General features: G+C 36.6%; 1 protein-coding gene, 1 long non-coding RNA gene and 2 pseudogenes across 10 annotated transcripts; 2 read left to right on the top strand and 2 right to left on the bottom strand.

The window, feature by feature from the left end:
• Window positions 1-37,527: 37,527 nt before the first annotated feature.
• Window positions 37,528-68,717, bottom strand: LOC119507733 (annotated as a pseudogene).
• CSNK1G3 (casein kinase 1 gamma 3) lies at window positions 68,572-203,074 on the top strand. Of its 9 annotated transcripts, XM_037800941.1 has the most exons (15): window positions 93,439-93,557; window positions 95,834-95,937; window positions 97,833-98,262; window positions 106,074-106,114; window positions 125,705-125,774; window positions 137,264-137,412; window positions 138,942-139,176; window positions 163,893-163,978; window positions 164,104-164,188; window positions 166,232-166,380; window positions 176,309-176,404; window positions 180,613-180,708; window positions 189,277-189,383; window positions 189,930-189,953; window positions 200,636-203,074. In XM_037800941.1, the coding sequence occupies exons 3-15, from the start codon at window positions 98,085-98,087 to the stop codon at window positions 200,688-200,690; spliced, it is 1,371 nt and encodes a 456-aa protein (XP_037656869.1). In that variant the 5' UTR covers window positions 93,439-93,557; window positions 95,834-95,937; window positions 97,833-98,084; the 3' UTR covers window positions 200,691-203,074. The 9 variants fall into 9 exon arrangements, with proteins under 9 accessions (XP_037656868.1, XP_037656870.1, XP_037656871.1 ...); XM_037800940.1 differs by lacking the exons at window positions 93,439-93,557; window positions 95,834-95,937 and adding an exon at window positions 68,572-69,017; XM_037800942.1 differs by lacking the exons at window positions 93,439-93,557; window positions 95,834-95,937 and adding an exon at window positions 68,572-69,017 and having other exon boundaries at window positions 166,235-166,380.
• On the bottom strand, window positions 95,841-96,805 carry LOC119507804 (annotated as a pseudogene).
• On the top strand, window positions 151,963-160,126 carry LOC119507805. Its single transcript, XR_005211342.1, has 3 exons — window positions 151,963-151,982; window positions 154,335-154,447; window positions 160,111-160,126. It is a non-coding gene; the product is annotated as an uncharacterized LOC119507805 (long non-coding RNA).
• Window positions 203,075-288,358: the final 85,284 nt, after the last annotated feature.

Genomic DNA, 288,358 nt, shown 5'->3' on the forward strand with positions numbered 1-288,358 from the left:
AAACCAAGAATGATTACAAATGATTTTGTATTTTTTTCCTTATTGTTTCACTTCACTTTTCAGACTTTCAGTTTTGAGCTATCCTTTTATTACTGGAAAAGACATAATGTTCAATGGGTGAAAAAAGTCAAAGCATTTTGGCTTTCTTCTGTTGCAATTCTAATCAACAACTTCAGAATTTAATAACTTATTTTCAAACACTAAAATCTAAAGTAAGGACAATGCTGCATTTTATTTTTCTGAATTAGTCAGTGAGAGTTGCTGATTTTTATCCAATCCTAGAAATCCTGACAGAATTTAGATTAATGAATAAATGTATGGGGGAGGGCTAGTTAAATAAACACTAATTAAAATAAACACAAAGATGCAATGTCAAAACCCAAAGTATGCAATATAAAGGAACATGTTAGTGTATCAATTCCTTCAGAGGAATTGATGACCAGGGTACATCAGTAGACTGAGACTCTTGTTTAAAGTTACTGTAAGCAATTCTAACCTTTATTACCATTGAACTACACAAATAAAGGGTAGTTAGTGGAAAATTCAATATCAGACTTTCCCTGGTGATAATTGTTGAGAAATAACTTTCATGACTATTATTACATGTTTTTTTTTTCCTGCATTCTGAAATGACTCACTTAGCATTTCCATAACAGAAAACATCTAAATGAAAACTAGGCAAATAACTAGAGTGCACAATAACAAGTCTGTGCACACAGGGCACTCTGTCAAGAAAAAGAGACTAAAGACAATTAATAGTTTAAAACATACACTCACCTAGAACACCCATACAGCACTTGCACCACCATTTCTAAAAGAGTTTGATAATTGAATGCATTTGACACTAAAATAACACTGACCATAATTTAATATTCAGGATCATGTGTCAGGTCCTAAATTTCATCATTATGAACATTACTCACTATAGATATTACAAGAGTCAGAAGGTAGAATGCTGTGTAGGCTTGCTTTTGTGACACGTACATGATAAATGTATGATACAAATGATAAATCAGAGTTACTCTTCATTTTTCAAGGAAGAGTGAATTATCACTTCAGCATAGTAACTGGTGTATTATGTGTGTCAGTTGGTTTTTAAAACAATATAGTGAATATATAAAGACACATGCAGGATAATACCTGATATTATATTTGATCTTTGCAGCAAACATTAGAACATGCAGAACAACTTCAAACATTAAAACATGCTGAATCAAAGTACTATAAATAGCACATAGTGGGCAGCAATGTATTTATTGGGTCTTTATAAGGACATCAGTGATGAGTGAAATTTGGGCACAACAGCAATTGTTTAAATGGAAAACAGTGTGACAGAGATCATGGCAGGGTTTGTGGCATTGACAATTAGCTAATGTCGATACACTTAAGAAACACTGTGCAAAAAGGCTAATAAATCACAGCTGGCCATCATTAATAATCCATGACAGAAGGGAAAAGAGAAAGAAAAGAAAGAAAGAAGAAAAGGTAAGAGAGAGTGCTCAGTATGAAGACACATAGTAAAGCATAAAATAGTCTATAGTTAGAGTTTTCATATTACCAGAGGACCCAGGAAAGGCTTTCTAGTAAATAGTTCAACAAATAAATAGGGGGAGAGATAAGCATGCTACCACTTACTCCGATTCATTTCAGTTATTTTGTGTGTGTGTGTGTGTGTGTGTGTGTGTGTGTGTCTTTTAAAGGTACATGGTACTGTACTGGGCAGAAATAATGGGATTGGATCCTGACTGCCTACATGCTTCTAAGGACATTATAATTCCAAACAAAAATGCAGCTAATATATTGACATCTAGTCGCTGTTGGAAATTCTTAATTAGACAATTTCACCATGGCAACATCTGATAATAACCGTTTCTTTCAGGTTACCCATATACAAAGAACTGAAATCTCTTCTAACTTCCATTTGCTATTTCCATTCAATGTTGTTATCCCCGTCTTATGAATAATGCCAGAGTTCATAGTGAGAAGTGTTCCATGCTGATTTTAAGCATTGATAGGCTATTAAACTGGCAATTATAATATGGAGTGATAAGTGGAATGATAGAAAAAAAATAGGAGGTGTTATCCTCAAGGCTATGACTTTAGAGGTTGTGTTAGTCAGGGCTCTCCAGGGGAATAGAACTGACAGGATATATATCAACAGATATATATGTAAATTATAGGAATTGGCTATGCAACTCTGATGATGGGCATGTCCGAATTCTGAGGGCAGGCTGCATGCTGAGAACTCCGATGAAGGTTTTTGATGAATTCCCTAGGAAAAGATGGCTGGCTGAAGTAGAGTTGGAAATTCTTCCTTCTGATTGGTGAAATCATGAGTTCTCCTTTTAAGGCCTTCACCTGATTGGATGAGACTTTCCTCATTGTTGAAAGCATTCTCCTTAGTTGCCTGTAGATGTAATCAACCATAAATGCAATCAACTTACTGATTATTTAAATTCATGAAATGTCTTCACAGTAACAATCTGGCCAGTGTTTGCTTGACCAAACAATGGAACACCATAACCTACCCAAGTTGACACATTAATTTAACCATCACAGAGATTAAAGAAAGCTTCCTGCAGGAAATTACATATAATCTGAGACCTAAAGGATTCACAAGGGTTAGGCAAAGAGAGAGGAGAAGTAGAATGTTGAATGAATGAATGAAACTAATTCAACTAAATTTATTTTCTTTTGCAACCTAATTTAGAAGAGGAAGTTCTCATCTCCATTTTACTATATTGAATTTTAAACATTGGTATTGCCTGGAGTTTCCTTTCATCAAGCTACCCTGATTTGAGAAACTGAAATTATTTTTCCCAAATTTTTATTATGAAAATTTTAAAAAATACAGAAAAGTTGAAAGAATAGTACAATGAATATTCAAATATCCACCACCTTGTTAATAATTTGCAATATTTCATTTACTTATGTGTGTGTCATTTGAAAGTAAACATCACATTTCACCCCTAAATATTTCAGCTGCAACTTCTAAGAAGAAAGACATTTTCATACAAAACATTAATAGCAGTATTGTCCCTAATCAAATTAGCAGTAATTTCTTAATATTATCACTTTCAAATTTCTCCATTTATCCCAAAAATGTCTTCTATAATTTTTTTCATCTAGGGATCTAATCCAAGGTTTTCAGATGTGCTTGGTTATGAGGTTTCTGGAAATCAGAGCTTTTTGACAAAAGATGAAAAGTGACAGAATTATTTAACCTGAGACAAAAGTGCTGAGAATAACTTAATATTCAATAGGCAGCATTGGGCAGCCAGGCTTATTTCCTGATTGGAAATGCTTTCTTGTTCTTTAGTCAATTTGTTTAGTTGGCAAGAGCATTGCACTAATAAGTCCTAGATCAAGGGTTTTTCCTCTCTGTACACATCTGCTCTTGCACCATGGAAAAAAATCTGTTCAGGTGATTGTACTTCATGCCTCCAGGGCAATCACCTAGTAAGAGATTGGCCTTTGCCACCAGTAAGACTTGAATGAGTGTATATAGATGGTTAGGAGAAAACTGATTACTCCTGCAGGGAAAAAGCTCAATAAATAATAAATTATTTGTTTGGTGAAACATTTTCATATAAAAAAGTAGCCCATTGGCTTAAAGTACTGACATAATGGAGTCCTTTGCATGGTACTCTCAGTTGACTCTGTTACTAGGAACAGAGAATAAGCTAAGGTAAATGCCAAACAAAGTTGGATGTCAGTTTCTCCCATTGCACCTGCCAAATCACCAAAGCCTTGAAAATACTAAGTGCAAAAATGTGAGCCCACTTTCAAGGGCTAAGATTTTTGTCCTCCTTTCAACTCCCTCTCACTCATTCCTTCCTCCTTCTTTAATGGACATATCAATAGGAGTTTGACAGTGATAGACATCCTAGTGGCACCATAATGAAGTTTGCAGGTCTGGTGCAGCGTATCTGTTTCTATCTGCACAAGACTGAAATATGATCATAATTTGCATCTATGCTATTTTGAAAGTATTATGTCCCCCAAAACACCATTATCTTTGATGCAGTCTTGTGTGGGCACAGGTATTAGTGTTGATTAGATTGTAATTCTTTGAGTGTTTCCATGGAGATGCAACCCACCCAACTGTAGGTGATAACTCTGATTAGATAATTTCCATGGAGGTGTGGCCCTGCACATTCGGTGGGCCTTGATTAGTTTACTAGAGCACTATATAAGCTCAGACAGAAGGAACAAGCTTGCTATAGCCAAGAGGGACACTTTGAAGAACGCACAGGAGCTGAGAGAGGAGCTGCAGTTTACAGAGACATTTTGGAGACGGCCTTTGAAAGCAGTCTTTTGCTCCTGAGAAGCTAAGAGAGGACACATGCCCCAAGAGCAACTAAGAGTGACAATTTGAGGAGCTGCAGCCTAGAGGGTAATGTTCTGGGAGAAAGCCATTTTGAAACCAGAACCCTGGAGCAGACGACAGCCATGTGTCTTCCCAGCTAACAGAGGTTTTCCGGACACCATTGGCCATCCTCCAGTGAAGGTACCCAATTATTGATGACTTACCTTGGACACTTTATGGCCTTAAGACTGTAACTGTATAACCAAATAAACCCCCTTTTATAAAAGCCAATCCATTTCTGGTATTTTGCATAACAGGCAGCATTGGCAAACTGGAACAGCATCCCTTGGAAATATCCAGATACAATGTTGTAATCTAGGGTGATGACTGTATCTTCTAAAGTTGTGAAACTTCAAGCTGTTCATTAGCTCTGTCTTTCACAGGAGGCAAATGAATGTTGGTTTATGCGCCATGCTAGCTCCTAGCAATTGAGAGGCATTTGAAGCTTCCAATAATGCTTGTGTCCTGTGTTAGAGAGGAAAGGCAACCAAAACAGGAAACTGAGCATTCTCTCTGAATGAAGGGATGGTTCCTCCATGGGCTTTCTTTTCCTTTTTTAAACTTATGATTAACATATACTTTATATCATAAACTCTAATTTTATGTTTAAAACAAGCATCTGGATTTTTCTATACAGATTCCTTTTTTTGTAAGCTTTTGTTAGCATGTAGTGATCCTCCCTCCGTATGGCTTTAAGCCACCAGGACACAGGCTACTCCCACACCCTTAATCTTCTCCTCAGCTTTTATGCTGAAGAATTTGTCCTTCACAATGACAGGCTGCTTTGGGAGCTTTCCCCTCCCCAGAACTTCGTAGTAGCCTGATCATACCACATCAGACGGGAGCAGCTCCAGTCTTGTTTTTAGCAGCATTTACCCATGTCTGTTCACTGACTAAAGTCCACAATTTATCATGGCTGACGGTTGGACAGAAGCTCTGGCTCCTCCTCAAGTGACTATGTCTCAAGCCAACCTTCCCAACGTAACCTGGGTGATATTTGTCAAAGTTAATCCCATGGTGCCTCATGCCACCAGCATTACCCCGGCCTCCTGGATGCTGCTGGTGTTTGCCCATAGGGTCATGGCCATGACTCACTTGGCTCCGGAGTTTCCGGGTCTTTCTCAATCGGGAAGGCATTTAGGCAGCAGAGAGGAAAGAGCAGATTACTTTTTAAACATAAGTTTTTACAAGGTGATATTAGTGACAGTGTTGGGGTAGTAGTAGTTGTTTTAAAAAGTTTGTGTATGAAGAATAGTCCTTTCCAATAGGGCACAGCATTTTTTGTTTTGGGCTAATACTGCTATTTGTACAGCCTGGCTTGGATGGTAAGCAGGCATCTCTACTCTTAAAGTCTTTCCTCAGCCTTTGTTCCCGGCAAGCTTCCTTCTTTCCATTGCTCCAACCCAGGCTAATCTTTCCCCTTTTCCTAACAATACAATTGAATGGCACATAGTTAGACACTGCTATAAAGCAGATAGTAGGGGATTCTGTGTAAAGCTTTCTCTAGACATTCCCAGGCCCACTGTACTTAAATTCAAATTATGTTATTGAAATGCAGATACATAGGGTTCAAGAGCCAAGTTGTTGGTAATGCTTCAGAACATTGTCATTTTCTATTAAAGGTGACCCAGAGATAAAACTCGCAGAACTGCAAATGCCACCAGATGGGACATCAGTTAGAGGTTAGATATATTGCAGGATATATTAGCAACCGCAATCAAAAATTATAGAGCAATATGTTCAAAGAGTAAAGGATTATCAGTGGGACCAGGAATTCCTAGCCATTGGTGTGTGACAGATTAATGGGAGATGAAGAGAAAGGTTTACAGCTAGGTTTTAAATTATTGTGTACAACCTACAGCAAACTGTATCTCTGCTGAGCCTTTGGCAATGTTGAGAGTATATACTTATGCATATAAACTTTATCCATTGGGAATCTGTTACAGAAAAAATGGTTTGCCACTCCCCACAACTATGAAATCCTTCACATTTTTTTCCAAGAGCTTTAAGCATATTAATTTCCCATTCTACAATTCTGAATCTCAAAGTCTTCTAGGTAATATTAAATTAGCTGCTTGCCTTAGTTAACATAACATAGAGTTGAGAATTTTGTTGGTAGTAGATAGTCTGGAGAAATGTATACTTTTGATGAAAATTGTTTAACAAAGTTTATACACATGGAGGCTATTTTACCAGCACTGCACATATTTCAGGCCTTTATTCTGCTGATTTACAGGCATACTAAAAATCATAAAGGCATATGGAAAATTTCACTTGGTTTAGAAAATGTTTTTACTGAAAATAATACAGGAATGTAAATTGTCCCAAAGAGGAGGAAACACCATGGGCTAGTTAGATGCTTAAAGATGGTGGCATGGTTTTATTAGCACTTTGTAGAACAATGTAGGGGAATTAATCCCTGGCAGACTAAGACACTCCTCAATCCCTCATCTTGTTGTCTCTCCTTTGCTCCTGTCATGGATCAGGGCAATTGACCCTTGCTCCTATCCAGCCTACCCAAGGACATCTAAAGTACTTTCATTAATCCATTTCCAAGAGGGTATTTCATTGAAGAGTAGGGAAGGGGTAAAGAGGACAAGGGGTTTTCTGCCTCAGATATCACTTTCCCCAGCTAGGGCCCCAAGTCTGGAGCTTATGGAGAAAGAGGCCATGGGCCAGAGGTATAGAAGCAAATTCCCTAAGACACTCAAAGGGGTTATTAGAACATGACATCAAGAGGCAGGAGGAGCATGCCCCTTTCCCTTCTGGTGGAACTGACATTGGCTTTGTTGCAGTGAGACTCCTGGGAATGCGGTGTTGGGAGTGTTCAGAGATGACAGCTGTGCTAGTTTGCTAATGCTGCCAGGATGCAAAACACCGGAAATGGATTGGCTTTTATAAAAGGGAGTTTATTTGGTTACATGGTTACAGTCTTAAAGCCATAAAACATCCAAGGTAAGTCATCTACAATCGGGTACCTTCACTGGAGGATGGCCAGCGGTGTCTGGAAAACCTCTGTTAGCTGGGAAGGCACATGGCTGGCATCTGCTCCAAGTTCCGGTTTCAAAATGGTTTTTTCCCAGGATGTTCCTCTCTATACTCTCTAGGCTGCAGCTCCTCTTCAAAATGTTGCTCTCAGTTGCTCTTGGGGTGTTCTTTCTTAGCTTCTCCGGAGCAAGAGTCTGCTTTCAACGGCCATCTCCAAGCTGTCTCTCATCTGCAACTCCTTTCTCAGCTCCTGTGCATTCTTCAAAGTGTCCCTCTTGGCTGTAGCAAGCTTGTTCCTTCTGTCTGAGCTTATATGGTGCTCCAGTAAACTAATCAAGGCCCATGCTGAATGGGCGGGGCCACATCTCCATGGAAATTATCCAAAGAAAGATCTTGCCCAGAGTTGAATGATCACATCTCCATGGAAACATCCAATCAAAAGTCTCCAACCCAATCAACACCAATACATTTCCTGCCCACACAAGATTCCATCAAAGATAATGGCATTTTGGGGACATAACACATCCAAACCAGCACAGCAGGCTTAGTATAAATTGACATCAGCCTTGTCACAGGGCCAGTAGCAGGGGCTGGAGATATTCCCTCAGGTGGTTTAGGCCAAAGCAGAAGAATATGAGTATTTGTGAGCTCATGAGAGCCATAACTGGAAATACTAGAAATAAATTGTTGAGATTTGGGGGCCAGAATTCCTGCAATATCAGGCAGGAGAATAAACCAGTGCTCTTCCATGAATATTGGCCCATGTGCAATATGAACATAGACAACATTTCTTCTGTGCTTCTCACATGTCTTAAATCATCAACTGTATGAGACAGATATTTTTATTATCCCGATTTTTAGATGAGAAAATTAAGGCAGGGAGAAATTAAATAACCCACCTAAAGTCACACAATTAAGTGGTAGAGCCCCAAAACAGACCCAGGCAGTCTGACTCCAGACCCCACTCTTCACTCCTTTATTACATTGTCTTGCAGTGTTAAATCCACAGTTCTGAGAATAATCAGATGATGTATGTGATATTCTATTTTATTTTAGGAACATCATCTAGCTTTTATAAATCTAAATTAAAATTAGTGTCTATATTATTATAAATTAATTAGTGGTTAAAAGATTTCTAAGTGGAATTTGATTTGAAAGAGAAATGGTTCTTTAACTTAGGGATGGCTAATCAGTATATAAAAACACTGGAATTGCTTATGTCTTAATTTCAACACTGTATCTAAATACTCATGAAAACGATTGTAACCAAGAAGTTAAGAATCAACAAATGATTATGATTACTGAATCATTACAGAGATTTTTTTTCTCACTTCCTAGCATATTGTAGAAGAGCCAAATACCTGAAATTACTGAGACCCACTGAACTGCAAATCATAAAAACCTCAGGACTGGCCTTGCCTTATACCCTTTATAGACTTATAATCACAAAGACAACTCCCTAATATTAATGAAGGAACTTGAGTCAGCTCAGAATTAACCATTGACTTTTTCTTGTAATGGCTAGTTTAATTCTAGCACAGCTCCACTCCTTTATATTTGTATATTGTGCTGTTTATACTTGTTATTGTAATGAATGCAGTAAAAACTCCATCTCCCCTTGTTTAAATCCATAAAAACCTTTAACTCCTTAGATTCAGGGAGACAGATTTTTGGGCCAAGAGACAATCTGATCTCCTGCTTCACATTTAGCAATAAACTCTTTCTCTCTTTGAAACCCCAGTGTCATAGTTTGGCTGTTACACACATGGGGCAGAGAACCTGGTGTTTGGTATCACTATCAAATCAGTGAAGCAAATATTAAAAATATAAAGAGGTTATTTGAGGGAATTTGATGTACGGAATGGATGTGAAGTCAGAAATATCAAGTGCAATACTGACTCTTTTGGCCATACTTTCCACCATATTCACTCTAATTTCCTCAAAAAGAGGCTCTTGTAGCTGGCAAGAAAGAAAGGAACTTCAAAAAGCTACCAGAAACATGCACACAGTGTTCATAGTATTAGACTGGTTGGAAAAGACTGGGAGGAAGTAAATAATACCAAATCTTGTGGGCTGGAGTATGCAGCCTTCTTCTCTTATCATCATTCTAACTTCCAAATGTAGAAGCATCACGGCTTAAGAATGGTACTTGGATCTGGTGGATAAAGTGAACAGCTTGACCATTAGGAGAGTTAGAGGAGATTTTTAGGCGTAGGGTGTTTAGTAGGTTCTGGTCTTTTAGAATTCAACCCATCAAGGGTTGAGGTCTTTTTCTTCAACTTTCTCATTTGCTCTTCATTCTGTTGAAGTTTTGTTCCAGATTTGAGGAAGAGAAGCAAAAGACCCTTTACATTTCTTTCTGGCTTCCCGTGACAGGCAAAGGAGGAAGGGATTCCAGGCTCAAAACGTCTGGGACAAAAGGCTGTGCAAGTTTAGCCCCAGTTCACAGGACTGGAAGCAAGAGTAGAGCTCAGAAGGGTGAGAACTTCTGATGACTTTCCAGTTTATTATTTGGTTACCATGTGCTAGGAACCAAACTTCTGAGTCTTTTTAATAACATTATATATCCTATGTACTTCCCAGGGTTGTTTTGAAGGTTGTTATTGAAATACATGATTTATGTTTCTTTGCTGTGGATTTCTACTAATAGTTGGGATTATCTTCATATAATAGGATTCTATATTAGTAACTGTCATAGTTTGTCAGGGTTGCTATGACAAAATACCCCAAACTGGTTGGCTTAAACAACAGGAATTTATTGGTTCACAGTCTAGAGGCTAGAAATCCAAACTCAAGGTATTGGCTGGCCACACCTTCTCCAAAGTCCGTAGTGTTCCAATGGTGAGTAGCTGGTAATCAGTCTTTACCTCTGTCATATGGTGACCTATCACTTTCTATCTCCTTCTGTGGCTTGTATTTATGTGTCCAAATTTCCTTTGCTTCTAAGGACTTTGGTCCTGCTGGGTTAAGACCCATCAGTTTATCCTCATTTTAATAGGATCTTCCTGAGCCTGTTTACAAATGAGTTCACACCCACAGGACTAGAGTTAGGACTTGAAGATCCTATTTACAAGTCATTCAGGCCCACAGGACCTAGGTTAGGACTTGAACATGTCTTTGCGAGGGACATTATTGAATCTACCAAGGTAGCAAAAGCAGAAGTCTTATATTTTAAAAGGAAAGGCCTTATGACTCTTTGTCCTCTACACTCCTGTTCAAGCTAAGTGACTCAGTCATTGCAATTAAAACATTTTGTTTACATTTATATATATATTTACCCTCAAAAATTTTTTATTTTATAATTTTTTATTAGAGAAATTGTGGGTTTACAGAAAAATCATGCAGAAAAGAGGGAGGTCCCATATACCCCATTCACACATGTAGCTTTCCTATTATGAACACTTTGCATAGTGTAGTGCCTTTGTTACAGTTGATGAAAGAATATTATTGTAATTACACTATTAACTATGGTCCAGAATTTATCTTGGGGTTCACTGTTTGTGTTGTATATTCCTATGGGTTTTTAAATGTTTATTCTAGTAACATATGTAAAGCCTAGACTCTCCCCCTTTTAACCACATTCAAATGTATAATTGAGTGTTGTTAATTACATTCATAATATTGTGCTACCATCACCACCATCCATTACCAAAACTTCTCCATCACCCCAACCATAAATTCTGGACCAAGTAAGCATTACCTCCCCATTCCCTACCCTCATCCCAGCCTCTGGTAACCTATATTCTAATTTCTGACTTTATGAAGGTGCTTATTCTAATTATTTCACATTAGTGAAATCACACAATAATTGTCCTTTTATGTCTGGCTTTCTGACTCAGTAGGATGTTTTCAAGGTTCATCTATCTTGTTGCATGTATCAGAATTCCATTCCTTGTTACAGCTGAATTATATAACACTGGGTGTATATACCACATTCTGATTATCCATTCATTGGTTGATGGACACTTTGGTTGCTGTTTATTATGTTTTTAAATCATATTTTTTTATTGTATAATACAACATATATACATAGAAATGATAATTTTCCAAGTGCAATTTAACAAGTAGAGAGCAAATTTCAAAGAATGTTATAGGTTACAGTTCCACAATTTCAGTTATTTCCTTATTGTGAAATATAATATATATACAAAAAGATAATATCTTTCAAAGTATGATTTAACAAGTAGTTAAATAGAAAATTTCCAAAAAATGTTATGAGTTATAGCACCATAGTTTCAATTATTTCCTTATTGTGAAATATAACATATATACAAAAATGTGATAACTTTCAAATTACAATTTAACAAGTAGCTATAGAACAAATTTCAAAGGATGCCATAGGTTACAGTTCCACCATTTCAATTCTTTCCTTCTAGCTATTCTAATACCCTAGCAACTAAGAAAAAGAAAATTATATAGAGACTCAGTATTCATAATCCTTTGTTAAATTCCTTCTTGTCTGTTGCTACCCCTTCCTTTAGTTTAATCACTTTCCCAAACTTCAGGGATGTCTAGGCAGTGGCCACTTTTTATTCTTTACTAGATTTTGAGCAGCTTCAGTTCAGGAAGTGTGTTGGATTTAGCTCTATATTCTCAAGTTCTTATAACTTAATAGCTACTCAATAAAACTTTTGACATGATGAACAAATATGCAACCCATCAATGACTTGTTAATAGCCACCAAAATGAATATGTGACAAAAATGATATAATTTCCATCAAGTAAAAAACAGACTCAATTTTTGAAAGGACAAAAGTTTTGGATTATTTGCTAAATTGCTAAAATAAATTTCCTCAATTCTGGTTTAATGTGTTTAGAGATACATACATTCTTTCAGGCTGCTAGCATGCCTTTTAGTTAAACTAAATCTCTGATTTACTAATTGGTACCCTCGTGACCTTTAAGCATTCATAAAAACTGCCTAATTTATGCCCGGGGCTACCTCACTCATCAAATGAAGGCTGGTCCATAGAGTGCAGGCATAAAGAGAAGTAGGGTTAGATCATTCCAGGGGCAATTGAGCATCCGCCCAGTGCCCCAGGAGGCAAGATATTGAAAAACATGTCTGAGAGTTAAGAGATGTGGGCCCTAATCCTGACTCTGCCACCCATCAGCTGTGTGATCTTAGTCACTCAGAGTGTGTTTCTCAATCTAGAAACCCAGAAAAACAGTTGTAGCATAGAAGGCTTGCCTGGGTCTTCTGAACAAATTCTAAGACATTATTATAATGGTAGGAAGCACAAAACTTCTCAGAGAAAATATTATGTGTGTGGTGGAGCTAGGTGGATTTATACCATATAAAAGGTTGAGGACCAATGGAGCTAGATTTAATGAGTCTTCCATGCTAATGTTCTGTGATTCTAGTCAATTGCTGAATGTTTGTTTGGAAGGAGACAAAGCTGGCCATGAGCCAGAATTTGTTCTAGTTATCAAGACAAGTCCTGCCCCTAAAAATAATGAGCTTTTGAAGAGGCTAAAACTGTTTCTATTCTTACAGCAAACAGCCTGCTTATAATAAAGGAATAGCAGACTTCAAGAGTGTTTCATTCCCTACAAATTTAATATGCATATCAAATGAATCTGCCATAGACAATTTCAGTTACAAAAATTAGGAACAATTGTCATTATTTTTCCCTCTGAGTTTAACCATTTGTGACAGGGAATTTCAGCAATGTTACTTGATGTATTTTTAAAAGACAACCATTTTCTTATTCTGTGTAAAATACTAAATGCTTTTTAAAAAATTAGACAAGATAAAATTATCATTTTCTCTATCTTATTGAAAAAAAGAGAGAGAACAAGATAGTCTGTTCTAATTAGCATAAGCAGACAATAAAGATTTTCTTTTCTACTGCAGCCCCAGATCTCTGATAAGAGACATAATGTCTAGTACAACTTATCAAGAGTGGATCAAAAGTATTTTGTAGCATGACATAAACAAAGGCGCTAAAAGCAGAAGGGAAAAAAGAAAACTGTAACCACCAGAGTAATAATGAAACAACATAGCATTTTACTAACTCATCAAAATTTCCAAGATTCAGGAGTGACTCTCAGGTAGTGAGTTGTTTTGCAGAGACAAAATCAGAATCAGAATATTTTCTAACAGTTCTAAGGCAGACATGAATAGAAACCAAATAATCATTACAAACACCAGAAATGATGGAAATCATTAGAAATATCAAAGGAAAAAAGTATCAGTATTTGAAAAATGAAAAAAAAATATGAACCATTTTATATTGCTAAAGCCATTTGATCTTTATAATGAAGAGAATTTTACTTCTATATGGAAAAGATAAGATATTCTCATGTCCTATAAATGACAAAAGAAGATATTTACTAAGAACCTTGTGTTAAACTGAAGTCTCTTCCTTATTTTGCTCTTCACACCAATGAGACAGAAGGAGAAAAACACATCATTTACAAAAATCCAATATTTACTTGGGAACTGTATGACAAACCATAAACAATTAATTTGACAATCTCCAAATAAAAAAATATTACCCAGAATATGTGATTTTATAAAGAAAAAAAGAATTTTACAATTCACAAATATCAAAATTTGATACTTAAAATCATAGGAGTAAGCTTTATAGATTTTCAATAACGTGATTATGCTTCAAAGGATTAAAATGACCATGTGTTATAGTTTGGAAGTTTTCTGGTTTCAATTCAGGTCCTCTAAAGCGCAAATGCCAAGATAGGATTAGACATACAAAAGATTTATTAGGGGAAATGTTTGTGAAGGATAAAGAGAAGGAATCTGGGGTAGGCAGGGAATGGCATCAGACCACAATGTAGGTCTGACATTTGTGAAAGGTGAGGAGGAAGGGGAGAGGGAAGGAGCGAGTTCTCAGACTGCAGCACAGTTCTACGTAAGTTTTGGCCAGGCTGAGGGGAAGTCCTCCTCTTGAGAGGAGTCCCCCATCCTGCAGCAAGAGGCTGCACTAGGAACTCGGCTGCACTCACTCTTCAGCTAGGAGCAGCCCAGGGGAAGTATGGCCTTGGCTCAAACACTCTGGTGGATGCAGAGGGCTGAGGCTGTCCATCAACCATGCACCCTTCCCGAGGAGAACTGAGCAGTGCATTTTCACAGCCACCAGAGTTTTCAACCAAGTGATTTTGAAAACATAAAATTCTTAATTATGAAAACAGTATATGCCTACCTGTTCAAACTACATAGGTCTTAAGACATAATGGTGTCATGCTTCAGATCCTTCAAATCATGTTTCTCATACCTGAAGTTCCCTGAAATGAATACAACAAATAGTTATTGAGATATTTTTAAAGGAATTCAGTGCTAAAAGCTTAAACTTACTTTTGAAAGACTATAAATAATTTTAATTATATGGCTTGAGATCAGAATACTCTAATGTATCACGTGGTAAAAATTAATGTAATAGCTTGCATACATCCTATAAAATACTGAATATAATTCTTTTGTGGTTCTACCATTCATGTGGTGTGCTGTACATTTCAAGACACAAGGCCCTATCTTGGGTCTGGCAGGCTCTGCCAGAGCAAGATAAAGATACTATCCAGAGGTCCATGATGATCCAGATGTTCACAGAGCAGCCATCGATGACATTTATAATAGGAGAGCTACCGTGAGGTTCCTTTAAAGAGCAAAACTAACAACTTCATGAAACCTTACCAACTTTCCTGTTAGTGAAACCAAACGTGATTCCGGCAGCAGAAAAAAATAATAAAGCAGGGAGACGGCGAGAGGTTTTCGCCACTCCATACTCGGTAGAGCTCCAACTCTTTCTAGCACAAAGCAAAGTTTTAATTATAGCAAGTGAGAATTTCTGAAAAGAACCTAATATTTATGGCTGTTTCCCCCTTAATCTCAGCTACTGATTAACATCCTTTTGGCAAGTAAACTTTGAGATTCTAGATCCAGTCAAAGCTTGTATTTCCAAAACTTTCTGCAGATGTTGTTAGTACTTTCTAAATATGTTCACTGAAAACAACAACAGAAGGTAATGCTGGATAGTAGGAAAGGTATTAATTTTCTTCTAGCTTTTCAGTCAGTGAGGATAGATTTTAAATCCTTTTCCCTCCTTAAAAAAAAAAAAGGTTTCTACAAAGAGAAACAGATGGTTTGCCCGCCCATCACACCTGTTTTACTGGTTACTCTTAGACAAAGCTTCAGACATAAAGGACTCACACTGATTTACTAAATATACTGCATAATTATAATACCCATTTTCCTATACAGAGTGTAAAGGAATTGAGGTGTTTCTCAGTTTTTAAAAAAGTACCATTGTCATTCATAAAAGATTTTAATTTAAAAATAGAGGTCAACTGACTTTTGTTCTAATTAAAAAGTAAAATATGTTCATTATAATAATCTTAAGTAATGCAGAAAAATAAGGATACAATTCAAAAACAACCAAATTTTAGCCACCCAGATAGAGTCACTATTAATAGTTTGAATAACATACTTCCAGGTATCTTGCAACATATAGGTTTATGGAGTTAGGATAATATTTTATATGTAGTAACATAATCTGTTTTTTTTTACAACCTGTATTATGTCCTATACACCTTTCTATGTCACATACAGACCTTATTAATCATCATTTTCGATGGCTGCATAGTATTCCATTGTCTGGCTATACCATAATTTGTTTTACAAATCTCTTAATGATCAATGATTAGGTTGTTTTATTTTCTTGATTTGACATGCGAAGTTCATATACCTGTAAAATGTTTTTGAGTATCTATTTTGTTATCTTATTGAGATAAATTACTAAAAATATAATCATTAAGTTAAAACTTATGTATTATTCAGTGGTTGCTATACCTTGACAAATGCTCTCCAAAAAATTTGTACCTATCTGTACTTACTACCAACATTAGCAGAGACCCTGTATCTTCTCACCAACTTACCAACTATGAGCAGTTGACAGGTTAAAATATATTAGTAGGTGAAAAATGGTATCTCAATGTTGATGCAGAATTAACAAATGATTCTTAGGTACTGTTAATTGCATAGCTAGAAATGTGTGATTTGTTTCAACTCCCTTTTCACATCTTGTTTATGGAAAGTATGGTTTTTCAATTGACACCCGAATACTTCTGAAGTTAAGCATCTTTTCATTTGCTTATTGGCCATTTGTATTAATTTTCCTTTGCCCGTATTTCTATTAGATAATAATTTTTTGTTGACTTGAAGATCTCACTGTATATTAGACTAATCAAGAGGAATTTATTGAATTACTAAAGGAGCTTTTTTTTTACACCCTGTTTTGGCAGGCCAAAATTTAAGATCTTATCCCTAAAGATACAAGCAAGTTACTAGAATGTTGCTGAGAAAAAAAATACATATTGTTAGGACAAAGTGATTCAAAAGGTTTTTTTTTCTTCTCTCTAAAGGGGACTTCAAATGACAGTTGTAAAAAGGATTTATTTGAGAATAATTTCTAATAGTCATTATTTGACATATTCAGTAATTACTGATAGTGAAAATCAAGGCAAACCAAAGAACACAAAACTAATTTATATTGTGTATATACAGCTTTCAGTTTAAAATCCCTGTGTGTTCTTTCACACTCTAAAATGGTGGTATATAACACCTATTCTCTGTATCACAGAAAAGAACTGGAGCTCAAGAAGTAAATTAGGACAACAGCCTGCTCCCTTTGTGAAAGTCATGTAGCCGCCTGTGTCCCCAGTTATATTTTAATTAGGTACTCGGCATCACTGGGGAGAGTAAGCCATCCTAAATTAATGCCTCATTATCATTATTTTTTGATGCAGAATTAACGAATGATTCTTAGATACTGTCAATTGCATAGCTAGAAATGTGTGATTTGTTTCAACTCCCTTTTCACATCTTGTGTATGGAAAGTATGGTTTTTCAATTGATGCCCGATAAACTTGTGTAAGTTAAAATTAATAGTAAGAATGCTTGTACATTGTTTCATGAGGAACATGGTAAATTCAGACATCTGTTCAACTAAATCTCTAGGTATTGCATTATTTCAGAGCAGGCAGAGGAAAGCTCTCCTCATTCTATCAGAGCCAGAGAAAATAAGTAGGTGCCATCTTCCCAGGTTTGCAGACGAGGGTCGAATAGACAGATCAGAAGCCTAATATAGGTGGGTTTATTCCTATTGCATAGATTTTTTTTGTTGTTAATTTTTTAACCCACCAAGGATGTAATGCAATAAATGCAGATTTCCTGTATATGGAAACAATGATTAGGAACTTGGGCTTAAAAATTCTGGGTTACTAAGGAACAGATCTAAAACAGAATTTCTTTGTCTCTCTTAGTTGCAAAAACAACACATCTCAAGGAGAGAGGAAACAAATTATTTAATCAACTCTCCTACCCCTTTCCAGTAGAAAGCATGCACGTGTCTGTGACTCAGTACTCTGCTCTTGAAAAGGAGCATAGTATCATTCACCCAGGTTTATCCTCAGTTAATGCAAGATGAAAAATTAAAGGGAGAATTTCTTCTTCCTCTAACTCTAATTGTTTCCTTAGGGAGAGGGCAGGGTTGCCAAACCTTTGTATAATAAAATCATAAAAGGTGACTTCTGTATGTGTATAAAATTCTACCATGTTCATATGTTCACTACTTGCTTCATGAGGATGTCTTATTTCTTAATTAAAATTTAAACTGCTTTTGAATTTCCTCACAGGAAATTTTCTTGAATTTCCTCATAGCCTAAATACAATGAATATTTGTTTAAAGATTGCAAGTCTTCAAATACATGAGCAATAAATAAACCAAGTGTGTGACACAATTTATTCAAAATAAAACAGATAGTGCCTTGATGAAGATATTATAAACTCTATTAAAGAATTCTGCAAGACAGAGTTTATTTGAAAATAATTAAATAAAGACATTTTAAATAATTTTCTTAGAGTATAGTGAACCTCCACTCAAAATAGGTCACTCTATATTCTATGTGTATAGTATATGTATACGTATGTGTGTACCATTCTCTACTATAGTTGAAAGTCAATTTTATTCCCAGATGTGACAATCAAGGAGAATGGAAACATAGCATTTTATAACAGTTTGATTCTCAGATAGGAATATATTATTAAGAACCTTCAGTATTTCTGCAAAAAAAAAAGCAATCAAAATGGAAATTTGACCATTAGCTATTTGTTCTTTCATAAATGGCTATCATTAGATACATCTATAAAGCTAAACTGGACTTTCAAGTTCTGTCAGCCTCCCTTTTTAAATACAGTCCTTCATGTTGAGAGGATCCCAAGGTGTCTACATTTCTGAAATACACAAACACACATACTTGCTTCCAGATAACAGGTGATTAAAAGACATTTACTGCATGCAATTTTTTTTGCTGAAGTGTTTCATTTAGATTCTTACATAAATTATTAATGATTTGAAGCTTTCATAATGATTTGCAGTAATGTCACTATCCTATATGGACCTTTAATAATGGATAAAGATGTGGAATGCTTTGTTAAAGCATAATATCTTAGATTTTAAAAACAATTTTATGGTATAACAAACTATTTTCAATAAACATTTGGATTTCTCTGCATAATGAATTAGAAGTTAAGTATACACAAAATAGTTTGAATGGATTTGAACACCAAAATTCTAAAATGAGAAAAATAGGCTGTGATTTTTATAACTTTTACAGTGTAAAACCATGAAAATTTCCAAACATATTTTGGTGGTCCCATTTTTTAAAAATGGGAACCAACAGGGCACACAGAAAAGAAAAAAAAGGTAAAACACCACCAACAATGATTTGCGTGATCTACATTTGCCCTAACAGCCTATTCTCTGTCAATCAAACAGATTTCAGTTTTTCTGATATCTTAGAACAAGCGATTATAACAATAATAATATTTACTAGGCACTTATGTGCTAGGTGCCATGCTAATCCAATAAGTCGTTAAAACAACACTATGAAATAGGTATTACTAAAGCCATTTTACAGAAGAGAAAACTGAAGATTAGGAAAGTGAGTAACTTGCTCAATGTCACAGAGCTAGTGAATGGTGAAGCTAAGATTCATATCTAGCTGGTTTAGCTTCATAGCCTATTCCTTTAGCTCCTATTAATTACTTCAAAAAATACTTATTAAGCACATACTATGTGTCAGGCAGCCTGCTAGGTACTGATAATAAAGTGGTAAACCAGATAATTTCTGACCTCAAAGGGCTTACAATCTAGCAGGAGAGACAGACAAAAAGATAAAAAGACAAATGACTAAAATAATTCCACATTTGTATGGAGAATTCTGGCACAAGTATGTGCCTCCCAGGGCTGTGTTGAGTGAGATGGCTCTCCCTGGCATCTCAGAGTCATCTAGTTGATGTAGCAGCATCTTTTAGTTCCTGCTCTCCTGTACTGGCTCAGTTCTGAAGGAACTTTTTGTGACAGAATACAGGAAAATCTTGGATTTGTGTTAGCCACAAATCTATCAGCTGGATCATCCTTGATGTTAGAGGGAAATATGGGTAGGGGGATGCCCAGGTTCCACATCAGAAACTTGCTGCCTGCCTCAGAAGTTAAGCTGCTTCTCAAAGTGGCCAAATTGGGTCTCATCCCACCTGCTGGACAGAGTCAGACTTTTTAAGTTTGTATACCAGGAGACATGGCTATCAGCTGTGAGATGAATGGATTACTTTCTCATATATGGCTAATTTTATAATTTTATGGGAGGTTCCCCTTTGAATTAGGCTCACCTTTGAATAAAGTCCAATTGCATCTGTGGCAAGGACCACAATATTAAGACTATGGTCAATCAGACTCATGGCCATTTTTAACCTATAGATGTTCCCACTCTTGGAACATATACATCATGACATCAATGATACACAGAAGATTACTTTTTTTTAAATTATTGAGTTTTATTGAGATATATTCACATATCATACAGTCATCCATGGAGTACAATCAACTGTTCACAGCACCATCATGTAGTTGTGCATTCATCATCCTAATCTATTTTTTGAACATTTTCCTTATACCAGAAAAAGTAAAAATAAGTGTAAAAAATAAAAGTAAAAAAGAACACCCAAACCCCCCCCCCCCATTTTTCATTTAGTTTTTGTCCCTATTTTTCTAATCATCCATCCATACACTGGATAAAGGGAGTGTGATCCACAAGGCTTTCACAATCACTCTGTCACCCCTTGTAAGCTACACTGTATAGCTTATACAAGATGATTGTATAATCATCTTCAAGAGTATAGGCTACTGGGTTGCAGTTTGATAGTTTCAGGTATTTACTTCTAGCTATTCCAATACACTAAAACCTAAAAAGGGATATCTGTATAGTGCATAAGAATGCTGTGACAGTTTGAATATATTATGTCCCCCCAAAAGCCATTATCTTTGATGTAATCTTGTGTGGGCAGATGTATCAGTGTTGATTAGATTGCAATTCTTTGAGTGTTTCCATGGAGATGTGCCCCACCCAACTGTGTGTGATGACTCTGATTGGATAATTTCCATGGAGGTGTGGCCCTGCCCATTCAGCATTGGCCTTGATTAGTTCACTGGAGCACTACATAAGCTCAGACAGAAGGAGTGCGCTTGCTACAGCCAAGAGGGACACTTTGAAGAATGCACAGAAGTTGAGAGAATAGCTGCAGATGAGAGACAGTTTGAAGATGGCGGCTGAAAGCAGATTCTTGCTCTGGAGAAGCTAAGAGAGGACAAACACCCTAAGAGCAACTAAGAGTGACATTTTTGAGGAACTGCAGCCTAGAGAGGAACATCCTGGGAGAAAGCCAGAACTTTGGAGCAGATACCAGCCACGTGCCTTCCCAGATAACAGAGGTTTTCCGGATGCCATTGGCCATCCACCAGTGAAGGTACCCCATTGTTGATGCATTACCTTGGACACTTTATGGCCTTAAGACTGTAACTGTGTAACCAAATAAACCCCCTTTATAAAAGCCAATCCATTTCTGGTATTTTGCAGTTCAGCAGCATTAGCAAACTAGAATAAATGCCCACCAGAATGACCTGTCAATTCCATTTGTAATCTCTCAGCCACTGAAACTTTATTTTGTTTCATTTTGTATCCCCCTTTTGGTCAAGAAGATGTTCTCAATCCCACAATGTCGGGTCAAGATTTATCCTCGGGAGTCATACACAGGATTACTTTTTAATCATTTGACTTGAATAGGTTATATTCACTGGATGTCTCCCTATACATAATTTCCTTTATGTATTTCCATTACCACCCAAGGAACCAAATCCAAATAGTCCTTACATGTGCTCTAGACATTAGTGACTTTGTACTATTTCAGAAAGCAACTGTACAAAATCTGGCTCACTTGGATTTTGTTCCACTTGGAAGTTTTTACAACATATGAGATCATTCCCTGACCAACATATGATTATAGACTATAGGCATTTGGGTAACTCTTCAACTTTTTAATAGCTCCTAAAGATGGGCTAGGGCAACATCAAGGCCTCCTTCCTAACCTTTTACAGAGGGCAGCTTCCTCTAATAGTGTTTGCTAGAGAGGAGTGTGCACCACTGGACAGGAGGTTATGTGATATAAATAACATTGAATCACATAGTGAAAGTGGTTCAATTCCCTTGCGGTCTTCTAAGGAAGTCTGAGGGCAGTCTCAGTTTGTTCTTAATGTTTTTAACACTTTTAAATTTCATTTCTCCCTACCCAACCCTCCACCACCTTTTTTTCCTAAACAAACAGAAATCAGGCTGTTGCTTTGCCAAACAACAGCATCTATCCCTAACTACACAGTATTTTTGTTGTTTGTTTTTCATTGAATTCACATGGTTACCTTCCATGTGCGTTTGTGGTAAGAGATACCATTTTTTAAAAAATTAAAATACTGCTCTGGTTTGCTAATGCTGCCCTTTTGCAAAACACCAGAATTGGATTGGCTTTTATAAAGGGGGTTTATTTGGTTACAAGGTTACAGTTTTAAGGCCATAAAGTGTCCAAGGTAAGGCATCAACAAAGGGTACCTTCACTGGAGAAAGGCCATTGGCATCCAGAAAACCTCTGTTAGCTGAGAAGGCACATGACTGGTGTCTGCTTGCTCCCAGGTTGCGTTTCAAAATGGCATTCTCCAAAGTGTTGCTCTTGGGGCATTTTGTCCTCTCTTAGCAGCACCTGCTCTTCAAAATGTCACTCTCAGTTCCTCTCCAAAATGTCACTCATAGCTGCTCTGCATCTGGGCCGGTGTGGCTCTTTTTAAAGTACCTCAGTGATCCAATAAAGACCCACCCTGAATGGGTGGGGCAACACCTCCTTAGAAATAATCCAATGAAAGTTCATTGATTGAGTCATTTCTCCATGGAAACACTGAACCAATAGGTTCCAACCTAATCAACACTAAATACATCTGCCCCAAGATTGCATTAAAGATAATGGCATTTTGGGGAACACAATACATCCAAACCAGCACAAATACTATCATGATTTTTATTTAACATAAGGTATTTAAATAGCAAAATGAGTCAATAGAAGAAAAATATTAATGACAGTACAGGTAGTAGGAAGATTTGGCAAAATTGTGAAGGTGTTCTCCAAAGCACTGAAGTTTTAGAAATGCTGCTCTAACTTATAAACAGAAGCATTAGTTTACTGACTTTTGAGTTGTCCATTAAGGGGCACTCCTTAGAGCAATGCCACTTCTAGTTCTACCCTGGACCACCACTCTCTGTGTTATCTGTCAACACTTGTTTCTAAGAGCCATTGTCTACTCCCCAGGATGACATGCCTTCTCTACTGGAGCCTATGAGGAGACAGAGTGGGGCAAAGCTGCCTTCCCTTTTTGTTTTCCAGAAAATTGCCATGTCCCCTGTGCAGATGTATATTAATTCTTTATTGTTAGTACAATTTCAGAAGCCTAATTGCAACATAGGAGGGGAATGGTTAGGTTCTCTATATCTTGGAGTCCCAAAAGAAAACCATCTCAAGTGTCAGGCCCTTCAAAAAGGAGAAGTCGGTCCTTATGAACAACCTGGGTTTCTAGCCTCACTTTCCTGGTCCTCAGATAAGTACCTTTTATGCCTAAGGGACTTATTCTTCAGGTGTCTAAGCTAATTTCTACCCACAGGACAGGGTTTCACTCTCTGGATCTTTTCCCTTTCAACGTTAGTTCTGATGCTGACATTAGTAAGGCCCTCCACTTAATAAAGGAGCAATTAAGGAAAGAAGTTTAATGCAGACACATGTGAAGAAAGCAACATTTTGACTTCGATTTGAAACCTTCAAGGAAATCCCAACACATTTCTGATTCATAATTCTTTCTCATGTTTATTCTGTCACACTTTCATTTTATTATTGGGGAGTTCATAGCTTGTCTCCTTACTGACTGTCTGACTGAAGGCTAATTTTAGACTCCGGTAGCTTAAATAGGTTAAACTTATGTTTGTGTAAATATGTCCCATTCAAAATTGGTTAAATAATCTACTGTATGGGGTTAAAAAGATTGAGAACCATTGCTATATGAAGGTTTTAGAAGAGTATGAAATCATGGCTGGGGGAATGCTCATGATATATTAAATGGAGAAGGAGATTACATAAAAGTATTTTTGGTACAGTACTAGTTTTTAAAAAGCACTAGATATACATATACAATTGATTAATACATAATTGGAGACTGTGCCATAATGTTTGTTTTAGTTTCCTTGTTGCTAAAGCAAATACAATACAATAGGTTGGCTTAAACAATGGGAATTTATTGGCTCATGGTTTTAAGGCTAAGAAAAAGTCCAAAATCAAGGCATCATCAAGGTGATGCTCTCTCCCAGAAGACTGTGGTGTTCTGGGGCTGGCTGGCTGCTGGAAATCCTTGGTCTTTGGCTTTTCTGGCACATGGCATTCTTTCCTGGGGTTTCCCTTCTCTTCTGGGTTCCATTGACATTCAGCTTCCAGCTGTGCCCTCTGGCCTTCTCTCTCTGTGAACCTCCTTATAAGGCCTGCAGTAATAGGATTAAGACCCATCCTGATTCAGCTGGGCCATACCTTAACTCAAGTAACCTCATCAAAAAGTACGATTTACAAGACTTCACACCCACAGGAACGGATTAAGTTTAAGACCATGGTTTTCTGGTTTACATAGCTCCAAATCACCACAAAGTTTTCAATGGTTCTTTAGCTGGATGGATTATGAGGGTTTTTATTCTTTATTCTCCTCTACATATTCTTAATTTTCCAAGCTGAATTTATATTGTGCTTAAAATTTGAAAAATATTATTAAATTTAAAATAGAGTTAATGTAAAAAAAAAGTTCTCCTATTCAGATCTTTCCAAGACAAAGTCAATACCACTTAAAATGGTACCCACAGCAGGCCAAGGCTCTTTGAGAAGTTCCTGTTTTTCTCTGTTGAGAAAGGGACAGCAATGCTCCAGTCAGCCCTGAACCATTCCCTACCAAGAGATATTCATCTTAGGAGAGATGCTGGGTGAACACAACACAACACATTTGATTGATTTCCTTAGTAGTAGGTTAGCTAAAATATTTTTTCCTTAAAGTGATTAAAAAACATAACTTTTGTCTTACGATTTGTGAAACTAAAACATTAAGTAAAAAGAGGCTGACCAGGATGAAATATCAAAAATAAGATCCACTATTTTATTCTTTTACAGCCATTTATTTTGTTCTCTTACTTTGTAAAGCTTTTTTATAGCAATGGTTTTCAATTGTTATAAGCCCATCATTCCTAAAGGATCTAACATGGCTTCTAAGAGTAACAAATTTTCAATGGGAGAAGGGAGTGAGCCTCAAACAGTTAGAGATGAGAACAGAATGGGGAAGGAAATTTTACTTTGATAAAAATAAACCTAGATGCTTCTTTATACCTTCATTTTGATAATTACTGTTCTACAATTTTTTTGCCCTTCATTGAATATTTAGATCAACATAACAAGCAACTACCTATAAAAAAAAGTGCTTACTATATTCTGCTAAACATTGCTATTGCTATCTAACCTCCATTCTCCTCTTCCTTCTTCCTGATTATGCTCTAACTTCCATTTATGTTTCCACATCCATGCACTTCAGGGAAAGCTAACTTCATCACCAGCTTCAGAAACAGACCTGGCTAGTTTAAGGGGAATCTCGATCCCCTGTAACAGTGACTGGCTTAGGAATTAAGCCCAGACCAACCTGCTTGTGGCATTCAGCCAGCCACAAGATTAGCTCAGGAATGAGCATGAGAGCTAATGTGAACCAGTGAGACTCCAGGACAAGTCTTCCAGGGGCTGCTGGGAGAGAAATTTCCTTGCTGTTAGGGGAAAGGCACCAGAAAAGACATGCTCTCATTCTCACAGAGTCATTGTGTGCTGTTGTAAAGCCCCGAACTTTACAGCCTCTCCCCCAGTGAGGTCAGCTGGCCTGAGAATGAAAACACCCAGTGGAAAGGGCACAAGTGAGGGACTTTCAGGGACTGTGCTAACCCTGAAACCTTCCTACTTCTAAAGTACCAGTTCCATATATTTCCTTATTCTGTAAGTCAGTAAAAGTTTCCATTTCTTGTAGCTGAAAGCATACTAATACTGATACAACATACCTATGTAATATTAAAGAATTCTTCATCATCTCACTTATTACCCTTACCATGAGTTTAGTGTGAATGGAGTTTCACTTAAAAGGTTGGAACAAATAGGGAATCATAGGTTGCTTTAACTGTTGATTTAAGTTGCTCACCATACCATCTGTTTTAGGTTCCTTGGTTGCTCAAGCAAATACCATGAAATATCTTAGAAATTTATTAGCTCACAGTTTTAAGAACAAAAGGTGTCATCCAGGTGATGCTTGCTTTCTTCCTGAAGCTGGGCATTCTGGGGCTGGCTGCCAGCAATCCTTGGTCCTCAGCTTGTCACATGGCAAGGCACATGGCAGCATCTCCTGGTCTCTTTGGGTTCTGTTGATGTTCAGCTTCTGGCTCCCTCCTCCATGTTTTTCTCTCTTTCTGTTTGAATTTCATTTCTCTTCTAAAGGACCCCAGTAATAGGAGTGAAGACCCACTCTGATTGAGGTAGGCCACATCTTAACTGAAGTAACCTCATCCAAAGGCCCTATTTACAATGAGTTCACAGGAATGTATTAGGTTTAAGAACATGTTTTTCTGGGGTACATAGAGATCCAAGCCACCACAGCAACTTTTTATTTATATGCAATTTTATCAAGGTATAATCACATAACATACAATCATTCAAAGTGTACAATCAGTTGTTCACAGTAACGTCATATACTTGTGCTTTCATCACTACAATCAAACTTTGAACATTTTCATTACTCCAAAAAATAAAATAAAAATTAAAATAAAAAAGAACATCCAGGGTGGGGCAAGATGGTGGATTGGTGAGGTGTATGTTTTAGTTACTCCTCCAGGGAAGTAGGTAGAAAGCCAGGAACTGCGTGGACTGGACACCACAGAGCAATCTGACTTTGGGCATACTTCATACAACACTCATGAAAACGTGGAACTGCTGAGATCAGCGAAATCTGTAAGTTTTTGTGGCCAGGGGACCCGCGCGCCTCCCTGCCAGGCTCAGTCCTATGGGAGGAGGGGCTGTCAGCACCGGGAAGGAGAAGGGAGAACTGCAGTGGCAGCCCTTATCGGAAACTCATTCTACTGATCCAAACTCCAACCATAGATAGACTGAGACCAGACACCAGAGAATCTGAGAGCAGCCAGCCCAGCAGAGAGGAGATAGGCATAGCAAAAAAACAGCAAGACAAACTCAAAAATAAAAGCGGATGCTTTTTGGAGTTCTGGTGAACATAGAAAGGGGAAGGGCAGAGCTCAGGCCCTGCAGGCTCATTTGCAAAACCCAAAGAAAAACTGATCTCTCTGTCCCCTGGATCTTTCCTTAATAGCCCTAATTGCTTTGTCTCTTAGCATTTCAATAATGCATTAGATCTGCCCGGAGGGCCCTTTTTTTTAATTTTTATCTTTTTTTCATTTTCTAAAACAATTACTCTAAGAAGCCCAATACAGAAAGCCTCAAAGACTTGAAATTTGGGCAGGTCAAGACAAGAGCAGAACTGAGAGCTCTGAGACAAAAGGCAATAATCCAGTGGCTGAGAAAATTCACGAAACACCACAACTTCCCAAGGAAAGGGGGGTGTCTGCTCACAGCCATCATCCTGGTGGACAGGAAACACTCCTGCCCATCACTGGTCCCATAGCCCAGAGCTGCCCCAGACAACCCAGTGTGACGGAAGTGCTTCAAATAACATGCATACACCACAAAATTGGGCGTGGACATTAGCCTTCCCTGCACCCTCAGCTGATTGTCCCAGACTTGGGAAGGTGGAGCAGTGGGAATTAACAAAGCCCCATTCAGCCATCATTTCAGCAGACTGGGAGCCTCCCTACATAGCCAAGCAGCCCAGAACCACCCTAGGGGGACAGCACTCACCTGTGACATAGCACAGTCATCCCTCAACAGAGGACCAGGGGGTGCAAGGCCTGGAAGAGGGACCCATTCACAAGTCTCAGGGGCCACACACCAATACCAAGGACTTGTGGGTCAGTGGCAGAGACAAACTGTGGCAGGACTGAACTGAAGGATTAGACTATTGCAGCAGCTTTAAAACTCCAGGAACACCAGGGAGTTTTAGTTGTTAGAGCCGCCCCCCTCCCTGACCACCCAGACACACGCCCCTTATACAGGGCGGGCAACACCAACTACACACACAAGCTTGGTACACCAACTGGACCCCACAAGACTTACTCCCCCACTCACCACAGAGGCAAAGCGGGGGAGAACTGCCTTGAGGGGAACAGGTGGCTCGCGGACGACACCTGCTGGTTAGTCACAGAAAGTGTACTCCACGAAGCTGTAGACCTGACAAATTAGAGATAAGGATTTCAATTGGTCTACAAATCCTAAAAGAACCCTACCAAGTTAAGCAAATGCCAAGAGGCCAAAAACAACAGAAAATTTTAAAGCATATGAAAAAACCAGAAGATATGGATAACCCAAGCCCAAGCATCCAAATCAAAAGATCAGAAGAAATACAGTACTTAGAGCAACTAATTAAAGAACTAAAGATGAACAATGAGACCATGGCACGGGATATAAAGGACATCAAGAAGAGCATGGAACAGGATATAAAGGACATCAAGAAGACCCTAGAAGAGCATAAAGAAGACATTGCAAGACTAAATAAAAAAATAGATGATCTTATGGATATTAAAGAAACTGTTGACCAAATTAAAAAGATTCTGGATACTCATAGTACAAGACGAGAGGAAGATGAACAATGAATCAGTGACCTGGAAGATGATAGAATGGAAAATGAAAGCACAAAAGAAAGAATGGGGAAAAAAATCAAAAAAATTGAAATGGACCTCAGGGATATGATAGATAATATAAAACGTCCAAATATAACACTCATTGGTGTTCCAGAAGGAGAAGAAAAGGGTAAAGGTCTAGGAAGAGTATTCGAAGAAATTGTTGGGGAAAACTTCCCAAATCTTCTAAACACCATAAATACACAAATCATAAATGCCCAGCGAACTCCAAATAGAATAAATCCAAATAAACCCACTCTTAGACATATTCTAACCACACTGTCAAATACAGAAGAGAAGGAGCAAGTTCTGAAAGCAGCAAAAGAAAAGCAATTCACCACATACAAAGGAAACAGCATAAGACTAAGTAGTGACTACTCAGCAGCCACCATGGAGGGGAGTATGCAGTGGCACGAAATATTTAAAATTCTGAGTGAGAAAAATTTACAACCAAGAATACTTTATCCAGCAAAGCTCTCCTTCAAATTTGAGGGAGAGCTTAAATTTTTCACACACAAATAAATGTTGAGAGAGTTTGCTAGCAAGAGGCCTGCCCTACTGGAGATACTAAAGGGAGCCCTACAGACAGAGAAACAAAGAAAGGACAGAGAGACATGGAGAAAGGTTCAGTACTAAAGAGATTCGGTATGGGTACATTAAAGGACATTAATAGACAGAGGGAAAAATATATACGACAAACATAAACCAAAGGATAAGATGGCTGATTCAAGAAATGCCTTCACGGTTATAACGTTGAATGTAAATGGATTAAACTCCCCAATTAAAAGGTATAGATTTGCAGAATGGATCAAAAAAAAATGAACCATCAATATGCTGCATACAAGAGACTCATCTTAGACACAGGGACACAAAGAAACTGAAAGTGAAAGGATGGAAAAAAATATATCATGCAAGCTACAGCCAAAAGAAAGCAGGCGTAGCAATATTAATCTCAGATAAAATAGACTTTAAATGCAGGGATATTTTGAGAGACAAAGAAAGTCACTATATACTAATAAAAGGGGCAAGTCAACAAGAAGAGATAACAATCATAAATGTTTATGCACCCAATCAAGGTGCCACAAAATACATGAGAGAAACACTGGCAAAACTAAAGGAAGCAATTGATGTTTCCACAATAATTGTGGGAGACTTCAACACATCACTCTCTCCTATAGATAGATCACCCAGACAGAAGACCAATAAGGACATTGAAAACCTAAACAACCTGATAAATGAATTGGACTTAACAGACATATATAGAACATTACATCCCAAATCACCAGGATACACATACTTCTCTAGTGCTCACGGAACTTTCTCCAGAATAGATCATATGCCGGGACATAAAACAAGCCTCAATAAATTTAAAAACATTGAAATTATTCAAAGCACATTCTCTGACCACAATGGAATACAATTAGAAGTCAATAACCATCAGAGACTTAGAAAATTCACAAATACCTGGAGGTTAAACAACACACTCATAAACAATCAGTGGGTTAAAGAAGAAATAGCAAGAGAAATTGCTAAATATATAGAGATGAATGAAAATGAGAACACAACATACCAAAACCTATGGGATGCAGCAAAAGCAGTTCTGAGGGGGAAATTTTTAGCACTAAATGCATATATTAAAAAGGAAGAAAGAGCCAAAATCAAAGAACTAATGGATCAACTGAAAAAGCTAGAAAATGAACAGCAAACCAATCCTAAACCAAGTAGAAGAAAAGAAATAACAAGGATTAAAGCCAAAATAAATGACACAGAGAACAAAAAAAAAAAAAAAAAAAAAAAAAAAGAGAGGATAAATAACACCAAAACTTGGCTCTTTGAGAAGATCAACAAGATTGACAAGCCCCTAGCTAGACTGACAAATTCAAAAATAGAGGAGACCCATATAAACAAAATAATGAATGAGGAAGGTGACACTACTGAGGATCCTGAAGAAATTTAAAAAATTATAAGAGGATACTATGAACAACTGTATGGCAACAAACTGGATAATGTAGAAGAAATAGACAATTTCCTGGAAACATATGAACAACCTAGACTGATGAGAGAAGAAACAGAAGACCTAAACCAACCCATCACAAGCAAAGAGATCTAATCAGTCATCAAAAATCTTCCCACAAATAAATGCCCAGGGCCAGATGGCTTCACAGGGGAATTCTACCAAACTTTCCAAAAAGAACTGACACCAATCTTACTCAAACTCTTTCAAAACATTGAAGAAAATGGAACACTATCTAACTCATTTTATGAAGCTAACATCAATCTAATACCAAAACCAGGCAAAGATGCTACAAAAAAGGAAAACCACTGGCTAATCTCCCTAATGAATATAGATGCAAAAATTTTCAACAAAATACTTGCAAATCGAATCCAAAGACACATTAAAAAAATCATACACCATGACCAAGTGGGGTTCATTCCAGGCATGCAAGGATGGTTCAATATAAGAAAATCAATCAATGTATTACAACACATTAAAAATTCAAAAGGGAAAAATCAAATAATCATCTCAATAGATGCTGAAAAAGCATTCGACAAAATCCAACATCCTCTTTTGATAAAAACACTTCAAAAGGTAGGAATTGAAGGAAACTTTCTCAATATGATAAAAAAGCATATATGAAAAACCTACAGCCAGCATAGCACTCAATGGTGAAAGACTGAAAGCCTACCCTCTAAGATCAGGAACAAGACAAGGATACCCGCTATCACCACTGTTATTCAACATTGTGTTGGAAGTGCTAGCCAGGGCAATTAGGCAAGACAAAGAAATAAAAGGCATCCAAATTGGAAAGGAAGAAGTAAAACTGTCATTATTTGCAGATGATATGATCTTATATCTGGAAAACCCCGAGAAATCGATGATACAGCTACCAGAGCTAATAAACAAATTTAGCAAAGTAGCGGGATACAAGATTAATGAACACAAGTCAGTAATGTTTCTATATGCTAGAAATGAACAAACTGAAGAGACACTCAAGAAAAAGAAACCATTGTCAATAGCAACTAAAAAATCAAGCACCTAGGAATAAACTTAACCAAAGATGTAAAAGACGTATACAAAGAAAACTACATAACTCTTCTAAAAGAAATAGAAGGGGACCTTAAAAGATGGAAAAATATTCCATGTTCATGGATAGGAAGGCTAAATGTCATTAAGATGTCAATTCTACCCAAACTCATCTACAGATTCAATGCAATCCCAATCAAAATTCCAACAACCTACTTTGCAGACTTGGAAAAGCTAGTAATCAAATTTATTTGGAAAGGGAAGATGCCTCGAATTGCTAAAGACACTCTAAACAAGAAAAACGAAGTGGGAGGACTTAACACTCCCTGACTTTGAAGCTTATTATAAAGCCACAGTTGTCAAAACAGCATGATACTGGCACAAAGACAGACATATTGATCAATGGAATCAAATTGAGAACTCGGAGATAGACCCCCAGAACTATGGCCGACTGATCTTTGATAAGGCCCCCAAAGTCACTGAACTGGGTCATAAAGGTCTTTTCAGCAAATGGGGCTGGGAGAGTTGGATATCCATATCAAAAAGAATGAAAGAGGACCCCTACCTCATACCCTACACAAAAATTAACTCAAAATGGATCAAAGATCTCAATATAAAAAAAGTGCCATAAAACTCCTAGAAGATAATGTAGGGAAACCTCTTCAATACCTTGTATTAGGCGGCCACTTCCTAGACTTTACACCCAAAGCACAAGCAACAAAAGAAAAAATAGATAAATGGGAACTCCTCAAGCTTAGAAGTTTCTGTACCTCAAAGGAATTTCTCAAAAAGGTAAAGAGGCAGCCAACTCAATGGGAAAAAAATTTTGGAAAGCATATCTGACAAAAGACTGATATCTTGCATATATAAAGAAATCCTACAACTCAGTGATGATAGTACAAACAGCCCAATTATAAAATGGGCAAAAGATATGCAAAGACAGTTCTCTGAAGAGGAAATACAAATGGCCAAGAAACACATGAAACAATGTCCAGCTTCACTAGCTATTAGAGAAATGCGAATTAAGATCACAATGAGATACAATCTCACACCAATTAGAATGGAATAGGAAACTACAAATGCTCGAGGGGATGTGGAGAAATTGGAACTCTTATTCATTGTTGGTGGGACTGTATAATGGTTCAGCCACTCTGGAAGTCAGTCTGGCAGTTCCTTAGAAAACTAGATATAGAGGTACCCTTCGATCCACATTTATACTTCTTGGTATATACCCGGAATATCTGAAAGCAGTGACACGAACAGATATCTGCACACCAATGTTCATAGCAGCATTATTCACAATTGCCAAGAGATGGAAACATCCCAAATGTCCTTCAGCAGATGAGTGGATAAATAAAATGTGGTATATACTCATGATGGAATACTACGCAGCAGTAAGAAGGAATGATGTCGTGAAACATATGACAACATGGATGAACCTTGAAGACATAATGCTGAGTGAAATAAGCCAGGCACAAAAAGAGAAATATTATATGCTACCACTAATGTGAACTTTGAAAACTGTAAAACAAAATGTTTATAATGTAGAATGTAGGGAAACTAGCGATAGAGAGCAATTAAGGAAGGGGGAACGATAATCCAATAAGAACAGATAAGCTATCATGGGTAAATTTAACATTCTGGGAATGGCCAGGAATGACTATGGTCTGTTAATTTCTGATGGGTATAGTAGGAACAAGTTCACAGAAATGTTGCCGTATTAGCTTACTTTCTTGGGGTAGAGTAGGAACATGTTGGAAGTAAAATAGTTATCTTAGGTTGGTTGTCTTTTTCTTACTCCCTTGTTATGGTCTCTTTGAAATGTTCTTTTATTGTATGTTTTTTTAAATTTTTAAAATTTTTTTTATTTTTTATACAGTTGATATAAAAAAAGAGTTAATTAAAAAAATATATGTGCCTGCCAATGAATACATGATAAATACAAATTGTGAATATTATCAGATGTTAAAATTCCTTTATGGAACTCAGTCTTCTTAATAAACATAAGTATTCTATTTCTCTTCATACTTTTATTAAAGTGCTTACGTGAAAAGAAAAAAAAAAAAAAAAAAGAATTGAAACCCAGAGTTTGCCCTGGGATATGCTAAGACAGGACCCCCAGGCACCTAAAGAGAGATATCCTGGGTGAAGGATCCAAAAATGCACAGGAGCTGAGAGTGGAGCTGGAACACAACCGGGGATCAGCAGTTGCCAGCCACATGCCTTCCCAGCTAACAGAGGTTTTCCGGATGCCATTGGCCATCCTTCAGTGAAGGTATACTAATGTTGATGCCTTAGTTTGGATACTTTTATGGCCTTAGAACTGTAAATTTGTAACTTAATAAACCCTCTTTATAAAAGCCAATCCATTTCTGGTATTTTGCATAACAGAAGCATTAGCAAACTGGAACAGCTTATTCCATGCTTTGGCAGAAATAAATTAATGTGGGCACATCACTCTGTCACTGTTCTGGAGGAATCTGAAAAGAGGACTTTGATCAAGGGGGTGGGCCTGCTGGGATAGAGGAATCCACTCCTGTGGACACTGCAGGTTTCGGTTTGGGTGTGGTAGAGTTTGTTCTTTCATTTTGATGTGGGCTACAACATTTACTGCCAGATTGGATTTCAAGCCTTTCCCACTATGGGACTCTACCATTTACAACAAGGTACACATTTCCTCTGTGGTTACAAGAAGTTTTGCTTTGTGCGAATGAGCATGACTCATCTCTCAAATGTTGTGCTCCAGAAAATTAAATGATCTTTTCATATTACTGTTTTGGAAAATCCTCTGAAAGTTATTTACATAAGCTGTCTTAGTACCTTTGATACCAAATACTTTTTGCCTTCCTTTGGACTAAAGGTATATCAGACAATAAATCTACCCCAGAAAATATATTTGAAAAAATAGGCTATAGAAAAGATATGTTTAAAAGCAAATGTCTTACAACCACTGTCGTGATATAGAAGCAGACATAGTTCATCTTCCAGCATGTTTGCATTTTGTGCATGTGTAATTCTTGGATTTGATTAATGACAATGAAAAACAATACTATATGATCAGGAAAGCACAAAATTGACCTTTGAAATTCATTTTTATTGAATTGCTCAAAGCTACTGAAATTACATTCATCAAACAAAACTCTATGGTTTGATGTTCTTTCATATTGAATCCAGTTTTCCCAGTTGAAAATTTGGGCTTTGATCTTTATCTGTGAATTAGTTAACATAGGGCTTAACATGTTCAATTTTACAGGAAATTATTCTGTTCCACTCCTGGAATGAATTTCCCCAGGGCTTCTTTATTGGGCCATGCTTTAATGCATGATAGTTTAATTTCTTTTCTAGTTTGAGCAATTCCTTTTAAATTTGAATGAGCTTCTGCTTTTCCGCATGTACTTAGATAATGCTATCAACTCATGGACAGTAGGGTATGCACTTGAAGTAAATTTTGCAGCAGTAGTGATGTGAATCCATTCACACCCTCAACCACTTCTTATGACTAAAGAGGTTTCTGACTGTCTAGGATATGGCTGTAGCCTTCAGCTATGGAACCTGCAAGTTCACACTGGGCCCACTCTCAGCTTGGGTCATATGGGCACCATCTTCTGACCAGCAAAATTAACCGAGAGCAGACAGATATTTTCATCCCTGGGGTATAGCTAGGCTTTCATTGTCTTGTTGTCCCTTCATATCCTTACATTGAAATTGCTTTATTTGCTAATATTTCCTAGCTGAGGTTGAGTTTCACGTCAAGGACATTACTGCAAGAGTAGCAAGAATAGAAAATCAATAATGTATTGATTGCAAGTGAAAAGGGTTATGAATAACTTCAGTTACCTCTTTGTAGTTTAAGTTCATTGTTCTATATCCTCCATTTATGATTTTCTGAATTTTTATAATGAAATTATTGACATTGAAGCAAAGACTTAGGAAAAAATATCATGTCTATACCAGTTTGTAAACCAAAATGGTATACATTTTAAAAAATCTTTCATCATGGACCTAAACATGGATGACTTCCTCTTTTGCTTTTTAATAAGTGTCATTTTAGGGGCACATTTCTAATAAAATGGTCATATTTAGCTTGATTTAATTTAAGTTAAAAATATTTACTTGTTCACAATATTTTTACTCAATTTCAGTATGTCAAAAATGTGTTGTGTATTTATGTATTTCTCTTGAATTTGACATTTCTTATAAACTTTTAGCATGAAAGACAATAATTAGCTAACCTTCTAACTTAGAAATGCTTCAGATTTTAGAGAAATCGCAGAGAACTAGGTCATGCTTTAAGCATTTGGGGGTTTAAGAAAATGTATTCATTTGCTATCAGAAAGTGGGGTGGGGAAGGAATCTGCCTTGTCTGTTAGGCTTCTGGGGAAATATGATTCTGCAGATGAAGGGCAGCTTTTGAGGAGAGCCAAACTACAGACTCAGGGACACTGATTATGACACTAGCTTTGGGAAGGCTGATTCCAAAATGAACAAGAAACTTGTTGTGTCTTTCAGTGGTCAGAGTTTAAAGGACTCCTTCCTCATTTTCATCATTGCTATACCTTGTCATCTTTGATATTAACTCACTCGATACTTCAGTTGTGTGCTGGTTTGTATATATTATGTCTCTCAGAAAAAACCATATTCTTTAATGCAATCTTGTGGGGGCAGACATATTAGTGTTGATTAGATGGGTAGTATTTTTCTCAACCTAACATTTAGGGCTTGTCTTATTCAGTGGCCCAACATTCTCTTTTCTCCATAATCAGTGTCAAGAGGCTATGGAGAAAAATATTCTCTTCTCTCCATAGCCTGTCTCTTGACCCTCTTCTTGGCCTTCCTCAACACTGTCCATTAAAAGCTCACCCCATAGAAAGGATTTAAAAACTAATTCAGCATCAAGAGGCATCAAGAGGACTGTGCATTGAATCTTTCAAATTCAAGAACTATATAAAGCAATACTGTAAAGACAAACAGTGGTCACAACACATATTTATAATGCAGGCTTAAGAATTGCAAATACATTTTTTTAATCTTATGGCTAGAAATTTTCACTGAAACACCGTGTTTGCACTTAGACAAGGTATAGCTGGAACAGAACAAGAAATTTTGTTCAGGCATTTTAGGAAAGTATCAGTGATATATTCCATTAAAAAATTCAGTGCCTTTATCTGCTTCTATGACGATGGTTTTAGGCAGAACTGCTTCTATTTAGCCACCAAAAAGAGACACACTCTTGTTCCTTAATTTTATTCTTCAGCCTTATATTTTTTATTTCCCAAACTATAACATCTCTGTATCACAACTGCAATTTTCCAGTCTTTCTCAAAGAACACTGACACACATATAGAACAAATTGAGAAAGCTCAGAATTCAGAGATCTAAGTAGTGGAGTACCAAAGAGAAATGGTATATATGGCAAAGGAATAAAAAAAATTCTCGGTAATTTTAAGCCTACCAAACCAGGTTCCTTACTCAAAAACTTTTTTTTTTCTTTTGGTTTTGAAGGGAAAAGCATTAGTTTCAAGATGGATTTGTCTTAGATTAGTGAGACAAAAATACAGTGAGACAAAATACAAGACATAACTTGTTTTCAAAGTCAGAAAATGACAGTGAGTATGCATTTTTCTCCATTTTTTTTTCATGGAAAAAACTCAGTAATCAATACCAGAGAAAATAGTTTTCAAGAGTAACAGTGTATACTGTTATATAGCGGGAAAAAATGGATTTTTTTAAAGCTTATTGATATGAGTTTTAACATAAAATAAAATTTAGAAAACCTGGAAGATGAAGTATAAGCAGTGTGGCATTTGCTTCAGTGTCTGGCACTATCATAATGATTTCTAGCTTAAAAGCAAGAAGTTCATGGAACTCAAGTATTTTCAATAACTGTCAGTATAATTTAAAACTACTGTTCTTTTTTCTTTGAGAGATTCCTTTCCTAATATTTGTGATTTGACTCCAAGAAGTCATCTAATTTTGCTATTTCCTTGAGGTACTGAATTCATTTTAAAAGTTCTTTGACTGTATCTCGATTTAGGTGAGCTTTCATAAAAGGCCTTAAGTACATTCTGTGGGCTCATTAGAAAATTTCTTCCTACATCATCAAACATATTGGTGTTTTTTTTTTTTTTGTTGTTGTTGTTTGTTGTTTTTGTTGCTGTTGTTGTTTGTTTTTGGATATAAAACACCAGAAAACTTTCCCCATATAACAGCAAGAGGTTTTACATTTATTAATCTTCTCCTTGGAGCATGCACTAGTTTGCATTTGTGCTCACTCCCAGCTCTAACATTTTAGCTTCAATCCACTTCATATTCATTGCAGACCAAATAACAATGTCATAATCCTCATATGAATTCATGAAGATACGGCCAAGTTAATTCTACCCCAGTCTCTGCCCAAGACCTATGGTCAAATATTATGTAGTCAACAACAAATACTTTTCCCTGAGAGTATTCAAAATTTCTACTTTGTACTTGTGCTGGTTTGGATATATTATGTCCCCCCAAAAGTCATATTCTTTAATGCAATCTTGTGGGGGCAGATTTATTAATTTTTCTGATTAGGGTGTGACCTCTTGGTTGAATGTTTCCAAGGAGATTTTACCCCACCCATTCAGTGTGGGTCTTGATTAGTTTACTTGAGTCATTTAAAAAGAGCCACAGAGGCCTAGATGCTTGCTGATGCTGATGCTTAGAGATGCTAAGAGATGCTAGCCAGAGTTTTTTCCAGAGAAGCTAACAGAGACAAACCCAGAGACATTTTGAAGGATGCCATTTTGAAATGCCGGAGCTGAAACATAACCCGGGACAAGCAGACGCCAGCCACGTGCCTTCCCAGCCAATAGAGGTTTTCCAGATGCCATTGGCCATTCTTCAGTGAAAGTATCCTATTATTGATGCCTTAGTTAGGACACTTTTATGACCTTAGGACTATAACTCTGTAACCAAATAAACCCCCTTTATAAAAACCAATCCATTTCTGGTATTTTGCATAATAGCAGCATTAGCACACCAGAACAGTACTCCTTAACTCTGTAAGAAATTTTCAGGAGGTTTGTTTCCCTATTTTCTACCTCAACCACATAATATTCAATACCAAAGTCATTGACAACATCATTGTTATCAGGTGGTGGACCTAAGACATCTTCTAAGAGCACAGAGGAATTGGCTGCAGTGGATGCAGGAATCAAAGACTATTTTTAAAAAGTCTTTGCCTGGTCTGTTCAAAGCCTGGTATTCTTTGTTGATGATTTCTAATGTTTTATCTTATTACTTTGCATGGACCATCATTTCCTATCTCTTTGTTTGTCTTGTAATCTTTTGTTCTACACTGTACATTTTAATATTTTAATGTAAATTTTGGAATTTAGTCCCTGAAGTGTCTGCTCCTTACATTTGTATCTAGCTAGTGATTTGACAGAGATATCCTTGAGAGCTAGAAGCTAACAAACAAACATTTACAAAAAACACCTTTCAGTCTTTGCAGATTGGTTTTATGTTGGCTGACGCACTCCTTCAGAGCTTTACCCTCTGTATTGGTTTGTATATATTATGTCCCCCAGAAAAAGCCATGTTCTTTGATGCAATCTTGTGGGGGCAGATATATTAGTGGGGATTAAGCTGGAATGTTTGGATTAGGTTGCATCCTCGGAAATGTGCCCCACCCAACTGTGGGTGATAACTCTGATTGGATAATTTCCATGGAGGTGTTACCCTACCAATTTAGGGTGGGTCTAAATTAAGCCATATAAATGAGCTGACAAAACAGAAGAAGCTCAGTGCAGCTGAGAGTGACATTTTCAAGAGGAGCTACAGCCAAGAGGGACACTTTGAAGAAAGCACAGGAGCTGCAGATGAGAGACAGTTTGAAGATGGCCATTGAAAGCAGACTCTTGCTCTGGAGAAGCTAAGAGAGGACAAATGCCCCAAGAGCAACTGAGAGTGACATTTTGGAGAGAAACTGAAGCCTAGAGAGGAATGTTCTGGGAGAAAGCCATTTTGAAACCAGAACTTGGAGCAGATGCCAGCCACATGCCTTCCCAGCTAACAGAGGTTTTTCAGATGCCATTGACCATTCTCCAGTGAAGGTACCCTTTGTTGAAGGACACTGTATGGCCTTAACACTGTAACTGTGTAACCAAATAAACCCCTTTGTTTTATAAAGGCCAATCCATCTCTGGTGCTTTGCATTCTGGTAGCATTAGCAAACTAGAACACCCTCCTACCAATGAACCTGAAGAAAAACCTGAGGACAAAGTGCAGGGTCCTCTCTGTCTTTTATAAGCACGTGTCTTGTCTTGGACAGGCTATCATGACCTTAGGAATTTCCCCTTTTATGAGGATCCAAATGCCCCTTCTTCTCCCTATGAAATAGTCTTTTCTCTGGTCCTGGGTGCTCTCTTTATGTCTTAAAGCCATATTCCTTTGCCACAGGTCACTGAAGTTTGATTGTTTCTTATATTGATTTGGCTATCTGCAAGCTGCTTCTGCATGCAAGGCAAGATCTGGGATGGTGTTCTAGTTTGCTAATGCTGCCGGAATGCGAAACACCAGAGGTGGATTGGATTTTATAAAAGGGGGTTTATTTGGTTACACAGTTACAGTATTAAGGCCATAAAGTGTCCAAGGTAACATATCAGCAATCGGTACCTTCACTGGAGGATGGCCAATGGTGTTCGGAAAACCTCTGTTAGCTGGGAAGGCACGTGGCTGGTGTCTGCTCCAAAGTTCTGGTTTCAAAGTGGCTTTCTCCCAGGACATTCCTCTCTAGGCTGCAGTTCCTCAAAAATGTCACTCTTAGTGGCACTTGGGCTATTTGTCCTCTCTCAGCTTCTCCGGAGCAAGGGTCTGCTTTCAATGGCTGTCTTCAAAATGTCTCTCATCTGCAGCTCCTCTCTCAGCTTCTGGGCATTCTTCAGAGTGTCCCTCTTGGCTGTAGCTCTTCTTCAAAATGTCACTCACAACTGCATTGAGTTCCCTCTGCCCGTCAGCTCATTTACATGGCTCCACTGATCAAGGCCCATCCAATGGGTGGGCCAACAGTCCATGGAAATTATCCAATTAGAGTCATCACCCACAGTTGGGTGGGGCACATCTCCATGGAAACACTCAAAAGAATTACAATCTAATCAACACTGATAGGTCTGCCCACACAAGATTACATCAAAGATAATGGCATTTGGGGGACACAATATATTCAAACTGGCACATTCCATCCCCTGGAAGCCTGTAATTTACCAAGCCATCAGCTTCTGGTTTCTTTGAACCCAAGAGTTCAGTTCTAAGTTTATCTCTCTCTGCTCACATTTTACTATAAGCTGCAAGGAGAAGCCAGGGTACATCCTCCACATGTAGTCTGGAGATCTTCTCAGCTAAGTATTCCAGGTTGTCACTTTCAAATTCTGCCTTCCATCCAACACCAGGACTCAATTTTGCCAAATTCTCTGCCACTTTAAAACAAGGATCACCTTTCTTCCAGTTTGCAACAACACATTAATCACTTCTGTTCAAGCCCTCATCAGAAGTATCTTTAGATTCCATATTTCCACAAACAGTCTCTTGAAAGCAGTTTAGGCCTTTTCTATCAAGCTCCTCACAGTTCTTCCAGGATCTTCCCCTTATCCATTTAAAAAGTCATTCCAACATGTTTGGTATTTGCAAACTCAGCAGCAAAATCACCCCACTCCTGGTACCAAAATCTGTTCTAGTTTGCTAATGCTGCTAGAATGCAAAACACCAGAGATGGATTGACTTTTATAAAAGGGGGTTTATTTGGTTACACAGTTACATTCTTAAGGCCATAATGTCCTAGGCAACACATCAGCAATCGGACACATAATGTCCTAGGCAACACCTTCACTAGAGGATGGCCAGTGGTGTCCGGAAAAGCTCTGTTAGCTGGGAAGGCATGTGGCTGGCATCTGCTCCAAAGTTCTGGTTTCAAAACAGCTTTCTCCCAGGATGTTCCTCTCTAGGGTGCAGTTCCTCAAAAATGTCACTCTTAATTGCACTTGGGATATTTGTCCTCTCTCAGCTTCTCCGGAGCAAGGGTCTGCTTTCAACAGCCGTTTTCAAACTTTCTCTCATCTGCAGCTCCTGTGCTTTCTTCAAAGTGTCCCTCTTGGCTGTAGCTCCTCTTCAAAACATCACTCACAGCTGCACGGAGTTCCCTCTGTCTGTCAGCTCATTTATATGGCTCCAGTGACTCAACTTAGACCCACCCTGAATGGGTGGAGCAACACCACCATGGAAATTATCCAATCAGAGTCATCACCTACAGCTGGGTGGGGCACATTCCAAAGAAACACTTAAAGAATTACAATCTAATCAACACTGATAACGTATGCCCACACAAGATTACATCAAAGGTAATGGCGTTTGGGGGACATAATATATTCAAACTGGCACAGATGGCAAGCCAGGGACAAGTGTCCAGGTTTAGTGCTTCAGGCTGCCACCATGTATTTGGCACAGACATAAATGCGCCCCAGTATGTGCAAAGGGGTTACTCTTCTCTGCCCAGAACAGGGCCAGGGACCCAAACTAGGAGCTTGTACTGACTCCACACTGAGCTAGTGGGGGTGTGTGGGGGTGGAGCCAGCAAGCATGCCATGAGGTTTTCTAACCATTTCTAAGTTGCCTTTTTCTTGATTTGATGCTCACTCAGTTACTGCAACCCTTTAACTGTTTTCCAGAGCTCTGAGAAAGATGGCTCTGCCAAGTTTGTTAGTTATTCAAAGATTCTGTGGGAGAATGGAACCTCAGAGTGTTTCACTCCACCATCTTGGTCTACGGGAAGTAGCTCTGCCTGAACGATGCTAGACTTCCTGGCTCTGTGCTTCTTCTATCATAACACTTCTGATATTCCATGTGGGATCCTGATGATGCCTGATTGTCTGCCAAATTTTCTCTTTGCCAAATTTTCTCTCTTTTTAAAATTTGGAAACACCTCTTTATATTGTTCTGGCTCATCCAGTATTCCCATTTAATCTCATTAAAATTTTATTTTAGTAAATATTGAATAGATACAAAACCCTAATGATAATATGTGTAAGAAATACCAATTAATGATGTCTTATGTACCCACCAAACAGCTTAAGAAACAGGATGCAATGCCATTCACTCTTAAAGTTATGCTCTGCTTGACTGGTTAGAACGGGCCTGTCCCACCTTTTAAGTTAAGGAAACTGTTAGAATCCAAGCTATAATACTATCTGCATGAGCTTGGGTAGGTTACTGTATCTTTCTAAGCCTCAATTCAAACTTCACAGGTTTAAATTAGTTGACAACATAATTAGCACTCCATATACTTAAACTATTTCCTTTCTTTGCCTGATGGATCTCAGTGAGTGTGTCTAGCACCTGCCCTTTTCCTTATGCCTGTCCTCACTGCCCTAGAAAACCTGCTTAAAGCCACTCTGTCACAAGGTAGGATCTCTTTGGGAGTTGAATCAGAAATCCTTAAATCCTTTTCAAATAAGCACAAGATTGGACTTAGAGTGGAGCCTAAGTGGGACCTAAGGTTTCTACCTAAGGGAAAGAGGGATATACAGGGGGGCTTGGCTATTTGAGGTTCATTATCCATGTCCCAAAGTTAGAAAGTTATTGGGAACTAAAGGTATCATAATAGGAAATTATTCATCCATAAACTGATCACTTAATAATTGCTCTCATGTAAACATCTCTCCGGTCTCAACACCAGTGTTTACTTCAGCCTATCAATTCATCTTTTTTGGTTGGTTAGTCTTTCCTGCCATACATGTCTCAATTACAGATTTTATCACGCTACATGTTTCTAATTTGTTTTGATGTCTCTTCACATTAGACACTGCTCCTCAAATGTAGGGCTCTTGCTTTTCTTATTACTTCTCTATTCAGCACCATGACTGGCACATAGTAGATGCTCAATAAATGTTTGTTTCATGAACGGTACAGAGGCAAGGTTCATCCCCTTTGATCTAAAAATAACGTTTAAGTATGAAATATGCAAATAAACTAGCTCTAAAATTGCAGCTTTGATGCTTAAAAAGTAACAATAATGGAACTTGCACATATGAATAATAAAATATACAGTGGTGTTAAGTTGTCTTTTTTGTATAAATTTAAAAACACTTTGTTTTGGTTTGCTAATGGAAATGCAATATGCGAGAAATGGGTTGGCTTTTACGATGGAGATATATTAACTTACAATTTACAGTTTTTTAGGCCATGGAAATGTCCAACTCAAGACATCAACAGGATGGTACCTGGACTGTGGTGTTGCTGGCATCTGGGGCTCCTCTGTCACATGACAAGGCACATGGAAACGTCTGTTAGTCCTTCTCTCCTGGGCTTAGTTGCTTCCGGCTTCTGGCTTCAGTGGCTTACTCTCTCAGCTTCTGTGTGTGTGTCCTTGTCTCTCAGCTTCTCTGGGGCTTCTCTGAGTCCTCTGGACTTTTCTTGGATGTCCTTTATCCTCTTATAAAGGACACTAGTAAGGGAATTAAGACCCTCCTTGAATGGGGTGAGTCACATCTCAATTGAAATTACCTAATCAAAAGCTCCCATCCACCATAGGTCTACGTCCATGGGAATGGATTAACTGAAGAACATACTTTTCTGGGGTCCTTAAAACCTCCAAGCTGTCACACCTTCAGACTGCATTTTGAATCTCTCTTATTATTCTAACATTTTCTACATCACATTTTTGACTCTCTGTTTCAGGCTGGATTTGAGTCTATTCTTGAGTGGGCAGCGAGAATACTTTATGTTTAGCCTGAAACAGTGAGCAGGAGCTTTTAATGGGAACAGAGTGTCTCCCTGTCAGCCCCTCTTCCCCGCGCCCAAGGTTGCTATCACATTACGAGTGTGTGGAATGCTCATGTGCTATCACATTACGAGTGTGTGGGGTTGGCAGAATCAAACCCATAAGTTAGCTGATTTCAGCTAAGTGGATATGTCTTAGTGAATTGCCACCCACATCTGAAATTCCCCATTTTTTTAATATAGTAACAGCATTTATTTTTCTTAAAAAAGCAAAAAACCATTCTTCTAGCAACAAAATTTGCTCAAAATTTGAACAATTTTGGCACTATCTTGTAAAGATCATTAAAGGTCTTTAATCCAATTTAGGAAAATCCATATAAATATGTAAAATATTGCTTTAGATTTAGAGAAAAACAACAGAATTTAACATCCCAGATTCCAAGGAGGACGTAATAAATACTTTAACAGTTACTCTGTGTGGGTTGATTCTGTAGTGGCTGAACAGCCCAGAATATTGAAAGAGCAGTGTTTCTATGTGTGGGTGGTGGGTGGGAAGGGGTGTCCTAAATGCAAGCAGCTAAGCAGCAAACATGTTTGTGATTGCAACGCAGTAGAAAACACTGGTAAAGCTTATGAGCATAAAACAATTACACATAGATGCTGTGTCAGCTTGCAGGCATTAAAGCAAGTGCCAGCAACCTAGAGCCCATGGTCTGATTCTGGCTCATTTAACAGTCATAAAAAACCCACGGTCCAGCTTGCACCAGTCTTAGCTAGATCTGGCCAGCCACACGTTTGAGGTGTTGCAGCTTTCCTTTTTCCATATGTCATTGGGACCTAATCAACACTGTAACACTCAGCTCCACCCCAGCTTCCTGAATTTAGAATTCATTTGGGCTCGGTTTTCTATGATTAAGAAGCAGCCAATTGACATTTGACAAATCTTAAATTTTGTCATTCTTAAAAAGATGAATTTCTAGGCTTTTTTAAAAAAAGGATATTGTACTTTTATTCTTTCTTCTTTTATCATTTTATGTGTGTTTAAAGGTGTTGTGAGAGTGAAACCTATTTTGGGGGAAGGGTGGCATAAAATCACGTTTGAAAGCAATTTGAATTCTGAAGTCATTTTTAAGTGAGGATAATTATTAAGCTAAGTGCAGTAGAGAAGAGTACAATCTGAAAATGAACACTTTTCACATAAGAAACATCAATCAAATAACAACTTTTAAATATAAAAAAGTAGCTTGAAAATGTGTGAAGGTGGGACAAGAGATTGATTAGCCAATGGTAATACCCTACTTGTAATCATAGGAAAAAGATAATTCGGCGAGTCAGGTCACTCATCCATACAGGCAATGGGAACAATCACTTTCAGAGTTTGATTTGAGGACTTCTGGGAAAGTTCGTCTGCAAAAAAATTCTCAACCATCTTTTGGTATCTCCTCCCCTTAAGATTCCCCCAGGAGAGATTCTTGGGGGCAAGAAGTGTACAGGGTTGTATCCAGCAAGTGTCATGATATAAACTAGAAACATATCTGAGAGTGGCAATGCATTGTTACTACTAATACTGAATTGTGTTCTCTAATACTTAAAGGAACAAAAGTTCAATGAGAGTCAAGAGGGGAGATAATTTTGGAGCATGGACTTTCCCCTTGGGAATTATGAGAGCATTCAATTGGTATAGGAAAGCTGGAAAAGTTTCCAATGGGTTAGGAAGGCAGAAGTAAGGACGGAAGAGAAAGAGACATTTTATTTAAATCACATTTTTTCCTAGGATAAGATTACTTTAGTTTTACTTTTCTAAAGTTAGGAGAAAGATGATGTTTTATACTGAGTTCTGCTCCAACACTTGATATATTTAAAGTGGAAAGAAACAACATTTAAAGTCCAGTTTTAAGCCAGTCTTCACTTTGGGCCAGCTTCTTAAACTTTCTAAGCTTAACTGAGGCTAAAATATGTCTAGTGGACATATGTTGGCCATCTACCTAGCATTAAGTGTTTTCATCTCCTTTTCTAACAAAACCCCATATTTCCTAGCCAATGGCAGTCTGGGAAGGAATAAATCCAATACTAACTCAAAGAGTTGACTTTGATAAGCTCAAACCACTTATTTCATCCCATGGATATGTAATCTGTTTTAAGCTAAAGCTCTATGAGACATTTCTTGGAGGCTTTTGGAATATGTGCTAACTCTTCTAAGACAACCGCTAGAAGAGACATACTCTATCCCTAAGTATGGTGTGGTGTGCTGACAAGAGTCTTGGAATGGCTGCAGTCATTTTGCTACTATGAAGGAAGCCAGCTGACATTGAAGTTAACATATGAAAGGGGGCAAAGCTGACAGATCTACAGAGAAAATATGCCAGAGTGTGTTGAAATTTTACCTGAAGCTTCATCTACTGCCAGACTTTTCAGCTACATGAGCCAATAAATTCCCTTTATTTCCTAAGCTAGGTGTAGGTTTAGGTTTTCTATATAACTTTGCAATCCAAAGATGTCTAACTAATACATGAAGCTTACGTGGTTTTTGTGAGGATTATATAAGATTATGGCCTAGCCTAGTGCTTGCTATATAAATATTAGTTCTAGCCATTTCTCCATTTCTTCCCTTTAAATAATTAATTTAACAAATATATGTCAAATACCCACTATGTACAAGATAATATCTAGAGCTATGAAGATAAATATAATTGGGTCCTTGCTTTCCAGGAGTTCACAAACTACTGCTTGGTACATATTAGTTTTTCAATAATTTTTTGGACACCACAAGAGACTGGGTTCTTTCATTTGGGATAGAAAGTTAGGTTACCTAGTACTTAAAAATTAATTCCTGAATATACTGATATTGACTATAATGTTAAGTTACCTGGATATATTAATATTGACTAAAATAAAAAAAGCAATCTAATATATATTTTTGAAACTGACAAATAGTATATAGCAAATATTAGACAGCTTTTAGTTGTGCTTTTTCACAAATTCCAAAAACTGTTAGGGTTATTCTTGACACTATTTAAAAATATAAACATTCCTCTATGATTAAAAAAATAATCTAGTAAGTTAAGCACAATTTCCAATAGGTTCTAAGTGTATTTAATATATCTCAAAAGAACCTGCAAATCTTTCATATCACAGAAGCAGTTTTTCAAGAATTTCAGGTGGACTTTTGTGGCTGCTGCTAGAGTTTTCTGAGTGAGAGAGAGTTATTTTTGGAGTCAAAATATAATTGCTATTAGGAGCATTTTCTTAAGAATAGTAATACTTGTCAGTAGATATTACTTAAATTTCATTTTGCTTTTGTATATATTTAGATTTGCTCCTGAATAGCTTTGGAAACACTACCTGGTATATTGTTATGATTCAATCTAAAGTTAGAAATTTTAATATGCATTACCTCTTTTTTTAAAAATTCAGTTTTATTGAGATATATTCACATACCATACAATCATCCATGGTGTACAATCAACTGTTCACAGTACCATAATATAGTTGTGCATTCATCGCCCCAGTTTATTTTTGAACATTTTCCTTACACCAGAAAGAATAAAAATAAGAATAAAAAATAAAAGTAAAAAAGTACACACAGCTCATCCCCCCTTCACCCTATTTTTCATTTAGTTTTCGTTCCCATTTTCTACTCATTCATCCATACACTGGATAAAGGGAGTGTGAGCCACAAGGCTTTCACAATCATACTGTCACTTCTTGTAAGCTACATAGTTATACAGTTGTCTTCAAGAGTCTAGGCTACTGGGTTGGAGTTTGATAGTTTTAGGTATTTACTTCTAGCTATTCCAATACATTAAAACCTAAAAAGGGTTAGCTATATAGTGCATAAGAATGTCCACCAGAGTGACTTCTAAACTCCATTTGAAATTTCTCAGCCAATGAAACTTTATTTTGTTTCATTTTCATCCCCCTTTTGGTCAAGAAGACGATGTTCTCAATCCCACGATGCTGGCTGGGTCCAGATTCATCCATGGGAGTCATATTCTGCATTGCCAGGGAGATTTATACCCTTGGGGGTCAGATTCCACGTAGGCGGACGGGCAATGAGTTCATCTCCCGAGTTGGCTTAGCTAGAGAGAGAGGGCCACATCTGAGCAACAGAGAGGTACTCAGGGGGAGACTCTTAGGCACAATTATAAGCAGGTTTATCCTCTCCTTTCAAATAATGAGCTTCATAAGAGCAAGCCCTAAGATAGAGGGCTCAGCATACCAAACCGTCAGTCCTCAATGTTTGTGAGAACATCAGCAACAACCCAGGTGAGGAAGTCCAACACTTCTGCATTTCCCCCCAGCTCCTCTGGGGGGCCCTGCCATATGCATTACTTCTTACACTAGCATCACATTGAATTGGGTATTATAACAATTATTTGGATAATATAACTGCAAGATTGACCACAGTAATTTCCCCTTGCGATGTCATTCTTTGCAAATGGGAACACTTACTCGGCAATGGAGGATCATCTCCACAAGTAAACTTATGATATAGAATGCACCAATAAGGAGTTTTAAAATTATGATTGATCTGGACTTTTTTTTTACTGGGCTGGTTTAAAAATCAACAAATGCAGGACACAGGCTATTATAAAATCATGTTCTTTCTTCTTTAGATGCAATCCCCCACTTTAGCCAAAGGATGTACTACTCTCCTTATGAATATCAAATGGTAAGTGTTGGCTTATTTAAATGACATTTCAATAATGAGTTTCAATAAATAGCATTCGGTTTGACTTTTTCAGGCAGAAGTTGACCAATAATGAGTGCATGGAATGGAAATATTTCATCTCCAAGGTAGGAAATAACTTTATGTAATGCCTCTTACGGAAAAAGTATGTATTTTCTATAAATGATTATTTTTTAAAAAGGAAGATAAGAGAAGAAGATAAGGAGCAAACATGTATTATTGTTACCACCCTGATGTCTTATGAACTCCATAGCTGATGAATGATAAAATACACTGTGCTTGCCCAAGAGTTTGAGCTAAACTGTTTTTTTGTATCTATTCTTTGATTTTATGGTATAATTTTTCCCTGAGTTTCACAAACTTTCATAGTGCACTTAATAAAATGTTATATGGAAAACTTTGTTTTACATTAATCACATGAAGCAGAAAGGTAAATACCAAGAAAAGAAAAGATGAACTGGCCTTCAGCTATTACAAAGAAAAGGCTTTTGTTCTCTGTTTCATGTTGTTGTTGGTTGGGTTTTTTTTTTTTCTTTGTCATGCTGTATCAGCTTGAGGTCAATTACAATAATGTAAGGTCTGTCTTCTCTTCTTCCTTTTCTTCATATTAAGTCCTTGTCCAATTATGCAGAATTCAAGTAATTCAAGATTTTGGAACTGAGTCAGTCTTTGAGCATATATGATTAAAAGTTAAGTCTGCTTCCAAACTGGACAAGATGATGTAGACCTGTGTTTTACCTGCTCCTTCCTCCCCACCAGGAACATCTATAAACCCTGGAAATAGTAGATTATGAAAAGAGAACTCTGGAAAATGGTTACAAGAAGGCAAGGCAGTTTGGGACCACAGGACCGGAGGAACAGCACAGTTGCAGGATGTTTTAAGTACTCCTACCCAACAGAAGGCAGTCATCCAGAGCCAGCATTTCTTTTTTTTTTTTAAATTCAGTTTTATTGAGATATATTCACATACCATACAGTCATCCATGGTGTACAATCAACTGTTCACAGTACCATAATATAGTCGTGCATTCATCACCCCAATCTATTTTTGAACATTTTCCTTATACCAGAAAGAATCAGAATAAGAATAAAAAATAAAAATATAAAAGAACACCCAAATCACCCCCCCCATCCCACCCTATTTTTCACTTAGTTTTTGTCCCCATTTATCTACTCATCCATCCATATACTGGATAAAGGGAGTGTGAGCCACAAGGTTTTCACAATCACACTGTCACCCCTTGTAATCTACATTGTTATACAGTCGTCTTCAAAAGTCAAGGCTACTGGGTTGGAGTTTGATAGTTTCAGGTATTTACTTCTAGCTATTCCGATACATTAAAACCTAAAGAGGTTTATCTATATAGTGCGTAAGAATGTCCAGCATAGTGACCTCTCGACTCCATTGAAATCTCTCAGCCACTGAAGCTTTATTTCATTTCATTTTGCATCCCCCTTTTGGTCAAGAAGATGTTCTCAATCTCATGATGCTGGGTCCAGATTCATTCCCAGGAGTCATATCCTGCGTTGCCAGGGAGCTTTACACCCCTGGGAGTCAGGTCCCATGTAGGGGATGGGCAGTGAGATCACCTGCCAAAGTGGCTTAGTTAGAGAGAGAGGGCCACATCTGAGCAACAGAGAGGTACTCAGGGGGAGACTCTTAGGCACTATTTTTTTTTTTTTTAATCTTCATTTTATTGACATATATTCATATACCACGCAGTCATACAAAACAAATCGTACTTTCGATTGTTCACAGTACTATTACATAGTTGTACATTCATCACCCAAATCAATCCCTGACACCTTCATTAGCACACAGACAAGAATAACAAGAATAATAATTAGAGTGAAAAAGAGCAATTGAAGTAAAAAAGAACACTGGGTACCTTTGTCTGTTTGTTTCCTTCCCCTATTTTTCTACTCATCCATCCATAAACTAGACAAAGTGGAGTGTGGTCCTTATGGCTTTCCCAATCCCCTTGTCACCCCTCATAAGCTACATTTTTATACAACTGTCTTCGAGATTCATGGGTTCTGGGTTGTAGTTTGATAGTTTCAGGTATCCACCACCAGCTACCCCAATTCTTTAGAACCTAAAAAGGGTTGTCTAAAGTGTGCGTAAGAGTGCCCACCAGAGTGACCTCTCGGCTCCTTTTGGATTCTCTCTGCCACTGAAGCTTATTTCATTTCCTTTCACATCCCCCTTTTGGTCAAGAAGATGTTCTCCGTCCCACGATGCCAGGTCTCCATTCCTCCCCGGGAGTCATATTCCACGTTGCCAGGGAGATTCAGTCCCCTGGGTGTCTGATCCCACGTAGAGGGGAGGGCAGTGATTTCACCTTTCAAGTTGGCTTAGCTAGAGAGACAGGGCTCTTAGGCACTATTATAAGCAAGCTTAGCCTCTCCTCTGCAGTTACAAGCTTCATAGGGGCAAGCCCCAAGGCAGAGGGCTCAGCATGTCAAGCCGTTAGTCCCCAGTGTTTGTGAGAACATCAACAACAATCCAGGTGAGGAAGTCCAACACCTCTGCATCCTCCCCCAGCTCCTCAGGGGGGCCCCAAATATATATTTTTATTCTCTGCCCAAATTACTTTGGGATATGAGATATACAGAACTGCCATATCTCACTTCCTACTCAAAGTTCCATGTAATTGTGGTGTTTGAACAAACTGACTGTAGAAGTTATATTGTTTAGAAAATATAGATCCTGCACCAAATATACATTTCTTCCCTTGGTCTCACATGGAAGTTGAAGTTTTAACACACAGTCAGTTTCCACCTTTACCCTTTGGCCTGATTTGATCTAGCCTTAACCAGATCTGCTTTATTCATATTTCTAATTGACGTCTAGGCTCTTTTTCAGTTTTTTTTTTTTTTTTTTTTTTTAACAGTTGCTGTATGCATTAATACTGACATTCATATCTGCTGAGCTCTAGCTCTGAGTTTCAGGTGTTGCACAGATGCCCAATGTTCCAGATACCAATCAGGTTAACACCAACAGATCCACATTTCAGAGTTTGGAGATAGCCATTACAATTCAGGAATAGATGTGACTGCTGTAGGAGCTGACAATCTAGGGACCATTACAATAATCATTTCCCTGTTAGGCTGTGCTCTAAGATTCAATTCTGAGTTTACACATTGTAGTTAATTCATATCAGTGAGGCATTATAGCGTTTGCCTTTGTTTCTGGTGTACTTCACTCAAAATGCTGTGTACAGGATCCGTTCACCTCCTTATATCAGACCCAGCATTTCTTGACCCTCAACCTAACAACAGAAGACAGCTCTGGTAGGCCTCTTTCTCCCCCCTGCACCACATGGGACAATATCTGTTCAGCCCCAAACCACTGGCAAGGAGAATAGATTGGGAATCCCACAGAAATAAGTGATCATGGGAGGCATTCTCCTTCCCAAGACTGCCCCTTTCCACTGAGATACACCAAGGCAGGCAGGCAGAGCTGTCAGTGGTGACCCAGCTAAGACAGGCAGCCTGATCTGGGAAGCCTTTTTGTCCCTATAGGCCCAGGACTCTCTTTTTCCACCAGACACACCAGGGTAGTTATGAGGCCTGCATTTCCCTAATACCAAAACCAGGTAAAACTACAAAAAAAAAGGAAAATTTCCAACCAATATCTCTCATGAACTTAGAAGTAAAAACCCTCAACAAAAATTAGCAGATCAATACCAGCAACTATACACCATGACCAAGCGGCACTTATTCAAGATACCCAAAGCTAATCAAGCACTAAAAAATCAGTAATTCACCTTATCAAAAAGTCAAAGAAAAATCATAGAAGCATATCAAATTGATGCAGAAAAAGGATTTGATACAATCCAGCATCTGTTCATGAAAAAAACTCTCAGCAAATTAGGAATAGAGGGGAATTAGCTCAACTTCATAAGGAGTATCTATAAAAAAACCTGCAGTTAATATCATACTTAATGATGAAAGACTAAATTTTTCCCCAAAGAGGAGAATAAGGCAAGGATATCTGATCTAACCACTCTTAATCAACATAGTACTGGAAGGTCCAATAAGGCAAGAAAAACACAGAAAGTATACAGTTCGGAAAGGAAGAAATAAAACTGTATTTGCAGATGACATGATTGTCTACATAGAAAAACTCCAGAAATCTATCAAAACAAACAAAACAAAACATCCTCCTAGAATTAGTAAGGGAGTTCAGCAAGGTCACAGTATACAAGTTCAACACACAAAAGTTAATCACATTTTTATACTCTAACAATGAACATACAGAAACCAAAACTTAAAACAAAATGCCGTTTCCAATTGCTCCAAAGAAAATTAAATACTTCGGTATATAATTAAGCAAAATGTACAGGATCTGTATGCTGAGAATTATAAAATCCTGATGAAAGGTATCAAAGAAGACATAAATAAATGGAAAGACAAACTACATTCATGTGTAATGAACTTAGTAAAGTTGTCAATTTTCCCCAATTTGCTCTATAGGTACAATGAAATTCCTGTCAAAATCCCAGCAAGGAGAAAGCACGTGAAAAGATTTTCAGCCTCACTAGCTCCTAGAGAAATGCAAATCAAAACCACAGTGAGATATCATCTCATACTTATTAGAATGGCCGCTATTAAACAAACAGGCAATACAAATGTTGGAAAGGATGTGGAGAAATTGGAACACTTATTCACTTCTTGCAGGAATGTAAAATGGTACAGCTGCTGTAGCGGACAGTTTGGTGGTTCCTCAGGAAGCTAAGTATAGAGCTGCCTTAGGACCTGGCAATCCCGCCACTGGTGATATACTCAGAAGATCTGAAAGCAGGGACGCAAAACAGACTTCTGCATACTGATGTTCATAGCGGCATTATTCACAATACCAAAAGATGGAAACAACTCAAGTGTCTATCAACAAATGAAAGGATAACACAATGTGGTTTATACATACTGTTCTAGTTCGCTAATGCTGCCAGAATGCAAAACACCAGAGATGGATTGGCTTTTATAAAAGGGGTTTATTTGGTTACACAGTTACAGTCTTAAGGCCATAAAGTGTCCAAGGTAACACATCAGCAATCAGGAACCTTCACTGGAGGATGGCCAATGGTGTCTGGAAAACCTCAGCTGGGAAGGCACGTGGCTGGCATCTGCTCCAAAGTTCTGGTTTCAAAATGGCTTTCTCCCAGGACGTTCCTCTCTAGGCTGCAGTTCCTCAAAAATGTCACTCTTAGTTGCACTTGGGGTATTTGTCCTCTCTTAGCTTCTCTGGAGCAAGTCTGCTTTCAACGGCTGTCTTCAAACTGTCTCTCATCTGCAGCTCCTGTGCTTTCTTCAAAGTGTCCCTCTTGGCTGTAGCTCCTTTTCAAGATGTCACTCACAGCTGCACTGAGTTCCCTCTGCCCATCAGCTCATTTATATGGCTCCAATGATCAAGACCCACCCTGAATGTGTGGGGCCACGCCTCCATGGAAATATCTCATCAGAGTTACCACTTACAGTTGGGTGGGGCACATTTCCATGCAAACAACCTAATCCAAATGTTCCAAATTAATCCCCACTAATACGTCTGCCCCACAAGATTGCATCAAAGATAACGGTGTTTGGGGGGAAATAATACATTCAAACTGGCACACATACTATGGAATATTTTTCAGTGGTAAGAAGTAGTGACAACTTGAAGCATGCAACAACATGGATGAAACTTGAGGACACTATGGTAAGTGAAATACGTCAGACACAAAAGGACAAATGTTTTATGATGTCACTGATATGAACTAATTATAATATGTAAACTCACAGATATAAAATATAGAATACTGGTTACCAGGATATAGAATGAAGCTAAAAAATGAGGAGTGGTTGCTTAATATGTGCAGAATGTTTAACTAGGTTATACTTAAACTTTTGAAAATGGGCAGAGGTGACAATGGCATGTTATTGTGAGAATAATTAACAGTGTTGAATGGTGTATGAATGTGGTGGAAATGGGAAGTTTAGAGTCATGTATGTCACCAGAAGGAAAGTTAGAGGTTGAAGCATGGGTATGTGTAACACAGTAAATCATGTGGTGGGCAATGCCCATGATAAATTTTAAAATATAAAAAAGTTCTTTCACGAACTAGAACACATGTATGATACTATTAGAAGGAATTAATAAAAGAGTGGTTTAGGGGAAAAATGAACCTATTGCAAACTATGGACTATAGTTAACAGCAATATTTTAAAACTCTTTCATCAACAGAAACAATGTACTACACCAATACTGTGTGTCAATAAAGGGGGTGGTGGGGGGAAGATTTGTGTTTATCTCTATTTTTATTTCTTGTATGCATAATGATGTGATGATACTGTGAGCCAGTGATTGTATACTTCAGATGATTTGTATGCTGTGTGAGTGTATCTCAATAAAAATGCACTAAAAAAATGCAGCAAGTTTTTTTGTAGACATAGACAAGCTTATTCTAAAATTTATAGGCAGAGGAAGAGGTCCTAAAATAGTTTTTTTTTTTAATGTGACAAAGAAGATTAAAGTGTTCGGCTGTGGAAAGGAATGATGTTCTGATGCATGCAGCAACTTGGATGAACCTTGAAGACATCATGTTGAATGAAATGTCAGACACAAAAAGATAAGCTATATAAATACCGAGAAGAAGCAAACTTCTTAGGGATAGATGGCAAACTAATAGGATACCAGTGTCCAGGGCTGGAGGTGGGTGGGAAGAGGGCGTTAACTTAATGGGTGAAGAGTTTCTGTTTAAGGTGCTATGAAAATCAGGGGCAATGGATATCAGCGACAATAGAACAGTATTGTGAATGTAATTAATACTTCTGAATTGCCACATTTGAAAGTGGTTAAAAATGGGAAATTATGAGTTGGATATTTCTTACTACAATAAAAAATTTTTAAAAGATATAAGAATTACTCTATATGATATTAAGGATTACTACATAGCTACAATAATCCAGGATGCAGTACTGCAGAGGAATAGACACATGATTCAGTGCAGTGGAATAAAGAACCCAGAAAAGAACAACATAAATATGCTCAACTGGTTTTGACAAAGCTGCAAACCAATGCAAAAGGAAGAATAATGGTCTTTTCAACAAAATAGTTCTGGAGAGTACTGAATATCCATAGGCAAAAAAGAGGAACCTCAATCTAAACCTGACACTTTATGCAAAAGATAATTCAAAAGGATCTTGAGACTTAAATGAAAAACGTAAAACTATAAAACTTCAAGAAAAAAACACAGGAGAAAAATCTTTGGCATCTGGGCGAAGCAAAATGTTCATAGACTTGGCACCAAAAGTACAAACCTAAACAAGGAAAAGTTGATAAACTGTACTCACTAAAAACAAAAACCTTTTGCTCTCAGAAGGTCCTGCTAAGAGGATAAAAAGAGAAGCTACAGGCTTGGAAAACACATTTGCAAAACACATGTCTGATAAAGGACTTATTTCTAGAATATATAAAGAACTCTCAAACTCTTGTAAAACACCAAGCAATCCAATTAGAAAATGGGCAAAAGACATGAATAGATATTTCACCAAAGAGGATATACAAGTAACAACAATCACATGAAAGGTATTCAACATCATCGGCTTTTAAGGAAATACAAATTAAAACCACCATGAGCTATCACAACACATCTGTCAGAATGGCTAAAACAAGTGAAAATAGTGGCAACACCCAAATGCTGTCAAGGACATGGAGAAACTGGTCATTCATACATTATTGGGAATGTAAAGCATTAAAACACAGTGGAAAATAGTTTGGCAGTTTCTTAAAAACATAAATATGCAACTATCGTAGGATGCAGCAATTGCACTCCTGGAAATTCATCTCAGAAAAAAGACGAAAACTTAAGTTCATACAAAAACCTGTACACAAAAGTTCATAGCTGCTTTACTAAAAACAGCTAAAACCTGGAATTGGCCATATGTCTTTCTATAGGTGAATTATTAAACAAACGGTGGTACATAAACAGCATGAAATACTACTTAGCAATAAAAAGGAACGAACTATTGATTGATACGTGCAACAATTTAGATGAACTGCCAGGGAATTGTGCTGAGAAAGAACAAAAAAGCATGGATTGGAAGAGAGCTAATAAGGGATAAAGTACAATATCAATTTGTGCTAACATTCTTTTTCTTCTCCAGAAGATTAATATGTAGAACTACTCAGGCCACAAATCAATAAACTTATGCCTGACAGTATGCCAAATGGCCTGGTATGTCAACATGGTTTTCATGAAGATGTGGTAATATGATTTCCATTTGGGTTTAGTTCTGAGGTTCTGATCTTGCTTATCTGTATTCTAGAGGAACTTACTTAAAGGTTCAAGTCTGGTCTGGGATAGGTCTAGAGTGGCACTAAACAGCAACAAGACAATGTATATAAGAATGCAGAGTGAAAACTAAAACAAAACAAAGAAAACAAAAAATGAAAACCCCAAACCCCCAAATTTAAAAAGGAAGAGGAGAGGGAGGGGGAGGGGTGGGGGAGGAGAAGAAGGCGGCGGCACTGTAGGTAACTCAAATCCATAATCACATAAGCAGACCAGAAATTACTTGCTTAGAAGCCCTTCAATTTGGATATGGTCTGAGTCCATCAGAATTCCCTGAGCATTCCCAACTCAAAAAGTCCTTGGAAACCAGATCAGTTCTCAGAAGCATGTATGCAATTGCAGGGATGGGCACATTGCCAATACAATTTCTTCATAGTGATCATCTTCTTGTAGTATCAGCCATAATAGAATTGTCAGCCCATGAAAGCAAATGCAAAGGGATGCTTCACGATCCAAAATGCAGAGACTTTGGTTAATATTTTAACAACACATATTAAAATTAGTTACTTTGTAGCTGGTAATAATTTCATAGGTGTTGTAAGTTATATTACTATTTTGACTTTTAGCAGTCATTGTATCACCTGTTAATCTTTTAATCTATTAGGTTATTTAATAGATATATAACTTTATAACCTACACATCTATAACCTATATAGGTTATCTATATAACCTATAGATCCATAAATAACCTATTAGGTTATCTATAATAGATTATTTAATCTATTAATAATCTATCAGGCTATTTAATCTATTAGGCCTAACCTATAGCCTAATAAACAAAGTTAATTAAATTACAATTAATAGTATCCTCAGGTATCAGGGAACAGTTTCATTAAGAAAATAGAAGGGCTTTATTTTCAATATTTTTTGCTGCTAAAAGGACTTCATTACAGGAAGGAGTATTTTGTTAAATCTAACTGATAAAGAGTAAAGGAAAAAAGTTAATCTTGGCCAACACTAATATCCAGAATTTTTTTTCTAGAACTTGTATTAACACACAAAAAAATTCTAGTTATAGTAATAAGGTAGATTGAAATAGTACTGTGCTGGATAGCCTATTGTTAAATATTTAAGAATTTTGTGAGATGGTTGATGTCACATTGTAGCTTGAGATTGGCCATGGTGGGAATATTTCCACCATGGAAATTGGGAAATTTTACTCTGTCACCCCAGTTCTTCTACACCGCACCCCTGATATCTTTCTGTCTCACCAGAGAGCCAGTTGTTAAAACTGTGCTAGTACACCACTGGATTTAACCACATATTGATGGCATAAGTGACCTCTTACGTTTGTGATTTTGAGAGGACAAACAGGTAGGTCCTACCTACCTTAAAATAACTTCTTAAACAGTTTACAACAGTAATCATTAGAGCACTGTTAGGTAGAGGAATTGTATCCAGAAAACTGTCCCACACTGAGCTATAGCTAAGACAAATACAGTAAATTGCTTGTGTATATTCTTATATCTTTTACAAAGCTCACAACATTGTTAGTATCATTTGAGCTTTACAATAATTCTATGAGGCAGTTTTTACCATTATTCTCATTTTACAGGTGTGGTAAGTGAAGCACAAATGGATTTAATAGCTTGTGGAAGGTCACACACCTGTGGTGGAACTAATAATAAATAGTTCTTCCAGCTCTAACCCCAGAATACCTTCTACTACATCATCTTTCAGAAGGAAAAGTGCATTAAGTATGTCACTTAGGTTAAATTGGTTGGAGTGGGAAGATTGGGTTTGAGAGAGGTGAAGAGCATGAAGTGCTGTCTAGCAATGGGTAAGGTGATACTAATCAACTAGGGGACTATAAGATGGCAATAGGTACCTAAATAGTGAAATGTGCAGAAAGGGAAGCTGGAACATCAAAAGAAAGATGAGGAATTGTGCCAAAGATATCCTTTATGCCTGTTCCACTTCACCTTGGATCTTGGTTCAGGCCTTACTTTGAGATTTTGAGAATCCTTGAAAAACATCTTTGATTTGTAGACATTAGAGAAGCATATGGAAAACCCATAATACCTGGACCACAAAGAGATCATAATGAGGGAAAATATTTGTTTGAGGCAGGAAGAAGAGGGCATGAATTAAGGCTTTGATGCAACAGGAATGTCTACATCATACTATGTCATTTTGAAACATGTTTTGTTTTATGGGAGCAAGGACTTGGCAACACAAAACAAATTCATTTAAGTTATGTTCCTTAGGCTTGAGATCTAGCAAAGATTTATGCTGATTCTTAGATTTTCTCCTTAAACTTTCCATGCTGCTAGAGTCCCACTGCTTTTATTTACATATGAAAGCTCTGTACTAAGTGGTAAAGGCATCTAGATGGGAAATGTTAAGAAATAACAAAGTGGTTAAAAGGAGAAATTTTAGGTTGTATGTATGTTACTAACATAAAATAAAAAAAAATCATGGAATTGTACAACACAAATAGTAAACCCTAAATTAAACCATGGGCTATGGTTAATAGTACAGTTATAAAAATGTGCTTTCATCAATTATAACAAATGTAACACCAATGCAAGGTGTTAGCAATAGAGTGGTATATGGGAACCTTGTATTTTATGCATTATTTTTCTGTAAACCCACAACTTCTATAATGAAAAGGAAAGAAAAGAAATAACTAAGATGTCTTAGAATATTAATATACTTCCAAGTGTTTTTGCTCCCTAACTTCTGCTCTCCCACATTCCCCAACATAGTGGGTCCAATGGTCCACTTAGAGAACTGATGTGGCACTCACCAAAAGGGAACAGAATAAGGAAGGGTGGCAGTTTTCTGCCCACAATAAAATCACATGCCTTTGTGGGAAGGCAGCCTAGATAGGTAGCATCAGACATATGACAAAAGGCCCTGGCTTTACCCTCTGCATGGACTGGAATGAAAAGGGAAATTCAAATTCCAATCACTTAACATGTGATAACCTTCACTGAGCCTACTGAGAGACATTGAGATCATCTGCTCAAGGACCCACCAGGAGCTGCAGGAAATGTGCAAGTCACCAAGAAATGTGCAAGACTGAATGACCTAGAGAAGGACAATGTGGTGGAGGTGAATGAAGCTCAAGACAGCCCAAGTATCCAGACATGGTGCTCCCTATGCTTCCAGCTGACAGTTCTAAAAAAACCAGCTTGCAACTAACTGTCCCCTTATGCCCATCTCTGTGAGGACGATGTTAGCATTGACTCCCCCCAATCTTATTTTAGCTGTCTAAGCATTGCCTGGCTTTCCCATCTAGTCTCTTCTATTAGACAATTAAATGAACATTCCAAATAGTTGAAAATGAAATCTATGATGTGAAATACTTTGCCTCTTGTGTACTATGTCATAAACAGATAAATAAACTGAATTTTTACTTTAGAAACAAACAAACAAAAATACTGTTTGTTTTCTTTGACCATAACACCTTAGTTTAATAGCACATTTCTTCCAATTAGTGGTCATATTGGCCTCCTTGTATCTCAGTTTTGGCTGCTATGGAAGATGAATGCATTTTTCCGGAGATTCCCCTCAGGAACACTTAATGTGAAATTCAGGTGTGCCACATTTAGGTCAGAGCAATCCATTTATACTCTCCACAATTTTGGGAAAAATATGAACAATTTTCCATGAAATGTGGTAAACAGACAAACAGAAACACTATTTTTCACATATTTTCTACACTGTGCCTCATTATCAAAAGAAATCAAATCAGTTTATAAGATACACACAACATAACAAGACAATAATAAAAAGGGGGAGATAAGACTACATAATACAAGATTATACCATGACTGGTTAATCAAAATACATGTTACAAGGTACACAGACTACCTAAAGGCAGACTATAAAGTTGATTCTAGGTCTCCTAGCAACCAGCACCAGAAGTAAATATAATAGTTAAATGATTTATGGAAGCCGTAAGACTAAAACATAGTAGCTGTTTAAAAGAAACATACACACACACACACACACACACACACACACACACACACACACACAAAGATAAAAGAAACACAGGTCTTCCTGATATTGTAACTTAAAAGAAATTTGTTCTTTGGGTCTTCATGTAAAAGATATAGTGTTATATAGTGAATATCATCCTTAAAAATATTGCTACAGTAATTACTGTAATGAGTTACATAGGGCTATTTCTTATTATGTCCCTCAGCGTAGGCAGTTATAACAAAAAGGCACGGTAAAACAATTTGGTAAAGCAATTCTATGGAAGGTGTGTTTCTTGGGCCAGTGGAGCAGACACAAAAGAAAATGTGTACCAGATATATCTGACTGAATCCTAGGATACCTTTGAGAGTTCCTGTAGAAATAGATCTACTGCATACTTTTTAGAAAATCCTCCAAAAACATAAGTTTTTTCAAATGCACTTTTGATAAGTATATATGTCAAGGAAGTTTATAGATATACTCTTAAACACCTCTCTTGCTAATTAGTGGCAGATCCTTTAGTTAGACTGACATCCTCTTATCAAAGCTTAACCTAATTAGGACATGTTAAAACAGACACCATCTAATTTTAAATAATGTTACTTCCTATTGAAATCTCTTAGATAAACTAGTTGAAAAGACTTGATAGTTGTAAGCATGTAGCAGTTGGAGGATGTTTACTAAAAATAATTATTAATAACTATTTGTGTATATATGTGGATGAAAAGACCTATATATATATATGTATATGTATATGTATATGTATATGTATATAAAACTTAGCCAATTGTACATAAGTAAATCTGGTTCTTTGGTTTAAAGAACATGTCATTCTTTGGGTCCTGAATTTGAAAGAAGAGTTGATTTAAAAGTATAGGACTGCAGACCATGGTCATTCTCTGACAGGGGCTATTTCCTGGAAGTGAGTGTCATAATTCTGGAAGCTGTACCCTAGAAAAAGGACTCGGAGTCTTCCTTAAGTCTGTTCTTCTCCACCCCTCCTCAACGTACATACTTGCAGTAAACTCTAAGTAAACTTGGCACCTGATTTAGCATCCCTTCTTCTCTCTGTCCATCCATACCTCCCTGCCTCCTTCTTTCCTTTCTTCTTTTCTTCCTTTGCCTAAACTGGTTCAACCTGAAGGTGTGGCATTGGAGTGAGTAATCCCTTATCTGATAGTACATTACGGAGTTTCCTTATTCATCTCTCCTATTACATCAAGAAAACCAGTATAAATACATGGATTTTGAAGTCATACATATCTGGATTCAAATCCTAGCTCTGCCATTTACGAGCTGAGTGACCTGAACACTCTGCTTAAACTTTCTTGAGTCTTAATTTTCTCATCTACAAAAATGGGAAAATGATACCTAGCTATGAGAATTAAGAGAGATGCCTTATAGAAAGTACCTTATACATAGTAGGTACTCAGTGGTTGTTAGTTTTACTCTATCCCATTTAGAGTGCTACAGACTTGTAGATAATACTGATAAAATTATTCTAAGAGTCAGATGTGATAGTTATAAGCATTGGGTCCTTATCTCAGCAACTGAGGTTATATTAGCCTCTACCTTCTTTTAAAAAAACTAAACCATTTCTATTTGATTTGTTGCCTGTGGTAGGCAGGATAATGGCCCCCAAAGATGCCCATGCTTGAATCCCCAAACTTGTGAATATATTACCTTACATGGCAAAGGGGACTTTGCAGATGTGATTAAGTTAAGGATCTTGAGATGGGGAAATTATTCTGAATTATCTGGATGGGATCAATATAATCAAAGGAGTCCTAAGTGATTAAGGGAGGTGGGAGAGTGAGAGTCAGAGAAGGAGATATGATGGAAGCACAGGTCAGATTGATGTGATGCTGACTTTGAAGATAGGAAAAGGTAAGGAAATGGATTTTCCTCTAGAGACTCCAGTAGGAACACAGCCCTGCCAACACCTTGATTTCAGCCCACTGAGACCCATTTTGGAATTCTGACTTCCAGAACTATAAGATAATAAATTTATGTTCTTTTAAGCCAAGAAATTTGTGGTAATTTTTCACTGCAGCAATAGGAAACTAATGTGATGCCATATTCTGCTTTCTTCCAAAGGTTCTATTAGTTGGAGTCTGAAGTGCGGAGGCTAAAGGTATTCATTGCAACTGAGTCGATGTCGTTTCTGGCCTTTTCAGTGGACTGAACTAGAAAATAATCATATAAAATACTTTGTGATGATACTTGTTCAAATTCAGGGATACAGTTTGTTTACTCAGTCTCTTCTTTCATCTGTATCTACATAGAGGATGGCAGAATTAGAATATCTCATAATTATTCATTTTACTTTATCTCACATTAGTCACATACTAGATAAACAATATCAACACTACTACCAACAATATGATTAATGAAAGGTTAAAAAAATTGCAATTTTTTTAAATTGCAATTTTTTAAAATTTAGACCCATAGTAAATAAGATCTCTTGAAGTTGTTACTTTAGTTAAGGTGTGGCACAACTGAATCAGGTTAGGCTTTAAACCAGATCACTGGAGTCCTTTATAAAAAGAATGAAATTCAGACAGAGATAGAGAACGCCACATAGAGGAGAAGAAGCTGGAAGTCAACGGAACTAGAAGAGAAAGGAGAAAATGCAGCCATGTGCATTGCCACGTTATGGAAAAGCCAAGGACCCGACAGTTATTGGCAACCAGCCCCTGAACACCAAGGTCTTGTGGGAGAAAGCTTCTTGCTGGCTTGATTTTGGACTCAGTCTCAAAACCATGAACCATAAATTCCCATTGTTTAAGCCAACTCATTGTATGGTATTTGTTTTAGCAGCTGGGAAACTAAGATAAATACTAATCAGAGGAAAAGTAGAGTGAGAATGAAATGGAAGTTAGGGTTCTAACTAAGCTATGCTCTTCCATCTGTTTTTAACTTCTGTTGACCTTGTGATTTTGTTCCTTAAAGTCAGTCATCAATACGATAACAGGAACAGTTGAGAGGATGAACATGCCAAGAATTTAGCAGTGCTGGTTGGTAAGGAGAAGGGTGAAATTGAGACCAAGCATGACCAAACATGGAAGGGATTAAGGAAACAAAATTACACCGAGGCTGACCCCAACAAGGTAGTCTCCTGTTTACTGTCCAAAGCACACATGAAGTTCAGACATGGCTTTGCTGGAGGAAGAATATAGTAATCCAGTAAGCCTAGTCAGTGGGTGATATACGAAGAAATTTAGCAGTTTGGGGGTAACCTATCATAGCAGAATCTCTTAACCAGTTAACCAGGATCTAGTCAGAATTGGGACTAGTGAAAAATTTTCCAAACAAAGCTTACAACTTCTCTAAGCTGGATAGGGTTCTGGGAAATGTGCTAGTCCCAACTAGGAAAGAAAACCGAAGGAGAAGTCCAGTCCAATAGACTGGGAAAACATTAGGGAAATATGAGAGTGGCACAGCTTTAAGTCTACACTACACTCCAGAACTGTTACTTGGCACCCTACACATTCATTTCTAATGAACGGGGCCTGTGAGATGCTTAGTCTTGCTCAGCTCAGGCTCATCAGCTGAAATGGGGTTCTGAGGCAGACATAGGTAGATATAACTATGGGAGCAAAAGAAGATAAGGGTAGGGAAAATAAAGCAGGGACTATTAATTTGACCGTCTCTAAACCTTAGATTCATATATTATCCAAAATTCAAGATGTTCTTGAAACCATCACAAAAATCATGGCATTAGCTAAACTCTTCCATTTATCACAAAACAACCTTCTCTGGTAACCAAATTTGCTTAAAAGCTGCCAAAATTCAGTTCTACTAGTGAAAAAAAACAAAAATTAATTTGCCTCACTAGAGATTTAGCCACTCTTTTTGGCAAGAAACTTTTACATTTTTCATGGTGTCTCTGGCTTCTCTTTATAGGTGGTATTCTTGACTGAATGTAATTTTTTCCTCTGCAAGATTTTCCCATTATGCTGGCCCTGAGTTGTCTTCCCTTATTAACATCCAGTCCAATCTTTACCTTCTATTCATAGATAGTATGCTCTCTGCATAGAAAGCATTCTTTTGAGGAGTCTTAAAAATGTGGTTTTATTAAATATTACTAAAGATCGTTATTATAAAATACAATAAAACCTGAGAAAAGTTTTGTGATTTTTATATTCATTTTCTTGTACACATATTCTTCTCAGGATGATCTAAACAAGTGCCTTGACCCTTTCTAGTTGTACTCATGTAACAATCTGAAGGAAACGTTGCTTAAGTGATAGTGTCCCCCAAATTTGACCTAGTTGCTGTATGTGACTAGGTTCCTCCCAGAATCCTTTCTTTCCCTCCCCTTGACTGCAGGCTTGACTGGGGAAGAGGTTATTTCCCGGGGCTTAGTAAAATATGATGCTCTGCTTCCAGTTCCTAACTACTGTTATAATGCCTCATTTTGAATCTTTCCTATTTCTACTTGATCATTTATTTTTTCTTAATTATATTGTTCCTCCAGGTAGTTTACCTTAAGGATAACATTGAAAAAGAAAGAAAATCAGTATAGATTGGAGATGCCTCAGCCTTCATCTCATGTTGACTGGTAAATCACCATGCCAGGTTTACCACTGCAGTTTACTAAAAGAAATATTAGGGAGAAGAAAATGAGTGTTTTCCCTGTTTTTATTTTGAAAGTTTCAGTAAATATTATAATCTCACACTTTGTACTTTAAATTTAACAAGTTATCACTTATCACGCAATCATTTCAAATAAATTCACAAATTAATCTGTCAATATAAATTGTATATAATTTTGAACAAGTTATTTAACCACTTTGAGACCATCATTCCTGATTCCTAACATGGGGATAATTATAACTTCCCTATGGCTTTACAGGGTTGTTGTCAGAATCAGACGGAATAATACAAACCAGGGTTTGTACAAATGTTGGTTGTTACATAGTTAGGAAGCATCTGCCCATATTTAACTTAGCCAAAATGCTCACATGGCTTGTACACTGCATCAACAAAGTAGAATGCTAAATTAATCTTTGGTGCTTATTGATGTTTTTTGGTTTTCCTTGATCAATGTGTGCAAAACAAGTTTGGTTTAGGAGAGCATTTTACTTGTGCAAATTTGGGGGGAGAAAATGATTATAGCACAAATCTGAGTGCTAGTTCTGTCACAATCTTTAATGGTATACTGGAAGTTTGCACTTAGTAAATTTCTTTGTTGACAAAATGTTTTCTCTTCACAACCTATGAATGCTTTGTTACAGGGAGAGAAGAGTATGTAGATTTTGTGAAAAGTAAAACTGGCCTTTTCCCTTCTTCCGAAAGCAATAACGTTTCAGGCTGGAAAAGAAGGAAATGGAACGGTTTTCCTGTTTAACATCCTAATCTAAGGTGTTAAACCTACATTCTCTCCACTTTTGTGGGGAATGTCTGTGTGTTTGTATGTGTGTGTATTGGGGAGGGGGAGCAGTGGAGGTGAGGGAGTGGAAAGTTGAAAGACAGTGAAAAAGTAACACAATTGAAGAAGGAAAAGATGTAAGATATACAGTGGAGCATTTACATTGGCTCAGAAGTGAAATAAAAGCACCAGGAAATTCTCGTTTCATTTTTTTCTCTCCTCAAACTACTACCCATTTGTACATTTTTTTCCCTAAGAAATTCATAATAAACTCAACTGCATTCATTTTGAGGTAACTTTTTTTTTCCATTTTGATAGAAATATATGTGTAAAGCTTCTGTTATTCTTTTACCCTGTTTTTCATAGCATTCATTACAGTTGTTGCATGCCTAAATGATGGAAGAAACATTTACTTATATCTATAGAGCTATAAAAAAATTCAGCATAACAAAGTTATCGGTAATTAAAAAAATGTAAGACACTGTTTTGGAAAAATAATGAAAAATATTAATAGAAAATAAATACCTGAAGAGTGGCAAGGCCAGGAAACATGAGGTGGCACAGCAAATTAACTCTATTTTATTTGTAATATACCAGAAAGAAAAGTGTGATCTCTTTTCTTATGTTGAGGGAATATGCTATAAAGCAAAGAGTTTTGGTTGAGATGTCTGTCATTTGGCCTTTCCTTCACTAACACAAACTCTTTTCATGTTGTCATTTTTTCTTAAGAATTAACAGAATGAAAATACAATTGGGTTCCTCCTTACTTATCAGCTCTAATTATAGGAGTTTCTGGGCCAAATTTTAACAAAATATCTTTACTGAAGTGTTAAAAAATGTAAACACTTATTCCCATCTATAATTTTTTTTTAAATGTGATTTAATCATATACTTATATAATTTAATTTCTTAAATATTTATTAAAACTTTGAGTGGTGGGTGGAAGATGTTCTTTATCTAAGCTGAATTTTTTGAGGCAGACTATAGAATGATTTTTTGGGACAATGTCCATTTATTGAGTTCCCTGTATTGCAGACATTTCCTCTCCATCTAGTGAGGTAGGGTTTGAGACTTCTGTGCTTTCATGGTGGATCAATTTTCATAGAAGTCTTCCAAAATTACATATATTCATCCCAGTTAATCAACTACAAGGAAGGAGAGAGGAAGGAATGTAAGCTGCCCTTTAATGTAGGCAGAGTGAACTGAAAAGTGGAATAAAAAAACAGCAGTTCCAGTTTGCATTCAACAACTTGATGATGTTTAACTTCTCGGAACTTCTGGAGACTCCTTTGAAAAACTTGAGATAAAACACCTACCATACTATAAGGTTCACCTGAGCTCACAAGCGGCGCTCTCCATGACAGTAAATGAGATGCAAATATGAGCTACAATTCATATTTCAAAGCAAAATACCTGATATAGAACTGGGGACACGAGAAAGTGGGGGAAAAATGTCAACCCAGCGATGTCACATCTTCAGACCAACCCTATGATCCTTGGCACCTGGAGAGCCGTGCTTGGCAGACTCGGAAAAGCCTCGCCACCCACTAACTGGGCACAACGGCGCCTTTAAGCTCTTTGCTCACTCAGCCGCCGACTTTTTAGTAAATATCTTAAAACCATGAGAGAGTTTTCCCCCAGCTGTCCGTAGATATCCTTAGGCCTCGCCTCTCCCGGCTCAACCAGAGAAACATTACCTTAACCACAACCACCTCCCTACCCTCCCTCACGTAGGAATCCCGGAGAACAGAAGGAATTGGTTTGGCTTTTATGGGCCTTGTTAGCCAATGAACACTCTGATTTCCTTCCGGTAGGCGAGCCGACCAATCCGAGCAGGGCGGTGTAATCTCCGGCTTTGCTCGGCTCTTTTCGCGGATGCGGGCAGCTTGGGGGCCACCGCCGCTGGAGAGACGCTTTCCTTTTTTATTTTTTTTCCATGTGTTCACTTCCGGGTCCGGCGCCGATCCGGATGCCCGAGGCAGAAGGATGTTTGACCTCCGGATAAACGAGGCGCCGCTGTGCATTCATTCCCGGCTGCATCGGTGGCGACAGCAGCGGCCCAGACCGAGACTCTGTAGCCAGCGGCGGCAATAGGAGGCACCGGCAGCAGTACAGGGACCGAGTCCGAGCTGAGCTGCGTTACCTCCCTCGCTCGTTCCTTCCCCCCTTACCTCGCTCACTCCCTCCCTGCGTGGCTCGCTTTCCTCCTCCGGCCGCCGGCGGGTGTGATGTGCGGCCGCCCCTGCCCCCTCCACCGCTGACTGACGGACCTAGGGCCGCCGCTCGCGCGGGGGACCGACCCTGCTCGCGGCTGCGCCTTTGAGGTAAAGCCCCCGTCGCGTCGGCGCTCAACTGGTCAGTCCCGGCCCAGCGGCAGCCTGGGTTCGGCCGCGGCTTTCTCCCGGGTGGGGCTGGGTGGACAAGGGTCCCCGGCTGGGTGGGGTGGGTGCGGCGGGGGCGGCGCCGCGGGCGGGGGCCTCGGAGGTGGGTGGGCGAGGACCCGGGCGGGCTGCGCGGAGGCGCTGGCGGGAGGGGGCCGTGGCCGGAGGTTGAGGGTGCGGAGGGCTGGGTGGGCAGGGAGGGGCCCCGGGTTGCGGGCCGGGCTGGGTGCAAAAGTTGCGGGAGTGGTGCGGCGCGAGTGGGGACGGGTGGGAGGTGGGCGAGCTGGGAGAAGGCGGAGGCTTCTTTTGGGAGGGGTTTTGAGGTCGCGAGTGCAGCGCCCTGTGCTCTTGATTGTATCTAGACAATTACCTTCGGGGTCGGGGCTTGGGGCTGGAGGGAGGGAGGCATTGGTCTGCTAGGGGCCAGCATTCAGTTCACCGGTAAACTTCCTGTTGAGGTGCTTGTTTTAAGGGGTGAGGGGAGAACAGCGCTTTACCTATTCATAAAGCTTTTGACTTAACTCACAACTTAACCAAGGCATTAGTCAGGGCTAACAAAATTACTCTGATGGTTACTGTTAACGCTGCTGGCTTGTTTATCCCACATGCAGGGGAAGTGACACACAGAATATGCAGAAGCGTCGGTTCTGTTGGTCCACAGCCCCCACATTGCTTTTCAGCGGGGTGGTGATGGAGATGTGTTTGCGTTTATGGGAAAGGGGTATTTAGGCCTGTGACATGATCATTCCTGTTTTCCCACCTCATGTTTCAGGGAAAAAGGAAAAGTTAATGGGTGGGAGAGAGAGTCTGTGTGGGAGATAGCTTCTGTTGCTACATAGTGTGAATGAATTTTAACTGTTATAAAATGAGTACTCAGACAGGTCAGTCGCTGTGACCCTTTTTCACCCTTCTGTTAAAAGATCAGTTTAAATTGAAAAAAATCGAAACTTACTTCTAGTAAGTTAAGAAAATAAGTCATTTTTTTTTTTACTTTTGTCATTTCTTCTGGTATGAATGACATTTGCTCACAGATAGTAAGAGATGTTGAAGAAAACTGTGTCTAAATTAAATTTCTCTAATTAAAAATGTCTAACTTTTAAAGGCATGTTGGAAGGAAAATATCACAAAAATTTAGAATTATAAAGATGTGAAATTAGTTTGAAATTTTTTCCAACAAAAATTAGATCTGGTTTGTGATGTTCTTAACTTTTTTTTTTTGGAGATGTGCTTAAGGAATTTTATTTTCAAGCTTTGTTCTACCTGCATCCTGAGCTAAGATAGATAATCTTAATATCTCTTATACCTTAGCCTTTATAGTTGCACAAAGGATGAAAATTATATTTATGGGCATTGGAAAGATGTTATCAAATACATAGCAAGACTAACTTAGATTTTATTTTCAGAATGTGTAGACACTTGTGCTTTCAGTCAGCTTGCATTTCTGGGTATGCATCAGGTGAAGTAGTTCCTATTAGAATGGTGGGGACAGAAAGGTTAATTTTAATGTTGAGATATATGAGACTTTTTGGGACTACTGGGAAATGATTATCTTTTACTTATGATTTATTGTACTCATTGACATCTTCTGCCATTCAACTTAAAAATGCATTATGCAATTACTGACATTTTCATCAGTAGATTTGCAAGCATTAACAATATATTAACAAGATCTTCAGAACATGGGAGTTGTTTATTTCTTTTTTCAAAACAAAGGACTAGGATTAGAATCAAGGAATAGTTTAACTCAACCCGGACCTTTACTGTGTACAAGGGACCTTTACTATGTATAGTGGTGAGGATGGAGAACGGGGTAGAAAATGAAGATAAATGAGACCTAGTAGCTGCCTTCAAGGGAGAAGTAGCTGCCTTCAAGGGAGAAGCGGACATGCACAGAAGTAATTGCAACGGAAGACCCCTGTGGGCTTTTTTTTAAAGGTGCATGAAAGTATGGGTGGGGAGGATGTGTATGAGATATTAATTTTTAAAAATTTATTTTGAAATAGTTTCAAACTTATGGGATAGTTGCAAAAATATAAAACCGATTCAGAGAACTCTAACATACCCCTTGCCCACATACCTAGAACTACCTCATTTAACATTTTGCTATTTGTGGTATGAGATATTAATTTTTAACTGGGAAATATTATGGATGAGTTTTGAGTGGGTGGCACTCCAACTGGCCTTAAAGTATTTTAATGCGTGAAATGGACGGGGGTAAGTTTTCTAATGGAACGCACTGAGCACAGGGACATCGGTTGGGTATTATAAGGCTTCTGCACCAGGAGGTCTTTGTGGGAGAGGAAGCTATGAAAGTTGGTAGAGATCCATCCAGGGAAGTTCAGAATGCTTTGAATTTAAAAATGAGTCTGTGGGAGGTGTGAAGGTCCAAGTGTGCAGATGCTATGCTGAATGGGGAGAGTAGGTAGGCAAATAAGGATAGCAGCTTTAAGGAAACAAGTTATAATAGTCACCTTGTTATCATTTGTGTTAATGAAGAGGAAACAATTTTACAGGGCTTTGTTATATTTCTTTACTTACTTTTGAATATAGGCATGTCTGATAATCTGATAATTGGTTTTAAATGAAATTACAAGTCCAGACTGTAAAAATGTAACTCAGGAAGAAATGGGAAGCTCTTCAGTTGCTTCACTCTGTCCCCTTTGATCTATTCTGTAATCCCCTCCATGCTAGGAATTGACCATTATTCTGGTGTCGTTTATTAGTTCAGAGTTTTTCAGAATGGGACAGTGATTGTTAGTTTCAAAGTGTTTCTGAAAAGGATGCATCAAACTAAATACAGGTTATGCTGAGATATTAAATAAAAAATTAAATAAAACAAAATACAGGTCATTGGATAGTTATGTTACTTTTAATACATTTGAAAGTGATATTGCTATGGTTAGAGTGAAATGTAAAGAATGTACATGTGAAGATAGTTGACTACAAGGCTGAGAAGATAAAATTAGAAACTCAAATTCCAGGTAAAAATATGTATAAGTATTTTAGTCATCCTAAATATCAGATTACCCTAAAACAATTTAACCCCAAACTTAATCATTATTGAAGGATTGCTTAGAAAAATATCAGCCTTACAACATCAGTTTCTAAGTTCCTGTAGAATTATATTACAGGAAATGTTGTTAGATGCCTTGTCCTAATTATTCCTCTCTCAGCATTCAAAAAGGACTTATACTATAACTGTATTTGTATTACCTTGAGCCTCACAATAACAAAGTAGCTGTTTCTACTTTGTACAGGGACCATAAGTGATAGTTCTATGTCCTTACTGTTAAGACAGCTCTATGAGTCAGGTGGTGTAACCCCCATTTTTGAGAATAGGAAACAGGTTCTTCTAGAGTTTAACCTGTTCAAGATGTATCTTCCAAGTAGCAGAGTGCATATTTGAATCAAGTTTTTCTGACGTCAAAGACTTGACCCACCAATGATCTGTTCTTTTCTAAATCTTCGACACTCTTCCTTTTTTGTTTTTTTTACAAGCAGTTGGCTCTCAGTGGTATTGATTAGCATTGTTAATATGTGTCTAGGTGTTGGTTCTTTAAGATGTAATTTCTTTGGAAGTGGTAGTTTTGGGACATCTGTATTTCTCTAACTCTAGGGATTCAGTAGATAGTATGTTTCTGGTAACTGAAATTCATAGCATCACATTTGTGCTGATCTGTAGGACAGAACCATACTTGGCATCCTTTCTGTGTAGAAATCGAGTAGATATTACCCATTAATGTGAAGGAATTTTGGAGAACCTCTGAACCACTTAGAAAGAATCTATCCGCCTATTTTTTCTTCTTAGAAATGTGTGTGTGTGTGTATTTCCATTTCCCTTCTCAAATCTGAGTTTTAGAAACTATAGATGTTTGATGATCCCTCCTATATGGGACCTAAGGAAGATGCATACTGATTTGTTCTTAGGCCTTAGTAAATGATTCTCCTGCCACACACTGTCTTAGTTATGAGAAAGAATTCTGAAGAGCGAACTTGAAGTGTTTATGTATTTGGGAGAGAAGACATACTATTCGGTCATTTTCTTTACTAATGATATGTTACATAGTTATAATTTAGTTTAATGAAAATTTATGGCTAAATCATGCCCATATTTTTTTATGGATTTCACTGGCATTAGGTAAAATCTCATCATAGAGTTTTAAAAAAAATTTTATTAAACACAAATTTCTAACTCTTTTTTCTTTAGTTGGTAATGTCAGATTTTTTAGCTATGTTCCTATTTATTACATTTCTTTAGCTAATTATGTGTTATCTTGAACTGCTTTCTTTGATAGCTACATTTGCAGAAAAGTAGGGGAGAGTTATCTCTACCATTATGCTTTTCATCAAGATTGAGAAAATCTGTGTGTAATGCCAAGGTGTGATGCCTGCCACATGACAGGCACCATGCAAATTGTTCTCTTTTCTTCCATTCAGAAGTTGCTGATATGTACGAGTGGTTAGAGGGTTGTTTGGTGGGTAGGAATAAGCGAAGACTCTTGGGAACAGTCTGCTAAATGGGAGAATCTCTCTTAATTGACCTCTGCTTAGCCTACTCACCACATTAAGTGAAACTCTTCATTCCGTCTGTAGAATTTACTGACTGATGTCTATGCTACATTGAGTGCCAGTAGACTGTGCTGTAGTTGGCTGTTGATCTTTCATTCCACCAGTTATTCTAGACTTACCAAGAATCATTTGTGTTTCTGTCCAACAAACTGTTTATGGCAGTAGCACGTGGTCTTGTCATTATGTAGTTTGATGAGATATTATTCAGTGAAATATGAAGTGAAAAAGATGTTTGTATGAGAACCAAGTAGGTTGCTTTGAAAACAGGTGGATAGCTAAAACCAATTGTAGTTGATATAGGCATGGGTGAAATAACTGTAAATGATTTGTAAGAAAGAAAACCAAAAATCTTAAAAGTTTCTATGATAAGATTGCTTTTCAAGTGTCTGTGAGGTGTTTTTCTATGTTCAAGAATCAAAAACTGGAAATCACAGGTGATGTACTGTAGATATGGTTTTTCTGAGAAAGATAAAATAGAATTCCAGTCAATAGACCGATACTTGAAGAAAAGGCCTTGTGCTCACTTTAAAGGGTTGTCTAATGAATGTACATTTATATGTTTAAGTTCCAATAAACTTTTTAAGGTGTATAGCTTTTTTTTAAAAAATGATTCTCCTTTTTAACTCACTGATCAATTGTTGATGGGTTAATAATAATATTTCTAAGAGGGTGTCTGCTTCTAAAATATCTTTTCTAATTTACACTAACCTCTGAGAGATTTATTTGAGTTAACAGCATCCTCTTTTTTAAAAAGAAATAAATTCTTCTATTCCTGAACCTGGTAATTTCATACATTAGGGTGAATTGTTTCATTATCCAATCAAGTGATCAATCTATGGTTCCCACATACTTCCTTTTATAGTCCCTAATCTGATTATGAGAGGGGCCTTTTTATAATTCCAACATCTTTTCAACCCAAGTAGGGACTGCTGGGGTGAATTGGTAGAGGAGTTTGTCCTTTGGAAGAGGAAGTGCTGTACACTGATGCATACTGGGAGCACCTGAGGTTGGTGCAAAGCATGCTTGTCTAACAGCTTATAATAGCTACCCTCTTGTCCTTGCCTAGTTCAGCCCAACTGGAGAGAAGAACTTTTATATGTAGTAGGAGGTATAGGTTGGGGAATGGAGATAGATGGGATTTACCATTTATCTTTGGTGTCACTACATTCCAATGCCTGAAATGCAGTAGATACTGAAATGGAACTATGGAGGGAGGAAGGGTGACTCCAAGCCAGTACTTCAGAGCACTGGTCTGCCTTTCTGTGATTTTCTTACCTCTGCACTTCTCGGTGTGTTGGATCATCTTCAGGCTGGTGGCAAGATTACATCTAGACATGCATTGCCCAGAGAAAGGAATGGGTTTTTTCCTTCCCATGCATCTCATTTTGTGGGGTACAAGGAAATCTTTTGCCCAAGCCTAGTGGTGTATTTTTCCGTTCATGTTTTATTGACCAGAATTAGATTGTATATGCTTCCTAATCAGTGGTAGCAAGTAGTGTGGAGTTATGTTCATTTCTACTAATTGGGATATATCTCTGGAACTGGGGATGGATGTTACATTTTCCTGAGTTACATGGTGGAGGGAAGATATTTTAAAGTTTTGTGGGAAGAATATGGGGAAAATGGATGTTAGAGAGGCAGTCAATAGTGACCACTAAATCTACTTGTTTTGAGAATGAAAATAAATAATGCATGAGTGTACTTTGAACTTTAAAGTGTTATACAGATTTAATGGCTGAAAGATTATAAAGCTGCTTCCGTGTTGCTATCTTAAGTATGCTCAGGTATTAATATTTTAGGAGTCAGAAACACTGCTAGTTTTCTTATAATTTTGAGTTGGTAACATAGGTTATGTAAGTTGTAAGATTATACATTTTTTTTCCCATGGAATTCATAAAGCTATTTTAATTTTGAATTGAAAGGTTGTTCCTATAAACTGCTTTAAATTTTTTACTGAGTTTCTGCCTTCCTTCTCCACCAAAAAATTTGACCGTCACTTTGATCTCATCAGATTCCTTTGTTCCTCTCTCCTAGTGGTGAATAAGTACATTGAGGAAATGGGAGTTTATCAACCAGAGGAAGGATTTATTTTGAATCATGGAATTCCTGTGAGGTGGGAGGAAAGGACAGTTATTACACATCTTGAGAGCAGCAAAAAGGATAATGGGGGAATGGAGAGGGAGGGGAGAATCACAGAATTTTAGAATGGAAAGGAACACTGAATGAAATGCTCAAGTCACATACCTGGTTTATACAACTTTCATATCCTAATTGCTAGTGTAGTGCTCTTTCTGACCAAGTGGTGGAAGGCAATAAAATTAATCCTGTCTCCTTTGCAGTTTTGCTCAGCACCATGGGCTACTAGTGTACACCATTCAGCCAGCCACCTTTAATACAAGTATCTGTGTTCTCAGTCTTTGGAAGAATTTAGCCAGAGATTTTGTTTGATTTTTAAAAGTAAAACAAGAGCACAAATCTGTCCTTTCACCTGCCATCAAGCAGTCAATAACAGTGACAACATCAGAACATGGAAACACACACACATGTGCAAGCACATATATATTACACTATAAATAACCTCAGACCTGGTCTGCTTAAATGAAAATTCAAGAGCAGAATGGATGCTTAGAGCAATTTATATTCTTTATTTTATTTTCAAGAAAATTATTATACTTTGTCTATATTCAATATATGTAAAAAGTATTATGTGTATGGTTGTAAATATATAGAAATAAATCCATCCATCCATTAGAAAAAATAGTAAGTCTGTTTTAATTGGAGAAAAATAAACTCCTGGGATGGGTTGCTTCTACCCATCTTAATTTTAACACATAATTCTGCTTTCATTGTGTATTATCTTGAATAAAGTGTGTCCTGAATACATCATTGTTTTGCAGTTCTCTTTTTTTTTTTAATTGGAACTTATTAAAATTATTTACCTTAAGGTTTAAGTTGAAACTGGCCATAAGATACCTTTTGATATGTGTACTTTATAAAAGTAGTAGATTTATGAATATTTCATAATTATTAAGTGTGCTATGTTTTTTTTTTTTTTTAACTAGTTTGGTTTTGACTTCTGTTAGTATACCTGGTAATGTATTAAAATATGATGTTTTAGAGTTGAAAGTTATATTCAGAATTTCCTTTCGTAAAAAGGGAAGTGAAAAATGTTTTTTTTCCCCTACACCCAGTCTGTGTTGTTTATTTTCTATTTCTGTGAAGTACTTATTTTATATTCTAGCAATCAGTACTTTCAACTGGCAGGCAAATAAATTAGGTAATTAGTAGGAAGAGAAGAGAGAAAATTCATGGTATTTCACTAGCCTTACAGTGTGCAAATGTATGGCTATAAGGCTTTTAAATAAAATCCTAACTCTGGGTACAAAAATAGCTTATTATTGTTCTGGGGATGAAACTAGTGGGTATCACTTGTAGGTGGCATTAAAAAAAAAAAAAACCTGATATTTGTAGTTGCATATTTTTATAAAACATTATTTTATTTTTAATTTTTATTCCAGGGATCTGAAAATAATATAGACTAACAACAACAACAACAACAAAAGTATAAATCTTAAGATGTGGAATCTTGTAATGCCAATTTTCATTTTCTGTCATATCAGTGTCAGGGTATATTGTGCCTAATATTTCTTTATGCAATTGAGATTCTGCAAATATTTGTAGTTAATAAAGTATCAGTGTAATCAGATCTTTAGGATTATTCTTGTGGGTGTTTTCTGTTAATCTGCTGAAAGTTGATAACTAGAAAGGGTATTGTGTGTTTGTTTACTATTTGATGGTGGTTTTTTGAACACTGATTAAAAAAAATCCTGGGCAGTTGGAAATTAGAATATTGAATAAGGTAAAACAAATTTTGCTATATACACTTAAAAATTTCCATTTGAAGAGTAGTACCTTTTTTTTTTTTTTTGCTGTGACAGAGTAAATAAAGGACAAAAAATGATGGATTTTAAAGACAGTCCTTACAGTCTTTGCTGTAAGGCTGGGTGTGATAACACTAGTAGATGAAAAGAGAGAAAGGTTTGTGGAATTGAAAACTTGTACCAGTGTTTCTCACTGCATAACCTGACTGCATGTTAACATTTTCAGGGAGCTTAAAAATAGTCAGATGTTGGGACCCTTCCTCATGCTAATTTATATTGGGGGTAGGGCCAGGATTGGTATATTTTAGAATTTCTACAGGTGATTCCAGTGTGCAGCAGGGTTGAAAATGACTGGTTTCTCCTTCCCTTTATACACACCTCTTAGCTCTTTTTTAAACAAATGACTTCCTGTCATTTTTAAGCTTTCTTTTTAATCAGGGGTGGGGAGAGTAAGTGAAGATGAAACAGAAGAAATGCAAAGAAAATATAAGCAAGTGGACCAGGTTAAAAAAGTGATTTATCTTCATAATTCTATACCCGGAATAGTTAGTGAGACCACTATATTCAGTTGTTCATTAGCAATTTTGGTAAGGATAGTACCAAAGAGGATTTTTACTGCATAAAACATTTGCTAAAGGGAAATTTATCAAAAATAAATTAAGGCATTCATTCAGATGCCTCTGGAAATTAAAGCTACTATGAATTCTAAGAAGGGAAGAAGAATTGTTGCTAATTAAAATTTTTATTAGTTTTAGGTCATATTTATAATATCACTGAGTTATTTCATGGAACATCAATATGGAAGGGGCCTTAGTGGTTATTTAAATATGATCTCACTTCTCCTTTACTCTTTTTTTAATACCATTGTTGATGAGGAACTATCCCTGTTTTTCTCCTCAGTGTAGATATTTTACCTCAGTATAGTATACTGTATAAAGTCAGTAAATATGTACATATAAATGCACTATTTTAAATGATAATAGGGTATCTTGACGTTTATGACAAATTGGGATCTTTTTTGTGACTCATTTGATGCTGCTGCTGGGGTCAGGAACACCCATACCACTTATAACATTGCTCCTCTGACAGAATAGGAGCAAGCCATTTTATAGTGTGTTCTATATTTTCAGTTTAATTCAATGAATTTTTTTTTTTTTGCATGGTGGCAAAATAGGAATTGGCCTTTCTTCTATAAATTGCAAGGGTTAGGTTTCAGAAAACTGCCCTGATATGAGAATTTATGATAGAGAAATTTAAAACTGAATAGGCTATAGAAGAATGTGTTAATGTTTGAATCTGTGGAAGTATGTGGAATTATTTTGGGTTCACCAAAATATCACAATAAAATCTGCACATGATAAGAGTTTACCAGTGACACTTTGAACAATTAACGATAGGTACTGTTCCACAGGACCACAATTCCTTGTCAACAATTCTAAAATCCAAAAAGCTCTGAAAGCTAAAACTTTTTTGTATGTGTTTGGCACAAATTTGTTTCTTCATAAAACCTTTTGTGAACTGCTGTGAGTCTTTATTACCAATTGTATTTATAAGTTGCAATGCAGAAATATCAGATATTTGATTATAGCCTGCCATCCTAGACTTCTTTGGAAGTGTCACAAAGTATATTGTATCACTTGTCTAAAATCTCCCCAAATTCTGAATTCCCAAACATGTTTGGCCACGAGAACTTTGGAAAGGGCCTACATTAATTTGCCTTTATCCCTTGTTTCTTAATAGAAACTACTCAGCATTTACTCCTTAGGGATGGTGTTTCAGTAAGATGTTAGTAAAAGGTTTGTTTTTGTTTTTTGCTTTTTTTTACATGCCTAGAGGCATTTTATTCTAATCTGTGTTCGTTTCTTTAACAGTTGTTGAAAGTTTTCTGGTTTTTGACACTGAGTTATTTACCTTGGTTGGTGAGTCCCACTGTGGTCTCAGAATCATTGTATAATTAGGAAGCTTAAGATGGAAAACATTTAGGGTAACTTTGGCTTAAACTGAATAGCCAGCAAACGTTCTTCTTAATACTCTGGATTATATAATTTGCCTATACACATCATAACTTCGTGGCAAAGTACCTACAGGCAGCCCCTTTTTATACATCTTGGCTTCCTTTTCATAACCAAAAGAAGCAGTGGTGTGGTTTTAGTTTCCTTAATGGTGGTTATTTTGTTTGTTTGTTTTGTTTTGCTTTGTTTTTGTTTTTTGTTTTTTTAAGACTTAATTGCAAAAATCTGTATTCCTACTCTGGCATCTTTTTGCCTCCAGTTTCTATTCTTGACCTCTCTGGTGTTTTATTTTTTCTTCATTTTTTCACTTTCCCCTTCCCTTTTCCCTTCCCTTTCTCCTCTCCCCCTTTAAAACAATATTCTTCAAGAAGAGAAATTCTTAATCATGGTGTTCTGTATCAGAAAAACTTCCTACTTGCTGGAAAGATGATAGAAATAAACCTGTACATTCTAGTATTTCCCTAAAAAGGATCCTGCTATAGGGAAGTGATTATTGTACTGCTTGTGCAGGGATAGTGTGTTATGTGTGTGGCTTCTTTACTTTTTTTTCAATCCTTAAACATTGAAGGGTAATGTTATAAGCTGTGTGTGTTTTTTTAAAATGACATTTGTGTATATTCATCACCATGATTACCTTTAGAACCGTTGCATTACTCCAGGAAAAGAAAAGAAAAAAGCCCCTCAAACATCCCATTCTCTTTACCCCTTCCTCTTATTGACCACTAGTATTGTACTCTACCCAATTTTACAACTTACAGTTGTTACAAATTGTAACAATTTGTAACCAGTAAAACAGTGTAGTATTGTCAGAGATAGATCTGTGGAACAGAACAGAACATCCAGAAATAGAGCCATACAAACATGGGCAACTGACTTTTTTTTTTTTTGTGCTATATATTATACAGTCATCAAAGATCAAGGCTACTGGATTACTGTTCAACAACTTCAGGTATTTCCTTCTGGCTATTCTAAAACTAAAAAGAAATATCTATATAATGAGTCAGTAGTCACAGGCATTTTGTTAAATCCATATTTCCCTGTTATACTTCCTCACTCTCATTTGGTCTTTCTCTCAGTCTTTGGAGATATCTGGGCAATGACCATTTTAACTTCTTTATGCTGGAAAGGGGTGTTGGCCTTATGGGGTAGAGGAGTGAAACTGGTTAATATTGGAGAGACTGATACCTCTGGGTTTCAGGGCTTGTCTGGCATAGGATCAATCTGTAGGCCTTAAGTTTCTGAAAAAACAATTAACTAAGAAAACCTTTTATGGAGACTTTTGGCACATTGTGATAATTTGCAATATCTGGCTAAAGCTTGCATAAGAGTAGTAACCTCCAGAATGATCTCTTGACTGTATTTGAAATCTCTTAGCCACTGAAATTTTATTTTGTTTCATTTCTTTTCCCCCTTTTGGTCAAGAAGGCATTCTCAGTTCCATGCTGCTAGGGCCAAACTCATCCCTGGGAGTCATGTCCCGTGTTGCCGGGGAGACTTACATGTCCTGGAACACATCGGTGGGGGGGAATGTAGTGAGTTTATTTGCAGAGTTGGCTTAAAGGGAGAGATTAAGCTGTTCTTGAGTTCACCAAGATATCAGGCACTTTAGGTATAGATCATAATGGGAGCATATGAACTTGGTAAATAGTCCTTCTTTTCCACCTCAAAGATAAGATTTAAAATTTTGTGGTTAGGTTATGTGTACTTGCTGTGTACTTCCAAAGCACTATAATTCCGTTGTAGTCCCTATTGTACTTTATATTATTGCTTGCTTAAACTGTGTGATGATAGGGACTGTGATTGTCTTGTTTGCCATTGTATTTCCTGTGCTAAGCCTCTAATGTTTACTTATTTATTGAATGAGTGAGTTAATTATTTCATCTCATCTTTTTTTTTTTATTAGGGAGAATTTTAACATATAAGACCCTTGAATAAATGCCTCTTGAGATGTCATACTCACCCCAAACCAATTTAGTTTGCATCATCACAGTTGTTAGAGACAAATCTCAAACAAATACATTGGCCTCAATTTAAATACAATAATAAACACAAGCATCTGTCTCAATTACTCAGGCTTGAAAGTGGAAAAATACTTTGTAAAAAGATTTTTAAGTGGCAGAAGTTGAAATTAAAAGCATTTATTGGCTAACCAGGGAATTTAGTTAAAGGAACTATTCCATTTTTTTTTTTTAGCCTTTCAGCTAATTATGGCTTTGTTGAAGATTTTTTTTTTATGTTAGATAAGCAGCTTCTTTCTCTGTCTTTTTAATTTACATGCAGTAAAATTTGTTCCCCTGATAGTCAAGGTACAAAACAGGTCTGTCACCCTAGAAAGTTCCCTTGTGCTTATCAAGCTCTGAGAACTAAATATGTTTTCTGCTCCTGTAATTTTGCGTTTCCAGAATATCGTATAAATTGAATCATGTGGTATGTAGCCTTTTGAGTCTGCCTTCTTTCACTTAGTACAATGCACTTGAGATTCATCCATGTGATAATGTGTATCATTGTCTTCTTACTGCTGAGTAGTATTCCATTGTGTGAATGTAACTTGGCATTCACCTGTTGAAGCACTTATTTCCAGTTTTTGATAATTATGAATAAAGTTGCCACAAATATTTGTGTACAGTTTTTTTGGTGAACACAAGTTTTCAGTTCTCTTGGGTAAATTTTAGAATTGGGATTGTTGAGTCATATGGCAAGTATATATTTAACAATATAAGAAACTGCCAAACTGCTTTCCAAAGCAACATTTTTTTTGCATTCCTACCAGCAGTGTACGAGAGTTCCAGTAATAAACAGTTCTTAAAATTTAAATTGACTATACTGAATTACTTTGGTTTGTTTGTTTCATTGCATACCAGCAATATCATGACAGTAATTTAATTCTGAATATGATATTTTTATTTCTGTATTGTCAACTAGAAATAGTGATTTAGGGGAACCTCCTTTTTTAGTGGATGCAGTCTTCATTGTTTTCTGGAAACTATTCTTTCTTGCTCAGGTAATGTGGCCCTGAGGTCTGTAAAGAAAAACTTGGCTCTTAACGCTATTGCTCATGTTGGGGATTGGGATCCCTTGAATCAATTCTGTGTTTCTCAGGTGATGTCAGTTAACTTTAGTGAAAGATTCTCCTGGTTTGGTCCGGGCAAAAGGAAATCCTGTCTCTGGGAAAGTGTCTGTACTTTCAGCTTATTTCTGTCACTCATTTCTATTTTGTTCTAGAATTTTGCAGTGCTAACTTGGTTGTTTATGGTTTACTGTCAGTTATACTACTAGGTCCCTTCTTTGATGACAGTTGACAATAGTAGCTTTATAATCAAAATCCCCTAACTTGAGTACCCTATAATGACCAATTACATTGTGACCCTTGCATACCTTAGACTGTTATTTGTGGTTATACATTTTTTTTTTTATAAATTAGGAAATTAGCACTGTAGTTAAGAAGGTACATAACTTTGTTATAAGAATCATGGGTGAATCAGCTGTTGACTTTTCTGTGTATTTTCTCACTTATATGGCATTATTAGAGAATGAGCTCTTAAATAAGTAGAAAATTGAATCATATTTTATATCAAAATATTACAGGGTAGTACTGTTCAAATCTTTTCTCAGTGATACATGTTTCATATTGTGGACACTAGTTATAAAGTGTGATGGTATGCAGAGATGAGTATGAATTTATTGTAGTATATAAGTGGGTTTATCTTCCTTTTCTCATATTTTTTGCTAGTCAACTCAGGTTTCCCTTTTAAATTTGATTTTTAGTGTAAACTTAGAATTATTTGAAATAAGAATAAAGTGATTCTAGGTAGATGTTTTAGGGCCTCTTGAGGTATTATTCCATTTCTTGTAATATCTTAGAATTATAAATTGCCTGCCTGAATCTCTTTCTCTTGGGAATAGAGCAATGAACTTGGAGATATAGCACCTAGAACAGTGTCTGGTACATGGTAAATGCTAATAAATACAGAATATGACTTTCGTTGATGGCTTGAAGTGTAGATTTTTTATTATTGCTGTGATTGGTGTTTGCAGTCAAGTTGTGATTATAGATAGTGAGCTGACCTGTTCATTGAGGTTGGGATAATGAATATTTAAGTAATATAAATTTAGAATGACCTGTGCTTGATTTTTGATACCTGTCATTCTTAAAGGGACAGGCAATGAGGATGATCTATGCTTTTCTGGGTATATGTATCATAAATGCTTAGAGGGAGCATTTTCAAATTAAAATTAAACATTCCCTCTGCCTCCAACTATTTAGACCCACTGGCCATGATAAGGGGTATTACCAATGGGAGTATAAATTCACTAGTGAAATTGAGAAGAGGGGCACAAAAGACAGTTTGAGGACCTATTAAACAGTTATATCCTAGTTATACTTGGGGAACAGTAAGACCTGGGTAAATAGAATATTTATTTAATTAAACTTTCAGTAATGTTTATATTAAAGGAAATTTAGATTTTAATAAAGTTTTTCATTTAAAATTTGACTTAATTATAACTGATTAGTATATAGTGTGTTTTGATACTTCCATGCCATTGTACAATGGCTTTCAAACTTTTTTGACCACAACTCATAGTAAAAAACATATTTTATGTTTTACATTGTATCCCAGTGATGCATATACATCCATATAAATAACTAAAACAATATCTTATTTAACAGTACCTATTCATAATACATGTGTGTGCTCCATTTTCTTTGTTGTTTGATACCATTTCATTTAATAAACTGCTGCTTCAGACCCATTAAATTGATTTGATGACCTACTAATGGGTCCTGAGTCACGGTTTTGAAAACACAGCTATAATAAAACCAGTTGGTAATTTTTAAAAGCTAGAATTTCCAGAATCTTAATGGGATTGTACAAGGGCATCACTGAAATCAGATTTCAAAAATGTGAAGTGTTGTTGTAGTGTTAGTTACTAAATCTTTCTGAGACAAAAATAAGTTTCTGTGGTATGTAATTAGAGAAATTGATATCCATTTTTGACATTACAGTTAATTATTTAGCTTTTAAAAATAAATGTTTAATCTCTTCTTAGACAACCACAGCTGAGATTAGCCAGAAACCAGTAACTGGGAGGATACTTGCTGCTAGTAGAAGTATGTGATGTAATAGCTAGCCATCATATCACAATTACCCTTATTCATTTAAATTTTGGAGAAGTTTGAAGATGTGCATTGTAATATAATTTTTATAGAGACTGAATAAAGCATTTGAAACACTGAATGGGTCATTTAATATACTAAATATGGACTTTTAAAAATAAAGCAGTGGGAAGTCAATGCTATGACAAATACCATTTAAATGTAAAATTTAATTTTTTAATTTCCATTACTTGGAGTTTTGTTTTTGCAAAGAACGTTGAATAACATATTAAACGTGAAAAGTATACCCGTGGAAACTTCTAATACTATTTTCAGGGGCATGGAGCAATTCTTTGTTTATTGCAACAGTATTTTGGAAGCTAGATAGATTATTAATAATTAATAAAAAATTTTGAACTGCTCATTAATGTTTACTTAAAAGCTTTAGCTAGGACTGGGTGGTTTTTTAAATGAGGTAGAACATTGCATTTCTCCAGTGGCTGATAATGTTCTCAGACTCCTTTCTCTCTCTTTTATCTAGCTGTAACTTTAAGGAGGGTATCTGGTTGTATTAAGTCCTAAATTATTTGGCCATGCAGATTAGAGAATCTGATTTTCTCTTTCATGTTTTGAAAGTTTATCAGTGATCATCAAATTAGAACTATGCCAGTGGCCTACATTTCTACTCATATAATCAGATTATGTCTAATATTTTCTGTATTAATCAGCTCTTCTTTATAAGTTAATGTATCAAAATTGTATTTGTTTATGAAAGCAAAGCAATTGATTATTTATATTTGTTTTTTCTCAAGGATAATTTTACCCATTTGATGAATTCCCTGTCTTTTTAAAACAGATATTTAAATAAGTCAGTAAGCTGAGAATAATTGTAGAATCAAGCATAATTTGTAAATATTTTATCATCCTTTATACACACTCGTGTGTATAACCAAATGCATTAACCAAATGCGTGTCTGTTTTTACTAATGGGAGGGTTAAAGTTTGTTACTTGAGTTAAAGGGATAATAGCTCTTATAAAAATTAAAATATCCTAGAGCAGTATAAATCATTATTTTACTTGCATTATAAGAAATTATATACACTGGACATATTTCTGCAAATATCCAAAACTTTCTTCTCTCAATGGTTTTTATTTCTCTGAATGCCTTATTTTTAAGATTTCAAGCTGCATTTTTCCCATTCTCTTCCTTGTAAATTTTGAATTTAAAACTTCTCTGAGGATTTTTTTTTCACTTATTATTGACTGTAGCTAAAGATATAATAAAATACTTAGATTATTTGTGAGTCCTTTTAGCAACTGTTTTAATTTTAATGGACATACGACATACTGAATCTAGTATCTAATCATATTTCTGTTTTGTTTGGCTACCATAAAGCTCTGAAATACACTTACTGTTTTGTTTAGCATGTATACTAAACTGCATGATAGGCATTTAGTATACGAATATTGCTTAGTTTTATTCCTCATTTTACTTCCCTCCTGATTCATTTTTCAGTCCTTTTGTACTGTGTGTATATTGTAAACTGATCTAAATACTTTTTTGGAACAAGGTTGGCTCTAAAAGAAAGTACAGATGTTACTTAGTTTTTATGATACTTTGTTTCTAAGGATACATTTATAAAGCAATTCACTGAGAAAATAACTATTAATCTCAGTGGTTCTTAACATTTTTAGGGTAATAATCTTTTTACAACCTTTTGAAGACTATGGATTCTTTCTCCAGAAAATGCTCTGGGGGTCCATGAACTTCGGATTAAGAACTCCAGAGCCTCTATCTCCAGTATTGCTGGACTCTTAATTTCATTCAAAACAAACAAAAAACAAAACAAAAACTGATTTGTAGAGGCACCTGATATTTTGCTATTCAGTCATTGAAATATTCTTAATTTTTTACGAGTGTTTTTTAGTTATTTATTTTTAGGATTGAAATTACCTATTTGTTGATAGTTTAGTTAATGCTTTTTTTGAAGTAATGCCTGTTCATGGTAAAAAAATTACAATAATACAGAAAGGTATATAGTATTATAATAATCTCTTCCCTCATATTTCCAGTCTTTGAATTTTTCAGTAGATACAACCACTTTTAATTATTTCACTTTTTATTACTTCCAGTGGTTGCTTCCATATTTCTAAATAATATGCATATATTTTTAATAATATGTCAAATTTTTACACTCTCTTTTTTTAAAATGCATTTTATTTTTTTAGAGCAGTTGTAGGTTTAGAGAAAAATTGTGCAGAAAATAGAGTTCCCAAATACTGCCCCCCACAACTTTCCCTATTATTAGCATTTTGCACTAATGTTATACATTTGTACAATTGGTGAACCAATATTAGAATTATATTATTAACTAATGTTCACGTAGTTTATATTAAGGTTGACTTTTTGTGTTGTCTAGTTCCATGGTTTCTTCTCTTAAAGATTTTCTTGTAATACATATACCATGTAAAATTCCCATTTTAACCACTTTCAACTATATAATTCAGTGGTATTAATTACATTCACAGTGTTGTGCTACCATCATCACCAATCATTGCCCAAACTTTTGCATGATCTTGAGAAGAAACTCTGTACTCATTAAGCAATAGCTCCCCATTTGCACCATCCCCACCCCCCGCCCTGGTACCGTGTAAACTGGTTTCTATCTCTATGAACTTGCATATCCTAGTTATTGCATCTAAGTAAGATCATACGATATTTTTCCGTTTGCGTCTGGCATATTTCACTCAACATGATGCTTCAAGATTCATCCATGCTGAAGCATGTGTCAAAATTTCATTCCTGTTTACAGCTGAGTAATATTCCATCCTATGTATATACCACATTTTGTTTTTCCATTCATCCATTGATGAACACTTCGGTTGTTTCCATCTTTTGGCTATTGTGAATAATACTGCTATGAACGTTATTTCATACACTGTTTCAATCTCTGCTCTAAATTCTTTTGGGTATAACCTAGAAATGGGATTGCTGCATCATGGACATTCTATGTTTTAACTTTTTGAGGAACTGCTGCTGTGCATTCCACAGTGGCTATACCATTTTACATTCCTACTAATAATGCACGAGGGTTCCTATTTCTCTGCATCTTTGCCAACACTTGTTTTTTTTTCTTTAGTTTGTTTTAATGACAGGTATTCTAGTGGGTGTGAAGTGGTATCTCATTGTGGTTTTGATTTGCATTTCTCCCATGGCTGATGATGTTGAGCTTCTTTTCATGTGGTTATTGGCCAATTATATATCTTCTTTGGAGAAATGTCTGTACAAATCCTTTGCCAATTAATTAGTTGGGTTGTCTGTTTGTTGCGTTTAGAAGTTCTTTATGTATTTTGAATATTAAGCCCTTATCAGATATATGGTTTCCAAATATTTTCTCTCACTCTATGGATTGTCTTTTCACTTGATAATGTCTTTTGATATGCAAAAGTTTTCAATTTTGATGAAGTTCAATTTTTCCATTTTTTTCTTTTGTTCCTCATGCTTTTGGTATGAAGTTTAAGAAACCATTGCCTCATACAGGGTCCTGAGGAAATTGTCCTGTGTTTTTTGTCTAAGAGTTTTGTGGCTTTAGCTCTAATATTTGGGTTGTTGATTAATTTTTTTGATGTAACATTTTTTAATATTTTTTAAATTGTGAAATATAGCATATATACAGAAAAGTGATAACTTTCAAAGTACATTTTAACAAGTAGTTATGGAGCAAATTTCAAAGTATGAGAATGGGTTACAGTTCCACAATTTCAGTTACTTCCATCTAGCCATTCTAATGCACTAGAGACGAAAAAGAAATATCTATATAATAATTCAGTAGTCATATTCCTTTGTTAAATCCTATCTAGTCTGTTGTTACTCCTCCCCCTTGTTTGAGCACTGTCTCAATCTTCTGGGATATCTGACAATGACCATTCTAACTGGTTCATATTGAAAAGGGGTGTTGACATGGGGAAAGGGGATGCACCTAGTTGATGTTCTTGAAGAGGCTGGTGCCTCTGGGTTTTGGGACTTATATGGCATAGGAACACTCTGGAGGTTTTAAGTTTCTGAAGAATAAACTTAGTGAAATTTTATAGAGTCTCAGATAGAGACTTCAGTATTTTTTAGGGTTTTTGGAATACTGTTGGTTGGGTCTTGGCATACTGTGGCAATTTGCAGTATCTAGCTGAAACTTGTATAAGAGTAACCCCCAGAACAGCCTCTAGACTCTATTTGAAATCTCTTAGTCACTGAAACCTTATTTTGTTATATTTCTTTTCCCTTTTTTGGTCAAGAAGGCATTCTACATCCCATGATACCAGGGCCAGGCTTATCCTTGGGAGTCATGTCCCACATTGCCAGGGAGACTCACACCCCTGGGAGTCATGTCCCATGGAGGGGTGAGGGTAGCGAATTTATTTACAGAATTGGGCTTAGATTGTCTACTTCTGAGCAACAAAAGAGGTTCTCTGGAAGTGACTCCTAGGCATAATTATAGGTAGGCTTAGCCTTCCCTTTACAGAATTAAGTTTCATAAGAGCAAACCTCAAGATTGAGGACTTGACTTAATTATTTAGGGGGTCCCTAATTTCACATAGCATATCTTCTATCCACAATAAACAATCAGTGTCTCACATTATCCTCTTTTAGTTATACAGTCATCATCACTCTAAATTTTAGACAATTGTCATAACCCAAAATACCCCATAGCTCTTATCCCCCCCGAATTATTAACCCCTAGTATTGGTGTGGTACTAGTAAGATATTCCTACTAAATATAGTCCATAGCATGCAATAGTTAGATTTTCCCGTATACCATTCTGTTGTTAACTCTTGTACGAATGTCATACCTTTTAAGTAGATCACACAAGAACTTATTTATATTTGTAGTGCTAACCTGTGAGATTCATGACTTTAAACAACTGCTTTAAATCATGTTCACCTTTAACACGGCACTGTTACTTATAATCCTGTTAACAAATTATCATCACCACTGTCCGTTCCCATACCTTTAAGTTCAACCTTATTAACAAGTCTGTACATATTAGGTAACTGCTCCCCTTCTGTAGCTTCTGTCTATCTTTAGGTCCCCAATGTTCTACATTTTAAGACTCTGATTTTACATTATCTAGGGGGTTCATATTAGTGATATAATAAAACATCTCTCCTTTGTGTCTGACTTATTTCATGCAGCATAATGTCCTCAAGGTTCATCCATGTTGTCACATGTTTCAGGACTTCATTTCTTCTTATTGCTGCATAATATTCCATTGTATGAATATACCAGATTTTGTTTATCCACTCATTTGCTGAAGGACACTTGGATTGTTTCCATCTTTTGACAATTGTGAATAATGCTGCTGTGAACTTCAGTGTGCAAATGTCTGTTAATCTCACTGCTTTCAGATCTTCTGGGTATATACCAAGTAGTGGAATTGCTGGGTCATAGGGCAACTTGATATTCAGTTTTCTGAGGAACCACAAAACTGTCTTCCATAGTCGCTGAACCATTAGATATTCCTACCAGCAGTGGATAAGTGTCCCAATTTCTCCACGTTCTCTGCAGCATTTGTGGTTTCCTGTTTGTTTAACGGCAACCATTCTTATAGGTGTGAGATATCTCATTGTGCTTTTGATGTGCATTTCCCTAATAGCTAAAGAAGATAAACATTTTTTCATGTGCTTTTTAGCCATTTGTATTTTGTCTTCAGAAAAAATGTCTGTTCATATCTTTTGCCCATTTTATAATTGGATTGTGTGTACTTTTGTCATTGAATTTTAGGATTTCTTTATATATACTGGATTTTAATCCCTTATCAGATATATAGTTTCCAGATATTTTGTCCCATTGATTTGGCTGCCTCTTCACCTTTTTGGCAAAGTCCTTTGAGGTACAGAAGCATTTGATTTTGAGGAGTTCCCGTTTATTTTATTTTATTTTATTTTTTCTTGTGCTTTGGGTGTAAGGTCTAAGAAGCTACCTCCTGTTGTGAGGTCTTGAAGATGTTTCCCTATATTATCTTCGAGGAGTTTTATGGTACTGGCTCTTCTATTTAGGTCTTTTATCCACTTTGAGGTGACTTTTGTATAGGCTGTGAGGTAGGGGTCTTCTTTCATTCTTTTGGATATGGCTATCCAGTTCTCCCAGTCTCATTTCTTGAAAAGACAGTTCTATCCCAGTTCAGTGGATTTGGGGGCCTTGTCAAAAATCAATTGAGCATAGATCTGGGGGTCCATTTCTGAACTCTCAATTTGATTTCTGTTGATCCATTTTGAGTTGATTTTTGTATATGGTGGTAAAGTAGAGGTCCAGTTTTGTTCTTTTGTAAGTGAATATCCAGTTTTCCTAGCACCATTTGTTGGAGAGGCTCTTCTTTCCTGATTGAGTGGCCTTGGTATCCTTGTCAAAATTAACTGACTATAGATGTTTGGATTTATTTTTGTGCTCTCAAATCGACTCCATTGGTCTATATATCTGTCCTTGTGCCATTGACACACACTTGATTAATTTAGCTTTGTAGTGAGCTTTGAAATCAGGAAATGTGAGTCCTCCAACTTTGTTCTCTTTTTAAAAGGTGTTTTTGGCTATTTGGGACACCTTGCCCTTCCATATGAATTTGATGATTGGCTTTAACATTACTTCAAAGAAGGCTGTTGGAATTTTGATTGGGATTGTATTGAATCTGTAAATTGCTTTGGATAGTATTGATATCTTAACAATGTTTAGTCTTCAAATCCATGAACACAGGATATCTTCCCATTAATTTAGGTCTTTAATTTCTTTCAGCAATGTTTTATAGTTTTTCATGTATAATTCCTTTACATCCTTGGATAAATTTATTCCTAGGTATTTGATAGTTTTAATTCTTATTGTACATGGAATTTTTTTCTTGATTTTCTTTTTGGATTGCTCGTGTCATCTCTTGTAGGTTTTGGACTGCTCATGTCAGCTCTTGTAGGTTTCTTGTAGATTGTTTGGGATTTTCTGTATGTAGGATCTTGTCATCTGTGAATGGGGCAAGTATTACTTTTCTCTTTCAATTTGAGTGCCTTTTATTTCTTTTTCTTCCCTAATTGCTCTGGTTAGAATTTCCAGTAAATGTTGAATAGCATTGGTGATAGTAGGCATCTATATCTTGATCCTCGTTTTAGGGGAAAAGCTTTCAGTCTTTCACTGTTGGGTGTAATGCTAACTGTGGGTTTTTTTCATGAATGCATTCTTTTAATTCTTGTCCTAAGAATGAAGAGGTTTTAGCTCTTTCTGCAGAAATGAAGAACATAGCAAGATTTAGAAGGGTAATTCAGAGGAAGGCCTTGGCTGGGAACATTTCTAGCCTACTGTTTGGCATATGTAAGTTTCATTGATGTACTCCAGGTGAATGAAAAGCCTGATGTTAGGGGCTCTGATGGTATGCAAGTGGGAGGACTCAAGGCAGGAATCATACAATTAAACTTAGAAATGTTTAGAGGTTAAAGGAACTCATTTTTAAAAATTTACAGTATTTATTTTCTGTCCTTGGTGACAGACAGTGTGCTAGGTTCAAGGATCACAAAGTTGCATATAATAGAGACGTTGCTATACAAGACAATTATAATACATAATATAAGATGCTCCTTAAAAATCTTCTAGTCTAATCCTCCTATTTTACAATTATTAAAATAAGCTCAGACACATTAAGGGTTTTACCTAAAGCTACAAAACTAGTTTAATAGTTGAATTGGAATTTCAAGACTTCTTTTTTCTAATTCTGTGCTCATTTTGGTACATAGACAGTCAGCATCAAAGAAGTCTAGAAGCAGATAGCAAGGATCCCAAGACCTGGGAGAATTGGGGTATTGCAGCAGGATAGAAAGCTTGGGACTTAGGTATCAGAGAAGGAAGCAATGAGTTTTAGGGGAACAGTGGATACAAAGCTAGAGTATAATTTCTTGTACTAGGTAAACGGGTCATTAGTGGATCAGCAGTAGGATGACTTGATGATGTTCCCACGCCTTTCTCAATTATCCCTTTCTGGCAACCAGATTCGTTCTAGAGATTGAATTTGCAATTAATTATGGCCAGGGGATCTTATTTTGGTGGACTTGATGGATTCTGGTATAGAGAATTAGGCAGGATATTTTATTAGGAGAAACCTGTCTCTTAGCTTCAGAAATATGAGGATTATCACATAAGAAAAACTCTTTGCTTTTATAATAGGAAGTTATCACTGGAAAGAAATTTACTTAGCCACATTTTGGAAAATCTAGAAATGTTTGTAAAACTTGTTTCTTGGAACTGAAATTGATATAAATATTTTCTGAAATACCATTTTCTTCCCTTACTTTTGAAGCAAAGAGTGGTCATTGTTTTTTAAAATAAAAATAATTTTATTGTTTTCCCTGTTTATAAAACTAATTAGCATAAGAAAATTGTAAAAAATTCAGACGGCATATACAGATTAAAGGAGAAAGTGAAAACCACTTGTAATCAACCGGGGATAACTCTTGTTAACATTTTGGTATGAATTCTTCTACAAGTTTATACATATATTTACTCAAAGGAAGAGATCATTCTGTACATTTTGCTTTATAGCCTGCTTCCTCTACTCCTATCAGTATTTTAATAGCTACACAGTATTTGTGGATGACTGTTCTATAATTTGTTTTACCAGTTCTGTATTTTTGTAACAAAAGGGGGGTTCTTATTGGTTATTCTTATGAACATCATGGTAGATACATTTTTGCGTGGTTGTCTGATTATTTCATTAGCATTTCTTCATGGAAGTGGAAATATTGAATAAAATAAAATAATCATTTAAAATTTAATATATTACCAGATTATCCTCTAGAAAGAATGTATAATTGAAAAGTCATCAGCTATGTAGACTGATTTTATCTTCCCATAGCTTTTCCAATGCTAGGTGTTATCAGCCTTTTAACCACTGCCAATGGTGAGTAAAAATTTACATTTAAAAAAATTGATTTTCTTTAATTAGTATGTACTTGAGCATGTTTTTACAATCGTTTGTAAACCATTTAAATGACTTATTTTTTAGATTGTGTGTTTATATCTTTTGTCAATTTTTTTTATTGAGGCGTTAATCTTTCTTCTTACTGATTTTTTATAAATATGTATATTAGAGCTTGCCTTTTGTAATATTTTTGGTCATTTGATTTTTAAAATAATTTGATACATATTAAATGAAATATTTTGGGCACACAAAACAGTTATAGAGAATAATATAGCAAACACCTATACCTACCATCTAACTAAAGAAAGTGAAGTCTATTATTTAACTCCTTCCCTTGTGCTAATATGGACTTGGGTTTATCGTTTATCATTTCATACGTGTCTTATAACATTACCACATAAATGTTCCAGAACAATATCTAGTATTGTTATTTGTGTTTTTACACTTTGATTAAATGATGTATATATACTTTTATAATTTACATTTTTGCTCAACATTATTTTTGAGATTTATCTGTGGTGATACATGTAGCTTTAATTCATTCTTTTAAATAGCTATATAGTCCAAAAACTGCCCATTATATGACTATTAGGACAATTTATTCATTTTCCTGTCAGCAGAGCAATCACATGTTCATTATTACAGACAAATCTTCTTTACATATCTTCTTGTGCCATGCATGAGAGTTTCTCTAGGGTACTTATTAGGAGTGGCATTGCTTTGTTGTAGGGTATAAGCATTTCTCAAATGATTTTTCTAGGAAATTATATTATGATTTGCATGTACGTATTTCTGGTTACTTTTGAGGTTTAGTGCCTTTTTCTGTATTTATTGGCAATTTGTGGTTTTTTTATATGATTGTCGATTTATATCCTTTTTGTGATTGCCTATTTGTCTTTTCCTTATTTATTAATAATGGTTATTTTTATATTCTGGCTAATCATCCAGCAAATGGTTTCAAGTGCAGATTCTGAATCCAGATCCTTGCTCTAACAAAAACTAGCTAAATGACCTTGGGCAAATTACATAAAGCGAACAGACAAAAGTCCTTCAATGTACTCTGCTATAATAAGCTTTCACATGCCGTTTCTATGGTGGGCACAGTTTTAGTTCTTCAGAAGCGTTGCATGGACTGCTTATTAAAAATAAAATAATAGACACAACTCACAAATATTTCTATACATATGTATATGCATGTACAGTCATTAAATAAAGGTCTGGAGCATATACAACAAACTGGAAATAATGGTTACCTCTGAGATGGGCAAGTCGAATAATTAGGGACAAGAGGGGTGGGTATCCCAAAATGTATTTTTCCTTTTTCTGTATTATTTGAATTTTTTATTGCATGTAGAAAGTTTCAGTATTATCCTGCAAGTTCCACTTGCTTCAACAGTCCAAACTCTGGTCTATGATCACTGTATGCTCCCTGAGCCTCACTTCCCTGTGCTGTAGTTGGGAAATTGTCTGTAGACAGAGAGCTTGTGTGAAGGTGAAACTTACCTTGTGTATTTCCCTTTTCTCAGGATTACAGTCTGCACGAAAACAAGTCTGAAAACAAGTGCTGCATATGTTTTGTCTGGTTTTATAGTTGTTTACAGCAGGAGAGGAAGTTCAGTATCAGTCAGTCTTTCAGGGCTGGATGCAGAGGTCTCATTTAGTTCTAGATATGATCATAGGAGCGCACAGTTTCATTTGCTAAATAAAGGAGTATGGTAAATACAGTAAGAAAACTTCATAAATACACTGGGTGTTAGGACTAATTGCATATTTAGGGGGTTGTTGACAATCAGAAGATACTATTTGTTTCAACCCTTGTTATTGTCTCTTTATATAATCAAATGATTTCCTAAATAGGAATAAGAAATCCTCAATATATATTTTTTATGTATACTTGTTTTATTCATAATTTGTACCTTACTGAGATACCAAACTATCTCTAATGATGGTTGGATTTAACAAAATTTTTTTAACCTCATCTTAAAACATCCACTGATCCATCTCATTCAATGGCAACATCATATCAAATATTAAAAGGAACATAAAAACAAACAGGCACACAATTGCACAGTTTTCATAAAGGTTTATTTCATTATTGGTGGGTAGTACATTTAACAGTTAAATATGGCTGAATAATGTTTAGGTGACTGCACAACTGCAGCATTGGTAACTAGAAAACCAGCTAACAAGTGACTGTCTAAATATTTAAAATACATCTTTTGTTAGATTATCCTTTGATTTAATCACCTTCTTAGGAGGAAAAAAGGCCTGCTGGTCACAGTGGAAATATATTAAGGCCAAATCTTCTGATATCCAAACCTAGAGATTTCTTCAGCTGGTTTAAGCCTCCAACTGCAGGGTAAGCCTAAGTATGTGTCCTCTAGCATTAATGTGCTTCCCATCTACCAGAGCACAGTGAAAGCTTCACACCAGGCCTCAGAGTCTGAGTATGGACCACTCCAGTTGAACTAGAGTTGACTTTGCAGAAATGAAAGCAGTGGGATCCGACTGATTCTTAGCTGCCAAAATGAGTGCAGTTGGTAACCTGATGTTCAAGCAAGGTTTACTGAAGTGTCAGGATCTTCACATACTTTCTGATAAATTGATCCTCCATATTCTGTCCCAACATTGACATTAGTGTGTTGCTACCTGGAAGTCTCCAGTCCTGTAGCCCACTGCAAAGTTATTCCTTGTCAGCTTTGATTTGGCACTGTTGAAGGCCATCTGGTGGCCAGCAAGCCAGCCCTGATAACCAAAGACAGTTGAACCATGGATTTCAGGTCCAGCAAAATCAAAACCAATATCACAACCAAGGTTTATACACTCCGTCTTTTAAGAAAACTTGATTTTACCACTTTTCTTTCCCGTGTTTGGTGAGAAGATGGTATCAAACAAATGTCAGTTTCAAACCTTGACAAATCTGGTCTTCGATTGTGATATCTGTTACCAGTGTTCCACTTTTCTGTGTTATCAGTGTTCCACTTTTCTGTGAAAGTGAGACTGTACTCACACCATCTGTTTTTGGTCTCCAAGGTCCCAGTAATTTTACCAGCATTTGTATTAGATGTTGAGAATTCCACACAACTGCATGACTTTGTTTTCACATCCAGTTTCACCAACCCAAAATGAAATCCTTTGTTGAAAATATCTCTAGCAGGTTTGCCAAGGTCAGCATATGTTGGAGGAATACATGTTGGCCGTAGGCAGCTCTGCCCGTAGGTCGCCATGGCAAGGCAGTGGGAAGGGGTGATCTGGTTGTCTCCTGATGGGGGCTGCCTCCACTTGTAGCTTAAGATAGAACTGCCAGAAAGTCCTTGATATTGATCCTAGTTTCTTTACTAGTGACTTTCTTTTTAAAGTCAAAGCTCCTTCAGTTGCAAAGAACAGGAACTTACTCAAATTGTTCAAACAAAAGTGGGAAAATTATTTAAGGCTGCAGATGTACCACAGAATTGAGGTCTGTTTGGGTGAAATTCCTCGAGAAGAATGGGGCAGACTCCTCCAGAAACCTTGAAAAATTTTTTGAACTTCAGTGCTTTTATCTGTATATTAGAAAATTTAATACGTGTTTAATCCACCTCATAAGGTTGATGCCTGCCAACATTTTTTAACCTTGTAAAATTACATTTACACTTTAAGGTCTAGTTCAAAGGTTATTCACGTAGTAATTGTTTTCCTTGAAGGGTAGCTGGAATGTTCTATATCAGTTCTGAGCTCCATTACCACATGTAGTTAATGAGTAGTAAATATTTGTATAAATGAAGATCAAATGAGAATGTATATTTCAAGAGACTTTGAAAATCATTAGGTATATGAATATGTGGAAGACATTTTTATTAATGTCTTTTAGTAAATTGCAAAATATATTCCCTTCTTTCTGCTTTTAGATTGAAAATATTATATTGACTTACTGGAATGTTTTATTTTTTTTTTTAATTGAGGTGATTTTAAATTGGAAGGTGTAGATTGGTGAATGTATATTGGTTTATGAAATGATAAAATTTTTTCCTTTTTTTTTTTAAATGAGTAACTTAAGTGCTTGATTTCTTTTCCTTGTTTTGTTTCTGTGCTCTCTTTAGTATTAAAGTATAGAAATAAAGGGTAATTGTTGGTTTAATAGTCTATTGTGGTTTGATTTCAGTGGACATCAACAAATAGCAATGAATTACCTAGCTTTTTAATGTTACCTGATTTCCCAAACATATGTTTTTTTAATTCTTTTAGTTAACTGATTTTCTTTTCTTAATATTCTAGCTCTCCATCAATATCAGCTTACATCACTGAAAAGATAATTTTGAAGACATGTTTTGCTGAAACGACAACTGAGAAAAAAACCAGTTTACGAATGGGATGAACACGCACAGTTAATTGACTACCTTCTGCAATTTGAATGTTAACATTACCCACCTGGTACAGTTACCTAGTGATGTACCTATTCCCGCAATATCCCATTTCAGTGTGCTCGTCTTGATTAAAGAATTCAAAGTGGAGTACCGCAAACTTGATATGGATAATAAAAAGAAAGACAAGGACAAATCAGATGATAGAATGGCACGACCTAGTGGTCGATCGGGACACAACACTCGAGGAACTGGGTCATCATCCTCTGGAGTTTTAATGGTTGGACCTAACTTTAGAGTTGGAAAAAAAATTGGATGTGGTAATTTTGGAGAATTAAGGTTAGGTAAGACAATTTTGTTTGTTCCATTATGTTAGAAACATTTTTTTTAAATTAAAGATTCTTTTTAATGAAAATGATGTAGCTATTTAATTTGTCTACTTGTTTGGTTGTTTAGTTGTGGTAATTTTAAAGAATAAGGTGTTGGAAATTTCTTGTGTACTTGTATTTTTACTTCTAGGATAGGAATGTCTGCTTACTTGAGATTAATCATCCAGAACATGAAAAAATAAGGAAGTAAATTGAAAAGATCCAACAGACTGAACTAGCTACCAGAAACCCATTTACTCTGTTAAAATCTTTGCAGTATATTATTTAGGAATAATATTTAGGCTGTTATTTCAGATTTGAAAGCCTTTAGTAACTGATCACTTTTGGACCATGTATATGACTTTGGTTCAGATAATATACTGAAACTGCATAAAATTGGTAACACAACTCCCTGCCCCCATATGCCTAGGATGGGGGTCAGGAATCTCTATTTTTCATCAAGGAACTTGGATTATTGACTCAGGTTATTCTTATAATTAGGCAAATTTGGGAAACAATGGTATAATTCAGCCTCCTAACTATATTTAAGGCAATTGAAACTCAGAAAGGGAAATTTACCTGCCTTATGTCATACACCAATTCAATGATAGACTCAGGACCTCCTCCTGCAGTGGAAATGTGCCAATCTCCCTTGATAAATGAGAAGCAGGGGCAGCATGAATATGTGGGGGTTAGCATTAAAGCACCTTGAGGACTCTGGCCAAAGGACTACCAAAAGTGTGAACTTTAGAAGTAAAAAGAATAGAACTTGGCTTTACAAATCTCCTTAGATCCAAACTTGCTCTTAGAAATAAGTACAATTCTGTGTTTATCTACTCATCTACTTCTTTTCATCTTGCAAAACACTCTAATTTTGTAGTGACTCTTTAATTTTATTGCTGTCTTGTGTAGTTAATATACATGAGAATAAAGAATAAAGAATGCCAATAAAAGCAATGATATACTTAGTACATAGCTGTAACATGATGTGGCTGGCAGACTCTTGCATTTAATAGGAAGTCAAGTATTTGAATGGGTGAATGTTTTGTACTTTATTTTTTGAAGGATATTGAACTACATACTTTGAAGTTCTTAAACTGTTTCTGACATTAAAGTTAGAGAAATCAGATTACTGTCTAACCTGGAGCAATATCCAACCATCCATCCATCAATCCATCAATCCGTCCAATATTTATTTCATGTCTGTCATGTACCTGGCATGATTAAGCACTGGTAATATACTGCAAAAATATAAAAATGGTCCCTTCTGTCATGGAACATATAAGTCACTTAACCACGTGGTCCTCAATTTCCTCAGCTTTATGATGAAATTATTTTAACTTCCTAGGTTATTGTAAAGACTAAATTTAGATGATAATGTAAAAGGATTAGCACTATGCCAGCATATTTTAGGAAAACATTGATTATTCTATTCCTTTAAAAGATGATGTCAAGAAATTTGTTCTTTTTTTAAATTAATGTTATGGCATGTTGTTTACATTTATTTTTATTTAAATTTATTTATTTAAATCAGCTCTGCAGCCATGTATTATGTTGTATGTGTTTATTTGTACTGTATATATTGTTTTCTTTTTACATATGGCTATAGTACATTGACCATTTGTATTCAAAACTGATTTTCTATAATTAATTTTCAAAATAACTAAAACACCCCTTTCTTTTGCAGTCCCTGAATAAGCAGGAGGAGGAATAAGATGACTAACTTAGCTGTCTGTCTATTTTTCTGTCTATCTAATCTGTCTATATGGGAGTATGATGTGTATATACATATAGTATGTATATATTTAAATGAATGTATTAATCGCTATATGTGTGTTTTATATATAATGTGTTTATATATACTTATAGATACATAGGTGTGTATACACACACACACATATATATATGTTTGTAGAGCTAATGGAGTCACCTTATTCTTCTTCTTAAACTAATAAATAAAGGGACATTTTACTGCTTTTTAAAAGCCTCACCTGGTTTCTCTGTTGAGAAAAAGTTGTAAGCATCATTCGTTCTATACTTGGTTAAATATATGTAAATGTTAAGGGCTGGTTTAGATCCTTAAAGTACCTTCTCAGAAACCACATTAATAGTCTTATCTTGAAAATTTGATTCTTGGGACTGAAATTTTTTGTGGTTAGTGTTGGGTAGGAAGGAATATAAGATGTACATATTATAGATAAGTGATTTTTTTTTTTTTTCAGTAACAATGCTGTTCACATTTTGTACTACACAATTTTAAAATTACTTATTTGTTTATTTATTTTGCATAAGACTGTCCCACACTTTGCAGCGGTGTTTAGAACTTCAGACCCCTTGGGGGGACTAATGGGAGTTGCATTCCTATACACAGGTACCCCCTTCCCATTTTCAAATAACTCAAGGAGAGATAGTATTACCCACCATTGAAACCACTCATATAGGTAATTTGTAAAAAGATTGGCCATGAGATTAAAAAGAAATTGGTAAAAATTTTAAATAATAATGTAAAATTATATTTAAATAAATGTAGTTTACTATCTTTTTCTTTTTTTACATTTTCTATTGTGATTTTTAACATATATACAGAACAGTGCTAACTTTCAAAGTACTATTTAATAAGTAGTTAGCAAATTTCAAAGAATGTTATGGGTTACAGTTCCACAATGTCAGTTATTTCCTTATTGTGAAATATTTCATATATACAGAAAGGTGATAACTTTCAAAGTACGATTTAACAAATAGTTATATAATAGTAATTTCAAGGGATGTTATGGGTTACAGTTCTACAGTTTCAGTTATTTCCTTATTGTAAAATATAACATATATATGGAATGGTGGTAACTTTCAAAGTACAATTTAATGAGTAGTTATAGAGCAGTTTTCAAAGAATGTTATGAGTTACAGTTCTGCCATTTCAGTTATTTCCTTCTAACTATTCTAATACCCTAGTATCTAAAAAAAAGTGTTAATATAAAGATTCAGTATTCGTAATCCTTTGTTAAATCCTGCCTTGTCTGTTGCTACCCTTTCCTCTCATTTAACCACTTTTTGGATCTTCAAGGATGTCTAAGCAGTGACCACCCTAGTTTGTTCATATTGAAAAGGGGTGTCGACATTATGGGGAAGGGGGCTGCATCTGATGGATGTTCTTGAAGAGGCTGTTGCCTCTGGGTTTGGGGAGTATCTGGCATAGGAACACTCTAGAGGATTTAAGTTTCTGAAAAAATAAACTTTGTCAGTGAAACTTTTATAGAGTTTCAGATAGGGACCTAGGTATTTCAGTACCATTATTGGTTAGGGCTTGGTGTACTGTGGCCATTTGGGATTTCTAGCTGGAACTTGAAAAAGAGTAACCTCCAGGATAGCTTCTTGACTCTATTTGAAATTTCTTAGCCACTGTAACCTTATTTTTATTTTGTTACCTTTCTTTTCCCTCTTTTGGTCAAGAAGGCATTTTCAATCCCTCAATGCCAGAGCCAGGCTCATATCTGGGAGTTGTGTCCAATGTCTCCAGGGAGATTCACTGTACTGGGAGTCATGTCCCACAAAGTGGGGAGGTTAATGAATTTATTTGCAGAGTTGAGCTTAGAGAGAGAAAGTCCACACCTGAGCAACAAAAGAGGTTCTCTGGAGGTGCCTCTTAGGCATAATTATAGATAGGCTTAGCCTCACCTTTATAGCCATTAGTTTCAAAAGAGCAAGCCTCAAGATCAAGGGTTTGATTTATTACATAGGGGGTTCCTAATTTCACATAGCATATATTCCTAAAATTATATTTGAATTAATGTACTGTTTTCCATCATTTTTATCTGTTTTCCTTTTTATATTGGAAAATGGTGCATTGGTGTATTTGTGGTTTTATTTTATCTCTATGTGTTCATGTTAAGGCTCTCATTCTGCATGTTGGTAAGTGTACTTCTAGTTTAGAAAATCAGGCCAAACCCTTACAAATGTTTTCAGCATGGACTGAATGGAACTAAACATAGTAGGCTAAAATAGGGAGTGTTACATATTGCTTTATGAATTACCTTATCTGAAATAGGATGATAATTTATGACAAGTATACCACAGGAGTTATGGAAAACTCTTATTTTTGTCTTTCTCTTCCTATTTCTATATAGCTCATAACCCTCCTTATATTATTGTTTATTTTTGAGAATGGTTTTGTTGAAAATTCTACAGGCTTACAATATATATGTTCTAGTTTGTCAATGCTGCTGGAATGCAAAACACCAGAAATGGACTGGCTTTTATAAAGGGGGTTTATTTGGTTACAAAGTTACAGTCTTAAGGCCTTAAAATGTCCAAAGTAACACATCAGCAATCGGGTACCTTCACTGGAGGATGGCCAATGGTGTCCGGAAAACCTTTGTTAGCTGGGAAGGCACGTGGCTGGTGTCTGCTCCAAAGTTCTGGTTTCAAAATGGCTTTCTCCCAGGACGTTCCTCTCTAGGCTTCAGTTCCTCAAAAATGTCACTCTTAGTTGCACTTGGGATATTTGTCCTCTCTCAGCTTCTCCAGAGCAAGAGTCTGCTTTCAATGGCCATCTTCAAAATGTCTCTCATCTGCAGCTCCTGTGCTTTCTTCAAAGTGTCCATCTTGGCTGTAGCTCCTCTTCAAAACATCACTCACAGCTGCAGCTGCACTGAGTTCCTTCTGCTTGTCAGCTCATTTATATGGCTCCGCTGATCAAGGCCAACCCAATGGGTGGGCCAACACTCCATGGAAATTAGCCAATCAGAGTCATCACCCACAGCTTGGTGGGGCGCATTCCAAAGAAACACTCAAAGAAATCTAATCAACACTGATAACATCTGCCGGCACAAGATTACATCAAGATAATGGCGTTTGGGGGACACAGTAGATTCAAACTGGCACAATATATCAAATAAATATGCAGATTGGTTTATGAACATTTTTAAGTTTATTGATTTTCTACTGTTTCTAACTGAAGCATATAAAACTTATCTGAAAAATTCAATAACTAAGGAATAAATTAATGCTGTAACAAAGAGATCCCAAAATATAGTGGTATTGAGCAAAACAGTTTATTGTTCTTTCACATAACACAGACCAGAGGGAGAGAATCCAAAGCTGTCAGGGTACATTGCATCCACAATATATGGCTTCAGTCTCTGTCTCAGGTGATAGCTCTAGTTGTTGCCATCTCCCAGCCAGCAAGAAGAAGAAAAAGGGCCAGAAGAACACACATTTATTCCTGGAAGAGCAGAGTGTCATACCTTATATCCACTCATATAGCCATATTAAGCTGAAAGAGAGGCTAGGAATGTAGTTCTAGCTAGGCAGCCATGTTAAAACTTGGGCTTTCTATTACAGAAGGGAGAGAATGAATATTGGTGGATAACTAGTACTTCCTACTGTAAATATTATGTATGGTGTCTGTAGAACATAACTGTAATCATGACCTTATAAATTAAAAAAATTGACAAAACTTTATTTTCAAGTTCAATTTAGCACAAAGCTATGTTAGAAATGTCTTTTGAAATTGGATTAGAACAATTAACTGGAACCAGTCTGCTTGGAACCTTCTTTTAATGGATTCCCTGTACGTACACACTCATTCTCTCTCATACACTTATAATACATGTTTACATAAAATACACTTATAATACATACTTTGTGCATCATTTGTTTTTCCATGTGTGTAACATATTAATTAAAAGCAAACTATGTGAGGCTTTGGCTGTGTTAGGTGACAAAAATGCATTTGTCATTGTTGAATCATTGTTCATGTTTACAACTATGACTCCCAAGGTTCAGCAAAATCTCTAAGTTCAAAAAATTGATCTTGTTTTTAGGATTTACTTATTTCTGCTGTGATCTAAAAGTAGACATTTGACCATGTGAAAGCCAACTGAAAACCAACACTTTTAGGAGTGTTTGGTATATTTTGGTTCTGTAGTATGTGTATTTAATCTAACTCCTTGTCCTGTAACTTTTTTTCTTTTGTGTACTTGTGAGTAATCATCATAAACAGAATAGTTATAAATAGATTTTACTGTCTTGAGGAAATACAAATTCCATCTTAGATCTCAAAACCAAAATTGTTCCTTTCTTAATTAGATACTAGTTCCTCAAGATTAAGTTCCTCGTTGTGAGAATCAGTAAATTATTCACTATATTCCTACTAGAGAAAGCCTAAAATTTCATACATAATGCAGTCTTGAAAATGTATATATTTAAATATACGGTTTATTGACTAAAGCTATAAAGTATTCTCTATTTTTTTTTATATGTATAACTGACACAATGAATACCTGATTATAGCATTGGATTCACCACTTTTGATACTTCTTTTGAATTCTATCTTTGTGCCAGTTATTTGAATTTATGAGACTTATGCTTAGCATTAGTATAAATGCTTGCTTTTTTCTCCTTTTTCCCCACTCATTTTTATAAAATGACAAAATTCAGGAAAGTTTTATATTTGTGTGAGTAAACACTGCTGAACAAAGATGGCAACACATCCAAGACTGAAATGTAGCCTGAAAGTTATACAGCCATTCATCAGCTGCTGTATAAATGAAGGATAGAGGTATTATTCTAGAAAAATCATATGTGTGGAAGTTGACAATTGCCTGTTCTGTGTTCAGTAGTCAACATGACTAGGGCAGTTGCTCTTACAGCTAACCAAACGGCCTTTATTCTATTTTCCTTGTTATCACCATACTTATTGAAAAAGTACTGGAAATTCAGAAATCGCATGTTGCTGAATTTCTGTTTTTTTTTTTTTTTCATTCTCTTTAATGTACTTAGAAAGATACACATAAATTTAATTTATATATGTGTCAACTTGACTTCATATACTTAACTGCTTACGAAATTCTCCATATTTCACTTGGACTGTAGATGCTGACCCATTAGAAGTTTCTAAATTATTTTTGATTTGCTAATGCCAAAGATTAGTGTAATTTTTACATATTAATCATATTAAATCTCTATTCTGATTTGTCATTTAACTTTTCTTTTTTAAATTGGGGAGATTTTTTTCAACATACAGAAGTTTAAAATATTTTATTCACTCAAATCTGTATGAAATCTTCTTGATCTTTATGTCTTCCATTTTTTATCCCCTCAGAAAGGACTCTATATGTTGGATGATATATTTCTTCTTGTTTCAAAGCTTATATTTAACTCTTTATAAAATATCTGGAATTTAATTTGGTCACGAAGTGAAGCACAAACAGCCCCCTTTTCCCCTCAAAGTAGTTAACTAGTTTGTTAGAGCCAATTATTGAATAAATACTTTTGTCCTTTCATTTCATTTTTCATATATTCCAGGTTTTTCTTTATATTTGATCTATTTACTAGACCAAATATGAGCCCCAATAAGACTACATCCCATAGTAATGAAGGATTTAAAATGATACGGTGATTAGGGAGAAGAATTTTGTATTTCTGTTTTTATATAGGAGTTCTGGTTTTGAAATTTAGTTAACATGTTTTTGGCATTATTTTCTAAGTTGTGTACACTATTCCAACAAAATCAGAATCTTTCCATTTTCATAAGTGAGATAAAGTGTTTGCTAGTATGATTTACTTCTCTGAACCCAGGTGAAATTAGTAAATAGATCAAGTTAATAATTAATTTAAATGTTTCCTTGTCATTCACTGAGTTTTTGCTTAATCTTTGAAAGCAAAAAAGCCTATGCTTCATTTAACTATATTATGTGCTTTCTGTTGGTGGGGAGAGTACAGTTTTATATAATATATCTGTAAAAATTAATTGCTGGCAGAATCTGACATTCTTTCTTTCTTTTTTCAAGGTAAAAATTTATATACAAATGAATATGTGGCAATTAAGCTGGTAAGTTCATGTTTCTTATTTTTCCCAATTATTTTCTTGTTACTTCCTTAATAATTAACATATATTTTAATTATATTTCTGTTTTCATATCATTTATAACTTGGGTGTTTATTTGAAAAGAAATGACACATGAATAGCTGATCTTCTGTTATTAAACTCATAACATTGGATTGCCCCTCAAGTATACAATAAAGTATAGGACCTTTTGTCTTTCTATGCCACAAAAACTCAATCTCTTTACTTTAACCGCATTATAGAATGAATTTAAAAATTAGAAAACGTGATTCCTCTTTCTAATCCAAACATTTGGACCAAACAAAAGCATACTTCATATTCAGGATTACATTCCTTAAAACATATTTTGACTTAGCTTCCAAAATCTTTTTTTCTATTGCTATTTTAAATACGGTAAAGCTGCCTACTGCTTGGGATTCAGAAACGTTTGATGTGGGTGGATGATAGCAGAAAAAGTAAACTCTCATGGGACCATTCTAGAGTCCTAAATGTGCCCACTGCAGCAACTGTAAGTCAAAGAGATCTCTTTTGGAAGAGATGGTATCTGGTAATTATTTCCATAAGACAAAACTTTCTTTATTCTGGTACAGCTTTTCTATCTGGTTTGCCAGCCAGGTTTCCTTGAGATTAAGCAGGGCTTGGATTTCCCAGTCTGACTGCTTTCCTCAATTTTGTCTCTTCCAATATAACGTCTGTTAACAGAGTAATGTGAGATTAATGTATAAGGAAAGACTATTATTTTTAAATACTAGTTAACCCATTGGAGGAAGAGGCATGTGGGAGGAAATGGTAAAACTTTTGGGAGGACATGGAAAAACTGCATTACTTAAAGTGTTACTTTGAGTGTAGAACAAGTTTCATTGCAACAAATGTTTATTTTCACTGGGAATTAAAGATGCAGAGTAGGATTGTGGTCCCACCAGGAGAAATTTATGGCTGACATGAGGCTTCAGACTGGCATTTACCTGTGTGAGTTCATCATGGTTTTAGGGTCTGGTCTTTGGCTTTGGCTGTGACACAAAATCTGGTTTGGTCATCTTACCAAGATTGTCATTGTTTCTCAGAGGTGGACTCATAGTGTTATCAGGCTCTCAGAGATGCAAACATTTGGCAAAGGGTTAACTTTTAATTTATAATAAGTTTATAACTATGTTTTCTAACTGATTTACATGGCAAGCCAAATTAAAATTTCAGGATTCCTTTGTGAGCATGGAATTAGGTCAAGGGGAGTTAGCATGTATGAATCTCAATAGAGAGGCCTAGGATGCAAGGGTAGTGTTTGAATGGGCATTGCTGACTTTCACTTCGGAATTTTTCCTTTTCCTATGTTCTAGGCTAGTGGTCTTTTATCTAGACATTGTATGGGCATTGGGGCTGGGGGTGGTACACAAGCATAGAAGTTTGAAAAAGCCCATATTCTGTGTTATTGATGCAGCAGCCTATGGTGAGTAGCTCTAGTCATGGAAGCATGTCTTACATGTGAACATTTACCTGATTTCTGAAGGCAAATAAACCATTATGTCAAGGCAAGAGCCACTGCTCAGGCTGACAATTCCTTATCTGTTTCAGTCATTAACTGGTGACCCATAGATCCTATAATTTTCAGATTTGGAACTTGTTTACCCTGTCTCTACCATCAATGCCTTAAACATAAATATGACTCATCTTTTAGCCTTCGTATTTGTACACACATATATCACTTTTTTTAAGTTTCTTTGTGCCATACCACGCTATCCTCTTAATTATTTTTCTTTTCTTTTTGTTTTCTGTTTGTTTAAACATTACTTTTAATAATTGTGGTAATTCTGGTGTTCTTCGGGGGATTGGGAATGCTTTTGGTTCTTTTTCCTTAGCATTTTGAGATTGAAGTATGGTAATGTTCTCCTTAAATCAGTCTAAAAATATGTATTGGAAGGGCAGAAAAAATTTTGCGTAAATTGTATTGGACCTTAGTTTGGTATCTGGATTGTCATTTCCTTACATATGTTTTTGTTTATGTATTTGAATATGGTATGACCCTATACCTTCAGTACTGTCTGATTTTGTACTTTGGTACAAATAGAGGTGTTATTTGATAGCATGGTACTCAACAGATTGCAGTGACTGTTTTTAGTTTTGCTATCTCTTACAAACATTTTCACATTTATTTATCAAGGTTGCCCTAGTTCAGGATAACATTAATTGGACTTCAGGCACCACTCTTCATTTCTTACTGTTTTTACTTTAATAATATTTAATAACCTGTTGTCCATAAGTAATTAAAATGTTATTCTGTGGTAGGGTGATTTGTTACATGATGGTATAATAAAATTTTACTCCTAGTCAAGTACTAGAGTCAGTTTGAACCGACTTAACTAAGATAGATTGGATTTCTATTTTTACCTAGGGGATATTAGTGATTGAATACATTATGTATTTATTTTCACTTGTGATTATTACTAAGTAGATATCTTTTATTATATTTTAAAATTATGTATATCTAGATAGTGAATTAAAGAATCATAGGTAATATGGCACTCATTATGTGGAAGGCATTTTTGAAGTACTTTACATATATTATGAGAAAGGTATTTTACAGTTGAGGGAACTGAAGTACAGAAAGTAACTTGCAAAAAGTCACCCAGCTTGTTGGGCTTCCCCACCTCGATGGTTGCTGATGTGCTCACAGACACAGGGACGGGTGGTTTGATGGGCTGAGCCCTCTACCACAGGGCTTGCCCTTGGGAAGACTGTTGCTGCAAAGGAGAGGCTAGGCCTCCCTATAATTGTGCCTAAGAGCCTCCTCCCGAATGCCTCTTTGTTGCTCAGATGTGGCCCTCTCTCTCTAGCTAAGCCAACTTGGCAGGTGAAATCACTGCCCTCCCCCCTACATGGGATCTGACACCCAAGGAAGTGAATCTCCCTGGCAATGTGGAATATGACTCCCGGGGAGGAATCTAGACCTGGCTTCATGGGATGAAGAACATCTTCTTGACCAAAAGGGGGATGTGAAAGGAAATGAAATAAGTTTCAGTGGCTGAGAGATTCCAAAAGGAGCCGAGAGGTCACTCTGGTGGGCACTCTTACGCACCATATAGACAACCTTTTTTAGGTTCTGATGAATTGGAATAGGTAGCAGTAAATACCTGAAACTATCAAACTACAACCCAGAACCCATGAATCTTGAAGACGATTGTATAAAAATGTAGCTTATGAGGGGTGACAGTGTGATTGGGAAAGCCATATGGACCACATTCCCCTTTGTCCAGTGTACGGATGAAGGAGTAGAAAAATGGGGACAAAAAAAAAAGGCACCCAGTGTTCTTTTTTACATTAATTGTTCTTTTTACTTTAATTTTTATTCTTATTATTTTGTGTGTGTGGTAATGAAAATGTTCAAAAATTAATTTTGGTGATGAATGCACAACTATATAATGGTACTGTGAACAACTGAATGTACCCTTTGTATGACTGCATGGTATGTGAATATATCTCAATAAAAATGAATTAAAAAAAAAACAGTCACCCAGCTGATGTGTAGTGGAGTTAGGATTCAAACCCCATACCATCTACTTTCAGTGTCTGTGTTCTTAACTACTATTCAAGCCACTCTTTCAAGAACTAAATTCAATTGTTTTCTCTTATAATAATTCTTATAATTGTTCCAGTTGGATTTTAGTAGTTCCTTATCTGAAGTTGTAGATTCCCTATGATGTGTCTTGGTATAAATTTTTTTTTTTAATTATTTTGTTTGGAATTTACATTCCTCTTGAATCTGTGGTTTGTTGTCCTTCATCAATTCTTGAATATTCATAGCAATTTCTTCAATTATTGCCTCTGCTTCCTTTTCTCTCTCTCTTGTATTCTTGATTCTTTTATCAAATGTTTATTAAACTGTATTGTCCAGATCTCTAATCTTTTAAAAATTATTTTCCATGTTTTTTCTTCCTTCATGAGGAATTCTGAATAATTTTTCTACCTACCTTCCAATTCCCTAATTCTCTTTTTTTTAACTTTAGTTTTTATTTATTTTTTTAATCTTCATTTTATTGAGATATATTCACATACCACGCAGTCATACAAAACAAATCGTACATTCGATTGTTCATAGTACCATTACATAGTTGTACATTCATCACCTAAATCAATCCCTGACACCTTCATTAGCACACACACAAAAATAATAAAAATAATAATTAAAGTGAAAAAGAGCAATTGAAGTAAAAAAGAACACTGGGTACCTTTGTCCGTTTGTTTGTTTGTTTCCTTCCCCTATTTTTCTACTCATCCATCCATAAACTAGACAAAGTGGAGTGTGGTCCTTATGGTTTTCCCAATCCCATTGTCACTCCTCATAAGCTACATTTTTATACAATTGTCTTCGAGATTCATGGGTTCTGGGTTGTAGTTTGATAGTTTCAGGTATCCACCACCAGCTACCCCAATTCTTTAGAACCTAAAAAGGGTTGTCTAAATTGTGCGTAAGAGTGCCCACCAGAGTGACCTCTTGGCTCCTTTTGGAATCTCTCTGCTACTGAAGCTTATTTCATTTCCTTTCACATCCCCCTTTTGGTCAAGAAGATGTTCTCCGTCCCACGATGCCAGGTCTAGATTCCTCCCCGGGAGTCATATTCCACATTGCCAGGGAGATTCACTCCCCTGGGTGTCTGATCCCACGTAGGGGGGAGGGCAGTGATTTCACCTTTCAAGTTGGCTTAGCTAGAGAGAGAGGGCCACATCTGAGCAACAAAGAGGCATTCGGGAGGAGGCTCTTAGGCACAATTATAGGGAGGCCTAGCCTCTCCTTTGCAGCAACCGTCTTCCCAAGGGTAAAACCTACGGTAGAGGGCTCAACCCATCAAACCACCAGTTCCCTATGTCTGTGGTCATGTTAGCAACCATTGAGGTGGGGTAGGCCAATACCCCAGCATTCTCCACAGGCTCCTCAAGGGGGCACTACATATTTTTTTCCTGTTTTTTTTTTTTTTTTTTTTTAACCTGTTCTTCCTTTTTAAATCAACTGTATGGAAAAAAAAAATTAAAAACAAACAAACAAAAACAAACCAAAAAAAAAACAAAAAAGAAAAACATACAATAAAAGAACATTTCAAAGAGACCATAACAAGGTAGTAAGAAAAAGACAACTAACCTAAGATAACTGCTTTACTTCCAACCTGTTCCTACTTTACCCCAAGGAAGTTACATAATATAGCAACATTTCTGTGAACTTGCTCCTACTATATCCATCAGAAATTAACAGACCATAGTCATTCCTGGGCATCCCCAGAACGTTAAATAGCATATCTGTTCTTCTTGGATTACTGTTCCCCCTTCCTTAATTGCTCTCTATTGCTAGTTCCCCTACATTCTACATTATAAACCATTCGTTTTACATTTTTCAAAGTCCACATTAGTGGTAGCATGTAATATTTCTCTTTCTGTGCCTGGCTTATTTCGCTCAGCATTCTGTCTTCAAGGTTCATCCATGTTGTCATATGTTTCACGAGGTCGTTCCTTCTTACTGCCGTGTAGTATTCCATCGTGTGTCTATACCACATTTTATTTATCCACTCATCTGTTGAAGGACATTTGGGTTGTTTCCATCTCTTAGCAATTGTGAATAATGCTGCTATGAACATTGGCGTGCAGATATCTGTTCGTGTCACTGCTTTCCAATCTTCTGGGTATATACCGAGAAGTGCAATCGCTGGATCGAATGGTAACTCTATATCTAGTTTTCTAAGGAACTGCCAGACCGACTTCCAGAGTGGCTGAACCATTATATAGTCCCACCAACAATGAATAAGAGTTCCAGTTTCTCCACATCCCCTCCAGCATTTGTAGTTTCCTGTTTGTTTAATGGCAGCCACTCTAATAGGTGTTAGATGGTATCTCATTGTGGTCTTAATTTGCATCTCTCTAATAGCTAGTGAAGCTGAACATTTTTTCATGTGTTTCTTGGCCATTTGTATTTCCTCTTCAGAGAACTGTCTTTTCATATCTTTTGCCCATTTTATAATTGGGCTGTCTGTACTATTGTCATTGAGTTGTAGGATTTCTTTATATATGCAAGATATCAGTCTTTTGTCAGATACATGGTTTCCAAAAATTTTTTCCCATTGAGTTGGCTGCCTCTTCACCTTTTTGAGAAACTCCTTTGAGGTGCAGAAACTTCTAAGCTTGAGGAGTTCCCATTTACCTATTTTCTCTTTTGTTGCTTGTGCTTTGGGTGTAAAGTCTAGGAAGTGGCCGCCTAATACAAGGTCTTGAAGATGTTTTCCTACATTATCTTCTAGGAGTTTTATGGTACTTTCTTTTATATTGAGATCTTTCGTCCACTTTGAGTTAATTTTTGTGTAGGGTGTGAGGTAGGGGTCCTCTTTCATTCTATTGTTGAATAGACCGTTATGACTCAGTTCAGTGACTTTGGGGGCCTTATCAAAGATCAGTCGGCCATAGATCTGAGGGTCTATCTCTGAATTCTCAGTTCGATTCCATTGATCTATATGTCTGTCTTTGCTCCAGTAACATGCTGTTTTGACAGCTGTGGCTTTATAATAAGCTTCAAAGTCAGGGAGATTAAGTCCTCCCACTTCGTTTTTCTTTTTTAGAGTGTCTTTAGCAATTCGAGGCATCTTTCCTTTCCAAATAAATTTGATAACTAGCTTTTCCAAGTCTGCAAAGTAGTTTGTTGGAATTTTGATTGGGATTGCATTGAATCTGTAGATGAGTTTGGGTAGAATTGACGTCTTAATGACATTTAGCCTTCCTAACCATGAACATGGAATATTTTTCCATCTTTTAAGGCCCCCTTCTATTTCTTTTAGTAGAGTTACGTAGTTTTCTTTGTATAGGTCTTTTACATCTTTGGTTAAGTTTATTCCTAGGTACTTGATTTTTTTGGTTGCTATTGAAAATGGTATCTTTTTCTTGAGTATCTCTTCAGTTTGTTCATTTCTAGCATATAGAAACATTACTGACTTATGTGCATTAATCTTGTATCCCGCTACTTTGCTAAATTTGTTTATTAGCTCTAGTAGCTGTATTGTCGATTTCTCAGGGTTTTCCAGATATAAGATCATATCATCTGCAAACAATGACAGTTTTACTTCTTCTTTTCCAATTTGGATGCCTTTTATTTCTTTGTCTTGCCGGATTGCCCTGGCTAGCACTTCCAGCACAATGTTGAATAACAGTGGTGACAGCGGGCATCCTTGTCTTGTTCCTGATCTTAGAGGGAAGGCTTTCAGTCTCTCACCATTGAGTACTATGCTGGCTGTGGGTTTTTCATATATGCTCTTTATCATGTTGAGGAAGTTTCCTTCAATTCCTACCTTTTGAAGTGTTTTTATCAAAAACGGATGTTGGATTTTGTCAAATGCTTTTTCAGCATCTATTGAGATGATCATTTGATTTTTCCCTTTTGAATTGTTAATGTGTTGTAATATGTTGATTGATTTTCTTATGTTGAACCATCCTTGCATGCCTGGAATGAACCGCACTTGGTCATGGTGTATGATTTTTTTAATGTGTCTTTGGATTCGATTTGCAAGTATTTTGTTGAGGATTTTTGCATCTATATTCATTAGGGAGATTGGCTGGTAGTTTTCCTTTTTTGTAGCATCTTTGCCTGGTTTTGGTATTAGATTGATGTTAGCTTCATAAAATGAGTTAGGTAGTGTTCCATTTTCTTCAATGTTTTGAAAGAGTTTGAGTAATACTGGTGTCAGTTCTTTCTGGAAAGTTTGGTAGAATTCCCCTGTGAAGCCATCTGGCCCTGGGCATTTATTTGTGGGAAGCTTTTGATGACTGATTGGATCTCTTTGCTTGTGATGGGTTGATTGAGGTCTTCTATTTCTTCTCTGGTCAGTCTAGGTTGTTCATATGTTTCCAGGAAATGGTCCATTTCCTCTACATTATCCAGTTTGTTGCCATACAGTTGTTCATAGTATCCTCTTATAATTTTTTTTAATTTCTTCAGGGTCTGCAGTTATGTCACCTTTTTCATTCATTATTTTGTTTATTTGGGTCTTCTCTCTTTTTGATTTTGTCAGTCTAGCTAGGGGCTTGTCAATCTTGTTGATCTTCTCAAAGAACCAACTTTTGGTGATATTTATCCTCTCTGTTGTTTTTTTGTTCTCTATGTCATTTATTTCTGCTTTAATCCTTGTTATTTCTTTTCTTCTACTTGGTTTAGGATTGGTTTGCTGTTCATTTTCTAGCTTCTTCAGTTGATCCGTTAGTTCTTTGATTTTGGCTCTTTCTTCCTTTTTAATATATGAGTTTAGTGCTATAAATTTCCCCCTTAGCACTGCTTTTGCTGCATCGCATAGGTTTTGGTATGTTGTGTTCTCATTTTCGTTCGTCTCTATATATTTAGCAATTTCTCTTGCTATTTCTTCTTTAACCCACTGATTGTTTAGGAGTGTGTTGTTTAACCTCCAGGTATTTGTGAATTTTCCAAGTCTCTGATGGTTATTGACTTCTAATTGTATTCCATTGTGGTCAGAGAATGTGCTTTGAATAATTTGAATCTTTTTAAATTTACTGAGGCTTGTTTTATGTCCCAGCATATGATCTATTCTGGAGAAAGTTCCGTGAGCACTAGAAAAGTATGTGTATCCTGGTGATTTGGGATGTAATGTTCTGTATATGTCTGTTAAATCTAGTTCATTTATCAGATTGTTTAGGTTTTCAATTTCCTTATTGGTCTTCTGTCTGGTTGATCTATCTATAGGAGAGAGTGATGTGCTGAAGTCTCCCACAATTATTGTGGAAACATCAGTTGCTTCCTTTAGTTTTGCCAGTGTTTCTCTCATGTATTTTGTGGCACCTTGATTGGGTGCATAGACATTTACGATTGTTATTTCTTGTTGTTGAATTGCCCCTTTTATTAGTATGTAGTGGCCTTCTTTGTCTCTCAAAACATCCCTGCATTTAAAGTCTATTTTATCTGAGATTAATATTGCTACACCTGCTTTCTTTTGGCTGTAGCTTGCATGATATATTTTTTTCCATCCTTTCACTTTCAATTTCTTTGTGTCCCTGTATCTAAGATGAGTCTCTTGTATGCAACACATTGATGATTCAATTTTTTTGATCCATTCTGCGTATCTGTATCTTTTAATTGGGGAGTTTAATCCATTTACAGTCAATGTTATAACCATGAAGGCATTTCTTGAATCAGCCATCTTATCCTTTGGTTTATGTTTGTCATATATATTTTTCCCCTCTCTCTATTAATATCCTTTATTGTACCCATACCGAATCTCTTTAGTACTGAACCTTTCTCCAGGTCTCTCTGTCCTTTCTTTGTTTCTCTGTCTGTATGGCTCCCTTTAGTATCTCCAGTAGGGCAGGTCTCTTGTTAGCAAATTCTCTCAGCATTTGTTTGTGTGTGAAAAATTAAACTCTCCCTCTAATTTGAAGGAGAGCTTTGCTGGATAAAGTATTCTTGGTTGGAAATTTTTCTCACTCAGAATTTTAAATATATCATACCACTGCCTTCTTGCCTCCATAGTGGCTGCTGAGTAGTCACTACTTAGTCTTATGCTGTTTCCTTTGTATGTGGTGAATTGCTTTTCTCTTGCTGCTTTAAGAACTTGCTCCTTCTCTTCCGTGTTTGACAGTGTGATCAGAATATGTCTCGGAGTGGGTTTATTTGGATTTATTCTATTTGGAGTTCGCTGAGCATTTATAATTTGTGTATTTATGTTGTTTAGAAGATTTGGGAAGTTTTCCCCAACAATTTCTTTGAATACTGTTCCTAGACCTTTACCCTTTTCTTCCACTTCTGGAACACCAATGAGTCTTATATTAGGACGTTTTATATTATCTATCATGTCCCTTAGGTCCGTTTTGATTTTTTCAATTTTTTTCCCCATTCTTTCTTTTATGTTTTCATTTTCCATTGTGTCATCTTCCAGGTCACTGATTCATTGTTCAACTTCCTCTAGTCTTGTACTATGAGTGTCCAGAATGTTTTCAATTTGGTCCACAGTTTCTTTAATTTTCATAAGATCATCTATTTTTTTATTTAGTCTTGCAATGTCTTCTTTATGCTCTTCTAGGGTCTTCTTGATTTCCTTTGTCTCCCGTACTATGGTCTCATTGTTCATCTTTAGTTCTTTGAGTAGCTGCTCTAGGTGCTGTGTCTCTTCTGGTCTTTTGATTTGGGTGCTTGGGCTTGGGTTATCCATATCGTCTGTTTTTTTCATATGCTTTATAATTTTCTGTTGTTTTTGGCCTCTTGGCATTTGCTGAACTTGATAGGGTTCTTTTAGGATGTGTAGACCAATTGAAGTCCTTATCTTAATTTATCATATCTACAGCTTCATGGAGTACACTTTCTCTAACTAACCAGCAGGTGGCGTCCACGAACCACCTGTTCTCCACAAGCCAGTTCTCCCCTGCTTTGCCTTTGTGGTGAGTGGGGGAGTGAGTCTTGTGGGGTCCAATTGGTGTACCAGTCTTGCGTTTGTAGTTGGTGTTGCCTGCCCTGTATATGGGGCGTGTTTCTGGGCAGTCAGGGAGGGGGGGTGGCTCTAACAATCAAATCTCCCTGGTGATCCTGGAGTTTTAAAGCTGCTGCAATAGTCTAATCCTTCAGTTCAGTCCTGCCACAGTTTGTCTCTGCCACTGACCCACAAGTCCTTGGTATTGGCGTATGGCTCCTGAGACTTGTAAGTGGGTCCCTCTTCCAGGCCGTGCACCCCCTGGTCCTCTGTTGAGGGATGACTGTGCTATGTCACAGGTGAGTGCCGTACCCCCAGGGCGGTTCTGGGCTGCTGGGCTGTGTAGGGAGGCTCCCAGTCTGCTGAAATGATGGCTGAATGGGGCTTTGTTAATTCACACTGCTCCACCTTCCGAACTCTGGGACAATCAGCTGAGGTTGCAGGGAAGGCTAATGTCCACGCCCAGTTTTGTGGTGTGTGCCTGTTATTTGAAGCACTTCCGTCACACTGGGTTGTGTGGGGCAGCTCTGGGGTATGGGGCTGGCGATGTGTAGGAGTGTTTCCTGTCCACCAGGATGATGGCTGTGAGCGGACACCCCCCTTTTCTTGGGAAGTTGTGGTGTTTAGTGAAATTTCTCAGCCACTGGATTATTGCCTTTTGTCTCAGAGCTCTCTTAGTTCTGTTCTTGTCTTGACCTGCCCAAATTGCAAGTCTTTGAAGCTTTCTGTATTGGGCTTCTTAGAGTAATTGTTTTACAAAAAGAAAAAAAGGATTAAAAAAAAAAAAAAAGGGCCCTCCTTACAGATCTAATGGGTTATTGAAATGCTAATAGACAAAGCAATTAGGACCATTTAGGAAAGGTCCACAGGGCAGAGAGATCAGCTTTTCTTCGGGATTTGCATATGAGCCTGAGGGCCTGAGCTCTGCCCTTCCCCTTTCTGTGTTCACCAGAACTCCAAAAATCCTCTGCTTTTATTTTGGAGTTTTTCGTGCTGTTTTTTTCTACGTCTGTCTCCTCTCTGCTGGGCTGGCTGCTCTCAGATTCTCTGGTGTCTGGTCTAAGTCTATCTATGGTTGGAGTTTGGATCAGTAGAATGAGTTTCCGATAAGGGCTGCCACTGCAGTTTTCCCTTCTGCTTCCCGGAGCTGACAGCCCCTCCTCCCACGGGACTGAGCCTGGCAGGGAGGGGCGCGGGTCCCCTGGCCGCAAAAACTGACAGATTTCGCTGATCTCAGCAGTTCGACGTTTTCATGAGTGTTGTATGAAGTATTCCCAAAGTCAGATTGCTCTGTGGTGTCCAGTCCATGCAGTTCCTGGCTTTCTACCTACTTTCCTGGAGGAGTAACTAAAACATACAGCTCACCAGTCCGCCATCTTGCCCCACCCTCCTCCCTAATTCTCTTTTCTCTTGTGCTAATCTGTTGGCAAACTGAATTTTCAATTTTGGGCTATTGTATTGTTCAATCACTGAAAGTTCTTTGATTCTTGCTTAAATTTTCTGCAACCTTGTTGTGCTTTCCTGTTGGTTCTAATTTCCTATGTTACCCTGTTATAGTATCCTGTTCCCTGCTGATATTTTCACTTTTATTATTTATCTCACATAGCTAAGATCAGTTGCTTCTGTTCATGTTGTCATGTGTATGTGTGTAAGTGTACATGTGTTCAAGCCTGGTTATTTTTGCCTGCTTAATGATAATTTCCTTGAAAATTGTGTCAATTCCCTAAGGCTTGGGATGGCCTCTTCTAGAGAGACTTGCTTTTTTCTCCTGCCAGGTACTTGGGGCATTCCCTACCCAAAGAAACCCTAAGCAGAACTGTCCAGAACATTTGTTTTCCTTTTCTTTTTCTCCTTTTGCAGTGCTCAGTGCCAAAAAGCTTTCCCTTTAGTCTTTTGTGGTTGGGGAAAGGGAAGCTGGTCACTGTGGGTCTAACCCTTTGGCATCCGAACCTAATAGGAGGAAGTTTTCCTATAAGGTATCCTACTGTGATGGCTGTGGGACTTAACTTTAGATTCTCTTGCCCAGCTTGGCTGGTGAGCCCATGTAAGATGAGTACCTTTAGAACTTTAATAGTTAGCTTACTTTGCCTCACTGTTACAGGCTTTTGTTAAAAAGAGAGAAGAGGAGGGGGAGAGAGAGAAAGGGAGGGGAAAAGAAAAGAAAGAAAAAGAAAAAAGAATGCCCTACAAGTTTTTAAGTATGATGTTTGCTTTTCAGTGCTGATTTTTTTCCTTCTCTTGTTTTTTTTAAACCAGAATATTTCTTGTTTCTTAGTGAAGGATTAATATGAGTATGAAATAACTTAGCTTGCTATTACCAGGAACCAGAACTCCCTGGCAGTACTTTTTTATTCTTTTAACTACCAGATAGGCACAGAGCCAGTTTTCCTTACCCAGAGGCAGCCCACAGTGATGCCTAGAAGCTTTGCTCTTCCAGCCCCTAGCAGGTTTTTTTCTCCTATTAGAAGGGAATACACAACCTCTTTCTTGGGTCACAGTCTCTCCCATCTGTCCTGACAAGGCCCAGGGTTGAGGGGACAGAAGGCTGGGGTTTGAGGATTGAAGGCCTGTCTGCCTCAAATTAGGGTCTCTCCAGGTTCTTTTCTTTTTGTTTTTTTTCTTTTTTCTTCTACTCTGCCACTCATTTACACCAGCATTTTTCATGATCAAAGGATAGCTGTCAAAAACCCAGGTTTCACATTTACACAGTGTCCAGCTGAAGGAAAAGGAACTCTTCGCTTCTTTGTATGTTTTTTTTTTTTTAAATCGGTAATTTAAACACATCTGAAAGCTCTCCAGCAGACTTCTCTTTAGTCTCATTGGTCAGATTTTATTACACATCTATATCTAAACTAATCCCTGGTAAGGGGAATGGCACCTACATGATGTCCTAATCTGAAATCACAGTAAGGCTCAGGCTTCTCACCTACAGCTCATGGCTATTAGAGGAGGGTGGATCCCAGCAAAATTAGGATTTTATTAGAAAAGTCTAAGGAAAATAAATGGTTATTGGTTACAATATCTTTGCCTCTAGTTTGTCTCACCCTGCCTGTAAAATAGTATCCACACTCATGTTTTTCAAAATGGGTTATATAAACTGTGTCTCTTAAAACTAGGCAGGATAAAAGGTAGCTCGTAGGCATTGGTCCATAATCTACCTCTTCAAGTAGAGCAGAATCATTTTTATCTTGCTATTTATTTTTAAGAGGTTCTGTAAGATTTAATTTGGAAGAGAAAAAAAAGTTGTGTTATCAAAAAACTCCACCTAAATTTGAAAACTATTGTTCTCCCTGTCTCTTCCTGTATGTTAGTTATTAACCAGAATTTATCATTCTTTATTACAGAGGTGATTTTGTTAGTTACCTGGAGAGGTTGTATAATACAGTGGTTAAGAATATGATTTTCAGTCAGATAGACTTGGTTTCAAAGTGCTAGCTCTACTACTTATTTTTGATACATTAGATAAATTATTTAATCCCTGTGAACCTCCGTTTTAAAAATTAAAATAATATATCACAGGATTTTTAGAAAAGATTAATAATATATAGCACTTAGCGTGCTATCTGATGCATAGTAAGTTCTTATTATGCAATAGTTATTAATAACAACAATGATTATATGCTGAATGAAAAAAGCCATTACACATATAAAACATATACTGTATAATATTTTATATGAAATTCAAGAATAGGCAAAACTAATCCAAAGGTGATAGAAGTCAGAAAGTGATTACCTCTGATGGAAGGATAATGGAAATGTTCTATAGGTTGTTTGGGCCTATATCCATTTAACAGAACTCATGGACCTAACACTTAAGAACTGTGTGTTTTATTGTATGTAAATTATACCTCAATAACACAATTTTAGAAAGATATAGTCTTATCTATTAAGGTTTTCATATCTCCTTCTTTGTTTTTCATTTCTTTTCTGTGATTCATTTTAACCTAGAACCTTTGCATTATAAGTATGTAGTTCAGCGGTAAATTCTTCGGAAAGAGGGGAAATAGGGTACAGGCCTCCATTTCCTGGGTCATGAATGTTTAGAGTATACTCATCTTGAGTCTAACAGAAGAGACTTCCATAATGCTTGGTCTAATATCAGCTTAACCTATGCCATTCGTTTATGGTATCAATTTATTTTATCTTAAATATAAAGGTGATTTTTATATGACTCTAACCTTAGAGAGGCAAAGTTACCTAATGGAATATTACATTCTTTAAGGGTTGACACCAATAATTTTTTTAATTTTTTTAATTTTTTGATTTTATTGAGATATATTCACATACCATACAGTCATCCATGGTGTACAGTCAGCTGTTCACAGTACCATCATATAGTTGTACGTTCATCACCCCAATCAATTTTTGTACATTTTCCTTACACCAGAAAGAATAAAAATAAGAATAAAAAATAAAAGTAAAAAGAATACCCAAATCATTCCCCCCATCCCACCCTATTTCTCATTTAGTTTTTTTCCCCATTTTTCTACTCATCCATCCATACACTGGATGAAGGGAGTATGAGCCACGAGATTTTCACAATCACACCTTCACCCCATGTAAGCTACATAGTTGTACAATCGTCTTTTTTTTTTTTTCCCATGAATCTGTCGGTGTATTTTATTTTATTTTATTTTTTTAACTTTTATTGAGATATATTCATCTAGCATACAGTCCTCCAAAGTGAACAACCAGTTGTTCATAGTATCATCATACAGTTGTGCATTCATCACCACAATCAATCTTTAAACATTTTCATTACTCCAAAAAATAAAATAAAAATTAGAATAAAAAGAACTTCCAAAACCTTCCATTCCCCTCCTCCCCCATTGTTCATTTACTTATTTACTTTTTTTTAATACCTATTCATTGTTTTTTTAACTTTATCAAAAAATAAAAAACAATAAAAAAAAACATTTCAAACAAAACCAAAACAAAGGAATAAGAAAAAACAAGTAACCTAAACTAACTACATTGCTTCCTACCATACTCCAAGAAAATTAACAAACCATAACCGAACAAAGGAATAAGAAAAACAATTAACCTAAAATAACTACATTGCTTCCAACATGTTCTTACCCTTCCCCAAGAAAATAAACAAACTATAATCAAAGGAATAAGAAAAACAATTAACTTAAAATAACTACATTGCTGCCAACTTGTCCTGCCATACCCTGCCCCCCCAAATTAACAAACCATAGTTGTTCATGAGCATTCCCATAACATTAAGTTTGCCTTCCATAACTTACCTGTTGTTATTAGATTATTGTTTCCCCTTCACTATTTGGTATCTATGGCTAGGTCCCCTACATTCTATTTACAATAAATATAAACCATTTATTTTACATTTTTCACAGAGTTCACATTAGTGGTAACATACTAACATGCAATCTCTCTCTTTTTTGTGCCTGGCTTATTTCACTCAGCATCATGTCTTCAAGGTTCATCCATGTTGTCATATGTTTCACGACATCGTTCCTTCTTACTGCCGTGTAGTATTCCGTCATGTGTATATACCACATTTTGTTTATCCACTCTTCTGTTGAAGGACATTTGGGTTGTTTCTATCTCTTGGCAATTGTGAATAATGCTGCTATGAACATTGGCGTGCAGATACCTGTTTGAGTCACTGCTTTCAGATCTTCCAGGTATATACTGAGAAATGCAATTGCTGGATTGAGGGGTAACTCTGTATCTAGTTTTCTAAGGAACCGCCAGACTGTCTTCCAGAGTGGCTGAACCATTATACAGTCCCACCAACAATGAATGAGTTCCAATTTCTCCACATCCTCTCCAGCATTTGTAGTTTCCTATTTGTTTAATGGCAGCCAATCTAATTGGTGTGAGATGATATCTCATTGTGGGCTTAATTTGCATTTCCCTAATGGCTAGTGAAGCTGAACATTTTTTCATGTGTTTTTTTGCCATTTGTATTTCCTCTTCAGAGAACTGTCTTTGCGTATCTTTGCCCATTTTATAATTGGGCTGTCTGTACTATCGTCGTTGACTTGTAGGATTTCTTTTTACATGCAAGATATCAGTCTTTTGTCAGTTATATCATTTCCAAATATTTTTTCCCATTGAGTTGGCTGCCTCTTCACCTTTTTGATGAATTGCTTAGAGGTACAGAAGCTTTTAAGTTTGAGGAGTTCCCGTTTATTTATTTTTCTTTTGTTGCTTGTGCTTTTGGTGTAAGGTCTAAGAAGTGACCTCCTAATACAAGGTCTTGAAGATGTTTCCCTACATTATCTTCTAGGAGTTTTATGGTACTTTTCTTATATCGAGTTCTTGAATTCATTTTGAGTTAATTTTTGTGCAGGGTGTGAGGAAGGCGTCCTCTTCCATTTGCTTGGATATGGCTATCCAGCTCTCCCAGCCCCATTTGTTGTGTCCAGGTTCAGCGGTCTTGGGGGCCTTATCAAAGATCAATTGACTGTAGATCTGGAGGTCTGTCTCTGAATTCTCAATTCGATTCCGTTGATCAGTATGTCTATCTTTGTGCCAGTACCATGCTGTTTTGACTACTATGGCTTTCTAATAAGCTTCGAAGTCAGGGATTGTAAGTCCTCCTGCTTCGTTTTTCTTTTTTAGAATGTTTTTAGCAATTTGAAGCATCTTTCTCTTCCAAATAAATTTGATAACTAGCTTTTCCCGGTGTGCAAAGTAGGTTGTTGGAATTTTGATAGGAATTGCATTGAATCTGTAGATGAATTTGAGTAGAATTGACATCTTAGCAACATTTAGCCTTCCTATCCATGAACATGGAATATTTTTCCATCTTTTTAGGCCCCCTTCTATTTCTTTTAGTAAAGTTACATAGTTTCCTATGTATAGGTCTTTTACATCCTTGGTTAAGTTTATTCCTAGGTACTTGATTTTTTAAGTTACTATTGAGAATGGAGTCTTTTTCTTGAGTGTCTCTTCAGTTAGGTTATTTCTGGTGTGTAGGAATATTACTGATTCATGTGTATTAATCTTGTATCCCACTCTTGCTAAATTTGCTTATTAGCTCAAGTAGCTGTGTCATTGATTTCTCAGGGTTTTCCAGATATAAGATCATGTCATCTGCAAATAATGACAGTTTTACTTCTTTCTTTCCAATTTGGATGCCTTTTATTTCTTTGTCTTGGTGGATTGCTTTTGCTAGCACTTCTAGCACAGTGTTGAATAAAAGTGGTGACTAGACATCCTTGTCTCGTTCCTGATCTGAGAGGGAAGGCTTTCAGTCTCTCGCCATTGAGTACTATGCTGGCTGTGGGTTTTTCGTGTATGCCCTTTATCATATTGAGGAAGTTTCCTTCAATTCCTACATTTTGAAGTGTTTTATCAAAAAAAGATACTGGGTTTTGGCGAATGCTTTTTCAGCATCTGTTGTGATGATCATTTGATTTTCCTGTTTTGATTTGTTTATGTGCTGTATTACGTTGATTTGATTTTCTTATGTTGAACCATCCTTACATGCCTGGACTGAACACCACTTGATCATGGTGTATGATTTTTTTAATGTGTCTTTGGATTTGATTTGCAAGAATTTTGTTGAGAATTTTTGCATCTGTATTCATGAAGGAGATTAGCCTGTAGTTTTCCTTTCTTGTAGCATCCTTACCTGGTTTTGGTATCAGAGTGGTGTTAGCTTCATAAAATGAGTTAGGTAGTGTTCCATTTTCTTCAATGTTTTGAAAGAGTTTAAGTAAGATTGTTGCCAGTTCTTTTTGGAAAGTTTGATAGAATTCCCCTGTGAAGCCATCTGGCCCTGGGCTTTTATTTCTGGGAAGCTTTTTGATGACTGATTGTATCTCTTTGCTTGTGATTGATTTGTTGAGGTCTTCTATTTCTTCTCTGGTCATTCTAGGTTGTTCATGTGTTTCCAGGGAATTGTCCATTTCCTATACGTTATTTGGTTTTTTGGTGTACAGTTGTTCCTAGTATCCTCTTAGGATTTTTTAAATTTCTTTGGGATCCGCAGTAATGTCGCCTCTCTCATTTATTGTTTTGTTTATGTGGGTCTTCTCTCATTTTGATTTTGTCAGTCCAGCTATGGGCTTGTCAATCTTATTGATCTTCTCAAAGAACCAACTTTTGGTTTTACTTATTCTCTCTATTGTTTTCTTGTTCTCTCTGTCATTTATTTCAGCTTTACTCCTTGTTATTTCTTTTCTTCTACTTTTTAGGATTAGTTTGCTGTTCATTTTCTAGCTTCTTCAGTTGTTCCATTAGTTCTTTGATTTTAGCTCTTTCTTGCTTTTAATGTATGCATTTAGAACTATAAATTTCCCCCTCAATACCGCCTTCGCTGCATCCCATAAGTTTTGATATGTTATGCTCTTGTTTTCATTCGTCTCTAGATATTTAGCAATTTCTCTTGCTATTTCTTCTTTAACTCACTGATTATTTAGGAGTGTGTTGTTTAACTCCAGATATTTGTGAATGTTCTAAATCTTTAATGGTTTTCGACTTCTAATTTCATTCCATTGTGGTCAGAGTATGTGCTTTGAATAATTTCAGTCTTTTTAAGTTTATTGAGGCTTGTTTTATGGCCCAGCATATGGTCTGTTTTGGAGAAAGTTCTGTGTGCACTAGAGAAGAATGTGTATCCTGGTGATTTGGGATGTAGTGTTCTGTATGCGTCAATTCCGAACGCAGTCTCTTGGTTTTACCAAGTGTACAGTCACCGTCCAGCTAGTAGAATCCTGGAACTGCTATTCTGGAGCACTTTCTTTCTTTTATCTAGTGTTTTTCATGGAGGAGAATTTTGCTCTGTCTCTCCTAATCCACCATCTTGGATCCCCGACACCAAGAATTTTAACATTTGAAATTGGGGTCTTGTAATTGTTTAATAATTTAAATGTTGTCTTTTTTTTTATCATTTTTTTATTGTAGAATAAATATATACATAAAAGTGATAGCTCTCCAAGTATGATCTCACAAATAGAGAGCAAATTTCAAAGAATATTATAGGTTACAATTCCACAGTTTCAGTTATTTGCTTATTACGAAATATAACATAAATACAAAAGGGTAGTATCTTTCCGAGTATGATTTAACAAGTAGATATACAGAAATTTCCAAAGTTATTTTGAATTATGGTACCATAGTTTCAGTTTGTCTTTTTTTTTTTTTTTTTTTTTTTTTTTTGAATTAGGAACCTATGAAGTCCAGAGCACCACAGCTACATTTGGAATACAGATTCTATAAGCAATTAGGATCTGGAGGTAAGGTCATATTTAATTTTTAAATTTGGGATGAAATGGATTGTCATGACAATACCTCTTTAGTTCCAAGGAATAGTGTTTTAAATTGGTTAAAAGAAATCACTTCTTAATACTTTGCTTTCTGGACATTTTCTTACTAGAGTCTTAATTTTCTCTTTTTATTTTAAATATAAAATTTTTAGAGTATCAGTGCTAGTGTAGGCAGAGGACATTTTGAGAAAAAATTAATTTTAGGATGTATATGGTTTCCTTATTCTTAGCCTTTTGGGCAAAATTATAGCTATTGAAAGGATTTATGGTATAGTGTAGGCTGAAAAATGGACCCACAAAGATGTCCACATTTTAATCCCTAGAACCTGTAAATGTTATTTTATGGCAAAGACTTGCAGATATGCTTAAGTTAAAGATCTTGAGATGCGGAGATTATTCTAGATTATCCAGATGAACCTTAAATGCAACCAAAAGGTATTGTGACCACAGAGGCAGAAATTGGAGTGATAGCCACAAGCCAAGGAATGCCGGCAGCTATGGGAAGCTGGAAGAGGCAAGGGATAAGACTCTCCCTTAAAGCCTGTGGAGGGAGTGCAGCCCTGCTGTTGATTTAGCCCAGTGAAATTGATTATAATTGTGAGAGAATAAAATTTCTGTTGTTTAAGCCACCAAATTTGTGATGATTTGTTACAGCAGTCCTAGCAAACTAATATTGGTACATTTTTACATCAACTCTAAATCTAAGTGAGAGTGGATATTTTGTGCCATTGGAAAAAAACTAATGGGAATTTCCTTTTGTATAATTCCTTTACATTAAAGCTTCTTACATCTCTCTCTTTTCTGTTCACTCCTATTTTATTAACTGTAATGATTTTATTTTACAGTTTCCTACCAGGTATTTTGTTTTACCACATGTAATAAAATATAATCTTCCCATGTATCTTTTTATAAGCACATGTTTGCATTCTAGTTGGTAAAGTTACTGTTTCTTAGTACCTTATTTTTCCATATTTTTTTTTCTAAGACCGTATTCCAGTGTCCAATGTGGGGACAATAAGTTGTAATTTGTATTAATGCATTTATCACTATCGACTTCTTACAATACATATTTCAATCTTAAATAGGGATTTATTGGCTCATGTAGTAGAAATTCAAAGAAATGATCTAATATATAAGGTATCGCTGTATCCAGGGCTGCACATGTTGTCATCATGTCATCATGATACTTTTCAGTTTATTTCTGTGCTGTTTTTTTTTTTTCTGTTTGTTTGTTTCGGTGTTGCCTTCATTGTCTGGTTGGCTTCCTGTGAGATGGCAGAGATGGCTACCAAGAGCCTAGCATTAGCAATTATAAATGTTTCTTTTTCTCAAAAAACTTAGAAAAAGCTCTAAGACTGACTCTTACTTTCCTACTTGTGTCCGTTGCTTTCCCCTGATTTAATCAATATGAATTTGTCCCAGTTAAGACCATGTGTTCATCGCAGGAGCTACCTGAACCTCAGGGACTGAGAATGGGAAGTGATGGTTGCTTGATGGGAAATTGGGTTGTAATTAGAGGGAGGTTGGAGGCTGGGAGGAAGAAAATGACAGATACATCTACTAAAATAGTAAAAGTATAATTTGGAAAAGTATGATTGAATGGCTTAATTGGATAAGAATGAATAAATCAATTTTGAGATTAGAGAGTCATTGAATTGAATACCAAAGATGCACTTACTTTTCCTTTTTTTATTGTTTAATTTTTTAATGTATTTTTTATTGTGAACTTTAACATGTACATATAACAGTGATAACTTTCAAAGTGTGATTTAACAAGTAGTTGGAGAGCAAATTTCAAAGAATATCATGGGTCACAGTTCCACAACTTCAACTATTTCCATTATTGTAAAATATAACATGCATACAGAAAGGTGTTAACTTTTGAAGTACAGCTCAGCAAGGAATAATATAGTAATTTAAAAAATTGTTATGGGTTATAGTTCCACAGATTCAGTTCTTTCCTTACTCTGTAATATAGGGTATATACAGAAAGGTGAAGAGTTTCAAAGTACAATTCAACCAATAGCTATAGAGAAAACTTCAGATGATGTTATAGGTTGTAGTTCCACCATGTCATTTACCTCCTTCCAGCTATTTCAACACCCCAGCATCTAAATATGTATATATTTATATGGAGTTTCAGTATTCATAAACCTTTGTTAAATCTTGTCTTGTTTGTTGCTACCCCTTCCTCTTAATCTCTTTCGCTGTTTCACCATCTTTAGGGATATCTAGACAGAGAGCACCCTAACTTGTTCATATTGAAAGGGGGTGTCGATAGTATGGGGAAAGGGGCTGCATGTGATTGTTGTTCTTAAAGAAGCTGTTGTCTTTGGGATTTAGGACTTGTCTGGCATAAGAACACTGGTGGATTTAAGTTTCTGAGATAAAATGTAGCGAGTGAATATTTTATAGAGTCTCAGGTAGGGACCTAGGTATTTGGGGACTACTTTTGGTAAGGGCATGGCATACTGTGGCCATTTGGGATGTCTAGCTGGAGTTTGCAAAAGACAAACCTCCAGGATAGCCTCTCAACTCTATTTGGGATCTCTCAACCACTGTGAACTCAGCTTTTGTTACCTTTCTTTTTTCCACCCCTTTTTGGTCAAGTAGGCATTTTCAGTTCCTTGCTGCCAGGGCCTGGCTCATTCCTGGGCATCATATCCCACATCTCCAGGGAGATTCATTTCCTTGAGTCATGTCCATTGTTGAGGGGAGGTTAATGAATTTATTTGCTGAGTTGGGCTTAGAGAGAGAAAGGCCACATGTGAGCAACAGAAGAGGATCCCTGGAGGTGCCTCTTAGGCATAATTATGGGAGGGCTCAGCCTCCAATTTACAACCCAGAGTTTCACAAGAGCAAGCCTCAAGTCGAGGGCTTGATTTATTAAGTAGTGTGTTCCTAATTTCACTTAATATATATTCTATCCAAAGCTAAATGGTCAGTTTCTTACATTATCTTCACTTAGTTGTACAACCCTCATCATTCGTGACCTTAAACAATTATAATACATCCCAGAGCTCTTATCAGCTGCTAATTATTCATCCCTAGTATTAGTGTTAGTATTGGTCACCCTCACTGTCATATCGGTACATATTAGATTATCATTCCCCCTTCACTAATTTCTATCTCTGTGCCCCCTCTTGTCTACATTATAAGACACTTATTTTACATTTTTTCAAGGAGTTCACATTAGTGGTAACATATAATATCTCTCCTTTTGTGTCTGGCTTATTTCACTCAGCATTATGCCTTCAAGGTTCATCCATGTTGTCATATGTTTCATGAACTCATTCCTTCTTACTGCTGCGTAGTATTCTGTGGTATGTACCACATTGTGTTTATCCACTTATCTGTTGAAGGACATTTGGATTGTATCTTGGCAATTGTGAACAATGCTGCTATGAACATCAGTGTGCAAATGTCTGTTCATGTCACTGCTTTCAGATCTTTTGGGTATATACTGAGAAGTGAAATTGTCGGATCGGAGGGGAACTTGATATCTTGTTTTCTGAGGAATCGCTAAACTGTCTTCCAGAGTGACTGTACCATTATACAGACCCACCAGCAATGGATAAGAGTTTCAGTTTCTCCACATCCTCTCCAGCATTTGTAGTTTCCTGTTTTTTTAACGGCAGCCATTCTTATTGGTGTGAGATGATATCTCATTGTGGCCTTGATTTGCATCTCCCTAAAAGCTAGTGAAGATGAACATTTTTTCATGTGTTTTTTAGCCATTTGTATTTCCTCTTTGTGGAAATGTCTTTTCATATCTTTTGCCCATTTTATAATTCGGCTGTTTGTGCTTTTGTCATTGAGTTGAAGGATTACTTTATAAATGGAAGATATCAGTCTCCTGTCAGGTACATGGTTTCCAAATATTTTCTCCCATTGCGTTGTCTGCATTTTCACCTTTTTGACAGAGTCCTTTGAGGCACAGAAACTTTTGATTTTGAGGAGTTTCTGTCTATTTATTTTTTCTTTGGTTGCTTGTGCTTTGGGTGTAAGGTCTTAAGAAGCGATCTCCTAATACTAGGTCTTGGAGATGTTTCCACACATTATCTTCTAGAAATTTTATGGTTCTGTCTTATATTGAGGTCTTTGATCCACTTTGAGTTAGTTTTTGTATAGGGTATGAGGTAGGGGTCCTCTTTCATTCTTTTGGATATGAGTATCCAGTTCTCACAGCCCCATTTGTTAAAGAGACTGCTCTGTTCCAGTTCAGTAGATTTGGGGGCCTTATCAAAAATCAGTCATCTGTAGATCTGGGAGTCTATCTCTGCATTCTCAATTCGATTCCATAGATCAATATGTCTATCTTTGTGCCAATACCATGCTGTTTTGACTACTGTGGCTTTATAGTAGGCTTCAAAGTTAGGAAGTGTAAGTCCTCCCACTTCGTTTTTCTTTTTTAGAATGTTTTAGCAATTTGAAGTCCCTTTCTCTTCCAAATAAATTTGATAACTAGCTTTTCCAAGTCTGCAAAATAGGTTGTTTGAATTTTTAATTGGAATTGCATTGAATCTGAACTTCATCCATGCACTGAGAGGGGTTCCAAACCATGTGGAAGTCCAATCAGTGTTCCAGTTTTCCGTGAGTACTAGAGACGGCCAGCCCTGTGGGTGGAGGACTCACCCTGTGCAGTTCGGCAGGGAGTCCATTCCAGGACACAGTGGTCTCGGCCATTCCTGGGGCTGTGGGTGGAATACTCTGGGTCTGCAGATGTGCACGTTTCACCTTCCAGCTCAAATGCCCTACAGCCCCTGTCTTCTGTGTGCCCATGAGTACCTGGGATTGGGGAAGCCTCCTGTCACTTCTGTGCAGCACCCCTGCCTGCCTCTAAGCTCTGCACACCGTGGGCTTCCCTGGAGGAAGAGTGGACACCATCAAAAGCCCACCGAATTCCGAATTCCCTCATTCCCTCAAGGAAGCTCTTGGCTGCAGGGCTGTGAAGGGTCGTCTCCCCAGCCAACTGCAATGATGGCTGCACGGGTCGTGGGAAGCTGCCCCCTTCCGCACTTGTTTGTCTGCTCCAACTGCCAGTCCCTGGCAAGGGGGACTCTTGGCTTTGGGTCTGCAAAGGGTTATCATCCGAGCCAAGTGCTGAGGAGGCTGCCCAGGGCGTGGAAGACTGCTCCCCTCCAGCTGTTCCCCTCTGTGCTCGTCTACCGGTTCCAGCTGCCCGTTAGCTGGTGGCGTTCTGGGCCAAACACTCAGCAGCTTTAAGTGCAGTCTCTTGGCTTCTCCAGATACACAATCACTGTGGGTGTAGAAGTCCCTGCCCAGCCGGTGGAACCCTGGAACTGCTGTTGTGGAGCGCTTTCTGTCCTTTAGTGTTTTTCACGGAGGGGATTTTGCTCTGTCTCTCCTAATCCACCATCTTTCTGGGAGCTCTGCACTTACTTTTATTCTTTTGATCTTTGTGTTTTTTAACTTTAAAAATTGTGTCAGGGATAATAATAATAAAAATGAAATGTTTGTCTTTTATCACCTGAATACCATAGGGCTGCAGTGTTGCACCCACTCCACGGACCACCATTTATTGGGTAGTCTGTATATATTGGGGTGCTCCCTTGCGTTCTTCGATGCACCATTTAGCTGCAAATGGTCTCCCACTTCCTGCTTCCTTCTTTTAGATCTCAGTTTTTCTTCCTTTGCTTTTGTGGGTGCATGGTTTCCCCTGTAACTTCTAATTGCATTTCCTTCAGTTCCAATTACTTGCACAGAATGACTAGTTGCCTCTGAATCTCAGCTTCAGATTCTTAGGAAGATAGGCCCATTTGGATCAGATGCACCGCCCCCCCTCCCCCAACAACCACACTCCATGCCTCTATTCAGATAGTGGCAAGGGGTTGGAACATGGTTGTTAAAAATATAGTCGCTGAGTTCCTATTTGCTGATGTATATAAGTGGAGGGCATTTTTTAGAGAAAGAGAATCATTCTGAGACTGGTAGCTCTCTCCAACTTTTGTCATCTGGGAACTAGATAACTTACCTTGTTAGAACTGTCAAATGTGAATAAGTAGGATTGATATGAAAATACAAGGAGCTCTCCTCTGCTATAGTGATAATGTATTAGCACTTGCATTTTTTTGGTGGTCTAAATACTGCACTTGTATCTTTCCTGGTTTGATTTCCTTCTCAACTTTTGAACTTATCAAACTTTGACTTCTAGGTAAGCAAGATATTACAGTGATGAAAACCTCACCAAATGACATAAGGCAGCAGAGATTAGAGGAGATCATGCTGGACTTAGGGTTAGAAGATCTACATTTACATTTCATCCCATCTCTTCTAATACATGAGCCAGGACCTAGGGTAGAATCAGGACATGAATGGCTGCCCTGAGCAGGCTAGCAGTTTGGCCCCTAGATTTAAAAACTAAATGTTTTAAAAAAATTTAGTATTAAACATTTAGTTAATTGATGTAAGAAATTTCTCCTAATAAAAATGGTATTAATTCATTAGTCACACTAATGGATTTGTTATATTCAAGGAATACAACATAATATTTTAAGTTATTTGAAATTGTCTTATTTCACAAATTTTCCATCTTTTATAATTAGGTGGTATAGTTATGCATACACAAAAGACAGGGGTAACTCACACTGTTTCATTGGCTTTTAGTGATAGAATTTGTACATTGCTTTCATCTGTTTTCCATTTCAGTCTTGTAATGTGAATCTGATTTTACTCAAGAAACTTTAAAGAAAAGGGAGGAACAGTAACCAGTATATTCACTACTTGTAAATTAATTTCCTGGGAAGAGCAGAGAGAATGTCTTGAAAAAAAAAAATTGTTGGAATATTTCTTATTTTTCTATAATTCTTGGTTTTGATTTAGAGTATGTGTGTGCCCCTGTGGTTTTTCCAAACCAGGAAACATTATTTGAGATACATAAAAGGTTTTCAGTATTAGATAATTAAACAAACCACTCATTCCTTGAAATGCTAGGCATTATCTAGTTTCAGAATTTTTTAGCTATGACTGCACTCTTAAAGTAACTGTCAAGCCCAACGTGTAAGCGGGCAACTTGAACATGTGCATTGTAAACCTACTCAACTGAGCTGTCTTCTTCAGTGGGTCTGGAACCAATTTATATTCCATCAGTTATGTATGTGTGTGTGTGTGTGTGTGTGTTTGTATATAAATGGGAACTTGAGATAACTAGCACCATATTTTCCATTTGTTTTAATGATTATTAGCAACCCTTATAGAGGTAGCTGGCCTACCTCTTAAAATTGCTTCCTCGGGGCATTGTATCTTTGTAGACCTGTATTTCTCTGTTTATAAAATGAAGGAAATGGACAAGCTGATCTCAAAGATCCTTTCCCTGCCCTTCTGCATAATCAACAGCAATAAGTTTTTTTTTTTTAAATTAGATTCAGTTTTATTGAGATATATTCACATACCATACAATCAACTATGGTATACAATCAACTGTTCACAGTATCACTATATAGTTATGCATTCATCACCCCAATCTATTTTTGAACATTTTCTTACACCAGAAAGAATCAGAATGAGAATAAAAAAATAAAAGTAAAAAAGAACACCCAAATCATCCCCCCCATCCCCCCCTGTTTTTCATGTAGTTTTTGTCCCTATTTTTCTGCTCATCCATCCATACACTGGATAAGGTTTTCCCAATCACACTGTCACTCCTTGTAAGCTACATTGTTATACAGTAGTCTTCAAGAGTCAAGGCTACTGGGTTGGAGTTTGATAGTTTCAGGTATTTACTTCTAGCTATTCCAATACATTAAAACCTAAAGAGGGTTATCTATCTATATAGTGTGTAAGAATGTCCACCAGAGTGGCTTCTCGACTCCATTTGAAATCTCTCAACCACCAAAGCTTCACTTAGTTCATCTAGCATCCCCCTTTTGGTCAGGAATGTGTTCTCAATCCCATAATGCCGGACGCATATCCTGCATTGCCAGGGAGATTTACACCCCTGGGAGTCAGGTCCCACGTAGCAGGGAGGGCAGTGAGTTCTGCCCAGGTGGCTTAGCTAGAGAGAGAGGGCCAATCTGAGCAACAAAGAGGCACTCAGGGGGAGACCCTTAGGCACAATTATAAACAGGTTTAGCCTCTCCTTTGTAGTAACGAGCTTCATAAGGGCAAGTCCCATGATAGAGGGCTCGGGATGTCAAATTGCCAGTCTTCAATGTTTGTGAGAACATCAGCAACAATCCAGGTGAGGAAGTCCAACACTTCTGCATTTTCCCCCAGCTCCTCAGGGGGCCCTGCATATATATTTTTATTTTCTGTCCGAATTACTTTGGAATGTGTTGCTATTTCACTCTAACCTATACAAACCTACCATATCTCACTTCCTGTTCAAAGTTCCATGTAATTGTAGTGTTTGAACAAACTGATTGTAGAAGTTATATCATTTAGAAAATATAGATCCTATACCAAATAAAACATCTCTTTGCTTGGTCTCACATGGAAGTTGAAGTTTTAACACCCAGTCACTTTCAACTTTTACCCTTTGGCCCTATTTGCCCTAGTCTTAACCAGGTCTGCTTCATTCATATCTCTAATTGAAGTCTGGGCTCTTTTCCAGCTTTTTTTTTTTTTTTTTTTTGAAAAAAAAAACAAAAACAGTTGCTGCATGTGTTAATACTGACATTGGTATCTGCTGAGCACTAGCTCTGAATTTCAGGTGTCACACACATACCCAGTGTTCTAGAGACCAATCAGGTTATACACAAAGCGATCAGCTTCTCCTGCAGAGTTTTTAAAATAGGTAAATGTTACAGTCTGACGTCCAGAGAAGTTTCACTGATGATTGTGATTGGTAGTTAGGTTTTGAAATCACTGGCCTAGTGATTATACTGGGGAACAGGAGGAGATGTTTTGTTTGCTGCCATTATAATTGTAATGACAAGTTCATAAAACAGTCTGTGATTATCATTTTGCTTATTGAGAGTACTTGAAAACTCTGCTCTCATGTAAGTAATTTTTCTATAATTTCTCGATTATCTCTGTGGGTAGATTTGATTAAGAGATAAATCTCAGCCTATTCCTTTGAAATAGCCTGTTTTGCCCATTAATCCTTATTAGACTGTCTTTAAAGAGCCAGTTAGCTCAGTTGAACAAATAAAGATTTGGAATTAGCCTTGAAATTGTAGCTTTATTTTACAAGCCGTGGCTATTCAAGCTGATTTATCTGCCATGGCATACTTTCTTCCTTCCCAGTCTGTGAGAAAGAGGTGTCTTGTCAGCCATACCTTCTGTCTCTTCTGATATTAGTTATTGCTTGCTTTCAGTATTTTAACTACCTTTCTAACGGTTACTTCTTCTTATTAAGAAGTTTCTTTTATCTGAAAAACAAAAAGAAAAATGGAAACTTTTTGCATTTCCTGCTGTAGATTGCCTATTTTATTTTTGCTGTCTTTTCCTTATTAAGCTTTTTGAAAGAAGAGTTTAATCTCACTGCCTCAAGTTCAGTTGTTTAAGGTCTCCAAAAGATGCTTTTCAGTCCTTTATATTATTTTGACCCCTCTCAAACCTTAGACGTTGTTGACAGCTAACTTTCTCCTAGTTGAAGTTTTTTCCTCTTTTGGTTTCCATGATATTCTTGTCTTCTAGTTTTCTTAATAGTTTTCCTCTCTCCTTAATTTTCAGTACACCTCTAAGCCACTATTTCAGAACCTTTTGTCTGCCCCATACCCTTGTGAGGTATAGATATGACATACATTGAAGAAAGGCTCTGGTAGAGTGGCTCTTACTAAGATAATGATTCCCAGGGGCAAGGGGAATGGGACAAGAGGTATGAATATGTGTGCGTGTATGTGTGTATGTGTATGTGTATGTGTATGTGTGTGGAGGGGGTAGGGAGTACCCTATTGGGGTTTATCAGAATCTGTTTTTAGGGAGAGGACCGTGTATGCAGTTTGAACTTATCCCCATGCCCCTGCCCCTGTGATTATAATATCTCATCTCCCCATCTTCAGATGTTCTGCTGTTTCCTTTATACTCTCATTTGAGATACACTGGTCTTATCCAATCTGTTAATAGTATAGATAAGCAAGCTGAGGCCTACTAGAGAGACTGAGTGACAAGCCAGCCATATAGCTAAGAACTCAGTTGTCCTGGCTTCTAGTTCAGTGTTTTCTGTTTTCTTTTCTATCCCTGCAGTAATTGAGAGCATAAACAATGATAGCATAAACAACAAGAATGAAACTAAGTCTCAAAAACTTTTTATTAAGAATGAGAATTTTTATATTTTAGAAAGATTTCTTTCCTCTAAAATTGCTTTAAAAAACACACAGAAGTAAAACTGAGACATTTAAGGTGGAAGAAATTCATTTGCTCATGGAATAAATAGATAAATGCAGTGTTAAGGTAAATTGATCACCTGGCTGTTAGTTTAATGGGAATCTGTTAGATCTAAACTCAAAATACAGATTACTTCTGAGCATTCATATTTTATATTTGGGGTGGTTTGTATTAGTTTTCTGTTGTTGCATAATGAATTATCACTAACTTAATGGCTTAAGAAAAGAGACTTTATTATCATACAGTCTCTGTGGGTCATGAGCTCAGGCGTGGGTTAGCTGGGTCCTCAGCTAAAGGTTCACTATGCTGAAATCAAGGTGTAAGCTAGCACTGTTGTCTTAACTAGGGTTCAGAGTTCTCTTCCAACCTTACTAGTCATTGGCAGAATTCAGTTCTTTAAGGCTATAGGGTCTGAAACTCTTGGTTTATAGAGGCTGCCCACCATTCCCTTCATAACATGGCATTTTGCTTCTTTAAGGCCAACAGAAGAGCACTTCTGCTGCTTAGAATCTCTCTGACTTCTAGACCCTCTGTTTAAAAAAAAAAAAAAATCTCGCCTGATTAGGTCAGGCTCACCAGGGTAATTTCCCTTTTGATTAAGTCTACTGATAGGTTCCTTAATTTTACCACCTCTGGCAAATAACATAACTTAATCATGGGAGGGAAATCTCATGATTCTTGCCTGTACTCAAGGGGGAGAGGATGACATACTGTGTGTACTATACCAGAGGATGGGAATCTTGGGAGCGATCTTAGCATTCTGCCTACCATGGGGTAAAGATAGCAGTGGTTACCATGTTCAGTAAAAATTGCATCTTTTCTATGTGCTAAGCCTTTCTGTAGGTCATGGAAATACAGGGCTAAAAAGCCCAATTCCTGTTTATAGTGAAGTGGTAGAGATAAACAGTAAAGCACTTTTTATAATGCAGTTCAATAAATACTACAATAGAGGTATACCCAGGGAGCAATGAGCATCAAAAAGAAAGTATAGAGAAGGAGGAGGTTTGGTTGGGGAAAGTTGATTGTGTTTATGGAAAAAGTGAAGAAAGTTCTTGAAACTGTAATCTTGAAACTGTACAATACAAAAAATTTGTTAATGGATTTTCTAGGCAGAAAAATTGGTTTTTTAAGTTGATGAAGTTATTAAATGACTTTTTCTTTTCCCCCAGATGGTATACCTCAAGTTTACTATTTTGGCCCTTGTGGTAAATACAATGCTATGGTGCTAGAACTACTGGGACCTAGTTTGGAAGACTTGTTTGACTTGTGTGACAGAACATTTTCTCTTAAAACGGTTCTCATGATAGCTATCCAACTGGTGAGTAAAGCAGGGTGTTTTGAAGTTGTTTGACTAATTGGGTGGGTTGGTCACAAATTTATGTTGAAAGTTTTAAGTTTTGTAATATTATCTTACAGAGAATTTGACCTAGTTAAAAGTGCTCTTGTTTTTCACAACATTGTCTTTTTTTAGGATGCATATAACTTAAAATAGCTGAATCAAGATGTTTTTTATTTGTATGGAAGAATTGATTATATCTTATTGCTCTGAGATCAGAATGCTCAGTTTGAGAATTAGGTTGTTTCTGACACCTTTTTCATGTTAGAGATGAATACTTGGAAAGAGAAGCCTCAGAAACATAGATTCTTCATCTTGGTGATTATCTCTAATGACCTAGAGAAAAAAAAAATGAGAGAGTCTTAATAAATTATTTAAATTTCATGAAATCTATGGAAAAACAATTTAGAGGGTGATTTTAAGGAAGACTTGAAATAAGTGCCTTTGGAGTCTACTGCAGAAGTCTTTAAAATGTTTTAATCCCTTCTCTCGTTCTGCTTCTACAGATTTATCCTATGGGAATATTCAAATGTACTTAAAAAAGCTTTATGTATAAGAATGTTTATAATAAAAAAATGGGAAACAACCCAAATGTGCAGAAATAAAAGGGCTAGTTGAATAAATTAGGAATAGCCATAAAATAATATGCAGCCATTAAAAAGTGTACATTAAAGAGTGTTTCATGACCTGGAAAATGTTCATAGTATTTTATAGTAAGTGAAAAGTATAGGTCATAGACTATTATGTATTTTAGGATCCAGATTTGTTAATAAACAAATGAACTAGAATGATCCATGCAACTAACTACATTTACATTGCATTGTTAACCATGATTGTCACTAAATGAAATGATTTTACTTTCTTATTTGTAATGTTCTATTTGTTGACAATTTCTACAGCGAACATTTTTGAGAACTCACCAAACAGTTAATAAAAATATGCTATATTATTATTAGCATTTACTTAAAAAATTTTCTAGTTTTCAGATCTTTTAAAGTGTTTAATACGTCAGGAAAAAGTAAAGAAAACAAATCATAAGAAAGAAAAGAAAGGAATACTGAAAGGTGCTCTGATAATTTAGACTCTTGTTTCTTTAATAAAATTTTAAAAGTTGCTTGATTATTGAACTGATAAGGAAGAATAGATTGCAACTCTACAAAAAAGGCTTTTGTACCCTTCAGAGTTCACAATTTTGTATCAGTAAAGTGTTTTGATTTTATGCGGTAGCAGCATCTCTAAGTGTTTATTGAATCAGGCTTACTGATATGCACAGAATTTATAAAATTCATTTTTCAGTGCCTATAATAGTAAAGACAAGGGTTCTTAATCACATTTGGATTTATATTTGAGGAACTGTAGACTGATATCGTATTACTTTTTAAAGGTTGAAGTAATTTCTAATTTTTTTCTTTTTTATGTTACTTCATTGTGCAAATTCTGTCTTCTGGCATGCTTTCTGGTACTAGTTAAAACTTAAAATTTCTCACCTTTTTTTTTTTTTTTTGAAATAGATTTCTCGTATGGAATATGTCCATTCAAAGAATTTAATATACAGAGATGTAAAACCTGAGAACTTCTTAATAGGACGACCAGGAAACAAAACCCAACAAATTATTCATATTATAGATTTTGGTTTGGCAAAAGAATATATTGATCCAGAGACAAAGAAACACATACCATACAGGGAACACAAGAGCCTTACAGGAACAGCTAGATATATGAGCATAAACACACATTTAGGAAAGGGTATGTATACCTTTTGTAAGTATGGAAGTTTGAATTCGGCAACTCTGCCAACAGTGTGAGTTTTTATTGTTATGGTTTAATTTTTACAGATTACAGTTGCATCTTTTGTCATTTTTATTTATCATATCTAGCAATTATATTTTAATAAAACTCTTAAAGTAGATTGCTCTACAATACATGGATGAAATTCATCCTTAACTTTTACTACATCTTTTTTTTAATGTAACTTGAAATGTTCAACTTTGATACAGTTAGGGTGATACTTTTAATAGTTTATATTACAGGACATGAGAGAATAACTAATTTAGCTGAATTTAGTGTATGTGAAAAATTTTGATTAAGACTACAGCTGTCTGATCTGACTAGCTAGGGAGTCAGCAACTTGCCTAATAGCATAATGCTAAGAGCACGTATTATAAAGTTAGGCTGATGTGGATTCTAATCCTAGCTATATGCTGGCTGCATAACTTTGGACAAGGTGTTTAACTTCTTTAAGGATGTTTCTTCTTTGTAGAATGAATAAAATAATATCAACCTCACAGGGTTCTTGTGAAGATTAAATAAAATAATACATGTAAATTATATAGACTATGTATAGTAAACACTCATTAAATGCTGGCTTTATAAAAAAACCTTAAATAAAAATCCATATCTGAAAACAAATGTCAGTTACGATTATCTTCCTTACAAAAGGAGTTTCACTGAAAAAAGATGATTTCAAAGAACATACTGTTTTAGTATGTGGAAAGTGTTTTGCACATAATGTGCTACTAAAATATTTGAAAGGCACTGTGCAACATTTAAATAATAAAGTCATGTAATTTTAGCTCTCTGTTTACAGAGAGGTAGAAATATAAAATTCCTAATTATACCTTATTTTGGTCAGTCAACTTTTTAGGTTGAACCTTTGTCAAATATTGGCAGTTGCCTATGGTTTACCTAATATTTATTTCTAGCATTTCATACATGTTTGTTCATTCATTCGCTTCCTTCTCAGTAGCTGGTTAGCCAGCTTAAATCCAAAGAGTATGTTATACTAAAGAAATTACTTTTGACTTTTTGTTAAATGAGTAGCATATATACTTATTAGTGAGAATAGCACTTTATTTTTAAGTTAATTTATAAAAAAGTTAATGCCTATACATGGTAAAAGTATTTAAAGAATATATAGTTAGAAATATGTCTCCCACTCATCTCTGTCAGTCAGCCTCCCATTTCCTCCAGGAAACATAGATGAGCCATTATGTATGTATTTGTTATATAGCTCCTCTTTCCCTCAAATGGTATAGATATAGCAGCAGCATGTTAATTTTTCTGTTTTTTACTCATTTAATGATGAGGACAAATGCAGTAAGTTATCCAGGTAATTGTATAAACATGAATATATAAAACAGTGCTTTATGAAATTGAATTATCTGACTAGTAGCCACATAATGTGATATAACTCACACTGCTCATTCATTGATATGGAGACCAAGTGCTGAGTATAATAGATGTTGAAAGGTATAATGTTCTACCTTTTGGAAAAAAATAAAACCACTAAAGGAATAACTCTAGGAAAATTACAATAATGATCAGAATGGTGGACATTTATTTAGAAAATTAAATATTGGTGAAACCTTTTTTGGCACTGTGTTAAACTGAGGGCTTAGCAATAAAGCAAGCACACAAAATCCCTTGCTCTCTTGAGACTGATAGTCCAATAAGAGGTGGGGTTAGGGTAAAGAGCAGATGGTAAAAGATATGAGAAGGTAAAAAAGTGCCTTGGGAATCAATATAGCAGGTAGAAAGGGAAAAGAGACTACTGGGAAGGGAGCTAGATGTGCAGTTTTAAGTTGGGTGGTAAGGGAAGGACTAGCAGTTGGCATTTAACCTTTGAGAAAGACTTGAAAGCGGTGAGAATAAGGTAAGAGTCAAGAGTTATGTAGGGGAGGAGCATTCCCAGCAGAGGAATAAGAGGTCCTAAGGAGGGAGCATGCCTTGGCATGTTCAAGGAATAGCAAGGAGGTCAGAGTAGCTGACTCAGAGAGAGTAAGAGGGTAGTGGGAGGAGATGAGTCCAAGAAGTAAGTGGTGGGGTGGGATGCTGCTTCAGACTGTGATTACTTTGTGCCAGATGCTATATATCAGATTCTGATTTATTCTTCACAACATCCTTTGAGGTAAGCACTATCATTATTCCCGTTTTACAGATGAGAAAATTGAAGCTTAGAGTGGTTTACATGACCTGCCCAAAGACACATGGTTGAAAGTGGTAGAGCCAGTATATAAATCAAGGCAGACTGAATTCTGAGTCTGTACATTTCACCATACCACTCTACAGCCCGCCCTAAATGTGTATACCTTTTTAAGATCATATTTCAAGGTACATACATACTGTAGGATTCTCCATACTTGCCACTGAATCTTATATAGACCTCTAACATATGTAGTATAAGATCAGGTGGTTCTTTGTGACATTTTAGCTGCCATGTCATTTGTGGTTTAAATTCAGCATGGGGACTTTGGTTTGGAATTGCTTTTTTTTTTTTTTAAATGTACAATAAATATTCTCTAATAAAGTATCACTACAAATGAATACCCGTATTTTTGAAAGTCATATTGAATAATGTCAAGAGAGGAATGACTATTGTTTTATGTAAGTGAAATGTTAGTAAATAGAAGAGAAATAGTTTGTTTTAAAATTTTAATGACGTGTTACTGTAATACCTAAGTGGCTTATTCCTTGAGATTGATATGATTTCTACTGAGACACGGAACAAAAGAGGACAGAGGTAAGAAGGTGAGGGCAGGTGTAAGAGCACGATGTAGAGAAAGGAAATATTAATTTCTTCTCCTTTTGTGTGAAAAGTGGACATTTTTCTCTGTTTGGGCCTGTATGAAGGTATTAGGAATTTTAGGTGTTAGGGTATAATTGGTGAAGCCAGATGACTGGTTGGTCAAATAAATTATAATATGAAAATTGCTTTAATAGAAGGATCATCTATCATTATAAAATAAAGTTAATAAGTCTTGGGCAATCTACGTCACATGCCAATTATTAGCAGTATTAAAAGATACGTATTTTAGTTTTGTTACCCTGTAGCTCATACTGCCTTTTAAATACGCTCTAAAGGTGTAAATTATCTCTAGGGTATTGTAATTGAGCTTCCTTGTCTCAGTCACTTGCTCTTTGTGATATGAATTTAACAATAATTTGCAGCTTACAGTAACTTTATTAAACTGTTAGAACTATGAGGAATTTGTTGACCTATAAAAGTAACCTCTCTTAAAAGTTTGAGATGTTTATGTACTTCTGCTTTTCATTCCACTTATTAATCAATTTGACTAAGGTTGCACCTCAACTTAATGTGGTCTTTAAATTTAGTCAGAAACTAAAATTGCTTACATTTGACTATACGGAACTTTTGTAAGTGCTCAGAGGGACATTTATAGCTATGAATGCCCAATATCAAAAAAGAAGATCTCACATCAATAACCTAACTTCACATCTGGAGGAGCTAGAAAAAGGAGAGTGAACTAAACCTAGGGTAAATGGAAGGGAAGAAATAATAAAGATTAGAGTGGAGATAAATAGAGAATAGAAAAACAATTGAGAGAATAAATGAAACCAACAATTGTTTCGCTGAAAAGATCAATAAAATTGACAAACCTTGAGTTAGACTGACAAAGAATAAAAGAGCAAAGACACAAGAAACTGAAATCCGGAATGAAAGGGGAGACATTACCACTGATCTTGCAGAAATCAAAAGAATAAGAGAATACTTTGAACAATTAATTCTGTGCCAAAAAATTAGATAATCCATAGGAAATTGACAAATTCCTAGAAACACACAAGTTACTGAAATTTACTCAAGGAGAAATGGAATATCTCAACAGACCTTTAAAAAGTTAAGCCATTAACTCAGTAATCAAAAATCTCCAAACAAAGAAAAGTCCAGGATGAGATGACTTCACTGGCAAATTCTACCAAACATTCAAAGAAAAATTAAGATGAATCTTTCTCAAACTTTTCAAATAAAAGAAGAGGAGGGAACTCGTTCTATGAGGCTAACATTACCTTAAATACCAAAGCCAGAAAAAAGATACCATAAGAAAAGAAAACAATAGACCAGTATCTCTTATGAATATAGATGCAGAAATCCTCAACAAAATCCTAGCAAACAGAATCCAGCAGCATGTTAGAAGAATTATGCATGATGACCAATTGGGATTCATCTAACTGCAAGACTGCTTCAACATAAGAAAATCAATCTATGTAATTGTGCTGGTCTGGATATATTATGTCCCCCAAAACACCATGTTCTTTGATGCAGTCTTGTGGGGACAGATGTATTAGTGTTGATTAGATTGGAATTCTTTGATTGAGTGTTTCCATGGAGATGTGACTCAGTCAACTGTGAGTGAAAGGTTTGATTGGATAATTTCCATGGAGGTGTTACCCTGCCCATTCCGGGTGGGTGTTAATTAAATCATTGGAGCTGTATAAAACAGCTGACAGACAGAAGGAGCTCAGAGCAACTGAGAGTGACATTTTAAAGAGGAGCTGCAGCTAAGAGAGGACAAAACACCCCAGGGGCAACATTTTGGAAAACGCCATTTTGAAACACAACTTGGGAGCAAGCAGACGCCAGCCACGTGCCTTCCGAGCTAACAGAGTTTTCCAGACGCCAGTGGCCATCCTTCAGTGAAGGTACCCTATTGTTGATGCTTTACCTTGGTCACTTTATGGCCTTAAGACTATATCTTTGTAACCAAATAAACCTCCTTTATAAAAGCCAGTCTGTTTCTGGTGTTTTGCAAAATGGCAGCATTAGCAAACCAGAACATTAATGTACCATATTAACAGAATTAAGGGAAAAAATCATAGTATTGTCAGTTGATACAGAAAAGGCATTTGACAAAATCCAACACCCTTTCATGATGAAAACACTTAAGAAAACAGGAATAGAAGAAAACTTCCCCAACATGATTGTTTAGTTTCCTAGCTGCTAAAACAAATAGCATATAGTAGGTTGGCTTAAACAGTGAGAATTTTTTTGACCTACAGTTTTGAGACTAAGAGAAGTCCTAAATCAAGGCATAAGCAAGGTGATGGTTTCTTCCAGAAGACTGTGTCATTGGTGATCCTTGGTCCTTGGCTTTTCTGTCATATGGCAGTACACATGGTGGCATCTTCTCCTTTCTCCTCTGGGTGCCATTGACTTCCAGCTTCTGGCTGCTCCCCATGGCTTCTCTTTCCATCTCACTTTCACTCTGCTTATAAAGGACTCCAGTAATCCAGTTCAAAGTCTAACCTGAGACAGTTGGGCCACACTGTAATTGAAGTAACATCTTGAAGAAATCTTATTTACAATGGGTCCAGACTCACCAGAATGTGGACCAAGACCAAGAACTTGTCTAAAATGGGATACACAATCAATTCACCATAATAATAAAGGACATGTATAAAAAGCCCACAGCTCGCATTATACTCAGTGGTGAAAGACTGAAAGCCTTACCTTTAGGGTCAGCAGTAAGACAAGGATGCCCTCTATGCCCTCTTTCACCACTGCTATTCAACATTGTACTGGAAGTTCTAGCCAGAGCAGTTAGGCAAGAAAAAGAAATAAAAGGCATCCAAATTAGAAAGGAAAAAGTGAAACTGTCTCTATTTTCAGATGACATGACCCTTTTTATAGAAAATCCCAAAGAATTCAGAAGAAACCTAGTAGAACTAAAAAAACGAATTCAGCAAAGTTTCAGGTTAAAGGATTAACATACAGAAATCAGTTGTGTTTCTATACACCAGCCAAGAATATTCTGAAATGGAAATTAAAAGATCAATTTCTTTCATAGTAGCTCCTAAAAGAATAATGTACTTAGGAGTATATTTAGTCAAGGAGGTGAAGGACTTGTACACTGAAAACGATGAAACACTGTTGAAAGAAATGAAAGAAGACCTAAATATAGCAAGGCAACCTGTGTTCATGGAAAGGAAGACTTAATATTCAGATGTCAGTACTACCCAAAGTAATCTACAGATTCAGTGCAATACCTATCAAAATCCTAGCGGAATTTGTTGCAGAAATGAGAAAGCTGATCCTCAAGTTCGTGTTCAATTACAGGGCGTCCTGAATAGGCATGTCAGTTTTGCAAAGAATTAAAAAAGTTGGCCATCTCACATTTCCTGATTTCATAACTTGCTACAAAGTCACAGTAATCAAAACAATGTGGTACTGGCACAAGGACTGACATACAGACTAATGAAATAGAATTGAGAATTCAGAAATAAACCCATACATCTATGGCCAACTGATTTTTGACCAGGGTGCCAAATACATTAATCGGAGAAAAACAGTCTCTTCAACAAATGATGCTGGGAAAACTGGATATTTACTTGCAAAAGAATTATGTTAGACCCCTCCTTTTTTCCATACTAAAAAAATTCTAAATGGATGAAGGACCCACCTTAAACATAAAAGCAAAAATCCTAAAATTATGGGGGAACCTTCATAACCTTGGATTTGGTAGTGATTTCTTAGATATGACTCCAAAAGTATCAGCAGCAAAAGAGGAAATAGATAAAACGGACTATATCTAAATTAAAAACGTTTGTATGTCAAAGGACACTATCAAGAAAATGAAAAGCCACCCTGTAGAATGGGAGAAAATAATTGCTAACCATATATCTGATAAGGTTTTCATATCCAGAATATATAAACAACTGCTGTAACTCAACAGTAAAAAGACAACATAATTAAAAAATGGGCAAAGGCTTTAATAGACATTTCTCCGTAGAAGATATACAGATAGTCAATAAGTACATGAAAAGATAATCAACATAATTAGTCATTAGGGAAATGGAAATCAAAACCAAAACCATATTGAGATACCAGTTCACATCCAGTAGGATGGCTATTATTTTATAAAAACAAACAAACAAAAAAACAGAAAATAAGTTTTGATAGGGATGTGGAGAAATTGGAACCCTAATGCATTGTTGGTAGCATTGTAAAATAGTGCAGCCACTGTGGAAATCAACTATCTTTTCCTCATAAAGCTGAAAATAGAATTACTATATGACTTGGCAATCCCACTTCTTGATTTATATCTCAAATAGTGGAAAGCAGGGACTTAAACAGATACTTGTACACTGATGTTTATAGCAGCATTATTCACTATAGCCAAAAGATGGAAACAACCCAAGTGGTCAGCAGATGAATGGATAAACAAAATGTGATAATATATACACAGTGGAATATTCTGTCTTAAAAAGAAGTGAAGTTCTGATACATGCTAGAAGATGGGTGGACCTTGAAGACATTATGTTGAGTGAAAAAGTCAGACACAGAAAGACAGATATCGTATGATTTCACTTTACTTAATAGCTAGAATAAGCAAATTTTATAGACAGTAGATTATAGGTTCCCAGGGGCTGAGGATAGGATGGGATGCTGTGGGGAGGGAAAGAGGGAGTTACTGCTTAATGAGTTCAGTGGTTGAAAAAAGTTCAGGTAATGGACATTGGTAATGGTAGGACAATAATGTGAATGTGATTCATACCACTAAGTTGTATACTTGAAAGTAGTTAAAAAAATAGGAAATACTGAGTTGTATATGTGCTATTACAATAAAAAGTTAAAAAAGAATTTATATAGATAAATTAATGTACATATATATCCACCATGCTCAACCATTTTAAAGTAAGTCTGAGAGACATCACACTTCTTTAACCTGAAATACTTTGGTGTGTCCTCCCTAAAAATAGAGACAGCTTCTTATAAAATCACATAACAGTTATCAAAATCAGAAAATTTAATATTGATACAACATTATTAAGTAATCCATAGTGAACATTCAGATTTCATTGTTTGTCCCTCAAATGATGAAAGGATAATCAAAACATGTTATATCCATACAATGGAATATTATTCAGCTGTAGAAAGGAATGAAATACTCATACATGGTCAACATGGACGAGCCTTAAAAAAATTTCTCTAAGTAAAAGAAGCAATGCGCAAAAGATATATACACAAAACTGTTAGGTTCCATTTAAATGAAATGTGCAATCAGCAAATTCATAGAGACAGAAAGCAGATTGTGGATGTCAAGGGCCAGAGAAAGGGGGAAATGGTGAGTGAGCACTAATGGGTATAGGGTTTCTTTTTGGGATGATGAAAATGTCCTGGAACTAGATAGTGGTGATTGTTCCACAACACTGTCAGTATACTACATGTCAAAGGTAAATTTTATGTTATGTGTATTTTACCACAGGAAAAAAAAAAAAGCCTGAAAACAAGTGAATATCTTTAAAGTTTCAGAAGAAAAAAAAATTATCAACCCAGAATTCTATGTCCAGTAAAAATATTATTCAAAATGAAAGTGAAAAAAGCCATACAGATAAACAAAACCTGAAAGGATGCATAGCTGGCAGATTGAAGAGAAATTGATGAGTACATGAAAAGCTCAAAGACACACAAGAAGAAATGAAAGGCACCAGAAATAATAAATGTGTGCCTAATTAAAAGACCACATTTTTATTCTCTTATTTCTTTAAAACGCATATGGCCGTTTAACACGTGTTTTATAAATGACAATAATATCACAATGGGATGAGGGGATATATTCGAGGTAGAATGGCAAACACTTGAATTGCCATTTCTTTTTCCTTTCCCATTAGAAAGTGATGTGAGAGCAATCTGGCTGCTCTGTAGCGAGTGAAATTTAAGGGGGGAGGAGTCAAAGCAGAGAAACCACGTAGAAGACTTTTGCCTTTGTTGAGGAAAAAGATGAAACCGTAGCTTAGACTGGAGTGTTTATAACAGATTTGGAGAGGGACTCATACTTTGGTATATGTTTTGGAGGCAGAGTTGGCAGGGTTTACTGATGGGTCAGATGAGAGAGAGGAAAGAATAACTCCTATAATTTAACGTGAGCAACTAGTTTGATGGTAGTGTTGTGAAGGGATGACTAATTGAGGGGCAAGTTATAGATGGGAAATTGGGGCAGAAACAAGAATTCTGTTATGGCCATGTTAGGGATTTCTGTGAGACATTCATGATGAATTGTTGGATAGGTAAATGAATATAAGTCAAGCATTTGTGAGAGATATTAGGACTGGAAATATGGGTTCTGGAACCATCTGGTATTTAACATTTTGGGACTGGAGGAGAAGAAAAGGGAAGGATGCATATGACAGAGAATACATGTTGTGTTGTTACTCTCAGTCACATAGTGACACACACAGTCTGTTTACTTCTACATTGGGTAGTTTGTGATAGTTTATTTATTTATTTATTTTTTATTTTATTTTTAAATAAATTCAGAGTTACATGAATAGCTGCAAAAACAATAGTAGCCCCATACACAGAATTCCATCATACCCTGGCCCCCCTCCCCCGATAGCTCAATCCACCAACTTTTAACATGCTGTCACATCACTATTTCTTTCCCTCCCTCTCTCCCTCCCTCTCTATCTATCATACATCATACATTTCTCTGTCTTCTGAACATATGAAAGTTAGTTGCACACATCCTTGAACATACACTATAATTCATGTATGTACTTCCCATGAACAAGAACATTTTTTTTTGTAATTCCATTAAGCACAGCTAAGAAGTATAAGAGATTCAACAGTGTTACCATGCTTACATTCTATATTTCCTTTTCCTTATGTCTCAACTGTGTCCCTTCGAGCCACCTGTCCTCCATCCTCCAATCCCATCCAAGTTCATCCTTAGCATTCAATTGTTGCCTAGTTAGACTCTTTTTTTTTTTTTTTTCCTTTTTTCAATTGTGGAAACATATATACAGCCTAAATCTTCTCATTCCACCCCCTCCCTAGCCTTCCATTAGTGGGATTAATCACATTTAGAATGATGTTATGCTCTTTCCCACCATCCATTGCTAGAAATTTCCCTTCACCTCAAACAGCAACCCTACACTCCTTTCTTAACTTCCCATTGCCCTTTCCCCCATTTCTCTTAACCCAAACTCTAATTTCATCTCTATGGTTATATTCTCTGATAATTTCTTTGTGTTTACTGTGGGGCTTAAAATTAACCTCTTAAATCCCTATCAATCTTGTTTTTCTTTGATACCACCTTCACTTCAATAGGGCACATAAACTATGTTCCTATACTCCTTCAGTCCCCCACCTTTATATAGTTGTCTAAAATTACATATTTTACATTGAGTTCAAAACCACTGATTTGTCCTTAGAGTTTGTGTATTTTTTATCATGTAGGAAGTAAATAGTTGCGTTACAGTTCAAAAATTATTGACTTCTATTTGTATTCCATTGTGTTTGGAGAATGTTATTTGAGTATATTCAATTTTTTTTTTTTTTTTAATTTCTTGAGGCTTGTTTTATGTCCCAGCATGTGGTCCCTTCTGGAGAAAGATCTGTGATCACTAGAGAAAAATGAGTGTCCTGGTGATTTGGGATGTAAGGTACTATATGTGTCCGTTAAAATTCTCTATATCTCTTTCTCCTTTCTTTGTCTCTCTGTTGGTAGGGCTTCCTTTAGAATCTGAAGTAGGGCAGGTCTTTTATTGGCAAAGTCTCTCAGCATTTGTTTGTCTGTGAAAAATTTAAGCTCTCCCTCAAATTTGAAGGAGAGTTTTGCTGGATAAAGTATTCTTGGCTGGAAATTTTTCTCTCTCAGAATTTTAAATATGTCATGCCACTGCCTTCTCGCCTCCATAGTGGCCACTGAGTAGTCACTACTTAGTGTTATATTATTTCCTTTGTATGTGGTGAATTGCTTTTTTCTTGCTGCTTTCAGAACTTGCTCCTTCTCTTCAGTATTTGAGAGTCTGATCGGAGTATGTCTCGGGGTGGGTTTATTTGGATTTATTCTATTTGGAGTTTGCTGGGCATTTATGCTTTGTGTGTTTATATTGTGTAGAAGGTTGGGGAAGTTTTCCCCAACAATTTCTTTGAATACTCTTTCTAGACCTTTACCTTCTCTTCTCCTTCTGGGACACCAATGAGTCTTAAGTTCGGACGTTTTATTTTATCTATCGTATCCCTGAGATCCACTGCGATTTTTTCAATTTTTTTCTCCATTCTTTCTTTTGTTCTTTCATTTTCTGTTCTGTGGATTTCTAGGACACTGAGATGTTCAGCTTCCTCTAGTCTTGTATTGTGAATATCCAGAGTCTTTTTAATTTGGCCAACAGTTTCTTTTATTTCCATAAGATCTTCTATTTTTTTATTTACTCTTGCAATGTCTTCTTTATGCTCTTGTAGGGTCTTTTTTATGGCGCTTATATCCTGGGCCATGGTCCTCTTGATGTCCTTTAAATCCTTTGCCATGTTTTCGTTCTTTGATTGTAGTTCTTTAATTAAATTTGCGAGATATAACGTTTCTTCCGAAATCTTGATTTGTGTGTTTGGAGCTGGATTCTCCATATCATCTGGTTTTATCATATGCATTAAGATTTTTTGTTGTTTTTGGCCTCTTGGCATTTGTTTTGCTTGATAGGGTTCTTTCAAGTTGTATCAAAAAAAAAGGGATATCGATCTAATTTTTCAGAGACACAGTTTGGTGATGTACACTTTCTCTAAGTAACCAGCAGATGGCATCTGTGAGCCACCTATATCCCTCCAGACAGTTCTCGCGTAGTGAGGGGAAATGATTCTTGTGTGTTCAGTTGGAGAGCTCAGCCTGGGCGCGCCGCTGGAGTCGCCCGCCCTGAATGTGGGGCGAGCGCACGGGTGGCCAGGGAGGAAAGGCAGCTCTCTCGGTGTCCCGTAAACCACCGGACTTGGTGTAGCGCCCCTGGGTTCTCCAAGTGGATCCCCCCTCCCAGCTGCGATCCTCCCTCAGCTGAGAGAAAATGCCGTGCTACGTCATCAGTATGCACCGTCCCTCTAGGGAAGCCCTGGGCCGCTTGGCTGTGCTGCGGGGCTCTCAGCTCGTTTCAGAATGCAGAATGTGTGAGGCTGTCTTTACTGCAATACCTTGTTGGCTGAGAACAGCTGAGGTTTTCTCCACAGAGAGAGAGCGAGAGGCAGAATATTTCCCCCAATTCTCCCAAGGTCAGTTGTCGCCAAAAGCGTCTGTCTGCTTGTTGAGGATTCGCTGTGTATATTCAGCAGTTATTATTAAAAGCTCACTTGGAGCTGGGCTGAGAAAGTGCACGGTGCGGCTTCCGTGAGGGAGGGGCTCCTGGCTCTAGGTTCTCGGCTCTCAGCGTGGGTCTGCAATTTTACTTACAGATTTTATGCTGTGATCTCAGGCATTCCTCCCAATTCATGTTGGTGGAGTGTACTGTCCCGTTTGTCTCCCTGCTACCATTCCAGGTTATTTACTGGTTTTTTGTTCATTTATGAATTGTTCTGGGGGAGACTAAGTCTTCCACTTCTTTCTATGCCACCATCTTCCCAGAATCCTGATAGTTTATTCTTAAGCCATGATCAATGTTTAATATCTGAGGAAGTCAGAACTTACTTTTTTTTTTTTTTTTGCTTTTAGATTCTATTCTTGACATTGCTTTCATTAGGAAGAATAGACAAGAACATAAACCAATCATTATAAATCCATCCTTCCATCATTACTGCTCAAAAGTATCTTACACTATACAGTCACAGACTGGACAGGACCTTATATGTTATCTATTCTAACCTCAGACTCCTGTTCTCCCGACTGCTCTACTATACTGCATGTTCTTGCTTCTGTCTCTCAGTCAGAACTTAGTAGCACTTGACATTCTCCCAGCCAGACCACTTGCTAATAGGTTTATAGCAGTTTTTTTTTTTATTTTTTGCAGATATCTGAAATGCCTGAAAAATGTAAATTTGCCTTTCTTTAAGAAAAGTAAGTTTAAAACATCTGAAATTATAAAACATGAATTTTATTCAGATGACATTTGAGGAAGTTCCTTTCAACAGCAAGTTTTCCCAATAGATTTTAAGAATGCTTGGGTAGATATACAACTTTGATTGTGTCTTCTGTTAACATCAGGCAAATTTGAATTTACATCTTTAGTGTCTACAAGAAATTATTATTTCAGGGTAGTTGTTGATGGCTATATTTTATAACAATTAACAAAGGTTTACCAACATTTTATTGTTAGGCATGAAATCATAACTTCTTGTGGTCTAGTGTTCTTTATACGATTAGTGGTAAATGTAATAGCATTCTATCTGTAGAAATGGCAAAATGGGGCTATGTCTGCTATGTTTGTCCCTGTGAAAAGCCTTTAGAGTTTTGGAAATGGGATTTGGCTATTGCAGTATCTCTTTTTTTAATTCCTCATTCAGGAAGAAAACAAAAAATAATTTCTTTGGCAAGTGCTGCAAACAGCAACAGCTTTAATCCTCCTTTTTATCAAAGATCTGCTTCTCAGTTTTGACATGGAACTTAGGAGTAAATGAGTAATATTAAGCAAGAGAAAATCTGTTTGCCAGATTATATGAATTACTATTTTGAAAAATTAAAAGTAAACTAAAATAATGTGAGCTTGAATAGGAGAAGACTGAAAGCATTCTGTAAGTTTGTGGCATATATGAATATGGAATATTTAGTGGTATGTTGCGTTTACTCGGCTTTGTGAGCAGTCAGAAAGAGTGAAAAAAAGTAGCACAGAAAACGTAACCTTTAAATGGCAATTTTAATTAACATAATTATATAATTAATTTTTCTCTTTCCCCCATTGCCTGGACCTTGCTTGGTACATTTTTTTCCATCCTTCCACTTTCAACCTTCTTGTATTTTCAAATTTAATGTGAATCTCTTATAAATAGATTAGAGTTGGGTCAGGCTTTTTTATCCAGTTGACCAGTCTTTGCCTTTTGACTGGAGAATTTAATCCATTTACATTTTTTTCCCTTTTCAATTATCATTTTTTATTCAATTTTATTGAGATATATTCACATACCATGCAATCATTCAAAGCATACAGTCTGTTGTTCACAGTACCATTATATAGTTGTGCATTCACCACCACAATGAATTCTTGAACATTAATCCATTTTCATTTCAAGTAACTACTTTAATCCCCCTTTTTATCAAAGATCTGCTTCTCAGTTATGCTTTTTTTGACACTGAATTCTTTCATTCTTGCCTTCTTTCATACTTATTTGATTTTTTGGTACTGTACCATTTAAGTCCCTTCTCATTTCGTTCTGTATATATTTTTCATATATTTTCTTTGTGGTTTCCATGGGGCTAAATGTTAGCATCCTAAATTGATAACTCATGTTTGATTTGATACCAGCTTAACCTCAATAGCATACCTATCTATTGTTCTATACACTTGTGCCCCCTTCCACCTTTTTGTTGTACTTGTTACAACTTATACCTTATATCTTATGTATATATATACATTACAGCCCAAACCATAGATTTATCATTACTTTTATGAATTTGAGTTTTTGAACCTTTAAGAAGTAAAAACTGGAGTTGCACACCAAAAAATACAATATAATAATACTGGCAATTGTAATTACCCTTATTGTTACCTTTATCAAGGTCTTTATTTTCTTTTAATGCCATTTTTATCTACTGTCTAATGTCGTTCCCTTTGAGTATGAAGAACTCCCCTTAGCATTGTTTGTAGTGCAGATCTAGTGGTAATGAACCCCCCTCAGCTTTTGTTTATCTGGGAATGTCTTACTCTCTCGTCATTTTTTCAATGCAGTTATACTGAGATGTAGTCACATACCATACCATCATCCAAAGTGTATAATCAGTTGTTCACAGTAACATCATGAAGTTGTGCATTTATCATCACAATCAATTTTTTGAACATTTTCATTACTCCAAGAAATGAAGATGAAAATAAGAATAAGAATAAAAATAAAAGTACGAAAGAACACCCAAAACATCTCATACTCCTTTCCCTCCTATTTTACATTTACTTTTTGTCTCCCTTTTTTGTACTTGTTTCCATACACTGGATAAAGGGAGTGTGAGCCACAATGTTTCACAATCACACAGTCACACCATATAAGCTATATAGTTATACAATTGTCCTCAAGAATCAAGGATACTGGTTTGCAGTTCAACAGTTTCAGGTATTTCCTTCTAGCTGTTCTAATACACTTAATAACTAAAAAGGGATATCTATAAAATGCAAAAGAATAACTTCCAGAATGACCTCCCAACTTCATTTAAAATTTTTCAGCTCCTGAATCTTTTGTTTGTTTTCTCTTCCCTCTGTTCTAGAAAGCTTTCTCAATCCCATGATGCTGGGTCCAGGCTCATTCCTGGGAGTCATGTCCCATGTTGCCAGCGAGATTTACACCCTAGGAGTGATGTCCCATGTAGTGGGGAGGGAAGTGAGTATACCTGCAGTGTTGGCTTAGAGAGAGAGGCCACATCTGAGAAATGAAAGAGGTTCTCTAGGGGTAACTCTTGGGCACAATTATAAGTAGCCTCTCCTTTGGGGTAACAAGCTTTATTAAGTGCAAGCCCCAAAATCAAGGGCTTGGCCTACTACTATGGTAGTCTCCAGTGCTTGTGAGAATATCAGGAATTCCCTAGGTGGGGAAGTTTAATATTTCCACTTTTCCTCTAGTCCCTAAAGGGGGCTTTGCAAATACATTTTTATTCTCTGGGATGTACCGGGGCTTCACGCTAACCTGTACAAACCAACCAGATCTCACCCTGTATTCAAGGTTCTGTGTAATTATGGTGTTTGAATAAGATGACCATACAAATTAAATTATATAGAGTGCTATAGAAAATATAGATTTTCCACCAAATAAACATCTTTTCCTTTGGTTTCACATAGGAGTTGAAGTTTTAAAACACAGTCAGTATCATCCTTTTCTGGTTTACCAACTCCATTTTATTCATATCTCTAATTAAAAACTGATCTCTTTTTCAGCTTCTTTAACATTTGCTGTATGGGATAATGCTGGCATTCATAGCTGTTAAACTTGCTCTCTGAGTCTCAGGTGTCACACAGATATCCGAAGTTCCAGGGACCAACCAGGTTGTACACCAACAGCTCATCATCTCACAATTTAGAAATAACCATTACAACTCATGAATAGATGTGACTGCTGTAAGAACTTCTAATCTAGGAACCTTTACCATAAGCCTTCGCCTGATAACCTATGCTCTCAGATTCAATTCTCAGAGTTTGTACGTTATAGTTAGTCCATATTAGGTGTTAAAATATTTATCTTTTCAATTCTGGCTTATTTCATTCAACATTCTGTCCTCAAGGTCCATTCACCTAATTGCATATCTCACAACTTCATTTCTTCTTGCCACTGCTCAGTGTTCCATTGAAAGTATACGCCACAGCTCACCGTTCCTTTTATTGGTCGATGTACCCTTAAGTCACCTCCATCCATTTTGAATCATGAATACTGCCACCATAAACACCAGTGTGCAATGTCCATTCATGTCCCTGTTCTCAGTTATTCCAAGTATATAGCCAATAATGGGATTGCAGGACCATATAGCAACCCCATAGTTACCTTCCTGTGGAACCACCACACTGCCCTCCAGATGGGCTACACCATTCTACTTCCCTACCAACAGTGAATAGGTACACCCCTCTTTCCACATTTTCTCCAGCACTTGTATCCCTCTGTTTATTTTTTAAACAGTTTTATTCACACACCATACAATCCATTCTAATAAACAATCATTGATTCCTGGTATAGTCACATTGTTATGCATTTACCTCCACAGACTGTATGAGGACATTTCCCTAACTTCCTCAAAGAAAAAGGAAAAGGAGAAAAAAATGAAAAATAAAAATATAACAGATAGAAGAAAAATAAGAATAAAATAAAATACAATGAAAAAGACACCACCACCACCAAGAATCCCACATCACACCCTTATAACCCTCCTTTATAGACATTTAGCTTTGGTATATTGACTTTGTTACAATTAATGGAAGCATCTTACAATATTACCATTAACTATTGACTCTAGTTTGCATTGATTGTATTTTTTTCCCTTGTGCCATCCAATTTTCAACACCTTGCAATGTTGACATACAGGGGTTCTCCCTTTTAAAAACATTCTTATATCTGTACATTTTATCACCATCATTGACCACCCTAGGTTTCACTAGTACAATCCTAGTCTTTATCTTCTGTCTTTCCTTGTGGTGTCATACATGCCTCTAGCCTTCCTCTTTCAACCATACTCAACACTCATTCTTTTTCGGAGAACTTACAATATTGTGCAACCATCACACAGTATTATGCTATCCATTTCTGTGTCTATGCAATCAATCCTGTTTACCCTTATTTACTGCTTCAGCATCAAATGCTCAGTTTCTAACCTCTTTCTATCCCCTGATGAAGTTTTCTCATCTTTAACTGTCAAATTTTGCTCATCAATGATAGTTCATATTAGTGAGTCCATAGAGTACCCATCCTTTTGTTGCTGGTTATTTTCACTCAATGTAATGTCTACTGTCTACCTTTTTGACTTTAGGAATTTAAACATCATATTTTATTTTATTTTACTGTATTTTTCCTCTCTTTTTTTATTCTCACTGACAGTCTTCATTTCTATTCTCTTCTCCACACCTCTCTCTCTTGTCTTTTCATATCTGCTTGTAGTGCTCCCTTTACTATTTCTTGTAGAGCAGGTCTCTTATTCACAAACTCTTGCAGTGTCTTTGAAAATATTTTAAACTCTCCCTCATTTTTGAAGAACGATTTTGCTGGATATAGAATTCTCAGTTGTCAGTTTTTCCCTTTCAGTATCTTAAATATATCATGCCACAGCTTTCTTGCCTCCATGGTTTCTACTGAGAAATCTGCACATAGTCTTATCGAGCTTCCCTTTTATGTGATGGATCACTTTTCTCTTGCTGCTTTCAGAATTCTCTCTTTGTCTTTGACATTCGATAGTCTGATTATTAGGTGTCTTGGCATAGGTCTATTCAGACCTATTCTGTTTGAGGTATGCTGTACTTCTTGGATCTGCAATTTTATGTCTTTCATAAGAAATGGGAAATTTTCAGTGATTATTTCATCCATTATTCTTTCTGTCTCCTTTCCCTTCTCTTCTCCTTCTGGGGCACCCATAACACATATATTCATGCACTTCATGTTGTCATTCAGTTCCCTGAGACCCTGTTCATATTTTTCCATTCTTTTCCCTATCTGTTCTTTTTTTGTGTAGGATTTCAGATGTCCTGTCTTCTAGTTCCTGAATCCTTTCTTTTGCCTCTTCAAATCTGCAGTTGTATGTCTCCACTGTGTTTTTCATTTCTTCTCTTGTGCCTTTCATTCCCTTCCTTAAGTTCTGCCGATTGTTTTTTAAACTTTCAACTTCTTCCTAATGTTCATCCAATGTCTTCTTTATGTTCTTCATCTCTTTTGCCATATTTCCCCTCAATTCATTGATTTGATTTAGCATATTTGTTTGAAGATCTTTAATTAGTTGTTTCAACTCCTGTATCTCATTTGAAGTGTAAGTTTTGGGCTATATCTTCATTTTTCCCTAGTGTGAATTGTAATTTTTTGGTTGTGTAGGCATCTGGTTTCCTTGATTACCCCAATCAGATTTTCCCAGACCAGGTGGGCCCAGATCTCAGGAAAAGGGTGTAATCAGTATCAAGCTTCCCTGGGGATGTGACTCAGAAAGTTGTCAGACTTTCCTGAGAGGGCTTTAGATGCTATGCTTTTCCTATCCTGCCCAGCAGGTGGTGCTTGTCAGCCTGCAGCTCCCCACTGATGTGAAGAGATGCATTGCCTTTAATTCTCAGTAGACCCTGTCCCTGCCAGGGGCTGAGAGTGTCAGAAGCCAAGTTCAAGCTGTTTCTCCCCTCCCCCGCCAGACTCTAGGGTCTCAGTTCTCTGGGGGAGGGCAGCCACTTGAGTTGGGCCCCATCTCCCCCTTTTCTTAGGGAAGATAATCCCTTTAGGGATTTATCTCCTTGCCTGAGTCAGCTCTGACAATTGAAAATTCCCCAGGCTTTCTGTAGTGAGCTGCTTAGAATGAGAAAAAAAAAAGGCAAAAAAAGAAAGAAATCCCCTTTTCAGAGCAAGTTCCCAGCCTGCCAGTTTTCTTGGCACACAGCCCTTTTTCAGTATTCTGAGCTCAGCTGACTCCAAAAGCCTCTGCCTCTTCTCTGTGGGGATAACTTCCAGTTTCTTTTCTGGCTTCCTCTGGGTTTATCTGTGCTCATAGCTTGTATTCAGTAGTCCAAATTCATTAACGAAAACCACAGTTAGAGTTTGGTTGTGGTACCTTCCTTTCCTCCTAGTAGACTATTTTTTTTTCCCACAGGGAAGTGTTTCAGCTCAGCCTGCAGTGCTGGTGGTGGAGTGACACAAGCTCTACAGTTTGGGAAGCTTTACTTACAGTTCTTATGCTGAGATCTCAGCTGTTCCACCCATTCCAGACTGGTGTACAATGCGTGTTCAGTCACAGATGTCCCCCAACAGTTGTTCCAGACTATCTACTTGCTGTTTCTGGCTATATGCTAGTTGTTCCAGAGAACTAACTGAATTCCACACCTCCCTATGCTACCATCTTGCCCACCTCAATACCTCTTGTCATTTTTGAAAGAAAGTCTAGCTGGACATAAAATTCTTTGTTGGTAATTGTTTTCTTTCAGCTCTTCAATTATTTTTCCACAACCTTCTTGCTTCCATGGTTTCTGCTGAGAAAACAGCAGTTAATCTTATTGGTATTCCTTTTTACATAACTTGTTGCTTTTGTCTTCCAGCATTCAGAACTCTCTCCTTGTCCTTGGCATCAGACAGTTGGATTACTATTTGTGCATCATTCTCTTTGAGTTTATCCACTTTGTAGTTTGTTGAGCTTCTTGGCTGTGTATATTCATGTCTTTTGTTAAATTTGGGAAGTTTTCTGCTGTTATTTCTTGGAATATTCCCTCTGTCTCTTTCTCTCTTTCTTCTTCTTCTGGGACTCTCATAATGTGTGTATTGGTGTGCTTGATTGTGTCCCACAGGTTTCTTAGGCTCTGTTTGCTTTTTCTTATTCTTTTCTCTTTCTGCTTCTCAGCCTGGATCATTTAAATTCTCTTGTCTTCTAGATCACCAGGTCTGTCAGCTCCAATCTGTGGCTTAAACCCTCTATGGAATTTCTCATTTCAGTTACTGTTGTCCTCAACCCCAGTAGCTCTGTTTGGTTCCTTTTAAAACTTTCTCTTAGACTTTCACTCCCTCTGGGTGCTCTTGCATGACTTAATACTGGTTGTTGTTTGCTCCGGGCTGCTTTGACTTAATTATTTATTTCACTACATTAGCTGTCTGCTACTGCTTCTCTGCCCTCAGAACAAATTCTGGGAGGGCAGTTTGAGACAAGTTTTCTAGTTCAAGATTTCAGGTGTTCACCTTATAGATTCACACTGACGTACAGGCACCCCAGTCTGTGCATAAGGATTATTCTGCTCCCTCTCAAGCATGGTCAGGGGCCCTCAATGGGAGTGCAGGTTGGCTCTACACTGCTCCAGGAAAGGGTGGTGGTTGGGGACTAGCAAAGGCATCTACGGTTTTTCAAGCTGCTTTTTCTTGATTTGGTACTTGTTCAGTTCCTGCAACCCTTGAACTGTTTTCCAGAATTTTGAGGAAGATGGCTTTTGCCAGATTTTGCTAGTTGTTCAAAGATTCCATGGGGAATAGTACTCTCAAGTGTCTTACATCACTATATTGGTTGCTTAGTCACTACCTCCTTTTTGCAAGGAAAAAAAATGCAGTCATTTAGGTTGGAATCCTGCCTTCCACCTAACCTTAATTTCCTTATTTGGAATTACTTATGTGTACTTTTCAGTTTAGTTGTAATTTTAATAGATCGTATGAATGAAGTATTGACACATACTAGGCTGTTAATATGTTAGTTGCATTTATTTTATGTCATACATATATTCCTGAAGGGCAACATTTTAATGGATTTTTTTTACGTATCTTTTAACTTTATTTGAAGAACCTATTTAAAGGAATTTTTAATGGTATCTATTATGAAACAAATCACCACTTTCTAATTTCTTTAGTTGCTCATAGCAGGGGTCCCTATAGTAAGGATTCTTGGTTTTGAGGAAAAACATCCATTTTCGAACAGGCCTTTTTGGTTAGTGCTTTAAAAAATGTGAACAGTGTCTAATAAGGGTCAAATTATCTTTGGGAGAATTTTTGCATGTAACAAAATTGTTAAAAAACTGAGGTTGTGTTCTTTAGTTATTATGTTTCAAAGAGAAATCCTTTGCTGTGACTTCTGTTACTTACTGCATGATGAAATTTACTTCTAGATATGTCAGTTGGTGAAAAAAACACAAAGAAAGGAATTATGGGGGTAAGGAGCGTTTCAGACTGAGTTTCAGTAGTCAAAATCATAGATTTATGTTACTGGCGTATATTTACACCTTGAAGTTTTAATACTTTGTAGGTTATGAGACTAATCTGTTCTGAGACAACCAAATAGGTGAAAGCATCTTAAGATCATGGCTCATTGGCACTGTGGTAACTAAAGCTCTTCCTTGGGTTGAATTAAAAGGAAATTTCCCTTTTTTAAACTGAGTTTCTCTCCTTAACAAAGAGTCCTACTGTAGGTCTTAGTAAACTTTGCAGTATTATTTAATCTTTTAAACTGTGTGCCGTAATGTAAAAGGATTTGCATAGATATTGATAAATTTATCCCTCCCTATTTCATGTTTTTTGATGCTGTTGTAAGTGGTATTGCTTTTTTAAATTCAATTTTCACTTGTTCTTTGCTAGCATGGAAATATAGTTGATTTTGAAATATTGACCTTGTATTCTGTAACCTTGCTAAACTCACTAGTTCTAACAGACTTATTATAGATAACTTAGCATCTTCTAAATACACAATCACATCCTGCTATCTGCAAAGAAAAATAATTTTGCCTCTTCCTTTCCAGTCTGAATACCTTTTATGTCTTTTTTCTTACCTTTTTTTTTTTGGATTAGCAAGAGCTTCCAATACAATATTGAATGGATATCAATTGAAAAAAAAATGAATCTAAACCCTGAACCCACACCAAAACCAAACTAAAACAAAACAAAATTCAGAAACTTCAAAATGAATCATAACTTTAAATGTAAGAACTGCAACTATAGAATTTCTAGAAGAAAAATATAGGAAAAACTGTTTTTGACATAAAGGTAGCCAAAGAATTCCTAGATAGGATATTTTTTAAAAAGCATGAATGATAAAAGAAAAAAATATAAAAAGATAAAATATGATAAATTGGAATTTGTCAAAATATAAAATTTCTGTGTGAAAGACACTAAGAAAATGAAAAGAAAGGAAAAAATAAACCAAACAAGTCACAGTCTGGGAGAAAATATTTGCAAATCTTACATTGCAAAACACAGTTGTGACTGGAATATAGAAAGAACTGAAACTTGATAATAAGACTGACAACCCAATTTTAAAAATGGGCACAGTATTTGAACAGGCATTTCACAAAAAGGATGTATGAGTGGCTAATAAGCACATGAAAAGATGTTCAGCAGCCTTACTTAACAATGAAAATGCAAAGCTGATCATACTAAATGTTTAACAGGCTCTGGAAAAACTGTAACTCTCATACATTGCTGGTGAAAATATAAAATGGTACAACTGCTTTGGGAAACAGTTTGATAGTTTTTTATAAAGTTAAACCAATACTTTCCACAATACCCAGCCATCCTGTTCTCAGATATTGACCTAAGAGAAATGAAAACATATGTCTACACAAAGACTTCTACAGAAGTGTTTATAACAGCTTTTATTAAAATAGCCCCAAACTGGAAGCAATCCAAATATCCATGAACAGGCAAATGGATAAATTTACCATGGTATACTACTCAGCAATGAAAAGTAACAAACGACCTACATATGCTCCGACATTGATGAATCTTGGAAACGTTATGCTTACCAAAAGAATCCAGAGTCTGTACTGTATGATTTCATTCATGTGATAATTCTATAAAAAAATCAAATCTTATCTCTAGTGACAGAAAGCAAATAAAGTGGCTGCTGAGGCCAGGAGTGGGCTGGAGGTGGTGGGAGTGAGGATAATTGGCAAGGGGCATAAAGGAATCTTTTGTGGTGTTGGAAATTTCTTGATTTGGTGGTAACTCAGGTGTATATGTTGTTAAAACTGTACATTTATTATGGGTGCATTTTATTACATGTAATTAAGAGAATAAATTACTTTTTCATGGTTATCAAATCTGGTGGCACTTCAATCATCTCCTAAACTTTTAAAAAGGTACATTCCTCTACCCTTCATGTCCAAGGAATCAGAATCTCCAGCAGTGAGTCCTGCTCATCTAAGTCTTTTAAAAGTTTCAGAGGTGATTCTGATTCTCAGCTAGTGTTCAGAAATATTTCTCTCTTTGTATGACTTATTCTTAAGAATCCCTAGGACATAATGAAGTGAAATTTTACTGAATTTTTTCATGTTATTCATATCCCTACTTTCATTAATAGATATAAAAGGAATTTTAAGTCTACTTTACATAATCATTACAGAAAACTTTGCTGCTTTTCGTAGTATAAACTTACATTGTTATAACAAAAAGTACAAGAAAGAAGAATTCCCCATTAAACTACATTTTTGATTATATGAAATATGAAGTTGAAGTCCCCCTTCCATTCCTCCAATCTCGTATCCATGATTACTAATGATTTGATGCCTATTCTTCTAGATATTTTTCCTATGCTTATACAAAAGGAACATAAATCTGGTATTACATATTTTCAAACATTCATTTATTTATGTTTATATACGTGTGTTGAATGCCTGATTTGTGCCAGCCAAAATACTAGGTTCTGAGGATAATGAGTAGAAGAAACACTTTTCCTCCTGCAGCTTGTGTGGTGGGAAGGTAGATATTGATTAAATAATAACACATATATTTTAAAACTGTAATAAGAATTTATGAGAGTACATAGCAAAAATTAGAACCTTTTCTAATGCTTTCACCCTAATTTATATACATCCTTTGATGTGTTTGCTTTATGGAAAGCATTTAGCACTGCTCATATAGTATAATAATTATCATTTGGATAAAATATCCTTTTAATGTATTATTTTTCTCTCATTTTAGTTCATCATTGTATTATTTAAAAACACAACAAGGAATCTTAAGTATTCTACTGCGATGAAAAAAAAATTAAATTTTCAGTCAGCAAATATTGTCACTCAGTTATATCTAAATGGTATTTTGTTATTAAAACAACAGCAACTTGAAAATATCAGTTTGTTCTAGCAACATTTTTTTTGGTAGCGGTGGTAGGAATATTAACCTCAGGATGAGTCAAACACAGTGTTTCTTAAAATGTATTGCAGAAAATACTCATTGTGTATAATGTTAATTGAGGGAATGTGTGATGAAGTTCATATTAATTTAGGAAATGTAGCGTTAAATGAAGATAAACATTTTTAGCTCTAGGGCTTCTCAGAACCTTTAATATGTTACATTCTGAATCTTTAAGAAGGAGCTATATAGAACACAGTGACTTTCTATTTTACCATGAAATTCTTTTTTTTCTTGGCTTATGTTTTCATGAATAAATATCTAAGAAGATAAATAAATCTGTTGTTAATATCTAAAAAATCATAATGACATACTTTAGACATGTGCAATTATTTAATGTAAAAAGTTTTAACTAGGCAAGTTTTTGTCACTTGTAGGCATTAGATGTGTATTTTGTTTATATGTTGAATTTTTGAAAAATTAATTTATACATATTGAAAGAGCTAATTCTCCATTCTTGCATCTTCAACTGGTAGAGGAAAGTGAAATTTTTGTTTCTCTTATATTTCAGAACAAAGTAGAAGGGATGATTTAGAAGCTTTAGGTCACATGTTTATGTATTTTCTGAGAGGAAGTCTTCCTTGGCAAGGCTTAAAGGTAATTGTTTTTGTGTTTCTTGATTGAATTTTACAACATGTTACTATATATTAAGGTCCTCTCTTCCAATGAAATAATTTACAGTTATTACCTTCTCAAGATTTTTGTTTTTGTTATTGTTTTAGGCTGACACATTAAAAGAGAGGTATCAGAAAATTGGAGATACAAAACGAGCCACACCAATAGAAGTGCTATGTGAAAATTTTCCAGGTAATGAATAATACCAAATTGATATATGTGCTTATAGACTAAAAATCAGAACTGTTAATTTTCATTACTTAAGTTTTTAAGTACTTTTTCCATGTCTTAAAAGAATGAGCTCAAAATATGATTTGAAAGATGCCAGCATTTTATGCATAGACACCAGGAGCAACTTGTGCATTTGCTTTATAGATAGTATTAATAGAAGAAAACTCCACTTTTTAATAGTGCTGACCAATGCCAGCTGAAGTAATATTTTCTTCAGATATACTTTTAATAAGGTTAACTATTTGCTAAGGAATACCAAGTGTAAAGTTTTGATGTATAATATTAGTCATTTGTATCTCAATATCAGACTTATAGGAAGTATATAAAGTATGGTATAATTTACATTTTCAAAGTACAATGAAACCATACTAACCTTATTAATTTCAGGCTAACTTTATATTAGGGAGCAATAAAAATTTATGAAAATAATTTTGTTTTCAAGTAGATTAGTGGCAACTCAAATTAGGCTAACAAAAGTTTACTTATAAAGGTTTTAAATCAATTAAGGAATAACAATAATTTGTTGTTAATTATTAAAATATCTGCTTTGATTTGTGTGCCAACATTGAGTGAACAGAGAACTAGACTTGAAGTTAGAAGACTGAGTTCCTAACTCACTTGGATATTTACTGGTTCTCTATAGAGTGCTAGCATGATTATTCTAATAATATAGCAGCAGCAGCATAATGTTAGGTAGCTCTTTCTCAAGTTTGTTTATATTATTCATTGACAGCAAATCTTAAAGCATGGAAATAGTAAAAAGAAAATTGCTACTTAAATTGTCAAACATTTTGAATTACTGTGTTTTATTTTACAATTTGTAGCCCTATTTGATTTTAATATATTAATTTGCTATTTAATCAACTTGTTTGCCATTTTCAGAAAAGAAACTATGATTCACATAGCTTATTTTGAACTTTTTATTTAACTATGTATATTTCTTTTTTGCTATGACATCTAGAACTGGAAGATTTTTTAAAACATTGGTTGATTTTTAAACTGATAGTACTAGCAGTTTAGGTGTAGATAGATTGGCTCTCTTTCATTAAGAAGCCTAAATTAAATTACTGCAGGAAAAATGGGGGTACCAAAGTAAATTAGTTAGGTGGTTAGCTAGAAACTGGAATAATAGGAGGGTCACTCTGTAAAGACAGTCACTAGATTGTTGCTCATTGGGCTGTGCATGATCCTGTTCTTACTTGCTCCTGTGAATGAATTGAAGCAGAAAAGCAGCTAGATGTAACCTACCTTTTCTTTCTACAGTGATTAACTGTGCACTGATGGTGAAACACTGTTTGTTTTACTAATTGCATATTTTGCCTTCTCCCCCTCCCCCTTCTTTTCCTTTTGAAAAGTATGACCTGTTAAAAAATATATATTTAATACTTGGGAATTACAGTGTTGTACAGAGATTTGTATATTACCAAATAATTGTTAATTATATGATCAGAAAATAAAAGAAGGCTTATACTGCTCCTGTGTTATGTTAGCACTGCTTATAGCTGAGGTTAGTAATTTGAATCCTACATTGGTCAATTCGTATATATCAATGATTCTAAAGGGAATCTAGCAAGCCTGTGTGAATACTTTTATATACATCTGTTCCCACCAGTATTTTGAATAAGTGTTTGAATTTATGAGCTGAATTTTAAAAATATGAGCTGACTGAGTAGTCATGCATTATTAAGTTGCTAATTCAATCTCTAATCCTATCCAAAGTTTCTATTATAAATAATATTATAAAATAGAGATGTTAACCCTTTGTAATGAAATGAAGTAAAAATAATGCTTGCTAAACCAAAGTTTTCTTTTGTCTCTATTTTCTTTCCTTTTTTCTGTTTACCTTTTTTATTTCATTGTAATCAGATTCAGGAAATTTTAAATTGCAATCATATTTTGTTACTTTTTAATGTTTTTATAATACAACATAGTTTTAGACATTAAAAATTTTTTAACAAATATTATAGAAAAGTATACTTAGAATAATTTTTGTTTCTTTTATAGAAGAAATGGCAACATATCTTCGTTATGTAAGAAGGTTAGATTTTTTTGAAAAACCAGACTATGACTACCTAAGAAAACTTTTTACTGACTTGTTTGATCGAAAAGGCTATATGTTTGATTATGAATATGATTGGATCGGTAAACAGTTGGTGAGTACTCCATGCTATGCAATAAAAGATTACTTACAGTATTCAACTTCTTTTTAACAGTATAAATCCTTCAATGAAAAGAGTTGAGAATAAATAGTATCTTAAAAGGATTCATTGTATTTCCTTTTTTTTTTTTTTTTAATCTTCATTTTATTGAGATATATTCACATACCATGCAGTCATACAAAACAAATCGTACTTTCGATTGTTTACAGTACCATTACATAGTGGTACATTCATCACCCAAATCAATCCCTGACACCTTCATTAGCACACACACAAAAATAACAAGAGTAATAATTAGAGTGAAAAAGAGCAATTGAAGTAAAAAAGAACACTGGGTACCTTTGTCTGTTTGTTTCCTTCCCCTATTTTTCTACTCATCCATCCATAAACTAGACAAAGTGGAGTGTGGTCCTTATGGCTTTCCCAATCCCATTGTCACCCCTCATAAGCCACATTTTTATACAACTGTCTTCGAGATTCATGGGTTCTGGGTTGTAGTTTGATAGTTTCAGGTATCCACCACCAGCTACCCCAATTCTTTAGAACCTAAAAAGGGTTGTCTAAAGTGTGCATAAGAGTGCCCACCAGAGTGACCTCTCGGCTCGTTTTGGATTCTCTCTGCCACTGAAGCTTATTTCATTTCCTTTCACATCCCCCTTTTGGTCAAGAAGATGTTCTCCGTCCCACGATGGCAGGTCTACATTCCTCCCCGGGAGTCATATTCCACGTTGCCAGGGAGATTCACTCCCCTGGGTGTCTGATCCCACATAGGGGGTTGGGCAGTGATTTCACCTTTCAAGTTGGCTTAGCTAGAGAGACAGGGCCACATCTGAGCAACAAAGAGGCATTCGGGAGGAGGCTCTTAGGCACAACCATAGGGAGGCCTAGCCTCTCCTTTGCAGCAACCGTCTTCCCAAGGGTAAAACCTGTGGTAGAGAGCTAAACCCATCAAACCACCAGACCCCTATGTCTGTGGTCATGTTAGCAACCATGGAGGTGGGGTAGGCGAATACCCCCACACTCTCCACAGACTCCTCAAGGGGGCACCACATCTTTTTTTTTTCCTTGTTTTTTTTTTATTTTTTTATTTTTTTAACTTTCCCTTCTTTTTTAAATCAATTGTATGAAAAAAAAGTTAAAAAGAGAACAAACATACAATAAACGAACATTTCAAAGAGACCATAACAAGGGAGTAAGAAAAAGACAACTAACCTAAGATAACTGCTTAACTTCCAACATGTTCCTGCTTTACCCCAAGAAAGTTACCTAATATAGCAACATTTCTGTGAACTTGCTCCTACTATATCCATCAGAAATTAACAGACCATAGTCATTCCTGGGCATCCCCAGAACGTTAAATAGCTTATCTGTTCTTCTTGGATTATTGTTCCCCCTTCCTTAATTGCTCTCTATTGCTAGTTACCCTACATTCTACATTATAAGCCATTTGTTTTACATTTTTCAAAGTTCACATTAGTGGTAGCATATAATATTTCTCTTTTTGTGCCTGGCTTATTTCGCTCAGCATTATGTCTTCAAGGTTCATCCATGTTGTCATATGTTTCACGAGATCATTCCTTCTTACTGCCGCGTAGTATTCCATCGTGTGTATATACCACATTTTATTTATCCACTCATCTGTTGAAGGACATTTGGGTTGTTTCCATCTCTTGGCAATTGTGAATAATGCTGCTATGAACATTGGGGTGCAGATATCTGTTCGTGTCACTGCTTTCCGATCTTCCGGGTATATACCGAGAAGTGCAATCGCTGGATCGAATGGTAACTCTATATCTAGTTTTCTAAGGAACTGCCAGACTGACTTCCAGAGTGGCTGAACCATTATACAGTCCCACCAACAATGAATAAGAGTTCCAATTTCTCCACATCCCCTCCAGCATTTGTAGTTTCCTGTTTGTTTTATGGCAGCCATTCTAATTGGTGTGAGATGGTATCTCATTGTGGTCTTAATTTGCATTTCTCTAGTAGCTAGTGAAGCTGAACATTTTTTCATGTGTTTCTTGGCCATTTGTATTTCCTCTTCAGAGAACTGTCTTTTCATATCTTTTGCCCATTTTATAATTGGGCCGACTGTACTATTGTCATTGAGTTGTAGGATTTCTTTATATATGCAAGATATCAGTCTTTTGTCAGATACATGGTTTCCAAAAATTTTTTCCCATTGAGTTGGCTGCCTCTTTACCTTTTTGAGAAATTCCTTTGAGGTGCAGAAACTTCTAAGCTTGAGGAGTTCCCATTTATCTATTTTCTCTTTTGTTGCTTGTGCTTTGGGTGTAAAGTCTAGGAAGTGGCCTCCTAATACAAGGTCTTGAAGATGTTTTCCTACATTATCTTCTAGGAGTTTTATGGTACTTTCTTTTATATTGAGATCTTTGGTGCATTTTGAGTTAATTTTTGTGTAGAGTGTGAGGTAGGGGTCCTCTTTCATTCTTTTGGATATGGATATCCAACTCTCCCAGCCCCATTTGTTGAAAAGACCATTATGACTCAGTTCAGTGACTTTGGGGGCCTTATCAAAGATCAGTCGGCCATAGATCTGAGGGTCTGTCTCCGAATTCTCAATTCGATTCCATTGATCTATATGTCTATCTTTGTGCCAGTACCATGCTGTTTTGGCAACTGTGGCTTTATAATAAGCTTCAAAGTCAGGGAGTGTAAGTCCTCCCACTTCGTTTTTCTTTTTTAGAGTGTCTTTAGCAATTCGAGGCATCTTCCCTTTCCAAATAAATTTGATAACTAGCTTTTCCAAGTCTGCAAAGTAGGTTGTTGGAATTTTGATTGGGATTGCATTGAATCTGTAGATGAGTTTGGGTAGAATTGACATCTTAATGACATTTATTCTTCCTATCCATGAACATGGAATATTTTTCCATCTTTTAAGGTCCCCTTCTATTTCTTTTAGAAGAGTTATGTAGTTTTCTTTGTATAGGTCTTTTACATCTTTGGTTAAGTTTATTCCTAGGTACTTGATTTTTTTAGTTGCTATTGAAAATGGTATCTTTTTCTTGAGTGTCTCTTCAGTTTGTTCATTTCTAGCATATAGAAACATTACTGACTTATGTGCATTAACCTTGTATCCCGCTACTTTGCTAAATTTGTTTATTAGATCTAGTAGCTGTATTGTCGATTTCTCAGGGTTTTCTAGATATAAGATCATATCATCTGCAAACAATGACAGTTTTACTTCTTCTTTTCCAATTTGGATGCCTTTTATTTTTTTGTCTTGCCGGATTGCCCTGGCTAGCACTTCCAGCACAATGTTGAATAACAGTGGTGACAGCGGGCATCCTTGTCTTGCTCCTGATCTTAGAGGGAAGGCTTTCAGTCTCTCACCATTGAGTACTATGCTGGCTGTGGGTTTTTCATATATGCTCTTTATCATGTTGAGGAAGTTTCCTTCAATTCCTACCTTTTGAAGTGTTTTTATCAAAAACGGATGTTGGATTTTGTCAAATGCTTTTTCAGCATCTATTGAGATGATCAATTGATTTTTCCCTTTTGACTTGTTAATGTGTTGTAATACATTGATTGATTTTCTTATGTTGAACCATCCTTGCATGCCTGGAATAAACTCCACTTGGTCATGGTGTATGATGTTTTTAATGTGTCTTTGGATTCGATTTGCAAGTATTTTGTTGAGGATTTTTGCATCTATATTCATTAGGGAGATTGGCCGGTAGTTTTCCTTTTTTGTAGCATCTTTGCCTGGTTTTGGTATTAGATTGATGTTAGCTTCATAAAATGAGTTAGGTAGTGTTCCATTTTCTTCAATGTTTTGAAAGAGTTTGAGTAAGATTGGTGTCAGTTCTTTCTGGAAAGTTTGGTAGAATTCCCCTGTGAAGCCATCTGGCCCTGGGCATTTATTTGTGGGAAGATTTTTTTTTTTTTTTTTTTGTTATCATCATTTTATTGAGATATATTCACATACCACGCAGTCATACAAAACAAATCGTACTTTCGATTGTTTACAGTACCATTACATAGTTGTACATTCATCACCTAAATCAATCCCTGACACCTTCATTAGCACATACACAAAAATAACAAGAATAATAATTAGAGTGAAAAAGAGCAATTGAAGTGAAAAAGAACACTGGGTACCTTTGTCTGTTTGTTTCCTTCCCCTATTTTTCTACTCATCCATCCATAAACTAGACAAAGTGGAGTGTGGTCCTTATGGCTTTCCCAATCCCATTGTCACCCCTCATAAGCCACATTTTTATACATCTGTCTTCGAGATTCATGGGTTCTGGGTTGTAGTTTGATAGTTTCAGGTATCCACCACCAGCTACCCCAATTCTTTAGAACCTAAAAAGGGTTGTCTAAAGTGTGCATAAGAGTGCCCACCAGAGTGACCTCTCGGCTCGTTTTGGAATCTCTCTGCCACTGAAGCTTATTTCATTTCCTTTCACATCCCCCTTTTGGTCAAGAAGATGTTCTCCGTCCCACGATGCCGGGTCTGCATTCCTCCCCGGGAGTCATATTCCACGTTGCCAGGGAGATTCACTCCCCTGGGTGTCTGATCCCACGTAGGGGGGAGGGCAGTGATTTCACCTTTCAAGTTGGCTTAGCCAGAGAGAGAGGGTGTGGGAAGATTTTTGATCACTGATTGGATCTCTTTGCTTGTGATGGGTTGGTTGAGGTCTTCTATTTCTTCTCTGGTCAGTCTAGGTTGTTCATATGTTTCCAGGAAATTGTCCATTTCCTCTACATTATCCAGTTTGTTGCCATACAGTTGTTCATAGTATCCTCTTATAATTTTTTTAATTTCTTCAGGATCTGCAGTTATGTCACCTTTTTCATTCATTATTTTGTTTATATGGGTCTTCTCTCTTTTTGATTTTGTCAGTCTAGCTAGGGGCTTGTCAATCTTGTTGATCTTCTCAAAGAACCAACTTTTGGTGATATTTATCCTCTCTATTGTTTTTTTGTTCTCTATGTCATTTATTTCTGCTTTAATCCTTGTTATTTCTTTTCTTGTACTTGGTTTAGGATTGGTTTGCTGTTCATTTTCTAGCTTCTTCAGTTGATCCATTAGTTCTTTGATTTTGGCTCTTTCTTCCTTTTTAATATATGCGTTTAGTGCTATAAATTTCCCCCTCAGCACTGCTTTTGCTGCATCCCATAGGTTTTGGTATGTTGTGTTCTCATTTTCATTCGTCACTATATATTTAGCAATTTCTCTTGCTATTTCTTCTTTAACCTTCTGATTGTTTAGGAGTGTGTTGTTTAACCTCCAGGTATTTGTGAATTTTCTAAGTCTCTGATGGTTATTGACTTCTAATTGTATTCCATTGTGATCAGAGAATGTGCTTTGAATAATTTCAATGTTTTTAAATTTATTGAGGCTTGTTTTATGTCCCAGCATATGATCTATTCTGCAGAAAGTTCCATGAGCACTAGAAAAGTATGTGTATCCTGGTGATTTGGGATGTAATGTCCTGTATATGTCTGTTAAATCTAATTCATTTATCAGATTGTTTAGGTTTTCAATTTCCTTATTGGTCTTCTGTCTGATTGATCTATCTATAGGAGAGAGTGATGTGTTGAAGTCTCCCAAAATTATTGTGGAAACATCAATTGCTTCCTTTAGTTTTGCCAGTGTTTCTCTCATGTATTTTGTGGCACCTTGATTGGGTGCATAGACATTTACGATTGTTATTTCTTCTTGCTGAATTGCCCCTTTTATTAGTATGTAGTGGCCTTCTTTGTCTCTCAAAACATCCCTGCATTTGAAGTCTATTTTATCTGAGATTAATATTGCTACACCTGCTTTCTTTTGGCTGTTGCTTGCATGAAATATTTTTTTCCATCCTTTCACTTTCACTTTCTTTGTGTCCCTGTGTCTAAGATGAGTCTCTTGTATGCAACATATTGATGGTTCATTTTTTTTGATCCATTCTGCGAATCTATATCTGTTAATTGGGGAGTTTAATCCATTTACATTCAACGTTATAACCGTGAAGGCATTTCTTGAATCAGCCATCTTATCCTTTGGTTTATGTTTGTCATATTTTTCCCCTCTGTCTAGTAATATCCTTTATTGTACCCATACCGAATCTCTTTAGCACTGAACCTTTCTCCAAGTCTCTCTGTCCTTTCTTTGTTTCTCTGTGTGTAGGGCTCCCTTTAGTATCTCCAGTAGGGCAGGTCTCTTGTTAGCAAATTCTCTCAGCATTTGTTTGTCTGTGAAAAATTTAAGCTCTCCCTCAAATTTGAAGGAGAGCTTTGCTGGATAAAGTATTCTTGGCTGGAAATTTTTCTCACTCAGAATTTTAAATATATCGTGCCACTGCCTTCTCGCCTCCATGGTGGCTGCTGAGTAGTCACTACTTAGTCTTATGCTGTTTCCTTTATATGTGGTGAATTGCTTTTCTCTTGCTGCTTTCAGAACTTGCTCCTTCTATTCTGTGTTTGACAGTGTGATCAGTATATGTCTCGGAGTGGGTTTATTTGGATTTATTCTATTTGGGGTTTGCTGAGCATTTATGATTTGTGTATTTATGTTGTTTAGAAGATTTGGGAAGTTTTCCCCAAGAATTTCTTTGAATACTCTTCCTAGACCTTTACCCTTTTCTTCCCCTTCTGGGACACCAATGAGTCTTATATTTGGACGTTTCATATTATCTATCATATCCCTGAGGTCCGTTTCGATTTTTTCAATTTTTTTCCCCATTCTTTCTTTTATGCTTTCATTTTCCATTCTGTCATCTTCCAGGTCACTGATTCGTTGTTCAACTTCCTCTAGTCTTGTACTATGAGTGTCCAGAATCTTTTTAATTTGGTCAACAGTTTCTTTAATTTCCATAAGGTCATCCATTTTTTTATTTAGTCTTGCAATGTCTTCTTTATGCTCTTCTAGGGTCTTCTTGATTTCCTTTGTATCCCGTACTAGGGTCTCATTGTTCATCTTTAGTTCTTTGAGTAGCTGCTCTAGGTGCTGTGTCTCTTCTGATCTTTTTATTTGGGTGCTTGGGCTTGGGTTATCCATATCATCTGGTTTTTTCATATGCTTTATAATTTTCTGTTGTTTTTGGCCTCGTGGCATTTGCTGAACTTGATAGGGTTCTTTTAGGATGTGTAGACCAATTGAAGTCCTTATCTCTGATTTATCAGATCTACAGCTTTGTGGAGTGCACTTTCTCTAACTAACCAGCAGGTGGCGTCCACGAGCCACCTGTTCTCCACAAGCCAGTTCTCCCCTGCTTAGCCTTTTTGGTGAGTGGGGGAGTGAGTCTTGTGGGGTCCAATTGGTGTACCAAGCTTGCATGTGTAGTTGGTGTTGCCTGCCCTGTATATGGGGCGTGTTTCTGGGCAGTCAGGGATGGGGGGTGGCTCTAACAATCAAATCTCCCTGGTGATCCTAGAGTTTTAAAGCTGCTGCAATAGTCTAATCCTTCAGTTCAGTCCTGCTACAGTTTGTCTGTGCCACTGACCCACAAGTCCTTGGTATTGACGTATGGCTCCTGAGACTTGCAAGTGGGCCCCTCTTCCAGGCCGTGCACCCCGGGTCCCCTGTTGAGGGATGACTGTGCTATGTCACAGGTGAGTGCCGTCCCCCCAGGGCAGTTCTGGGCTGCTGGGCTGTGTAGGGAGGCTCCCAGTCTGCTGAAATGATGGCTGAATGGGGCTTTGTTAATTCACACTGCTCTACCTTCCCAACTCTGGGACAATCAGCTGAGGTTGCAGGGAAGGCTAATGTCCACGCCCAGTTTTGTGGTGTGTGCCTGTTATTTGAAGCACTTCTGTCACACTGGGTTGTCTGGGGCAGTTCTGGGCTATGGGGCTGGCGATGGGCAGGAGTGTTTCCTGTCCACCAGGATGATGGCTGTGAGCGGACAGCCCCCTTTTCTTGGGAGGTTGTGGTGTTTAGTGAATTTTCTCAGCCACTGGATTATTGCGTTTTGTCTCAGAGCTCTCCTAGTTCTGCTCTTGACTTGACCTGCCCAAATTGCAAGTCTTTGAAGCTTTCTGTATTGGGCTTCTTAGAGTAATTGTTTTAGAAAAAGAAAAAAGGATTAAAAAAAAAAGGGCCCTCCTCAGAGATCTAATGGGTTATTGAAATGCTAAGAGACAAAGCAACCAGGGCCATTAAGGAAAGGTCCACAGGGCAGAGAGATCAGGTTTTCTTCGGGATTTGCATATGCGCCTCAGGGCTCTTCCCATTTCTAGGTTCACCAGAACTCCAAAAATCCTCCGCTTTTATTTTGGAGTTTTTCGTGTTGTTTTTTTTTCTCTATGCCTGTCTCCTCTTTGCTGGGCTGGCTGCTCTCAGATTCTCTGGTGTCTGGTCTCAGTCTATCTATGGTTGGAGTTTGGATCAGTAGAATGAGTTTCTGATAAGGGCTGCCACTGCAGTTCTCCCTTCTCCTTCCCGGAGCTGACAGCCCCTCCTCCCACGGGACTGAGCCTGGCAGGGAGGGGCGCGGGTCCCCTGGTCGCAAAAACTTACAGATTTCGCTGATCTCGGCAGTTCCACGTTTTCATGAGTGTTGTATGAAGTATGCCCAAAGTCAGATTGCTCTGTGGTGTCCAGCCCACGCAGTTCCTGGCTTTCTACCTACTTTCCTGGAGGAGTAAGTAAAACATACAGCTCACCAGTCTGCCATCTTGCCCCTGTATTTCCTTTTTATGGACATTTCTTAATGTAGCACAATACTGAAATTATTCTTTGAATTTTGTGAAACCGTACTTTTGAACTCCCCACTTTTTATAGTGATGAGTTATTTTGAACTTTTCATTCCTGATTTAGTTCTTGTGTTAAGTATACTTTTCTTATCTAATATTCTAGTGATTTTGCAGGTAAACTGTTTTTGTTTACTCTTATCATCTTTCAAAATTTTTGTAACTTATTTTTAAAAACAGGTTTTAATTATGCTAGTAGATATAGTCTCTTAGAATAGATTGATTCTTATAAATTAGAGCAGTTGCAGATTTTTAAAAATGTACTTAAGTTTTTACAGCTTAAAAAAGTTTTGTTCACTGTATGTATGTAATGGAATATTGAGCTGCTACAAGAAGGAATGAAGTTGTGAGGTGAATGGACATTGAGGACAGTATGTTGAATGAACTAAACCAGAAATGAAAAGAAAAAAAAAAAAGTTGTGTTCTAAATTGTAATTGAGGGGATGGGTGCTTATCACTTTAAAGGACACATCACTAAATTCTTTCTTTGAAGAGGTGACTCCTAAAAAATCAAATATTTTCACTAGGTTTTTATTTTTTTATAATAAAAATGTCTTACAAAATTTTCTTAGATTGTGGCTCACTATTAGTGTTTATCTAACCTTGAAACTACAGAATCTTCAGAATCAAATATTTTTGAACAGTTAATTTACTCAAGAGTTTCATATATATTGTTTTCAAGTCCAAAGTGATTTGCACATATATGGTATCTATAATGTGAGCATGAATGAACTTTGATTAAAGTATTTACATTAAATTTTGAATTATATTTGAAAATTGAAATTTTTCATAATCCTCTCTTTGAGTCAAAACATTAACAATAAGCAATTTTACAAGTTTATTAAAAATTATTCCCTTAACTTTTGTTAAAATAATTTATTCTACTTATGCATTAGCTTTGGAAAAGAGAACCATAAACAAATATGTTTTCATTGTTTTGATATGAAAAAGTAACCTAGAAGTAATGACAGCGTTAGAAGGTCTTTTGTAGATAGAAAAATAAATGCTTTATAATTATTTAAATATTTAATAAGTACTTTAAAGTAGCTGTGTTATCTTTGCTTTAATTTGTTAGCTTTAACAAATTTTGAGAATGAAACCTTTTTTTAAGGCTTTTATTTATTCAACACTCGTTTATTTTTTTCTTGATTCCTTTAAGCAATACATGATTTTACTGAAATAGACTGTATCAATACCAATTGTTACTGTATTGTAGCCTACTCCAGTGGGTGCAGTTCAGCAAGATCCTGCTCTGTCATCAAATAGAGAAGCACATCAACACAGAGATAAGATGCAACAATCCAAAAACCAGGTTTGCTGTTTTAGATATAAAACTTCTTAATTTGTTTCTGTATCATTTTCTGACAGTTTATAAATGTACTTGATGTTTACCATGTACAGATGGCAGCTATATATGCATATACATGTGTGTATATATACATACATACATATATACTTATTAGAGGATTGAAATACATATTTTTTTCTTCAATAGATAAAATAGATTATATGCATACACATATTGAAGAATTAAAAGTACATTATTTTTCTCTTCCATAGATAAACTATCCCCCCACTAGTTTTCACTATTTTTTTAGCTTAAGGAAAAATCCTTTTCCCTTTTCACAAATAAAGAGAGCAAACTATAGCTGATCTGTAGCTGCATAATCATAAATTCTTAATTAGTAGTATGAATTAGTGTGAACTTTGAGCAATATTTGATATTCTGTTAGAATGGAAGTCTTTGGATACTTCGTGGGAATGAATTATAATAGTAGTTAATCTTTCTAGTCATAGTCTATTTTAATTCAATAAATTATTTATTGAATTTCTGCTCCTTGGTAGCTACTGTTCTATATCCTGCAGAAATACAGAAGTAAGGAAGCTAGTAGAACCTATAAGAAATGATTTGATAATGATCAGCTAAAAGCAGTGTTGGAGTTAAGAGCTCACGCAATCTCTGGAATCAGACATATCTGGATGTGAATTGACCCTGGGCAAGTTAATTAATCTCTCAAAGCCTCAGTTTCCTCATCTATAAAATAGAAATAATGCATGTTAATTCCTAGCGTATAGTAAATTTTCAATAAATCTCACTTCTTGTGGGCTGGTGTTTTTAGTATAATGATTATTATAATAACTACATACATAATTACATTAAAAAAGCAGAATAAGCCATATTACATGAAACGCAATAATGAAGTACTATGGAGGATCTTTGAAATATGTGGGGATCTGTAAAGATTTTGTGGAGGAGGTGGCTTTTGAGATGAGCCTGAAGAATGATGGAATTGTTGAAGGCAGATTAAGAAATAAGGCCATTTTGGGGGAGAATGGACAGTATAAAATATGAAACAAGTTTAAAAATGTAGAATTTGTATAATATCAAGTAGTACAATTTGGTTGGAACAGAGAGTAGGTAGAAGGGAGTAGTTCATGATAAGAAAGTTGATCAAAAATGAGGAGTTCATGTTTCCTGGATAAGGTGATGGAAGGTTGTTAAAATTTTTGAGTAATGTTTTCACCTCTCTTTGAGATCATCTTTGGCATAAAAAATTTTGTCAACACCCTGAGTTAAAACAGAATCCTCAAAGAAATTTTCAGTCATGACCCTTTTTACTTTTATATCTTTATATTCTCAGAGTGCAAATGAGGGTTAAAACAAGAGGTAAAAACCAAAGGAAGTAATAAATCACTTATTAAAAACCATAGCAAAATAAAATACTACACTTTAGGAGATATTTAATAATATTATGCTATAAAATAATGCCATTTTAAAGAGATTAGTTATAGAATTTTGCCTTAACAAATTGGGACAATAAAGGGTCTCATATAAATTACCTCAAATAGAAATTAGAATTAGTTGATAACTTGAGTACCCTGATAAGATGCTGTGTACATGTATATTTATATATATATGTATGTATGTATGTGTGTGTATATATATACACACACACACGCATATATATATAGATGGCTTTATATATACGGAAATGGCTCAGAAATTGAGACTCATAGTTTGAGGTTTTATAAGTCAGAGTAAATTTCTTTGACATACTTGTAAGAAGATCATCAATTTGTGTTTTCTGATTTTCTCCCCTTGAGCTGTTATATATTATAAGTGAAACTCTTATTATTGAATTAAATTATAATTTAAATACTTTAGAGTTTAACTTTCTACATGATTTAGATTTGTCTATCTAGCTAGATTATAAGCTCATTGAGGGTGGGAGCCTTTTTTTTTCATGTAGTTTTTGTCAAACTAAATGTAAGGACTCAAATATTTTTTTGATTTCGGAAATCCTTTAGGATAGGCTCATATATTGAATTTGATACAATCATGATGGGAAATCTGTATCTAGAAAAATCTCTTTTTCTATATTGGAGACTAGTAAACAGTTTGTTTTATGAGAAATCCACAGTTTACATTCTCAAAGATAAAAAGGTAATTCTGTCAATGACTGAAACCTTTGTTATGTCCCTAAATAAAGGATTCTTATCCTAGAGTAAATGGTTGAAGTTTAGGGATCCTGTAACTTCTATATAGTCTTAAAGAGGTCCAGGACCCCAAAATGTTGTCTGTAGTATTTGTCTCAATTTTAGCATCATTTTCATTCATTATTCTTGTCTAGATTTGACTTGTGTAATTTATTTCAATTTAAGCTACAAATATGCTAAATTCAGCTTATGAATTTGGAGAGGTAAATGAAATGACATTATAGAATTACCATAATTGTTTTGATGACATACTTTTAACAAATTTCTTCATGCCACAGAGAATGTAATTTGGCACTGCGCAATTCAATTTAGGAAGCTTAGTGTCAGAACATTTATTCCTTGTGTCTGCTTGAATTTAACATCTCTTCTTAAAGGGTGCTTTGGTCCCCCAGTGTGCTTGGGCTCAGCCTGCCTTCCAAACTCCTTGTTATTTTATAAGTACTTAGTTGACCTCTCAAAAACACAGAGAAAGAATAGGAAAAATTGGAGAACTGGGTATACATGTAAACTCACCCAAACCACTTTTTGCATCATTTCCAGGATTCATTGCAAAGCAAGTATTTTCCTCTTTTATACTGTATTTAGCTGAATTTTATCTAGCAAAGAGGCAGCTGAATTTTATCTAGCAAAGAGTCCCTCTGCCTACTTCTAGAAGTGGAACAAACTACTGCTAACTCATACTCTGAGCCTTGAGAGAGCTTGGCTCAGGAGTGTGATGGCCTTTAAATCTCTAGGCAGATCTCCAAAAGTCAGAGAAACTTAGAACTCTATAAGGAAACTATAGCTGACCTGTATACTTAGGAATCTGTAGGGCAAGAAATGATCTGGCTGGAATTTTAAACCAGCTCTGACCTTAACTTATGGGTTGTACCTAAAGATTTTGAAATATCCAGAAATACCATTTTTGTGGGAGTGAGGGGTCAGGATGGGGGAAGGGGGGCCTGTCTTGTTACTTGGTATTTTGTAAAAAGATTTTCTAGGCTTTGATTGAAAAAGGAAGAAAGAAAAGATCAGGGAAATCTTCAGAATATACATGCTCATGGTGAGAAATGGAAGAGTTTGAATACTTGCTGTACAGTACTCTGCAAACTCTGTGACCTTAGGGAAGTGTTTAATATCTCGATACCTCATTGTCTTTATCAGTAAAACAGTAGTGATTCCATTGATTGCAAAATGAGATAACACATGTAAAGCAGCCAACACAGAACCAAACATGGAATAGGAACATAAGTATTGTGTTCTTCTCCCTTTTCTTTAGTAGTACTTTCAGCATTCCTGAAATATAGCAATCCCTATTGAACAACTACTCTTAATTTTGCTAGTAGATTATTATTAGTTGGTTATAGGCATGTACATTTTCTGAGGAATCTAAAATTGGTTCCTTAGTTTGAACCAGATAAAAAGAGATCAAGGAAACAAAGGAATTCATATATGTAGGATTGTCGCTGTTTTTTTTTTTAAATTTGTTTTGTCTTATCTTCATAGTTTTCTATATAGAGCTTCTCACTTTTCAAACAACTCTTCTGTTTTCTTGTATTATTCTCACAATCAGAAATAGGGTACTAAGCAAGAGAGAAATTTCTTCTAAAATCCTAAGTACGACTATTTAAGGACTACATTTTTACTTTGTTAAAGGTAGCTCCTCATCAGAAAAACAATGGGAACCACTATTGTAAGAAATAATAGTGAATGGCTTTTTCAGTGCTTTCATGATTTATTTGGAGTGTTGTTTTGGGCACATCATTTTTACCTTCCTGGTTCTTTAACTATATCTATAAGTCCTTTCACTTCTAAAATTCTGTAGTTCTATTTTGTTTTTATTGTTGATCATTACACAGTTGCAGCTATTATCTAAAACCTCTCTAATTCAGTGTGCAAAGACAACTGAATCTATGATTCAGAATAGTAAAGGGTATTTTATACATCCTTTTATACATTTGTTTATATATTATGAGGATGAGATGTTTAACATATTGGGTTTTTCTTCTTCCATGCATGCCATATGCATTAAATAAATGGCAGTCGGCAGACCACAGGGCAGCTTGGGACTCTCAGCAGGCAAATCCCCACCATTTGAGAGCTCACCTTGCAGCAGACAGACATGGTGGCTCGGTACAGGTATTTTCTGATTTTTGCATGAGTGATTATTTCCCAAATTTATACAACTAACCCTTTATTGGAACTCATGGCATGATTTCATATCCTAATGAAAAGCTTGTTGCTGAACTCTTATCCATATTTCTTTTCCTTTGTTATTTAACCAAAAACCAAAATTAGCATGGTCTAGAATGACCATCAGGGGTTCTAAGGTTTTGCCTTTGTTCATTTTTTGCAAGTATATGCAACAATATTTAAGTATGTCATATTCATAGCAGGTTAGAAAAGCAAACCGTATTATGTGCAATGTTGTTAATCTTTATTTTCCAATAATAAACTCAATCTTTTGTAACGTTTTGTTAAGTAATAGAACATTTTTATATTTTTTCCCTTTCATTGATTTTGCCTTCTTCGAATCTAAGTTAATTAAGTAGATATCTAACTTGCTTCATCCTTGGCTGATTTTAGCTTTTCTTTCAGTCAATCTGCTCTCTTGTATCTAATTTTTTCACCCTAAATCAGTTAGGACCTCTCAGTAATATAGTATACATGGTAGGAATTCAGAATGTACTTTCTGATTAATTGGTCAAATAAACGTGACCCTGGTTTTTATAATGGTTTATTATGTTTGTTCTTCTAGAAAATATTTAAAGAAACTAATTTCAATGACAAATATTTATTAAATACTCCTCCCAATAAATTTTGTGGATATTTTAAAAATTTAAAGTAGTCCTTTATGCTTTGATTTATTTCTTTTTTCCCCTTTTCTGTACACTTAGACAGCTACTATAAGTCTGCCCTCCCAGTCCCCTAAATTTTAATTTTTTATCTTATGTATATTGTAGATATAGGGAGAGATTACTGAATCTCTTGTGTCTTTTAAAATGTTGATTTAAGGTAATCAAATGCCAGTTTAAAATAGTAATCAATATAACAAATCTTATCTCAAACCATTTTAATTTAAAACCTTTTTAAAATCTTATTTTCTTCCTCCACATATTTCAACTTGAACATTTTCCATTATGTTTTACTAGAGTTGCATTTTTCTTAGTATATGTATATACTAAGGCTATACTTTGGATTTCACTATTTATTTGCGTTCTAGAAATCAGTTCATGATTATAATTTTACAAACTCTCATGTTTTTCTCACCATTAAATTTTGAGGTAATTTGAATTATATAACCAAATATTTTTATAAAATCTATAAAAATTTTTAAGGAATGTGTAATAGAAGCATTTGAATAGCTCTATTAGAGTCTAGAGTGAGGGATTCAAAGGCAGGGGTGCCTTACATGTAAAATTTTTTATGACCTCAATTCATATCATTGAAAAAGCTAATTGAGCAAATTATATATTTAATTTGCATAACACAAACTGGATTGTGTGTGTATCTTTGTGTGTTTATATGTGTTTGAGTTTGTGTGTTTTTTATAGCAAGTGTTTGCTTAATATACAGTGAAATTGGCAACAATTAAGGCACTATTGGAGAGTTTCCTACCATTTCTATACCATTACTACAAATTTATTTTCTTAGCCTCTTATATGATTCTCAAAGGTGGTTCATGCCCTCAAAGAGTAAATAATTTTGATTATTGCCCTATTGCTCCAGTACCTCATGTTCTGTATATTCATGTTTTCAAAGAAATATTTGAACTTTACTTCGTTTCTCATTGCTTCTTTCTGAAAGTTGTATGTCCATAGAGATTATATCTGTCTTCATTCTAAAATTCAGTGTGATCAGTTTTTCTTACTAGTATTCTGGTGACGCATAGGGAAATAAAAAGTTATGCACTTTTCCATTAACTTCATGAATGTATTTTACAACATTAACTGACCTATTGTGATGAACAATAAGTTTAACTGTCATGAAAAATTTACTAACAACCCAAGTAAGATCATCCTTGGATCTTGTCCCATTCCAAAATAAAGATAGAATTCATTTATAATTTATGTCCTACCCATTTCAAAATTATTTGAAAAGTTGTAACATGATACTTGTATATTTAGACTAATAAAATTATAATTTAAAACTAGTAATAATAGGAAAAGTAGCTAAAATCTAAGCCAATATATTTATTATAATTGAATACTCTGTTTAATTCTGAACAAAGGCAGAAAGTGAAACAATGTGTTCCATCATTCTTATCATCTGATAAAGGGAAGAGATAAAGACAAAAAAAACTTTTTAGTAATATAAAAGTATGAGAGGAATTTGCCTTGAGGTTCTTTCTGCAAAGGTCATTAAATAACCTATTGGACAAAGTTTCCAGCATTGGTTTTGCAGAAGGTGCAAGGACTTTATATGGCAATTAAAAAAAATATTCTTAGCATAACATCAAATGGTTTTCAGTAAAGACATTTCTTTGTACTTCCATAATAAGCAGGTGGTTATCTGGTAATAAAACATGATACAGCCATTTTGGCCTATGGCTTTCATCCTTCTTCTATCACAGCACTCTTTCCTATGGAATTGATAATTGTTTTCATTGTAGCATCACTCAGCATTCTACACTATTGAGAGTTGATGCACAAGATGAAACCTCTTGCTACTTTGATCTACAGAAAGATCCTCAGATATTTGTTATTCCAAATGTGCTTTTATTTTTAGCTTTCAATTTTTGAAATAGTTTCAAACTTACAGGACAGTTGCAAAATTAATACCAAAACCAATTCAGAAAACTGCAATTTACCCCCTACCCACAAACCCAGATCTACCAACTTTTAACATTTCACCACATTATAAAAAAGTATCTTGAACAGAGGCTGTGTCTTAGGAAATGCTCAATAAAGAGAACCTATTCCTTTTGCAAAATAAGAAACTTGACTAGTATTTTTATCTGTCTTTGAGAAGTGGATTATAGAAAGACAACCAAAAGAAAACATTGGCAAAGGGAATTTATCTAATCTTAGTCTATCTCTTTAGTGGAATCAGATTAATTTGCAAACCAGAAGGGTATACCTGTGCATTTGACAAAATTTTTCTACTCCAGAGACTAAGAATAATATTCAAATATCTAGAGACTTTAGTTTGAATCTATTCTTGACTTGTATGTGTTTTGGAAAAGCTCCCAGGGGAATCAAGTGTGCCCCTACCCCTTATAATCATTGGTAATAAATGTGGCTGAGACACTTGGACCTACCATATTCAATTTCCTGGCCATTTATTATTCAGCATGTTTACGAATGCATACTAGTTACTAGGTTCTTTGAATAAAAGGAAGAAAACCAGAGAGTGCTGCCTGTCTTCATGAAGCTTTCTGTCAATTGGGGAGGCAAATAAACAGTCACCATGATAAATAGAGAAAGTACAAGGTACTATGGGAAGATAGAGGAAAAGTACCTAGTCTGTATTTGGAGGGTTGGGGTTTCCTGGAAAAGATGTTATCTAAACTGAGGCCTGAAGAATCATTAGGAATTAGTCAGTTGAAGAAGGTAGAAGGGGTCAAGAGAGGAGTAAACAAGGCAGAGAAAAGAACATGTACAAGGTTGTGGTGGAGAGAGGGACATAATTGAGTAATCGAATACAATTCAGTCAAGCTGGTACGTGTTGAGAAATGAGATTGAGAGGTAAGCAGGAGGCAAATAATGAAGGAGATAACAGGTCTTGTTATTAAATTTGGACTTTATTTGGAGAATTTGGAGTAGCCATAAAATGAAGTAGGTAGGGGACTAACTTGATTAGATTAACATTGTCTAAAGATGCCCTTTGCTGAAGACTAGATTGAAGGGAGATTAGTCCAAGGCAGATACACAGCTTTCAAGTCTATAGCTAAGGAGGAATGATGGGTAGCAGAAATGAAGAGAAATGAAAGGATATGAAAAATAGTTAGGAGGTAGAATTTAGTTGAGTGTGGTGTCTGAGGGGAAGGAAGTTGTTATCCCTTTTTGATAGGTTTCTACCTGGAAAATCAATATCTCCAAAATTAAGTTTTGAGATGTACCACTTGCAGCAGGGAGTGGTAATCTCTAAATTCCTTGTAGCTGTGCACTTCACTGTAGCATAACTCCAGTGAGCTCAATGCCAACTGAAAATTTGACCATATAAAAGCTGAGAAGCAACTGGAAGCAGAGAGAGGAAGACAAATACTAAGGGGATTACTGAAAAACTATTTTACCTGGCATGGTATATCTCCCATTTGTTTGGGAATCTCTTGGTATTGAACAGCCTTTGGTTTGAATTTAAAGGAATAAGGTGACACTGAGCACCTGGGGAAAAACAAAGAGTGGAGTCACAAAGGTGGAGGCTCATTGTGCAAGTAGGCACTGTTGAAGCAAATGAATGGATAGCATTAATTGTTGTAATATGCAGTCTGATATTTTAGCCAATATAACATCAAAAATATAAATACAGTTGATGATAACAGACAAATCTATACCTTGAGATGGTAGGAAAACATGCAAGGTTTAAAAGTCAGAGAAGTAATGGATGCTATAATTCAGTCAGATCTCAATTATGGTAATTGTGAGTGCTGACCTTCCTAAAACATTTCTAATAACTAGTTTCAATCTTATCCATCAAATCTTTGAAAACACATAGCTACTAATAAGGAACAAAATTGAGTGATTATTACAATCATATCTTTGATATATAGTTTTCTGGGAATACTAAAATAGGCAAAAAATAACAATAGATAATGTTATAGAAGGAGTATAAGTTACATGACTTTATCACATAAATAGTTACAGGCTCATCTCCTTTAGGAAATTCCTTATCAAGTTATTGGAGTAATCAGTATTATGCTGATAATCTTTTACAGTAACATTTATGATAATATCTCTAAAGATTGAAATACTCAAAAAATGTCGCTCTCTGATTAATAGCTCCTTCTTTAGGTGGAAATTAAATTGAAAATCTGTTTTGCTTTATCTTTGTTGAAAGTCAACTGTGTCTTAGGGTCAACATTTGAAATATCAAGTATATCAATTATGCATTAGCTATAGATTTTAGACTGTGTGAGAAAGGTGGTTTTATATTGTACTGGTAATCAACTTGATGAATTAATAATATTTCAGAAACTCTTATGTTCTAGATCAAGTTATAATTCTAGAAATGTCATCTAGATAAGTTAGTTCTTATAAATTTATAAGAATTTGGCTTATAAAGGTAATTTGAATATATTTATTTGATTGATTGATTTAGGGTTCCAGGAATATATTGACACAGATTACTTATAATACTATGTCTTTGTTTCTCCTTTGTCAAATTCCTTTGTAAAAAGACCACTAATTTTTCTAAAAGTGAAAACAGTTGCAATGCTGTGATCAACTCTCATGTCACTGGTATTAGGTAGGCTGACTTTACAAGAGGATGCAGCAGTATCACCATCTCTAAATCTTCACTGTATTGATTCTGTTCTGACCCTGATATATTGGCGTTGTACTCAGAGGGTCAGGGAATCTGGGAGATGCAGAAGAAATTACATAAAGGAAGATGTTACTTCCTTCTGATCTGCTTCTGGTAAATCATGCGGAATAGGATTCAAAACATTTTGCTAAAATAAAGTTTATCACGTCAGGTATAAAAATTCTTCCCCCATGAACCAAATGAGTAAACTTATATAATTACAGTGTATAATAGTTACTGTTGCTGGAAAATATCTGAAATTTAGGATATCTGTATTTTCAGTTTTCAATTATTCTCATTTAGGTAAGGAAAGACCTGTTAGAGGAGCAGCCTATAATTTAAGGTGGGGTCTCTCCAGCTATCTAGGATGTTGATCAAATGAAGAAAAAGAAAACCTGTTGCATATTATGTTGAGGGCACAGCAATGGAAATTTATGCAAGGCACTCTGCTAGTTAAAGGTAATAGAGAATACAAAAGTATAATAAGAATCCTGCTTTCTAGCTCCTTTCCAATGTAATGTAAGAACTCGGACATTTTTAAAATTAATAAGAACCAAATTACATTTAATAATTAGAACAAATTCTTTTTAAAGGTTTTTGGAAAGTGGAGGAAATAAAGAGAAAAATGTACACAGAAAGTTGGAATTAATAGAAAGAGTAAAGTTAGGCACCCAGAAGCAGAGAGGCTGACTTAGATGTAAGAGTATTCTTTGGTGACTTTGCCTCTGAAGATGACAGTTTTGCATGTTTTCAGGTGTATGCAGAAATGCAATGTAGTTGCCCCACATACGATATAGGAAACCAAATTTTCTTAATTCCTGAATCAACCCAAATACAGTGGTTGATTTCAAGTTACTTTTCTTGGGGTGAGATGTGGAGAGAGAGTCTTTTTTTCCTCCATGCTAGAATATAAGGTTCATAAGAGCGGGGATGTTTGTCATCTTGTTTACTAAGATATCCCAAGCACTTAGAATAGTGCCCGACACATTGTAGACCTTTAGTAAGAACTTTTGAATTAATTAATTTTTAGAAATTTGAGACTCTATAAATGGTACTCTTAAGTTTAATAGTCAGCTACCAACTCTTTGATATATCAACACTTTTTTTCTTTTAAAGATATTTGAGGACTGAGTGGGGGATTCTTAGGTTTTGAGCCTGGAGGTCTGGGAGGATGGTGGGGCTTTGATAGAAATAGGAACCATAGGAAGAGTAACAGATTTAAGAGGGAGGATGATAAATTCGGTTTTGGAAATACTGAGCTTGAAGTGCCAAAGGGAGATGTCCAGCTAATCAAAGATGTGAGTGAGTGGTTAGGCTCAGGAAAGTCTTTATATAGAGATGATAGCTGAAGCCATGATTGTAATGAAATTGCTAGTAATAATGATGGTAATGATGGCCACCATTTACTGAGCTCTTGTGCTTTATATACTGATGTCATTTCATCCTCATATCAACCTTGTGAAATAAATAACTACTGTTTTCCATTTCATAGTTGAGAACACTGAGGTTTAGTAAGATAAGATGTCTTTCCCAGGGTCACATAATTGGTAAGTGGTAATGCTAGATTTTAAATTTAGACCTGTATATTTCAAAGTGATCAGCTGATGCCAAATGACACAGAATTGTACAAGAAAATGAGGGCTGAGAAAAGGCCACTAAATATATTTTCTAAGAATAATTGGTTACCATTAAGAGAACTCTTAATCAGAGTTTTGACAGAAGGGCAGAGTACAGATTGCAGAGTTAAGGAATAAATTAATGGGAAATGTTTTAAAAATGAAAGTGTTTTGAAACTTTTTTTTAATTTTTATTTTGTAAAGAAGCTTAGTGATAAGGGGAAAGGAAGAACTAGGGCAGTAATGTGAATTTGTAGGACTGGGAGCTTTTTGGAATTTTCTTATGGTTTTGATCCTTGGTTTGTTTTAGGATATCATTCATGCATGCGTGCACTGCTTTATTTCAACAAATATTGATTGATTGCCTATTTTGTGCCAGATGTAGTGGGGAGGTAGAGTGGGAAACAAGACAGACAAGGTTCCTGCTGTCATGGAGCTTAAATTTTAAGGGAGGCAAGGAGAGGTGTCAAGAAACACAATAAATAAACAGCACCGCTAATAAATATTAAACAATTAAAAATATGAAGAATTGCTAACAATGTGAAAGAGTGTGTCTGGATAGATGGAAACTTTAGATTGTGTGATAGAAAAGGCCTGTCTTGGAGATGTTCTCTGAGAATCTGAAAGACATGAAGCCAGCCAGTAGACAGGAATAAATTCCAAGCAGTGAGACTAAACGCCACCTTATGGTGGGAATAAGCTTGACATACTGGATGGAGGCTAGTGAGTGAAGGGAAAAAAGGTATGAGATTAGAGAGGTGAACGGTCATCAGATCATGTGGGGTTTTGTAAACTGGGATAAGGAGTACAGGTTTGTATTCTAAATGAAATGGGAAGCCTGCAAATGGAGAGGTTTAAGCAAGAGATTATACATGATCTAATTTATAGCTTAAAAAGAGCAATCTGGTTGCTCTGTGGAGTATACATATGGGGGTAGGGATTAACAGGTAAAACAAGAAGACTAGTTAATAAGTTTTTGCTCTTATTCGGACAAGAGATTATGGTAGTAATCTGAAATTGAAGTAGTAATAGAGACTAAAATTGTAGTAATAATAGAGGTGGTGAGAACTGATTAAATTTGGAATGTTGATGGGGAGGATTTAACAAAGCCTGCTGATGGATTAGATGAGGGGTTTAAGTAAAAAAAGAATCATGGTGACTCCTGAATTTGGGGCTTGAACAACTAGTGAATGGTATTGCTGTTTATTTAAATGGGCAATATGAGATGTAAACTTGAGCATGGCTACAGGTTGAAGTGAAGGATCCATCAGAAGGAGAAATATTAAAGTTTCCAAAAAGCAGTATTTCATGATGTAGCAAGGTACCAATGGAAATGAGCTGATTGAGATACAAGTGTATGGATTCACCTGAAAAACTAGAGGGAAGGAGACTAAAGTCAGGAATTTCCAATGAAAAAGAAGGAAATTGAAAAACCTTATATTGGATGACCTTGATCTTTAATAAAATGCTAGACCTATTACTGCATTCGATTATGAGCAACTATATACTAATTGTTTTGTGTTCCTCATATTAACTTTCTAATTTAAATATATTAACCTGATTGTGTTATATAACTCATTACTTAGCATATATAGATACATATAAATAATATATCTATTATTTGCAGGTTGTAAGTTCTACAAATGGGGAATTAAACACAGATGATCCAACTGCAGGACGTTCAAATGCGCCCATCACAGCCCCTACTGAAGTAGAAGTGCTGGATGAAACCAAGTGCGTATTCATTTTGACAGTTTTCATAGCTTTTTGTCTTAAGCTCTGCATGTTTGAGATTTATAGTTATGTACAATTACTTTTAGGGTTTTTTAAAAATTTTTTTGAAGAAATAGGTGCATGCCAAACAAGTGGTATGTTTATTTTAATCACTAAGTTTAAAGTAGTGCTGTTCCTGTGAAGTCTTTAATAATACCAAAATAGCTATTTATGAACTGTGCCCAAATTGTTATTTAGAATTACCAGCATATTTTCAGATTTTGAATTTTAGGAGTCTTTATGCATGAAAGTTATTGCTATACTATAGATGCTTATTTTCTCTGTAAGCATAAGGGTAAATAATTATTAATTTTATAGTATTATGCATGCTTTAATATTAATTTTAAATTAGTTATCTTGTGTGTGAATGTAAATTATAATAAGGCTCCTCATAAAAAAATTAAGCATGAAAAACAATATGTTAATTTCATTGTGGGCTGTTTTCTGATGATCTCTCTCTCTCTCTTTTTTTTTTTTTCCTTGTATTTTTTTTTTTTTTGCTTATAGCTGCCAGAAAGTGTTGAACATGTGGTGAGTTCTCAAGTGTAGGCAGGCAGAAATAGCTCCGTTGACTGTGATTTCAAAGATTTAGAAGCGTTTTGTGTTATTAAAAACAAACCTCTTGATATAGAAATCATAATTGGTAAAAGTTATTCAAAAGCATTTGATGTCATTAACATTAGCTCTGAAAAAGCAAGAAATAGTTGTGTGAGGAGCTCTTTTGCCTGCTGCAACTTTTGCTTCAAATGGCTTAGATTTGGGGGCACTTTTGAAATGATTAGATGTTACACCATTCCTGCTTGTGCTTGTGCATTTGTTGTGTAACACAGAGGCTTTATTTGCTATTTTAAATAGAAAGGTTTTGAAGTTATGCTTTCTTTTTTCCTGTTTATAATTATTAAATACACATTGTGGCCTCTACCCTAGTAGTATCACTAAAACAGTATTTAATTTACTAATTGTCATCACCATTGAATACCCATGGTATACAGTGATAAATTTAATGATAAACATAATGAGATAGTTATGAAAAATTGTCATCTAAATATTCCTACTAATTGCAGATATTATGAAAAATAATGTTTCTACTAGTAGAAATAATGTTAAATTTAAATTATTTTCTGAAATTTGCATTTAGTTGTAAAGCTGTGTTTACAATGCTTCTTTTAGTTTCAGGACAAGTTTTGAGTCAGCTTTGGAGTGAATAATGAAAGTTGCTTAGACATTTTGACACATTTAGCTCATGTCTGAAATGAACCTTATATAATTTCCAAAGTAGTGCAGCATGAGCAGACTTTTGTGGGTATTTTTTTTTAAAGAGCAATAGTCAAGTATCCATTTTAATAAGCTTTGACTGTGAGCTTATTGACAGTATGACTCAGTGGATTTCAGGATATAGTCAGCTACATATGTGTGTATTTTAAGATAAAAATTAAAACAATGGCTTATGCTTGTTTGTGAATTTTAGGTACAATCCTAAGTAAAGTTATAAAATAGGGAGGCTGTGTGGCGATGAGAAAATACATAAATTATAGAATCCTAATTCTGCACCTTATTTGTTACTTTCTTCAAGTTTGTTTCTTTTTCTTTGAAATGAGGCTAATAATATATACCTCATGGGTTGTTGTGAAAATTAAATGTGATAAAGCACTGATATTTTTTCTGGCATATGACAGATACTCAATTGTTATTATTACTTCTATTTATGTCTCCATTTCCAGCTGCCAATGACCTTTCTCGTTTGTGAACTTCCCAGACTTGTGCTTTTTCCATCAGTGTCCTAAATTATTACTTTCTTACCCACACACTTCAACTAAAACTGTGCTGTTCTATGTTCACATCCTCCTGGAGATCTGCTTTCAACCAAATCTATTGCATTTATCCATTTATTCACCCAAAAATTGCACTGCTGAGATTCTAGAAATATTTGACTGTCCTTGCCCTTCAGTATGTTACAAAGCAGCAGAGGAGATTGCAGTACTATTAGCATACATCAGTATTTGATAAATACTATGAAAAAGGTAAAAACAAATTATTAGAGCTTGTAAAGAAAATTATTGCTTCCTGATATCCTGATGATCAGAGAATGCTTTATGGAAATACTTTTGAAGAATGGCATAGTAATTTAATTAGTTTGGATGGGTGTAGGAGTATATGTGTTTATATGTTTGGGTGGGTCTCTATCTGTAGGTGGTGGGGGATGATAATGGTGAGAATGCTATTCCTAAAGAACATGTTCTCCATTGCTTGGAGCATCTATCCAGACTCCTTGGCATGGCACCATATCCCTTCTTACCTATCATAGTCTGATCCCTGCCTATTTGTCCCAACCCCGTTTCCTTCCATTTTCTGTGCTGAACCCTATGTTTTATATATTTATTGGTTCTTTAAATCTGTCTTTGAATGTTATTCTCTTCATCTAGTCTCCTGAGAACTTCTCGAAAGCAAGGACTCTGCCTTTTGCATCTTTGTAGACCTAGTGCCTAACATATTATGCCTCAAAAAATATTTAACTAATTGGCCTTTTACCAGTCCAACTCTCTACTCCTTTTCACAGTTATGTCCGTATCTTTAAATCCAGTAGTCTCTTTTCAGATCTCTTTTCAGATTGATCTTTTAGACACATTTTTCAGTCTTTCTGTGCATGTATCTGTTTGTTTGGCATTGTATCCCTAGTGCTTAGCATAGGGCTTGGCACTTCATATGTGCTCACCTAGTATTTGCTGAATAAATGAATTCTTCTAATCTTTTTTGTTAACTTCTTCTCCACCCTACTTCTCAGTGTAGCAGTTCTTCAGGTTTCAATATTAGGCCCATTCTCATCTCATTGTTAACATTTGTTCTCTAGGTGATCTCATCCATTCCCATCACTTTAAAAACCAACTTTATGTTGGCAACTCTCTAATTTATATCTTCAGTTTAGTCCTTTCTTCTGACTCACAAGTCCAGCTGCTTACTTGCAGCTCAGATGTTCCTCAGGCATTTTAAACTTCGTGTGTCAAAAGCTGAACTCTTGAAACTTTCCCATATATATGTCCATAACTTGGCTTCCATGCTGATATAACCCAGCTCAGTGAATGAACCCTCTTATTTATTCAGGTGCTGAGATTAGACACATAGGAGTTATCCTTAACCCCCTACTCCTGTACCAAGTCACATAAATTTTGTAGCTAAGACATCTCTCAAATCATCTACCTTGCTGCTCTCTTTGACTTCTAGCAATGTTTTTAGCACATAATGTATTTAGCAATGTGTTCAGCAGGAATATTTGTTGAAAAAAAGGAAATGCATGGATATTGCAAAGAAAGAGCTGTGTGATTTAGTTTGTCAAGTGAAATATTTTGTCTTATTGGGAGAATTAATAAATATGACTTTTAAAATAGATATTTTAAAAAAATTATTGCACAGCATAATTCTGTTATGCAATAATCTGTGCATAATTCTATTCTACAGACTTTGGGGTTGAAAACCTAGAAGAACTTTCCTTGTAGGGACTGAGCTAGTGCAACAAAGACACAGAGATAAATTTAAATATAATTATGTAATTAGAATCAGACATGACTTTGAAAAAGACAAAACCAAATGCATCCTCCCCAAAGTCCAAACAAACAATCTAAAACACTTTTGTGCTTCTTTTTAAACTGAATGGTGAGGATTGCAAATGGAACACGTTCTCACCAGGAAGTTCCTATTTAAATGCCTCCCCAAGAAACCTTGAATGATCTTTCAAGTTGCTAGAAGCTGTTTAAAGCTATTGTAACTGATATCATGAAAAACTTAATGGAATATCCAACTCATTTCAACATCTTTTGCATAGTTTATAATATGATTAAGTCATGTTGATGCTTTTGAAAGCATGTATGTGTTGTTGGAAAATGGAGGAGGATTTTCATCTCCTTTTCAGATAACTATGGATATTCTTCTTTGATACTGCCCTAAAATTCAGTGAGTTTTTTCATTTTATTGAGATATATTCATGTACCGTACAGTCATCCATGGTGTGCAATCAACTGTTTGCAGTACCATCTTATAGTTATGCATTCATCACCCCAATCTAATTTTGAACATTTTCCTTGCACCAGAAAGAATCAGAATAAGAATAAAAAATAAAGGTAAAAAATAACACTCAAATCATCCCCCCATCCCACTGTATTTTTCATTTAGTTTTTGTCCCCGTTTTTCTACTCGCCCATCCATACACTGGATAAAGGGAATGTGATCCACAAGATTTTCACACTCACACTCTCACCTCTTGTAAGCTACATTGTTATACACTCACTTTCAAGAGTCAAGGCTGCTGGGTTGGAGTTTGGTAGTTTCAGGTATTTACTTCTAGCTATTCCAATACATTAAAACCTAAAGAGGGTTGTCCATATAGTGTGTAAGAATGTCCACCAGAGTGACTTCTTGACTCCATTTGAAATCTCTCAGCCACTGAAGCTTTACTTCATTTCATCTCGCATCCCCCTTTTAGTCAAGAAGGTGTTTTCAATCCCATGATGCTGGGGTCAGACTCATCCCTGGGAGTCATATCCTGCATTGCCAAGGAGATTTCCACCCCTGGGAGTCAGGTCCCATGTATGGAGGAGGGCAGTGAGTTCACTTGCCAAGGTGGCTTAGTTAGAGAGAGAGGGCCACATCTGAACAACACAGAGGCACTTATGGGGAGACCCTCAGGCACAATTGTAAGCAGGTTTAGTGTCTCCTTTGCAGTAATGAGCTTCATAAGGGCAAGTCCCAAGATAGAGGGGTCGGCACATCAAACCACTAGTCTTCAGTGTTTGTGAGAACATCAGCAACAATCCAGGTGAGGAAGTCCAGCACTTCTGCATTTTCCCCCAGCTCCTCATGGGGGCCCTGCATATATATTTTTATTCTCCACCCAAATTAGTAAGTGAGTTTTAAAGGTTAACTGCAAGATGGAATCTGAAATCATCAGTGAACTTTTTTTAAAATTCAGTTTTATTGAGATACATATTCATATACCATCCAGTCATCCACAGTGTACAATCAGTTGTTCAAAATACCATCATATAGCTTTGCACTCATCACCACAATCAGTTTTGGACATTTTCATTACTAGTTCTTTGCTATGATCTCAGCCAGTCCACCCATTCCAGACCGATGTACAATGTGTGTCTGATCACAGAAGTCCCCCAAACAGTTGTCCCAGAAAGCTCGTGGCTAAATACCAGCTGTCCTAGAGGGGTAGCTAAATTCCACACCTCACCATTCCACCATCTTGCCCCACCTCTATCAGTGAACTTTTTATGTGCAAAATATTGGTTCACTGACTTATGGAAATCATCCAAATTTTGACACATTTCATTATATGATACCAAAAAAGTCACATTCTTTAATATTTCCACTGATCTAATTGGAAAAGTATTTTAGTGTTAGGAAATTGTCAAGTTCTCAGTAGCAAAATTAATGGCTAGTAATTTACTGTTTTGTCAACATTTTAAACTTTTTTTTTAGCTTCAAGTGCATAGCACTTGAAAAATGCAGTGATTACTAGTATAGTTTAGTGATTCCACCTTTATTCATACTAAGGCACTAGCAGTTTTATCCATCATTTCTTTTGCACCACTGCCAAAAAGGCAAATAACATCTTAAATATTATGAAATTAGTTTTTGACCTTTGGACTCCCAGAGATACATGACCATGTTTTAAGAACTAGTGATTTAAAGCAAGGTTCTTCAGCCTTTCTACTGTTGACATTTTGGGGCAGATAATTCTTTGTTGGGGGGCTGTCCTGTGCATTGTAGGATATTTAGCAACATCCCTTGCCTCTACTCATTAGATGCCAGTGGCACCCATTTCAAGCCATGACAATGAAAAATATCTCCAGACCTTGTTAAATGTCACTTCAGGGGAAAATTGACCCTGGATGAGAATTAATGATCCAGAGGAATTCAGAAGAGTGCTTGAAAGTATTAGGAAGAAGAGATTTTACAGAGAAAAATGGGATTTTAGATAGAACTAGACACCAGTTAGAAAACATTCTTGGTGGAAAAATTACATATTTGGGGGGATATTGTGAATGCAGCAGTCTGTCTGGAGCTGGAAATTTCTATTGGGAAATAAGGAAATATAAAGTTGGAAAGGGACTTAAATTCTAGACCAGGGACAAACTGTGACCTGTCGGTCAAGTCCAGCCCACCACCTGTGTTTTATTGAAACACAGCTGCACTCATTTGTTTACAAATTTTCTGTAAAGCCAACCCATGGCATAGTGTAAAATATTTGCAAATCATATATCTGGTAAGGGACTTGTATCCAGAATATCCAAAGAACTTTTACAACTCAACAGTAAAAAGACAACCCAATTAAACCTGGGCAAAGGATTTGAATAGACATTTCTCCAAAAAAGATAGAAAATGACTGATAAGCACATGAAAACTTTCTCAAAATCATTAATCATTAGGGAAATACAGATAAAAACCACAATGAGATACCACTGCATACCTATTAGGATGACTATGATTAAAAAAACAAACAAACAGAAAATAGCAAATGTTGATGAGGGTGTGGAGAAATTAGAGCCTTCATACATTGCGGGTAAGACTAAAATGGTGCAACCACTTTGGAAAACAGTTTGGCACTTCCTTAAGATGTTAAACATCAAATTATTATACTACCTAATAATTTATTCCTTGGAATATACTCACGAGAAATGAAAATATATGTCTACACAAAAACTTGTACATTAGGGTTCATAGCAGCATTCTTTATAATAGACAAAATGTGGAAACAACCCAAATGTCCATCAACTGATGAATGGATAAATTATGGTTTATTTATACAGTGGAATATCACTCAACAATATAAAGGAATGAAGCACTGATACATTCTGTAATACGAATAAACCTTGAAAACATTATGCTAAGTAAAAGAAGCCAGACACAAAAGACCATGTACTGTAGTTTACATTTATATGAAATGTCACAGTAGGCAAATACAGAAAGATGGAAAGTAAATTAGTTTGGAAGAGAAAGAGAGTGACTCCTCATCATTTTTGGGTGAGGAGATGTTCTGAAATTGGATAGTGGTGATGGTTGCACGACTCTGTGAATATACTAGAAACCACTGAATTGTACGCTTTAAAAGAGTGGATTTTATGGTAAAATCCATAGTTCCTCATTGCAGAAATTCTCAGACTTGTTTTAAACACATAAATTTTGTCTTTTCTTTAATCAGGTTCATTCTAACATTTCTCCTTACTCAATAATGCATTCTTTATATCCTCTTAGTTTGTGACTAACAATCGTGAGCATAATTTCCTTTTTCAAGTTGTATCTTATGCTTCTCTCTTCCATCGTTTCACGGGTAGCTAGTTACCTGCTTAGAATTCCCCTTCAGAGATTATTTCCTTTCTGACTCCCTCCCCTTTTTTTAACCTCTGATTGGCAGAAATTCCATGAATTAGAATGTACTCTACAACGGACATTTCAGCATCCCCAAATCTCTTAGAATAGTACCTCATTGGAATAAATATGTGATTTCCAAGTGATGAAAAATGTTCTCTTCATCCAAGTATAAAATGGTCCCTTCAGTAGTAATGAGATTGTGCCTTATTTGTTTATTGTAGCTGAGAATTTTACCTCAAGACAGGCGATACAATCTTACCGTTTCTTCAAGGAATTTAGGAGAACAAGCCTTCCTTTAGTTATTGAGTTTTTAAGAAGTATGAAACAATCTTTTTTCTTTCTTTCTCTTTTCTTCCTTTGCCCATTCTAATATTTACTGAAAAGGAAGTTATATTTGGATAGATCAAGGCACCTATATTCCATTAGGGAAGTTAGGGAGTATACCAATGATTTTTATGTGGTGGTTTTTCAATCCTAGCTATACATTATGTTTAGGGTATAGGGTTTAAAGAAAAACTTACTAATGCTTAGGCTGTACTTTCAGAGTCTGTGATTTGTTAGTTGGTCTGTGATGAGGCCTGGTTTTCACTATTTTTTAAAAGCTCCCCAGGTGATTCTAAGCAGCACCCAGAGTTGAGAATCATTGGTCCAATACAAGGTATTATATAGGATGAACGCTATAGGAGAGGGATAAAATGCTATTGGAGTTCAGGGAACGGAGTATGTACTTTTAGCTGAGAAGATCCGAGAAGTCTTCATGGATAAACTCTCAAAGGATGAGCATGATTTGACAAGGGAGGTGGGTGGAAGAAGTCAGAAGAGGATGAGTAGCAATATGGAGCAAGGAAAGAATGGGCCTGTTGAGGAATAACCCATACAGGTATATAGAAGCAGGATTTAATAATTATTCCCAAAGATTTTTTGGAGCAGAGACAAAGCTTTTAGTCTAGCTACTGGGTGATTGTATCAGAGCATGAACCTGACTTGTGAGAACAGATAGGCTCACTGGAATCACATAAAGGACAATAAAGAAAGAGCCAAGAAAAAGAGAAGCACTGACAAGAACATGATTTAAATATTTGGGAAGCTTAATCACTTTCCCCAGGGTAGTTGTCAGTGATGTGGATCTGAAGAGACCCCAACTGAAGTATGAACAAATGTGTAAGAAATTGTAGCCTTTGAGCAGCAAGAGAATCTGTATTTTAAAATTTTAAAGGTGCTGATAATTTTCCAAGATTTAAATTTTCTATATTTTTTCTAAGATCAGATAATTGAATTTGCTGAAAAAATATGAACTACTCACATCATCTGTGAAATCCTCTGTATGTGCTAATTCCTGGAATCCTTGCTGTTATTTGCAGTTATTACTAAAAACTGTTTTCCTTTGAAGTGTACCAAGTGCTAAAATTTTATCATTTCTTTTAACTCATGTGCCTGCACTCATAAAATTTAAAAGCATAAGGTCCATTCAGTATCTGCAGTGCCCAGCCCATAGCATCAAGGACTGAGGCTCCATTGGAAATAGAAAAGTAGAGGGATGACTGAGCAGGCACATCCAGAGAACAACAGTTCTTAACCTTAGGGATTCAGACTCCTTAAAGAATTTGGTGCAAGCCTTTTTTCTCTAGAAGAGCCTCACCCAGGCACTAAAATGTTCATTTTAAGAAGTTTCACTAGGGTTTGAGCCTTGTTGCTAAGAACTGTGACTTTAGAACATGCTTTGGAATTTTGACTAGGCTCTTAGCTAGTAGTTAGCTGCATCTATGAGGCAAATTTGGAGCAGTTTTTGAAGGTTTTGTGTATAAGAAGTAACTCACCATTCATTCATTCATTCAATAAATATTTAATGCATACCAACTTTCTGCCAATTTGTTGGGATATACCTATGAGCAAATCCTTGTGAAGCTTACATTCTAGTGTTAAGACAGATAAGTAAACAATATTTTTGGATTGGTGGTAAGTAGTGAGAAAAAAATAAAACAGTTAATGTGATAGAGTGGTTGTATGGGTGTAACACTATTTCATATTGTGTGCATATTGTATATTGGAGACAATTGAGATGAGACCCAATTTCTTAATCTCTAAAACTCAATTAGCTATCTGGGTAATGACTTATACGTCAAGAAATCAGCCATAGCTGTTTATGACTCTGTCATTTAGCTTATTGCCAAAGATGAAAATGACCTTTAGCCTAGTAAATCTTTTTCTTTCCTAACAGTTCTCAAATATCAATTTACTTCTTGTATTAGTGTGCCATATTTTGAGAGCATCTCTGTTGTCTCTGTTTTTGAATGCATTCATATCACATAAGGCAATGCTGCCCTCTGGTGGTAGGCAGTTTGAAGTAAATGCCAGTTTTACTTTTGCAGATGTATTTCAAGGGTTTAGTCTTCATTTAGTTGGATTAATTTCTGAAAACACTACATGTCTATTTTAGATTGATTCTTTGAAATTAAAAGGTCTCTAATGAGAATTCATTTGAAAACCTTGTTTAGTACCAAATAAATGCTTGGTGTGGTTTTCCTGTGCAATTGTACAGTTGAAGGGAAGGTAACATGAGAAATAGGAAGAATTCAACTATTAAGAATGGAAGGCAGGTTAATGGTACTAGAGAAATAAATCAGACAAGGTGAACTGCAAATAGGAGTGTGGAAAATCTGAGACTTTAACTTGTTCACCAGAACATTACATTAAATTCACTCTTTTAAAGGGCTTAAATATCCCTTTAAACACCTCTTCAGAAGACATTTTTAAAATAGTATCTTTTGGAATTTGAGAAGACAAATTACAATATTTAGGAACAGTGAACATTTACAAACCTCACTATATGTAGTGTGTTCTGATAGACTGACTTTCTTTTGAGTGAGGAAGGAGAAAAAAGCCATAATTTTATTTGAAGGAATGCCAGACTTTTGAGACATGTGTGCTTGCATTTGTGTGTGTGTGTGTGTTGTGCTGATTAGTGAATCTCATTTAACTCTTTCAGTTCATACTAGCCTCCACAGTATTCTAGAACAGTCACGTATGTGTTGTATCTTCTCATGACTAGAAGAATTTATTGCGAGAGAATCTAGTTCTCTCAAGGATCATATTTAGATTTTGTTCACCTAGGAATAAAAATCAAGACTGTTTTCTTTATAGATTAGAAACTGAATCAGCTAACCTTGTTTATGCTATTTAAATGTTAAGCATAATTTTTAACCTAATTAAGGAACACGAGGTTTAAGAAAATTCCCGTAAAGAATTAGAATGTGCCAATGTTGAATTCTTATTCTATTTAATATATTTTCTCTCTTCCAGTTTGTGAAAATGATAGGAAAATGTTTGTTGAGTGAATTTTGAATTTCTCTTTTTACTTTTGGAATCTAAACTAATTCTTAGAGAAAATAAACTCACCAGTGTCAGGATCATTACTGCCTTTCTAACAGTGGCTTCAGCAGTCACATAGAAATATCAGGGAGAAAAGAAGAGAAAGCAATAAGATGAACTTCATAAATGCATGCAGCTGCCAGAGGTTCTTGAGCATCCTAAATAGAATGTGGTGGGTTAGTTAGGATTCAGGACTCTATCACTTCTCAATTAGTCTTGGAGCAAAGCTTTTTTTGTTTAGTGACTCCTTTTGATGTTGTGCAGAATGCCTTGCTATTCCTAAAAGGCACTTGATGAAACGTGATAGTAGTAATTCTGCCATGGTTTAACTAATACATATGCTTCATTGGCGTGCTCACTGTTTATCTTGCACTGGCCTGTTGCTTTTTATGACCATTTGAACTAATGTGATAGATTCAGCCATACTCTGTGACATTTTAGTACATTTACATGGTGTTTTAATCTATCTGCAGGTGCTGCTGTTTTTTCAAACGAAGGAAAAGGAAAACCATTCAGCGTCACAAATGACTCTGGACACGAACAGATCGTGGAGAGTTACTTATGTGTTCATCTGCTGTCTTGTGATTAAAATCATCTCTGTAGCCACATATATTTTCAAGGACTCACTCTTAAAGACAAATATTTCATGTCTTCATACATCATTTTGTGGTTGTCTTACATCCATTTTTTTTTCTAATTTAACTTTTATGGAAGCTTTAAAGTTTTGTCAAAACGTGAGTGCTTTGCCCATCAATGAATGGAGTGGACCAATGATGTGGTATTGATCATTACAGTTCTGTAGAATATTTTTCAGAAACTCTTCTCCTGTTGTAGAAAGCAGTACCATTTCTTAAATGTCAACCAGTTATCTACCTAATCTGATTTTTCATAAGTTCTATAAGAGCGTAACCAAAACAGGAATTTTCTCCTCACTGGATAATGCAAGAGAGAAAACAGAGTTGCCCAAATATTAAAAAGAAGTTATTCCTTGAGAAGTCCATATTTTATGTAACATCTACATTGATTTCAGTATTGGTACTGATTTCAGTAATGGTACTGCTATTCATGAATGATATTAACATTCTTTATGTGAAATCATGGTACAGTCACTGCCCAGAGGTACTGAGGAAAAAGTTCTATGGGCTCTGCAGATAGTAGTGATAAAATGGATCACAAGTAGTGTGGTAAAGTTCTGCTTTTGTTGCACCACTATGCGAAGTGCAGTGTTGCAGAAGTGGCGAAAGTGCTTATTTTAAAAGTGCAAAATATTTGTATAATGTAACTTTATGCTTCCAGATAATAATGCATGTTAGACAGCAGGAAGTGAATACTTTGGGAAATGAGGTATGTTGGAGTTTTAAAAAATATGCTAAGGAGAAGAAATAAATGTGAACCTCATTGCAATGTATTAAGTTTGAAGCCTAAGGAGAGCCCACAGAAACCTACTGCTGAATGATTATATTTTTCCTTAAGCAGAAAACTTTGGATGTGCCATGCAATGGTGTTTTTTAATTAGTTATTTAGCTCTTTGATTTAAAAAAAAAAAAAAAAGACCCCCAGCGATAAAAACTGGGTCACTCTATTGCCCTCTGTGCATATTAGTCTCTTGTATTCAACTTTGCTGGTTTCTGGAATTTTCCTACTTTTTAGCATAATTGTGATGACTGAAAAATATTTTGGAGAGGATGGGTCAGGTGCTTTGCCTCCACAGTCTTTTGAAGTGCCTGCATATGAACAAAGTAATGGTTCTATATAAAAGGAAACCCATTCCACTTTTCAAGTGTGCTTTGTTTTAAGCCATAAAGACACAGGTGTACTTTTGTCACGTTGTATTAGCCAGAATTTTCAAGAGGAGTTAAAACAAAAAGACTGGCTAGAAAGATAATTATATTGATCAAATCTCATACTCATCTTTCATTTACAAACTTGTCACTCACTCCTTCCATGCAGTCCCTTCTTTGTCTTTAAGCGCGTGCCTCCAGGCATGCTTATTTATTTTAATTGTCTCAAGGTAACATTTAAAATGTGTATTAAAGTAAATAAACCCACCTTTTTTACTTCATTATTGCATTTACAGGGATTTAATTGTACTTTGTAATTTATTTTTCTTATTAGCCAAAAGTTCAGTGCATTGTTTTTGATGAATTAGGGCACCCATTTGAACACCACAATTTTAGACATTGTTTATCATTGTTGTATTAATCCTATGAATGATCTTTTCAAATTTTTGATTTTGAAGACCTACACTCAGTCTAGAAAACATATGCTGTATAATTTGGTAAACAGTTTCCATTCTATCTATTGTATACTGTCATGATATCTTAAACTACAGGAGTTACATAATGAGTTTTTATTTTTATTTGCTTTGAGCAAGGGAGATGGTTGTTTTGGCCATTATAATGTGAAACGACTTCTTTTTTCTTCACAGTATTTGACCAAATTTGTGTGTCTACGATATTTGTAAATACATGCGATAGCCGTATTTCTTACCATAAGCCTATTTAGTTTTATTCTCAGTAGGGTTTTTTGGACTGTACAGTGTTTATATGATCTGAATTCCTTATACATAAGAAGGTGTGTATATTAATCCAATTATGGACTTAAAATATTTGAAAAGTATAAGTACCCTTATTTGCTGCAAAGACCAGTGTGTAGACATTTGCTTTTTAGCAATATTTTTAAGTGCTCCATTTTAATGCCAAGGAATAAGTCTTTTGGCAACACAAACTGGTCAATAATAGGTAATGCAGGTATGTTCAGGTTAAGCCAACAATATTTTGCATTTATGTGCTTCTTTTCTGTCAACACTAATGAAGTCAACATTGCCTGAATGTCATAATGAAACACATCCCTGTTTAAGAGTATGTAACTGAAAAAGAAATAAAAAAATAAAGGTAGTTTTTTTAAACTTGCTTTTTCCCCTTTCCTCTAATCATGGGTGTAAAATAATGCCACTCACTAACTTAAGATGGGGGTAACATTTTCAATTCATTCAGTCTATTATATGTGAGAAGCCGAGTTGAAGGAATGTGATTTTGCTATTTTCTTTTTGTTTTGCTTTGTTAGAACCCAGTTGTAAAGAACACAGACTTTCTGTAAAGAGCCAGACCGTGAATAGTTTAGACTTTGCAGGCTAAGAGGCAAAATCAAGGCTATTGTATACTTACATAATGAGAAAAAAACAGGTTTCTGAAATTTTTTTATTGGTAAAATCCAAAAATATTAATATCAAATAAGTAAAATTTTTTTTTTTTTGGTAATATAGGTCTGCCAATGGTAAGAATTGAAACATTGGGGATGATAATATTTCACTAGACTGGGATTCAAAATCAATTGCTTCTGTTAATGCAATTTTACTATTTCATCTTTGTAAATGTCATTTCACACAGATATATACTACCAAATATTGCTGTCACAAAAATGATTTTATTTGAGCATATTCATCATTTGAAATGTATCTATAGAATTCTGTTAAATTCTTTTGTTTTTATTTTATTTATTATAAAGAAGACCATGATATTTGTCTTTTAGCATGTCATTATGTTGCAGATTAATCACTTCCAACTGAAAGTTAGGTGAATGCTCCTCAATCATACTGTTAAATGGATTTTAAAATGTGGGAATTTCCTTTGCACTTGTATTTAGGTCTGAAAAAGTGCAGCTGGAACTGTAATTGAGCTCGGAAAAGTATGTATACTGCAAATTTGTGCAGGATTGGGGATCTTGCTTCTTGTTTTAACTTAACATCATGGGACATGTTTAAACTGTCTTGTCATTACTTGTGATTTAAACATTAGTTGTCATGGAAATGACTTTGTCACAGTAAAAGCTCACATGTAAGTGCTATTTGCCTTGTAATTTTAGGATGAATTTATTAAGAAACATTATCAAGTCTGCAGAAAAAGCTAATTTCCAAAGCCCATTCAGATTAATAGTGGTTGAAGGTGATTCTTCTCATTTAGAAAAGTTTTAGTCTTGTTCCTGAACTAAAAAAAAATTGCAGTAAAACGGTACTACTGCTAAGCCATCAGACTGCTGTGTAATTGGGCAAGTCAGGAGAGTCAGCTTCTTTTTTTGACAAGCCTCGATGGTTAAGACCACAAGAGTGAATGAAATTCCCATCGACATGACTGGTTCGATAACATATGGTACAAACTGTATCAAATATTTTCTGCAAAATACCTGCTGTTGAAGTTTACAGTGGATAACTATTGGCTTTGAACATCCTACATTTTCACAAACTTTGTATATTTGTCCAACTAAGCCCTTTCTTCACCACACATTTTCATCACAATCAGTTGCAACACATCTTAGCAGATTCTGCTTCATAGTCTATGCTGAATTAGTGTTTCCTTAGCTCTTTTGAAAATATTCTCAAGATTGTTCCACACAGACTAATCATAGAGGCTAATTCTTCAGTTACTTCAAATTTAGGATTGACTCCTCAAGTAAACAAAAATGAAGCAGTATGGGTAACATCTGTTGAGTCGTCAAAAGCTGAGGAAAACCACTTAAAGCATTTGCTTTAGGGTTTGTTTTTAAGAAAAAATTTTTTTTAATTAAGGAAGTTTAAGTTTTACAGAAAAACCATGCAGAAAACACAAAGTTCCCATATACCCCCCTATTATTGACCCTTTGCATTAATGTGGTACATTTGTTACAACTGATGAAAAAGAACTATTTAACTATAGCCATAGTTTATATTAGGGTTTGTGTTGTACAGTCCTATGGTTTTTAAAGATTTTATTGTTGTAACATATATACAACCTACATTTCCCCTTTTAACCACATTCAAATGTATAATTTGGTGCTGTTATTTACAATCACAATGTTACACTACCATCACCACCATGCATTACCAAAACATTTCCATCATCCCAAAGAGAAATTCTGTACCAATTAAGCATTAGCTCCTCATTCCCTATGCCCACCCCTACCCCCTAAGGAACTGTATTTTAGTTTCTGAGACTATGAATTACCTTATTCTAATTATTTCATATCAGTGAGTTCATACAATATTTTTCTTTTTGTGTCTTGCTTATTTCACTCAACATTCTGTCTTCAAGGTTCATCCATTGTTGCATGTATCAGTACTTCATTTCTTTATATAGCTGAATAATATTCCATTGTATGTATGCAATGAATTTTATTGACCTGTATGAAAGCTTCCTTTATCCATTCATCTGCTGATGGACACTTGGGTTGCTTGTATTTGTTGGTGTTAATCATTCTTGGAATGTTTGGTAAAATTCACCTATAAAGCCATCTGGTCCTGAGCTTTTCATTATTGGGAGGTTTTTGATTACTGATTTCAATCTCTTTACTTGTTATTGGTCTGTTGAGATCTACTTCTTCATGAGTCAGTGTAGGTCCTAGGAAGTTGTCCATTTCATCTAGGTTATCTAATTGTGGGTGTACAGGTTTTCATAGTATCCTGTTATAATCCCTTTTATTTCTGTGGGGTTGCTAGTGATGGTGCCTCTTTCAGTTCTAATTTTAGTTATTTGTGTCCTTTCTCTTTTTGTCAGTCTAGCTAAAGGATTGTCAATTTTATTAATCTTCTCAAAGAACCAACTTTTGGTTTTGTTGATTCTCTCTTGATTTTTTACTCTATTTATTTGTCTCTAAACTTTGTTATTTCCTTCTTTCTGCCCACTTTGGATTAACTTCACTCTTCATTTTGTAGATCCTCCAGTTGTGAAGTTAAGTCTTGGATTTAAGATCTTTCTTCTGTTTTAATGTGAGCATTTAGAGCTATGCACTTCCCTCTCAGCACTGCCTTACCATAATCCATAAGTTTTGATATGTCTTGTTTTCATTTTTATTCACCTCAAGATGTTTCCTAATTTCCCTTGTGATTTCTTCTTTGACCTATTGGTTGTTCAAGAGTGTGTTGTTAACTCCCACATTTTTGTGAATTTTCCAAGTCTTCCCCTGTGATTGATTTCTAGTTTCATTACATTGTGATTGGAGAAGATATGTTGTATGATTTCAATATTTCTTAATTTTTTGAGACTTGTTTTGTGACCTAACATATGGTCAATCCTATAGAATGAGCCATGTGCATTTGAAAAGAATGTGTATTCTGCTGCTGTTGGGTGACATGTTTTATATATGTCTGTTAGGTCTAGTTGTTTTATAGTGTCATTCAAGTCTTCTGTTTCCTTATTGACCTGTCTGAATGCTCTATTCTTTATTGCAGGTAGTCAATTGAAGTATCCTACTACTAATGTAGGACTGCCTATTTCTCCATTCAAATCTGTCAATATTTGCTTCATATATTTTGGGACTTTACTGTTAGGTGCATATATATTTATAATTGTTATGACTTCTTGTTGAATTGACCCCTTTATCAGTATGTAATGACCTTCTTTGTTCCTTAAAATAGTTTTTTACTTAAAATCTATTTTATCTGATACTGGTGTAGGTACCCCAGCTTTCTTTTGGTTACCACTTGCATGGTATATATTTTTTCATACTTTCACTTTCAACCTACTTCTGCTTTGAATTTAAGATGTTTCTATTCTATACAGAATATATTTGAATCATGCTTTTTTAAAAATCTATTCTGCCAATCTCTGCCTTTTGACTGGTGAGTTTAACCCATTTACATTTAAAGTAACTATGGATAATGCAGAACTTTCTTCTTCCATTTTTCTATTTTGAGTTTGTAAGTCTTATACCTTTTTGGCTCCTTAGTTCTTCTGTTACTGCCTACCTTCATATTTATTTATTTTTCACATTGTACCATTTTGAATCCTTTCTCATTTCATTTTGTGCATATTTTTCATATATTTTCTTTGTGGTTACCATGGGGCTTAAATTTAACATCCTAAATTTATATCAGTCATGTTTGATTTGACACCAACTTAACTTCAATAGCATGTACAATGCTATTCCTATACCCTACTGTCCCTTCAACGTTACCTCATTTGGGATTCTTTGGAATCTTGCATGTGTATATTCATGTCTTTTCTTAAATTTGGATAGATTTCTGCCATTATTTCTTTGAATATTTCTTCTACCCCTTTCTTTCTTCTCCTTTTGGGATTCCAATAATGTGAATAACAACATGCTTGACAGTGTTCAAAATGCCTCTTAGGGTCTGTTTGCTTATTTAAATTCTTTTTTCCTTTCTAATCCTCAGTCCAAGTCATTTCAATTGTCTTACCTTCAAGTTCACTGATTCTTTCTTCACCCAACTTCAGTCTGCCATTGAACCCTCTATGGAAAATTTCATTTCAATTAATGTGGTCTTAAATTGCTGTCCGGCGCTGCCCCGCTCGGTCCCCGGTTCCCGGCCGGCGAGGGGAAACAGGGAAGGAGAGAGAGAGATGCAGACTGCGCGAACTAACCTGGTCATGAATCACGACTCGAACCACACGGCAGTTGTGAAAGCAAGCCCTTTACTACAGCTAGATGAACATTCTGTGTTACTGGTTCCCACACGGGGCACGGCGCCTCGTGGGAGAGCAGCCTCGATGTGGCCGTCAGGCACGGCTCCTTGTGGGCTGTCTCACCCTACCCCGTCCGGGTAAGACCTTTTATACACAATTAACAACCAATAAGCTTCTAGGCTAGTATCGCGTATACAGGATTTCGATTGGTAGGAGCGGGTGGCGGATACATGCGTCACTATGCGGAAACAGGATGCAGGCGCCATCTTGGCTCACTCGATGGGCGGGGGTAACTCTAGAGCAGGCTGCAGCGCATACGCTAGGCCCGATTCGGGAGGCGGCTTTCCACATCTCCCCCTTTCTTATTTATTTTTGACCCAGTGTCTCCAGTGATGAGCGTGCTCCCGTGAACCCAAATGGTTCACAACCTCTTTGGTGCTTTGGGGAGTCTGGACTAGGCCTCAGCCATCCAGCGGCGGAGCCTCTAGCACCAACCAGAATGCTCACGTCATATGGAGACCGGAGAGTCCGTAAGCTGGAAGCAACGTGACTCTCCCTGCAGTGCTTTGCCTGGCAACTGGGGAACAATGACGGGGGCAGGAACAGCAGTAACCAGAGTCGGGGGTGTCACTAGGTGTCTCTGTGCAATGGCTAGGGTCCAGTCTGGCCACAACTAGGACTCTGCCCTAGAGACCCACCTGAGACAAAATTATGACTACTGGTGTCGCCTTTTACACCCGAGAAACAGCCATGCGATTCGCTACAAATTTTGCTCCAAAGCGCCCCACCTGAGGCGACCAGGAAGGGGTATGGTTAATAAATCGGTCACTATCGGGGGTAACAGAGGTGGGAGTCATAGCCATCATAGTGGTAACACGCAATTGCTGCTGCGCTTGAAACAGGCGTTCTAGCAAACATTTAACAACGACTAATCCCACCAATAATCCCACTGCAATGAGGATCCAATTAGTTAAATTGGGCCAAGAGAACCAGGAAGAAACACTGTGCAATAGTTTCTGTAGAACCTCGCCTAACCCGGAGAGATCGACTTTAACGGGTTTTAACTTGATCCCCCCAATTGTGTCTAAACTAGATTCCACCTGTTGGGAGAGATTAACAAATTCAGGAAAATATGACCTTTTCAGCCAATCAGAGACTCTGGAAATGCTTCCGGTCACGTTGGCCCTGACAGGAGTGACACAGAGTTTAACCGTAAGCCACCGGGTGTCACATGTTTGCTGAAGCACTCTCCAGAGTCCATCTATTTCCAGTCCAAGTTCATCTATCTCCGCTTGGAGTTTCTGAATGGCCTGGAAATTTAAGTTCAGCATCTGATTGTGGCGGCGTAGCACGTCTCGGGTAAGGTTGACCAAGCCATTTACCGTTTCCATCGTTATGGCGAGCTGCCGATCTGTCCATGCTTGTAGCACAGCCTGCCCGATCGTTGGGACAAACAAAGAGGAAGCTACACTGGCAGCATTCGATAGCCATTCTTTTATGCCTCTTGGACGCCTAGACTTAGAGAAGGGGATATTGTTAAGTGAAACAACTTGAGAAACAGGGCCAACCCAGTCGGTTGCCTTGACGGGGAGCCAGACATAACTTGGGCGATACACTAGGATAGCGGGGCGGCGAGGCATCCGGGTCTTTGGAACGGTTGCAGACTGTAGGAGCAAGCCCTGGAAGGAAAAGGCACCTTTGAGTCTCCTTTTTACTCAAGATCCCTTCACAAGACTGGCGGCTCTTCCCTGTAACGTTAAGAAATTCAAGCAAGACTCCCTTACTTAACTCGCCATTACCAGTTTCACAAGTAGCATTCGCCGCAACTGTGGTGTTGACAACCTTGACAGAGAGGTTAGCAAAAGAGAGGATCAGTGTGTCATTGGTGAGGGGGAAGGACTCGTTGAAGCTTGTGGAGGGTCAGAAGGCAGGTGGTGGAGACCTAGAGACAGGGTATGAGTGAAAAACACAGGAGAGGCGGGAGACCCAGCAGAGAATGGGGCCAGGGTCGGGGGATGATGCCACAGGCCCCAAAGACCACTCTCCTGCGCTACCACAGTTCCACTAAAAAGAAAAAGGCAGATTAGAAGGATTGCTATAGGAGAGCAAAGAACAGAGTTACCGATCCTCTTTTTGGGCAACCGCGGGGTGGTCAGTCCTACTATTATCGTCTTGTCGGTCGTCGCCATCATCAGCAGGGTCGGAGGCTTGGTCTAATGGTTCAGGTTGTATATTCGTTGGCGTTTCTGACAGCTGTTCCTTGGCTTCTTCAGGTGATGTCACGGTTCTCACCAGTCTTTCCGGAACCCACACTGGTTGACGTCCTGGTTCCTGGGGAAAAACACAAACAGAGCCTCTGGCCCAGCTGAGCACCGGGTCAGGGTCTTTCCACTGCCCCGACAGGACATCCTTCCAACGGACTAGACCTCTATGCGGAGGACTCGGGGTGGTGTGTTGCAGGGCAGGTGTCATTCCTTGTGAATTTTCGTTTAAAAAATTATATGTGAGCAAGGCTACAGACAGTCGAGCTTTTGGGGACAGGCCGTGGCCTATACCCTCTTTCTGTTTTTTAAGCAAGTCTTTGAGAGATCTGTGCGCTCTTTCAATGATTCCTTGCCCCTGAGGGTTATAGGGGATGCCATGTTTTAATTGGACATCCATGTTGTCACAAAATTTTTGGAAGGATTTACTAGTGTAGGCAGGCCCGTTATCCGTCTTTAACGTCTTTGGCTTACCCCAAGCTGCCCATGCAGCAAGGCAGTGTGCAATGACGTGGGAGACTCTTTCTCCTGGTTCAGCAGAGGCAAATAAAACTTGGGAGCATGTGTCCACCGACACATGTAAGTACTTGATCTTACCATACTCTGAATGATGAGTGACATCCATCTGCCAAGTATCCCCTGGGGTGAGACCCCTAGGGTTGACCCCAACCGAGGGGACTGCTCTCTGCTCTGCACAATTGTTGCAGGCTCGGACAATATCTCGAGCAGCTGCACGTGGTATGCTGAACCGCTTAGCTAGGGTACCTGCATTGATGTGAAACTTGGCATGGAATTCTCGGGCTTGTTGATACGGTACCAGCGTCGGAAAGATGTGCAGCTGTCGAGTGGCTACATCTGCGCTATGGTTCCCCTGGGCCATAGGGCCAGGCAAACCTGTGTGGGCTCTAATATGGGTTATGTAAAAAGGGTGTTGCCTGGTCCATATAACCTCCTGTAGTTTGGCAAAGAACGTCCTTACTGTAGAGGAATGTTTAACAATGCCCACCGTTTCTAAAATTTGTACAGAGTTCACAACATAAGCAGAATCCGAGACGACATTTAAGGGCTCGGAAAGGCTTTCCAGGACTGCAATGATAACCTGCAGTTCTACCCATTGAGGCTTTTGTGGTTGGAAGAGCACTGTTTTAGGAGTGTCCCCCTCCACACAATACGCCCCTGTTCCGGAGCTGGAGCCGTCCGTGTATACGGTGGGGGCGCCTGCTAGTGGCCTAGGAGAGGTTACTTTGGGAAAAATCACTGGGTGCCGGGTGACAAACTGCAAGAGAGGAGCCTTAGGGAACTGATTGTTAATGGGACCAAGAAATGTACACCGGAGAATGGCCCATTGATCTATGCATCCGGTGAGTATCTCAAGCTGCTGGGAAGAATAAGGCACCCTGAGATTTTTGGGCTGCTGACCGAAATGCTGCACAGCCCTTTTAATGCATTCTAGGGCCAAGTCTGCAACCGCTGTAGGATAGTGCTCTAGGACTTTTTTGGGGGAAACTCCAGGGTGGACCCAGAGCAGCGGCCCCCGCTGCCACAGTACCGCAGTGGGCTGTAATTCTGTCGGCAGCACGCAGGCTTCAAAAGGCTCATCAGGGTCTATTCTCTTCAATGCAGCGCCACTGAGCGCCTGTTCCACCTGGCATAGTGCTCGCCTTGCCTCTGGAGTGAAGCTTCGAGGTGAGTTTATATTAGAATCCCCCTTCAACAGGTCGAACAAAGGTGTTAGTTTGACATTGGGTATTTTTAGGTATGGACGGATCCAATTGATATCCCCCATGAGTTTTTGTAGATCATTGAGAGTGTGTATATTGTCTAGCCTGAGAGACACCTTTTGGGGGGAAACATGAGTGGGTGCGACTTTCGCCCCCAGGAAAGTGGTAATGTCAGTCATTTGGATTTTTTCAGGGGCAATCTCTAGGTTAGCTTCTCTAAGACTAAGGATTAAATGTGACAAAACTGTTTTAAGAAGATCTGTGTCTCTATGGGCTAAGAGAATGTCATCCATATAATGGATGATTTTCACTTGAGGGAACTGCTGCCGAGTGCTAGCTAGCTTCGCAGCGACATACAGCTGGCACATGGTAGGACTATTAGCCATGCCTTGGGGCAGGACTGTCCATTCAAAGCGTTGACAGGGCTCCTCTTGATTACTAGAGGGCACAGTAAAGGCAAACTTAGGGGTGTCTTCAGGGTGGAGCGGAATAGAAAAGAAGCAATCTTTCAGATCTATGATGAAAATCGACCAGTGCTCCGGTAATGCCGAGAGGAGGGGCAGTCCCATCTGAACGGGCCCTAAAGGCTCCATGCAATCGTTAATAGCTCTTAGATCATGTAGCAGTCTCCATTTACCAGATTTCTTTTTTATTACGAATATAGGGGTGTTCCACGGTGACGTGGAAGGGGCGATATGGCCCTTTTCTAGTTGTTCTGATACTAGGGCGTGCAACGCTGCAAGTTTTTCCTGTGGCAAGGGCCACTGAGGCACCCACACCGGAGCCTCGGTTTTCCATTTTAGTTTTATAGGTGTGGGTGGGAATCTCTCCTCAGTGGCCCCTATGAAAAACCCAAGCCTCGTCTGTCAGACTTGGGGGCAGCTTGTATAGGCTCCGCACGTCCGTGCAGTGAAGCTCCTAAACCCTTGCCGGGGGTATACCCCATTTCTTTTAGCAGTCGCTTAGAGGTTGGGGAGTAGCCGCTAATTAAAGTAACGTCCATTTGGGTCAGAATGTCTCTTCCCCACAAAGACACAGGCAGGGCTAATACATAAGGCTGGAAACTGCCTTGGTGTCCTTCTTCATCGGCCCAATGAAGGGCAGCTGCACTGAGCATGGGCGCTGAAATTTGGCCTATTCCTCTAATGGGCTCTTCCGCCCTGCTCGTTGGCCAGGTGGGGGGCCATTCTTGTTGTCTTATGATAGACCGATCGGCCCCTGTATCGAGCAGGCCCAAGAAAGATCTGCCTTGCACCTTAATGGTTAGCATAGGTCGAGACTCCAGGGACATATGGAGTCCCTCAAAAATCGCTCCACTGGATCCGAACCCTTTTTCCCCTCTCTGTCTGATTCTGCTTGGAAAGACTGCATGTAAGCTGGGTAAGAGCAGGAGCTGCGCCAGCTTATCACCTTCTGCAATGACTAAGGTGCCCCGCTGAGATTGAACCATAACTTGGGCACGGCCTGTGAAATCTGAATCTACAAGTCCTGGTATAACTGTTAATCCTTTCAGGGCCGTGGATGCTCTTCCCAATATGAGCCCTACAGTACCAGCCGGTAAGGGCCCCTTGAAGGAGGTCCCTACTAACTGGACACCCATGGAGGGGGTTAGTACGAGTCTGGAGGTGGCACAGAGGTCCAGTCCTGCTGAGCCGGGGGACGCACGAATTTGATCGGATCCTGTGTTGTCGAATGGCATGCAAGGGGGTCCGTCGAAAGGGCGGACCCCCTCTTCCCGTTTTTTGGAATCTGCTCGGGGCGGCCAGAGAGGCGTCTACCCTGCGCATCGAAAACCGATTTACAGTCTTCTGCGCGGTGGGGGCCTTTGTGGCAACGGCCACACGGCCTGGTTGCTGCACCTGGTTCGCCAAACCGTTGAGTGGCAGGGGGTTGACGTCTATTGGGACAATCTCTCTTAAAGTGCCCTGATTGGCCACAGCCATAGCACCCGTTAGACTTTGCCCCTAAGGTTCTCGGGCTTTTTGTAGCCACCTGTAGGGAGCTGGCTAGCATGGCAGCTAGACCTGCATTAGTTAAAGGGCTGCCAGCATCTCTACAGAGCCTGACCCACTCTGTCAAATTTTTTGCTCTGTTTTGTGCCAGGATAACTTTGCACTCCTTGTTGCACTGCTCAAAAATCATTTGCTTAACCACAGTCTCTGCTACTCCTGGATCTGAGAAGATTCTCTCAGCTGCGGTTTGCATCCTGGCTACAAAATCCGCAAATGGTTCTGTGGGGCCTTGGTGTATATTGCTGAGTGAGGCCTGAGCCTCTCCCTCACCTGTTAGCTTTTTCCAGGCACCCACAAAACAGCGGAAGATCTGGGCATAGACCTCTTGTGGGAAACCCGTTTGGTTCTGGGCATGGGCGCCTCTCCCCAACAGCATGTCAGCATTCCACCCGCCACGTCTCCCCGCCGCATTCCTTGCGGCCTGCTCTTCAGCTAACTCCTCAAACCATGCTTTCCAATCTATGAATCGGCCTGACGGCAAGCAAGCACGGGCTAGCTGAAGAATATCTGCGGGTGTATGATTTAGAGCAGAGAGGTTCTCGATCATGTTCAAGGTATAAGGGGCATTGGGGCCATACTGATGGACGGCCTGCCTCAATTCCCTCAATAGTTTGTAATCATATGATTCGTGCCGATTGCCACCTTGGGGATTGATAATAACCGGGTACATTTCTGAGACTGGCTGCGGCTCAAGTGGCTGGTAGCCACCCAGCATGCCAAAAGGTCTAAATGTTGTGAAAGGGTTCCATCTCCAGAAATGTCTCCCACCACTACCTAATGGCAAAGGGTCCTGAGGGCCTGTATACTCGGGCGGGGGGTACGGCAAAGGTTGCCCCTCCCCTGACTGACCCATCGGGGTTTCCGGGTCTGGCAGCAAAGGATAATTACATTTACTGGGCATGGCCACTAGAGGGAGCTCTCGGCAAGGTCCTTTGGTGGGACCGCCCAAGGCGTCAGTTGGGAGCTGGGGTGTCCCTGGGGGTGCAGCGGTAGACATTGGCGGGGCGGAAGGCCACACGGGTGTGGCGGGAGGCTCCTCCCACTCAATTAGCGGGGATGCTTCCGCCTTCTCGTCAGTATCGCTATCTGACTCTGAGTCAGAGTCACTGGACTCCGGCGGTTTGTCCTTACAGGAGCCGTCCGCTGACGAAACTGACTGGGTTTCTTGGAGCGCGCACCGTGCTTCTTGCAAGACAGAGGACGGGCTTAGGCCGGTAGCCGATTCTAGTTCAAGGACCGCACGGACGGTCTCCCATATGGGTACTAGAATCGGGTCCATACACACGCCCGTCTGGCGCACTCGGTCTATGTCGCGACCGAGCTTCATCCAAGAGGGTAGGCTAAGGCTGCCGGTGCAGGCAAACCAAGGGGCAAAAGTATCAACATCATCAAGAAAACGCTGAAGGGAGCTTTTCCTGACCGAGATACCCCGTTGTTTCAAAAGGTTCTTTAAGGGAGCTAAGAGAGGTGAACTTCCGGACTGCCCCATGATTGCAGTCGGCACTATACTTCAGTCACTCGGAGAGCTCTTCCGAGTCCCCCGGGGTCACCTGAAAACCCACGGGCCCTAACTATCATGTAATAAGACGCACTCACCTTCTCGCGTTGATCAGGCGCGGGAAGTCCGCCGTAAGCTCGACGCGCAGCGCTGCTCTCCTCACAGAGGGACCGTCGAGAGCGAGGCAGGAGGAGGAGCTTCCCCGTACGGGCCACCACTTGTCCGGCGCTGCCCCGCTCGGTCCCCGGTTCCCGGCCGGCGAGGGGAAACAGGGAAGGAGAGAGAGAGATGCAGACTGCGCGAACTAACCTGGTCATGAATCACGACTCGAACCACACGGCAGTTGTGAAAGCAAGCCCTTTACTACAGCTAGATGAACATTCTGTGTTACTGGTTCCCACACGGGGCACGGCGCCTCGTGGGAGAGCAGCCTCGATGTGGCCGTCAGGCACGGCTCCTTGTGGGCTGTCTCACCCTACCCCGTCCGGGTAAGACCTTTTATACACAATTAACAACCAATAAGCTTCTAGGCTAGTATCGCGTATACAGGATTTCGATTGGTAGGAGCGGGTGGCGGATACATGCGTCACTATGCGGAAACAGGATGCAGGCGCCATCTTGGCTCACTCGATGGGCGGGGGTAACTCTAGAGCAGGCTGCAGCGCATACGCTAGGCCCGATTCGGGAGGCGGCTTTCCACAAATTGCAGTGTTTCCATATGGCTCCTTTTTAAAATGTTTTATCTCTTTTTTGAGATTCTCATATTGTTCATTCATTGTTTTCCTGATTTTTTTGTTCTTTGTGTTTTCCTTTATCTCCTTGAGTGTATTAAAATCATTTTTAAAAAAGTCTTTGTCTGGTGTGTCCAAAGTCTGGTTCTCTTCCTTGATGGTTTCTGGATTTGTATCTTGCTCCTTTGGATGGGCCTGTTCTTTGTTTTTCTTATAATCTTTTGTTTTACACTGTACATTTTAAAGTGTTAACTCTGGGGTTTAGTCTCTGTTCTCTGTTCTTTAAGTTCTTTAAGTTTGCATCCACCTAGTGACAGGATGGAGATTTCCTTGAGAGCCAGATACTAGGAAAAACAAATCATCCAATGCATAAAACACCTTTCCCAGTCTTTGCTATTTGGCTCTGCTTTGACTTGTGCTGTCCTTCAGAATGTAGCCCTCAAAGAAGATCAGGCTGAGGTGAATGTGAAGTACAGGGTCCTTTCCATCTTTTTTGAGTCTATGCTTTGTCTTGGTCTTGTGCTTGCTTGTGGCCTTAGAAATTCCCCCATTTACAGGAATTTGAATGCTCCCTCTACTCCTTATGCAATAGACTTTGTCTCCCTTCTGGGTGCTCTAGTATATGACGTAAAACAGGCAATCCTTTGCCCCCAGCCACTTTGACTTAGTTGTTTCTTACATTGCTTTGGCAATCTGCAAGCTCCTTCTGCCTTTAGGGCAAGTCCTGGGAGGACAAGCCTGAGAGGAGTTTCCAGATTCAGTCTTTCAAGCTGCTACCCAATAGATTGGCACCCCAGTTTGCACATAGGGGTTACTCTGCTCCTTCTGGAACAGGGCCAAGGACCCACACATTTGGAGCACAGGCTACCTCAGCACCAACTGAGTACAGGGTTAAGGAAGGGTTAGTAAGGGTGCCACATGCTTTGCCTACCATTGTAAAAACTGCCTTCTCAATTTGGCACTCACCCAGTTACTGCAACCTTTAATTATTTTCCAGAGTATTTAGGAAGATGGCTTTGCCAATTTTTGCTAGTTGTTCAAAGATTCTGTTTGGGAACTGTACCCTAGAGTGTCTTATACCACCATTTTGGTTGACTATGTCTTGCCTTGGTTTTTAGTTGACTATACTCCATGCCCTCAACTCTTTAAGCATATGATCTTGCTGAAAGGCTAATAGTCTTAACCAATTTTTTTTGTCTACTGCAATCAAACCACTTTAATTAACTCTAATTTAGCATCAGTAAATATCTTTACTTGCTTGACTAACAAATGAACCATTCCAAAAGTTACTTTGGTTGCAACATTTGATTCATTTTTTATTTTTGTAAATAAATTCTGCTGTGATGAGATATTCTATTTTAAATTTTCTAATTGTTTTGATTGTTTCTTTGCTGTGAGTTGGGAATATTATGATGAGTGCTTAATCTGGTAATGTTGAAGTACATTGTAGTCTTTTGTTTTAAATTCAGTTTTATTGAGATATATTCACATATCATACAGTCAACCATGGTGTACAATCAGCTGTTCACAGTACCATCATATAGTTGTGCATTCATCACCCCAATCTATTTTTTGAACATTTTCCTTGTACCAGAAAAAGTAAAAATAAGAATAAAAAATAAAAGTAAAAAAGAACACCCATATTATTCTCCCCTCCCCCTCTATTTTTCACTTAGATTTTGTCCCCATTTTTCTACTCATTCATCCTTACACTGGATAAAGGGAGTGTCATCCACAAGGTTTTCACAGTCTCACTGTCACCTCTTATAAGCTACATTGGTATACAATCATCTTCAAGAGTCAAGGCTACTGGGTTGCAGTTTGATAGTTTCGGGTATTTACTGCAAGCTATTCCAGTGCATTAAAATCTAAAAAGGATTATCTATATAGTGCATAAGAATGCCCACCACAGTGACCTCCAGACTCCATTTGGAATCTCTCAGCCACTGAAACTTTATTTTGTTTCATTTCTCATCCCTCTTTTGGTCAAGAAGTTGTTCTCAATCTCACGATGTCAGGTCCAAATTCATCCCCACGTTTCCAGGGAGATTTACACCACTGGGAGTCAGATCCCACGTAGGGGGTAGAGCAGTGAGTTCACCTGCCAAGTTGGCTTAGCTAGAGAGAGAGGGCCACATCTGAGCAACAAAGAGGTACTCATGGGGAGACTCTTAGGCAAAATTATAAGCAGGTTAAGCCTCTTCTTTGCAGTAATGAGCTTCATAAGGGAAAGTCCTGAGATAGAGGGCTCAGCTCACCAAACTGCCAGTCCTCAGTGTTTGTGAGAACATCAGCTACCATTCGGGTGAGGAAGCCCAACACTGCCACATTTCCCCCCAGCTCCTCTGGGGGGCCCTGCATATATATTTTCATTCTCTGCGCAGATTACTTTGGGATGTGTCACTGTTTCACACTGACCTATACAAACCTACCAGGTCTTGCTTCCTATTCAAAGTTCCATGTAATTATGCTTTTGCACAAACCGTATGAGTTAAATTGTTTAGGAAATACAGACCCTGCACCAACTAAATATCTCTTCCCTTGGTCTCACATGGAAGTGTGAGTCAGTGTCATCCTTTACCCTTTGGCCTGATTTGCCCTACTCCTAACTACATCTGCTTCATTCATATCTCTAATTGAAGTCTGGACTCTTTTTCAGCTTTTTTTAACAGTTGCTGTATGTGCTAATACTGACATTCACATCTTCTGAGTTCTAGATCTGAGTTTCAGGTGTCACATAGATACCCAAAGTTCCAGGGATCAATCAGATTATACACAAAGGGATCAACATCTCAGAATCTGGAGATAGCCATTACAATTCAGCAATAGATGTGACTGCTGTAAGAGCTTACAATCTAGGGAACCCCTGATAAGCTGTGCTCTAATATTCAATTCTGAGTTTACACATTGTGATTAATCCATCTTGGTGAGGCATTATAGTGTTTGCCTTTGTTTATGACATAGTTCATTCAAAATGCTGTCTATAGGATCCATTCACCTCGCTGTGTGTCTCACAGCTTCACTCCTTCTCGCAGTTGCTAATATTCCATTGCATGCACATGCAACAGTTCGCCATTCTGTTCCTCAGTCAATGTACCCTTAGGCCACCTCTACCCATTGCAAATCATACATACTGCCTCCATAAATACCAGTGTGCAAATGTCCATTCATGTCCCTGCTCTCAAATCCTCCAAGTACATACCCCCTACTGAGGTTGCAGGACCTTATGGCACCCACATACTTAGCTTCTTGTGGAGCCACCACACTGTCCTCCAGAAAGGCTATACCATTCTGCTTCCTAACCAACAGTAAATATGTACATCCCTCTCTCCATGTTTTCTCCAGCACTTTCATCTCTATATTTTTTCCTACAATTTTATAGAGCTATATTCACATACCATACAATTATCCACAGTATACAATCAATTGTTCACAATATCATCATATAGTTGTGCATTTATCACCACAGTCAGCACTTGAACATGTTAATTACTATGAGAAAACGTTTTTAATGAATAATAAAAAAGATAAAAAGAAAAATAAAATATCGTACAATACAATAGTAGGTCAGACAACAACACCACTACCAAGAATCCCATATTCCTCCCTTATATCCCGTTCTCATACACATTTAGCTTTGGTATATTGCCTTTGTTACATTTAGTGGAAGCATATTACAATGTTACTGTTGACCATAGACTCCAGTTTGCTTTGATTATATTTTTTCCCCAATACCATCCCCTTTTCAACCATTGTAGTCTTAACACAGCTATAGTGTCATTGCATAATAAACACAATGCTTTGCCATATAATTGTATAACAAAATAATTTGTGCTCCACTGTGCCTTAAAAGCAGTACACTCAAAGCCCATTTTTCTTTACTTGATGAGCATGCACTGGTAATAAAAAATAATTAAATTTTGCTTTATGATGATATGTGTGGCACCCAAGCAGCTATTGGTTGTAACTGCATCCCTGAAATTTGTACTGTGTTGAACTGCAGTGCAAACCAGTGAGAGTGCCATATATGGCCTGTGTTGCAACTATACAACTCTGTCTTTGTAGCACAAAATCAGCCATAATAATATGTAAAAACATGACCATGGCTGTGTTCCAATAGAATTGAGCTGAAATTCATGTGTTACAATGTAGTTTTATTTTTTATTTTTTTCAACTATTTAAAAATGTAAAACCATTCTCAGCTCATGGGCTATATAAAAACAGGAGGTGAGCTGGATTTGGCCCATAGGCCATAGTTTTCCAACTCCTACTGTCAATCAAATTGGAAATACTCATATGTTTGGGGTGAATTATTTTTGATTGAATAATTATCAAAAGATGGTCTTTCTTCCTTTTATGAAAGGGACATTTTGAAATAGCATTGAGTTTTTATAACTTTTTTTAAATGCAGCACAGCATGTATGGGAATTATAAATAAAGCAGATGAGGTAAGTCTGGATCCTGTGTGAACTTAAGCATTAAAGTAGCATGGGGCTTGGAAAGAGCATGGATTTTGGAATCAGACAAATTTGAAGCTTGACTTCTTAACTTGTGAGAACTATGGCAAGTCACTTGGCTTCTTAGCTTCAGTTTCCTTCTTTCAGACTGAAGATAATGCCTACTCTGCAGCATGGTTCTGAGGAATAGCAATACATTTTTAATAGCTTTCCATGAAAGGTGCATTTACCACTACTGTGACAATAAAGTATAATTTAAAACTGAACAACAGCTTAATTTCTCATGTAGTATGTGTGTTTCTGCTCTTGGAAACAAGAATAAGGTCTAGTATTTATTAACCTTTGTCTTCTTAGATTGAGAACATCATTGCTATTTGCTTAGAAATACTGGTATCCTAACTCCAGCACATTGTTCATTTGACTATCTTGCCTCACTTAGTAACACTGACTATACCTTTATCGATAACATTCTATAGTTTTATTGATAAAATGACTTGTAAGAGAGGGCCAAGGCAAAGCCCTGAATCATTCCACTATCCTCCTGCCTTAAGGTTCAGTCCATTAAGCCAATATCACGATGTCTAAGTGTTCTCTCTAGCTTATGATAATCCTTCACTTCTTGATTAACGTAATTCCATTTATCAGATGCTTTGCCAAATCCAGGTAAATAATTTTGTACATTTCCTGGACTTACAGTTCTCATCCAGTCAAAAAATAAACTAGATTCAGTTTGATATGACTTGTTCCTGGTGAATCCATGCTTACTCTTACAGATCACCATTTGTATTTCTAATATTTATAAATCACTTTTTCCTCTAAGCATCTTTTTTTTTTAATTAGAGAAGTATGTTTACAGAACAATCATATATAAAACACAAGTAAATCACCTTTTAACCAATTCAATCTAATCTTACTAGGAATCAACATTGTTTACCAATCTGTAGCTGAATAAACACTTTAATTTTTAAAATAGGAGCTCTGTTTTATTCTATGCTCTTTTTCTGGCTCTATTTGCCACCTGTGAGGTCTCTCAATATGGGTCTGGAGACTTGCATTTATTTTGCACAGTTAGTTGTGGTGGCTTAGAGCCATGTACCCTAGAAAAACATGGTCTTAAACTTAATTCATGTCTGTGGGCGTGGACCCATTTTAAACAAGATTTCTTCAAGATGTTACTTCAGTTTAGGTGTGACCCAAATGAATCAGGTTGGGTGTTACTCTGGATTACTGAAGTCCTTTATAAGCAAAGTGAAAGTCAGACAGAAAGAAAGCTAGAGGGAGCAGCCAGAGTTGAAAGTCAAGGAAACTCAGAAGAGAAGGGAGAAGCCAGGAGAGGCTGCCCTGTGCACTGCCATGTGACAGAAAGCCAAGAACCAAGGATGGCCGGCAACCAGTGCCAGAATGCCACAGTCTTCTGGGAGAAAGCATCACCTTGATGATGCCTTGATTTTGGACTTTTCCTAGCCTTAAAACTGTAAGCCAAACCATTGCATGGTTTTTGCTCTAGCAGCCAGAAAAACTAAAACAGTTGCTGTTTTTCAGTCTTTGTACCTATGATGAGCTTCATTTCCATCTTGTCATTTTTTACTCTTAATTTTCAGACTGAAGGTGATTCCTGATTTTTTAAAAAGACAGTAAAAGTTAAAGAAAAAAAAAGTCAAGCCTTACATTCTCTTTTTCATTCTTTACCTGTCCCTTACAGCTGGCTCTATACATAGTTTAGAAAATGTCTTTTGTTGCCTTTAGAATTTTAAAAAATATTCTCAGCTAATTGGGGGGCTTAAATATTTTGTCATTTCTCATATTCATTTGCTATGTGCACTGTATTTCAGCTTTTGTAAGTGTTCTTTTAAAAGCTGAGCTTGTCAGAGAAGACTGTTTTTTTTGTTTTTGTTTTCATTTTGTTTTTTGTTTTGCAATATTATTCCCTTTTTTTTTCCTTTTCAGAATCACTTTAAATTGCAACACTGGAATCACAGTCTTGAGTTCCCCTCACTAGGTATCATAGACCTTAAGATGAAATGCTGTCATTCTCTCAGGTGCCTAACACTTCCATTTTATCACTCAATTCTTTCTTACAGGTAATTTTTGTTGTTCAGAGTAGTTTCAATTTTTGCTTTCTCTACTTTCTGAGACATTAGATTTTTGGCCAATAAAGAATTGTATCAGATGATCAGGTTTTAGTACTATATGAGTTAGAGAAGCTGTCTGGACAGTTGGAGGCTCTATCACCACTAAATTTTACCTTTCCCAATTTTGTGCTCTTTTCAAGGTTCATGTGCTCAGCTACTATTTTTTGAACACATCATGCCAGGCTGTATGTCCAATTTTATTTGGTCTGTCATTCTATAATGTATTTTTATAATAATATACCAGTTTTTCCTCTTCTTTGCCCAAGTACTTTCCACAGTACGTTTTTATCTTGGGTGTCCTGAGCTTCAGTGCAGGTATATTTCTTCCCAGCATTTCCCTAATCCTCCCCGGTCAGAGGTATGTAATCCACTCAGGAGTGTCATCATACCCAGTGTCAATGACTTCTATGTCATACCTACCATGCCCTGTTATTATCTAAGCCTTCTTGTTTGTAGCTCTTGCCTGAACCTTAGTGTGAATACTTCTGGGTATTGTTTTCAGACTTTCTGCTCAGTTCTCTTCCAGAATGCATCACTTGCTCCTAACCTGATGATGTATAGCAACCAGTTTTGAGTTTTTATCTGATCTTTTCACTCACATCTTCATTCAGTGTTTAAACCACTTAAGTAAAATATGTTCTTACCAAGAATTCATGAGATAACATCCTAGCCATCTTAAGTTGTGTTCTGGGTATTAAAATTTCATTTTTAAACATCATATGGGTAGAAAATCACTCACTTTTTCTTGTTGTGCATTTTGTCCAATATCCTGTATTGACATTTTTCAAGATGGCCTAAATATCCCATATACAGTTTTTTTTTTTCAATAAATGACAAAACTTGGCAAGAAAGAGCTATTTTTCCTCCACAGTAATTGGTACTTAAATCACTAAGTAGCAACACTAGCTGAAAGTCCACAAACAAAGATCTGGACAGTCTCTTACGGGTTCTTCTGTAGGCCTGGCTGAAGGAAGACCAAAAGGAAGGCCTGAAAGTTAAAAGTACTTATTTTACATATTCAAAAAAATAAAAAAATTTATTCTTTGGTCAAAGTCCCAAGTTGTGAACTAGTAACCACCATTAATTCAAAATAACCAGATCAGTACACAAGCTCTGGAAATCAGCAAATCAGCAATGACCTCCCTCCAGTGACAATGCTTCTGAAAATCAACCATCAGCAACAGCCTCCCTACAAGCTTCTGAAAGTTAGCAAATCAATGACAGCCCCCACCTTCTGAAAGCCAATCAGTGATAGATCCTGTGCTGGTTTGAATGTATTATGTCCCCCAAAATGCCATTATCTTTGATGTAACCTTGTGTGGGCAGATGTATCAGTGTTGATGTAATTCTTTGAGTGTTTCCATGGAGATGTGACTCACCCAACTGTGGGTGATGACTCTGCTTGTGTAATTTCCATGAAGATGTGACCCTACCCTTCAAGGTGGGTCTGAATTAGTTCACTGGAGCACTATACAAGTTCAGACAGAAGAAGCAAGCTTGCTACAGCCAAGAGGGACACTTTGAAGAATGCATAGGAGCTGAGAGAGTAGCTGCAGTTAAGAGACACAGTTTGAAGATGGCTTTTGAAAGCAGAGTTTTGCTCTGGAGAAGCTAAGAGAGGACAAATGCCCCAAGAGCAACTGAGAGTGACATTTTGGAGAGAAGCTGAAGAAGCCTAGATAGGAATGTCCTGGGAGAAAGCCATTTTGAAACCAGGACTCCGAAGCAGACACCAGCCATGTGCCTTCCCAGCTAACAGAGGTTTTCCAGACACCACTGGCCATCCTTCAGTGAAGGTACCCAATTGTTGGTGCCTTACCTTGGACACTTTATGCCCTTAGGACTGTAACTGTGCAACCAAATAACCCCCCTTTTATAAAAGCCAATCCATTTCTGCTATTTTGCATAACGGGCAGCATTAGTAAACTAGAACAGATCCCCAGTCCCAAAAATCTACCGAGAGTGACAGCCTTATGCTTCCAGACAACAACAAAAGTGTCTCCTCCAGGAGCTATGCTCCTGAGTCAGCTGGTCCACAACACCCCAACTTGTAAAAGTCTACCGAGCCCCAAATGTCAGGCTTCTCAAAACCATGGTAAGATCAGCCTTGGCTTAGTTCCAGGACACCCTGTTTTACATGTACAGTTCTCCCTTGCAGGTAAGGAGGAAGATGACCTTTTCCGCAGGAAGCTAACCTCTATGATGGCATCATCTGGGCTCTCCTTTGGCCTTTGGCCTGAAGCAGTGGCAGTTGATTGGAGGGCAGAAGGAGAGAAGCTGGGGTATTTATTCCTCTTGTTCTCTCCTGTGAAGTCTCAAGTTGTCAATGCCTGTGTGAGGGTGTGAAGCTGTATGTACCCCAGAAAAGATCATGTTCCTGAGGGTGTAGACCTAGTGTGGGTGGGAAATTTTGATTACGTTATTTCAGTTGAGATGTGACCCATATCACTGAAGGTGAGTCTTGATCCTCTTACTGGAGTCCTTTATGAGAGGATAAAAGACACACAGAACAAAGAGAAACCCCAGAGAAGCTGTGAGAGGAAACCACTGAAGCCAGAAGCTGGAAGAAATGGAATCTGGGAGAGAAGAGAGAGATGAGCAGACATCACCATGTGCCTGGCCATGTGGTAGAGGAGCCAAGGATTGCTGGTAGCCAGTCTTTGGGGAGAAAGTATCACTTGTTGATGTCTTGATTTGGATATTTTCATGGCCTAAGAACTGTAAGCTTGTAAGTAAATAAGTCCCAGTTGTAAAAGCCAACCCATTGCTGGTATATTGTGTTTCATCAGGTTTACCAAACTAAAACAGGCTGCTTTCTCCACTTAAGACCACAGTGCTTGTCAAGGGGCAATTCCAGCTGCCTCCATTTATCCTTACAGGCCAGGGGTGGTAATGGCTCCTCACTTATTAGCCCTAGGTACTTTATCAGGTCTTTTACTTTCCCTAAACTCTTAGGCACCTTTGTAAACAGTTCTTTTATTATACTCTTCTCTGTTACTCTGTTTGAATGTGCCATCAATTCCCTTTTGTGAACCTGACACATTGAGACTGTAGGACAAATTTTGGTTAAGAAATGCGTTCTGGTTTTTAAAAAAAGTTTGAAAACTGCTGCCTGAAATAACTGAAATGTCAGGCTTATTCCTTATGTGGTGCTACCTACCTACCTATCTACTATCTATCTGTTCATTCAGCAAAGCAACAGGGATGATGTTAGTCCAGATGCCTAGAAAAGAGATGAGAAAACGGAGAGGAAGTTATCCGGTTTCTAGCTGGGCCTGAGATCTAATCCCTGTAGATGTGAACTAAACAGTACCACTTCAGGGCTCATGCACTAATGCACAAGAGAGAGTAGAGGTCATTTTCCCCTTTCTGAGTAGAGCCCCTAGAATAGTTTCAGTCTTCAGGAGCATTAGCCAAGCAGAATTCTTGCAGAGCATCCTGGAAGTAGTGCAGGAAGTGCTGCCTTCAAAGGCTTGCTGGCAGTGGGCTTCACTAAGGAGGCCGGATCAAAGTTGATTCATTCAGTCAGTGCTCACTGTATGCCTGCAATAGAGAATAAAAGGGTGAACTCATTGCTAGCGTTAGTCTTCATGGAACCTCAATACAAATGAGAAAAAGGCTAACTTTCCCCTGGATAGACTCAGGGACCATGGCTTGATAAACTGCTCCTTCTAGCCCCCTTGTGCAGACACACTTGTGCACAGCACAACCTGCATATTCATTTGCAGTAGTCATAGTGAACCAAAGAAATGTAGGTCTGCCCTCATGGAAAGAAAGAAGTAAACACACCACTCAGTATAAAATATTTACAAATCAAACAGTCATCCATGGAGATTTTCCTCTGTTCCTGAACATCCATGAGCACATTCTTACTTTCCAGAAATAAATACCTGGTGATACTTGGGATTGGCCTGGCATCTTGCATTCAAGCCGAGGTGAGCTGAAAGGAAACACAATTCTGGCATTAATGTTGATGTGACCTTGTTTGTACCCAAGGCATGGAGAATCCTGAGGAAACTTGTTGTAGAAAATCTGATTTTTAAATCTAAACCATTGTTCCAGTATTTGGTCATATGAATGCAGTAAGGTTTAGCTTCTTTGAACCATTGACTTCCACCTCTTTCCAGGAGCTGCAGTACAGACCAAGTCTCGCAAGACAAATATCCAATAGAAAAAGTAGGTCTTCGGGGAATGAACCAGCAACATTTCCAGTGTTCTTTGAGATGTTACCATGGGCCAATTTTCTACAAGTTGTTTTTCACCAATTTCCCAGTATTTCCAAACACCTTCTGTAGCCCAGAAAATGTATTGATAAACTGGAAAAAGGGGAATTAAGTAATTTCCTTAAAATCTTGTGAGTTCATAACTAAATTGAACTCCTCTTGTATTCAATACAGTTGGAACAAATAAGATTATTTTTGCAGCTTTGCAACCGAAGGTAAGGGTTGGGGAGGGGATGGTGTTGTGAAAGGGAGACTGGACTTGAGTCACTTCCTGTTTCTGCATCTAATGGTTGTATGACTCACCTCAGAGGTCATCTGATATTGCTTCTATTTTCTCTTTTATAATATTAGATATTTGAGGACCCTTTGGCTCTAAAATAATGTGATTTTTTAGGATTTTCAAAAAACCTCTGAACAACAGGAATGTCTAAAGTTTGGTTGGCTCTATCCATACTTCCCTGTCTCAGGCCTTTCCTTCTGGATCATCTACAATTTCTACTCCCTATCCCCAAGATGGAAGCACATTAGTGCCTTTGGAAGATATGCAGAGATGGTCTCCCCACGTGTAGCCTCAAACCAGCTATAGAATGATTCTGACCTTGACTTCAGACCAGCCCCAAAGCAAAAGTCTGAATACTGTGGTTCATTGACTTAACTAAAAGTGACAATATTGCAATGACTGTGATTGTGACCCTCGCACTTCTGACTTAAGGGTGGACATCTGACCAAGGCCCCTTTCCTGCACTCTGAAATCCAACGTGGAGTTTGTGCCCTGGGGCCATGGCTCCCCTTGACTGCTCCCTGCCAAGGATGTAAGACCTAATTGAGTAAAAGCAAATAGAATGTGAAAACCCCTAGGTCCCCTAATCTAGAAAGAGGTATCAGCATCCTTTCTCTATATTCATTTATTCAATCAGCAATCATTCATTTGTTTATTCATTCTCTTCAATTCATTTTCATTACTGAGCACTTACTATGAGTCAAGAAATGTGCCAGGTCCTGGTTTTAGAGACAAATTAAATCAGACTCTGTCTTCAAGAGATTCAATATCTAGACCCGTTGAATAAGTGAGTAGTTAATATATCCCAAAATGTAAATTGATAAGTGCAAATTCTAAAGTTAGCTTATAACAGTTAAGAAATGTTTTCATTCCAAGTAGGCAAATTGCAAAGAATAATACAGACAGTGATTTTATTCGGAGTGATTTGACAGGTGGAAATCCATCTTATTGTTGCCATATTTTGCACTTCAAAGTGGTGCTTGCAAAAAGTGGTTTGTCACTCTCCAAGATTAAGAGATGCTATCCAGTGTCTCCTAACTTATTTGATGACATTACTCAATTTCAAGGGACATCTTTTGACACTAGGCTGCTGAGGAACAGACTTTTGGAAACATGGCTCCAAGAGTTTTTGGAAACATGGCTTCCTGATTCCACTCAGCTGTCCTCATATTCACTGTTTTAGCTCCTGGCTCATCCTCCTTCCTCAGACCTGGGCTGACAGCTGCCCAGTTTCCTGTCCCCGTGTACAAATCAGTGGGTAACCTGGACCACTGCCTGACTCTCCCAGGCTCTCCCATCATATTCCCTACTTTGGAGGCCAGGACTGGGATGATAAAAGCTGTAACATTTACTTCATTGGAAAGACAATTCGTGTGTGTGTGTGTATGTGTGTGTGTATGTGTGTGTGTAAGCATCCATAGATAAGTCTGAATAGATGCAAGGAAAAAGAGAAAACTGTTAGAAGTCAGATGGTGTGAGGTTTTAGGGGAATTACTGGTTAAAACCTTTCTCCTGACAAGTCTCCAAGTTAATTAACAGGTTCTTTTTATAGGACAGTGAGTGAAAGGTTCAGGACACCAAGGAGCAGTTTCAGTCAGAAGGGCTCTCAACAAAGACCCTTTTATTTGCTACCTATGATAACATAGAGTGATAATTAGATATTAACCACACTAGTTTCTCAGTTCTCTGCTGGCGTGACATCTTTCCTTGAATTGTTTTAAAAGCCTAGAGGGAAGACAGCCAAACAAGAGGTTTGTCTGTAATTAAGCTCCGTGATACAATCTGGTTGATGCTTGCTTTTTTATACTGAAGATGATTGACCATGGTGACATTCAAGTCCAACTTTTCCTTTTTTTTAGGACACTGAGAAGTAGATTTTCTGTTCTTCAATACAAATATCCAAAGATGCAAGCATGCAAAAATTCTCGTGGCATACAGAAAGATAAAACATTTGAAAACTGTTGCATATTTTTGTTTCCTCCCCTAGTTGCAAGCTAGCAACCTCTTGGGGAACCAAAGACCCAGGTTTTATGTTGCAGTACTATTCAGGCATGGCTCATTTTTTGTCTCAGGAGAAGGAAGAATGGCAATTTGGCCAGAGGCCAGGAGGCCTTGGCAGGGTTTTCTACGAATCCCATGACAAAGGCAGGCATGGGTGGAGAGGGGCAACCTTCATTTATTAATTTATATCATTTTTCTTAAAACGTGGTGAGATCATGAATAAATTTTACATTTTATATTTTTCCAGTACTTTTCACATGAAAACTTAAAACCAATGAAGTGAGTGAATGAGAACATGAAATGGAGACTTTACATGCAGGCTCTTCTTTCAAGAAGCTTTTCTGGGAGGAAAGGAGAGAAGGGGAGGAATAATTGGGGAGCAGGGTCAAGGCAAGGCTTTTACTTGTGTTTTAAGGATGGGGGGCTTGATTATGTATGTTTACTGGGGTAAGAATCTATCAGCAAGGATGAGAGCAAAGCTACTAGGGAGAATGATGTTGGAAAGGGAAATCCCTGGAGGAATGAGCTGGGCTTCCAGGAAAAGGGGAAAGTACTAAGGAGGAGCTAATCCAGCTTTTAGGTTTTGCAGAGATTATGTGGGTGAGTGAGGTGAGAAAGTCATTTAAGTGACTGGCCATGGTGTCCCTGTTGGATTGGGATGTAAGTATGTCCTACCAGAGGTTGCCTGGAGGTTGCTGTTTATCTGGGAGTGATTGTAGTATCAGGAGAATGGGGGGTGGGTTAGGGAGAAAGAGCAAGCAAAATTATTTCAAACCTAATTTTGTTATTTTTGTTACCTATAACCTTCACTTTCCTTTTAGCTAATGTATAAGGTTAATGATATAGAAATGACTAAATTATAAACTTGTAGTAAAAAAAAAGGAAGAAAAAATTTCCCCTACTGATGTTAAAAAGAGCAAGTGCTTTTAAAGGGTCCTTGGTAATGTAAGTTATATTATACATCTAGTTAACATTTTATGCATGATCCATTTTGATCATCCTACATAGTTTTTTATAAAGATATGTCTATCTATCAATACACATAGGGTATCTCCTCTCTTGTGGAAAAAATCAGATTTTATTTATCCTTTTCCTTCTTTTGTACTTTCACAGCATACTTGCAGTGAATATAGTATATGTGGTGCTAAATAGAGATAATATTTTTAGTAGCCCCAAAGAATATAAATGCAGATCAGCAATATTCTAAATTGTTAATCCAAAAGTGTTCTTCTTAACTAAACATTTTTTTATTAGAAAAATATTTTTCTCTACTTTACTTTTAAAGATCCCTAAAATAAGCAAGTCTTGCAAGTTTCCTCTATGTGTGAGCACAGATTTATAGGTACTATCCAACTGAATCTCATAAACTATCATTATTTATTTATTTATTATTTTCTTATTTATCTAAAGATAAATTCATATAAGAAAAAGTTTGCCATTTTTCCCATTTTAAAGTGTATAAAGTGGTTTTTAGTATATTCACAACGATGGTTGTACAGCCATCACCATTATCTAATTCCAGAACATTTTTATCACCCACAAAAAGAAACCTTGTACCCATTTAGCAGTCACTTCCCATTCCCCTCTTCTCCCAGACTTTGGCAACTACCAATCTACTTTCTGTCTGTATGGATTTGATGACTCTGGATATTTCATGTGAATGGAATCATGTAATCATGATCTGGCTTACTGTGACTTTGAATCTAATGTAAGTCTCCTGTAGAGAGCTAATATTTGGCTCATATTTTTTAATCCATTCTGCCAATCTCTGACTTTTCAATGGAGAGTTGAATTCATTTACATTTAATGTAATTACTTATAAGGAAGGTCTTATTTCTGTCATTTTGCTGTTTGTTTTTTATGTCTTATACTTTTTTTTTGTTCAATTCCTCCATTACTGCCTTCTTTTGTGTTAGATAACTTCTATGTACTGTTTTAATGCCCTTGCCATTTCTTTTGAAATACATATTTTAGTTATTGTGTTGGTTGTTGACATCAGGATTACAATTAAAACCTTGATTTATAACAATCTAGTTTGGGTTAATACCAGCTTAATTTCAAGGGTATGCAGAAACTTTTCTCCTATGTAACTCTGTCTCCCTGCATTATGAGGTTATTGTCACAAATTTAATTTTTATACATTGTGTGCACATCAACATAGACTTATAACTATAGCTTTATGCTATATTTATATATCATAAATATGTAAATGCTATAGACTTAAATGCTTTTAAATCTGGGAAAAAAAGGAGTACAAACAAAAATACATAGGTAAATTTACCTATGTAGCTACATTGCTTCTGATAGTTTTTGCCAGTTTTTTCATTGCTGCTTTGTAGGGTTAGACTTTCGGAGTTCCTCACTTCACCATTCACTGATGTCACCCAACATTATTGTTTAATCCTTATAAATAATATGAACCACAATGGACCATCCTTTTCAGGAATGGATGAAGCGATTCAAATAGTGCCATAGATCTTAATTACACCCTTTAAATGGTGACACATTGCTGCCTCTACACACAGCTGTAATTTGAATGGTACACCACATTTGTTGGTAGACAGAAAACAATTGAATGGCTGTTTATTTTTATATACCACTTAACAATGACATTTTATCATCAATTGTCTTTGGGAAAAAAGTCCTTTTAGACTTGTTTCTAATTTTGGACAAATGTTTATAATATTTGTCTCCACTTTTGCAGAATGTAGGTATTAAAGTTGTCTTTTAAAACCTTTCATAATGAATTACTCCAGAATCTTCTTCATGAAGGTAATGGCCTTTGTTTATCTTGATGACAGAACAGCAAGCTAACTTTGAATGCTAAAGGAAAACGGACACAGGGCTTCTCAATATTTTTAAGTCTGATTGATTAAAAAATAATATTACACACATTATTTTAGAAAAAACACCGGCAAATATTTTTCTTAAAGAATGTGATCTCCAATGAGGTTAGTTAAAAAAGCCAGGATGAGAGCTTTGCTGGAGTAAGGTTTTGCAACCATTACAAAGGGAATAGATGCTAGGAAAATACAGATTCCTTTATCTATCTTATTCAACTTTCAGAAGAGCTTTATATGATACACATTTAATAAAATGGTTTTTCTTTGTCCTTATAAAGTACTTTATTAATTCCTTGCAAATTATATGCTGTTAGTACATATGCCGATCAATTATTCTGGATTGAGCCAGTTAGTTTTTGAAAATCATGTAACTAGAATTGGAGGGGAAAAACCCAACACATCTGTAGTGTGTTTAGGTGGAAATAATGACAGCTGATTTCAGAGGAGAATTTTATTATAAGATTAAGCGTGGGTGATCCAAAGGGATAATCTGAGGGGAAAGACATAAATAGATTAGTAAACCAATTTCTTCCTAGCACCAACCCATCCCTAACAAGAAGTCTAAGGAACTTGTCATACCTCCCTGCTTTGAGGTAATGTATCAGATTCAGAAATTAAATGCACTTACAAAAAGAATTGTGAATTTTAAAAAAAGAACTTTTCCTTCTCTCATGTAAAAATACTTATATAAACATAATGCAAACCCATAAATCAAAGAAAATCACAAAGACCAAAAGTCTCAATCCCTTGCCCCATCCTTCCTAAACCCTCGGTCTCTTAGAGGCAATAACTTGTAATTCTTTCAACTTTTTTTCAGATAATTTACCTCTAATGCATGTTAAAAATATGCATAACTTGCTGTCTCTTGGTTTCTTAATTTGAAATGCTTTCAATTGAGTTACTATTATGACAGTCGAGGAATTAACTCTTTTACCTCCACCCGTCTCTTACCTAATCCTAATATACAGAATCACTATTTTAATTTAAATCTCTGGTTACATTATTATACCAAACAAATATTTTTACCAGAAAGCCAAGTAGTATACTCTGTTTTTCCTTTACAACTTTTAGTTTTTGCTGGAGTCCCCAATTGCTTTTCTTTCTGTTTCTCTTTTTTTATCTGCCTTCAGTTGTACTCATTTGTTTTCAATTGCTTCCCCATACCTGATATTTTTTTGAAACACTCCCTCCCCAACCCCCCAGCAATCTCCCACTTGGGACCTGTGCCAGTTTGAATGTATTATGTCCCCTAAAACGCCATTATCTTTGATGCAATCTTGTGTGGGCAGACGTATTAGTGTTGATTAGACTGTAATTCTTTGATTGTTTCCCTGGAGATGCGATCCACCCACCTGTAGGTGATAACTCTGACTGGATAATTTCCATGGAGGTGTGGCCCTGCTCATTCAGCATGGGCCTTGATTAGTTTACTAGAGCACTATATAAGCTCAGATAGAAGGAGCGTGTTTGCTACAGCCATCAGGGACACTTGGAAGAACACAAAGAGAGCTGAGAACAACGGAGAGTGACATTCTGAAGAGGAGCTGCAGCTAAGAGAGGACAAAATGCCCCAAGAGCAACATTTTGGAGAACACCATTTTGAAACGTAACCTGGGAGCAAGCGGACACCACCCATGAGCCTTCCCAGCTAACAGAGGTTTTCTGGATGCCATTGGCCATCCTCCAGAGAAGGTACCCTGTTGTTGATGGCCACTTTATGACCCCAAGACTGTAACTGTGTAACGAAATAAAACCCCTTTATAAAAGCCAATCCGTTTCTAGTGTTTTGCATAATGACAGCATTAGCAAACTGGAACAGGATCGTTCTATTATCTATTCCAATTTGGACATGTTATTCCCTAGGTCTCCTGCTCAGTTGTCATCTTAGGACATCTAATTCAACCAAGAGTTCAGTTAGATGGGGTTGAATTAACTGTTTCCTTAATCTCACGTTTTTCTCTTCCTAAGTTTTCTTTACTTTTCCTGAAGCATGTCCTCCAATAGTTTCCTAAGAAAAAATCATTCATGGGAAGTAATTTTTTTTTTTACCTAACTGAAATTGCTTTTATTCTATTCTCTCACATGATTGAAAGTTTTTCTTGGTATGAAATTCTGGCTGAGAACGTTATCCTCATAATTTCAATGACATTTCTCTATTGTGTCTCATCATTCTGAGTTGTTGAGGAGTCTATTTCGTTCTTAATTTTCCTCCTTCTAATATGATCATTTTTTTCTCTCTCTGGAATATTTTAAGATATCTACAGTTTTCTCCTATTTCATGATGATGTGCTTTGGGGTGAGTGTAGTTTTCATTTATTGTGCAAGTCACTTAACTACCCTTAAAAATACATAAACTTTTAATATTTCTCACAAGCCTACAGATTGGCATGTTCTTAAACTTAATCCATTCCTGTGGGTGTGAACCCATTATAAGTAGGACTTTTCGATGAGGTTTCTTCAGTTTTGGTGTGGCCCATCTCAATCAGGATGGGTCTTAATCCTATTACTAGAGTCCTGTATAAGCTAAACTTTTAATATTGATCACAAGTTTTATGGTCTCTTTGGGGCTTCATGTGTTTGTAGTTAGCTTCTGGTTGAAAAAGTGGTTTTGCTATCTTGGAGGGACTGTCTTACATATTTGGGTGTCAGCTGGTTGTAGGCTGGTTCTATCTTCCAGCAGTGTACCAGGATTGTTCTCAGATGGTCCTAGAAAGTTCTCGTAATGAAATTGGAGGAGTGAGAGATGATGAAAGCATTATGGTCCCATCATTGAGGTCAAGGCTTGAAATTGGCACAACATCACTTCCTTCTTATGGCCCAAGTCCTTTATAAGATCAGCCCAACATTCAAGAGATGAGGAAGTAGACTCTATTTCTTGATGGATAGGGGGGTAAAGTCACATTGAGAAGGGCATAGATATAAACTGCTAATAAAGCCATTAATGCTATCAATCACCCACAGCCTGATTTCAATTATTCATGTTCCTCCCCTCTCTCTCAAAGTTCAGGGTTCCTGATTTATCTCAGGTCTGTATGTAGCTGCTTTTTATCAAGAAACTTTTAGCCCAAAAGACAGGTTATCTACCTTCAGCACACACAACATACAATTGTGAAATAGGGACAGGATAACCTAATAAACACTCCCATTCAAAAACGGGAAGAATTGGAGGCACATAGCAACCACTGGTCCATAGCAATTCTAAAATCCCACCGGTAAATGTTTCCAGGTTTCACAACTTTGAGAGTGGCAAAAGTTCCTTGGCTAAGCCCTGGTCCTGTTCCCCGGAAATGGCCCCATGTTGTTTATACTCATTGGCTCCTGGCTTCACTTAAGAGGCTCCTAATCTGAAGTTATATGACTTTCAGCTCAGAACATCTTTGTTTTGTTTTATTTGAAATTTACTTCCTAACAACTTCTTATTTTTTTCTTTTGGAGTGCTTATTCATCAGATTTTAGATCTTCTGGATGATCCTCTAAGTTAGTTATCATGTTCTTCATGTTTTCTATATCTTTGCTTTTTGTTCAGTTTTCAGGAAATTTTTCTCCACTACTTTCTAGTAATTCTAGTGATTTTTTTTTTTTTTTAGAAAATTGGCTACTGCATTTTTAATTTCTAAAGAATGATTTCTTTAAAAAATGTTCCTTTTCTTATCAACTTTTTCTTGTTGTGGAAACATTAGCTTCTTACAGCTCTCTGGCAATACATTTTAGTGTTTTTTCCCCTTTTTTTTTCTGACTCCATTTAAACAAGATAATTGAATTCTAATTTCACATTAGAATACTTCTCCAATATGACAACCCCTGGTTGTCTGATTATGTTTAAGTGTGGAACAATGAAAACTTGGTCATAGGTGGAGCTTGTGGCTGCCTTGGCCTTCTGCTTAGGATGGTCAGGCAGGTGGACATTTTCTTAAGCAATTCCTACATATTGTCATGTGTGGTGTCTTGGAGCTCATGGTACCCCAGAAAAAGCATGTTCTTAAACTTAATCCATTCCTGTAGGTGTGAACCCATTATAAGTAGGACTTTTCAATGAGGTTTCTTCATTTTGATGTGGCCCACCTCAATCAGGATGGGTCTTAATCCTATTACTAGAGTCCTTTATAAGAAGAAAGAAATTCAAACAGAGAGAGAAAGCCACAGAGGGAGAAGCCAAAGGAAACTAAAACAGCATGTGAGATTCTTTTCTCTCAGGTTGCTTAATATCTATTGAGAAGAATTTCATATCTCCCTTTGAAGGGTGTTTTTCTAGCTCCTGGTGTTCTGTGTTGGGTGTTGAGAGAGGAGACATCTCTTCCTTGTATTAACTAGCAAATCATCTCCTTGTTTTTAATCCTGTGTCTCACCCATGACCCTTCCCTCCCTGATGTCCCCAAGACCTCGGTCCCTTTAGGGTTCTCCAGGAAACAGGGATATTTGAGTGTCATATCAGAAGTTGTCTACCACACCACAGCAATAGAATCTGGACAGAAAGGAAGACTGGAGAGGAAATAACAAAGCCAAAGCTTGGGAGAGACAAGAGAGACCAAATATAGATTTTTGGCATATGTGAAGTATCCTATTCAAGAGACAGAGCCAAGATCAAGAAACTGCATCAAAATAAGAGTTGGTGTGATGATTAATTTCATCTGTCAATTTGGCTAGGTTAAGGTATCCAGTTGTTTGGTCAAGCAAGCACAGGGCTGATTGTTACTGTGAGGGTATTTTGTGGATTTAAATCATTAGTCAGTTGATTGCACCCATGCTGATTACATCTATAATCAACAAAGGAAATTGCCTAGAGCAATGAGAGCAATCTCCCAGTCCAGTCAGTTGAAGACCTTAAAGGGAGGAGTAGAAGCTGGAAGTCAGTGGAACCCAGAGGAGAAAGGAGAAGATGCCACCATGTGAATGCAATGTGATGGAAAAGCCAAGGACCCAAGGATCACCACAGTCAGCCCCAGAATGCTACAGGCTTCAGGGAGAAAGCATCACCTTGCTGATACCTCAATTTTAGATGGACTTCTCCTAATCTGAAAACTATGAACCAATAAATTCCCATTGTTCAAGCTAACTCACTTCATGGTATTTGTGATCACAGCTGGGAAACTAAGATAGGTGGAAATATGCCTGAAGTCTAAAATATCACTGTTCTGAGTCCCGGGCATTCACCAATTGGCTTCATAAATGGAAATAATAGTATATGTCAGATGGACCCCAAAGTATACGAATTCCTCCTTATCTGAGGATAATTGGTGTTGGAAAAAAATGCACTTTATATTATTTGAAGAAAACATGGGCCACAATTTTTTAGTAAATAATGATTTTTAAAACTTTGATAGGTTTGATTGGGTCTTAATTTTAAAACTGAAAAAAATGAAAATAAATAAATATCATTTTTAGCAAAATTTGGATTATTTAGTATGTATAAATTCAAGAAAGAATTGGTATTTTTTGGAGTGATGCTTCTAATAAAATTGTATGAGGTCACAGTATAACATTTTCACTTTGGTTTTGCAGCTTGTTCATGAACTAAGTCAGTTTTGTAAAATTACTAGACAGCATCATCATTTTCACTCCTTGACTTTTAATTTAAACCTTTTTGTTTGAAGCATATATTCATGAGTTCTGCTTCCAATATGGATGAGCAACCTCCCACTAGACCTGACTTTCCCACAGATAACAACAATAAACTCTGGCACTAGAGAGTAAACAACAAGAAGACACTTGGAAGGAAGTTAGCACTTTGAAGAAGAGATGGCACAGGGTGACTGACCCATTTTCAAGGTATTATGCCTCAGGGCAGACCATATTTGATGTGCAGATATGGCTAAAATTCCAATTGAAAAATTGCTCTAATTCTGCCCTAGATTACCAGATTATAGAGGTTTGGGAATCCAAGTCACCATAAAGTGAGAAGGAAATGTCAGGGAGGAGACAGCTAGAAAGTGGAAGCCCTAAATTCTGTGCATAAACTCTGGCGGGTGACCCACAAATCACACATGTGAAGGATAGATTTCAGCTAAGGATAAAATATATGAATTAAAAGTTGGATAATCAACCAAAAGACTGAACTTGATAGTTTGAACACAACCAAATTAACCAGTAGTCTTCATATTCAGAGAAATAAAACAGAATCTACAGTCTCTACAACATAACATTCACAATGCCCAAGATACAATCCAAAATTAGTAATTCAATTAGAGTAGCTATTATAACTATGGTCAAGGATGTAAAGAAAAATATGCTTGTGATGAATGAAAAGGTAGAAAATGTCATCAAAGAAATAGAAGCTATTAGAAAAAGAACCAAATGGAAATTCCAGAACTGAAAAATGCACTATTTAAAATAAAAAGTTTATTGGATGAACATAACAGCAGAAGGGAGATGACAGATGGAGGAGTCTGTGAACTTGTAGATAGAGAATAGAAATTACCCAATCTGAAGAATACAGGAAAAAAGATTTAAAAATAATAAACAGAACCTCAGGCACCCATGGGACAATAGCAAAAGATTTAATATTTGTTTACTGGTATACCTCAGAGATATTGTGGGTTCAGTTCCAAACTACTGTAATGAAGCAAATATCCAAATAAAGTGAGTCACAAGAATTTTTTCATTTCCCAGTGCATATAAAAGTTATGATTATACAATACTATGGTCTATTAATTATGCAATAGCCTTATGTCTAAAAAAAGCAATGTATATACCTTAATTAAAAAATCTTATTGCTAAAAAATGCTAACCAACATCTGAGCCTTCAGCAAGTTGTAATATTTTTGCTGGTGGAGGGTCTTGCCTCAATGTTTATGGGTGCTGACTGATCAGGGTTGTGGTTGCTGAAGGTTGGGGTGGCTGTGGCAACTTCTTAAAATAAGACAATGAAGTTTACTGTACTGATTGACTCTTCCTTTTATGAAAGATTTCTCTGTAGCATGTGATGCTGTTTGATAGCATTTTACCCACTATAGAACTTCTTTCAAACTTGGAGTCAATCCTCTCAAAACCTACTACTGCTTTATCAACCAAGTTGATGTAATATTCTAAATTCTTTGTTGTCATTTCAACAATGTTCACAGCATCTTCACCAGGAGAAGTTTCCGTCTCAAGAAACCATTTTCTTTGCTCATCCATATGAAGTAATTCCTCATCTGTTAAAAGTTTTATCACAAGATTGCAGTGAGTCAGTAATATCTTCAGAACTAATTCTAGTTCTCTTGCTATTTTCACTACATCTGTAGTTACTTCCTCCACTGAAGACTTGAACCCCTCAAAGTCATCCATGAGGGTTGGAATTAACTTCTTCCAAACTGCTGTTAATGTTGACATTTTGACCCCTTCCCATGAATCATGGGTGTTCTTAATGGCATCTAGAATGGTGAATCTTTTCCAGGAAGTTTTCAATTACTTTGCACAGATCCAACTGAAGAATCACTATCTATGACAGCAATAGCCTTACAAAATGTATTTCTTTAATAATAAGACAAGAAAGCCAAAATGACTCTTTGATCCATGGGCTACAGAACAGATGCTCTGTAAGCAAGCATGAAAGCAACATTCATCTCATTGTACATCTCCATCAGAGCTCCTGGGTGATGTACAAGGAGCAGTCATATTTTCAAAGGAAATTTTTTTCTGAGCAGTGGCTCTTGATAATGTGCTTAAAATATTCAGTAAACCATGTTGTAAATAGAGATGCTGTCATACAAACTTTGTTGTTCCATTTATAGAACAAGGCAGAGTAGATTTAGCATAATTCTTAAGAGCCCTAGGATTTGTGAAATGGTTAAATGAGCATTGGCTTCAGGTTAAAGTCACCAGCTGCATTAGCCCCTAACAAGAGAGTCAGCTTATCCTTTGAAGCTTTGAAGCCAGGCATTGCCTTCTCCTCTCTAGCTATAAAAGTACTAGATGGCATCTTCTTCCAATAGAAGGCTATTTAGTCTACACTGAAAATCTGTTGTTGAGTATGGCCACTTTCGTCAATTATCTTAGCTAGATCTTCTGGATAACTTGCTGCAGCTTCTACATCAGCACTTGCAACTTTACCTTGTACTTTTAGCTATAGAGGCGACTTCTTTCCTTAAATCTCATGAACCAACCTCTGCTAGCTCCAAACTTTTCTTCTGCAGCTTCTTCACCTCTCTCAGTCTTCATAGAATTTAAGAGAGTTAGGATCTTGCTCTGGATTAGGCTTTGCTTTAAGGGATTGTTGTGGCTGGTCTGAATTTTCTATCCAGACCACCAAAACTTTCTACATATCAGCAATAGGCTATTTTGCTTTCTTATCATTCATGTGTTCATTGGAGTAACACTTTTAATTTCCTACAAGAACTTTGAGGTCTAGCTTTCAGCCTATTTTTTGGGCACGCTTTCCTCACGAAGTGTAATCATTTCTAGCTTTTGATTTGAAGTGAGAGGTGTGGGGATCTTCCTTTCATTTGAACACTTAGAGGTCATTCTAGGGTTATTAATCATCCTAATTTCAATATTATTGTGTCTCAAGGAATGAGGAGGCCCAAGGAGAGGGAGAGAGAAGGGGAAACAGCTGCTCATTGGGGGAACACACACACATTTATTAATTAACTTTTCCATCCCTGTGGGCATGGTTTGTGGTATCCTCAAACAATAACAATAGTAACAACAAAGATCATTGATCACAGATCACTGTAAACAGATGTGATAATAATGAAAAAGTATGACATATTGTGAGAATTACCAAAATGTAACATGAAGACATGAAGTGAGCACAGGCTATTGGAATAATGGTGCTGATAGACTTGCTCGATACAGGGTTGCCACAAACCTTCAATTGTAAAAAAAAAAACACAATATCTGCAAAGCATAATAAAATGAAACATAATAAAACTAGGTATGCCTTATTGAAATTTCAGAAAGTAAGAAGACAGAATGGGGTGGAAAATTTATTTGAAGGAAAAATGGCTGAAAATTTTCAAATATGGTGAAATACGTAACTTCTCAGATTCAAGAATCTCATGCTTAATCAAACAGGATTAAACAAGTATACTCATTTCATTTTCTTCTGTTAACTGGTACTGTAGAAAATCCTTAATTGTTAACAGCTTTGGATGTAATGTGAATAGTTTTCTACATCATTTCCACCAACATCATGATATTCTTCATGTTTTGCAAAATTTAACATTTCAGTTTGAAGTTGATAGGCATTTTATATGCATTGTATTGTGAGATATTGAAAATATCCAATAAAGAATGATCTACAAATATGTTAATATGATATATGGGATCGACACTAGCGGTAAGTGGATTGAAATCTTTGGTGGGATCAAACAGTATTTAAGGAAACTTAAATGGCTGTATTCCTTTTATGATGACTCTTGCTTATGTTTGATACCTTGAATCTGCTGAGTGCTTAAGTGCTTATGTGACAAGATGCATGAACAAGGCTGAGATGGATTTTCCATAGCATATTTCCATTTGAAGCCTTGAGGCTATTCAAAAATACATTGGCATCTCACAGAACCTAGTATAGTGCTTTACAAGTAGATGTACTCAATAAATAGTTGTTGATTTTTCTTTTGGTTGGCTCCTAGTGAAAAGTTTTCCAATATATGTAGGATGCAGATAAAATGGGACTTTGTCAGAAAAAGGGAGAAAGAAAAGTATCGATTGACGGAAGATTGTTAAACTGGAAATAAGATTTTGTATCACTAAGGTTGAAATAGACTAAAAATCAGATGTTATTAGACTCTAATATAATATACTAATCTGTTCCCTTAAAATTATAATGCACTTATATTCTCTATATAAAATTTAAAATATATATCATAAGCAGTTTTAAGTAACATTATATTAAAAATAGTGGATCTAGCACTATTTAATAGAATGATTTTTGATTTCTGTTGAACGTATTTCTGAAGTTAATGACTTTTCCCTGCTTTTTAAGGTAGTGTGTGAAACCTGTAGTCCAATTAGGAAATGACAGACAATTAACTTGTGAGAGGTTTTGAAGAGCTTTCTTGATGGATAAACTACATCTAAATTGTGATGATACCCTAAGGTCTTTATTTACCTTTTGCCAAGTTGGCTCTACCATAAGCATATACCTTAAAAATGTACCCTTTTCTACAGCTGCAAAGTGCTTTCAGAACTCCATAATGTGGAGCCTTTTACTTGACTCACAAAAAGGAATGAGTGAATGAGTATGTCCTTTTCATTTGAGCTACACTGCAGGCCTTTCTTTTTGGCTCAAATAAAGTCCACGTGAAATTACAGTTCCAAGCCCATTTTTTGGAGCGCTGAAACTTAAGGAGTCATTGCAAAGAACATGACTTTGTAACTGGAGATCTATTCTCATGAAGTAATGTAAATTGACTAGGGAATTAATTTTTTTCACATTAAACTGGACCTCAAAAGAATTATTTTGACTGAAACCCTTAGTTTTTGGGGGCCCCAGATGTCACCAGATATTTTTCACAGTTTATTTCAATTGTGTCTTGAAATCAAGCTCTTTCCTTTAGTAAAGGATATCAGATTTTGATACTGAAGAAAAGTTCTATGATTTTTTTAAACTGTATTATATTGTCCAGGATATATGCAATGAATATAATCCTTCTATCTTCACAATCTTGTATGAATCTAAGAATCTAAGAATTAGACTGTTACAGGAAATATTATAGAAGAGTAATATCACTGACCCCAGGCATCTTCCTCGGTTTTGCTTTCAAATAATCAAGTATTTATAACTTGCCTCAACATGACCTGTAGCTTGTGCACTAAGGCAATCGTTACTGGGATCCCAGGGTCCCAGGAACTGCAGTTCTAGCCCAGCTTATCTGAATACCTCTGCTGCGTGGGGCTGTTAAATGTCTTTTTCTTAATCCAAAGAGCAATATATGGCACTGATAGAAATCCAAAAAGTACAGATGGTTATACAATGGAAGGAAGACCTCCTTCTGATACCAGATATTAGGTCTACCCATCCACCTCCCCAGAGGCAACCATCATTAAATTTCTTGCATAACCTGGCTAGAAATTTTCTATGCATGTGCAAAGTTTGTGTGTATACACACAGACACACACACACATTCAAATAAACATACTGGACATATTGTTTTGTATCTTGCTTTTTCACTTAAAAATACATCCCAGTAATTGTTCCATATTAACAGATGTTAATTGTGCTAACATGGAACACAATTGTCCCATATTAACACATTACTTACAGGCAAATATATAAATTGGAGAAATTCCTAGAACTGGAATTGCTGAAATAAAAGAGTTTGTGTATTCATAACTTTTTAAGACTTTTGATCTATTTAGAATTTATTTTTATAGGCGTGAGGTGGGCATCCAACCTGACCCATTTCCAGATGGCTACTAGTTTTTCCCAACACTCCTTATTTATCAATAGATTTCTCCCCACTACTACAAAATATAGCTATCATATACTAAATTCATATGCACACACACATATGATTGGACTTCATCTTGTCTAATTGATTTTTTCATTTTTTAATTACCATAACTTTGTACTATATTTTAATATCTGACTAGGCTAGTCACATGTTAGTACTTTTGCAGAAAGTGTGTTAATTTTCTGACCTAATCCTTAAAACTCATTTTTCTTGTTTTAAAAAATTAAACTGTAATGGTGTTATTTTTTCTGGGATCACAATTTATGGATTGATTTATGGAGATTTAACATCATTACAATATAGAATCTTCTTATAAAATAATAGAGGAATGCATATTATTTTAATTTTACCTGGTTGTATTATTTTTCTTGCATCTTTAAGTGTTTTCCTTTATATTCTAAAACAATATTATCTCCATCTTTGATTTATCACCTTTAAATAATAGCTAATAATAATCTGTCTTGCAAAATTAGAAAAATCAATGTGATTGTGTTTCTTATAACCTGTTCTTTTCTACACTCCCTCTCTCAATATTTATAAATTAGATTGGTTTTCAACATATTCATGATTTGTAACATTTATATTTTCTTGTTTCCCCACAATTTCCACAGCTTTTATATTTGAATGCAATCAATTTACTCATCCAGTCCTTTAACTATTATTTCTCCAATTATTCTTCAGTTCCCTCATGTTTGAGAAGGTATGTTATTTGCCTTTATTTGTGAAAAATAGCTTGGCTAGGAATAAAATTTCTACATCATCCTTTTGCTGCATCCTTTACACCTGCTTTACTTTCTCTGGCAATGAAAGTTCTCAGGGAAAGTGAATTCAGTTCCTTATGTACCCCACTCCCCCTTTGGTGACTTGATCAATTTTTTTTTACCTGGGTGCTGATAGAATCCTTGAAGTCCATTTTTGAAATCTTGGGGTTGATTGTTTTACATCAGTTTTTTCTGAGCACAATAAGTCTTTTCAGTCTTTAATTTCTGGAAAGGTTTCTTATATATTTTTAATAACCTTCTGTTTCATTTGTTTCCTTTTTCAATGAAACTAGTTGTGCCTATTTTTGAACACTTTTATCTGCCTGTCATATTCTTTCATTTTCTCCATTCTCTTTCTAAAGTTTTTTCATTTTATTTTGCTCAGTTTTCTCATTTTCATGATCTTGTTTTCAGAACTGCCTATGTCTTTTTTCTGATGCATGTTATGTTTGATTCTGTTGACTCTTGACTTTATTTTTATTTTCTGTTTTATTTCTTCAGTTTTATAGAAAATCTTCTTTCCCCCGTGAACAAGGTTAAGCACTGGGTGTTCAGATGGACTCCAAATCAAAGAAACACCCGGCCACGGCCTTTTCCTATACCTTATGGGATTTGACCGTACTCTTCAAATTCTGGGCCCTTTATAAAATAATTGCTGAGTGAATAAATGCTTTGTTTCCCCTGCTAGTTAGGGTCTTGCTGTATTAGTGTCCTGGGGGTGCCATAATGAATTATCACAGATTGTGTGGCTTAAAACAAAATAAATTTGTATTCTCTCACAGTTCTGAAATCAAGGTGTAGGCAGAGCCATTCTGGCTCTGGAGGCTCTAGGGGAGCATCTTTCCTTGCCTCTTCCAGCTTCCGGTGTCTCCGGGAGTTCCTTGGCTTGAGGCAACATAATTCCAGTGTCTGCCTCCACCTTCACATCACTTTCTCCTCTGTGTCTCTATTTCTCCTCTTCTGTCTGTCATAAAGACATGAAATTGGATTTAACGCCCACCTGGTTAATCCTGGATGCTCTCATTTTGAGATTCTTAACTTATTTACAGCTGCAAAAACCCTTTTCCAAATAAGACCGCATTCACTGTTTGGGAGGACATATCTTTAGGGGATCATCACTCAACGCACTACACTTGACATTGACACTGGTCCCAGCCTCATCTAAGTTTGCTCTATCTTTGTGTCTTGTGCTTTGGTTGACCCTGCATGGGCCCAGCCTTTGACACCTTGCCTGCTCCTGTAGAGTTTCCTCTCCCATTCTCAGCTGCATTATGGTGGCCCTGGCCTGGTTTCAGTGCACACTGGATTTTCAATGAAGAAAATATTTGCAAATTTTCCACTGTACTTAGGTACATTTTGCTATAGTTCCATAAGCAAGGAGCAATAATAGAGCAGTGGTCACACAATTTGTAGAATGTAGAACAAAAGAGGTTAGGCAAACCTGTCTGGGTTCAAATAGCAAGTAACAAGTAGAACTCAGTCCTTCCAACTATAGAGCCCAAGCATTTAGGCACAGTGCTCCAAGGCTCCATTGGAAAACAGCTCTTAACACCAGGGCTGGGCTTATGTTGTTATTGTGAGCTAGTTCAATAGGTTTTCAACAATAGGCAATCTCTATGGGCTCACTTGACTCCTCAAAATAGTATAGAGAATGAAATAAATTACTTTATCCAAGAGATTAATTACCTGATTAAAGTACTCTACAGAACGATTTCATTAGTACAATTCTTATTACTTTCTGGTAACAAAGGCTACTTTTAAATTAGATTTTCAATGGTTGTGCATGTTACCTAATTCCTATAGGTGTTAAAGCATTAGAAATAACCTTGCTCTGTTAAAAAGGCCTGGGAGAGAGGGCGGGGAGAACAATGGTGAAAACAGTAAGATGAAGAGCAGTGGAAGTCTCTCCCATAAACAGTAAGAAAAGCGTTTAAATCATGCTCCACAGCCTAAAGACACAAAACATTTCATTTTCCTTTGCACGAAACTGGTTTGACCTTCATAGATTTGAAATAACAGGAAATATTCATTTTTCTGATAACTGTGCTGCATTTTCAGCTGGTAGTTAAGCAGAATGCTCAGCATGAATAAATACAGTTGGAAATTGTTAGGGCAGATTTCTATGAAGAGAGCATATTAAGCAGTAATACAAATGTAAGAGCTTACAGAAAAATGAAATGCATAATGTAGAGGTCAAACCTGCCTAAGAGAGAGTTTTAGGTAAGCTATTTGGTTGAAAAGCTGATTCCCATTTAGTTTAAAGAGTAACGTAGGGTGGTTGAGGTGACGCATTTCAGTTGAGTGGCTCATGTAGCGTTATCTTGTGCTTGATTCAGTAGAAATGTGTTTGACTTCTGCAGGACGATGAAAAATGGCTGAATTCCCTCTTCCTGAAATTAATGACTAAAGACATTATCAACAAGGTAAGTTGTCAAAAAAAATAGTGTAGTTACTTTATCTAGAAATGGTATATTTTCCCTTAGATAAACACCCAGGACTTTATGGGAAAGTTTAGGAGAAGAAATTTTTTTAATTTTGACTTTAGCCACAGGTAAATGTATTTAGTAATTAGCTTAAAACAATCAGAGATAATCATAAGAGACACTTATTTTTTGTCTCCTGCCTGATTCCCTGCACTTGTAGTAGCCTGTCACTCCTAAGTGAGAGCCTGGCTGGAGTCATGGGAACTTGTAGGCAGACCTTTCCTTTTGGGTAATTTTATACTTACTTAATTCTCATATTCATTAAGCATTTACTGAACCCCAGCTATATACTATCCATTCTTCTAGAGATGTAGAGGTGAATGAAGCCTAGTTCCTGCCTAGGCTGGGGGTGGTGAACACCAGTTGCAATTCAGAGCTAAGGGAATCCTGAGGCAGGAGAAGGATTCAGGAAAAGCTTCTTGGAGAAGGTGGGTGTGGAGGGAGTGTGGAAGTTTCTTAACCTCTAGGCCCTTTTCCTCTTCTGTAAAATGTTGGGAAACTACCACCTAGCTTTCAGGGTTGTAGTGAGGATTACATGAGACAGTGTGTGTGAGAAAGCCCAGCACAAGTAGGTAGGTATTCCATGCTTTCATTATGCTCATTGTTTGTTACTTTGCTTAGGATTAAAAAATAAAAACTTCTTAACTCTCTCCTAGGAAAAGGGGAGCCCCTTGACATATGAACACAAAGCCCAGCTCGCCTTCTTGGGAAGGAAAAGGCAAAATACTTCTCATTGTTGTCTGATGAACTATGAAATTGACATAGGTAATTTCTCAAACAGGTGATTCTGTGAAAATAGCTAATGGCTTACAAGTGAATTGTTGGTCCTGGGGCATGTCTAGACCATAGGAAAAATCAGAGTGTTAATTTACTGTTTAGCTTTCTGTTCTTTCATGTCTATGCTTTTACTCTTTCTGCAGCTGCCTCCCCCTTTTAGTATTCCACTTATGTCAGCTGTCCCAGAAAATGAGGGAAATTATGTTCCCAGTTTATCTCACACGTGGTGATACCCAAGGTATACATTTAAAAAAATTCAGTTAGCTATGAGTGATCAACTTATGAATGTAGTGTGAATATTGTGTAATCATTTTACCAGAGGAACATAAGAGAACTCCTTCTCTTAGAGATTTATCCTTGTTTCATTGGCTCAAGCTCTCACCCCAAATTTGGTGGATCCATTTTAGTGCCAAGATTAAAGTGGGACCACTTTTAAATGTTTCAGCTTAACTAGAAATAATTTGGAGAGCCCATGATTAGGTATCTTTTTTTTTTTTAATCCTTTTTTGGGGCATTTACAATGTAAATTGGTATTTTCTGTTGAGGAAAGAAAATGCTACTAGTATGCTTAGCCTTACAGTGTCCACTGTCACTTTTGATGTCACTTTCCTATGAAAATTTCCCCTGGCCTTTTCCTGAAGATGTCGTTTTGGCTCTAGTTGTGACTTGGATTGTCATCTCTAGTCATCACTTCTTTGGTTGGGATACCTACCAAGCCCAGTTTGGCAGAGATGGAAATAACAGTTTCCAATTGTCCTATGATCCTCTTAGTGTCAGTAACAGGTAATAATTTCTGCAAGTCTTAAGATTCTTCTAAGCTGCTTGAATAAAATTGGGGAGTCTTTTCCTAGAGGACCACGGCATAACTTTCTAAGGGCTGCAGACCACTTTAGCTCAAAGTGCTAAAGCATTGAAGCATATTGTGAAAATTATGCAAATGTGAAGGGAAGAATAGTATATGCAATGCATTACATCTTCTATCAAATAAACACTTGGTTTTTCTCCTTTCTCTCAACCATTGTGCCAGAGAATTGAAAGACAGTTTTAAAAAATCACATTAATAAAGGGAGGCATTCTTTCGTAAAACCAACTCTGAAATACAGCTATTAAAGGAAGAAATCTTTTAAATCATTCAAAATAGACAACTAAATTCTCTCAGTTTAAAGTGTCTTAAATATAATGGAAAAAGTTTTGCTTTGTAAAAATTGTTGCTTCTGCTCAATAAATGTTGAATGAGACAGTGGGGTATGATGAAATTGGGTTATTATTTATTACAATTATTTGCTGACTTTGGTTCTCATTCTAGATGTTGTGCCTCCTACAGGCAGGAATGGGCCCCCTTGTCCTCACAATGGATGAGGGAGGGGTGTAGACTCACTTTTCTACAGGGGAAACTTGTTGCATCTCTGGCTCCTCCTAGAGCATCAGTTTCTGGTCTGTTTATTGCTCAGTCTTTTTTTTTTTTTTTTTTTTTTTTTACGTCAGGACTTCATGAATACAGCCCTTTCTTTTATAAAGCAGATGAGTTTCGCTTTTTGTTCCCAACTAAGAATTTTTTAATGGGGAGTATTTTTTTTTCCATTTGCGTTTAGTGTCTTGATAACCATCTTTGATTTAAAACCCATCATTTTGTATGATATCTTTTAGTTTTTAATCATTTTTAAATTATTTGCTATATAGTCTGAGATGCTTCCTATTTTTCCATGTGTTTATATAAGTAAATCATTATTTAATGAGTTATCACTTTAAGAACCAGTTATCTATTTGACTCTCCTAAAATACATAGGGGATAGCAAACTTCGTTACCCTATCTCCCCTTCCATTTCTCCTTCCTTCTACCAGCTAAAGTGGACTAAATTATTATTTCTAAATTACTATAACATCTATGTTCTCTTCTACTTATAATTCTCACAGTTGTGAATGTGTTTACAATGATTTCCCCATTCATCTCTAAATTTATGGTATATAATACTATAATTCTTTTTTCAGAAGAAGAGCTCAAAGAAGTCATATCACTGATTTCATGCATATTTCATGTGATTTGTCAATAACCTTTAGAATTGAAATGGTGGCTTGGTTAGATTTAACATTCTTGGTTTATACTTTCCTTCCCTGAGGATGCAGTGGACATTGTTCCCCTGCTATCCATAGTGATTTTTTTGTTTTAAAAACTAAGTTCAGCCAGACTTTATTCTTTCTTATAGTTGAGTTGATTCTGTTTTTGTCCTCCATACAATGGTCTATCATTGAACTCTGGTAAGTTTGCCAGGCTATGTGCTGATTGTTCTATAACAATTTTTCCTGGTACACAATGTGACCATTTCACCTACACATTTTATTTTTCCTTTATTTCAGGACAATTTTTTTTTTTATGTCTTTATTTAGGGCAATTTTCTTTCTTTTTTAAGAACAGTTTTATTCACACACCATACAATCCATCCTAAGTGTACAGTTAATGGCTCTTGGTATAATCACATAGTGATACATTCACCACTCTAGTCAATATTAAAACATTCTCATTTCTTCAAAAAAAAAAATTCCTGTACCCTTTATATCCCCCATTATTGACATTTAGCTTTGGTATAGTGTCTTTGTTACAATTAATGAAAGAATATTACAATATTGCTGTTAACTATAGACCTTAGTTTACGTTAATTGTATTTTCCCCCAATAACACCCTATTATTAACACCATGTAATAGGGACGTACATTTGTTCTAGTTCATGTAAGAACTCTCTTATATTCATACAATTAACCACCATCATTGTCCATTCTAGGTTTCACTGTTACATAGTCCTAGTTTTTATCCTATAGCTTGCCTTTTGGTGACATATACAACTCTTGTCTTCCTCTTTCAACCATACTCACACCCTGCTCTGTTAATTACACTCAGAGTATGGTGCTACCCTCACGCGGTATTGTGTTATCCATTTCTGAACCTTTACAATGAACCTTATCAAACATTCTGTACTCCTTAATCATCAATTGCCCAATCTCTGCCCACTTTCTATCGCCTCATAACCTGTGTTCTCAGATTTAATTCTCAGAGTTTGTTCATTATAGTTAGTCCATATTAGTGAGACCAAACAATATTTGTCCTTTCGTTTCTGGCTTATTTCACTCAACATAATGTCCTCACGGTTCATTCACGTGGTTGCATGCCTCACAACTTCAGTCGCACAATATTCCATTGTATGTATATACCACAGTTTGCCCTTCCGCTCACCAGTTGATGGACCCTTGGGCCACCTCCATCCATTGGCAATCATGAATAATGCTGCATTAACATCAGTGTGCAAATGTCTGTTTGTGTCCCTGTTTTCAGTTCTTCTGAGTATATACCTAGTAAGGGGATTGCAAGATCCGATGGCAACCCTATACTTAGCTTCCTTGTGGATTCACTACACTGCCATCCGGAGGGGCTGCACAATTCGACTTCCCTACCAACAGTAAATGGGTATACCTCTTTCTTCACATTTCCCCATAACTTGTAGTTTTCTATTTATTTATTTATTTTTTTATCTTCATTTTATTGAGATATATTCACATACCATGCAGTCATACAAAACAAATCATACTTTTGATTGTTTACAGTACCATTACATAGCTGTACAATCATCACCTAAATCAATCCCTGACACCTTCATTAGCACACACACAAAAATAACAAGAATAATAATTAAAGTGAAAAAGAGCAATTGAAGTAAAAAAGAACACTGGGTACCTTTGTATGTTTGTTTGTTTCCTTCCCCTATTTTTCTACTCATCCATCCATAAACTAGACAAAGTGGAGTGTGGTCCTTATGGCTTTCCCAATCCCATTGTCACCCCTCATAAGCTACATTTTTATACAACTGTCTTCGAGATTCATGGGTTCTGGGTTGTAATTTGATAGTTTCAGGTATCCACCACCAGCTACCCCAATTCTTTAGAACCTAAAAAGGGTTGTCTAAAGTGTGCATAAGAGTGCCCACCAGAGTGACCTCTCGGCTCCTTTTGGAATCTCTCTGCCACTGAAGCTTATTTCTTTCTTTTCACATCCCCCTTTTGGTCAAGAAGATGTTCTCCGTCCCACGATGCCGGGTCTACATTCCTCCCCGGGAGTCATATTCCACGTTGCCAGGGAGATTCACTCCCCTGGGTGTCTGATCCCACGTAGGGGGGAGGGCAGTGATTTCACCTTTCAAGTTGGCTTAGCCAGAGAGAGAGGGCCACATCTGAGCAACAAAGAGGCATTCGGGAGGAGGCTCTTAGGCACAACCATAGGGAGGCCTAGCCTCTCCTTTGCAGCAACCGTCTTCCCAAGGGTAAAACCTATGGTAGAGGGTTCAACCCACCAAACCACCAGTCCCCTATGTCTGTGGTCATGTTAGCAACCATTGAGGTGGGGTAGGCCAATACCCCTGCATTCTCCACAGGCTCCTCAAGGGGGCACTACATCTTTTTTTTTCCTTGTTTTCCTTTTTTTTTTTTTTTAACTTTCCCTTCTTTTTAAAATCAACTGTATGAAAAAAAAGTTAAAAAGAAAACAAACATACAATAAAAGAACAATTCAAAGAGACCATAACAAGGGAGTAAGAAAAAGACAACTAACCTAAGATAATTGCTTAACTTCCAATATGTTCCTACTTTACCCCAAGAAAGTTACATAATATAGCAACATTTCTGTGAACTTGTTCCTACTATATCCATCAGAAATTAACAGACCATAGTCATTCCTGGGCATCCCCAGAACGTTAAATAGCTTATCTGTTCTTCTTGGATTATTGTTTCCCCTTCCTTAATTGCTCTCTACTGCTAGTTCCCCTACATTCTACATTATAAACCATTTGTTTTACATTTTTCAAAGTTCACATTAGTGGTAGCATATAATATTTCTCTTTTTGTGCCTGGCTTATTTCGCTCAGCATTATGTCTTCAAGGTTCATCCATGTTGTCATATGTTTCATCAGATCATTCCTTCTTACTGCTGCGTAGTGTTCCATCGTGTGTATATACCGCATTTTATTTATCCACTCATCTGTTGAAGGACATTTGGGTTGTTTCCATCTCTTGGCAATTGTGAATAATGCTGCTATGAACATTGGCATGCAGATACCTGTTCGTGTCACTGCTTTCCGATCTTCCGGGTATATACCGAGAAGTGCAATCGCTGGATCGAATGGTAACTCTATATCTAGTTTTCTAAGGAACTGCCAGACTGACTTCCAGAGTGGCTGAACCATTATACAGTCCCACCAACAATGAATAAGAGTTCCAATTTCTCCACATCCCCTCCAGCATTTGTAGTTTCCTGTTTGTTTAATGGCAGCCATTCTAACCGGTGTTAGATGGTATCTCACTGTGGTCTTAATTTGCATCTCTCTAATAGCTAGTGAAGCTGAACATTTTTTCATGTGTTTCTTGGCCATTTGTATTTCCTCTTCAGAGAACTGTCTTTTCATATCTTTTGCCCATTTTATAATTGGGCTGTCTGTACTATTGTCATTGAGTTGTAGGATTTCTTTATATATGCAAGATATCATTCTTTTGTCAGATACATGGTTTCCAAAAATTTTTTCCCATTGAGTTGGCTGCCTCTTTACCTTTTGAGAAATTCCTTTGAGGTGCAGAAACTTCTAAGCTTGAGGAGTTCCCATTTATCTATTTTCTCTTTTGTTGCTTGTGCTTTGGGTGTAAAGTCTAGGAAGTGGCCGCCTAATACAAGGTCTTGAAGATGTTTTCCTACATTATCTTCTAGGAGTTTTATGGTACTTTCTTTTATATTGAGATCTTTGGTCCATTTTGAGTTAATTTTTGTGTAGGGGGTGAGGTAGGGGTCCTCTTTCATTCTTTTGGATATGGATATCCAACTCTCCCAGCCCCATTTGTTGAAAAGACCATTATGACTCAGTTCAGTGACTTTGGGGGCCTTATCAAAGATCAGTCGGCCATAGATCTGAGGGTCTATCTCTGAATTCTCAATTCGATTCCATTGATCTATATGTCTATCTTTGTGCCAGTACCATGCTGTTTTGGCAACTGTGGCTTTATAATAAGCTTCAAAGTCAGGGAGTGTAAGTCCTCCCACTTCGTTTTTCTTTTTTAGAGTGTCTTTAGCAATTCGAGGCATCTTCCCTTTCCAAATAAATTTGATAGCTAGCTTTTCCAAGTCTGCAAAGTAGGTTGTTGGAATTTTGATTGGGATTGCATTGAATCTGTAGATGAGTTTGGGTAGAATTGACATCTTAATGACATTTAGCCTTCCTATCCATGAACATGGAATATTTTTCCATCTTTTAAGGTCCCCTTCTATTTCTTTTAGTAGAGTTATGTAGTTTTCTTTGTATAGGTCTTTTACATCTTTGGTTAAGTTTATTCCTAGGTACTTGATTTTTTTAGTTGCTATTGAAAATGGTTTCTTTTTCTTGAGTGTCTCTTCAGTTTGTTCATTTCTAGCATATAGAAACATTACTGACTTATGTGCATTAATCTTGTATCCTGCTACTTTGCTAAATTTGTTTATTAGCTCTAGTAGCTGTATTGTCGATTTCTCAGGGTTTTCTAGATATAAGATCATATCATCTGCAAACAATGACAGTTTTACTTCTTCTTTTCCAATTTGGATGCCTTTTATTTTTTTGTCTTGCCGGATAGCCCTGGCTAGCACTTCCAGCACAATGTTGAATAACAGTGGTGACAGCGGGCTTCCTTGTCTTGCTCCTGATCTTAGAGGGAAGGCTTTCAGTCTCTCACCATTGAGTACTATGCTGGCTGTGGGTTTTTCATATATGCTCTTTATCATGTTGAGGAAGTTTCCTTCAATTCCTACCTTTTGAAGTGTTTTTATCAAAAATGGATGTTGGATTTTGTCAAATGCTTTTTCAGCATCTATTGAGATGATCAATTGATTTTTCCCTTTTGACTTGTTAATGTGTTGTAATACATTGATTGATTTTCTTATGTTGAACCATCCTTGCATGTCTGGAATGAACACCAGTTGGTCATGGTGTATGATTTTTTTAATGTGTCTTTGGATTCGATTTGCAAGTATTTTGTTGAGGATTTTTGCATCTATATTCATTAGGGATATTGGCCGGTAGTTTTCCTTTTTTGTAGCATCTTTGCCGGGTTTTGGTATTAGATTGATGTTAGCTTCATAAAATGAGTTAGGTAGTGTTCCATTTTCTTCAATGTTTTGAAAGAGTTTGAGTAAGATTGGTGTCAGTTCTTTCTGGAAAGTTTGGTAGAATTCCCCTGTGAAGCCATCTGGCCCTGGGCATTTATTTGTGGGAAGATATTTGATGACTGATTGGATCTCTTTGCTTGTGATGGGTTGGTTGAGGTCTTCTATTTCTTCTCTGGTCAGTCTAGGTTGTTCATATGTTTCCAGGAAATTGTCCATTTCTTCTACATTATCCAGTTTGTTGCCATACAGTTCTTCATAATATCTTCTTATAATTTTTTTAATTTCTTCAGGATCTGCAGTTATGTCACCTTTTTCATTCATTATTTTGTTTATATGGGTCTTCTCTCTTTTTGATTTTGTCAGTCTAGCTAGGGGCTTGTCAATCTTGTTGATCTTCTCAAAGAACCAACTTTTGGTGATATTTATCCTCTCTATTGTTTTTTTGTTCTCTATGTCATTTATTTCTGCTTTAATCCTTGTTATTTCTTTTCTTGTACTTGGTTTAGGATTGGTTTGCTGTTCATTTTCTAGCTTCTTCAGTTGATCCATTAGTTCTTTGATTTTGGCTCTTTCTTCCTTTTTAATATATGCGTTTAGTGCTAAAATTTCCCCCTTAGCACTGCTTTTGCTGCATCCCATAGGTTTTGGTATGTTGTGTTCTCATTTTCATTCGTCTCTATATATTTAGCAATTTCTCTTGCTATTTCTTCTTTAACCTACTGATTGTTTAGGAGTGTGTTGTTTAACCTCGAGGTATTTGTGAATTTTCTAAGTCTCTGATGGTTATTGACTTCTAATTGTATTCCATTGTGGTCAGAGAATGTGCTTTGAATAATTTCAATCTTTTTAAATTTAGTGAGTCTTGTTTTATGTCCCAGCATATGATCTATTCTGGAGAAAGTTCCGTGAGCACTAGAAAAGTATGTGTATCCTGGTGATTTGGGATGTAATGTCCTGTAGATGTCTGTTAAATCTATTTCATTTATCAGATTGTTTAGGTTTTCAATTTCCTTATTGGTCTTCTGTCTGGTTGATCTATCTATAGGAGAGAGTGATGTGTTGAAGTCTCCCACAATTATTGTGGAAACATCAATTGCTTCCTTTAGTTTTGCCAGTGTTTCTCTCATGTATTTTGTGGCACCTTGGTTGGGTGCATAGACATTTACGATTGTTATTTCTTCTTGCTGAATTGCCCCTTTTATTAGTATGTAGTGGCCTTCTTTGTCTCTCAAAACATCCCTGCATTTGAAGTCTATTTTATCTGAGATTAATATTGCTACACCTGCTTTCTTTTGGCTGTAGCTTGCATGAAATATTTTTTTCCATCCTTTCACTTTCAGTTTCTTTGTGCCCCTGTGTCTAAGATGAGTCTCTTGTATGCAACATATTGATGGTTCATTTTTTTTGATCCATTCTGCGAATCTATATCTTTTAATTGGGGAGTTTAATCCATTTACATTCAACGTTATAACCTTGAAGGCATTTCATGAATCAGCCATCTTATCCTTTGGTTTATGTTTGTCATATTTTTCCCCTCTGTCTATTAATATCCTTTATTGCACCCATACCGAATCTCTTTAGTACTGAACCTTTCTCCAAGTCTCTCTGTCCTTTCTTTGTTTCTCTGTCTGTAGGGCTCTCTTTAGTATCTCCAGTAGGGCAGGTCTCTTGTTAGCAAATTCTCTCAGCATTTGTTTGTCTGTGAAAAATTTAAGCTCTCCCTCAAATTTGAAGGAGAGCTTTGCTGGATAAAGTATTCTTGGCTGGAAATTTTTCTCACTCAGAATTTTAAATATATCGTGCCACTGCCTTCTCGACTCCATGGTGGCTGCTGAGTAGTCACTACTTAGTCTTATGCTGTTTCCTTTGTATGTGGTGAATTGCTTTTCTCTTGCTGCTTTCAGAACTTGCTCCTTCTCTTCTGTGTTTGACGGTGTGATCAGGATATGTCTCGGAGTGGGTTTATTTGAATTTATTCTATTTGGAGTTCGCTGAGCATTTATGATTTGTGTATTTATGTTGTTTAGAAGATTTGGGAAGTTTTCCCCAACAATTTCTTTGAATACTCTTCCTAGACCTTTACCCTTTTCTTCCCCTTCTGGGACACCAATGAGTCTTATATTCGGACGTTTCAAATTGTCTATCATATCCCTGAGGTCCATTTCGATTGTTTCAATTTTTTTCCCCATTCTTTCTTTTATGCTTTCATTTTCCATTGTGTCATCTTCCAGGTCACTGATTCATTGTTCAACTTCCTCTAGTCTTGTACTATGAGTGTCCAGAATCTTTTTAATTTGGTCAACAGTTTCTTTAATTTCCATAAGATCATCCATTTTTTTATTTAGTCTTGCAATGTCTTCTTTATGCTCTTCTAGGGTCTTCTTGATTTCCTTTGTATCCCATACTATGGTCTCATTGTTCATCTTTAGTTCTTTGAGTAGCTGCTCTAGGTGATGTGTCTCTTCTGATCTTTTGATTTTGGTGCTTGGGCTTGGGTTATCCATATCGTCTGGTTTTTTCATATGCTTTATAATTTTTTGTTGTTTTTGGCCTCGTGGCATTTGCTGAACTTGATAGGGTTCTTTTAGGATTTGTAGACCAATTGAAGTCCTTATCTCTACTTTATCAGATCTACAGCTTCGTGGAGTACACTTTCTCTAACTAACCAGCAGGTGGCGTCCACGAGCCACCTGTTCTCCACAAGCCAGTTCTCCCCTGCTTAGCCTTTTTGGTGAGTGGGGGAGTGAGTCTTGTGGGGTCCAATTGGTGTACCAAGCTTGCGTGTGTAGTTGGTGTTGCCTGCCCTGTATATGGGGCGTGTTTCTGGGCAGTCAGGGAGGGGTGGTGACCCTAACAATCAAATCTCCCTGGTGATCCTAGAGTTTTAAAGCTGGTGCAATAGTCTAATCCTTCAGTTCAGTCCTGCCACAGTTTGTCTCTGCCACTGACCCACAAGTCCTTGGTATTGGCGTATGGCTCCTGAGACTTGCAAGTGGGCCCCTCTTCCAGGCTGTGCACCCCGGGTCCTCTGTTGAGGGATGACTGTGCTATGTCACAGGTGAGTGCTGTCCCCCCAGGGCAGTTCTGGGCTGCTGGGCTGTGTAGGGAGGCTCCCAGTCTGCTGAAATGATGGCTGAATGGGGCTTTGTTAATTCACACTGCTCCACCTTCCCAACTCTGGGACAATCAGCTGAGGTTGCAGGGAAGGCTAATGTCCACGCCCAGTTTTGTGGTGTGTGCCTGTTATTTGAAGCACTTCCGTCACACTGGGTTGTCTGGGGCAGCTCTGGGCTATGGGGCTGGCGATGGGCAGGAGTGTTTCCTGTCCACCAGGATGATGGCTGTGAGTGGACACCCCCCTTTTCTTGGGAAGTTGTGGTGTTTAGTGAATTTTCTCAGCCACTGGATTATTGCCTTTTGTCTCAGAGCTCTCTTAGTTCTGCTCTTGACTTGACCTGCCCAAATTGCAAGTCTTTGAAGGTTTCTGTATTGGGCTTCTTAGAGTAATTGTTTTAGAAAAAGAAAAAAGCATTAAAAAAAAAAAAAAAAGAAAAAAGGGCCCTCCTCAGAGATCTAATGGGTTATTCAAATGCTAAGAGACAAAGCAACCAGGGCCATTAAGGAAAGGGCCACAAGGCAGAGAGATCAGCTTTTCTTCGGGATTTGCATATGTGCCTCAGGGCCTGAACTCTGCCCTTCCCCTTTTTATTTTCACCAGAACTCCAAAAATCCTCCGCTTTTATTTTGGAGTTTTTCGTGTTGTTTTTTTTCTATGCCTGTCTCCTCTCTGCTGGGCTGGCTGTTCTCAGATTCTCTGGTGTCTGGTATCAGTCTATCTATGGTTGGAGTTTGGATCAGTAGAATGAGTTTCTGATAAGGGCTGCCACTGCCGTTCTCCCTTCTCCTTCCTGGAGCTGACAGCCCCTCCTCCCATGGGACTGAGCCTGGCAGGGAGGGGCGCGGGTACCCTGGCCGCAAAAACTTACAGATTTTGCTGATCTCAGCAGTTCCACGTTTTCATGAGTGTTGTATGAAGTATGCCCAAAGTCAGATTGCTCTGTGGTGTCCAGTCCACGCAGTTCCTGGCTTTCTACCTACTTTCCTGGAGGAGTAACTAAAACATACAGCTCACCAGTCTGCCATCTTGCCCTGCCTCCTCTATTTATTTTTTAAAACTGTTTTATTCACACACCATACAATCCATCCTAAGTGTACAGCAATAGCTCCTGGTATAATCACATAGTTTTGCATTTACCACCATGATCTATATGAGAACATTTCCATTTCTTCCAAAAAGAAAGAAGAAAAGAAAAAAAGAATCCCGTGCCCCTCCATTATATCCCCCTCTTACTGACATTTAGCTTTGGTATATTGTAGGGAAATTTTCTTTTATTATATCTTTAACTATTTCATCTGTTATATTTCTTATTTAGGAATGTAAATTATGTGCATATTGGATCTCCTTTGGCTTCATAAAAGTAATATTCTTTCTAATACATTAAAAAATCTTTGTTCTTTTATATTTTATTTTTCTGAATTTTTTCAAGACTACTATGTTTCTGTGATTTCAGAAATGGGTTATTTTTTATTTTTGATAATCTCTAATATAACCTTAATTTATGTAATAATTTTATTTTTATTTTCTATTACTTTCTTGACTGACACTCTTCATCACCTTGTTTTCTGATAATTTTTCTTGAGTCCTATTATGTGTTGTCTGAATTATTTTTTCACAGAGGTCATAATTTTAAAAATTTCTTTCTTTAAAGAGTACCATCTGTTCATAAGTTTTTTTCCTGGTTTATGTCACAGTCTTGTGTATTTTTTGCTGCCTTCTATTTGCTGTATACTTTTCCTTAGGTTTTGGCACTATCTCTGTACAGGCTCCAAACTGATTTTTTCCTGACTTTACTTCTAATACACTACTGAATCAGCTATATTTGATAATGGATAGTGTAGAGGAGGATGAGGTAGAATGCAGCAATTTTAGACCATGGTTTTTAAACACGTTATCAATAATTTTCTACCCAAGGAGTACAAATCAGCTCTGAGTCAGCAAGGAGTCTCCCAGGCACAAAGTTTTAAAGTAAAATAAGTGTTTTGCTTATTTATTGATTTTTTGTGGTTGTTTCAGTGATTTGCCCTTACTTCTCTGCAGGGCTACTTGCCACTGTAATTTCCTTATCATCTTGTTTGACCCCCAGCAACTCTCTTGAAAAGATGGCATAGTGTATGCTTTGTCATTCATCTCAGCAATATCTGCCACTCTGTGGCATAAAACAACGTTCACTGAGAGTTCCGCAGCCTCGGTGTGAAACACAATAGTCTGTTCAAATGAAGCGTGATTCTTTTTGTCTTGGTGGTTTCTCACCATCTGTGGTGAAATGCATCACCCTGCTCAGGGTCTGTAGAGGCTTGTGTCTTTCCTCAGAGCCCTCCACAGCCCTTTTCTCATTTTCACTGCACTTGGCAGTGGTTGTGGTATAGCACTGTGGTTGTTTCTTTATATGTTGTGGTTTAGGGTATTAGTGTATTAGTTATCTATTGTTGTGTAACAAACCACCCCAAAACTTAGTGGTTTAAATCAACAACAATTTATTACTTCTCCCAGTTCTGTGGGTTGACTGGGCAGTCCTTGCATGTACTTACTAAGGTCACTGCAGTCAACTGATGACTCAGTTGGAATAGCTGAAACAGCTGGGATGCCTGGCCCTCTGTCTCCACATGCTCTTTAATCCTGGGTGTCCTCATGGTATGGTGGCCTTAGAGTTCCAAAAAGGTGAGGAGCTGCAAGACTTCTAGGCCAAGCTCGCAAGACACTAGCAACACTTCTGCTGCTTTTACTTGTCAAAGCAAGACACAGGACCAGTTTAATTTCAAGGGGTGGGGAAAGGCTCCACTGTTGATGGAAGGAGTGGCCAAGCCATCTTGTAAAAAGGTATGCATCTAGTGAAAGAAGGAATTATTCTGCCTTTATTGGGCAATCTACCATATTTGGTGTATCTTTTGTTTTATTTTTCTTGACTTGTTTGTGTTTGTTTCGTGGTAAAGAAAGGGGCAGAGACCATTTTATTCTGCTGGCTTTAACAGGAAATCAGACTATTATTACTTTTAATGGTGATGAATGATAAAAGAAAACTCATTCTATTATTCCTCCTTTTTAATGACATAACACCCTTTTTTTTCTTTTCAAAGGTCATAAAGTAGATTTAAGAAGTGCTTCTTCTGTATATAGTCAACAGTTCTCAATTGTAGTGCAAGGATTTTGAGATCTGAAATGTGGAAAATATTTCCCAGTTCATTCAGTACAAGATAATGAATTTTGGACAGGAGGGGAAGAGGGCAGGCCTCTATTTCTGACTCTAATCCTAGCTTTGTAATCTTCAGAAAAACAGTTTATTTTAGTCTCTCATTTATTAAATGAGGTGGTTCTTTAACATTAGGGTCATAGGAGCCACCTACAGGATTTGTTAATTAAAATTCCTGGTCCCTCTCCCCCTTGATACTCTGACTTAATGAGTCCAAGATAAGGTTCAAGAATCTGAATTTTTTTTTTTTTTTTAAATAAGCACTTCATATGATTCTGTTGCAGGTGGTCTATTGACCACATGTTGAGAAATACTTCTCTATACCAATAGGTTTTATAGAATTTTAAAAACCTGAGAAACCACCCCTACTTCCAAAATTCTACAAAATATGAAATGCATATTTAAAAAGTGTTTGTTCATTGAGCAGTGATTATTACCTATATCAACTAGAACTTTTTTGAGAATAAACATCCTAACATAGGGCTCAATGGTTTTGCAATTGCCATTATGTAAATGAAAGAGAAATTAGTTTTTCAGGAACATCATTACAATCTGTTGATTCAAAAACATTTGCACATTATTGTAATTTTCACCTCTGTTTCATACTTTTCTTCCCAGCCATGCAAATTGTAAATAAGTTACTATTACGATTAATCATACAGGCACAGGAGAACAATCTCTTAATAAGTTGAAAAGCTGTACCTCCCACTGCCTGATATGTGAGAGTATCAGGCTGTCTTCTAGAGAAAATATTTCTCATAGCTAGACAAATCCCATCTACTACAAAGTTGGTTCTAAGCAATGAAGACTGACAGTTATTAGAAAGAAGTTTGTACATATTAGGTGTTAAGATTATTAAATAAAACAACCCTTTTTTTCCCAATTTTATTGAGATATATTCACATACCATGCAAACCATCTAAAGTATATAATCACTGGCTTACACTATCATCACATAGTTGTGCATTCATCCCCAGGATAATTTTAGAACACTTCCATTACTCCAGAACAGAAATAGGAATAAAACATGAAGCTCAAATCCTCCCATACCCCTGTTCTCCCATATTGTTGACCCATAGTATTGGTGTGGTAAATTTGTTACTGTTGATGAAAGAATATTAAGATATTACTGTTAACTATAGTCCATAGTTTGCAATAGCTATGTTTTTCCCATATACCCCTCTATTTCTAAAATCATCATTTTTTTTACCTTTGTAGTAGTTCATGCAAGCACTTATTTACATACATGACTTTAAACAACCACTTTCAATCAAATTCACTTACAATCATTACCATTATTTATAATCCCAATAACAAGCTATTGTCACTTCTATCCATTCCCAGACATTTAAGTTCAACCTCATTAACAATTCTGTACACATTAGGTAACTGCTCCCCCTTCTCTAACTTCTGTCTATCTCTAGGTACCCTATATTCTACATTTTAAGACTCTGAGTTTACATGTTCTAGTTAGTTCATACTAGTAAAATCATATAATATCTGTCCTTTTGTGTCTGGTTTACTTCACTCAGCATTATGTTCTCAAGGTTTATCCATGTTGTCACATGCTTCAGGACCTCATTCCTTCAACAATCTATTTCTGAACATCAGAAAAAAGAATTCAATGACTTTTAGTAGTCTAGGTTCAGTGCCATCAACATATAACATTGCAATAGATAAGTTTGAAGACAAGGGCATATAATTCAGAAATAAGCCAATTAAAACTAAAGAATACAATCTTGGAGACTTTTGTTGTAGTTTGTTTTATTCTTATGGAGCTGTGTGTGTGTATGTGTGTGTGTGTGTGTTTATTGATGCTATACTTTCCCTCAGGTATTTCAAAAATCGTGTTCCATTACATGACTTTAAACAACCACTTGTCTTGTGTATATCTTATCTTGTATATTTTGACTGAACACATTTTGAAGGCAAGTCTTAAAAAAATACTACAAAATAATTAACTTTACCTACTTCGTAGGTAGATGTGAGGTTATCCTATCTCTATCTTCCTAGGTTACAACATTTTTCTCTTTACAGAAAAAAAAGTAACAAATACTTTAGGCGTTTTCGGCCACATGTCCCATGTTCTTCCTTTTTTCTTGTTTGGTTTTTTTTTTTTAAACAAACCTTTGAAGTATAAAAAACATTCTTACCTCAAGAGCCCGTAAAAAAAAAACAGACTACAGGTTGAATTTGACCCGCAGGCTGTAGCTTTCTGACCTCTGTTTATCATAAAAATACCTGTCAAACCATGAATAAAATTGATTCCAGATTTTAAACGTGTCACTTGACAATTTTATTTTTCATCAGGGCAACTCTCTGTTTCGCCACTTGATGGCAGCATTTACTACGTGCTAGCATCGAACTTCCTCTCTAGGTTGTTCAGCCTCGTTTAACATCGGTGGTGGAAAAGATTGATAGCAATGCAAATGTATTTATAACCACGAGAGATAGTCACCTTCCACCCCAATTAGCCTTCGCATTGATTTACTGAGGAAAAACATCTATTACTGAAAAAAGTCTTACAGATTAGTGTTGCATTATTTCGTTACAGTTGAAAAATCTGTAGAAAAGTGATGTCACAGAAGATACTTGAATCTAACCAAAAATGTATTTTAATATATATATGTTTAAAAAGATACATCATTGAGTATGCGGCTCTGTTTCAGAATTTTGTATCACAATTTTTTCCCCTTAAAGCTATATACTTAGTTATTTGAATATTTTCTAATAATGAGCTTGTGGCACATTTTAGATTTTTAAAGAGATTTATTCATGAGATGTTGCTCAGATAAAGCCACTGGTCAAAAAAAAAAAAAAAAAAAATCCCATTTCTCTCTTTCTTTCTGAGAATATAATTATGAGCTGAACTAAAATCCTTTTTTTTTTTTTTTTACAATGTGAAAAGGTTTGCTGGCTCCTGAAATACATTCTTACACCCCAAAATAATGGAGCTGCAGTTGTGACTTTTTTTCTGCAGAGAAAAATCCACTAGTAATGATTCCATAAACATCCTGGCAGTCTCTTTCTCAGGGAGGGTTCACTAGGAGAACTGAAGAGATTTACATAGAGCACAAATTGGTAGAGATTTACAGGCAGTTACAATTTAGGGCCTTTGGCTTGAAGGAAGGGAATAGATTTTTTGTTTGTTTGTTTTCTAACAACCCGCTGTTCTCCCCTGACTCCTTATTTCTCTAAAAAAAATCATGACATCTGGAAAAGTTTTGAGCTGATAACAGAGATTACCCATATTATAATTCACTGCCCTTTGGATTTACCCGTGAGAGTGAGGTTAAGGGACTGGGCAGCAGGGCTGTACAGGAGGCACTGCAGGAGCCTCCAGGCTGCATAAATGGCAAGAAAGGAACATGGGAAGTTTCAGCCTGAGAGTATATAAATATCTTCGCGGGTGTATATAAATATTCTGGGGAGGTGATTCCAGCTCTGCTATTTTCACAAGCTCAACTCTATTTTCTCGAGCGCTATGTATGTTTACTCCCATGCAATTGTACATTTCCTTCTGTTTTGGGGTCTATATAAGGAGACTTATGTTTTATCTGCATTCTTCCTGTAGCATACTAGTTAAAAAATTTATAATAAAAGTAACATAAGATTACTCTAGGAACCTTAGAATATATAGAAAAGTGAAAGATGTAAATAAAAAAATATATCTTACCATGCTACCATGAGTGGATAGTCTTCTAGTTTTACATAGATGCATGTGTGTGTATATACATACAATTACATTTTACAAAGATTGCATTATACATTTGTTTTCTATGAGTTTTTCACAACCCAGTTGAAAAAAAAATTCTATTGCTTTGAAATCCACTTATATTTTTTCTTTTTAACACAAGCATATAATCCTCATTTTCCTGTTTCTCAAGAAAAAAACTCTTCCTGGCTTGGACCCATGGAAAAGAAACCTTTATACCACTGTGTAGTCAACGACTAGGTGTGGTTGTATACATGGCATTTATAAAGAGGACCCAACTCCAGATGGCCTGATGACAACAGGGGATATTTTCAAAATTATATTGGAAATTTAAGTCTAGATTTGACGGGCATAATTGCTGATATGTTAAGTCTCAGATGAAATTACTGTGGAAAAGTAAAAGGAAATAAGAGCCCCGACAGCTTTCCTGATTTGCAGCATTTGCTGTATGTAAGGTCCTGTTAAAATCTAGCCCAGGATTTAGGAAGGAAAAATTTAAGTGCCCATACTAAAGAGGGGCTGGTTGTTCTTTAGGACAGGCCTGCTTTCCCTTTGCCTGAAATCCTGAGTGCCCCTGCAGGATACTGTCTCCTCATTGATGGTGAAGGACAGTGTGAACTCCCTACTCATAATGCCAACCAAAGGCCAGAATGGCCTCAACGACAGCCTCTCTCCAATTACTCAGTACAGTATTTGTGTGTGTGTGTGTGTGTGTGTGTGTGTGTGTGCATATGCTCACATTCATGCACATATTCCTTGCATACTTACTTTTCTGGTTAACACAATCCACTCAATGCCTGGACAGTGGAACCTGGGTTAGCATGTGAGGGGTAACTGTCCCCCGAGTATGAAGTCTCTAATACATACACCCAGCATGACTATGATGACAACTACTCCATTATCCTCAGCTGGGCCTCATTTAAGGAAAAAAACAAAGGATCTCAGAAAAAAGGAGGCAGAGACTGTGCTGGCAGTTGACTCTGAGAGTAGGATGGGGAAATAGTTGCGATGATTGAGGGGCTCCTCCTTCCCCACAACATTTTGGGTGTCTTACTAAATTCTGAAGCAACCTTAGGGCTTGGCAAACTTGCTCAGTGGGCTGGTAAGCCCTGTAGACTGGAGAGCCCTTCTGGGTTTAGAGTCGCTGAGAGCTGTGTCAGATTTTGTTTTGTTTTATTTTGTTTGTAATTTTGTCATTTGCGAATGTTCAACTTCTGTGAAATTTTCATCTGTTCAATAAGAAAATTATCCAGAGAGTTGAAATTGGCATTGATTTTTAATTTATACAGAAGTTATTACAAATATATATCAGCGTCAATTAAAACAGTTTCATTGCCTACTACATATAGGAAATCAAATTTCATAATTGCATTTACCATGTGGGCAATAGCACTGGCTTCAGAGTTTAAAGGTCATTGATGATTAGGCTCTGAGTTTAAATTAGATTTCATTATATGTTTTTCTTTGGCCTCCTAGATTGCAAATGTGACATGCCAGGAAATTCTTAAATAAGAATTGCCCAAGTGAGCATTATCTATTAAAAGGAGTGTTGATGTCTGTTTTCTCTTTGCCTTCTTTCTTGCACCCCATCCTCCATAGTTATAAAGATATCTTGCAGATAAACAGATTGTTGTTTTTACAGTGAGAACAATAATACCAATAAGAGTAATAAATACAAATGGTCTCTTGGCTTTTATTTACATAAACAAAATGAATAAAATAAAGTCAGTTTTCATTAATTATCATACAGTAATTATGTATGGTGTTTTCAGATTCTTGTTTCTCCTCTTAAAGTCACTTTTAGGACTCGCCTCTAAGTTCCCTTTTCCCTCTAGCACTCCTCAGTCTGCAGAACTGAGACTGAAACAAATGTGGGCACCAGAATGACAGAACAGAATATAAATGCTATTTACCCTCCTAATGTTGAAATAACACAAGTGTCAAAAGTTGGAGGGGAGAAGGAAAGGAAGGTGGTTGAAAAGGGAGGTATGCTAAAGGCTTTTCTAGCATTGTGATAGTTGAAGGTTATCACTTAACTTTATAAATCAAGTGATAGAAATCATATGCATGCTTAAGATATGAAGAAAACATTTAAGACTTGTACACTAAAAACTACAAAACATTGAAAAATTAAAGAAGACCTAAATAAGTAAAGATGCCCATGTTCATGGATCGGAAGATTTAATATTAAGATGGCAATACTCCCCAAATTAATCTACAGATTCAACGCAATCCTTATCAAAATTCCACCTGCCCTTTTTTATAGAAATTTCCAGGCTGACCCCAAAATTCAAAAGGAAGTGTAAGAGATCCAGAATAGCCAATGCAATCTTGAAAAAGAAGAACAAAGTTGGAAAACACACAATTCCTGATTTTAAAACTTACTACAAAGCCACAGTAATCAAGACAGCATGGTGGACATAGGATAGATGTTTAGAAAAATGAAAAATTATTGAGAATCCAGAAATAAACCCTTACATTTATGGTCAACTGAGTTTTTGGTGAGTGCCAAGAATTATTCAATGGGGGAAAGAATAATCTTTTCAGTAAATGGTGCTGGAAGCAACTGGATATACTCATGCAAAAGAATGAACTTAGAATTTTACATCATACCAAAAAATGAACTCAAAAAGGATCACAGACATAAATGTAGGAGCCAAACTATAAAACTCTTAGAAGAAAACAGGAGTAAATCATTGTGACCTTGGGTTATGCAATGATTTTTTTAGATATGACACCAAGAGCACAAATGACAAAAGAAAAAAAGAGTTAAACTGGATATCATCAAAATTAAAAACTTTAGTGCTTCAAAGGACACTATCATGAATGAAAAGACAACTCACAGAATGGGAGAAAGTATTTGCAAGTCGTATATCTAAATTAGGAACTTATATGCAGAATATGTAAAGTATCCTCATAACTCAATAATTAAAAAACAACCCAATTAAAAATTGGGCAAATGATCTGAATGTACATGTCTTGAAAGAAGATATATAAATGGCAAATAAGCAGTAAAAAAAGATGCTCAATATCATATACAAACAGATAATATGAAAACATGCTCAGTATCATTAGTCATTAGGGACCTCCAAATTAAAACTACAATGAGCTACCACTTCACACTTATTAGAATAGCTCTAATGAAAAAAGATAGACAATAACAAGTCTTGGTGAGAGTGTGGAGAAATTGGAATCCTAGTACATTGCTAGTGGGGTTGTAAAATGGTACAGCCACTTGGGAAAACAGGGCAGTTTTGGAAAACAGTTTCTCAAAATATTAAACATAGCATCATCACATGACCCAGCAATTTTCTTCCTAGAGGACTGAAAACATGTGCCCACAAATTCTTCTGCACTAATGCTCATAAAAGCACTATTCATAATAGCCAAAAGGTGGAAACAAGCCAAATATCCATCAACTGGACATATATTTTGTATATCATACAAAATATGGTATACCCACCCAACTGCAATTTATTTAGCCATTCCTTTTTATAAAGGAATGAAGTACTGCTACATGCTATATGGATGAATCTTGAAAACATTGTGCTAACTGAAAGAATCTAGGCACAGAAAGACACATATTATATGAATCTAGTTATATGAAATGTCCAGAATAGGCAAATCCACAGAGACAGAGAACAGACTAGGAGCTGGATGAGGTAGGATGGGGGATGGTGTGAGTGGAAGGAGAAGAATGGGTGGGGGGAGGTGACTGCTGAATGTGAGATAATGAAAATGTTCTGGAATTCGATATTGGTGATGGTTGCAGAACATTGTGAATATACTAAAATCCACTAAATTGTACACTTTAAAAGTGTGAATTTATGGTGGGTGAATTTTATCTCAATAAAGCTGTTATAAAAATACAAAGATAAATATTAGGAAAGGTAATATATTGACTAAAATTGTATTGCAGTGGAGCAGGAGATTATCATTGGTTATCTTGGGGAATGAACTGAATGGAACAAAACAGGAAATCTAGAAATAAACTTTAATTCAAAAAGAACCTTAAGGTTTACATCTTAGCTAAGTGGAATATTCAATAAATGATTTGCTGAATGGCTAGTTACAAAAATAAAGTTGGGTCTTCACTTCACATATAACTCTTAAAAATCCTAGAAGGAAACATAGGAAAATTCTTCCCTAATTTTGGAGTGAGAAAGACTTTGTACTAATAAAAAAATCCAGTAGCAATGAAGGAAAGATTGATGTGTTTTCAAACTTAGAAAAAATCAAAAACCAAACAACAACTTCTTTATGGCACAAAAACAAAAACCCAACGTATTTAGTATTTCCTGGCTGCCAAATACCCTGCAATGAGTTGGCTTAAACAATGGGAGTTTATTGGCTCACAGTTTTGAGACTAGGAGGTGACCAAAATCAAGGCATTATCAAGGTGACACTTTCTCCCAGAAGACTGTGGCATGCTGGGGCTGGCTGCCAATGACAGCTTCGTCCTTGGCTTTTCTGTCACATGGCAATGCACAAAGCAGTCTCACCTGGATTCTCCTTTCTTTTCTGGATTCTGTTGACTTCCAGCTTCTGGCTGCTCCCTATGGCTTTCTCTCTCTGTGTCTGAATTTCATTCTGCTTATAAAGGACTCCAGTATTAGGAGTAAGACCCATCCTGATTCAGCTGTGCTACACTCTAAAGTAACCTCATCAGAAGGTCCTATTTACAATGAGTTCACAACCACAGGAATGGATTAAGTTTAAAACATATTTTTCTGGGGTACATAGCTCCAAGCCACCACAATTAGAAAAGTCAAAAGACAAAATACATGGAAGAGTGGGCAAATGATATGAACAAACAACAGACAGAAAAGTCAAGAAAAGTGGCTTTTAAACAAATGAAAGCATTTTTACTTTCACTTGTGAAAAGAGAAATGTATTTAAAACAGCAGTGAGATTGAATTTTTCTCCAATTACTCTAGCAAAACTTGAAAAATTCATTGGTGAAGCTGTGGAGAATCGGGTACTTTCATGCATTTTTGATAAGATAGGGGTCAATTTAGCAGCATTAGTGTAGTGTCAAGATCACAAACTATAGTGTTAGGTTACCCAAGCTCAAATCCCAGCTACCATTTACATAGTTATCTGTCCTTAGGTTTTTTCCTTTTCTTTCTTTCTTTTTTTTTTTTTTTTACTTAATCTCTCTCTGTTTTATTATTTTCATCTGTAAAATGATTATCTATTATGAGGATTCAGTGAGTGACCATTTGATATGAGTAAAGCAAGTAGCACAGTTTCTGGCTTATGCTAAGTTCTGTATAAGTTTTATAAAATATTTCTCAAAATGAAGAATGTATATATCACATGATGCAGCAATTCCACTTTTGGTAATTTATCTTAACATTATTTTTACAAATGTGAAATGAGTTATTTATGTGATCCATTTCAGACAACCTGTTTTAGTTAAGGCAATACTAGTTGGTACAAAAAATGAATCTCCAAATTTTAGTGTCTTATCTTAGTGGAACTTTATTTCTTGTTCATTTAACAGTACACAGTTACATCCATCCTGCTTAGGCAATGGATTTCTACCAGTTTATGGTTCAGAAGCCTAGGATCAAGTCATCTTGTGCCTGTGAATTCATTCATCTGGCATAAGGAGAAAGAGATGGTGTAGGAAACAAATTAATTTCCTAATAACCTTGGTTTGAAACTGACGAATACCACTTCTGTTAACATTTCATAGGTAATAAACTTATTATCACACTTAGATGCAGGGCTGGAGTGTGTTGGGGGTGGAGTTTGGAATTTATATCCTGATTGGGTACTGTCTTTCAGTAACAGTATGAAAGAGGACTACAATTTTGGTAGCTCTGTTAGACAATATAAATATCCATAAGAGGGGGACTGGTTAAATAAATTATGATATATCTACTAAAAGGAATACTCAGCTGTAAAAGTGAATGTGGAAGTTCTCTATATGTATTACATGGAAGAACTACAAGATGTGTTTTTATCTGAAAAAGCAATGTATGGGAAATATATGCATATTATTTTGCTATTTGTGAAAAAAAGGAGGAAAAATACTAATTTCTGGATGCTTTTATATGCCTAAATTCCCTTATAATGATAAATAAGGGAGAAATAGAAGTGGTTACCTAGGGGACTTCTGCTCCTGGGAAGGTGGACTATTCCTCTTCCTTATTCCTCCTGCTAAGTATAACTAAAAGTCCTGAGCATTATATATAAAACAAACATAAGAAAATTCTGAAAGGTAAAGATGAGAAGACAAACTGGCTAGGGACCTCAAGACTGAAGGAAAGACATGGTGGTGAGTTTTTTTTTGTCTCATATATCCATGTTGCTAGCTTCCAATAAACACAGATTTAAAAAAAAAGCCTATTCTCTCTTGTCATAACCAAGAAAGGGGCAGTCTAGCAAGGCAGAAAACCTTTAGGCAATAACTGCTCTACTTCAGCCAGACACTGCAGAAAAAAGTATAGCCCCATGCCCCCCCATTACAGCAAATACAAAGTGGGGAACCTAGACTTTCATCCTTCTAATGCTGTAATGAGGCTCTCCAACAACCCCAACAGGATGATATAAGACAAGTATGCAACCAGGACTTTCACACCTGCAGGCCAGTAATGAATCTCCACTTCCATAGTGTTAGTCAAGACATGGCAATAAAGAGACATGGGGTAATAATAGGTGGTAAAGAGGAGGCATAGTGAGGAATTTAGAGTCAGACTTTCACCATCCCTCAGTGGTAATGAGGCCACCTCTAAAGTGATGTCAGTGGAGACACCTGCAGAGCTGCAACTCTGTTCCCACCCCCAGCAGTAACAATGAGCCCTCTTCCCCAGGTATCAATGTAGGCATAGTGGGGAACTTGGACTTCTACCTCAATCCGGCAGCAACAAGTGCTAACTTACCCCCATCCTTTTCTGAAGTGGTATAATGAAGGAAGATAAAGTAGAAGGTTTAAATAAGAAACAGACTCTTAAAATATAATATGAAAATATCCAGGTTTCAACTGAAAACCACTCATTATATCAAGAACCAGGAAGATTTCAAACTGAGTGAAAAAATGATAATCAGTAGATGGCAACACTAAGATAAGAGAGATGTTAGAATTATGTGACAAATATTTTAAAACAGCCATCACAAAAATGCTTCAACAAGAAATTATGAACATAATTGAAACAAATGAAAAAAAAAAAAAAGAAAGGCTCCGCATAGAAAGAGAAAGTGTGTGCAAAGAAATAGAAGACATAAAAAAACCAAATGGGAACTTAAGAATTGAAAATCTGAAATAAAAAGCTCAATGAACAAGCTCAGCCATAGAATGGAGGAAGAAGAGAAAGAATCAGTGAACTGGAAGATAGAACCATAGAAATTACCCAAACCAAATAGCAAAGACAGAATAGACTGAAAAAAATTAATGGAGCCTCAGTGGCCTGTAGGATTAAAAAAAAAAAACAAAAAACAAAAAACAGAAAGATCTAACATTAGTATCATTGGAATTCTGGAAGGATAGGTAGGAGAAAGAGTATGGGGCTGAAAAAGTGCTTGAAGAAATAATGGCTGACAACTTCCCAAATTCAGCCAGAGGCATAAACCTACAGATTCAAAAAGCTGATTGAGCCCCAGACAGGATAAACCCAAAGAAATCCATGCCAAAACACATCATAATTAAAATTTCTGAAAGGATAAGAAAAACTCTTGAAAGCAGCCAGAGAAAACAATATTTCACCTCTAGGCAAAAAAAACAATTTGAATGACAGTGGATTTCTCATCAGAAATTACTAGGCCAGAAGGAATGCAATATTTTTCAAGTGTTGAGAGAAAGAACAGAAAATATCCCTCAAAAAATGACGAAGATATCAACTTTCTCAGTTGAAGGAAAATAAGAGAATTTGTCACCAGCAGACCTATCCAAAAAGAATTGCTAAAGGGATTTTTGTAAACAGAAAGGAAACAATAAAAGGAAGCTTGGAATATCAGGAAGGAAGAACACAATAAGCAAAAATATGGTTAAATTCAATAGGGTTTCCTTCTCTTCTTGGATTGTCTAAATTATGCTTGATGATTGAAACAAAAAATTATAATACTGTTCGATGTGGCTCTAAATGTATGTAGAGGAAGTTTTTAGGACAGTTATTTTATAAACAAGGGAAGGTACAGAGACATACAGACTGTAATAAGTTATATACATCTAATATTTAGAGCTACCATTAGAAAAGCAATATATTCAAAAGCACTATTGATAAATCAAAATGGACTAAAAATTGTTCAAGTAACCTACATAAAGGAAGGAAAGAAAGAGAAAACAGAAAGAAAAAGCAGAAAGAATGTACAGAAGACAAAAAACAAAATGGCAGAATTAAGCCCTAACATATCAATAATTAAATTAAATGTGAATGGTCTAACTATCCAATTAAAAGACAGAGATTTCAGAGTGGATTGAAAATGCTCTCTACAAGAAAGTCACTTCAAATATAGTGATATAGGTAAAGTGAAAGTAAAAGGATGGAAAAAGATATGCTGTGCAAACATTAATCAAAGGAAAGCAGGAGTGGCTATATTAATATCAGAAAAAGTAGATTTCAGAGCAAAGAAAATTCTGAGAGACAGATAGGGACGTTATATAATGATAATACAATCAATCCACCAAGAAGACACAACAGAAGTTTGTATATGCACCAACCAACAGATCTGAAAAATATGTTAACCAAAAACTGATAGAACTGAAAGGAGAAATAGACAAATCAACAATTATAGATGGATATTTTAACATCACTCTCTCAATGACTAAGAGTCAAACTAGACAGAAAATCAGAAAGTACATAGCTCTCAACAAAACCATCAGTGAAAAAGATCTAATTGATTATGGAATGCTCCAACCAACAGCAATAGAATACACATTTTTTTTCAACTGCCCTTGGAAGATAAATCAAGATAGACCATATCTTGAGTGATAAAACAAACCTCAATAAATTTTAAGAAACTGAAGTCATAGAGAATATGTTCTCTAACCATAATAGAATCAAACTATAAATCAGTTACAGAAATATAATAAGAGAGTTTTTAAACACTTGGAAACTAGACAACACCCTTCTAAATAACACATGGGTCAAAGAGGAAGTCTCAAGAGAAATAAAAACAACATGTTGAACTGAATGAATAAATATTATGAACAACATTAAAAGAATTGTGAGACAGCTAAATCAATGCGGGGAGGGAAATTCATGGCACTAAATGCATATATATTAGAAAAGAAGGGAAATCTCAAATCAATAATCTAAGCTCCCACCTGAAGAAACTAGAAAAAGAAGAGCAAAATAAATCTAAAGAAAAAAGGAAGGAAATGATAAAGTTAAGACAGAAATAAATGTAATTGAAAACAGAAACAGAGAAAATCAATGAAATGAAGAACCAGTTCTTTGAAATGATTCACTTGCAAACTACCAAAGCAAAAATGAAAGAAGATAAAAGTTATCATTATAGAAATGAAACAGAAGATATCACTACAGATCTACAGACATTCAAAGAGCCAGTATGGGAAGAACATGGACAACTATAAACAAAAATGTGATAACTTTGATGAAATGGACAACTTTCCCAAAACACAAATGACCACAACTCACCCAATATGAAATAGATAATTTGGATAGTCCTATAAGGTTTAAGGCAATTGAATTTGTAATTATAAACTCCAAAAAAGAAATCTCCAGGAACAAATGTTTTCACTGAAGAATTCTATCAAACATTTAAAGGAGAATTAAAATCAATTCTAAATAAACTGCTCTAAAATTGTAGCAGAGGAGAAAACACATCCCAATTCATTTTATGAGCCAATTAGTACACTGTTATTAAAACCTGACAAAGACAGTAAAAGGCAATAACAACAGATCAATATATCATAAGTATGCAAGCAAAAATCATTAACAGTGTAAATCCAACAAAACATGTACAGGATGAGTATGCTGAAAGTCCACAGTGCTGATGAAAAAATATTAAAGATGATCTAAAAAAATGAGAGGCATACCGTGTTCATAGATTGGAAAATTCAACATAATAGAGATGTAAATTCTCCACAAATTGGTAAATATTTTTACCACAAATCCTATCAAAATCACAGCATGATTTTTTTTTGTGGGTATAGAGAAGATTATTCTAACATTTGTACAGAAAAGTAAAGGAACTAGAATAGCTAGAACAATCTTAAAGAAGAAGAATAAAGAGGGAGGGATTTGCCTTCCTGATAGCAAAACTTATAGTATAACTATAGCTACAAAAATTGAGAATGTATGGTTTTGGTGGATGGATAGACATGTAGATCATGGGAACAAAATAGGGAACACAGAAACAGACCCAGCTAAACATGCCCAAATGATTTTTGACAGATGCAAAAGCAACTTAATAGAGTTAAGATAACCTTTTCAACAAATAGTACTAGAACAGTTAGACATCTGCAGGTAAAAAGTAAACTCAACCTCAGTCTCACATCTTATACAAAAGCTAAAAAGGAATCATGGACTTAAATGTAAAATACAAAAACATAAAACTGTTAGAAGAAAACAGGAGAAAACCATCAGGATCTAGAGGTAGGCAAAGAGTTCTTAGATTTGACAGTTAAAGTGTGATCCATAAAAGGGAAAACTGATAAATTGGACCTTATCAAACATTAAGAAACTTTTGCTCTGTGAAAGATATTGTAAAAAGAATAAAAATAAGGTACAGAGTGAGAGAAAATATTTGCAATCCATATATCTACAGAGGATTACTATCTAGAATACATAAAAAGCTTCTTAAAATACAATAAAAAAGAAGTATTCTAACTAGCACATGGGCAAAAGACAGAAAGAGACATTTCAGTGAAAAAGATATGCAGATAAAAAGTAGGCACATGAAAAGATTTTCAACATTATCAGCCATTATAGAAAAGTAAATTGAAACCACAATGAGATTATTACACCCCATCAGGAAAGCTAAAATAAAAATAGTGACAACATCAAATGCTGGCAAGGATGCGCAGAAACTGGATTGCTCGTACATTGCTTGTCAGAATGGAAAATGGTACAGCCACTCTGGGAAACAGTTTGGCAGTTTCTTTAAAAAGTAAACATGCCACAACTATAAGACCCAGCAATTACACTTCTGGGCAATTATCCCAGAGGTATGAAGACTTACATTCACCAAAATACCTGTCCATGAATATATATAGCAGCTTTATTATTAATAGCTCCAAATTGGAAACATCCCAGATGTTCTTTAACAAGTGAATGGTTAAACAAATTGTGGTACATACATACCATGGGATACTACTCTGCAATAATAAAGAAGGAATTATTTGCATATGCAACATCCTGGATGAATCCCTAGACAAGAAGGCTGAGAGACTTTGTTAACAAGAGACCTGCCCTGCAAGAAATATTAAAGGGAGCTCTACCAGCTGAGGAAAAAAAGGAGATAGAGGTCTGGAGAAGGACACAGAACTGAAGACTATTAGTAAAGCTAACTTACAGGAAATAGAGAGAGGGAAAAAATAGATCTGACAACTAAAAATCAAAGAATAAGATGGCTGGTTCAAGAACTCCCTTCACAGTAATAACTCTGAATGCAAATGGATTAAACTCTCCAATTAAAAGATACAGAGTGGTAGAGTGGATTAAAAAGTATGACCCATCAATATGCTGTTTACAAGAGACTCATCTTAGACCCTGTGACACAAAGAGACAGAAAGTGAAAGGATAGGAAAAAATTATTCTACACAAGTTGCAACTGAAAGAAAGCAGGGGTAGCTATACTACTATCAGTCAAAATAGATTTTACATGCAAAGATGCTATAAGAGACAAAGAAGGACACTATATATTAATAAAAGGGACAATTCACCAAGAAGAAATAACAATCATAAATGTTTATGCACCCAATCAAGGAGTTCCACAGTACACGAGACAAACATTGGCTAAACTGAAGGGAGCAATAGACATGTCTACAATAATAGTGGGAGACTTCAATTTACCACTCTCTTCAATAGATAGAAAAGCTAGACAGAGGACCAATTAGGAAATTGAGAATTTAAACAATATGATAAATGAATTAGACTTAACAGACATATATATAAATCATTACATCCCAAAGTACCAGGATATACATTCTTCTCTAGCACCCATGGAACATTCTCTAGGATAGATCATATGCTTGGGCACAAAACAAGTCAATAAATTTTAAAAGATTGAAATTATAGAAACCATCTGACAATAGTGGAATGCAACTAGAAATCAGTAACCACCAAAGAACCAGATCCTTCACAAATATATGGAGGTTAAACAACACACTCCTAAACAACCAGTGGGTCAAAGAAGAAATTGCAAGAAAAATTGATAAATATGTAGAGACAAATGTAAATGAGAACACAACATATCAAAACCTATGGGATGCAGTGAAGGCAGTGCTGAGGGGGAAATTTATAGCTCTAAATGCATACATCAAAAAGCAAGAAAGAGCTAAAACCAAAGACCCAACTGAACAACTGAAGAGGCTAGAGAATGATCATCAGATATACCGTAAAGCAAGAGGTTAGAGAATGACCAGCAAACTATCCCTAAAGCAAGTAGAAGAAAAGAAATAACAAAGATTAAAGCAGAAATAAATGAGCTGGAGAACAAAAATAATAGAGAAAATAAATAAAACCAAAAGTTAGTTCTTTGAGAAGATCAACAAGATTGACAGACCCTTAGCTAGACTGACAAAGTCAAAAAGAGAGAAGACCCAAATAAAGAGAAATGAGAAGGGGATAATTACTATGGATCCCAAAGAAATAATAATAATAAAAAAAAATCATGAGAGGATACTATGAACAATTGTATGCCAAAAAGCTAGGCAATTTACAGGAAATGGACAATTTCCTGGAAACACGTGAATAACCTAGACTGACCCAAGAAGAAGTAGAAGACTTCACCAAACCAATCACAAACAAAGAGATCCAATCAGTCATCAAAAATCTACATACAAATCAAAGCCCAGGGCCAGATAGCTTCACAGAGGAATTTTACCAATCTTTCCAAAAAGAATCAACATCATTCCTGTTCAAAACTCTTTAAAAAACTTGAAGAAAAAGAAACACTATGTAACTCATTTTATGAAGCTAATATCTCTCTGTTACCAAAACCAGATAAAGATACTACAAAAAAGGAAAACTACAGGCCAATCTCCCTAATGAATATAGATGCAAAAATTCTCAACAAAGTTCTTGCAAATTGAATCCAAAGTCACATTAAAAGAATTATACACCATGACCAAGTAGGGTTTATTTCTGCCATGTAAAGATGGTTCAACAGAAGAAAATCAATGTTAATACAACACATTAACAAATTGAAAGGGAAAAACCAAACGATCATCTCAATAGACACTGAAAAAGCATTAGACAAAATTTAGCATCCCTTTTTAATAGGAACACTTCAGAAAGTAGGACTTGAATGAAACTTCTTCAGTATAATAAAGGGTATATATGAAAAACCCACAGCCAGCATAGTACTCAATGGTGAGAGGCCTAAAGCCCTCCCCATAAGATTGGGAATGAGAAAAGGATGGCACTGTCACCTCTATTATTCAGCATTGTGCTAGAAGTTCTCACCAGAGCAATTTACCAAGATAAAGAAATAAAAGTATCCAAATTGGAAAGGAAAAAGTAAAACTGTCATTATTCATAGATGATGTGATCTTATATTTGGAAAATCCTGAGAAATCTATGACAAAGCTATTTGAGCTAATAAACAAATTCAGCAGAGTGACGGGACACAAGATTAATGCACGTAAGTCAGTAATGTTCCCATATACTAGTAATAACCTTACTGAAGAGGCAATCAAAAAAAATTCCATTCATAATAGCAACTAAAAAAATCAAGTACCTAGGAACAAATTTAACCGAGGATGTAAAAGACCTCTACACAGAAAATTAAAAAAAGTTTACTAAAAGAAATAAGGAAGGAGGACCTAAATAGGTGGAAAGATATTCTCTACTCATAGATAGAAAGGCTAAACATAGTTAATATGTCAATTCTACCCAAACTGATCTACAGATTCAATGCAATTCCAATGAAAATTCTAACAATCTACTTTTTCAGATTTGGAAAGGCTAGTTATCTAATTTATTTGGAAGGGAAAGGGACCTCAAATTGCCAAAAACATCCTAAAAAGGAAGAACAAAGTGGGAGGACTTACACTTCCAGACTTTGAAGCCTACTATAAAGTCACAGTTGTCAAAACAGCATGGTATTGGCACAAAGATAGACATGTTGATCAAAGGAATCAAATTGAGAGTTTGGAAATAGATCCCCAGATTTATGGTTGACTGATTCTTGATAAGGCCCCCAAATCCACTGAACTGGGACAGAACAGTCTCTTCAACAACTGGGAGAACTGGATATTCATAACCAAAAGAATGAAAGAGGACCTCTACCTCACACCCCTTACAAAAATTAACTCAAAGTGGATCAAAGACATCAACATAAGAGACAGCACAGCAAAATTCTTAGAAGATAATATAAGGAAACATCTTCAAGACCTAGTAATAGGAGGTAGCTTCTTACACTGAAAGCACAAGCAACAAAAGAAAAAATTAGATAGAAAGGAACTCCTCAAAATCAAAAGCTTTGGTGCCTCAAAAGACATTGCTAAAAGGTGAAAAGGCAGCCAAATCAATGAGATAAAATATTTGGAAACAACATATCTGATAAGAGACTGATATCCTGCATATATAAAAAAAATCTTACAACTCAACAATAATAGTACAAACAGTCCAATTATAAAATGGGCAAAAGATATGAAAAGGCAAGTTCCAATGAGGAACACAAATGCCTAAAGAACACATGAGAAAATGTTCATCTTCGCTAGCTATTAGGGAAATGCAAATCAGAACCATAGTGGGATACCATTTCACACCAATAAGAATGGCTGTCATTAAACAAACAAAAAACAATACATGCTGGAGAGGATGTTGAGAAATTGGAACAATAAATGCTGGTGGGAATGTATAGTGGTACAACCACTGTAGAAGACAGTTTGGCAGTTTCTCAGAAAACTAGGTATCTAATTACCCTATGATCCAGCAATTCCACTTCTCAGTTTATACCCAGAGCTAAATTGTAATTTGAAAGTTATCATCTTTTTGTATATATGTTATATTGCACAATAAGAAAATAACAACTTATGGTACTGTAACTCATAACATTTCTGAAAAATTCCTATATAACTACTTGTTAAATTGTACTTTGAAAGTTATTACCTTTTTGTATATATTTTATATTTCACAATAAGGAAATAACTGAAACTGTGGAAATGTAACCCACACATGCTTTGAAATTTGCTATTTGTTAATTTGCACTTGGAAAATGATCACTTCTATGTATATACGTTATGTTCCACAATAAAAAATATGAAAAAAATTGGACTTATAAGGAAATCATTTTTCTGAGTATGGATTTTAAACATTACATTTATGAGATTCATCAGGGATGGTGCATGTAGCAATAATTTGTTCATTTTTGTTATATATAGTATCCAACTGTATATTCTACAATTTATCCATTCTACTGTTTATGGACATTTGAGTTGTTTCCAAATTTTAACCATTATGAATAATGTTACTATGAAAATTTTTATGTGACTTTTGTTGCACATAGTTACAAACTCTTCTTTCGTAAATAATTGAAAATGAAACCACTGGGCCATAGGGCATGAGTGTGTGTTTAACTTTAGTGGATATGACCAAACCGTTTTCCAAAGTAGTTGTACCAATTTGCACTTCCACTAGCAGTGGATGAGAGTTCCTGCTGTTCCACAGAAAGACTTGATGTTGATGTTGTCAGTCTTTTAATTTTAGCCATTTCATTAAGTGTGTAGTGGTATCAATCATGGTTTTTAATTTGCATTACTCTAATTACTAATGAAGTCAAGTAAGGTTTTACATGTTTATTGTGATTTTAACTTTCTCTTCTCAAGAGCCTGCTGAAATCTTTTTAATTAGGTTATTTGTCTTTTTCTTATTGATCTCTCAGGGTTCTGGGATCTGGACCTTTGCCATTAAAATTGATACAAATGTTTTACTTTGTGGCTTCTCTGCTCACTCTCTTAATGGTGTTTGGAAGTACAGAAATTCCTAAGTTTAATGTGGAAAAATTCATCAATCTTTTCCTTATGGCAAATGCTTTTTATTTCCTATTTAGCAACTTTTTGTTTATCCAAGGTCATAGAGATATTTTCGTATGTTATCTTCTTTAATGTTTTATTGTTTTGCCTCTCAAATTTAAATCTATAAATCACTTGGAATTTTGTGTATGTGTATGTGGTGTAAAGTAGGGATCAAGTTTCATTTTTTCTATTTACATATACAATTGACAGCTCTGTTTATTGAAAAGATGATCCTTTCCCACTACACTGTATTGTTACCGTTGTCATAAATTAGGGACACTTTTTAATATATGCCTTTTTCATAACATATTTATAGGCAAATGCACTAATCATAAGTTTACATCTTGATGAATCACAAAATGTCCATTTACATGTGACTCTGTATCTGGACTCTCCATCCCTTAAATTGGTCTTTTTATTTTCATCAGCACATCCTTGTCTTAATTAATGTAGCTTTAAAGCCAATAGTGGAAGTCTTCCAATTTGTTTTTCCTTGAGATGTCTTGGCTATTATTGGCCTGCTGCATTTCCAATAACTTTTTAAGTTGACCAGTTCCATATAAATATTTGCTGGTATATCATTTGGAATTTAATCAAATCTAAAGATCAATTGTAGAAAACTGACATCTCTACAAAGTTGACTCTTACGATACATGACCATACTGTATCTTCCTATTTACTTAGGTCTTCTTTAGTTTCTCTTAGTAATACTTTGTAGAGTTTTTGCACAGCTTTCATTAGGTTTATTCTGAACTGTTTTTTAATGTTATGATAATTATATTTATATTTTTATAATGTTATAAATTTTTAACATTTCCTTTTCTATTTGTTGCTAGCATAAAGAAACAAAACAGATTTTTGCATTCTGTGATCTTTCTGAATTATTTATTAAAGAATTCATGCCTAAATTCATTTATTAATTAATTCATTTATAAATTATAATAGTTTATAAATTCTTTTGGATTTTCTATACACACTACCATGTCATCTGGAAAAACGGCAATTTTATTTTTCCTTCCAATCCTTTTTCTTTCCCTTTCATTGTTTTTTTTTGGGGGGGGGGATTGCCTTATTTCAATTGCTAGAACAATGCTAATTAAAAGTGGGGACATCCATATCTTGTCCTCATTCTCAAAGGTAAGCTAACTATTCAGCAGGGTGGTTGTTGTATGATTTCCAGATATCTTTTTGAACAATAAGCTATTCCCATCTATTTCTAGTATGCTAATAATTTTAATTATGAATAGATGCTTAATTTAACAAAACACTTTTCCTGCATATGTTGAGATAATCACATGATTTTTCTGATTTAGTCTTTTGATGTAATGAATTACATTGATGTTGAAGTGTTAAATCAGTCTTGTATTTCTGGAATAAGCCCAATTTGATGTTGACAAATTATCCTTTTTGCACTTTGTTAATATTTTATATAGGATTTTTACATCTTGAATACTTATCTCAGGCTCTCTTCCTGGGGAAATCCACTAAGAGAGTGTATCATTTAGGATGAATCCAGCTTCAGCTAACATAAAAGATAACAATGCTTAAACAAATAGTGGTTTACTTTTTTCACATAACAAAAATTATCATGCTTAAAGTTGATAGCATTGGTTCACCTGCTTAGTGATGCCATCAGGAACCTGTTTTCTTTTAACTTTCTTCTCTACCATTCTTATTCTTGTGGCTGTTTAATCTTTTTCTTTTTTTTTTTCTTTTCTTTTCTTTTTTAAACTTTGTGGTGGTTACCTCTGGCTGTAACTCAAAGCACCATAATCTCACACCACTGTCTTGAGGAAAGGAATAGGCAGGGGTGAGGCCTTCCCAGGTGAGGCTGTTTATATGCAAGGGAGGAGATGCTCCAGAGCATTTCCTTAAAATCCTTTCTGTATAAATAAATTCATTAGACTTTCTGTTGGGGTGAGCGTGAGTTTAGTAAAAAACATGACTCTGCAAGCCCTGCAATTCCTTCTTCATTTCAAATCTCTCCTACCAAGATGGTGTTCCACTGTTCTAGCTCAGCATGAGTAGGAGGTGGCAACAGCTTTCATGGTCATCTATATATCCGGCTTTGGTTTAGTAAAATGTTTGGTATAACATTACTGACTAGAAAACATGTATGCCATGTCTCTAAAACAGAAGAAAAAACACTGTTTAATTCCCAAGGTGAACCTCTGAAAAATTTTACAAGTAAAAATAAAAATCTGTACTGACTTTCCAAACAAACATATAAAAACCCTTTTAAATCATGGAGGCAAAAATAGGGAACACCAGAGCATTGGGCAAAGCAGGGACTGCAGTATCAGAGAGCTAATCTGGAGAACAATCTGAAGACACTTAGTTTCATTTAGTATGCATAGGTCCCGTGACCTATCCATTCCACTCCTGTGTATATATACCCCAGAGTACCTGTGTTCTGGTCTCTAAGATGTGTATGAGAATGTTCAATTAAGCATTATTTGTAGTAGTAGGGCATTGTAGAAAACCTAGGCATTAGTCTCTGGATTATAGATGTGTAAAATATTGTGGCTACTCACAGATAACAAATTAGGGATAAAGCTATATGGATATTTTCACACAGTTTTGAGAGAGAAAAGTAAAATAGATTAAATCTCTAACACTATTTAGGTAAATTTAAAACATACAACAAAACAGTGCTGTATTTCAAAAATACCTACATATCCAAGAAAAGGGCTAAACAAACAAAACAGGAGAAGAATTTGGGAGTTTGACTCAATACTCTGCATTTGTAGTTATATATTTGTAAGGTAAGTCCTGTTAAGATTCTAGTTTTCATACTAGCTCCAAGTTAAAGATGACCATTATTTAATTTTTTTTTTGACAACTAAAATTAAAGAAGAGATTTTCCTGTGATTATTAAATTTTGAAGCCACTATATACTAATATGAGTACTATAGCTGCTGTAAACAAATAAGCATTTTCTTTCAGAAATAAGGATTTGAAATTACTGGTGGGAATATACTGTCTCTTTCGTTTCTTGTAGACTTTAGTTTCTGAAAGACTACAATCAGCTTTAGCTGCAATTATACTCAGTGTAAGTTCCATTTTGTTTTCTATTTCTTACTCCTTATCAAAACAAATGTTAAAACTTTAAAACTCTTTTGGGCTAATGGTTGGGTTTTCACTATTTTTTTCCATTTCTCATGAGAATGAAGATAGTAAAGAAGTTTGGAAGACTTTCACTTTGGTCTGAAGACATTTGTCTGCTGAATTTAAGGCATGGCTCAAGGCTGAACAACCTGAGTTCACTTTAGAGAGAATGTTGTCATTTATTCTGAGGCATAGCAGTGAGAAGACTTTTCAGGTAAACTCTCCTCTTGAAGTACTAGGGAAATTTTCCTAACTCTAATATAGAACAAATTTATTCTCTTCCTGAAGAAACCCTGATTTAGTGCTTATTATGTGCCAGGATAATGTATGTTATTTTATTAACCATAGATAATCTTGCCTGACCAGGGATGTTCATTAAGATTCTAATGATGGGAAGATGAATAAGTTGGTGCTGATTAGGATGTTGTTACTTAAAATGTGATCTGAACTAACAACATCACTTGGAACATGCAGAAATTCAGGCCCAATCACAGATCTAGTGAATCAAACTTTTCATTACAGCAATATCCCCAGGTAATTCTTATGCCCATTCTTATGTTTGAGAAGCACTAGATTAAGTCCTGGGAATCACTCCCTGGCATTCAAACTATGATGATAGGTTGAAGAAATGCTGTTTTGAAATTAAATCCATTTTTACATAGCTATCCTTGATTTACTGATCAATGCTATCATTTAGCATTTAGTGAGAGGTTATTACATTTCAGGCTCCATATTAGGTGCATGCAAAGGCAAACAGGATATGCTCAAGGACTTGCTGTTTTTTTGAATGCAAAAAATAGATGCAGAAAGAAGCACAGAAGCTGGTGTGAAACATGTTTCTGGTCTTCTGGGAAAAGTTCCCAGCTCAGCAACATGACAATGGCAATACAAATTATAGAGACAATCATCCAGAACCTGTTCAGTGGCATTGACAATGCTCTGGAAGCTCTTAGCAAAGCAAGCAGACCAAACTCAGGCACTGCTTGGCTGGTGGAGCTTGGTTTTTGGTCTCCCAGTGGGGCCTGGGCCATTTCCAGCCCACCTACTTAAAGCTGACAGCTGGCATCCAAGCCTGCCTCCTCAGACTGATGGATGGCCTGATGGGCAAAGAGCTAGAGAATGGAATCTGGATGACATGGCTGGCAGAGGGCATGTCCATAGTGGGGTGTCTAATATAAAGCTGTGTGATCTGATTCAGAATTGTGAAGGAATAGAAATGATTGAGTGGATTCTAGTTGGGAACATTAAAAAACAATGAATCCAGACCTTGTCCAAAGGAGTGGCAGAAGAAAAGAAGTGCCACAGGTTAAGTTCTTTTATAAGTTTTATGGCACACTAAAATCATGTTGCATTAGAATTTTAAAAATGAGTACATTGGTTTCACAATTCTTACTTCAGGACTTAGAGATGAAAAATATCTGCTAGTCAGCCTTTTTGATGTGAATTAGCCAAGGAAGAAGTGAATTGAACCCAGTAGTAGACATGATAAATGTCTAATTTAGAGGAACAACATTCTATTCCAGGTCAAAACAACTTGATATTTTTTTTTTTTCTATTTGTTGTTTGTTATCCCAAAGTTGGAGATATTGTTTAGAAAAAAGCAAGGCAAGGAAACTCTAGATAAAGGAAGAAACTCTCAGCTTTCGTCAAATGAATTTTCTTCTCCCCTTCCCATTCATAATGCCAACAGCAATCATCAGTATCTGTCTATATAGTATCGGACAGCCAAATAGATTAGGTAGAGAGAAAATATTTAAAGTGATCAATTATTCAGTGGCAATAATTTGTGGAATACTGCTTGGCCATAGATATGACTTTATCATATATAAAATTTTCTTTGTCCTTGGGCAAGTTATTTAATATTTTGGGACTCAGTTTCCTTACTTGTAAAATGAAGATAGACTATACCAAGAGTAAATGAAAATATTTATATAGATTAGGCCAGTGACTGGCACAAGGTAAGCCCTCAATAAATTCAAGCTTTTATAGGTAGGGTCAAAACTTACACACACTGATTCTGTTGTGTATATTTATATACATATTTAAAAAGTCACTTTATTTTCCATAATTCAGTCCTCTTTGTTCTTATATCTCTCACTCAGCCATGACCAGACAACAAATTCTTTCCTATTCCAGTATTTTCAGTCCAATCTGATGATTTTTCAGCTAAATTCTAATATCACAGTCACTGGCCACTTTCTCACTTAGTTCTTTTATGTAAATTGTCAGTGTTTCATACTTCTTTATCCTTCCCTTTTCTCCTTTTGCACTCCTCAGGAGTGATCTCTTTTCACTGGAGAGCTTATGTATTATTCTGGCATAAAAAAAGTTACAGTCTTGTTGCCTCTACTTAAGGTTTCTTGTCCTGTTTGATCCTTGAATATCAGTCTTTGTCATTGAGGTACATACAGTGATGTTCTTTTGACTGCCTGTACCCTGAGCTTCCTGAGCTGGTGTCTGACCTTACAGCCACATGTTGGCAGTTGGCCTTTACCTCCAACTGCAAAAGATCTGAACTCTGCAGCTACCTCATCTTGACCTCAGACATCATCCTGTTTATCACTGCTCCACTTAGTACTTGTGTCCCTTGCTGGGAGCTGTGAAACCTTGATTGTTCTTTCTTTATCAGGCTAGAGTGTTTGAAACCATACATGGTTATCCTTAACCCTACCTGCCTCACTATTGCTACTCTACCTGTCTCATGTTGAATGTAGCACCATGCTGAATGTAGGGCTTTTCTGAGTTCCTCGGTTAGGAGAGGAGGGCACTAACCCTGCTATTTACCAAGTTTGGCCTTAACTACCTGGGTGTTTTTCCCTCCTTCTGCAGGTGTTCTTTTTCTCAGAGCAGTGAGCCAGGAACCTAGGGTCTAGACACTCTTTTAACCTCTGCTCAGTCCTCTTCCCCTGGCCCCAGGAGAGGCTTATTTTGTTTCATGTGATAGGAACTTCTTTACATCACACCTCTGTCCTTTCTATTCTATGGCTCATTGTAAAAATTCTATACTACCTGATATATCAAGTTTTGAGATTCTCAGAAAAATCTTTTATCTCTTAACATGGTTGACTGTTAGAAATTGAAGAATAGAAGGAAAAAGATGTGAAGAGAAGTGTTTGAGGAATTAGTTTAACCAGAAAGTAAATAGGAGCTTACAAAATAGTTGGAAGATCAGGAACAAGCTCTTGACTGAGCTTCGTGGAATAAATTAGAACATTACCAGGAACTGCTCATCAAGGTAGCTGATATCTCCATCACAACTAGGAAACTGTCATGCAGATGTTTATTCCAGGACTACTTCAGAAGTGATCTTTGCTATGAAAATGCATGCTCTTGGCCTTGCTTCTTGACATTTATGGTGCTAAGAACCAGGTACTGGGTCCTTTATTGCTACTGCTGCAGAAAAATGAAAAGACCCCCATGGTTGTGCTAGCCAACATAAAGCAGAAGCAACACGAGCACTGACTGCCTCCCGTCTCCCAAATTACATGCAGGTGCATCTACTTGGTGGAAACCAGATCATAGATGCCACCCAAACTATACCAGACACTGGGGAGTCGAAGAAATAGAGTTCTTAGATTTCTCACCTCTAGTAATCAGTGAAGTACATTTCACGAGCATTGAGTTGGAGCTGTTAGAGCCAATGCACAATACTTCCCATAGGGAAGAAAGTTTAAAAAGTCTCTATAAGCAGAGTGGTGGGATAGAATTCTTGTTGGCGGGTGAGGATAGAGAGAGGTAAGAGTAAGGTTTTTAGAAAGCAGCTGCCATCTGCTCTCTTTTCAGATTTTTTTCTTAAAAGGTGGTCTTTGGATCCAAATATTCCTGGAATATAATTTCTCTGGACTTCAGCAGGAGTAAAGCTCATTTGAAGTCAAAGTAGAGGCGGTGTGGACTCTGATGGATAAATTTTATATATGCTTGTCTCAAACAGATTTTGTTTAAGCAAAGTTAGATTCCACAAACATTTATGGAATATGTACTATGTTTAAGACATTCGTTAGTAAAGAGGGGCTTTACATTTCTTCAATTATTCTTATCAAGCCATTCGATTATGCAGCCTGAAAAGAAGAAACTTATGGGAAGGGAGTTATTTACATATCAAAATTGCAGGGAGGAGGAAAAAAATAACACCCGAAGTATAGATCATGCATATAAGAGCAAACATAAAGAATTTGACTGATTAGAAAGCAGGAAATACTGTGATTTTAATTGTCCGTTAGCTGTTATTGTTTCATGTGTGAACTCTAAGGTGGCTCTTAAAATCACTACCACAATGACCTACAGGAGGAAGAGAAAACGTTTCCTTTCTCTGGCATCTGATTTCATAAAAGTGGAGCCTTATTCCTTATTTGTGATACTCCTCCTCTGTCAGGGAAGAATTAGCCAGGTTCTTTTGGGCTTTCTAGCACTTAGGAATAACATTTTCCCCCCTGAAACCCTAGCTCTCTAATGCATTTAACACCACACCATAGTCTTTCTTTGAGGAAACTATTTCTCCGAATGAAATGGCTTGAGTGTCTTTTGCATTGTGACGTACAGTGGCATAAATCCTAATATTGAATTCAGCCTCCTGAAATGCAGCCATTGTGCTTGCCTTGACCTTTTTGATCCCACTCACACCAACTCCATGCATGGTTTTTTTACGCTTAGTTTATTCATCATTGCAATGTGGAAGGGGGAGATGGGTAATAGTGCTGTTCTGTGAGGAAAGAAGCAAAGATTATGCAGAAGAGATTTGCAAGCCTATTTCATCTAAAAACAGTATGAGAATAATGCTATTCTAAAGACACAA

Source organism: Choloepus didactylus, chromosome 13 (genome assembly GCF_015220235.1).
Source record: "Choloepus didactylus isolate mChoDid1 chromosome 13, mChoDid1.pri, whole genome shotgun sequence".
Classification (NCBI taxonomy): Eukaryota; Metazoa; Chordata; class Mammalia; order Pilosa; family Megalonychidae; genus Choloepus; species Choloepus didactylus.

What these genes read in the sequence shown, in the direction of transcription:
- CSNK1G3 (XM_037800940.1), top strand. Translation starts at nt 98,085, where the DNA reads ATGGATAATAAAAAGAAAGACAAGGACAAATCAGATGATAGAATGGCA. An exon ending in TAAGCAATTAGGATCTGGAG is followed by an intron (nt 125,775 to 137,263) that starts GTAAGGTCATAT and finishes CTTTTCCCCCAG; the next exon opens with ATGGTATACCTCAAGTTTAC. An exon ending in GACATGGTGGCTCGGTACAG is followed by an intron (nt 180,709 to 189,276) that starts GTATTTTCTGAT and finishes TATTATTTGCAG; the next exon opens with GTTGTAAGTTCTACAAATGG.